Raw genomic sequence first — 264,354 nt, 5'->3', positions numbered from 1 at the left:
TAATGTGTATTGTGCTGATGTCACGAAGCAAGGAGTCGTCCAGTGTTTAGAAACGTATTAGGAAGGGGAAATATAACCGGTTCGATGTCGGTTTTGAAAGCACAACCAAGTTGACCCAGGCCATTTTGACTGAACGGAGGAAGTGAACTCAAGCTCCGAGACTGAATGGAATAAATGGTATTTAACTAGGCTGGTGTATGTGACAACGCGCGTGAGTGCGTGCGTGTGTGTTTGAACCATCTTTTATCGTCTTTTGGTATGACGCGGCGGGGGATCAAATCACCAGTCTTACGCTCTGTGGGCAGACGCTCAATCCACTAGACCAGGCAGGCGGTCGTGTTTTAATGTATCTCAACTCACTCAGCAGTAGTCCAGCTATACGACGGCGGTCTGTAACTAATCGAGTCTGGACCAGACAATCCAGTGATTGACATCATGGTATCGATCTACACAAATGGATACGATGACATGCATCAACAAAGTCAGCGACCCTGTTCGTCGCCTCTTCAAACAAGCATAGTCGCCTCTTCAAACAAGCATAGTTGCCTCTCACAACAAGCATGGGTTGCTGAAGACCAATCTTAACCAGGATCTTCACAGGAGGAATAATACAGTGGGCCCTATCACACAAGTCACGAATGTCCAAAATGTGTCACAGTAGGATGCCTTGCATAAGGCACGTGTTCCGATACATCCAGGAAATAGTGCTGGAAGAAGGCTTTCAGATTATAGGTATCCCATCCGTACTGGACAAGTAGATAGTCGTAGAAGGAGGCCCCGAATCGCCCTCGTCTCACTCTTATATGTGCGAAGAACGCTAATTTAGGTGACCTCCCAATTTATTCAGAAATGACGTGAAGAAATAACGTTGTGGAATCTTCATAACAACGTTAGTTTCTGGTCCATGTCCCGTGATCATCGATACAGGCACGACATCATCTGGGAATACTGGATATCAAATACGGATTGTCTCCCGTGGTATCCTTCGCCATTCTTCTTGAAACGCCTGCCCAAGCTGTTGCAAATTCTGAGAACGCTGAGATCGGTTTCGAACCCAGAACATCCCAAAGGTGTTCAATCGGTGACATATCAGGAGATTTGGCTGGCCAGGGCAATGTTGTGATGCCTTGCTGCCTCAGACAGTCCACTCAGGCAGTTCTGGCCTACGTGCCGGGCAAATGGGCTGACCAGTGGACGTAACATTTGGTCCACACAACATATACCGGTCATGTGCCCTAGCATCATGATCAAATCCGTTCTGCTGTCGTATGTGATACCAGACCAGACCACGATGCTGCCACCACCGTACCTATCGTGCTGTTGGTTTGCTGCCGGAGAGAACCTCTCTCAGCCGTCTCTCTACGTCTAACACCAGTAAAGAGTAAACAGAATCTCGATTCATCGGAAAACATAGTGTACCTATACCGCTTTTGCAGGTATATATACCAGTTTATTATTGCCAACCTCGTTTTCATTCGCTTTGGTAAGACATCTCTCAGAGGATCATAGCATGCTGTTGTAGAGCTACATAGCATGCTGTTATTCGTAAAATAATCATATGTCAATGTCATCATGTTACGCATGTTGTTTAGGATATGTCAGTCCCTCATTAGCGTCGACGTCAATAACGTGCCTGTGAATAAGATCCTGCTTACATTTGCAAGAGTTTTCCACTGACCGTAACTTTCGGTCCTAGGAAATAACGTTCGGAAGCGGGAGCGTCCTTGCAACGCAAGGGCGTGTCCGGGTACGCCCAGGAGAATTAAACTAAATAATAAATTGTATTCTACATAATTGTGATCTTGTATTAATTACAATAAAGTGCCATTAATGAGCCATTAATGAGTTAATATTCTGAAACAAATATCTAAAAACTTAAATATATGAAGAAAATATTTACATGCACCGCTATTCTTTTTAAATGTTGAATCTGCGTACCAAATACGATTTTATTTTATTGGATCTAACGCGGTTGTCGTAACTTAGTCACTGAAGGATACAATATCAATTTGCTTGCAACATCATCAAATTACCAACTGAAAATTATTAAAATTCCGGATATAATAGACAAACTTCACACAATTGTACAAATCCAGTATGCTGACATGCGCCGTGTCCTCTACAGCCAAATTAGGGGACCAAGAGGGGCAAAATGAAGAGGTTTAATGTTTAAAAATGTCTGACATATTTCCCGGATCAAAGTGATCACAACAAGGACACACTATCAGTCCGGAAACATGTACGATTCGGAAAAACGCACCCAGTGCATGATCAAAAGGGCCATGGAGCTGCACGTACTGCACGTGCAGCAGCACTATGAATGGTATTAAAGTGCAGGGTTTTGGATTGCCTGGCATCTGCGTCAACCGAACAGTGACAGTTCAACAACATGCCAAGATTAACAGAAGTGCAAAGAAACAACGTCAGTGGCCGCTTGCGGGCATGGGAATCCCGATCAGCTGTAGCCAGGGTTTTCAAGGCTAGGTGGTTTCAACAGCATGAGTCAACACGTGATCGGCCAAGGTCGGGACGACCAAGAGTAACCAGCCCCGCCCACGATTGCTACATCCGACTGCGCCACCTACGTGAAAGGACGACCACAGCCATCTCAACCGCATACCAAATACCCGGACTGCGCAGAATCTCCGACCGGACCATACGAAACCGTTTAAGAGCAGAAGGTCTTCCAGCAAGACGTCCTGTTCGACGCGTTATATTGAGTCGACAACACTGTCAACAACGACTGCATTGGTGTCGTCAACACAGGGTATTGCCTCAGCTGCGATGGAGAGATTTCTCCGTCGAGGGGGTGGAAGAGCACGGCTCTACAGACGTCGGGGAGAACGTTACGCCGGAAACTGCGTACAGGAAGTGGACAGGTTTGTTGGGTGTAGCGTTATGATGTGGGCGGCTCTCTCTCATCATGGCAGGACAGGTTTGGTCCATGTCCAGGGCAATCTTACCGTTCAACGATACATCAACGAAATTCTCCTACCACACGTCCTCCCAATTGCAGCCAACGGCAACGGTGTATTCCAGCAGGACAACGCCAGACCGCATACAGCACGGATCACAAGAGCCTGTCTACACAACAACAACGTTGATGTTCTCCCCTGGCCCTCCAGATCCCCGGATTTGAACCCGATAGAGCAACCGTGGGATGAATTGGATAGACGGCTACGCCGACGTCAACCACAACCCCAAACGTTGCAGCAGTTGGCTTTTGCGTTGCCGGTCGAGTGGGCTTCCATTCCCCACAAGGAAATTCGCATACTCTTCTCTTCCATGGGCAGGAGATATCAGGCCGCTATCGAGGGACATACGCGTTATTGATGGCAGCTAACCTTCACCCTAAAATTTTCCTTTCCTATGTACCGATAATTGAAATGACTACAATCACTAAGTGTTCTCTCCACAACATTTTGGCTCAATACCTTGTACGGTTCCTCGTATAAATGTATTTTCCTACCTCACACAAATCTGGCTTTGCGTTTCCTTTTTTGAAGGGTACATATAAAAGGTAAGGGGTGTAACGAGGCCAACTCACCAAGTTCGAAGACGAATGCAACAATGTCCACTGTAAATACACCTTTAAAACTATACACTCGATTCAAGCCAATACACAATGAGACATAGATGAAGAAAATCGAAGCCGTACTTTGGGAGCTAGCGTCTTCAGAAGCTCAAAATATCGTGCTTTTTCCGAGCCCAAATCCCTCTCACTCTGAAGTGAGACGTCGGAAGCGAAAGACCATGGGGTGATATGTCAAAATTTTGCGATTTTCTAAGACATTTGAGCATTCAATGACAGATGTGAACGTTAAGAAGATATTATAGGCATGAATAAGAAGGAGATAGCAGGGACGGTAGCCATTTGTCAGACGGTTAATCGGTAACACGTGACGAGACATCAAATAAAACCCAACAATACTAAAGTCTTATCTCTCTGTACTGAGACAATTTGTAAGTTCAAATGCCACTGGTCTCAAGTGCAAGCGGTCATCAATTCCACACACGCCTCTCATACACTTCACTTTGAAACCGAATCACATCAGTCCCGCCCGAGATGAAGCGGTGTGACGTCCAAGGCTTCAAGCTCGTGCTATTGCATACATATAGAAAACTAAACGAGCTCCCGTGTAATACCAATTTTATGAAACGAGGGAATAGTTGTGGTATCTGACGAGAGAAAGCGAGTCAGACACCACATTTTTTCACGAGTTTCATAAAATTGGTTTTACACGGGAGCGAGTTTAGTATTTTATTTATTACTTGCCTTTAATAACGTTTTTAGAATTATACTGTTGAGTATGAATAGGCTGACACTTACACGATCCACGGCATAGTCCAATTGAGTTTAACAGAATAATACTTCAAACACGTCAAAAGTTGAAACGTATGAATTTAATACCATACAACGGTCCACCTTTAGAATTCACAAAATAAGACTAACGACTGTCGTTGCGATCGCCTTGTGGAACGGGCCTTGCACCTCAAAGTTTACAATAACGTCACAATACCCGATGACGTAATTTGTGGAATTTTGTTGCAAGAACCATCGGTGAAACAATGCCATGTGACGTCAGCCTAGCAACACGGTTGCTGGGGTCATCGAGTGTGTATAAGCTCCTCTCAGTGATCTATCAACTCCACAAGCAATGTCGTTGAATAAGCCAAGGGATGATGAGAGCTTTCAATATTTGTTCGTAAGCACGCGTTTTGGTATTACACAATGTGTAATACAGCTGTATGTTTATAAATCGTGTGATCTCCTCACGGGCAAGTAATAAATAGAGAATACTACACTCATTCTTGTTAGATACCATTTTTACGAAACGAGTGGACATTCTATGGTATCTGACCGAGCGAAAGCGAGGTCAGATACCATAGAAAGTTCACGAGTTACGTAAAAATGGTATCTAACGAGAATGAGTTTGGTATTTTATTTATTACCCACGTTAAATATGTTTGTAAGTGTAAATACATAACAACTTTTGTTCGTTGACAGACCAAACTGAAACCGGTTGCAAAATCTGGTTGCGCATGAATATTGATATATGCCCAAATATGGTCATTGTTTACATTCCTATGCGTACGCATTAACAACATGCGCCTGCAGTTGTGTTTGCAAACATAACAGCACCGACGCTCAAGATCCTTTTGGAAGAATTTCTTCAACTTATGAGAATTCAAGCGCCATGTTGTTAGTACGCAGGACACCTATAAGAAAATATGAAAAGTCACATTAGCGCCGCGCTTTGAATATCGGACCAACAGTCGGTCATTCGCACTGCAGGGGTCTGTGCATTCAAGATGGTTCGGTTTCCTTGATCTATCATTTGAATTTATATAATGTCCGTACCATTTTGGAAGAGGGAAATCAGAGTGTTCGCCAAAGACATTCATGTTTACTGTACCACCCTTTACTGAAGACGTGAAAATAAACACGCTAAGTCTACTTGCATTCAGTGACAGCATGAACGAAGGGCAAGGTCACCGCCGGAATAAGAAAAGACAACCGTGATCTACTCAGCGTTTTACGCTAGAGATAGGGAATGTTATTGTTCACCTTTGGGATATTTTGGGCCACATAATCAGAAATCAGGCACACTTCTACGGAGCTTTCGAATTATTTGTATCGGACATGTTCACTTTGAGTGATCTGGTTGTGCAGTCGTGAACAAACAACTCCCGAAACAGTGCCACAAATTACCCTTCGAAGAGGACACTGATGGCACAACCGGATCATCCCAAGTAAGTCTAGATATCTGTCCAGATAGATTAAACTGACTTCATTTCACCACGCTTATCCTTTTACGTTAAATCAAATTGGAAGTTGCGAAAGGAGTCGGGTGCTTCACGCTCATATGTGGACCCTCGATCTATTGAACGGTAGTCGAACATTGTAAATGGATATAGCTCGATTATATAATGTATGTGGAAGCTCAATGCATAACTTATATAGGATGCAAACAGAATTTGATGCGTGTGACTATCTTGTTTGGTTTAATAAAGTGTTTGTTAATATCCCTCGCTCACGTGAGATTGCTTCAGTTCTGCCTTGTAGTTGCAAAATGAATGACGTCTCGCGATTTTTTATGAATGAAAAAAGTAGTCCCGGTGTGACAGAGGTCACGGTTATCCAATCAAAACGAATAAAACAAGGTCAACCTTGTACGACACACGTGTGACGTACGGATTTAGTATCTTACCACCTGTATCTTCACCACGTGGGTAATAAATGAGCATATATACTCGCATATATGAAGGGGGTCATGAAATATAGTGAATGAGTTGGGTTTTAACGTCATCTCTAACAATATTCCAGTTACATCACGTCAGCTTAATAGGGTAGAACAGGTCCTCAGCAACCCATGCTTGCCGTAAAAGGCGACTATGCTTGTCGTAAAAGGCGACTAACGGGATCGGGTGGTCAGGCTCGGATCCCAATTGCGCGGATCGATGCTCATGATGTCAATCACTGCATTGTCTGGTCCAGACTCGATTATTTACTGACCGCCGTCATATAGCTGGAATATTGCTGAGTGCGGCGTTAAACAACAAACAAAACAAAAAACTAATGTGGTAGGAATGCCCGAATTCGAAGTAATGCAGGTGTCAGACGTCACTGGGCCAGGGATAGAACGGTGTCGGAACCAAAACCCAACAAGTTGAAACAATGCACGGAGGTGGTGGTCATTCGTGATGATGACACTAAATTGAAAGGTCGTCAAATCGCTCTTAACCATAAGGACTTTTGATTTTCAGTCTCCAGATTAAAACACGTGCGGTTTCCACTTTTGCTTTAATGCAGTATTTGTGGTCAGATTGGGAATTGTCTTCAAAGTGGTGAACGCCTAAGGGCTTTTGGCATACTTCAAACTGGTTGAACTAAGCGAGAGGCTGCCAATATGTGACTTTGATACAGGTTAGATAAACTGTTAATGATCAAGGGTACAAGTCCAGAGTCAGTTAAACAGAAACTAGGCTTTACGAAATCGAGGCCAAACAGCCAACAAAATCACTGTTTACTGGCGCCAGGCCACCGGAGTTCAAGTTACTGACGATTTGAAATCGTATTTATGTAGGTGATCTGCATGCGTGGCGACCACGTGTTGCACAACCGTTAACCAGTTCCAGTTGGACCCAATGGTCTTTATAGTGAAGAAACTAGGGGAATCAAGATGAGCCCATATTCACTGTGGACTATCTGAACTGGCGTGGACGTGTCTAGGGTCTTCCTTACGATTTGATAGATTTGGGTGTGGGTCTGTAATAATGAAAGGAGGGATCACTGAGACTGACAGCATTTATTTCAGGAAATCTTTATAATCTTAAACCCATAATAAAACAACTTACTAGCTCATAACAGGTTATTCAGAATGTGACGCACGTGCTATCTGTGTCCTGAAACACGTGCTGTATATACCGTAGATACCAAACAAGATACTGGTAACTATGACAACAATCCATGTTGTCCTGTATTCACGGGAAACAAGCGGGTCAAAGGTCGCTATAATTCGGGCAGGTCCGCCACTTCCGTCAAACAACTTCATCGCACCAACAAATATTGTGGCCCCTGCGGCGGGAATCTTCTCAATGTTGGCCACATTTTCCAGCCCGATAATTCCGTTCTCTCCAAACAGTACATGAACTTTGAAGGTCGTCGACTGGCCGTAGTCAACGGAGGGAGTGTCGACCCCAACGATACTGACGTTTCTATTGGTCAACAACCAGGAAATGGCATCCTCGTGGTACCCTGGGAAATGGTAAGTGGAGGGCGTGTCGGGCTTCTCGCTGTTGAACACAAGGTGCTTGTCATGGAACCGGGAACCCCATCCAGAGTTCATGATTACAATGGCACCGTGTGGGATTCGACCGTGCTCGCGTTCGTACCTGTCGAAGTCGGACTTAGTTACTCTGTAATCGTGATCCACTTCCGCTTGTGACGTCACGTCGATAACCACCGCTGGACCAATCAGACGCTCGGCTGGAATCTCATGCGCCCTCCATTTATTTTTGAAAAAGTGAGCAGGGGCATCGAAATGCGTTCCTGCGTGTTCGGGAGTAACAAACCAGTTGATTTCAAACCTGGTGGAGAAAAGTGAGAAAAAGATTGACATGTGATCAATAGTTTAGTGATTCTATTTAATTACCTGAAACATTTATGATGATAAATATTTGGTGAAATAGAACTAAGACTCAAACACAACTTCGAGCCTCAGGAACCGATCATTTGATATTATGGTGGGCATGGGATTTCATCGATAACAATACATAGTAATTGTAACTGAAAAAATTCTATAATCTCGATACAAAATCCCAACTCCCCGTCCCCCCCTTCTCCCGAAATTGCCTGACACAAAAATTACATTGATGCAAGGTATTTATTAATCCTACTTTCATGGGTGACAAAAATATTATCAAGCCCTTACCATAATTTAGACAAGAAGCCACGAGATATGATGTTTAAGTTGAATTCAGGAATTCCTTCACCCGGCCAGTGGGCCATACCTTTCTTGTGGGGCCAGGTAAGGTCTACCACCTTCATGTCGCCCCTGATTGACGGTAGAAATACGCCGATGCAAACGACAAAGCTTCCATACTTCATCTAGGAATGTAAAACGCAATTTCATCAGATACAGCGAAATTTAAAAGGCTACAACACTTGCCTTCCCCTGAATGTGCCGCGTCCCCCCTTGAGCCCAGACTGTCTTGTCTTATGCCATCTTCCCGAGGCAAGAGAGTTAACTGACTTTAAAAGTCCAGTTTCCACCCTTGCCGAACTAGGCTGGAATTACTGGGCTCGATCGTAGCGCCACCAGTGGCTATTACCACTTATGTCCCTTCTAAACCTCTCCTATAGACCAATCAGGTTCCACCTCTCGTATCACTTGTGTTTGCTTCACACAAAATGGTGGCGCCAAGTCAGGACGATCTGATCGATAATCCAGATCTATATTGTGATAAAACGGGTCTTACATCGCGAAATGCATCAAATTACGTGAGCACCTTGATTTAAAACATGAAAAGATTTGGAAAATATCTGCTGACAACGAGTTGGCGGTGCACATGTTTTGCCAATCCTGCTATCGACCGAAATCTACACAGTTTACAGTTTACGAACCGGATTTCAATTTCGGTGCGCGATTTTGATTGGACTATGCATAGACTCGTTAGTCCAGCCAAAATGTAACTCCATAATACCAGCCTAGTTCGGCAAGGGTGGAAACTGGACTTTTATAGTCAGTTAACTCTCTTGCCTCGGGAAGATGGTCTTATGCAGACGGGGACGCAGTTTGGGGAAATTAAAATGTCAGCAAACATGTACATATTTTTCTTAAATACTTATAGCGCTTATCAAACACTGACCAAACACAAGCATGTCCGTGCAATATATCTAGAACAGTTATCTCAAAGAAAACCACTTTGTAAGTGTAGAACAGTTTGATCATTGTCGTCAAACCCAGATATCCTTAAAGACTAATGCAAGACAACTCATCAAGGCCAATCTTCAAACTAGTAGCTGGGTCTTCTATAAATTTTCCAACGATCATGGAACTATGACAAACCATACCTAATAAGACATATATGAAAGGCATTCTTACAATTAACACGTGGAACATGTTTAAGACCCTCTCAAATTGCTCATGATGTGATATTTTGTTGCTAATATTTAGTCAATTTTCCAGTCGATAGACAACAAGTCAAATTATTTGCCGGGCGCATTTTCCCCAACAATTAAGATCGTGTTGTGACAGTGTACACAGAAGCTGTTAAATATCCCTAGGGGAATCTCACCATCGATCTGAAATCGACTACACCCGAGACTGAATGATCCAAGACTAATATCTTGGAGAACTTCTAAGAAGAACGGGGGCACGTGTGGTCCAGGCATCTGAGGCTCCGCTGCAGAGCTCCGGAAACCTGGGAGTGTGGGCTCGAATCCCGGTTCACTCCAAGTATGTTAGCGCACAACAAATCGATGCTAGTATGATATCGAAAATAGGTTTGTTGAAGAGACGTGCTGCCAATGAAAGCGTATCAACTATTTTGATTGAATCTCTTGGGTGATAGTACGTTAGTATAGTCGCGTTAATTATTAAGAGGGGGCACGGGTGGCCCAGTCGTCTAAGGCGCCGCGATTCGCTGTGCAGAGTTGCGTCCCTTGGGCACGCCAGAAACCTATGATTGTGGGTTCGAATCCCAGTTCGCCCCGATTATGTTTCTAGGTTTGTCAGCACCATACCCGTGCTCGTGGGTTTCACCGAAGTGGTAAACGTCTGAGACCTGCATCATTTCGGGCTTCCATCCCACATTAAAGCTGCCACGCCGTGATAAAACTAGAATAATGTTCAAAGTGCGGCGTTAACACCCTGGATGCAAGAGGGACATATGTGTCCCTCCTCTTCAACCCTCACTTTGAAGTCGGATAAAATTCAACATACATCACGCACGCAAATACACATAACGGTTGTCAATTCTGTGGGGAATTCCCAGTCTTGTGATATCATCCAGTAATTTTAGGAAAATTACTGAAAATTACCTCCGAAAATTAGGTACATCATTATTATTTCTTAATAATTAGTGAGTGAGTGAGTTAGGTTTAACGCCGCTTTTAACAGTATTCCAGTTATATCACGGCGTGTCAGCTTAATGTGGGAGGAAAGCCCGAAGTGATGCAGGTCTCAGACGTTTACCACTTCGGTGAAACCCACGAGCACGGGTATGGTGCTGACAAACCTAGAAACATAATCGGGGCGAACACGGGATTCGAACCCACAATCATAGGTTTCTGGCGTGCCCAAGGGACGCAACTCTGCACAGCGAATCGCGGCGCCTTAGACGACTGGGCCACCCGTGCCCCCTCTTAATAATTAACGCGACTATACTAACGTACTATCACCCAAGAGATTCAATCAAAATAGTTGATACGCTTTCATTGGCAGCACGTCTCTTCAACAAACCTATTTTCGATATCATACTAGCATCGATTTGTTTTGCGCTTATTTATACTTTGTGTGTTACATGTGTTGTTAATGGTTTAAACCTAATTTATAAAAAGCTTGAAACGTGATATAATTGGACAATTTTATTACTTGAATTTAAAAGCTCAAGAAGTCTGGAGTAGGCTATATTTAATACAAGAAAACGAAAGGCTAACCTTCGCAGGTGAGGAAGGAAATATTATTGTATTAACAGTACAATTATAAGTAATATCTAGATTAAGTAAAAGAGAGAATTACGAAAAATATGATTTACCTGGATTAAATTACTTTTCAAAAAACATTTTCTTTCATATTATTTTGTTTTCATAAATGTGACTTTAGAATTGTACTTACACCTTGGTACACTACGTGATAGTTTATTTCAAGTAAAGTTTCCCATTTCATCCCATCCTACGAAAGGAAAACTGAAATAGAGAATGGTCATAGATAAATGAAACTAATGGAATTATTTGTCATAAAAGGTAAAGCAGAATATGTAATTGAATTACGAAAATAAAACCTAGCAAAATCGTGTAACCTCTCTGTCGTCTTTTGACGTCACAGAGAAATATCAGTTTTCATAATTTACGGCAAGCTATTTTTTTTATTTGAATGTATAACGTAATACATGAGCATACAAAACCCCCTCAGTGTCACGGGACCATATATGGTCCAGTGAAAATGTCCCTTATCAACTGTGAATTAAGGTGTCAAACACTGAGTGCGCAAAATCAAAATTATCACCCCAATCATCTTATCTTTAACGTCGATTAACTCATACTTAATACAGTGCTATGGATTGTGAAATATGGTGAGAATAGTAAAGTTTATAGTGAAGTTTTTATGCCATGTTTGAACTTCAAACGAATGACGGCGAATTTTTATCATTCACCTAGGTCACATACACGTAACTATGTAAGTATCAGACATCAAATTTGAAAAAGATTCCTGATCAGACTGGTCAAAAAGCTTTACTTTCCCCACTATACGGTTATTGGTGTAAAACTACTGACCATTCGTCCGCAAAGGAAGTTTTTTGTTCAAGTATTTCATGTTTTTATCGACTGTGTGTCATGACGAGATAGCATGGCGCTGGAGTGAGTTAAAATTTAACGTCGCATCAGCATAATTTCAGCCATATAGCGACGAGCATGGCGCTGGGGACGAAACATGATGTTTATGCTGTAGATTGATAGAAAATATTCAAATCTAAGATATGGAAAGATAACTATGGTCGTTAATATTAAAGTGGTAAAATGTATATTTATAGGCAGAAGGTTCATGATCAACACGTAAACATTGAATGGCAAAGACCAAAGTGATCGACAGGGCACGTTCGCATCATAGCTGTTCAAGGACAAGTTGTCCTACATGCTCGCCCGTTCCAACAAATAACTGCTGTTTTTTATATCAAAATGAGCAAGCGTCACTCAGCCGTGTGATTGATCAAACTATCTGACCTTGTGAATGAATTACCCTAACCGTTTCACATTTTGATTTCTAAAGTGTGGCCACGACGTCTAAACGTGAGTTGACGCCATATTGTAAACCTCTTTCTGTCGATGGTACACGCGATACAAACATAATACCGTACAACTGCTGAAAACATAAACTTAACTTTTGAAATGATGACAGTAATACCTTTTAGCATTTGGATTGAGCGCATATGGAAAGGCGTGACCGACAACAAACCTACGTTTAAAATACACTAGAATGTAACAAAAACATTGAACATACAAAGTACATACATTGGTGTGTCAGTCGGTCATGCTACCTGATAGGACTGGAATCGAGAAGTACAGTAGAAGTGCAGATAAAACCTTCGCGTGCAGACACAGAGACGAAAAGGACCCTGGGAGCGAAGGCAGACGCGACTAACTGCGTGATTTCGCAAGATAATGGTTACCACTTGGTGCATTAGTCAATGACCCACGCTATTCTGGGTGTCAGGCAGGTGTAATGCCGTTCAGATGTTGGCGTGTGTCACCTCAATGAACACAAAGGGTAGCTTACAATGACATACAGCTTAATACGAACTTGGGGTATCTGGAGAGTAGTTTTAATCATTTTAATGTAACTTGTTGCACATTAACAGAGGGGAGAGGGAAGTCCCAGAGAAGATAAATTTGGATGTGGCACACAGAATGGGGAGGAACTACGGGAATAAGGCCAGGTCTGTTGTAACTAGACTTAGCTTCCTCGGCTAGCACGACGAAGTCAAGATATCACCTAGAAAGCTCACACTACAACACTGATGAACAATTCCCACGCCAGATTATGCAAAGAAGAGAATGTTCCTCCCTTACATGAAAAACACAGGAAGAAAGAAGCAAAAATCTTGTTATGAGGAAAGACAAACTTGTCATCAATTCCAGTGGACCTTGAAAGAGAACTGATTACTACTCTGTGGAGCAGCCTCAAGAAGCATTAAACACTCAGAAAACTCAATTCTCACGCTCAAAACCCACAGCCAAGAAGAATAGGTTCTGTCGCCCTCGTACTATTAGTTCATATGATGTGTTACGCTTTGAAAGTAAACTTGATAAGTTATATGACCGGAGTTACTTAAGTCAGTAGTAAATCTGGAGGTATTGTAGAACCCGTTAAGAAAAGACGTCGAAATACATGTACAGTTGAAACTCTCTCATGTGGACACATGCGTTTTCGCAAATATTGTCCGGATAAACGAGTTTCCGGATATCTGAATCTCTTGTCAACTGACACGCAACACCTCCCCTGCCTACATTCTACTGAGGCATATAGGAAATGAATGGCAGAAGTATTATTTATAAAGTATAACGCACGCACGCACACAAACATATACACAAAAACATACATATATACATACGCGTAAGCGTGAGAGTGTTAATGATTATGCTTGATACACTGCCAATTTATTAGATTGTAGACATCATTGTGCCGTGTAACCCTTTGACTCAACAAAGAAGACTCGATTATTTACAGACCGCCGTGTCTCTCTCTCTCTCTCTCTCTCTCTCTCTCTCTCTCTCTCTCACACACACACACACACACACACACACACACACACACACATTTAAACAAGTAAGCGTGAGTGTTATGGATTATGCTACATACACTGAGTAAGGCGTTAAACATCAAATTAAAAAGACTTGATTATTTACATACCGCCGTCATATAGCTGGAATATTGCTGAGTGCGGCGTACACAACAAATACGTTTAATATTCAAAGCTCGTTCAAATTTAAGAGCTGATATGACACAGAGGTGTGTGTATCTTAGAAACCAAATAATCACTATATATATTTATACCAATTAGATAGGTTTACAATATATATCCACTACGCTAATTTTGATATTCATAATACATATGCACGCCCCCCCCCCCCCCCCCCCCCATATATATGGTATAAAAACAAGGTTAAAAATCAAGCCATGGAAGTGGATTGTCTCCGTGTGTCACTGCTAGCTGGTATACATTGAATTTTTATATCCCAGAGCAATATAATATACTCAACAACAATAGTTCCTGTGACACCAATAATTTAGTGTATTTTTCAAACAAGTAAAGTTTGGTTTTCAATATTGTAGTACATGTATGGAATCAAGTCACAAAAACGCAACTGCTACAGAAAAGCATGCATTCCATGCAAAAGTTGACTTTTATGCAAGCCCCAAGCATTTCACTACCAAAGGATGGGCATAAAAACATGTGCCTTAACGGGATTCCATATACATTGTTTAACATCGTGCTGACAACACCCACTCAGAAAAACAAAAACAATACGAAATTATTCAACAATACGAAATGCCACGCCTGTCCGAAAATGAGCGTCTGCAAGCCATTGGTATGCTTGAAGCAGGATCGAGTCAATGTGATGTTGCAAGACAATTTAACGTCCACAGAAACACTATTTGGTGTTTATGGCAACGTTGGCAACAGACGAATGCAGTCAGAGACCATCCTCGGAGTAGCAGGCCACGCGTAACCAATAATCGACAAGACAACTGGATTCGAACAACACACCTACGAAATCGATTCCAGCCAGCAACAGTGACTGCAAGAAGCATCCCTGGCCTTCGACGAATATCTTCACAAAGCGTACGTCGTCGCCTCAGATGTGCAGGGATTGTCGCCAGAAGTCCCGCCAGACGTCCCATTTTGACAGGAAACCACCGTCCAGCACGTCTACAGTGGTGCAGACAGCGTCTACGCTTGACGGCCATGCAGTGGGGACAAGTTCTATTCACTGACGACTCTCGTTATGACCTCAGCCACAGCGATGGACGGATTCGAGTGTACCGACGTCGAGGTGAGCGTTACGTCAATCACTGTGTCATGGAAGAAGATCGGTTCGGGGGCGGCAGCGTTATGGTATGGGGTGGGTGGGATTACAGCAAGACAGAAGACCCGTTTGATAGTGGTAGAGGGAATTCTCAATGGACAGCGCTACCGCGACGAGATCATCGACCCTGTTGTTCTACAGTTTTTGCGTCGTCATGGCCCAGGCATTACCTATCAACATGACCACGCCCGTCCTCACCTTTCTCGACCTTTCGAGTTGTGTTGATTGGTTCAACTGTGTCATATGGCCCTGTGACGCAGGGGTAGCATTATGCAGATGGCTGTTACAGTGAATGCTCGTTCCACCCGTGACGACAGGTCTGGTTGTTGATGAGTTAAGTGACAGCTAAAGAGACACATTTATTTTTCAAGCACCGATTGTCTTTAAATGTAATATCCAGTTATGTATGACTGTTTAATAATCTCATACCAACTTTGACTGGAGTAGGTCCAATAGTTTTTCACATATTGTAGTAAACGTCGTTACCTTAAATTAACTTCCAGACTATATACCCTTCGTGAGGCTGCAACAAATTATAATGTAGGATCCCATTATGTAGGAGTGAGTGAGTGGGTAGGGTTTAACGCCGCTTTTAACAGTATTCCAGTTATATCACGGCGTGTCAGCTGAATGTGGGAGGAAAGCCCGAAGTGATGCAGGTCTTAGACGTTTACCACTTCGGTGAAACCCACGAGCACGGGTATGGTGCTGTCAAACCTAGAAACATAATCGGGGCGAACCGGGAATCGAACCCACAATCATTGGTTTCTGGTGTGCAAAAGGGACGCATTTTTTATGGCTTTCTTTTGCGTGTCAGTGAGTTTTTCAACTAGCTATGTTGTTGATATCGCCCACTGGGGCTTGTGACGCAAGACAATAGCAGCTACATGATGTATGGTCACAACCAGTGTTTCTGAGTACGGTCCTACTAAATATCGCCAGGGGGGCGTCTGTTCTGTCCAATACCACGTAAAAGGAAAGAGATGTGACGAGGCCAACTTTACTAATGTTCGAGGACGAATGCAACCATGTCCACTGTAAATAACCTTATAAAATTATACATACATTTCAAGCCAATACATGCAGCAACCCATGCTCCGTCGTGACAGTTTGCTCCCGAAATCACGGTTTAATACAATGACAGCGTAGCTCAAGAAAGGCGGTAATTGAAGCGTTCATAAAATAGCATCATAGTGGGTTCTTTATTATAAAATGTTACAAAGTTTTGGCAAGGACAGGTTGTAGCAAATCACACAGTTTCCGCACAATATCAGTGGAGTTCTTCAGAAACCAATGCTTGCCGTAATAGGCGACTATGCTTCTCGTAAGAGGCGACTAAAGGGATCGGGTCGCCAGACTCGCTTGCTTGGTTGATGCATGTCATCGTATTCCAGCTGCGTAGATAGATGCTCATGATGTCAATCACTGGATTGTCTTGTCCAGACACGGTTATTTTACAAACCGTTAAACAACAAACGAGCAAACGTCAGATTTCTATGACAGACGCTCATGAGGAGTTGAAATACGTTGAAACACGACCGCCTGTGTGGCCCAGTTGATTGACCGGAAGGTTGGTGGTTTGAGTCCCAGCCGTATCATACCAAAAAACGTTTAAACATGGCCCATTTTAAAACACACACGCACGCACGCACGCACGCACGCGCATGATTTCACATACTTCAACCTAGTTAATTGGTTTACCAATTATTCACTCAGTCCCGGGCTTGTGCTGGAGCTTGAGTTCACCTCCTCTATTCAGGCAAATTGGCCTGGGTCAACTTGGTTGGGCACTCCAAAGCAACATCGAACCGATTATATTTTCCCTTCCTAACACGTTTCTAAACACTGGACGACCCCTTTGCTTCATGACATCAGCACAATACACATTGGTATTACAAACATGCCTTTCCGCTTAACAAAGGGCCGAATGACTAATTGTTTTATTTCATAGGAGCACGTGTCGCGTCCTTAACCTCCCTGGCATCTGAGGTTTTACGAGGTATCTTGCATAAATGAGTAAGTGAGTCTGGTTTTACGACGTTTTTAGCAATATTACAGCAATATCACGGCGGGGGGCACCAAAAATGGGCTTCACAGTGACATTGTACCCATGTCGGGATTCGAACCCGGATCTTCGGCGCGACGAGCGAACGCTTTATACCCCCATTCCACAGAGAATTGTGGCTCATCGGTCACTCATCGGATGCAAAGTTTTTTACTTCCGATAACCCACCGAAGAGTACCGTATCACACTCCGATGAATCCGATTTGTGTTTGTCGACTATCAGGTCAGTGGCCGACGTGTCGGGCGTGATCCGATGAGGCGAACTCGTCCGATGAAGGAACTAAGCTCAGAGCTTAGTTCGCCATCGGACGCCATTTCCGGTCGCAAATCGAGTCAGTGTCGGATGAATGTCGAGTCAGTCCGATGAGTGTCGTGCAACTATCGGGCGTTTCTAGCCGACGTCTGGCGTCAATCTGATGAGTGTCCGATTGTTAACAGTCATCTGACGCTCATCTGATTGCAGTTTGCGGTCTGCCCTACGCGCCTGATAGACGCCCATCACCAATTCGATTCTCATCGGAGGTTAACATGATATTTAGCACCGTCCGATTGCTATCCGTTGTGACATCGGAGGGTAATCGCCCATTAACAACTGCCATCCGACTGATACCGCATAGCAAGCGGTGACATCTGACGGCCAACGGACTACGAAAGGAGGGTCAGCCGACACTCACTTCGCAGATTTTCATCGGACACTGCAGCACCAAGATCCTGAAGATGGCTCCAAGAAAGAACAGAAATCTTGGAGGACAGAAGGCAAAAAAGAGACCTCCCAGCACTCCTCAACAATCTCAAGTGCCAGAAGACTCCACTGTGCCACCTCCTGAAGATGCAGAGACGGAGGATAGGCCTGTTCAGGCCCCAATCACTGCTCAGCCACACGGCTCTCCCTGCATCTTGTTGCATAGTTTGTTGCTGGAGCATAAAAACACAGCCCAGGGCTGCAGCGTTGCGAAGAAGTTGATCCATGTTTAGTACTGTCAGGAGGTGCAGCCAGGCTGAACAGAAGGAGTCATGACAGCGAGAGACAATTACACATTCTTTATCAAACGATTAAACCAAACAAGATCGTCAAACGCATCAAATTCGCTTGGCATTCTATATTAGGTATGCATAGAGCTACTACAGATATTATATAACCGAGCTGTATGCATATGCAATGTACGACTACCAATAGGTCTTCTATAGATGATCCATGTGAACGTGACGCACCCAAGCACAAACGCGACTTTTAATTTGATTTAACGTGAAAGATTAAGCGTGGTGAAATGAAGTCATTTTAAACTATCTGGACGGATATCTAGACTTGCGTTGGATGCTCCGGTTGTACCATCGGTGTCCCCATTCAGATCATATTTTGTGACATAATTGCTTCCGAAAGTGTTGTTCATGAATGAACATGCACGACTGCACGACCAGATCACTCAAAGTGATCAGTTCCGATACAAATCATTCGAAAGATCCGTGGACGTGTGTCTGACTTCTGTTTTTGTGAAAACATCCAAAATGTGAACAATAACATTCCCTAATGATCTCGAGCGTAAAACTCTGTGAGTAGTACACGGTTGTCTTTTCTTATTTCGATGGTGACCTTGCCCTTTTTTCTAAAGCAGACTTCAGTTTGTTGATGTTAACGTCTTCAGTATAGGGTCGTACAGGTAAAATGAATGTCGTTGGCGTGCTCTCTGATTTCCCTCTTCCAAAATGGTACGGACAGGATATGAATTCAGCAGATAGATCGAGGAAACCGAACCATTTTGATTACACAGCGGGGACCCCGTAGGTGCGAATAGCTCAGTGTCGTTTCGTAAAAATGGTATCTAACGAGAATGAGTGCAGTATTCTCTATGTAAACATAGCCAGAAAAGGCTGTTTAATCGTGGATCCATTTTGACAGCTCACTGTAGCCGGGTCGGGTAGCCTAGTGGTTAAAGCGTTTGCTCGTCACGCCGGAGACCCAGGTTCGATTCCCGACATGGGTACAATGGTTGAAGCCTATTTCTGGTGTCCCCCCGCCGTGATATTGCTGTAATATTGCTAAAAGCGGCGTAAAACCATACTCACTCACTCAGTCACTTACTCAATAAGTATGACCACATGAGGACCTCTCAGAATTTACCGAAAAAACAGCTGTTTCACAAGTAGTTGGTGAGTTATCGTCCTTGAATTACATTTGTGGAAGTCAAATATAACAGAGTTTGTGGGTCTCTGTGTGAGGAGTGGTGTCACAGCGGCCAAGGATTGCATTTTAAAAGAGCACATACATCACTGCACAGCAGCTGCTTTGATTGCTTCATGCATCAAATCCTCAAATCCTATTCCTTCTTGAAGCTTAAATTGCTTGGGTTCTGGTGCCAGGAACGACTCATGTAGTCAGTGGACCTGAGGGCAGGGGTATCTTGTGGCTACAGAGGTTGGTGGCAGAGTTTGTGGCTCCACATCTGGTAGGTTCTTCGTCACCTTCTAACAAAACTTACATGACCCTTAAGCTATTGAGTCCTTCCACCTTACATCCGCCATATAAACACCCAAGATAATCTTCGCCTGTTTCGCATGTACAGAACTGCATCTAGGTCTATCGAGTTTGTCACCCAGATGGTCAATTAAGTGCTTGTTTTTTTGCGTTGTTCAAAAATGCTTCCTTCTTCGATCGAATTAACATGTAAATAAACTGTCACACCAGTACAAAACAAGATCTACCTTCTAGCACTGTTCAACTCTGTTGTCACCTAGCATTGTTTGAATCAGGCCAGTAAGGCAGCACTTGCTGATGTTAACTGGCAGATCGGCCAGAAGCACCTTCAGCACTCCCCTGTAAGTAAAAAAAATATCGTTACACACGAAGATGCACTTGCCGAAATATGGTCTCACTTGCAGTGCTGTGTGCGGGGAATGCCATGGTACTAGCTGACAAAGCTGCTGAGACTTTCGAGGGGCATGTGTATTATGACCCTGCATCCTCAAGCTACAGCATTCTCTGTGACAACTTTCTCCCACTGTTCATCACTGATCATAATGATCTTGAATAACACAATCGTGTATCTGAATGAGCAGTGGATCAAACGTGTTTCCTTAAATATTGGTATTTGGGGGTTATATTGGATTTCCGCAAATGAACTAACTACAAGGGAGATAGCTTATCGACTTTTTGTGAAACAAGTGGTTTGGGTTAATTCTGAGTGGACCTCATGTGGTCATACGCTTTTCCAACTGAATGAATGAATGAATGAATTTCTTTATTTCCTCCAGAGTTGAATCCGAAGACTTTACATGGGCAAATACATTATTTACATTACATCAATTAAATTACTAGACTATATACAATGAAATCATGCTATACATTGCTATGAATAAACAATTTACAATGTACATTTTGAGAGCAGGAAGGTATCTAGTAGTTATACATAAGGTATTTCTTTAAATTCCATATGAAGTGGCAGAAAGACAGTATGATGCTTTGCCAAGTATGGTAATCAAGTTCGTTAGTCAAGTCATGGACATCTGCACCGAGAAAGAATGAAAGCATATCATCATCGTCAAGCATATCTATTGTCACGCATACATCTACATCAAGTTTATCAATCAGGCAAGAGAAGAAATTATTTCTGTCAGGCATAAACATTTCACAGTGCAAAATAACATGGCAATCATAGTCATAGCAATGTCTATTACAATGGTTACATTCTTTCGACACTTTTGCTCTTGATCCGATTTTAAAACAAAGTTGCAGGGGTTGTCTTAAATGTGGATAGAGATACATTACATTATACAAAACATGCATTTGTAACCGTTTATGAATTTTATGGTATCGTGAAAGATCTGGTCTCTGTGCTAGTCTCTCTCTCCAGATGTACTGTTCATTCTCTGATAGACGTCTGATTACAAGAGCTCGCCAAGCCGATTTAGTTGGGAATGAACCGCTATCAGTATATCCCTTTATACAGTTATCTAAATGGTATTTTTAGCAGTATATAGAAGGCTGTGCATATGCTTACTGGACGGTTAATATTGACAATAGCGTTGGTAGCAATGTGAGCACAAAATAGATCTTTTGTTAGTGAGTTACAATAATTATTGTCATGGTTATGAGTAGATACAGACAATAACAATTAACGTTGATATTTAAACTCGACAAAACATGTTATTTAAGAAATGAATATTGATTGTTGGTGGTTATATGGGATTTATGCAAACGATTGCGTATTCTACATGGGTCCTTGTGTCTGTCTACCCCAATGTAGAAGTTCAAATCACTCAAATATGTCACCAAAGACCAACAGCGTATTGATATTCCATGTCTATCCATCAATCTCTTGGCGGCCATCTTGTAATTTTGGCCACCAGGGGTCTCTGGTGACGGAGTTTCTATCTAAAAGTGTTAACTATACTTCAGTGAGTTGTTTGACAAGTTATATGCATATAAGTCCTAGCACACTGTTTTAGAGTTAAAAGATTCAACAATCTTAACACATATTTAGAAACTTGTCGGCCATCTGGATTATTTTTAGATTTGTCAATAGTCGAAAACGTTCAGTAGTTGTGGATATCCTTTTGAAAACATAATATGGATATTTCGCAATGCAACACATTCTTTTTTCATCAAAAGATTGAGCCTCATCTGAATATGGGAAACATATTGATAATTAGTGGCCATATTGGATTATACAATTTAGACATATTTCCCAAACTGGGATTGTTGGGACTAATGATGTTGTTTTTAGGACCTTTTAGAAATGCATTGTGGTGAAATAAATTCTGTTGCAATTTGTACAAGTTGAGTGAGTGAGTGAGTATGGTTTTACGCCACTTTTAGCAATTTTCCAGCAATATCAAGGCGGGGGACACAAGAAATGGGCTTCACACATTGTACCCATGTCGGGAATCGAACCCGGGTCTTCGGCGTGAGGAGCGAACGCTTTAACCACTAGGCTACCCGATATCCCCTTACAAGTTGAGTGAAAAAAATGGCCAAGATTGCCTGGACTAAAAATGGTCCCAGACTTTTCACACCCTCTTGTGTTGTTGTTGTTATTGTTGTTGTTGTTGCTGTTCTTGTTTAACGCCGCACTCTTTAGTACCAACCGCCTCCGTTGTCTAGTGGTAGAGCGTCCGCCCGGAGAGCGGAAGGTCCGGGGTTCGATCCCCGAACGCGTCATACCAAAAGACGTTAAAAGAGGCACTTGTTGTTACCCTATCTGGCGCTCGGCATTAAGGGGCTAAAAAGAAGGACTGGTCGGCTCGGAGTCAGTATACTGTGTCTGAGTGGGGTATTCATGTTAAACTGCGGCATGGTATCTCAGTGAGCTAGCACTATAAATCGGCATCAGTCCGGACTAGTACAAGCAGATACACAAACACACACACGTACATGCACGTCGCTACATAAGTGCAATAATCTTGGACGCGACGTTAAACCCCATTTCACCTCATCTCACCTTTAGTACCACGGGACCTTTTACGGTCACGTGAAAATATCCCTTTTCAACTGTGAATTATGAATCTTGGACGCGACGTTAAACCCCATTTCACCTCATCTCACCTTTAGTACCACGGGACCTTTTACGGTCACGTGAAAATATCCCTTTTCAACTGTGAATTATGATGTCAAACAGTTAGTGCGAAAAATATAAATTATATCCATCACCACCCCAATCATCTCAGTTTTAACATGGTGTAATTAATATTATATATTGTGAAATATGATGAGATTAGTAAAGTGGTTACCACGCTCCACGACCTTCTTATGCCATATTTGAACTTCAAACGAATGACGGCGAATTTTGATAATACACCTATGTCACACTCACTCGATTGTTTACAGCCCGACGTCTCGCAGAGATGGCACATGCCTCAATATAAAAAATAATATTTGTTTATAACAGACACTTATGTCAAGAGTTGTTAACTTTCCTGAAATGTTGTAGAACCGTAATATGACGTTTCTCGAGCAACATTGGCCCTATATCCAATCACGCTTGGCACCGCCGTCATATAGCGTGAGTGAGTGAGTTGGGTTTAACGCCGCTTTTAACAGTATTCAAGTTATATCGCGGCGTGTCAGCTTAATGTGGGAGGAAGGCCCGAAGTGATGCAGGTCTCAAACGTTTACCACTTCAGTGAAACACACGAGCACGGAATCCAATCAGAACCGCGTATTTGTATACCTACAGCAATATGTGAATGGTAGTATCATCATATCTTATTAAAGTTACTTTAGCATCATAGGCTGGCCGGACGGACGCATTTATAAAATTGTCTCACTGAGAAGAATACGATTGGTTGGTTGTTTAACGCTGCACTCACCAATATTCCAGCTATATCACGGCGGTCTGTAAATAATCCAGTCTGAACCAGACAATCCAGTGATTAATATCATGAACATCGATCCACGCAACTGGGATCGATGACATGCATCAACGAAGTCAGCGAACCTGACCACCCGGTACCGTTAGTCGCCTCTTACGACAAGCATAGTCGCCTTTTACCGCAAGCATGGGTTGCTGAAGACCTATTCTACCCCGGATCTTCACGGGTCGAGAAGAATACGAAAATAATGTTGTACGTGTATTGTCACTTTAATAAATTTATGCCATATGTCACTAACTAGATAGGGGGCACGGGTGGCCCAGTCGTCTAAGGCACCGCGATTAATTGTGCATAGTTGCGTCCCTTGGTCACGCCAGAAACCTATGTTTTACTATTTCCAATGGTGTTCGTCAAGGTTGCATCTTAAGCCCAGTCTTATTCATCTTTTTTTTATAAACGAACTTGTTTCTGAAATTTACAAAGAATGTCATCATGGTGTGTTTGTGACGCAAGATATTATAGACATTATGCTATTGTGCTATTATGTTGCTCTGGTGTCCTACTATGTGGTAGGCTTGCAGAAACAGCTTAATGTATTGCAGTCCTTTTGTATTAAGTGGGGTTTAGAAGTAAACCTTGAAAAAAACAATGTTTTTGTTTTTAGAAATGGTGGAATTGTATCGAGGCATGAAAATTGGATATATGGTGATAAACATTTAAAAATTGCAAGTTATTATAAGTATTTAGGATTGTTAATATCATCAAGATTAAATTGGTCCAAGGCTTGTAAGACTTTAGCGCTACAGGCATCTAAGGCAATGTTTCCTGTTCATAAAGTATTCAAGGAAACCAAATATATCTCATTTTCCACAGAAAATTCGATATTTGATGGTAAAATTCTACCCATTTTGTTTTACGGCTCGGAAACATGGGGCATTAAATATTTTGAATTCATTGAGAAAGTTCACACTTTGTATTTTAAGCAGTTTTTTATGCATTGGTAATTATGCTTCAAGTAAGGCAGTACTTGGTGAAACTGGTCGCTGTAGTATATACCCTTTCTCAAGCTTTATGCTAGTATTAAATCATTGTTACAACCAGAAAAATATTTAAGCATATTACAAGATAAAACTCCATTAAGAGCTTTGTAAATTTAGAATATCTCTTTTGAAAATTGAATATGTTCTAACTGTACCAACCAGGAGATTGAAGACGAGTTTCATGTTCTTTTTATATGTGAAAAATATAAAACGTTGAGATAAAAGTTTCTACCTAATTTATATATTACACACAAAGACAATCAATTAATGATCAGTGTGTTGAATTCTACCAATGAAGAAGTTATCAAATCTTCAGCAATGTATTTGAAACATGCATTTAGACTCAAGTGAATATATTATACTATGTTCAAGATCACGTCGATTGTTATGTATCTGTTAAAACTGCACTGTACTATGGACCATATGGTCTTGCATGCTGAATAAACTGTCTGTCTGTCTGTCAGTCTGAAACCTATGATTGTGGCTTCGAATCCCGGTTCGCCCCGATTATGTTTCTAGGTTTGTCAGCACCATACCCGTGCTCGTGGGTTTCACCGAAGTGGTAAACGTCTGAGACCTGCATAACTTCGGGCTTTTCTCCAACATTAAACTGACACGCCGTGATATAACTGGAATAATGTTAAAAGCGGCGTTAAACCCAACTCACTCACCCACACATTGATCACACATACGAACGTCCTAATCACTAGGATAATTTGACTAAATGTCCAGCAGCACAACGCTATGAACTGGTCCCTGAGTCTGGACAACCTCTGGTCAATCTCAATGTAAGTCTCCCTACGCGGTGTGAGTGGGCACCATGAACAATCTGAGCTAACCTGTTCCTGTTCTTCTCCAACCTCTGTAACACCTTGACTAGAGCAAATATGTTGGGGTGTGACCTTTGAACCACCTTGTTCAGATGAGAGTTGGTTATTTGACCGAAGTACAGTGTTGTCATGGTGGCACCAGATCTCAAGGCGGAACTTTACATGGTCATCAAATGATAGTGTCATCCCTCGAGTTGGATATTTGTCCGAGTTCCAGTGAGTTGGTTATTCGTCCGAGGTCCTGTGTTGTCGTGGCGGTTCCAGATCCCAAGGCGGAACTTTGCATGGTCACCAGATGAGAGTGTCATCAATCGAGTTGGTTATTCGTCCGAGGTCCTGTGTTGTCGTGGCGGTTCCAGATCCCAAGGCGGATCTTTGCATGGTCATGAGATGAGAGTGTCATCCATCGAGTTGGTTATTCGTCCGAGGTCCAGTGTTGTCGTGGTGATTCCAGATCACAAGGCGGAACTTTGCATGGTCATCAGATGAGAGTGCTATCCCTCCAGTATTTATTTTCCGTGGTCCAGTGTTGTCGTGGTGGTTCCAGATCCCAAGGCTGAACTTTGCACGGTCATCAAATGATGGCTGAACTTTGCATAGTTATGAGCCCAGGTGATGGACATGTAGTCATGGGTTTCGTCAGTCTGTCGGAGGGCTTGGGCTTCTGGCGCCATGTTCACCATGTCATTCATGTAGAGAGTATCCAGCTCTTCATTGAATACATTTAAAACTGTTTTAACAGTGCGGACATTAGTGAACAGTGAGTGGAACAGTACATCTGTGTGCGGGGAAGCGTAAAACAGTCACTGCCCTAACACAACATACTCTGTAGCTATTATTCCCTGTAGGCGTTTATTCCATGTAATCATTAGAAGGCCTAACCACGCTTCTACGGTACTGGCGATTTAACTGTGCATAATAAAAGTACATTACTTCATGTTGCAACCACACCTGATCAACAGTATAAATCACTAATGTTAACTGTTTCACACCAAAATCATCAGGTATATCACGAACATTAAAGAGATTGACCTATATGCCAGTCCCCCCTTTACCACGTACCTTCGAATATGTATGCCTTGTTTCATCGAAAGTGAACTTTGAATGAGGTTTACAGATCGAAAACAAAATTCTGTATGGGTTTTGGAAAAAAGATGGTTGCCGACTCGAAAACACAATATGTATGCCTTGTTTCATCGAAAGTGAACTTTGAATGAGGATTACAGATCGAAAACAAAATTCTGTATGGGTTTTGGAAAAAAGATGGTGGCCGACTCGAAAACACAACCTGTTTTCGATAGCGGATGAATGGCAGGGCAATGGCAGTTCATAGTTTGTACAACGAGCCATCCCGTCGGGACACGATGTCATGAAACATTGAATGTAACATTCTAAACAACATTTGGAATACGTTACTTTAAAAAATTAAATCTGTGTTTATTTCTGTAGATGTAAGCGGTACATACAGGCCAAAGAATAATGTGAAATAGCATTCATTAGTATTGTTATGTTATTTATAGGTAAGTACGTAGGTACGTAGATAGGTAAGTCGGTAAGTACGTATGTAGGAACGTATTTCGGTAGGTACGTAAAACAGTAGTTAGGTAAGTAGTTGATGTGATGTGAGGTGAGGTGAAATGGGGTTTATATGTCGCGATCAAGATTATTGGACCTGTATAGCGACGTGCATGCGCGTGTGCGTGTGCGGGTGCTAGCCCACTGATATACAATGCAGCAGTTTAACATGAATACCCCACTCAGACACAGAATACTGACTCCGAGTCGACCAGTTCTTGTTTTAGCCCCTTAATGCCGAACACCAGGCAAGGTAACAACAAGTACCATTTTAAACGTGTTTTGGTATGACGCGGCCGGGGTAGGTAGGTAGGTAGGTAGTTAGGTGGAACTTGGTTAGATAGGTAGGTAGGTAGGTAGACAGGTTTATCTCACATGAAAAACCACAAAATGCATCTCCAAATATTATCCAAATAAACTGCAGGGCAATAGAGAGTATTCACTTGAAAAATTGGAATTGACCCAAAAATTACAAACGTTATCAAAACGTTTCTAGGCTCAAAACAGTCGCGAAACACCGAAACCGTGACCCCAAAACATAACTATGATACCCGTGTCAAATACATTACCATCGAATAACCATTTCTTGTTTGTTTGTTTTTTTCAGCCACCATCAAACATGAGTTTATACCTTCTTTTGCCCAGCAGATTAGTGATATGAGGGAAAGACCAATAGGTCTCACAATCTGTGCTTCATGATTTTGTTTTCGGGTATACAATATGTTTTGCTCCACCACTGGTGATGATCAGATTGTACTCAAAGCTGTTGTACAGGGCAACGTCCATTTAAACAATGCATGAAACAAGCAACACGCTCAGAATGCTAGTGCCGACAAAAGTTGCTATGCTAGAACTACTAGACACACAATCACAGGGTTTTGCATCTTGATCAAAGGTCGCCAGAATTCTGGCAGGACCACCGCTTCCATCGAACAATTTGATGGACCCAACAAATATGGTGGCCCCTTTCTCGGGAATTTGGTCCAGGCGCGCAACATTTTCTAATCCTGGAATGTTATTCTCTCCCAGAATCACGTGCACTTTGAAATCTGTTGACTGACCATGGTCGTTGGAGGGAGTGTCGACCCCGGCTATGCTGACGTTCCTATTAGCAACCAACCAGGTAATGGCGTCCTCATGGTAACCTGGGAAATGGAAGGTGGAAGGGGTTCCTGGTTTATCACTGTTGAAGACACGTGTTTTGTTTGGATACCGAGCTCCCCATCCAGAATTCATGATAACGATGGCACCGTGGGGGATCCGACCGTGTTTGCTTTCATACGCCTCAAAATCGGCCTGGGTGACTCTATAATCCGGATCTGCATTCGCTTGTGACGTCACATCCAGGATAACGGCTGGTCCGATCAGGCGCTCTGCTGGAATCTCTTGTGTCCTCCACCTGTCTTTGAAGAAATGGGCTGGGGCGTCTAAATGGGTGCCACCATGCTCAGGTGTAGAAAACCAGTTACTCTCATACCTGAAAGTACCAACCATCAACGTTACTGAAAATTACGTTTTGAAGTAAAGACCTATTGATGTCCGTTCACTATTCGTGTTAAACTGCGGCATGGTATCTGAGTGGGCTAGTGCTTTAAAACTGACATGAGCCGGACTTGTACAAGTAGTCATAAACATATGAGAATATATGTTACTGCATAGATATGTGTTTGTTTGTTGTGTGACGGGTGTCTGTAAATAATCGAGTCTGGACCAGACAATCCAGTGATTGATATATGAGCATCAATCTTCGCAACTGAGATATAATGACACGCATCAACCAAGTCAGCGAGTCTGACCACCCGATCCCGTTTGTCGCCTCTAACGACAAACATAGTTGCCTTTTACGGCAAGTATGGGTTGCTGAAGAGCTATTCTAACCTGGATCTTCACGGGTCCACTATATAGATAATTCCCCTAATGTTCGAAAATCATAGTCACAAAAACATTTTCAACAAATGAAGAAGGCAGCTAACATATATGAGATAACATACAAAAAGTCAATACACGGTAAGAGTGTGTCATTAAATCACAAGAGAATGAAATATGAGGGTCACTAATTCTCTAACAAAGAATGCAATGACACTGTACAACGACGACCGCCGGACTTTCCCGAACGGTATCGGTAACCGGACAACCAAAGCGGGAAAGCGCATTCGTGACCAACTCGTGTTATTCCGGGACAAGCCGAATAGCGACTCGTGCCCCTCTCGTGGCCATTTTTGCAACCGGGTTCCGTCTTAGCGCAAACGGGCATACATAAAACAATTGTCAACTCGTTGCGCAATGGTTCACATATATTTCCCACATATCATTTATATTTCAGTTGTAATTAAAAGCTCATCAGGACATGCGAAATTATACAGTATGATTGAACACATTTAACTGTGTCTTGGGTATAATTTTAGATGCAAGACATATGTAAAAGCAGAAATTATTTCTGAGGGATTCTTTGACGAAGAACTTGAAATCATACGCGCATTCTGATTGGTTTGTCGTATTTTCGCACATAACATTCATCGAGTCTTCTTGCAGGTTACGGAAAGGGGCGAGTGGTGACGAATGCGGGCGAGCGGTGCGGTCACTTGACCGCGACAAGATTTATGTTACAGCGCAATTATCTTAAAGCTTAAAAGCGATGTTGAACCCCATTTGATATAAACATATTTATTTCCAACAGGTGAGGGATTGGCAAACAAGCAAATTTTGCTTATCTGAATGCCTCTCCCAAACATGATACATATACAAATAGCAATGTATGGAAAGTGACATTAGAAATAGCATACATTGTATAATTGGCATTAAAGGTAAGTATTGTTCTGTAAGAGTTTAATTACTCGATTATCTTCCATAACTACAGTTACATTATTATTTACATTCAGCACAACAACAGCGCAGTATCATATAGCAAAGCCAACATCTCAGACAAAATCTCTTAATCGGCAAGAAGATAGAATAAAACTGTGCACCGATTTCAAAATTTCAAGATTTGTTACAGTCGTTATATTTGAATTACCATTTGGAATTGAATTTAAATCGTAGCCTTTTACGAAATAATACATGTTTTGCCTTACTGTACTGTTTAAGGGACACGTAAGAAAGAAATGAAGTGTATCTTCCGTATGATAGCCACAACAACATCTCGGGCTGTCGGATATAAATCTGGCAAATTTGTCGGCGTTTAGATCACTGCAGCCAAGCCTGAGACGGGAGTGTATAACCTGACAGAATCTTGATCCATAATTTGTATCAAAGTATATACCATTCCTATCATTGCTTTTTATAAAACTTTTAAAACTTCCTAAGCTACTGGCATTGGTGTATTCAATAGGTAGTGAGTTCCAAATATTAACTGTATCTGAAATAAATGATTTAGCATAATTATTTGATTTACACTCTGTGGTTTGCAGCTGTGAGCAGTTTCTCAAATTATAATCACTTGCATCCGAAACTCTATTTGAACCCCATTTCACCTCACCTCTGGGAACAATGTCAACTTTTCGAACTGCTGGAGAAATGGAGGTCACGTATCTACATGTTAACAGTGGTGTTGAATTAACAAATGAATACTTGTCATAAAGACAAAATAGAAACATATATCCCATAAAGTATAATATGCGACTTAGCTGTAGTCATATTTACCAATAGTTGGTGAGCTTCTCCCTTGACATGATGCTGAAGTTGAAGGCGGGGCTACCTGGCCAGTAGATCGTGGACGCGCTGTGTGCCCAGGTAAGGTCCACCACTTTCATCTCACCGCTGATTACAGGTATCAATACGGAGAGACACACGAGTGCCATGTTATTCTCCATGGCGTCCTCCTGTCAACAGCTTGAGTTTATACCAACAAGTGTGTGAGCATCTACAGCGTTCTGATCGGACGTCTCATGCAAACAACTGTCACGCTGAATAAAGCTGCGGGACATGCGAACCAGGTCCAAGCAATTGTTTCAGCTGAGCAGACCAAACTGTCGAGAACCTGCGCAGGGCGTCAAAATGCAGTCAACTCAGCAAATCCAACATGAATAATGTTTTTACCATGTCCGAATGGTGAGATCTGATTGGTTCACGTGATCTTGACGCTTTTCTCAAGCAATGTCACGAGGATTATTTTTTTCTGCCAAACATCTACAGTTTATTGACTAGATTTATTTTGTTATTCATTTTTACCTGAGTTGGGAGGAAGTGTAATTGTATGGTGCAAATACATTAACACGTGTAAGTTTATGTCCACAGAAATGATTTTAAAATTTTATGTAATCATTAACATATAACTTAACATATAAAAACAAAAACAGGCGGCGTGATCCTATATTTGTTTCAGATATAAGTTATTTACTGGTTGTTTCCTCCCCGTCTATAGCGTCTATAGATCTTATCAAGGGAAAACGTGCTACATGTGGCTGCAATAAGAGTTGTCCGATTCCTGTAGGATCAGCAACATTAACCTGTCTGACCTTAAACGTCCAGATTTTACATGTAAGTTGAGTGAGTAGTAGCTATCATAAGTTGTTGCAGGATCATTCGGGATACATGGGATTTTATGCGTCCCGCGTAAGGTTTTATACCAGGACCCGAAGGCGAGGAGGCTCGTGGTATAAAACCCCATGTACCCCGGGTTCCATTGACCGTGTGCGAAATACGCATCAGTCGGAAAGCGCACGTTAAATCTCCAAAGTAAGTAAGTAAGTAAGTAAGTAAGTAAGTAAGTAAGTAAGGTTCGATTGAGCTGAGGTTAGCTTGCGCTCATGATAAAGTCGGAATCGATCAATCGACTCTGCTTTAGATTTCTATTATATAAGGAAAGGGTTTTGTCGCTTTATTCCATTGACTCGGAAAAAGCATGCGGTTGAAAAGCGGCGGATAAGGATTTATTCTGTCTCTCAGAAGACTGATTTGCTCGTGGCGGGGTATAAGAGATTTATTCCCCCGCTGAGAAATGTATTCCCCTCCAAGGCGGGATACACATTTTTTTATTAAGATCGCGTGGACCAATCAGATCTCATCATTCTGACATAGAGGTATGATAAAAGAACAAGTACACCTTATGCAAACACTACTAAAAAGTACAAAGTACAATTAAAGTGATAAATCTAAAAAGAATCTAAATCTACATCTTGATATCTGTCTAATAGATGTTTTATAAAAATGCCTTTGCATTTTGTCTTTTTGGAGTTGGTCATGAAAGAAATGTAGAATGACTTGAGGAGTTTAATCCATAAATATGACAAGAATTAGAGGAGGGTCATTATTTATCGGTACATTATTGCATCAAAAACCTCCTGTGAAATATTTACCTGTAACTGTACGCTCATGACAATCTAGAAGAGTGAGAAAGAAAAAACTAAATATGTCAAACAAGGGTAAAGCAGCCTTTGCGGAAGGACACACGTAAGACAGTTAACAGATGCGTCATGTAACCTCTCAACGGCCGTTACCAACTTGATGCAACGTTACAGACAGACAGGGCGGACCGCTGACAGGCCAAGAACAAGCAGACCCAGGGTGACCACGCCCTATGATGACCGGTACTTGCGTACCTTGCACCACCGCCCTGCCTGTCTGTAACGTTGCATCAAGTTGGTAACGGCAACACGGGAGCAACCGAAGGTTCGTGCAATATGGGCGTGGGTGGCTCCCATCTGTACCATACCCAAGGCTCGTTCACGTTATTCGACTGTGAGTCGTGGCATTTCTTTTGTGTTTTTTTATCACTGTGGATGTCTGACTTGCCGTTGCAATCGTTTTATACCCTTACCCGCACGTGCATTTGCAGTTGTCCGTAGTGCACGTGTTTTTCACTTTTTCGCGTGTTATCTAACAAACATATAACAGACGATTAAAATATTCTGCATACGCTATTGTTGTATTTAGGTTATTTGTTTTAGATAGACTTCATCGGAAAAAAAATATACTTTGTCTGAAATTTATATTTTCAGTTGGTAAATTTTCTTTTAGACGTCAGTTTATAATTATTTCGAGATAGTGTCACTAAAGTTCACAATAACAGTTTTACCATTTTTATGAGAAAATCATCTATAGTAACTAGAATAGGTATAAATATGGACGACAGTAAGTTGTCACTTTGTGGCTGACTAATAAACTCGCTCTTTATTCTCTCAGGTCTTGTGTTATTGTGTGGGTGGGGCGGTCCCAGTGATATTGATATTATCAGCATCCAAGTGGGTTCTTTACTTATAAAATGTTACACAGTTCTGGCAAGGACAGGTTGTAGCAAATCACACAGTTTCCGCACAATATCAGTGACATTCTTCAGCAATCCATGTTTACTGTAATAGGCGATTATGCTTGTCGTAAGAGGCGACTAACGGGATCGGGTGAGTTGGTTGATGCATGTCATCGTATCCCAATTGCGTAGATCGATGCTCATGATGTCAATCGCTGTATTGTCTGGTCCAGACTCGATTATTTACAGACCGCCGTCATATAGTTGTCATATTGGAAGAGTGCGGCGTTAAAAAACAAACCAAAAAGAAGAAGGATAAATTGTACTTACGGAGTATGTTCAGAGTTGAACGAGTAGGATAGAGAGCTAGATATTCTTTATCTCCTCCAATTGAATGAAGATTACAATATGCAGATATGATTATGTTACATGTTTAACATGAATTGGGGGTATAATTACACATGTGCATAAACATACAAGTTTTTTAGCAGGTATCGCCATTTCCTTATAAAGCGGCTTACATTAAGTATTACTTCTGCCCACACATCTCTTTCTAGTTCCATAATTCATTCTATTGGACATCCACCAAGTAAAAATGCAAGAATAACATTATCATCTTTTTCCCAAATCTTAACAAAAGCTCAGTGTATGTTGCTATACTTGTTTACCTTGAATGAATAGCTGGACCCAGTATTGAGCAATACCAAGTACGTGAGTAAACATAACCGGTTTACATTGTATAATCTTTAACCTTGACCTGCTGGCAGGTGTCAATCATTGTCTGCAGGGTTAGTTTACATACGGTTCACAGTAGGTTCACAGTGCATTGCTTTGTGCGTCATTACCCTGGAGCCTTTATACAGTTCTTGGGCTGCGTTCAGGCATGGACCTGACCATGATTAAACTTCTGACAACTTTTTCGTGCACTTACTTACACTCACGACCCCGTATAATACGAATGAAGGATTTCGCCCGTCCAGAAGTTTATGTTTATGCCTCTCTATACTGTCGCAGCCACAAGTGAAGGTTGCCCGATGTTATAACACTGCAAACAAAATCCATATATACAAGCTTGTATATGCTTTGGAAAGATGATTTATCCAAAGCATATACAAGTTTGGAATGATGAGATATACAAAAATATACAAGTTTGTATATATGACATATACAAAAATATACAATTATGTATATATGATGTATCCAAAATTGTTTTTCTTTGTATATATCAGTAAAGGGAGATAATTGTTATGTATTCGTGTAAAATTAATTGTATATGTGCAAAATGAAGGGTTTTAAGTTGAGCACTGTATTATGTAAATGTTGGTAAAGGGGGATATTGCTATGTATTATTCTATAATTGATTTGTATGTGCAAAAAGCCGATCAAAATTATTAGCAAGTTACAAATAAAACTGATATAGTGGCGTGTAACATTACTGGAATGTTTAATTAGTACTCCTCACTGTTAGCGGGAGCCCTTTCTCTCCTTGCAATGATATTGACGGGTAAGCGATTGAGGCGTCTGGTACTTTTCCTGGCGCGGTGCTTATAAGTAATTATGACATGGTTTATATTTGTATTGTTTAGGGTGTTACAAAATGAAACATATCTATGTCTTTTGAGTGATTGAGTGATTGTTGTTTAACGCCGCACTAACAATCGTCTAGCTATTCGCGTCGATTGTTCCCAAGAATTATGGCTCACATTTAACCGTCCCGTTATTTTGCAGATTGTTCTCTACATTTGTGAAATGGCACACACCTAAATCCTTCACTTTCCCCAACATTGTTAAACATGTATGCAAACTGATCAACATGTCTTTATGATATTTGATAAGAACGGGATTTTATGGAATGTGTCAATGCTACCATACTGCTTTACTAAGACGCGTGTGCGAGCATGTGCACGTGCATTTATATTTGTGTACGCGAGGTGCTCATGTATATTTGTATATGCGAAAATCCGATCAGAGCATTCAGGACAATGGTGCTTGTGCATACAACAATACACGGTGATCATATGTCTCAAAGTTGAAGCTCCATATCAAATAAACGCCCAAAGTTAATTCATATCGGAAAACACCACATAAAGCCGGTCACAGCATACATTTCCTATTGTATTTGCGTTTGTTTCAATGGTGTAAAAAACGGCTTTTAGAAACTTGTAATGTGTTTCAAGATAGAGAGCAAACTTGTTACGATTCAAGATATGTATATATTTAATACTAATCACAAATAATCAAGTCATTGTGATCCTCACGAGTTATGCAGATTCGCGTATCATTCAGTTATGTGTTAGAAATATTACATTGACAATTATCTGGTCATCTCCGTTTTATTTAATAACAGTAACTCCAACGTATGTTTCTTGACGTCCCCTGAGGCCGTCGGGTAGCCTGGTGGCTCGTCACGCCGAAGACACGGGTTCGATTCCCGAATTGGGTATAATGTATGGAGCCCATTTCTGGTGTCCCCCGTTGTGATATTGCTGGAAAATTGCTAAAAGCGGCGTAAAACCATACTCACTCACTCACTTGACATCCCCCTACTGTGTGAAATTCGATGCTGAGTGAAAAGCTGATTTAAAGGGCATGTCATTCTTTGTACTAATACAGTTAATCTATAAATTCCAAAAAGTTATTCTCTGGTAAAGGATCCGTATCATATGGATGATACATGTTTTTTATTGCAGATACTGGGGTAATAAAAGCACAACAGAGATACTTTCCCTTGCCACTCTGCAGTACCGTCAAAAGAACCACCAAACTGAAGCGCTTGTAAATCATCCTCTCCATAGCCTGTTCCTGGTTCCTATCACAACAAAGGATGAAGATCCTAAATGTCTACAGAGATGGCAGGGGGGGGGGGGAATCATTCCGCATCTGAGGGAGAGAACATCCCGTCACTGATAAGGCCTACATATACATGTACACCAAGATGTTACATCCTTGTTTCACAGGATCCTTGTTTTGTTAGTGAGAATATATCAGAAAGAATGTTTCAAAGTCCATGTTTGTGTCAGATGGCTACAAGGAAGTTCTATTTCATCCCTGCGAGTGAGTGTTTTGACGACGCAGTCAACAACGTTCAAGCCAGATCAGGATCGAATCGTAGAAGTGTGACAGAAGTATTCCTGTTGTGGTAGTTCTCTTGCACACCTGCATTTTGTTCAACATGTTATAAGAAGATGGTCACAGAGACGGGTCCTCGCCATATCGCTCCAAAAATCCACACAATATTGCGCGACAAAGCGATAATACGAAACACAATGACAAAACAATAGAATTAGACGATGGAGCGATAGTACGACACGACAAGTTGATAGCGTGACACGACATAGGGATAGAACGACATGTTATGGTGATAACATGACAATTTATCACGATGAATTCGAAGCAATAAGGCCATAAAGCGATATGGTCACGCGATACGATGATATGGCAAAAGAACAACATGGTAATAGAGTAATATTTTGATATGACAATATGATGGTATGATAACAGACCGATATTGTGTAATTGCGGTATGACAATGTGACGACATGACAACACCTTTAACTGAAACTGAGGCTGATTGGCCAATTGCAAATGCAAGGAGCATAATATTATGGAAATGACCCAAAGTAGTGGCAGAGCGACATCATGACCCGAACCATAACAATATACATGATATATTTCATACCTTGTTGTCTTCATATACATACTTAATAATTAAATTGTCATTGTTTGAATCGTTCAAAGCGCAACAACGACCACATGCATATTGCAAAAGAAGGATAGTAACACCACATTACAATAGGATCAATGCACGTTCATGGTGGGGTGGTTTTGACTGGTAGCAACTGTTTTACCTGTGACGTCGGGCCACGTCTCACTGAAGCTCAACGGAGCAGCCTCGTAGGTCGATAGGAAACAGGAGACTTGCAGTCAGTCAGTTGTAGCCAGGATGTTGAAATGTGAGCCAAGACACCATCAATTCCTCTGGTATCGATACGAAAAGCATGGCACGTCAATTGAGTGACCAAGGTCGAGCCGTCCCCGTGTTACAATGGCTTCCAAGGCCCGCTTCATGCGGCTACGTTATTTGCAATTCTCAAATTCTCAACTGAGCCGCAAGCAGTATATACCCCAAACAGCGATGGAACATTGTTCAGCGACATTTGGGTAAGCGATTTATGCCGCACTGAGAATATGGGTAAGCTAGGGTGCACCGACATCGGCAGATCGACAGATTTGGCTTTGGCAGCAAAATAATGTAGGCAAATTTCTCTCACACAGGTAGAATATACCTAGTGCCAGGCAACTGAACGACCCAACGCTATTGTGATGAAACTCTTCAGCCGCATGTTGTTTCCATCAAGTTATCCTTCAATACGACAATGCTAGACTGCATACAACATGTGCAACTGTTGATCTTACTTCTATGAAATCAAAAGGCAGGAGAAGTATTCTCATCATTCAGGAAATAAAACATGAAAGAGAAAGAGTTTGAAAGAAAAAGAGCCCGCTCACTGTTGAGAATTTATTTTACGTTGTTCCCCATAGTACATAGTGCTTTTTGAAGAGATCTACTTGTACTTTAGGGAACCCAAAAAATGTACTTACTGCATGCTCCCAATTTGATCTTGTCACTTCCGACAACGAATCGTAAAAGAGAAATCCTGTATATAAACGGACATACATAATATTATTTTAACAGACGCGTTGTACATGAATAGCGAGTGAGTATGATTTTACGCCGCTTTTAGCAATATTCCAGCAATATCACGGCAAGGGACACCAGAAATGGGCTTCACACATTGTACCCATGTCGGGAAACGAACCCGGGTTTTCGGCGTGACGAGCGAACGCTTTAACCACTAGGCTACCAGACCGCCCCACGTGAATACGAAAGAGGGTGTCAAAATCATTATGTTTACAACCTCGATCAACTTCTATTCCCTCTTATCAAAAAAGATTCCATACATATATCTTACATAAGACACAAAAAGTGGTTGTTTTTAAAACTTTAGTTCTTTGTTCTTACATGTATGTTATGAAACAACACTATTTATCAACGATACTTATTTTGGTGTCAGATGTGGATCTATGCCACTATTTTAATTATTCGAATACTTTTTGAGGTTTGTTTTCGGTAAAAAATACAGAGTTTATGTAATTTTATAACCAGGTAAAGATGAAATATCATTTGTTTTAAAAAAAAAAGATGAATAAGTCAAACATGACGTCTGTTGTAGTCGCCCCATTGGTTTGACGTCATATCACCTTACAATAAGTGCATATTGGCTGTCAGGATAATTATAATATGACAACTACATGCTGCTTATGATACTAAGAAATGGAGGACATGAGTGCACATCAACAAATATTAAGTACATATAATTGTATATATATTATAAACGTTCTTTTATCTGAAGCACTTGTTTGAACTCCAATGCTCAATGTGTGAATGTGAATGTGTCGAAACGTAGATTGTTACAGACAGACAGACAGTTTATTATAGTCTCACCTCATTACAATGATTTATACATACTTCTAAAATACAAAAAAATATATCTCAAATACATATCATATGTAAAAGTATACAAGTATAAAATGTAACGAGCCACCCTATACAGGGTTACGAGAGACTTTTCATAAAAAGAGCATATTAAAATATAAATAAAAGGTACATAAACTACAACGCATATAAAAGTAAAACCATGAATTAAGAATAAAGGCAATCATATCTTTTAGATAAAATGTTAAAGCAGGTTTTGGCACTTAAATATATCACATCTTGGGAAGACAGGATAAAACTGGCTTTTCTCCTCCTTCTCCCCCCTAACACAACAAAACACACAACTACAACATATTGGGATACTGTACGGTGCACTGACTGACCGCAGTTTATTCTTCAACAAGTATTCACATTATCATGAACATCGTCCGCATCAGGAACATCACCAGCATCATGACCATCAACCAACCGTAATTTACATGAATATTCTATATTCGATGCTTCATATTTTCAACGTGTACATATACACAGGCATCGACGCCTTATTACGTATTCTAATGGCTCGTCAGCGCATACTCATCAGAGTATATCCCAAATCCATACTCTCACAACTGGAGTGTTCGAGATTTCAACTATGGATACCGATCCATCTCACGACGTATTATCATGGCTCGCCAGGACAACTTGCAAGCAACGCATAACATCCTGATCATCATATGGACGGCCGCAGGTACTACACACATAAATAATAAAAAATATAGATTCAACCGACGTGTACTCCAATCGGCATCATACATAACTGAACATGTTTAATATAGCCAGCCCGACTGCACCGCACCTGAGAATGAAGTTTCAACTTCCCGCCTTTACTTATATACCCATTACGAAACCAGGTTACCTCCCTTTGTTGTGCTTTCCGACGTTAGGAGAAAATAATTTCATTCTAATTCGTCCCTAAAACGAAAGAAATTATATTTCTCCTCCTTCTCCCCCCTAACACAACAAAATACACAACTACAACATATTGGGATACTGTACGGTGCACTGACTGAGGAAACAAAGAACGGGCAATTCAAAGCCCCAAAGAAAGAGACACTTTTAATCTATTTTCGATGCTGTCCTTAACATAGCCATCTTTGGCACTCTCGCTCCTCCAGCGACCATGTCGTTTAAACATTCTATCAGGGATGCCTCTATTGGCTGCCACTGTTGCTCCACCTGACCTCAAACTATGCAAACCGTAGCATTTAATGTCAGGTACGTAAGGCTTAAAGGCTTCAATAAATAATTCCCTCAACCGAGTATAAGACATCGGTTTGTTTTCGGCTCTAAATATATAGCCATCACTGGTCTTGGACAGATTTCTGAAAAGATAAGTTTCTGAATTAGTTTCTTCCTTTAATCCAGATTTTTCCAAGAAACATTCCATACACTTCACAGGACACATCTTTGTCCCTGTTCTACCAATAACCAACCAAGCTCCATCTCTGTATACATCGGTCTTGGACCTTTCTATAAACACAGTCATATGAGAATAAAAAAACAACAAATCGCCATGCTTAATATTAAGCAACTCAGCAGACCGCATAAAACCTGCGAATGCAAGCAAACACATACACACAGTTCTCAAATTATATACATTTTGGTTTTGCATTTTGCAATCAAACATCCTTTCAAGTACTTCAACCGTAATAGGCTATTTCTTTTTAACGGGTTTAACTAACTTCCGTTTGGCTGCCTCCAACAAATTTATCACCAACGTGTTGTCCGTGGGAGTGGGTAAACCAACAATAACATGAAAGTGTCGAATACTATAAAACGCTGACTGTACGGGCGAAAAAGAACCCGACCGCTGTATCACTGACAGCAAATAAAGCGCACAATGTAAGGGAGATAACGGTAACCCTACAGGCATACCGTTAGAAACAGCCCACTTTCTCCAAGCACGGAAACCATACTTGTACTTTCTGCACGTGGAAGTCGCTCTGGTATGATTAAGCAGTCCCGGTATTGCTTTTGCTAATTCCTTCACACTCGGCGGTAGCTCTGCTATCTCGTCACCAAACACGTGATCAAAAACACCTGTAACAGGAAATTCAAAACTGAACCCGAATCGCCATCATGTTAAAATTTAAATCATAAACACCAAACACACCATTGCTTTGTCTGCTTGGGACATATGCATCTTTGTAAGTAGGCAGATAAACCACTTCCTTCACCTGTGAAACAAACTCTCCCCTAGGACATAACAATGGCCAAAAAGTAGCTGAATACCAAACAGGAACTATCAACGTAGCCCTGCCTTGACACATTCTCAATTGCCGTAATGACCTAGATATCAAATATACAGGTGGCACTATCCAATTGTTGCCTTCAGACCAACTCATGGTAAATGCATCCACTCCACATGATCCAGGATTCCAATATCTGGAATCAAACCTAGCAACCTTGTTGTTATAATACGAGGCAAATACATCTATATCATATGGACCCCACATACTCTGTATGTGCTGATATACAAAATCACTGATTCCCCAATCGTCCGTGTCCACAAGCTTGCTAAGATAATCTGATCTCTCATTTTCTGACCGGGGTATCCACTGCATTTCAAACTGAATCTGACCTTGGAGACAAAGGTTAAAAATATCCATAGCAATACTTTGCAGCCCAGATTTCATAGATCCTTTAGCTACAATCGATTCAACATTTTTATTATCAGAAAACCATTTGATCCTGTGTGACTTCAGCAAAGGGAGAAAACTCTGCAGAACCATATACACTGCCTTTAATTCCCTGTGTGTAGAACTCAACGCAGCTTCTTCCACCGACCACTGCCCATGAGACTGTTCCTCACCAAACTGTACACAATACCCTCCGTAGCCGACACTACTGGCATCACTGTATACCACTCTCGTTACTATGGACTGATCACACCATATTCTCTCTGTATATTTATTTATTTCATGTAACCAAAACTCGAGTTGATGTTTGCTGTACTGTGTCAAAACAACAAACTCATTCCATGATGTTATACTTACCGTCTGCATAGACAAAGCCCTAGTCATGAGCTGAGCGACAGATCCTACAACCAAACTCATGCTTATCACCTGCCCCACGACTGAAGCCACTTTTCTAACCGGGACAATCCCGCTACCTTTCAATAACGGGATGATACTCTGATGTAACTTATCAATCCCTCGTCGATCAACCTTCCGACGAGGGATTGATAGTTTCATACACTTCGTGTCAATTATTAAGCCTAGCCATTCCATAACCTGACATGGAGCCCACAAAGATTTTTCACTTTTTGGTAGAAAACCGGACTTTATGAGATCTTGCTTGACAGCATTTCCAATAATCGTAGTATTAGCCATAGAGTCACTGGACAAAATACCATCATCAAGAAAAGTAACAATTCTATAGCCTTTGTAACGCCAATACTTTACCAACTGACGGGTCACCTTGGTGAAAACATAAGGCGCCGATGTAAGCCCGAATGGCAAAACAAGAAACTTGTAATATGTCATTTTTTGACCAGTCCCCCATGAGAAACCTAAATATTAGGTATGAAGAGGAAATATGTCAATATGGTGATAAGCCGAGTGAATATCAAACTTTACAAGCCAGTCATTTTTGTTTATGTACATCATGGCTGTCCTCCAATCTTCATATTTCACCGATTGTTGCCATACATGCTTGTTGACCCATGACAAGTCTAAGATCAGTCTCTTCTTACCTGAAGATTGGATTGACACTGACAAAGGATTAACAAATGTAGGCTTTATATCACACTGCACCACTAAACCTTTTTTGAGTAATTGAGACACAGCCTCTGATACAAACTCTTCGTGCAATCTAGCAGACTTGTTGTTGCCTAAAACCGTATTGGGTGGTGTTGAATAAAACGGAATTTTGTATCCATTTTCTATGATATCAGTGACGTAGTCTGAACTTCCGATTCGACGCCAAAAAGCAATGTTTTCTTTTAGCCTATCCTTCACAATGATTTCTGCATGGCCCTGTTCATATTCAAAATAATCATCAGTCAGTAACACATGATTATCACTATGACCTACGTCATACTTAACTTGTGAGTCAGTTTCTTTATTAATGGGCAGATCCTCCTCCTCGTCCTGTAGTCTGAGCGGGTTGTTGTTCTCCGGACATCGGACATTGACGTCTGAAATGGCCAAATCCCCCACATGAGAAGCACGCTCCACTTGATGAGTTCCTCCGAAAGGGCTGATTGAACATGGAGAAGCTGTTGACTGCCGCTGGCTCTGCAGAAGAGACAGTAGCACTAGGAGCACGACCACCACGTGGTCTATAGTGCGGACTGCGTGCAGAACGCCCCATCTTGGACTTGATTTTCTTGACAGCTTTATTTTCTGCTCTTGTAATTTTCTTGTCGTCTTCGGAGTCGGACGCCACATCTCGTGCAACATAATTTTTTACAGTCGCCCATCCACCTTCCGACGTATCGGCAATCTTAATAAGTTTGTTTCTCTGCTCGATCCGAGTTTTTTCCGTCTCAACAAGCTCCGTAGTGGAATTTCTTAAATTCTAAGGCAAACTTTAACTGATTTAAATTGTCCAAAGTTTCAGTATTGAATGAGTGTTGTATTCTACAACCTTCTCGTTTCCACACAAATTCCTTATCAGCTTTCAACTTGGATATCTCTTTTGTCGTTTTCTCAAATTCTTCACGAAAACCAAGTAAACGATCTTCAACTGATTGCGCTATTTCGGCTTTTGATCTTTCCAATTGGCGAAGAATCTCATCTAACTTCTCCTATATGGGCTTGTCAGCGTCCATGATTAATATAGCCAGCCCGACTGCACCGCACCTGAGAATGAAGTTTCAACTTCCCGCCTTTACTTATATACCCATTACGAAACCAGGTTACCTCCCTTTGTTGTGCTTTCCGACGTTAGGAGAAAATAATTTCATTCTAATTCGTCCCTCAAACGAAAGAAATTATATTTCTCGGATCATCGAAATCCTTGAAATCGTCTTCGACATCGCAACATTTTCTTAACAGTTCTGCTCTTTCGGTTTCATAGTTAGGACATCTTAGTAATACGTGTTCTTCGTCTTCTATACCATCCGCACAAAATGAACATATTCTTCCATCTAGGGGCGTGTTTGTGTAGCGTCCAGTCTCTACTTTGAGGGGCGCCACCCCACTCCTGAACTTGGCTAAAGCCGACCTGTATCTCCTCAGCATAGGGGTTCGAACATTATACTACGTTTCGTAACCTTCCTTGAAACTGTTGTATCTTCTTAGCTTATTTCCGCCGATTCCTCTCTTTCCTTCCTGTTGTGAGACCTCGTTCCTCCAATTTTCTTTAAATTGCTGCATAGTCTTATCTTGGATGGTATTCACAATGTACTGACTTCCATATACTTTGTCCAGTGGTATTATGTGAGTTAGGCTTGATTCCTGTAACTTCTTGTGTAGTCGGAAGGTCCAGTTGGATTTTCGTCGTATTGCCCATTGATGACTCCACTTGAATATCTTGTAGTTGAGACGCTGATGGTCCATTCTCCTATGGCGCATGTATAGTCGGGTGACTGACCCCAACTGTCGCACTGTGGTCGGGTCCCAGCCCATGTCTCCGGAAACAGTGTTGTTTGGCGCAAATTTTCTCAATCCTAGGAAGTATCTCATGGCTCGGTTCTGGACAGCTTCTATGCATGACATGTTGTATGTACCCCAAATTCAGCTCCGTATTCAATCACCGACCACATCATTGAGTCATAGAGTTTCGTAAAAGTCCCAAACTCCATGCCACCTAAAAGCTTGAATTTCGCTATTAAAAGCCCTAGCGCTCTGCTAGCCGAACTTGCTGATGCCTTAGCCATTATCTTGTAATCTAAGTGCTCTGTGAGTAGTATTCCAAGATATGTATATTTCTCCGTTATTTCCATATATTCATCTCCACACTTAAAAACCTCGGTTGTTCTTTTCACTCTTGCACCACGGAAATGAATAACTTTAGATTTGGAATAGTTCACAGACATATCGTTCTTCAAACACCAACTGTTATGGCAATTCAACAACATGTTTAGCTCACGTTCAGATTCGGCCAGTAGTACTTTGTCATCAGCATAGGCTAAAATACCTACTTTACATTCTCCAGTAGATACACCAATGTCCATATTATTAATTAAAGGTCATTTATGTACAAATTAAACAATATAGGTGAGAGTAGGCAACCTTGTTTTAATCCACTGTCTACGTTGAACCAAGGGTTGTGTCTCTCATTTAGCCGAACACAACACTTTACTTCTTTGTAGAGCGCCGATATTGCTCCGAACATCTTGCCTTTGATATCAAGTTCCCGGAGTTTCTCCCATAGAATTCCTCTGTTGATAAAATCGTATGCTTTGCGGAAATCTATAAAAGCTGCGTATGTAGACTTGCCCATCGCTTTTCGGGTTTCAATTATAGAGGTAATAGAAGTGACGATGTCAATCGTTGATCTTCCCTTCCGGAAACCGTTCTGGTTGTCTTCTATTATAGAGTGAGATTCTGCAAAACTAGAGAGTCTATTATTTAAAATACTACAATAAAGCTTGTAGCTTGCACTAGTTAGAGTCAGTCCTCTGTAGGAGAGAGGATCTCTCCTGTCCTCTGTCGACGGCTTCGGTATCGGGTTTATCACAGCCTTTGTCCACTCAGACGGTATGCAGCCTTTCTCAAAACAAATATTAAACAGATTATACATGTATCTCGCCCACTTCGCATTCTTTAATACTTCCATTGGTATATTATCTAAACCTGGCGCTTCACCCTGTTTAGCCTTCACAATTGCGGATTTTATTTCGTCATGAGAAATAGGGTCACTTATGCTGTCTTCTTCGTCAGTTGTAGAATATGTTACACCTCCCTGAGAGATATTTCCATTGCAGTTGAGGATGTCCGAGTATGCCTTGTACCAGGTGTCCATGACCTTGTCCATATCTTTACTCACGGACCTGTCTTCTAGTTTCACCTCCATCGGAATCGTTTTCCCCCTTTCATTACCAATTCCTACCTGCCTGATTTTCCTCCAAAACTCTCCAGGGTCTGATTTACACAGTTCCTCCATATCTTGAAGTGTTTTCTTAACATGCACACGTTTAGCGCGTTTGCATTCTTTATCGAAAGTTGTTCTTCTTGCAACGTATATACTCTTTAGCTGTTGTTTCGTGGGACCATTAGATTTGCACCATAACCTTTCTGCTTCACAAAGGTTTTACCAAAGATCAGCCAACTCCAAGTTCCACCACTGTTTCTTGTATTTACATTCCTTCCTCACCGAGTAATGCACAACTTTTCTCGACGGAAGATGTTCTTTCATCTCACATAACACAACCTTGTCGAACGATTCGAAAGCCTTATTGATAGAAGTTTGTTTTTTTATTGAACTATCCAAATCCTTAATAACTTGATCTAGTTTCTGACCTGACTCCATTGAGGTAAAGAAGTGCTCCGGAATTTTTGAACAGTCAAATTTCACAGACGTAACTGGAATAACATCATCTTTGGTGACACTCGAGTGCGTTGTACCTACTTCTAGTTTCATAGTCCACTTCAACATAGAGTGAGCCAGCTTGAGAATATATGTAGGGTCTATAGATCCTGTGCAGCCTCCTGATGTAGCTTAAACATTTGGTCTAACCACTTCAAAATCTGTGAAGTGTTTCAAAGATTCATATGCAGTCACGCAGTAATCAACCACAGAAGTGCCCCTATTTGATACATATGTGTAATCAATCCTTTTACAATCTCTACCATTAACAATACAATAATTGGCATTAATCAAAAAGTCAATAAAAGCACGACCATGAGCATTAATAACATCATTAACAACATGTCTATCACTGATTGTATCAATACCTTCAACAAAGTCAATCAGGTTTCCACATCGGCTATTAAAATCGCCACATAAAAATGTTGTGCCTTGAGTGTAATAGGTATGCACATTTAATAACAGGGTTTTTATAAAACTCCAAAGGGTCAATGTTTCTTATTGAGTTTTCTGGAGGCAGGTAGCACACACATGCAGTCAACGCAGTTTCACTGTTATGTTTACCCACCAATCTCAACCATAAAATGCCTTCATATGAATTGTCTAAAATATTCACATTATATTTTTCACATATTTGGTCTTTTATTAAAAATCCAACACCGCCCGATCCTCGTTTTGCAGTAACCTTCAACTATAATAGTTTTGTTATCTACCAGATGGGTTTCCGCAATATCAACTATATCCAGGTTATTTTCAATAACCCATGTAGATCTCAATCGATGATTCTCGGAGAGTAAGTCAGTATTCCACCCTCCAACATTCCAAAACCCACAGAATACCTATGTGTACCTCTGCTTATTGCGCGTGTCCCTGCTGGTGTCAGCCCGGGTCGGTGATCGCTCATTGGTCGAAGGGCGTTGGTCACGTGATCTTTGTTGATCAACATTACCACGTACGTACACGCCTCTCCGGACATCGCTGTTGTTGTTGTTGTTCTCTGTCCTCGCCTGGTCTCCGTCCCGGGGGGACCGCGGGTATATATCCTCGTCTTCTTCCCGGCTCCAGTGACCAGATGTCCTGCCCCCTCTACCCGCTCTGTACAGCTTCAGACCAGACACGCTTAGCTTGCCTCCCCCAACTGTCTCGGCGAGCACCCTCATGCTTGATTCTATGATACGTTGTTGTACTGGCTTGTCTGATGTTATGTACACATTATTAAAGTTTCTACTGTTCTTTAGTCTCTTCTTTTCCTCGAGGATCTTATCCTTGTCCCCTGCAGATCGACACTTAGCCACTATCACCCCCGGGTACTTGGAGTGACGAGACACTTTCTCACAGCTTGAATAACTCTAATGTCCTTTAAATTCAAACCTTCCCGAAGCACACTATTGGCTTTGTTCATCACATTTTTTGTATCTGTTTCGGGTACATTTTGTATAATAATGCTCAGTCTATCGGTACCTGATTTCACAGCATCTGAGTATGTTCGTTTCAATTCATCTATGTCCGATTTCATTCCCGTCGTGTTCACCAAGTGACTGTCTTCTAACTGTGTCAGTTTTTCATTCATCACACTCAATTTATCGTCTACATATTTCCATACTTCCGTAACTTCAGAGCCTATCATATCCTTTACTTTATCTAACAGCCTTGATTCGAAAGCATTAAGCCTCTGATCAACCTGCATCGATAACTTTTGTATCTCTTTCAAAACAATTGACATTTCCGTACCTGGTGTCGTGTTGTTTAATGGCGATTTCTCTATAACTGTAGGTTGATATATTGTCGCACCTCGTTGTTTCTTAGTAGTAGTCTCTTCCGTGTCTTCATCCTGAGAGAGAAATCGTTTTCTGTCGTCAGTGACGTGGCTACCATTTGACAAGGACGACGCCATTACTGCATGCACGAAGTTGTGTGACTCGCTCACATCAATTTGACACAAAAAAGTTCGTATCTCAAGTGCAACCGGCTTTCAAAAGTTTGTATATCCGACTTCAGAGGCGATATTCTCTTGGTTCTTGTATAAAACACTATATTTAACACTTTTTTTCGGGAGCTCAAAACAGTCGACTCTCACCCATACGACCTTCACCTTCCCTTCACTTACAAAACAGCATATTGAAATATTTCGTTTTTGGCGGCGAATTCAAGCGGTCGATCCAAATAGACTTCTTTGTTGGATTAGAAAATGGTCTACAAAATTCCGTAAACCCTGGGTAAACAATGTTTTGGATTTGCTTAATAGTTTAGATCTAACTGTCTCTGACGGTCTGCATTTAACCCAATTCGATTTTACCCGTCTAAAATATAAGCTATTTGCGTTAGACGAGCATAATTGGTATTCAGAATTGTGGAATGATAGAGGTATACAAAATGAAAATAAGCTTCGTACTTATCGATTGTTCAAACACTCGCTGTCTGCTGAACCCTAAGTTACATGTATTATAAACAGGTTTCATCGTAGTATCCTAAGCAAGTTACGCTTCGGCACATTACGCTTACAAGTTGAAATAAGTAGATTTGCTAAACCTATCACGCCTTTACAGGATAGAATTAGTAAATTATGTAATAATAAAGCTGTAGAAGATACATTTTCTCATTAACTGTCCATTAATGTATGGATGTATGGATGGATGGATGGATGGATAATGCAGGCACGGCCCGTTATGTATCATTCAACGTTTAGTAATCTTTCTCACTTTCTTATTAAAGGCATAATGATGGATAATCTATTGTGTTGCAGTGTGGAATGTTAATTTATGGTGACTAAGGCTAATCCCTTACTTCCAGTTATTAATTGACATGTCTCACCAACAACTCACAAGGGATCAATCCTTGTTTAAACGCGAAGAGATACAGTATACTGCAGGTTAACTACACTAATTAACTAATAGTAATTGAGGGTTAAATGACATTATTTACTTTGTGCTTACGTGGTTGAGTGCTTAAATAGTGACACATAAATAAACTATTCTTCTTATTTTTGTTCATTTTCAAGATGCTGTGTATAACTTCCTAAACTGCTAACATATGTAATTTCTGAATTCTGTTGGAACGATAATTTAATGTCTAATTTAGAAATGACTATAAATATGATGTTATCATTTTTAACTTCAAATACTACGATGTGCCCACTAATACCGTCATTACGTTGACGGCCTGATTGTTAACAACTATTAGTTACGATATGTATATGATTGCTTTGGTACTTTCATTGGTACTGGATTCTTCTTTGCGCAATAACCAAAGTATTATTTGTTTTAAATGTAAGCAGGTTTTGTGCCTTGTGGAATTGTAGATGAAGAAACACAATAAATACAATTCGCATTTATATAAGTAAAGCAAAATATCAATTAAATCTGAATACGTCAATGTGTAAATTTCTTGTTCTAAAAAGTACAGGTATTAGTATTCATATTCCACATGTTCATAATTTGGATTTGTAACATCTTTTGTTATTTTCTTGCATCGGTTGTACAATACATTTACAGTCGTAGTTTGTTGACTGAGCCCCCAGAAATATTTTAAACATTGCATTTTTAGCAATTTCGTATTGGACAATATTCATACCAACAAACGTAATAAGTCAGTGGCAAAAGTAAAGTAAAATAAACAAAGATGGCGGATGCAGTAAAATTTCGAAATTAAATCAGTACTTTAAAAGAAATTGGGAATAGCTTCAGCGCACCCGACAGGTCTGCGAGCAATACTGCTACAAACGTGCAATGTCTGACCCTTTCCCATGTTAAAGCATATTGAGAAAAGCTTACCTTGTACTAACTTACCTTTTGTAAAACATAAGACATTAATACAACATATATCCCCGTGTTATGAGTTTTCGGACGCTGAATAAACATTCATATTTTTTTCACAACAACTGTAAAACATCTCATTCATTTATAAAAGACAACGTTATCATAAAAACAAGCCATGATCGGAGTATTTACAATTTCTGTGTGATGCCACACCCCTCGTTATAGTGCAAGTATTCGTGATAGAAAACGTAAGATGTCCGGAAACTTAAGATCAGACAATAATAGTATTGTGTTATGAATAATAATAAAGGTATGTTTGATGCTGAAAACTCTTATCAAAAACAGGACAATCCGCGACGGTTTTTCGGAGTACTTTTAAATCTTTGATTATATTTTTACGCGTAGGATGATTTTTCCGAGGACTACTGTTTTAAAAAACGCGATTTTCCGCGGAGATTTTACATTATAACAATGTTCACCGTACAATTAAACCGTACAAACCAAATTCAACACTTTTAAGTAATAATGATATAGCTTTCATCCTCTGTGTAATCCACTCAGTTGGCTAATCTGCTATGCGCACGAGAGCATGTTACAAATCACTTCGCGGCATCCCGTACAAACCAATCTGAGCTCAGCACAAATCGATTTCAACACTTTCAAGTGATTATGAAAAAGAATGCAATGCATTCACCCCCGACTGAAAATGAGAACCTATAGCACATTTAAAACAGCTATTTATACAGAGCCTTATGTCCTTTCTTCCCCGTTATAAAAGGTCGGTTTTATCATCTTTAAGATCCCGTGTGCGAAATACGCATCAGTCGGAAAGCGCACGTTAAATCTCCAAAGTAAGTAAGTAAGTAAGTATCTTTAAGATGCTGTTCAATGAAGCTCGTGATTGAATTGAGACGTTATTCTAATCCTCCTGTGCCAGTTAACCAACGTTTTTGTAAATAATGCCCTGGATGTGTAGAAGATGAAACTCAGTTTCTTCTCCACTGCTCACTTTATGATGATATTCGTGTTACCCACTGTTACGACGTAAATTGTAATAAAAAGGTAAATTGTAATACTTGCAGCAAATTGTAATAATTTTGACGCAAATTGTAATAACAACGTAAATTGTAAATAAAATTTGACGTAAATTGTAATACGCAAATTGTAATAAAAATTGACGTAAATTGTAATAATCTCTACTTGCGGTAAAATGTAATAACGTTTTACGTAAATTGTAATAACCTTATAAGTTAAGTGTCAAAGGCGTTAAATGACTAGAACCTATCCTTGTCAGAGTTGGTACAGGGTTTATCGTACAATCGTCATTAAAGAATGGGCTTGGGGGAGGATTTAGGTCGTTATCGTACATTGTTGTATAATTATATGTATATGTAAACGCATTGGAATTTCATTTCTATGGTTGTCCAGAAGAGGATTAATTACTAGAATGAACTTAGTTTTCTTATTCATTTGAGAAATACTCTGTGTGTTTTGTATTATATTTTGACGAAGAATTCAAATACAACAAATGAGTGACAGATCTCCTGTGCAATGTCAAATGAAATAAAACAGTCGTCAGCAAATGCAGCATAGAGTTCCCATACATGGAAAAGGAGAATACTTAATACATAACATTATATACAATGTTTTTATTGATATCGAAAGAGGGGCGTGGATATTCTTTACCTACATTGCATATACTATTAGATATTGTGTATTCTCCATCTCTGTGAACTTCTCACAGATAAAGAAATAATAATAAATAAGTGCAAACCATGTTAACTTATGCAATATTTGTAGCAATGTATGATTAACATCTGGATCATTAATATAACAGAAAAATATTTCCTTTCATAGGAAGAAGTACATTAATGAAATAAATGAATAAATGTAACTGTCTGGATTCCTTTCATATATCATGAAGAACTAACAACAACTTACTGACAACTTTTGCTGGGACAATAACTCCTTGCCCCAACAACAAAAACAGAATCCATCATGATAACGGCGCGAAATCATAATTCAAAGCATACACAAATAATATCCGGTATCTTCGGGCATGTCTTGTTGAGTTTCAAAGAGCATCAGAATGTATAATATATTTGTTGCAATCAATTATTGCTGAAATATATGTTTTGATCAAAATTGAAAGGATGGAAAATCTATAATGAAAAGGGTTTTGTCACTAACGTAAATATTCTCTTTGACCTTATAGGAAGAGTATTGTAAGATCATTAAACTCGGCAATCGTTGGTGGATTGCGCTAAGCAACCTTGATACCAAATTTGGTACCTCGCGTATAATGCGGTACATAATTTACGAAACAGATAATTACGTTTTTCATAAGTTATCACTAATTTGTGACATATATACGGACAAAAATTACCTCAGAGGATAATCTTCTATGGGGTTTTAAGAGGATTAAAATAATTCCATCTTACATCAAGCACTGTAATAAAATATTGAAATTAAAGCATACCTTCTTAACATTCCAATGAAAAGAATAGTGAATAAGTAAGAAATCAAATTATATTTATCTCCGATACTATGCCCTCATCAGTATATACACACACACATACACACAAACACACATATACATACAAACACACATATACACAGCAACACACACACATACATACAAACACATAAACACATAGGTATGTATCTATGTGTGTGTTTGTGTGTGAGTTTATGTATGTATGTATGTATGTATGTATGTATGTATGTATGTATGTATGTATGTATGTATGTATGTATGTATGTATGTATGTATGTATGTATGTATGTATGTATGTATGTATGTAAATACGACCTCTATATGTCATTGGTATCAGCTCTATGACTGCACTTCTACATATAGTTCCAAGTGAAAGATGAGTGACACTACTTTGTGAGAGGTCCCACAAAAATGCTGATATGAGCAATTAAAGGTTATACAAAATGTAACAAATGAACAAAGTAAGATATTTTAAAAGATAAAATAGAAACACAAACCTATAGACATACGGTTTAGAATGTAGCAAATACATTAGATAAACGTATCTTCTACGTCGATAAAAGTATGTCCAACGAAGACATAAGTATATTCTTCGTAGATAATACGTTTTTCATTTTTTATCACTAATTTGAGACGGACAATAATCCCCTGAAAGCATAACCTCCTCTGGGGGTTTAAGAGGATTAAAGTAATTCCAACAAACAACAAGCACTGTAATGAAATTACAACAAACTTTGTTAAAATTCTGATAAAAAGACTAGTAACTATCTAAGAAACCAAATCATACTGTTGCTGCGATACTTGGGCCTTATCAGCATAGACACACAAACACAAAAACAAACACACAGACACACACACGCACACGCACGCACACGCACGCACACGCACGCACACGCACGCAGACGCACATACACACACATACATTCACACATACACACACAAACACAAACACGTGTTGCACATACTACATACCCATACAAAAAAAAACCCACACAAACACTATATGTGTGTATACATGTACGTATGTACGTATGTACGTATGTACGTATGTATGTATGTATGTATGTATGTATGTGTGTGCGCGCATGTAGGTGTGTATTAAATGACAGTAAATGTGAGCTCTATGTCATTGGTATCACATATATGACTGCACTTCTACATACTCTAGATGACAGTATCATGTACGTAGATGAAAGTATGTAAGTGGACGATAGTATCTAGATGGCATACTATCATCTACGTAGAAGATACTATCATATACGTAGATGAAAGTATCTTCTATGTAGATGATAGTATCTTCTACGTAGATGATAGCATGCCACAAACATCACATCACTTCCAGAAATGTCTTTCACTATGTTGACACCACCCTTTAATGACGAGTGTACGATAAAGCCTATACCAACCATCCCTAACTTGACAGTTTTGTACGTTTGTCATCATACACAGTATTTCACGAATTGTACATGTGAAACGCAAGCTCAACTGACAAAGATCATTTCTAGTCAATTGGCGTCTTGGACACTACGGTAGTAAGGTTATTACAATTTACGTAAGAATTTATTACATTTTACCGCAAGTAGAGATTATTACAATTTACGTCAATTTTTATTACAATTTGCGTATTACAATTTACGTCAAATATTATTACAATTTACGTTGTTATTACAATTTGCGTCAAAATTATTACAATTTGCTGCAAGTATTACAATTTACCTTTTTAGTACAATTTACGTCGTAACACCCACCTTACACAAAACCTACCTGCCAAACAAGTGCTACTTCGTTCGTATCCGTTATCCGTCACAAACTGTGATGAACGCATAGTGTGTTCGATGAAGGAAATACAGCCCTTCAGATCTTTGTTTACTGAGTACACCTTGACCTATGTTCAGTGATGTAATTTACTCAGATATTGAAGCTACATGGCCGCCCATAGTTTCGAGGAAATGTCCTGGCTACACTTCATGGTTTCGTGCTCAACAAATATATATGAATGTATATGATGTCTCATCTTGATGTACTTTAATAATGCAATTCGACAAAGAAGATGTACAGATGCCTCGACAGCATTTGCACACATGAATGAGTTCAACCTTGGCAGTCAACTAGTACAGGTAAACATGGCTATTAATGCTCATGTGTGTCAGGTTGCCCTAACCTCGCCGACACATCTGTACAAAACACAAGTGTATTTTCTAAACTAGGCTACATATGCATTTCTTCAGCCGTTTCAATAATGCAGTGCGCTGTCACAGCATGCTGCGTAGGTCTGTACAGCACAATGTATTTTATTAGTAATTGGTCGATCCTTCATAAATCATATTTTTGCCATTCATTTCACATATGCCTCGGTAGAATTGAGGTAGGGGAAGGGCTTCTTGTCAGTTAACAAGGTATTCAGATATCCAGAAACTCGTTTATCCGGACAACATTTTCGAAAAAGCAATTGTGCGGATAAGCGAGGTTCGACTGTATAGCGCGTGATACATGACAAAACAGATGTGTTAGGACCTGATTCGCACTTGCTGAAGGGATACCAATAGACCCTGATCATAATACATTGGTTGCTTATTATTATAATTAAACATATTGTATTGTCCAAAAAGACAAAGGGATTGGGCACAAGTGCAGCACTTATTACCGCCTACTCCCTATATACAGCTATACATAATATTGCATAATGAAAATGAACAATTAACAGTTGAAGCATCACATTGTGGAAACATAGTGCGCAATATAAATTTATATACAGCGCTCATGTGAATGATATGTACAATGTGCTGGAAGGTGAAGACAGTGTGCATCTCATACATATGCTAATATTATACATGTACATGTTAGTGTTGTATATAGATTTAACAATATTAATGATTAACAGTTTGGAAACAATAATATGCTAGCTACTGAATCTGTTAGTCGTTTCTATAAATTTGTGTACAGACAAGAATATTTTTGTATTCAGGAAAACATCTAAGTTTGGATCACCAAAAAGAATACTATGTAGAGTTTTTTGTCCTCCAAGATTATCGATAGCTGTCAGTAATGTCTCCCTAATATCATCATATAAGGTACATTCGAAGAAGAAATGGAATGAATTGTCACAAGGAGCTCCGCATTTACAGGAAATAGTATCAGATAAATTAACACGAAACAGGTTGGAATTTAGTGTGCTACAATTGTGTCTCAATCTAGTGTGCAATATGTTTGTAGATCTCTTACCGCAATTATAGTGCATAGGTGGTGATGTAGGCTGTTCAGATGCGACAGCTTTAAAATAAGATATTGACGGACTATCCCTGATTCCTGATGATAGATTATTCCATTGGCCTAATGTATCTATAATATAAGACCTTTTAAACGTAGATGTCCGTGCAAATGGAACTACAAAATCAAGCGGTTTCTGAGATTATAATTGACCTTCTGTGACACAGCTGGTGGTATAAGATCAGTTACATATGAAGGACATTGCTTATTTATTATTTTATACATAGTTACAAGTTTGTTGACGTTTCTTCTATACGCTTATATATATGTATCCACGTCACACACACCTAGAACAAGTACACTTATTTGAATATTACTAATATTACATGAATGTTACTGAGCTGTCAGTTAGAGTTTATATCTTTGCGATTAATCAGCAACATTAAGCCTTTCACGTGTAAGTTAACTTTCCTTTCCAGAAATACCATAGAATGGTGACAGAGATGAACTTCTACCCCAAGAGATGTGTCATTGACTAAAATCTGCTTTGTTAATTTGATATCAAGTGATAGCCTTCACCTGGAAGGAATTTATATTTGTATTATTTCAATTTTTCTTTTCATAAATATCACTCTGAATTTGGGGTTTTGAAATAGCATGTCGCAGAAATAACTCCTGTTTGACCCTTAGTCTTGCAAGAATACTCTAATCATTGGCCGAAACATGCCCCATTTGTGCTTCTTGCTTTGTCAGACCAAACCCATACTGTTGAATTTCTCAAAAGCTTTAAAAGGGTTAAAGCTATTTTTGGAAGTTTAATTGGGTTGATTGGTGACTACCACAGAAGTAGCAAATGGAGTTATGTCCGATGAAACTCTCTGTTTTGACTTGTGCCAAACGTTTCCGTGTTTTTCGGGTTTAACAACTAACTTGCCTTTGCATGTGTTTGTTCCACCGGTGGTGCAGGATACGCTCACCTCTATGCAAACACCTCTTATCCTCACTGTTTGATAGTAGTTTATATGAGGGGTAGGGGTCATTTGAGCCTTGATGGCAAAGGTATCAACATATGTGAGAACAAAGAAACGTGAACTCAATATTTCAAATGTTAGAAAAAAGGAGAAAAACAGTACAGTCACGGTCTAGTGGCCATACCGTTTCCCTCTCGCTTAATTGTCTGGCTTCCGTCACCATCCGGCAAAGTCCGGTGGTCGTCGTTGTCCAGTGTCTTTACATTCATTGTTAGAGAATTGGTGACCCGTAAATTTGGTGTCCTCTCATCTGTCTGACATCCCACTTGTTAGACACTTTGAGTAATGGTTGATTCATTACTAATACCATGCCTGTTACCTACGGTTTAAGTGGACTTAGCCCTTTCTTCAAACATTTGTCAGCCAGTAAGGAAAGAACACCACAAACTGTTACTCATATGTTTATTTACAGCACAATTCAAATGACATGAGTCATATTAACAAAATTAAATCAATGTCAGCACTAAAACACGCATATCAAGTATGCAAGGTATTGATTTGATATATTTATCTCATACATGTGTGCTACTTTGAGGAAGCGTATTAGGGCCACGGTCTAAGAAAATGTATCATCTACGTAGATGAAAGTAACATCGACGTCGCGATCGACGGAACTATAATCTATGTAGATGGTGCTTGGCTGACTGTTATATGCCAATTAGAGTAGGCTGGTGGCAATGTATCCTACATAATAAAATAATATGCCTTTTTGTGGTTTAAAAGACATCGGTGAGGAATACCAATATTTGTGTTTGTGTGTTCTACATCTAATAAAACAAGACGTAGATTGTTGACTCATGTCTTCATTAACCAAAGTTCTGTTCTGTTAGAGCGCCTCACTTTTAATTGACGTATTTATCATATATAATGGCTGCATTATTTAGTAAATATAATATTTAAATTCGTGTTTGGTTTGTTGTGAATGAGAATGTCTGGCAAATGATTCTCATGTAACAGTTCTCTTAACTGACCAAACAACAATGGGATTATCCTCTTCTCCATCTATTGGGATAGAATATGCTCAGTTTCTTTTGTAACGCAAAGGTAGTAAAGATGTCATCTGCTTCAGTGTAACAAGTAATCGTTTTGTCTGTTTGCAAATACGGAAGATGTACAGCTATATGCATTTACCAAGGGTACAAATCCACGTTTGTACATAACTTCATAAAACATTGATGCATGAACATTTCCGTTGGAATTAAACTAACTGAACAGAATAAGCTGTGGATAAAATGATGTTCATGAAATCACCTTCATATAATTACTTAACATTTGTTGTGTGTTCATGTAGTCTATAACACAGTATCATAAACGATCATATAGTTCCTATACTTTAAGTATCTTAAGAGACAACTTGCAATTGTGAAATAAGGTACGGCGATACTAATGGCAAATCTTCCCCGATCCGTCTTGTCCATTTGGAGACCCATTTGAAGATACTAAACTTTTTATGCTCGAATGTATATTATTTCCACTTTTTAGGGGGGCACGGGTGGCCCAGTCGTCTAAGGCGCCGCGATTCGCTGTGCAGAGTTGCGTCTCTTGGGCACGCCAGAAACCTATGATTGTGGATTCGAATCCCGGTTCGCCCCGATTATGTTTCTAGGTTTGTCAGCACCATACCCGTGCTCGTGGGTTTCACCGAAGTGGTAAACGTCTGAGACCTGCATCACTTTGGGCTTTCCTCCCACATTAAGCTGACACGCCGCGATATAACTGGAATACTGTTAAAAGCGGCGTTAAACCCAACTCACTCACTCACTCATTCCAATTTTTAGAACTGATGCTTACTTTAATCATGATTTTACAATTGGTGACATTATTTAATGTATACATGACACATTTAGGATTTCCTATGTTAGTTATCTTATATTTATAAACACAAGGAGATTTGTGATTAAATAAGTCTTCATTGCATTTAAATTATTTTTGATACTAATATCTAAATTATTTTGATACTAATATAGCAACAAAATCATTCTGGTTTCGATATGAAAAGAATAATACCTTATATTACCATACGATAATACAATAACACGTTGTCATAGATCCATATCTGACTCCAAGACACGTATTATTGATATATCATGTTCTTTTATTACGGGCTTCGAATTTCCCCCACGCCACTGCTTCGAGGCAATACAAACTAAGAACTAGAATTTTGAAAATACCGGCCATCCGAGGCTGTAATCTATCCCAGTAAGCAGATGGGCCTTGTGATAAAATTGTCACAATTTAAGTAATGATAAATAAGACAATTTCATTATTTTCATTATTTAAAATATTTACGTCATGGGGGCTCCTCAATTTTGAAAGGATAAAGGATAAAACATTTCATTTTGTTCTGAGGTAGTTTATAAATTAATTGTAACCGTGAATTGTACGGTAGGCTAGACCGCCTTTCTACGGATAAAATACATGTCTATCTGATACGAATATGCATCAATATAAAAGGAAATATATCAATAAATCAGCAAATGCTTTTGTTTTAAAGACAAGAAACTTTTATGGATAAAACTTCTTTATTATTTGTTACAGGCTAACACATTCTCCTTACATCGGGTAGATAGTGATTAGTAGTATGCGCCAAGAATTATGGTGGTACGACCTTGACCTTTGATCGTTTTCGGGCTGCCGTGAAAACTATGGTCCTGTGTATATTCTAAGGTGTGACATATGTGTTCATGTTAATATCTGGGATAGGTTTGTCAGAGATTGCCCATACACATTCTGTGATACATGTTCATTAAATCACCGATACAACAACCAACACAGCGAACAGGCTTGTACTGGCAGTTTCTAGAATGTTCATACAACCGGATGTACAATCAGGTTTACCATGCGTGTCCCAGGTTGCCAGAATTCTGGCAGGGCCGCCACTTCCGCTGAATAGCTTAATGGAACCAACAATTACAGTGGCCCCTTTCGCGGGAACTTGGTTCAGTCGTGCAACATTTTCTAATCCAGGAATATTATTTTTGGCCAGAATCACGTGCGACGGGAAGACGGTTGATTGGCCGTAGTCGTTGGAGGGTGTGTCGACCCCTACCATGCTGACGTTCCTATTGACAACCAACCAGGTAATGGCGTCCTCGTGGTAACCTGGGAAATGGAAAGTAGATGAATTGTCCGGGTACTCTGTGTTAAAAAAACGTTTTTTGTCAGAATACCGAGCTCCCCATCCAGAATTCATGATAACGATGGCACCGTGGGGGATCCGACCGTGTTTGCTTTCATACGCCTCAAAATCGGCCTGGGTGACTCTGTAATCCGGATCTGCTTTCGCTTGTGACGTCACATCAAGGATAACTCCTGGGCCGATCAGACGCTCTGCTGGAATCTCATCTGCCTTCCATCCCCCCTCAAAGAAATGTGAAGGAGAGTCCAAATGGGTGCCACCGTGCTCAGGTGTAGAAAACCAGTTACTCTCATACCTGAAAGTAGTATGCAAGCACAGCTACAAATATCAGACAATATTCATGTATTGACTTTATGGAAAATAGAATCCTTGGAACACTTTATATTATCTATTGCCTGTTTGTCCGTTATTGTAACCAGAAACTAGCAGCGTGTTATACTATTCTACTAAACTCTATATCGTTCTCGTGTCAGGTTGGAGGCCCATGTTTGATTCCCCCCATCGGTACAAATTGTGAAGCCTACCCCGAACTGATTTTGCTAAAGTATTGCTAAATGCGATATAAAACTACACTTACTAATTCCCTCGCTCACTACAGGGGGAGCTGTCAACCTTAGGTATGCCCCATGAATAAACTACACTGCTGGACTAAAGAAGCATAGACTTGAAAATCGGACTTGACCAAAAAATAACAAACGTTATGAAAACGTTACTAGGCTGAAACCAGTCACCGAAACACTGCAAACTTAAGGTCCAAAACACAACTATAATACCTGTATCAAATATGGGTGTATACTGTCTTTTTCCCTGCAGTTTATGTGGTGTGTGTAATGTCAAGTTAATGTCCTTTTGGCGGATGCGCGGTGGTAGTTCCTGGTTAAAATAGGTCTTCAGGAACATATGCTTGTTGTACGAGGCGACTAAAGGGAAAAGGTATAAGTAAGTACGTACTTTGTAGACGGTGCCACAGCGTTTGGCTAAACTCGTGGACAGACTTATGGCATATGTAAACATTGTTCTGAAGCCACCAAAGAGTTGAAATATGTTCAGGAAAGGCAAAGCATTGAGAAGTATCCAAATAAAAACGATAAAATCATAAGAAATCTGAGCTAAAACGAGTCGATGGTACGATATAATGTACGATTGCATATGATTATGAATCACTAATAAATAGTTATGATACCAGGTTATGATACCTGCCCCGTCGGAGGTACCCGTCACAAACACATGCAAAGGCAAGTCAATTGTTCACCTGAAAAACACGGGGCAGGAAAACTTGAGATATAAATGGAATAATATAATGCAATTCCCAAAGGAATTGTGCCACGCATACAAGATAAAGAAAGGGGCTGGTGAAACCATGGTCCCCCCCCCCCCCCCTCTCTCTCTCTCTCTCTCTGTATGTGTGTGTGTGTTAGCCCCCAACACTTTCTGTTTGTATATCATTCACTGGCATTAACGGGACTAAGCTACAGCCTTCGTTTATGAATTAATAGATACCGCTTTCAGCAAGGAATAAAGTATTCACTTCCAAATCAAGGTGTGTCGCTTCACAGGAAGTTTAAAAAAAATTTTAAAAAATTGAATTCTAAGGTTTCTCCAAAGAAGTGTTTTTCGTGTTTTGTCAATTAACGTACTGAGGTGTATGGTGACTTTAAATATTAACTCACTCACTCACTCACTGAGGTGTATGTTTCCTGAACACGTTTATTTTCATTCAACTGTATTTGAAAAATCGTCTATGGGTATTTTTCGATTTTATAATCTAAAAAGACATTGCAACATAAAGTACGAGCATAATTGTTAAAACGTCTATGTTACTCATCTTTGACGTGGTACTTACCTATAGTGGATGGTCTCTACCTCTGCTACGTTGGTGAAATTGAATCCTACAGATCCTGGCCAGTAGATGGTTGATGGACCATGGGTCCAGGTGAGGTCCACCACTTTCATATGACTACTGACCACAGGGAAAAATAATAAAACTAACACGATCTGAGCCGCCATTACTTGTTGAGGTGAATACTGTGTAGTCACTGCGCTCGTCAGTGTCTCGCACTGCGTACATTCACAGGGCACCCAGCATATTCGTGTCAATGTCACGTGAGCAGGGGATTCACTCATGTGTACAAAGGAGAAAGGGTTACTAACAGTGCATGTAGAAATAGTGAATGCGCAGTCTGCAAAATGTAACAATTAGGTGAGGTAAGGTGAAATTGAGTTTAACGTCGCGTCCAAGATTATTGCACTTATATAGCGACGTGCATGCACGTGTATGTGTGTGTGTGGCTGCTTGTACTAGTCCGGACTGATGCCGATTTATAGTGCTAGCTCACTGAGATACCATGCCGCAGTTTAACATGAATACCCCACTCAGACACAGTATACTGACTCCGAGCTGACCAGTCCTTGTTTTAGCCCCTTAATGCCGAGCGCCAGACAGGGTAACAACAAGTACAATCTTTTAACGTCTTTTTGTATGACGCGGCCCGGGATCGAACCCTGGACCTTCCGCTCTCCGGGCGGACGCTCTACCACAAGACCACGGAGGCGGTCGTAACAATTAGGTAACCACAAAACATGATTGTCCTTTTGACTTCTGTGAATAAGATTTTAAAACTCATACAAGTCCCTGTCCATTGCATGCATTGGGCAAGCTGTATTGCCCCCGATTGCACGCATTGGGCAAACGGCCTTCCCAATGCACGCAACTGGCAGTTGCACAGGTTGGGTGTAACATCATATATAAACATCATTCCGACAACATCCAAACCGAGTCAGACGTCCAACCATGATTCAGACGTCAGATTCAACATCCAAACATGATTCAGACAACATCCAACCATGATTCAGACAACATCCAAAGACGATTCAGACAAGATCCAAACATAATTCAGACAAGATCCAAACATCATTAAGACGACATCCAAACATAATTCAGAAAACATCCAAACATCATTCAGACAACATCCAATCATCATTCAGACAACATCCAATCATCATTCAGACAACATCCAAACATCATTCAGACAACATCCAAACATTATTCAGACAACATCCAATCATCATTCAGACAACATCCAAACATCATTCAGACAACATCCAATCATCATTCAGACAACATCCAAACATTATTCAGACAACATCCAATCATCATTCAGACAACATCCAAACATTATTCAGACAACATCCAATCATCATTCAGACAACATCCAAACATCATTCAGACAACATCCAATCATCATTCAAACAACATCCAAACATTATTCAGACAACATCCAATCATCATTCAGACAACATCCAAACATCATTCAGACAACATCCAATCATCATTCAGACAACATCCAATCATCATTCAGACAACATCCAAACATCATTCAGACAACATCCAATCATCATTCAGACAACATCCAAACATCATTCAGACAACATCCAATCATCATTCAGACAACATCCAATCATCATTCAGACAACATCCAAACATCATTCAGACAACATCCAATCATCATTCAGACAACATCCAATCATCATTCAGACAACATCCAAACATTATTCAGACAACATCCAATCATCATTCAGACAACATCCAATCATCATTCAGACAACATCCAAACATCATTCAGACAACATCCAATCATCATTCAGACAACATCCAATCATCATTCAGACAACATTCTAACACCATTCAGACAACATCAAAACATCATTCAGACAACATCCTATCATCATTCAGACAACATTCTAACACCATTCAGACAACATCCAAACATCATTCAGACAACATCCAAACATCATTCAGACAACATTCTAACATCTTTCAGACAACATTCAATCATCATTCCGACAACATCCAAACATCATTCAGACAACATTCTAACATCATTCAAACAACATTCTAACATCGTTCAGACAACATCCAAAAATCATCCAGACAACATTATAACATCATTCAGTCAACATTCTAACATCATTCAGACAACATCCAAACATCATTCAGACAACACTCAAACATCACTCAGACAACATTCTAACATCATCTGACAACATTCAAACACTAACATCATTCAGACAACATCCAAACATCATTCAGACTACATTCTAACACCATTCAGACAACAGTCTAACATCATTCAGACAACATCCAAACATCATTCAGATAACATTCTAACATCATTCAGACAACATCCAAACATCATTCAGACAACATTCAAACATCATTCAGACACCATCCAAACATCATTCAGACAACGTCCAAACATCATTCAGACAACATTCTAACATCATTTAGACAACATTCTAACATCATTCAGACAACATCCAAACATCATTCAGGCAACATTCTAACATCATTCAGACACCATTCTAGCATCATTCAGACACAATTCTAACATAATTGAGACAACATCCAAACATCATTCAGGCAACATTCTAACATCTGAGCTGGAATATGGCTTTGTACACAGTAACTGTTTGTTTTCAGCACTCCTATCTATTACCAGCGTGAATTTTATCCTTTTTTACTTTTAAAACATTGTTATTTAGTAAGGTTGTATTTGTTTGTTGTTTGTCGAAATTGTAAGTACTCTATTGTATTATATAACCCATGTGCATAGGCGATCAGACAGTCTCCTGGTCTAGTGGGTGGTCGAGCGCCCGCCTTAAAGCGCAAGGTGCGGGCCGCGTCATACCAAAAGGCGTTAAACGATGGCACTTGTTGTTACCCTGCCTAATGCTCGGCATTAAGGGACTAATTTTATGCATATCTGCTGTCGCAGATGTATCTGAAAAAATAACTGGTTTCCATACAAAATCGCCCAACGATCAAGGGGATGCGTTTATGTATCACCATCAAAAAGTGCTCCACCTGTGACACCCGTCACAAACACATGCAAAGGCAAGTCAATCGTTCACCGGGAACATATAGCACAAGTCAATGTAAGGCGTCATTTTGGTCCAATCTCATTAAAATCAGATATTAGTTCTCGCTGCTGCTTAACAAAGATCTGAGGTAATCCCATTACGGGTCACGTCAGGCCGACCAATGGAATTACTGACAAGAAGTCGACATTAGCCAATCAGAAGGCAGCTTTCTCGTGCTTTACGGCACTAATTTCAAATTGGCGACTACGCTTCGAAACATATTTTGGCAAATTCTCGCTTATAAAATTGAAACCTGAACAATAGAACATTCTAGAATGGTTAATATATGGTCTAGATTATATAGATTCAGTCGTTAAGCCCGTAATTATCTTTCGGAATACCCCGTTTAAAAGTTTTCGAGGTTGCATGATGAGAAATCACATTCCGACTGTCACTTTCATGATCTGGTAAGCGACGATCTGATTGGTTGGATGAAAGGTTGTTCTGACGTGACCCCTAATGGGATGTCCTCAGATCTTTGTTTAGCGGTAGCGAGAACTAAGATCTGATTTTAATGAGATTGCATTTTGGTCAAGATGAGTGACCTCTGAAAATGACCTCCACATATCTACCATGAAACGTGAAAGCTTCACTAAGGCCTTGAATGTTGTGGCTCTGATTAACATCTGGTAAACTGTCCAGTGGTTTGATATACTTTCCTATTGTGGGTTCGTAAAAACAACAGAGGAAAACATGTGCATTATTATTGTGTTGTTATGTCTATTTTTTCCCTTGTTATTTCAGGCCGCCTCCGTGGTCTAGAGGTAGAGCGTCCGCCCGGAGAGCGGAAGGTCCGGGGTTCGATCCCCGACCGCGTCATACCAAAAATACGTTAAAAGATGGTACTTGTTGTTACCCTGTCTGGCGCTCGACATTAAGGGGCTAAAACAAGGACTGGTCGGCTCGGAGTCAGTATACTGTGTCTGAGTGGGGTATTCATGTTAAACTGCGGCATGGTATCTCAGTGAGCTAGCACTTTAAATCGGCATCAGTCCGGACTACTAGTACAAGCAGCCACACACACACACGTGCATGCACGTCGCTATATAAGTACAATTATCTTGGACGCGACGTTAAACCCAATTTCACCTCACCTTGTTATTTCATCCCAGAATTTGAAAAGGAGGTAAATCGACGTACTCTCGGTGATGTTAGAATGTTGTAAGCAACTTGTATTGTATCAGCTATTGGTGTTCAATAGTTACAGTGATACACTGGAAAGGAGACCAAGTTGCCAGGATGTTTACTTATTAAGTCTTGACACATTAACTTTTCTGTTTCTACGTTGAAATAACATGTATTTTTAGGCTGCGTCTCTGATCAGTCTTGTCAATACTGAGTGAATGAGTGAGTATAGTTTTACTCAGCTTTGACCAATACTGCAGCAATTTGAAATGGATTCACACATTGTACCCATGTCAATTTGAGATAATTTAGGTAGGATATGTATGTGTAGCTCTACATTAACATTATATAACATCAGAAAATATGATTTCTCTTATAGACAGATCAGTCAAATAATAAATATTACCTCAAACACATGGACAGATCAGTCAAGCGGTAAGTATGATCTTAATAACATAGATCAGTCAAACGGTAAGCATTACCTCAATAACATAGACAGATCAGTCAAGCGGTAAGCATTACCTCAATAACATAGACAGATCAGTCAAGTGGTAAGTATTACCTTAATAACATAGACAGATCAGTCAAGCGGTAAGTATTACCTTAATAACATAGGCAGATCAGTCAAGCGGTAAGTATTACCAAAATAACAAAGGCAGATCAGTCAAGCGGTAAGTATTACCTTAATAACATAGATCAGTCAAGCGGTAAGTATTACCTTAATGACATAGACAGATCAGTAAAGCGGTAAGTATTACCTTAATAACATAGGCAGATCAGTCAAGCGGTAAGTATTACCTTAATAACATAGGCAGATCAGTCAAGCGGTAAGTATTACCTTAATAACAAAGGCAGATCAGTCAAGCGGTAAGTATTACCTTAATAACATAGATCAGTCAAGCGGTAAGTATTACCTTAATAACATAGACAGATCAGTCAAGCGGAAAGTATTACCTTAATAACATAGGCAGATCAGTCAAGCGGTAAGTATTACCATAATAACAAAGGCAGATCAGTCAAGCGGTAAGTATTACCTTAATAACATAGATCAGTCAAGCGGTAAGTATTACCTTAATAACATAGACAGATCAGTCAAGCGGTAAGTATTACCTTAATAACATAGACAGATCAGTCAAGCGGTAAGTATTATTATAATAACAAAGGCAGATCAGTCAAGCGGTAAGTATTACCTTAATAACATAGACAGATCAGTCAAGCGGTAAGCATTACCTCAATAACATAGGCAGATCAGTCAAGCGGTAAGTATTACCATAATAACATAGACAAATCAGTCAAGTGGTAAGTATTACCTTAATAACATAGACAGATCAGTCAAGCGGTAAGCATTACCTCAATAACATAGGCAGATCAGTCAAGCGGTAAGTATTACCTTAATAACATAGACAGATCAGTCAAGTGGTAAGTATTACCTTAATAACATAGACATATCAGTCAAGCGGTAAGCATTACCTCAATAACATAGGCAGATCAGTCAAGCGGTAAGTATTACCTTAATAACATAGACAGATCAGTCAAGCGGTAAGTATTACCTTAATAACATAGACAGATCAGTCAAGCGGTAAGTATTTCCTTAATAACATAGACAGATCAGTCAAGCGGTAAGTATTACCTTAATAACATAGACAGATCAGTCAAGCGGTAAGTATTACCTTAATAACATAGACAGATCAGTCAAGCGGTAAGTATTTCCTTAATAACATAGACAGATCAGTCAAGTGGTAAGTATTACCCTAATGACATAGACAGATCAGTCAAGCGGTAAGTATTACCCTAATAACATAGACAGATCAGTCAAGCGGTAATACTTACTCCAATAAAAAAGAGAAATTCGCAGTGATGTTTCGCGGGACAGAATAGATCTTCAGTACCTCATGCTTGCCGTTAGACCCGGTTAAATTGAGGACCAGGTGGTCACAATTTGATTGCGTGTCGTATGTTCATGCTATTAACCACTGACGTGCCCGACCCAGTCCCTAGTGTCTAGTGGCAGGCCACCATCATGTAGATGGAATAAACGTTTCACTCACTCATTAAGAGACAATATCTCGGCTTCACAGACGGTGCATTTTACAATCGTTGGGTCAAGTTCTCTTAAAATAATACTATCTCTTGTGACGGCTGCTATCGGTGGGGCAGGATACAATCTCCCTTTCCCGAACACCTGCTTCCATCACTATTTGATATTCATCCATGAGTGAGTTGGGATTAACGCCGCTTTTAACAGTAAAGTTAACTGAGGCAGGTCTCAGACGTTTACCACTTCTGTGAAACCCACGAGCACGGGTATGGTGCTGACAAACCTAGAAACATAATCGGGGCGAACCGGGATTCGAACCCACAATCATAGGTTTCTGGCGTGCCCAAGGGACGCAACTCTGCACAGCGAATCGCGGCGCCTTAGACGACTGGGCCACCTATTCATCCATGAAAACATGCTTGTGATACAGTTGGAATCGCTTGTATTCCAGTAACAAGAGAACTGGGCCATCTTCAGGCATGCCTAAGCTACATAACCTTAAGACTTTATACCACACGAGCTAAAAATCCTTTTCCAAGTTTCACAATCCCGAGTTAACTTATTCGGATATTTGCACAATTTATATGCACTTTTTATTATGTGTTCATTATTTGACATGCGGCAGACACGAGACATTGATAATGTGACCATCGAATCATAGCGATGGTTTGTTGTGATAAATGTGTGACATGTGGTGCGTTTACAGAATGTTGTATTGTCGGTGCTATGTAATGTTCTACTTGGACTTTCACTCGTGGCTTCCCTACTCTTACAAAATAAATACCGAATAAAAAATATCACATTTATTCATTATCAAAAATATACATTTGGCTTGTGTAGTGAAATATTATCATATCGTATAGAAATAGCATTATCAACATCAAAAACTGACTACAGCAATGTGTATGTACAGTAAACTACGTTTATAACGAACACCCTTATGACGAACTGACGGATATAACGAACTGGTTTTGGGTCCCGTCCATTTGCTTTATATATGCTGTATATATGCTTATAACGAACTAATTAAAAATAGTGGTCGCCTTGAGTTCGTCATAACCGTAGTTTACTGTACATTATATAGGTTTTGTCTAGTTCATTACGTTCATGAACAGAGTATTATCAAAGCAATATTTATACTGGTTGTATATTTTTAAGTGTCGTCAGGAGCATGATTAAATATTATGATATATATTTCTATAATATTAGATATATCGAAATCAGACATACAATAAAGAAACATGTTGTCGTGTACACGCACTACACGACGTTGTACACGCGCCACGGTACACGCGCCATTGATGGTTATACGAGTGATAATTTTCACGCAGCATTGAAAACCGGTATACACATAGACACATTTTCAGTTTCATCCATAGATTTACGTGTATGCCGTCAATGAATATATAGCAAATTACAATATAAGTGGTGTGTTATTGCACCGATGCCACACATATCTAAACAACTAACATCCTTCCCGTGCAACACACGCCAATCGTTAATTGCTACACCACTCCATAAAAAACACCTGGAAGCAAACACGGTTCGGTCTGTAAAATTTGAGAGTGTTCATCAGAAACGAATTAACGAATCAAAACTGGACGTTATATAACACCAAGAGACCTACAAACCCTATGTAGGTCAATTGCAGATTCCGGGAACTTCCGGACTGAATAGGCCGAGGTCTTCTTTCTTGTCGGAACCGTGGCTGTTGTGTTCTGGGACAGGAGCAAGGAGTCTTCGGTTCATCCATCATGGCAAACACTCGGGCAGGCCCGCCGCTGCCGTCCAATATTTTGGCCACCCCGACAAATACGGTCATTCCCCGTGGTGGTAACTTGTCCAAATTTGCAATGTTTTCCAATCCTGAAACATTATGCCGACCAAGCGTTTGGTGGACTGCAAAATTTGGTGTTCGCCCAAAGTCTGTTGACGGAGTGTCCACACCGATGATAATGACCTGTCTGTTGGTGGCTAGCCAGTTCACCGTGGCCACGTGCCAGCCAGGGTAACGGAATGTTGAAGGGTCTTCGGTCGTGTTGGTGTTGAAGACCAGGGACCTGTTTGGGTATCGACTCCCCCAGTTGGAGTTCATCATGACGACAGATCCCAGAGGTATACGTCCGTGTGCCAGCTCCCAGGCAGTGATGTCACTCAGCTGGACCTGGTAGTCGGGGTTGCTTGCCGCTTGGCTTGTGATGTCGATCACCACCCCGGGGCCAACCAAACGCTCGGGGGGGATTTGATGGACTCGAGGATGCCCCCTGTAGAAGTGGGAAGGTGCGTCCAGGTGGGTCCCGCCGTGTTCGGATGTGCTGAACCAGTTGCTCTCCAACCTACAAGGACAAGAAAACTATATTTGACATATCAGATACAACCCTTGGACATACAGCATTGTTCAAACCAAAGGATAATGTCACATAAATTGAAACGGGACTCGGCTTGGTGACAATGTCTCACACCCGGCACCGATTACAACGCCTGTTCTCAGATTGAAGTTGACTGAGTTGCCGTATTGATATTCTGGAGAACCCACGTCCCGCTCGCTGAGTTGCCGTGTAGATAATCTGGATACCATTCGGCTCACCACATACCCATGCAATTTGTGAACTATACTAATGGCTCAGAGCAATTTGAAGACCTTCCAGAGAGTCGAAATGAAGAATGACTCCCTTCCCACGTGTACGGAGGAATGGCATGATCCACGTATGTTGACGCGTCAGGTTTTGCTTCTGAAACCGTTCTATCTCTGGCAATCATTTTTCAAAGCTGATCTTTCTTCTAACAACCGATCACAACATTTATATTTCATGACCCATCTATTCTTTGGAGAGCATATCTTCGAAATGACATAGCTTCCATACGTGTGTGAAATGAACGAGTATGTCGGGTGGGTTCAGCTGCAACACACTTATTGTGTTATCCTACAAACTGATTAATGGTTGCACTACACACTGACCAATGGTTATCCTACACGCTGACCAATGATTATCCTACACACTGACCAATTGTTATCCTACACACTGACCAATGATTATCCTACACACTGACCAATGGTTATCCTACACACTGACCAATGATTATCCTACACACTGACCAATGATTATCCTACACACTGACCAATGGTTATCCTACACACTGACCAATGATTATCCTACACACTGACCAATGATTATCCTACACACTGACCAATGATTATCCTACACACTGACCAATGGTTATCCTACACACTGACCAATGGTAATCCAACACACTGACCAATGGTAATCCAACACACTGACCAATGGTTATCCTACACACTGACCAATGGTTATCCTACACACTGACCAATGGTTATCCTACACACTGACCAATGGTAATCCAACACACTGACCAATGGTTATCCTACACGCTGACCAATGGTTATCCTACACGCTGATCAATGGTTATCCTACATGCTGACCAATGGTTATCCGACACACTGACCAATGGTTATCCACCTCGCGCCGCTCCAGGATGGTGAAGTTGAATCTTGGAACCCCTGGCCAGTAGAGGGTGTCGATACTGCATGCGTGGGTCAAGTCGACCACCTGACGTTGACATTTCACCAGTGACGCCAGTAAGGGCACGATGATCCATAATATCGAAGACGACGTCATAGCTGGAACAGGAAACGTTACGTTTGGATTTGCTGCTGATGTAAGGAATGACGATATCAAACTAGAAGAAATTTCAGTGTGAGTTTTTTTTCATTGCTAAAAAGACCATAAGACCATATGTAGGATCTCCTCCCTGTGCAAATAAGGCTATCTTCCAAGGTTCTGAAAAGGGAGAAATAATACACTTTAAACACTTTTTAATATTCATATGTTTGTTGTTTAAGCAATACTATCATGACGGTGATTTGTAAATATATATTTAGACTGGGTGAGTGAGTGAGTTGGGTTTAACGCCGCTTTTAACAGTATTCCAGTTATATCCAATGGTTATCCTACACACTGACCAATGGTTATCCTACACACTGACCAATGGTTATCCTACACACTGACCAATGGTTATCCTACACACTGATCAATGGTTATCCTACACACTATAAACACTTTTTTATATTCATATGTTTGTTGTTTAAGCAATACTATCATGACGGTGATTTGTAAATATATATTTATGTTGGGTGAGTGAGTGAGTTGGGTTTAACGCCGCTGTTAACAGTATTCCAGTTATATCACGGCATGAGAGCTGACTATGTGAGGAAAGCCCGAAGTGATGCAGGTTTCAGACGTTTACCACTTCAGTGAAACCCACGAGCACGGGTATGGTGCTAACAAACCAAGACACATAATCGGGGAGAAAAGGGATTTGCACCCACAATCATAGGTTTCTGGCGTGCCCAAGGGTCGCAATTCTGCACAGCGAGTTGAGGCGCCTTAGACGACCGGGCCACACGTGCCCCTTTATTATTGGATTATTAAAAACCGATAGAAAGTTCAACAAAAAATGATTTAAACACGCTTCCTCCATGAAGCTTCATGCTAACAGACCGCCTCCGTGGTCTAGTGGTAGAGCGTCCGCCCGGAGAGCGGAAGGTATGCGGTTCGGTCCCTGGCGGCATCGTACCAGAAGGAGAGTTAAAAGATGGTACTTGTTGTTACCCTGCCTGGCGTTCGGCATCAAGGGGCTAAAACAAGGACTGGACAACATACTGAGTCAGTATACTGTGTCTGAGCGGGGTATCTATGTTAAACTGCGGCATGGTATCCCAGTGGGCACTATAAAATCGGCATTAGTTCGGACAAGTTCAAGCAGACACACACACACACACACACACATACACACACACACTTGCATGCACGTTGCTGTGATAAGTGAAATAATCTTGGACGCGACGTTATACACCATTTCACGTAACCTCACCTCCATGCGAACATCAGACGAAAAATGTTTTGATTTCTCGTGGTCTTAGTTAAAAAATGCTCCATGAATAATTACGTCCCTTTGAAATGATGACACTTGGTCATGCGCTCTTCGCCTTTGCCGTAAACACGGAGAAATGGCAGTAAGAAGCTGTCAGTGAAATAAGCGCACACTATATTTTAATTGTGTCCTAATGTTTAAATAACAATTTATTTCACGTTTAAAAAAGAGTTTCTGTAACTAATTATTCAAACTTTGTATCCATAAAAATATAAATATCTATCACACTGAAACTGTAGTGACTGTCAACGTAAACTGTTTAAGTGAAGTTAATCGGGGAGTGCCTCTTTTAAACTGTGTATTGGTATTATATGTAGATGTAACTGCATGTAGCGTTACGTGGAATAAATAAATATTAATCAATACATAGGCAACGAATACTCATTAGTCTTGTTTTCCACCAAACTGCCTCGCAAACATCGTCAGCTTTAAGTTCTAAGTTATCTCCCTTCGCCCAGCACGCACGATAATAATGTAACTTTGTTAGTGCCTGGCGAGTACGATTTACACATCGCTTTTATGCGTTCTTTAAGTATAGGATAAAACACGTCCGAGGGTTGTTATGATATTTAAAACCCGCATCCCGAGGGATATTCAGAGGGAAAGGGTTTTAAATATCATAAAAACTCGAGGGGAAGTGTTTTATCTTACTTATAAACCGAAAAAAGAAACTTAAAACAACATTTATCAACATTTTTATGTTTCGAACATACTTTCCATGAACCTTAGGAAACGGGCGTAAAATATCTGTTGCTGGCGTACGGACCTTGAAAAGGACATTCTAAAAAGCAGTCACTGGGCTACAGATATGAAGGTTGCGAGTTCGATCCTCAGGAATATAAAGATGATGTCATTTGATTTTACATTTCATTACATGTTACAATCTGAACGGAACTTATATTGATAAAATACCCAGGAAATTATATAAAATCCCTGGGATATTATAACACATTATATAGCAAATATGACTTGAATATCCTATAAAATCCTGGGGATGTTATATAAAATCCCAGGGACATTACAACGTCCCTGTTTATGAGATTTAACCCTATTGGAGAACAATAGGATGACGTCACCGGAGGTTTATAATTCTAAATAGTCGCCACGTCTATGTTGTCAAGTACAAGGTCTTCTACGTGTGTTTTGGGCGGAATGGGATCATCTTATTGCCAAGACTGGGATGTTTGGGTCACAACTGCAATTTAATGTGATGTCTTCTTCTGAAAACTGTTACTGTAAAAGCAATATGATGAAATTAACAAACATAATAGTTCGAATAGTGTAGTTCGAAAACTATCTTCACCGTCATGTTAGTTATCTTTGTTGAAACGTAAACGTACATAGAAATACATTTTGGCCTTAGTGGATATTATATTTGTGACATACAGACGAGGGTTAATCAGTCAGACGTAGTTTACTGTACTTAGAAATACATTTTGGCCTTAGTGGATATTATATTTGTGACATACAGACGAGGGTTAATCAGTCAGACGTAGTTTACTGTACTTAGAAATACATTTTGGCCTCAGTGGATATTATATTTGTGACATACAGACGACGGTTAATCAGTCAGACGTAGTTTACTGTACTTAGAAATACATTTTGGCCTTAGTGGATATTATATTTGTGACATACAGACGAGGGTTAATCAGTCAGACGTAGTTTACTGTACTTAGAAATACATTTTGGCCTTAGTGGATATTATATTTGTGACATACAGACGAGGGTTAATCAGTCAGACGTAGTTTACTGTACTTAGAAATACATTTTGGCCTTAGTGGATATTATATTTGTGACATACAGACGAGGGTTAATCAGTCAGACGTAGTTTACTGTACTTAGAACTACATTTTGGCCTTAATGGATATTATTTTGTGACATACAGACGAGGGTTAATCAGTCAGACGTAGTTTACTGTACTTAGAAATACATTTTGGCCTCAGTGGATATTATATTTGTGACATACAGACGAGGGTTAATCAGTCAGACGTAGTTTACTGTACTTAGAAATACATTTTGGCCTCAGTGGATAATATATTTGTGACATACAGACGAGGGTTAATCAGTCAGACGTAGTTTACTGTACTTAGAAATACATTTTGGCCTTAGTGGATATTATATTTGTGACATACAGACGAGGGTTAATCAGTCAGACGTAGTTTACTGTACTTAGAAATACATTTTGGCCTTAGTGGATATTATATTTGTGACATACAGACGAGGGTTAATCAGTCAGACGTAGTTTACTGTACTTAGAAATACATTTTGGCCTCAGTGGATATTATATTTGTGACATACAGACGAGGGTTAATCAGTCAGACGTAGTTTAGTGTGCTTAGAAATACATTTTGGCCTCAGTGGATATTATATTTGTGACATACAGACGAGGGTTAATCAGTCAGACGTAGTTTAGTGTGCTTAGAAATACATTTTGGCCTCAGTGGATATTATATTTGTGACATACAGACGAGGGTTAATCAGTCAGACGTAGTTAACTGTAGTTAGAAATACATTTTGGCCTCAGTGGATACTATATTTGAGACATTACAGACGAGGGTTAATCAGTCAGAGTTTCTCTGGGGGTAGTTTTTACCCCACTCCGTGATGTTCCGAGTGCGGCGGGCGTTAGACACTCCAGGGGGATGTGCAGATATTCCATGTGGCAAGATCACTGAAGCCAGTTATGCAGTTCATTTAGATTAAGATGATTACATTAAGATACGTCTTAATGTCAATTTTTTTAAACTCTGGTTTTCCTTATCTTTTAAATGGTAGATATAAATGTCTCCTGTTTATTTCTTTGGTTATGGCTAGACTGAAATATAGGTGTGATATTTTATAAACAAAGAAGATTATACAGCATAATTTTACTTGTGGTTGTTTATATATACATTTACGCGGAGCACATTTATTGTTTTAATGACGTTATTATGGAATACGACTGGGAAAGACAAAAGGAAATTATATTTGATTTATTTGTCATGCAAAGGATGATGTATGGAGACCCTGTTAATCCGGACATTGTTTTCCGGACGACTACTTTTAGGAACCTCAACTTATATATACTCTTGAAAAAAAGAAACGCAAAAGCGATTTTAGATGCATATTTTATATATAATATAAATAATCAAGGATCCGTTGGTCATAGGCTCTAATGATTTTAAGGGTTTTTTCAGCACCATAATTAAACACAAAAACATACGTATAACAAAATGACCTCGGCAACCGTCGCATTAAACAACCAGGACACTGAGAGCCCAGTTGCTCCCTGGGTTGTGCCCCTTTGGCGTGATCACATGATCGTAAGTTCAAATTGTCGTTTTCGGCACCATAGCCCTATATTTATTGTTTTCATAAAGGGAATGAATGTCAACTATGTTGAACTGAAACGCTGTGATGTAAGTGAATATCTCAATATCTCTTGTGAGTTAGGTGAGGTGAGGTGAAATGGGGTTTGCATTTACATAGCGACGTGCTTGCACGTGTGTGTGTGTGTGTGTGTGTGTGTGTGTGTGTGTGTGTGTGTGTGTGTGTGTGTGTGTGTGTGTGTGTGTGTGTGTGTGTGTGTGTGTGTGTGTGTGTGTGTGTGTGTGCTTATACTAGTCCGGACTGAGCCCACTGAGATACCTCCCGCACTGTAACATGAATACCCCACTCAGACAGTTTACTGACTCCGTGCCGACCAGTCCTTGTTTTAGCCCCTTAATGCCGAGCGCCAGACAGGGTAACAACAAGTACCATCTTTTAACGTCTTTTGGTATGACGCTGCCGGGAACCGAACCCCGGACCTTCTGCTCTCCGGGGAGGGGGTCTTGTGTGTTAGGAGTTCGAATAGTATTACAGTTACTGTATTACAATTACATCAGAGCGTATCGGCTTAATGTGGGAGGAAAGCCCGAAGTGATGTGTGTCTCAGACGTTTACCACTTCGGTGAAGTCCGCGCTCACGGGAATGGTGTTTACAAACCAAGGATTGTATACAGGGTCAATTTGAGATTCGAACCCACGATCGTTGGATTCTGGCACACCCTAACAACACAGGAGGAGGACAACAACGTATGTATCACTGCATATAGGTTACTCAAACCATACCATTTACATCCCCGTGAATAGACAGCAATAGTTACCTCAGATCAATGTGAGTATGACTAATCGGAAAACTCACCTGCCCAGCACATCATCGGTACAGTCAACGTTGTCTCGACGACTACTTCTGCTACGTGTGTTGTACACACAGCGGAGCTCGACGTTTTATTTCCTCGTGATTTGTGTAAAACATTACATTACGATAAGGAAACGTCATCAAAGTATTTATTTACAAACAGACAGCGTTGTTATGAATTATCAAGGAAAGCATGGCGGAAGACAAGCGGGGCGTTGAATGTTTCCGCTTTATGACCTAAACAAACCTTCAGGTGAAACTTCACACGCCACACGTTGTGCTCTGAATGAAACTATTAATTTCTTCCATCTGTGTAAAGGTTAAACTGGTTAATGTGGTTTACGGGCGTGATCAAAGATTGCTATTATTATTTATATTTTTTTGTCAGATGCATGTCCTTATTTTCTGATGAAATACCCTACATTGAATTTGTGTAACACACGTGATGTTCTTGCTATAAACAGACCAACTTCAAAGTTGAAATGTAAAGTATCCTGAGTTTTCATATCTGATTTTTAATAATTATATTTTTATCAGTTAAGAGTTCTGGACAAAGTGAGACATGTACAATGCTGTTCGTTTGCGTCTTGTGTTTGAGAGAGAGTATGGTTTCACGCCTCGGCATTCTTCCAGTCATATCATCATGGCGGGGGACACTAGGAATGTGCTTCACACGTGCGGAATAGAACCCGACGTGACTTGTGAACGTTGTAACCACGGAGCTACCCCACATCCCCTTTATTTGTTTGTTTGTTGTTTAACGCCGCACTCAGCAATTTGCCAGCTATATGACGGCGGTATGTAAATAATCGAGTCTGAACCAGATAATCCGGTGATTGACATCATGAGTATCGATCCACGCATTTTGGATACGATTACATGCATCAACCAAGTCAGCGAGCCTTACTACCCGATCCCGTTAGTCGCCTTATGCGATAAGCATATAGTCGCCTTTTATGGGTTGCTGAAGACCTATTCTACCCCGGATCTCATGGGACCACAGTTCCTTTAGGCAGTAGAGAATGGATGGGTGAGTGTAACTCTCTCTCTCTCTCTCTCTCTCTCTCTCTCTCTCTCTCTCTCTCTCTCTCTCTCACACACACACACACACACACACACACACACACACACACTTTTGGTTTTATAATTATAGTAATATAGAGAAAAATACATTGGTATTGTTGTACATAAATATCTGACAATGTTTGACAGGAGGCTTTATCGAGCACCTACCTGTGTGTGACCCGCTGCAGGCGGTAATACTTCCTCAGATGAAAGCCTGACAAAAAGACCCTTCAATAGCTGCGGTTTGAAGGTCAGCTAGGTCGGAAGAAGGACTCAGGTGTGACTTTCCTAGACCCAGACAAATTCCGCATGTTAATCTCGTATGTAGCCTTTGTCCACTGAGGTTTACAAACGTCTCCTCGCCTGTCAAGTCAAAGGATGAAGGTGTGGTTTAAAAACACGGACATTTCTCGTTTGTAATTTCCAAATTGTCTCATCTGCATATGTGTGTGTTTGTTCGGTGTTAAGTAATGCTATGTATTTAAAGGTCATTTTAAATGTTTGTGGATAGGTTCCGAAAAACGAAAATATAGCTTTGGACTCGCGCCATGGATTTTATTTTTTAATTTTTTCCATGTCTTACTTCTAGTTTCAAATTACGCATTTTTTCATGTTAATCTAGAAGATTAAAAAAACTGAAATTGAAGACTTCAACCGAGGTCAAGGGTTTCACGTTAAACGCCTGTGTCGGGCTCTCCTACGTTAAATTAACGACGCGCTATATATAACTAAAACACCATTAAAAGCGTCGTTAAGTCCAACCCATCTGTGTAGTGTAGTGAATGCCTCCCGCTGCGTTGTCTGTACTTATAGATTACATTCCACAGTTTACCTGCGAGAAAACGGGAAAGCGAATATTTTGATGACTCTTTGACAACGCCATGGAAGCACCCAAATCTATGAGCAATGCATTGATGGAGGCATCACGTCCAGGGAATAAGCTGGCTGAACCATACACCGTAATGTTTTCCACTGACGATACCCTGTGACGTGTCCGTGTCACCGCAACCCCAACAGCGTGGATCGTATGCTCACAATATCGATCACTGGATTGTCTGGTCAGATTACTGCAGCGTTAAATAACAAATAAACAAATAAATCAGTGACGTGGCTGGTCTGTCTGAATGGGCTATTTTCGATCATTAGACCGAAGTCGTTACCTATTTCACCGACAGTAATGTCTAAGAATATGACGAATGCTCACAATATCAATCACTGGATTGTCTGGGCAGATTAGTGCAGCGTTAAATAATAAATACAGATACAAACCAGTGACGTGGCTGGTCTGTCTGAATAGGCTATTTTCGATCATTAGAACAAGTCGTCACCTATTGCACCGACGTAATGTCTAATACCAGTCACTGGTTGATGCATGTCATCGATCCCAATTGCGTGGATCGATGCTCATGATCGATAATCACTGGATTGTCTAGTCCATACTCGATTATTTACAGATTGCCGTCAGATGGCTGGAATATTGCTGAGTGCGGCGTTAATCAACAAGCCATCCAACCAACCATGACCACTGACTCATCTTTGAACAGGCAGCAACAATTTCGATTTGCAATTTATTTGACATCGTAACCAGCCCACGGTGCCTTGTAGCGCAAGAATTAACAGCTACAAGTGCTATGGTCACAACCAGTGTCAGTACTTCTATACACAAGGTGTGATCATGTCACTTGTCGCTGCTATTTTGGCGTTACAAGACCCTTGACTGATGGTATATTAAATGTTGCTGCTACCCCTTTATCACTGTGAAACTTTCCTATCCAAGGTTGAAGACCGTGGATAGACGATTTATGTTTGCAAGTCAGTGACTTGTTTTCTTGTGACGTCCTGTTTTAGGGCTCTTCACAACAGAACTAGTCTTTCTGCCTGTACAAATAACGTCAAGAATAACGTTCCCATGGGTGCCAAAGTGACGATGAGGTTACACTCATCCCAATTAACCTGCGGCTCCGGGGGCCCTTCGAAATGACGTCGTCAAGAACAAATTAACGCGGAGACCTGCTAAAGACAATAACATATACACTGACTAAAAACGATATGGTTGTCGCTGCTCCAGAACGTCAGTTCACAAAAATGCCTGCACTGTCTCACTCTCCATACAAGTACACGAATGTTGTGCAAATATTTGCCTACGGACTGTAGCCAAAAGTCAGTTTTAATCCCCTAAAAAAATGATAAATGCACATTATATCCGTATCTATTAATAAAAACTTCAATTGGACCCTTATCTTTTTAGTGGAGTAAATGTCCTCAGTATTTTTATGTAACGTTGAAATAAAACAAATGCCATTAAAACCGAAGTAGAATTATGTTTTATTATAAATGGTCACCATATTTCTGTTTATTGTTTCCAAAGCCATCTACACCGCAAATGTGGTGAAACAAAGCAAATCCATTACGAATGTAATACTCATTTAAGTATCCAAGCACACACTGAGTTAGGATTCTGGAACATCCTCCATTACTCTGATCTTGTGCTCGACGTCAAACACATGTGCTCGTGTGTATCGTCAATCTTTCTCCCGATCCAGGGGGCGGTCGGGTAGCCTAGTGGTTAAGGCGTTCGCTCGTCACGCCGAATACCCGGGTTCGATTCCCGACATGGGTACAATGTGTGAAGCCCATTTCTGGTGTCCCCCGCCGTGATATTGCTGGAATAGTGCTAAAAGCGGCGTAAAACCATATTCACTCACTCACTCTCCCGATCCAGACACCATTCCCAGTGGACTTACATATATCAAATTGAGCAAGTAAACACGGATGTCCGAAGAAATACCTGAGGTTGTTTGGCAGGATGAAGAGGAAACCACACAATGTTGACCCCATGACCGCCACCTTCCTAAACCACGGCAACAGGCTTGTCCGCATTCAAGTGGTGCATGAAACCGACCCATGGCAACAGGCTTGTCAGCATTCAAGTAGTGCATGAAACCGACCCAGGCAACTGCAGCAGGTCGCATATATAATCACCGTCATCTGTACGAACCTTCCATGATGTGCGAAACCTGTTAGTTAGAAACCTGTTGTGATACCGACTGAAATAGGTATGGCTAGGGCGTGTGTACATGACATTCCTCATAGCCTGCATGCATGTACCATAGTTTCACTGGCGCCCAGTTGCAGTCTCGGTCTGTGAGGAACGGAGATATTGTGTGGGTGATTACAGAAATGCTTAACTGCAAGGTTGACATACAATATAAAATTTAAGTTAGCATACAAAGTGTTATTTGAGTAACAATACAATGAGAAACAATATGTTTTGATTTGTTCAGTCTTAGATTAGTCCCTATTTAGATTACAGTAATTATGCTGAAAAGATTTTCGCAGCCCCAGTGATGATCAAAGCAATCCCTTTACTGAACTGATCAGACTCGCATTACTTTGAGTTCTATAGTGTTCTTATTGTCCCATCACAATCAGAGTGAGTGAGTTTGGGTTTAAGCAGCTTTTAGCAATATTCCAGCAATATCACGGTGGGGGACACCAGGTATGAGCTTCACACATTGTACCCATGTCGGGAATCGAACCTGGGCTTCGGTGTGACGAGCGAAAACTTTAACTGCTAGGCTATAACACAACCCCTGTAAAACGGAGATATTGTGTTGATAATTACAGTGATGCTTAACTGACAAGGCTGACATACATCATAAAATTTAAGTTAGCATACAAAGTGGCATTTGAGTGACAAAACAATGAGAGACCATATGTTTTGATTTGTTCAATCTCGAGATCAGTCCCCATTTAGATTACAGTAATTATGCTCAATAGGTTTTTGGAGTCCCAGTGATGATGCATTGCGAATGGTCAAAGCAATCAAGTACTGAACTGATCACTCGCATTACTTTAAGTTCTTTAGTGTTCTTATTGTCCCATCACAATCAGAAACTTATGTCAAGGGTAGGTATATGGTCTCTGAACAATTGATGTATAAATGACTTCTTAGATTTTTTCCTGGGAGGTGGACTACGAAATGGCCTATGCAGCTGCACTTTATTAACTCAAGATGGAACTAGAAAAGTGTTTTCAATACATGTAAAAACAGACGCAACCCCATCCCCACCACTTTCTGAATGCCCCGTAGCTCTGCCCCTAAATACCTTTATAACAAAGTGATGAACACTTCTAGTTTAATTACATCACTTCCGGTATGGGAAAACACATGTCTAATGCAAGACAACTTTGAAACTGAAAGTCTACACAAAGAAGCAGAACTACCTTACAAATGGACATTCCAGTGACACTGACTTTCAACGAAGGTTGACCAAACTCTCACCATCTCCATGCCCAACCCTAAGGCTGGTGTGTACCCACATTTCATCAAGTAAAAGTGAACAATTCTTGAGTCAAAAGGGACATAATGCATTTTTGATGGTTTGACCTTCAGTGTCAATTTGACCTTCAGTAGCAGTTGCCAGTATTTCAAGAGCATTCCAAATGCTATCCAGCATATAAACCAAATATGGTGCCCCTTGGTGAATTCTATATAACTACAAAACAATAGCCACTGTTTCTCATTAAAAGTAGGTCACAGTGACCTACCACTCACATCATTAGATTTTAAGTACTGGGTATTCAATTGTTATAACCACTATGACTCAAAAGATATCTGCAGAAAATGGCAAACATACCTTACGAATGACCTTTATCTCATCTCAGGTCACCCCGGACCTTAGCAACCATCTGGGTCCCATCCTGAGGATGACGAACCAAGTTTCACTGACCTACAATAAATTCTTCTTGTGTTATCGTGAGCATATTATATTTTTGAGTGTATTACGTCATTTCATGGAAATCAATGCAACAACTAAAAATGGCATACTCACTAATGGCAGGTCACAGTGACTTACCACTGATAAGCAGGTCACTCACAACGTTTTCAAAACAAGAAACAGCTCCAAGGATGACATGTACCAAGATTCATTGACATACAGTAAAGGCTTCTGGAGTTTTAGTTTCAACTCACTTTTAATCAGGCCATGACATCAAGGATGACCTTGACCATCACGACTGGTCAATTTGTTAAAATAATTCCCAGGACTATAAATGGAGATATACTGTGTATATAATATGATTCCCTTGGATGTCCAAGCCCCTCATACCTTCAAAAACAAAGCGTGACTGCTGTAGCAGTAAAATTCAGACAAATTAATATGAAAGAATTGGAAGTTCTTTAACTTCTTTTGAGCAGTAATTATTACAACAAATGAGACCATTGTGTTTGGTGGCAGAATTCTTTGTGACTCCTGTGTCTACAATGTCTGCAGGGATGGGTCTCCTTAAACAAACACAAACACATCCTCTTAAGGATAATTGTAGAATTTATTTATACCTTAATGCTGTAAAGGAATAAACTGTGTATTAAAACATCACTTGGTATAAAACAAATGAAGAAGAACACATCCAAGCATGTTTGGTAGTTACAGTATGCTACATCAAACATGGTTTCTTGCAAACATGGAAAGGTTTTGGTTGCTGTTATATAAAATTCAGGTGAGAAATAAAAATCAATATCTACAACTGTTATTGAACAGCAAGAGATGGAATGGATTTGTATGTTTATGAACTACATGTACTATGCTATACATGCTAAAGGGAAAACAAAACACTTGTTAAAAAACATTGGGTTTTGAAATGTGTCGTGACACGTTGTATGTCTTGTATTGCTAATAAAAGGACATCGTCAGCACTTGATGAGGATGTGGGTATGAGACTAATAGCACTGATGCTGTATAGAACCTACCAACAGAGAGACACACAGGGTCATTCAGTCACGAAGTGCTCCCTCCAAGTGCTCATGTTTTATTTGTTGTGATATCAGGAGCACAATGCTATGCTATGCTTTTGGATTTGGTGACATGCATCAACCAAGTCAGCGAATCTGACCAGCCCTTCCGGTCCGTCGCCTCTTACAAACATTGGGTTGCTGCAGACCAATTCTAACCCGGATCTTCATGGGTAACTTTGCTTATGACACTGCACATATTGGATGACAAACCCTTCTGAGGTATATACTTGAGTGGGTTACACTTAAGGCCAAATTTGCCATTATAACAACAGTATCATGCTTGGGGACCAAGCGTGGTCTTCAAGCAATGTACAATGTGTGGAATCTTTATTTCTTTTAAGAAACAGAACTCCAAAGCAGGGGTTGGCGTCAACATGATCATACCGAGGGCAATCAAAAAACCTGAATAACTGTATTCCCTAAACATGATCACAGCAATAAGATTACATGTTTTCTTTTTGATAAACCTGATCTTGAATTTTAAGTTTAAACAATTTGTAAAATGAAGGCATTTGAAATAGGCATACAGTCAAACCCTGTTATCTCAGAACTTGGATATGTCAAACTCCTCATTGTGTTGAAATCACAGTCCAGTCACAGCAAACTCTTACCATATTTGTCACTGTTTTAACCCTCCTGTGTCAAACTGGATGTGTAGCATTTCTGGTTGTCTAAAACTCAATCTATACCCTGATAAGTCAAAACTGTTTGAAAAACACAACTCAGCACAAGTGAGAATTTATATGGTGGCCTAAACATGATAACGTTGACGAGCCTGAGTAACGGCAGCCATGATTAAGTGACTTTGCTGTCTGATGGCAAGATCAGACGGTAATAAGGTCATGTAGGACATTTAGAAAATAAACATCCAAGATCTCTACACTAGCTACCCGTACAAGCTTGTATTGAGTACAAACTATGGTGTTTGTCTTACCAGTGTACACATAGAGCAGCTCCACAATACACGTGTGAGCTGAGGTCCATATCAACCAGGGCAGTGTCTCAGTTTAAGCTAAAAGCAACTGATGTCCCAAGATTCAACCTTAAAACTTTGATGGTAAATCGTTTCTATCTGTTCCTGCCATGAAATAGAATGAACTTACAGACCGTCTCAAGAAGGCAGAAACACTTTCAACATTCAAACCCCAACTAAAGACAAATCTTTTTAAAAAGCATCTTTTACTTTCGTATTTGTGTTTGTATTTGCATTGTGCATGCTTAGGCATAGAGTTAAGCGATATATAAATAAACCTCTGAACTTATTAATTAACCTCAGATAAGTCGAACTATTTCCCAGGAGTTTGAATTCGAGAAAACGGGATTCGACTGATCTTTTATGATAAAAACACATTTGGTTCATTTCATGGAAACATGTGCTTTATAGAGAAAAGCAAACAAGGCCTAACAAAACAGTGGAAGTCTATTTCATGAGCAGGAATAAAAATGATGAAACAAGTACTGAAGGAAGAACGCCCACAGAGTTTCTATACAGAACATAGCTGTGCCGACAATGAGAGACAGCATTTATAAAAACATGAATCATATTTCAGCACTAACTCACACACCAGATCAGGAAACAAACAACTGACATACACCACAAACAGGACACTTTGCTGTACGATGGTGTAAATATGCTTATAACATGGTGATATAATGAATAACTGCTAAAACTGTATCCTGACTTCTAAAACAACGTCCAGCAAAAACTGATCTGTGTACAGTATTATGTAACAATTTAAAATTTTATCTAAATTCAATTTAAAATGTCCTGCCTCCCTGGTTCCGGGCGTGCCACATCTTACAGTGGCATTATCCTCAAAACCAGTCAAGTCAACTTTCTACGCTGACAACATGCTGCAATAGAGTCAACACTTGAAATGGCACAGTTGACACACTGCCATCAGAACACTGGAAATGACTTCAAGTCTTCTCTGATGAACCAACCATATCTGAATACAACTGTGTCTGGGTCATACGTTTCATCTCCCTGTGAATATATATTACTCTGACATCACAGTATCATAAACAGACCACTAAGGCCAGGCGTTTTAAATTTTTCGGATTACGGACCCGCCGACTCTAATTTTTGAGAAAATGTAAAATATAAATAAATCAGATTTCCATTTTTTCCCCCGCCGAGAGCCGTGTAATCAGTTATTTTATTTGTTATCATCACTTTTTAATAAAAAACATATGAATTTACAGTTGTAAACTAGTAAAGAGATACATTATTGATCTTTGTTGATCTCAAAGCCGAACATGAATAGCCTCCCTTGACAATTGTCCGTGTTGTAAGTGCTAGAATCTTTATTGTTACAAGGGGCTGTATCGTCACAAATGGCAGTCTTTTGAGCACAGAATATGTTCATAAAGTATGCCAGAGGCATTCTGCATTTTAAAAAAATAATGCATCTGGCTTTTTTCTTTTTTTCCCGCTCCTCCAACCCTGGACTTTAGACTGAAAAATCTGTAATCCTAAAAATAAAAAAGCCTGGTCTAAAGGAACATATTGTGGCAATGTCCGTCATACTACCTCAGGGTTACTAGCACCTGTTGACCAGACTAGCATCCGCAACAAAGATTCAGCAGTATATTAGCACAGTGTCAGCAGTGTTAAACGTTAAAGCAACAATCTCTATCATATATTAAGAATGCCATATTATTTCATTTTTGATAATAGGATTATGGCATTCAATGTTACCCCCGAACCATAATAAACATAAAAAACATGAACATGGTATTCTTCATATGAGAACATAAAAAATATGACACAAGTACAGGTTTACATCTCTGTAAATTAATTAACAGGAATTAACTAGGTGTTCTCATATTCAATCTGGTCTGACAATCTTAGCCCTCCAAGCACAAGGTAGAAGTTCTCAATAAATGTTATCATCACTTTAGCTAATGTTTTAGCTCTGCACATGGCATAGCTGATTTGTGTGTCACTGATCAATACCTGGTTTGAGAGAAGGAAGTTAAATACTTAGATTTACATGACTACATTAAAGGCAATGTTAATACAGCTCAGAATAATTTGATTCAAAATTATTCCAAATTTTGAAAGAATAATTTTTCACAAAAGTGCCTGCCGTAAACACTTGGTTTGAAATCCTAGATACATCCATGACAAATGAACCATGTATCACTCTTAATACACTGATAGACAGAACTATTGTAACATGTGACTGTAGCATATGTGTGACATTACACACATACCTCAAACAAGATCCACAAGGTTTTGACAATTTTGTGACACCTTTCACTATGTGCCTAAATAGTTTTACATCAAGCACCTAACTGAATGTAGTTTTTCTGTTATTGTTCTCTATGCTCAATAGATTTTCCAATCAGCATTTCTACTAAAAGAGCAACAATCAGATTTATTACATAACAGAAACTTACAATGGAGAAATAAATCCATATGAAGAAAAACAATCCATATTTCTTGTGTATGTTGTACCTCCTGTCTATACATTTCTTCACAACTCAGCTGCATCCTGACATGAACAAATCCATGCATTATCAAACATGGAGTGACCTTTGGAGTTATCACTTACAAAACAATTCTCTATATACAGTACTACATTGTCTGAGGTAGATATGACATAAACATGTCAGATAGTCTTATCACTGTGCTATCCATTATCACTGCTTATCACAGCTATGTTTCTTTATAAGTTACAACCCAACAAAGTCTCTGGTACACACATACCATGATACAACCATACATGCAAGACATGCAAGAGACAAAACCTTTTTCTGGGTTTATGAACTTGTTGATTCAGAAATTTCTAAAAGGAAAACATTACTTTTATAAACCATTTCTGGATAACAACTTCCTTATTGTTTGTAACAATGTTTCAGGCCTCTTCTTGTCCATTCATTAGCGACCGCCTCCGTGGTCTAGTGGTAGAGCGTCCGCCCGGAGAGCGGAAGGTCCGGGGTTCGATCCCCGGCCGCGTCATACCAAAAGACGTTATAAGGTGGTACTTGCTGTTACCCTGTCTGGCGCTCAGCATTAAGGGGCTAAAACAAGGACTGGTCGGCTCGGAGTCAGTATACTGTGTCTGAGTGGGGTATTCATGTTAAACTGCGGCATGGTATCTCAGTGAGCTAGCACTATAAATCGGCATCAGTCCAGACTAGTAGAAGCAGCCACACAAACACACACACGTACATGCACGTCACTATATAAGTGCAATAATCTTGGACGCAACGTTAAACCCCATTTCCCCTCACCCATTCATTAGCAACAGCCCTGAACAGTTGTTATCCATAAAAGATCCATGTCTTCCATCGTCTAAATGCCTATCAAAGACTTCGACATTTTTATCTTTTTTTAATACTATCAGTGAAGCAAACACTAAAACAGTTTGTCTAGTTGAAAGATAGTTTTCCTTTTTCTACTGGTGTCCATTCTGTAAAAATATATAAAAATACAGAAAAACATGTAAGAGTCTTCATTGAGCGTATTGCCAACTGATAACAAAAAGAAAACCATTTCATGGTTGTATCTCATACTTATAACTACATTTTTGTCCAATGGAAAACAAGTGCAAAGAACAGTGTGGCACAATTTTGTTTGCGGTGTGAGGATGATCGTCCTTGAGGCGGTAGAGTACAGCTGTAGCTGCAGTTCCCAATATGATGGTACACAACCACAAACCCACGCTCTTCTAGATTGCTCTTTAAAGCCCGGACATATTCTTCTGCACCGACTTCAGCAAACTGATTCCAGGGTTTTAATTTTACATCTGCCTCTTTGGTGGATTTCGCACAAACACAAACATGATTCACATCAAACTCCTCACTTTTAGGTTTGTGTTCCGACTCTAAAGCCGACACTACAACTGTAGTGGAGGGGTAACTTTTATGCATGATTTCCGGATTTCCTGCCTGGTGTAAAATTTCATTCAAGGCTCCTGGAAATCCATCTAAACGGGAGTAAAATTTATCTCTCATTAATTTGGCCATTATTGACGGCTGTAGTTCAAGTTCGTGAATGAGATCATTGAGTCCGAAGTAAACAGCATCCTTGTACACTTTTTCCATTAGAGACACAGGCGGTAGTTCATTGAGGCGGAGATAGCGTAATATGTGTTCAAACGATTCCCCGTCTGCATCGATGAAGTAGCGGCCATCTTTGTCATGGATGCATGGGAATTTCCCACTGAACATGGTCCCCAGCATGGTGTCCTGGTGTTTGGTCAGTGTCAAGTGGGTGGTGCTGAAGTGACGCCCGCCTACATTCAGTTCAATAATGTTCGGGAATCCCTGAAAGTAAAGTCAGGATATTCACATTCATCAGTATTTTGTCTTTGAATTACAAACTTTGATGCAATCTCATTAAAATCAGATCTTAGTTCTCGCTGCCGCTAAACAAAGATCTGAGGACGTCCCATTACGGGTCACGTCAGACCGATCTTTCGCAAACTCTGACCAACCAGTGGAATTACTGACCAGAACTCGACATTAGCCAATCAGAAGGCAGCTTTCTCGTGCTTTACGGCACTAATTTCAAATTGGCGACTACGCTTCGAAACATATTTTGACAAATTCTCGCTTAAAAATTTGAAATCTGAACAAAAAGCATTCTCGAATGGCTCATAGATGGGCTAGAATGTATAGATTCAGTTCTTAAGCCCGTTACTATCGTTCGGAATACCCCATTTTAAAGTTTTCGAGGCTGCATGATTAGAAATCACATTCTGACTGTCACTTTCATGATCTGGAATGCGACGTTCTGATGTGACCCCTAATGGGATGTCCTCAGATCTTTGTTTAGCGGTAGCGAGAACTAAGATCTGATTTTAATGAGATTGACTTTGATGTAGCCATGTCTATAATATATATGTACGACAATATAGCTTATCTACAGGAAGCTCTAACATTCCTAAGTAACAAATTGGAATGTACCTTGTATTGATTGGACCAGAACTGGCTCCCATGGCAATCAGCAGCCAACTCACACACAGGAATACATAGACATATTTGGCATAGCCAGACACTTGTATCATAAAAGAACTTATATAATGTTCATAAATAAAGATTGACGAGTGTTCATATTAGACACCCACTACATTAGCTACACAAGGGGCACCATGGTCCAGGGTCTCTTCCCATCTTGCAGTATTGGAGGCTGATGTTATTAGAATCTTAATTTGCACCAATGTCTCCCTATGATCACGATCATATGCATAATACATAAAGTTGGCAGAATTAGTACCTATATACCTTATACTGACCCAGAAGATGTTATACATGTCGATATGGAAACAGCATAGGTGAGGTGATGTGAGCTAAAGTGAGGTGAGGTCTAACATAATATACTATTATTTTACTTATATACCAACATGCGTATAGGTTTGTGTCTGGTTGAACTAGTCTGGACTGGTTTTATAGTGCTAGCCCACTGAGATACCAGGCTGTAGATTACATAGAAACCCACTCAAACACAGTATTTGGACTCCGAGCCAACCAGACCTTGTTTTATCCCGAAATGCTTGGCACCAGGCTGGGTAACAACAAGTACCATCTTTTCAAGTCTTTTGGTGTTGTGTTTTTTCTTTAGTACAAATCCGAAAATGCCCAAATCGATTTTAAGGTATTTTTGTGCATTAATATCATAAAATGGAATACCAACTCGTACATAAATGATATATTTACGAGTTGTTCACAGCTAGTGTATTAATAAGCCCATTCCTGACTTCGGTCTTTACATACGAGTAAAATACGATCAACAGTGGTGCAAATTAAACAATCAATCACGACCTTGTCGTTTCCTCATTCGTCTGCCCCACTTCCTGGCTCTGCATTCTCGCGCTTATGTGGTACATCAGAGATGTAAGCCTGTTCAAGGTCTAACGGTAACCGTGTCACTGACAGTGACCTTCTTTGACACATTTTCGTACGGAAGTGTGGTGGAATTGTTAGTCAAAAGGTTAAATAGAACCTCAAGGCACTTAACAAATGCATGCTGTAAATGATTTCATAATGTAAGTAGGCACTAACTTGCGATTCCTCTGTCATTTCCCCTTCCACGTTGACAGCCATTTTCAGTGTTTACAAACATTACCAAGGGGACGCAACTCTGTCGACATTATCAAAACTTAATATTCGTACTTCGAGCATGATAACAGAGGATCGGTTCCAGTAGTCATTTTATTCCAAGATATTTTTCTGAATCTGATAATGTTACTTTATACTTCATTTTATAAACTATTTTTCACACTATTTGTACAAAAGGTCTTCCATGTAATTTGCAATCAACCACATTAAACCTTTTTTGTGTGTAAATAATTAACCATAACCAGCCTTCAAGTGTCTAAAGTTTGTATGCTAATTTCTCTATCTCATAGTATCTGGATGATCAATTTTTTTCTAAATATAAATAGAACTGGTTCAATCAAAACGAATGACATGTTTGTTTAGCCCAAAATCTTGAGTCCCACATAAAAAAAAGTGAGTTTACTTTGTAACAAAAAAAACTGACTGAAACTCAATTCACTTAAAACTGATAAATGATTCAATAACACGAATAATAAACGGTTTGTTTGTTTTTTAAATAACTAAGTACAGTTAGAGCCTATACCCAGATATACTCTTAGGCCTAAAAAAGACATTTTTCAGAAAAGTATCATTTGATTAGAAAATATGTATTTTTATAATAAATGTAAAACTTTCATACTTATTATACAAATAATTTAAATGATATCATTACAAACTTTGTATAACATCATTACATCCAAACCTTTTGCAGCCAAATAGATGCAGCTTATACTTATACAAATTAAACATGTGTAATGAAGACAATAGGAGCAGCGAGGTAGCCTTGTGGTTAAAGTGTTTGCTTGTCACTCCCACGACACAGGTTCAACTCTCCATACAGCTGCAATGCGTTTTTCAAGAGGCTATGGAGAAAAGGCTCCCATAGCAGCTTGGATTTTTTGTTATTAATTTCAGAGATGTTGATGACCATTTCATCAGCTGTTCGAAATACATTCAGGGAGGTTAATCGTCTTTGGTTGTAGGCGGAGTGATATTCTTTAATCAAATTTATTTCAAGTAACAGGTTAGTGTGCTATCACTTCAAAGGACAGTCACAAATCTATTTTCTTGTAATATACAATCCAAAAGATGTGGAAATAAGAATAGTTTCTGAACTTTTTCAAAGATTGTGTGCATTTTGTGATCACAACTTCTAATAAGGCTAAGAAAAATAATAGTCTTGGTTCTCAGGCACTGCCCACATCATCATAAAGTTCATTGCACGTTTCATTTTTGTTTCCATTTTCAATTTTTTTTAACACTGTGTTTAAGTATTAGGATTTTTATATTTTTTTGAAAATGGAAATAAAAACAAAATGTGCGGCAGACTTTATGATGATGTGGATGGTACCTGAGAACCAAGACTATTATTTATTTTAGCCTAAGCAATGCAAATGCAAATAATCCTCATAGCAATTTGCATGAGATACTTACTGTTAAACTCACATGAGGTAGTTAAATAATACTAATGCATGGATATCAGTAATACGCTATCGATCCATTGACCCATGCACAAAGCGCTAACACCTTTATTAGCCAGTCAGTGGGTCAGTGCACTGTGTATATAGTGCTGTTGTCTTTGGTAAGATCATCCTAACAAATAAAGACATGACAATTCACAGGTGTTTTGTGCTGTATTCAAGGAAATGCTGGTGCCGAGTTCAGTCCCTTCTCGGGAGCGCGTATCACATACTGGCAGGTATCTTGTGCTACATATCGAGCCCTGAACCTGCAGTGTAGGCCAACTGAAACGTAGTTGATGAAAATGGAGAAGCTGGTGACTGTAAATTAGGTTCTGTGTTCATGGAAACCACATTACACAATGTCCAGTTTAAACGGGGCAGTCGGGTAGCCTCGTGGTTAAAGCGTTCTCTCGTCACGCCAGGACCCAGGTTCGATTCCCGACATGGGTAAAATGTGTGAAGCCCATTTCTGGTGTCCCCCGCCGTGATATTGCTGGAACATTGCTAAAAGTGGCGTAAAACCCTACTCACTCGAGTTTAAACAGACCCCAGAACTGTGGAGGGACAACAAAAGAACACATGAAGCAATAATTTCCTTTATTCAAGCGTGCCGCCATCACACAGCGGGTCTGGAGGTAGGATAACATCATATATACAAATAAATATACAATTGTCTGGTCAAACATTAAGAATGAAATAGCAAGAAAGTGTCCAGCTGTCCTCATCTTGCTATAGATGCATCAGGTCAATTCTTCTTGTCAGCTCACCTTCCAATGCACTCTGTTGGAGAGAAAGGTGTGGTCAGCAGAGGGAGACACCATCGGTCATATCCAACTCGTCCGCTGCTCATTTCAGACAAGTGGTTATGTAAAGTAACTAGATTTTTGGATAAAAAAACCAAGTCCATCTAGATTGTTATTCCCTGTGGTGTCATTCACAAGTGGGGAACTCATACTCCCGGTCCCATTCAACAAAGTGATGTTAGTGCTATCATGAATGTCTATGTTAAAGTATGGGAGTTATGATCGTTTTAGCTCTACAATCGCTTTGTGGAACCAGGGCTTTGTATCTTTCTTATGTTATTTTAAAAACAGCCTCTACAGTGGGTCTTTCTTTGCAGACACCCCCCAAAGCTTGAAGACTAAATATGGAGGTAAGAGATTTTTAGCTCATTTCTTAACTTTACATCATTGCAACATGATAGACAAAATTCTTGATTCATAAATAATGTTGTTGAACAATGTTGACGGAGGTAAATTCATCAAAGTAGCATGTGAATGAGTTTAAGACAAAACTGAAAGTTTGTATCAACTTAAGAATATGCATTACATTCTTACACAAAAGTTACATGTTATTCAAAACTTACCACTTGCTGTTTGAGTTCTTCTATCTTCACCTTGGTCTGCGATAAATCCTGAAGAAGAAATAACAGGAAGTATTCAAAAGAAATATTCAGCTCCAAATTCCTTTCAGATTAACAGCAATATTTAAAAGTTTTCGACAAGAAGTACAGAAATTCTGGGATACACATAGTGAAACATTATCTACATTTGTATACTTATCTGAATTATGTTTGTGGCTTGTGTGCATGATGTTTGTGGCTTGTGTGCATGATGTTTGTGGCTTGTGTGCATGATGTTTGTGGCTTGTGTGCATGTTTGTGGCTTGTGTGCATGATGTTTGTGGCTTGTGTGCATGTTTGTGGCTTGTGTGCATGATGTTTGTGGCTTGTGTGCGTGATGTTTGTGGCTTGTGTGCATGTTTGTGGCTTGTGTGCATGATGTTTGTGGATTGTGTGCATGTTTGTGGATTGTGTGCATGATGTTCCTGGCTTGTGTGCATGTTTGTGGATTGTGTGCATGATGTTCGTGGCTTGTGTGCGTGATATTTGTGGTTTGTGTGCATGATCTTTGTGGCTTGTGTGCGTGATGTTTGTGGTTTGTGTGCATGTTTGTGGTTTGTGTGCATGATCTTTGTGGCTTGTGTGCGTGATGTTTGTGGCTTGTGTGCATGATCTTTGTGGCTTGTGTGCATGTTTGTGGCTTGTGTGCGTGATATTTGTGGATTGTGTGCATGATGTTTGTGGCTTGTGTGCATGATGTTTGTGGCTTGTGTGCATGTTTGTGGATTGTGTGCATGATGTTCCTGGCTTGTGTGCGTGATGTTTGTGGCTTGTGTGCATGTTTGTGGTTTGTGTGCATGATCTTTGTGGCTTGTGTGCATGTTTGTGGATTGTGTGCATGATGTTCCTGGCTTGTGTGCATGTTTGTGGCTTGTGTGCATGATGTTTGTGGCTTGTGTGCATGATGTTTGTTGCTTGTGTGCATGTTTGTGGTTTGTGTGCATGATCTTTGTGGCTTGTGTGCGTGATGTTTGTGGCTTGTGTGCATGATGTTTGTGGCTTGTGTGCATGTTTGTGGATTGTGTGCATGATGTTCCTGGCTTGTGTGCATGTTTGTGGATTGTGTGCATGATGTTCCTGGCTTGTGTGCATGATGTTTGTGGCTTGTGTGCATGATGTTTGTGGCTTGTGTGCATGTTTGTGGATTGTGTGCATGATGTTCCTGGCTTGTGTGCGTGATGTTTGTGGCTTGTGTGCATGTTTGTGGTTTGTGTGCATGATGTTCGTGGCTTGTGTGCGTGATATTTGTGGTTTGTGTGCATGATCTTTGTGGCTTGTGTGCGTGATGTTTGTGGTTTGTGTGCATCACGTCTGTGGCATATGTGCAAAATTTCGGTTTATATAACACCATAGACTGTAAGACAGTATATTACAAGTTAATCCGGAAGACATGTTTTATACTTACAGGTGGCAGATCATAGTACATCTGCAATTTTGTTCTCAGAGGGGCTATTTTCTGCTTCAGAGCCTGGAGTTCCTACAACATGAAGAAAATCACCAACATGTAAGGGAGACAGGAGGGAGCCATGGTGATAGTAACCAAACTCAAGTCTTGTTTGCGTTTTATTTGTTTTAAAATATTTGAAAAAGGTTCCATAACCTGATTCAAAAATGTAAAGTTTGAAAGTTAAAAACCTCATGCCAACAGTTTCGATGGAAAGATGTTGTTCGACTGTTCACAAACTCTGTTTAGGTGTGATGAGGGGGGTACAACGAGGGGTCACTGTTTGGTGTGATGTGGGTGGTACAAGGAGGGGTCACCGTTTCGTGTGATGTGGGGGGTACAGTGAGGGGTCACTGTTCGGTGTGATGAGGGGGGTACAAGGAGGGGTCACTTTTTTGTTGTGATGTGGGTGGTACAAGGAGGGGTCACTGTTTGGTGTGATGTGGGTGGTACAAGGAGGGGTCACTGTTTGGTGTGATGTGGGTGGTGGTACAAGGAGGGGTCACAGTTTGGTGTGATGTGGGTGGTACAAGGAGGGGTCACTGTTTGGTGTGATGTGGGTGGTACAAGGAGGGGTCACTGTTTGGTGTGATGTGGGTGGTGGTACAAGGAGGGGTCACTGTTTGGTGTGATGTGGGTGGTGGTACAGTGAGGGGTCACTGTTTGGTGTGATGAGGGGGGTACAGTGAGGGGTCACTTTTTTGTTGTGATGTGGGTGGTACAAGGAGGGGTCACTGTTTGGTGTGATGTGGGTGGTACAATGAGGGGTCACTGTTTGGTGTGATGTGGGTGGTACAAGGAGGGGTCACTGTTTGGTGTGATGTGGGTGGTACAAGGAGGGGTCACTGTTTGGTGTGATGTGGGTGGTACAAGGAGGGGTCACTGTTTGGTGTGATGTGGGTGGTGGTACAACAAGGGGTCACTGTTTGGTGTGATGTGGGTGGTACAAGGAGGGGTCACTGTTTGGTGTGATGTGGGTGGTGGTACAAGGAGGGGTCACTGTTTGGTGTGATGTGGGTGGTGGTAAAAGGAGGGGTCACTGTTTGGTGTAATGTGGGTGGTACAAGGAGGGGTCACTGTTTGGTGTGATGTGGGTGGTACAAGGAGGGGTCACTGTTTGGTGTGATGTGGGTGGTACAAGGAGGGGTCACTGTTTGGTGTGATGTGGGTGGTACAACAAGGGGTCACTGTTTGGTGTGATGTGGGTGGTACAACGAGGGGTCACTGTTTGGTGTGATGTGGGTGGTACAACGAGGGGTCACTGTTTGGTGTGATGTGGGTGGTACAAGGAGGGGTCACCGTTTCGTGTGATGTGGGGGGTACAATGAGGGGTCACTGTTTGGTGTGATGTGGGTGGTACAAGGAGGGGTCACTGTTTGGTGTGATGTGGGTGGTACAAGGAGGGGTCACTTTTTTGTTGTGATGTGGGTGGTACAAGGAGGGGTCACTGTTTGGTGTGATGTGGGTGGTACAAGGAGGGGTCACTGTTTGGTGTGATGTGGGTGGTACAAGGAGGGGTCACTGTTTGGTGTGATGTGGGTGGTACAAGGAGGGGTCACTTTTTTGTTGTGATGTGGGTGGTACAAGGAGGGGTCACTGTTTGGTGTGATGTGGGTGGTACAAGGAGGGGTCACTGTTTGGTGTGATGTGGGTGGTACAAGGAGGGGTCACTTTTTTGTTGTGATGTGGGTGGTACAAGGAGGGGTCACTGTTTGGTGTGATGTGGGTGGTACAAGGAGGGGTCACTGTTTGGTGTGATGTGGGTGGTACAAGGAGGGGTCACAGTTTGGTGTGATGTGGGTGGTACAATGAGGGGTCACTGTTTGGTGTGATGTGGGTGGTACAAGGAGGGGTCACTTTTTTGTTGTGATGTGGGTGGTACAAGGAGGGGTCACTGTTTGGTGTGATGTGGGTGGTACAAGGAGGGGTCACTGTTTGGTGTGATGTGGGTGGTACAAGGAGGGGTCACAGTTTGGTGTGATGTGGGTGGTACAAGGAGGGGTCACTGTTTGGTGTGATGTGGGTGGTACAAGGAGGGGTCACTGTTTGGTGTGATGTGGGTGGTACAATGAGGGGTCACCGTTTGGTGTGATGTCGGTGGTGGTACAAGGAGGGGTCACTGTTTGGTGTGATGTGGGTGGTACAAGGAGGGGTCACTGTTTGGTGTGATGAGGGTGGTACAATGAGGGGTCACTGTTTGGTGTGATGTGGGTGGTACGAGGGGTCACCGTTTGATGTTAAGGTGGTATTAGGGGTCAAAGTTTTATATGATGAGGGTAGTATGAGGGGTCACAGTTTGGTGTGATGTGGGTGGTACAAGGAGGGGTCACTGTTTGGTGTGATGTGGGTGGTACAAGGAGGGGTCACTGTTTGGTGTGATGTGGGTGGTACAAGGAGGGGTCACTGTTTGGTGTGATGTGGGTGGTACAAGGAGGGGTCACTGTTTGGTGTGATGTGGGTGGTACAAGGAGGGGTCATGGTTTGATGTGATGTGGGTGGTGGTACAAGGAGGGGTCACTGTTTGGTGTGATGTGGGTGGTGGTACAAGGAGGGGTCACTGTTTGGTGTGATGTGGGTGGTACAAGGAGGGGTCACTGTTTGGTGTGATGTGGGTGGTACAAGGAGGGGTCACTGTTTGGTGTGATGTGGGTGGTGGTACAAGGAGGGGTCACTGTTTGGTGTGATGTGGGTGGTGGTACAAGGAGGGGTCACTGTTTGGTGTGATGTGGGTGGTACAAGGAGGGGTCACTGTTTGGTGTGATGTGGGTGGTGGTACAAGGAGGGGTCACTGTTTGGTGTGATGAGGGTGGTGGTACAAGGAGGGGTCACTGTTTGGTGTGATGAGGGTGGTACAATGAGGGGTCATGGTTTGATGCGATGTGGGTGGTACGAGGGGTCACCGTTTGATGTTAAGGTGGTATTAGGGGTCAAAGTTTTATATGATGAGGGTAGTATGAGGGGTCACAGTTTGGTGTGATGTGGGTGGTACAAGGAGGGGTCACTGTTTGGTGTGATGTGGGTGGTACAAGGAGGGGTCACAGTTTGGTGTGATGTGGGTGGTACAAGGAGGGGTCACTGTTTGGTGTGATGTGGGTGGTACAAGGAGGGGTCACTGTTTGGTGTGATGTGGGTGGTGGTACAAGGAGGGGTCACTGTTTGGTGTGATGAGGGTGGTGGTACAAGGAGGGGTCACCGTTTGGTGTGATGAGGGTGGTACAATGAGGGGTCATGGTTTGATGCGATGTGGGTGGTACGAGGGGTCACCGTTTGATGTTAAGGTGGTATTAGGGGTCAAAGTTTTATATGATGAGGGTAGTATGAGGGGTCACAGTTTGGTGTGATGTGGGTGGTACAAGGAGGGGTCACTGTTTGGTGTGATGTGGGTGGTACAAGGAGGGGTCACTGTTTGGTGTGATGTGGGTGGTGGTACAAGGAGGGGTCACTGTTTGGTGTGATGTGGGTGGTACAAGGAGGGGTCACTGTTTGGTGTGATGTGGGTGGTGGTACAAGGAGGGGTCACTGTTTGGTGTGATGTGGGTGGTGGTACAAGGAGGGGTCACCGTTTGGTGTGATGTGGGTGGTGGTACAATGAGGGGTCACTGTTTGGTGTGATGTGGGTGGTGGTACAAGGAGGGGTCACTTTTTTGTTGTGATGTGGGTGGTGGTACAAGGAGGGGTCACTGTTTGGTGTGATGTGGGTGGTACAAGGAGGGGTCACTGTTTGGTGTGATGTGGGTGGTGGTACAAGGAGGGGTCACTGTTTGGTGTGATGTCGGTGGTGGTACAAGGAGGGGTCACTGTTTGGTGTGATGTGGGTGGTACAAGGAGGGGTCACTGTTTGGTGTGATGTGGGTGGTGGTACAAGGAGGGGTCACTGTTTGGTGTGATGAGGGTGGTACAATGAGGGGTCATGGTTTGATGCGATGTGGGTGGTACGAGGGGTCACCGTTTGATGTTAAGGTGGTATTAGGGGTCAAAGTTTTATATGATGAGGGTAGTATGAGGGGTCACAGTTTGGTGTGATGTGGGTGGTACAAGGAGGGGTCACTGTTTGGTGTGATGTGGGTGGTACAAGGAGGGGTCACTGTTTGGTGTGATGTGGGTGGTGGTACAAGGAGGGGTCACTGTTTGGTGTGATGTGGGTGGTGGTACAAGGAGGGGTCACTGTTTGGTGTGATGTGGGTGGTACAAGGAGGGGTCACTGTTTGGTGTGATGTGGGTGGTGGTACAAGGAGGGGTCACTGTTTGGTGTGATGTGGGTGGTGGTACAAGGAGGGGTCACTGTTTGGTGTGATGAGGGTGGTGGTACAAGGAGGGGTCATGGTTTGATGCGATGTGGGTGGTACAAGGAGGGGTCACTGTTTGGTGTGATGAGGGGGGTACAGTGAGGGGTCACTGTTTGGTGTGATGTGGGTGGTGGTACAAGGAGGGGTCACTTTTTTGTTGTGATGTGGGTGGTACAAGGAGGGGTCACAGTTTGGTGTGATGTGGGTGGTACAAGGAGGGGTCACTGTTTGGTGTGATGAGGGGGGTACAGTGAGGGGTCACTTTTTTGTTGTGATGTGGGTGGTACAAGGAGGGGTCACTGTTTGGTGTGATGTGGGTGGTACAAGGAGGGGTCACTGTTTGGTGTGATGTGGGTGGTGGTACAAGGAGGGGTCACTGTTTGGTGTGATGTGGGTGGTGGTACAAGGAGGGGTCACTGTTCGGTGTGATGTGGGTGGTACAAGGAGGGGTCACTGTTTGGTGTGATGTGGGTGGTGGTACAAGGAGGGGTCACTGTTTGGTGTGATGTGGGTGGTGGTACAAGGAGGGGTCACTGTTTGGTGTGATGAGGGTGGTGGTACAAGGAGGGGTCACCGTTTGGTGTGATGAGGGTGGTGGTACAAGGAGGGGTCATGGTTTGATGCGATGTGGGTGGTACGAGGGGTCACCGTTTGATGTTAAGGTGGTATTAGGGGTCAAAGTTTTATATGATGAGGGTAGTATGAGGGGTCACAGTTTGGTGTGATGTGGGTGGTACAAGGAGGGGTCACTGTTTGGTGTGATGTGGGTGGTACAAGGAGGGGTCACTGTTTGGTGTGATGTGGGTGGTGGTACAAGGAGGGGTCACTGTTTGGTGTGATGTGGGTGGTACAAGGAGGGGTCACTGTTTGGTGTGATGTGGGTGGTGGTACAAGGAGGGGTCACTGTTTGGTGTGATGTGGGTGGTGGTACAAGGAGGGGTCACTGTTTGGTGTGATGTGGGTGGTACAAGGAGGGGTCACTGTTTGTTGTGATGTGGGTGGTACAAGGAGGGGTCACTTTTTGGTGTGATGTGGGTGGTGGTACAAGGAGGGGTCACTGTTTGGTGTGATGTGGGTGGTGGTACAAGGAGGGGTCACTTTTTGGTGTGATGTGGGTGGTACAAGGAGGGGTCACTGTTTGGTGTGATGTGGGTGGTGGTACAAGGAGGGGTCACTGTTTGGTGTGATGTGGGTGGTGGTACAAGGAGGGGTCACTGTTTGGTGTGATGTGGGTGGTACAAGGAGGGGTCACTGTTTGGTGTGATGAGGGTGGTGGTACAAGGAGGGGTCATGGTTTGATGTGATGTGGGTGGTGGTACAAGGAGGGGTCACTGTTTGGTGTGATGTGGGTGGTACGAGGAGGGGTCACTGTTTGGTGTGATGTGGGTGGTGGTACAAGGAGGGGTCACTGTTTGGTGTGATGAGGGTGGTGGTACAAGGAGGGGTCACTGTTTGGTGTGATGTGGGTGGTGGTACAATGAGGGGTCACTGTTTGGTGTGATGTGGGTGGTGGTACAAGGAGGGGTCACTGTTTGGTGTGATGTGGGTGGTACAAGGAGGGGTCACTGTTTGGTGTGATGTGGGTGGTACAAGGAGGGGTCACTGTTTGGTGTGATGTGGGTGGTGGTACAAGGAGGGGTCACTGTTTGGTGTGATGTGGGTGGTACAAGGAGGGGTCACTGTTTGGTGTGATGTGGGTGGTGGTACAAGGAGGGGTCACTGTTTGGTGTGATGTGGGTGGTACAAGGAGGGGTCACTGTTTGGTGTGATGTGGGTGGTACAAGGAGGGGTCACTGTTTGGTGTGATGTGGGTGGTGGTACAAGGAGGGGTCACTGTTTGGTGTGATGTGGGTGGTGGTACAAGGAGGGGTCACTGTTTGGTGTGATGAGGGTGGTACAAGGAGGGGTCACTGTTTGGTGTGATGTGGGTGGTGGTACAAGGAGGGGTCACTGTTTGGTGTGATGTGGGTGGTGGTACAAGGAGGGGTCACTGTTTGGTGTGATGTGGGTGGTACAATGAGGGGTCACTGTTTGGTGTGATGTGGGTGGTGGTACAAGGAGGGGTCACTGTTTGGTGTGATGTGGGTGGTACAAGGAGGGGTCACTGTTTGGTGTGATGTGGGTGGTGGTACAAGGAGGGGTCACTGTTTGGTGTGATGTGGGTGGTACAAGGAGGGGTCACTGTTTGGTGTGATGTGGGTGGTGGTACAAGGAGGGGTCACTGTTTGGTGTGATGAGGGTGGTACAATGAGGGGTCACTGTTTGGTGTGATGAGGGTGGTACAATGAGGGGTCATGGTTTGATGCGATGTGGGTGGTACGAGGGGTCACCGTTTGATGTTAAGGTGGTATTAGGGGTCAAAGTTTTATATGATGAGGGTAGTATGAGGGGTCACAGTTTGGTGTGATGTGGGTGGTACAAGGAGGGGTCACTGTTTGGTGTGATGTGGGTGGTACAAGGAGGGGTCACTGTTTGGTGTGATGTGGGTGGTGGTACAAGGAGGGGTCACTGTTTGGTGTGATGTGGGTGGTACAAGGAGGGGTCACTGTTTGGTGTGATGTGGGTGGTGGTACAAGGAGGGGTCACTGTTTGGTGTGATGTGGGTGGTGGTACAAGGAGGGGTCACCGTTTGGTGTGATGTGGGTGGTGGTACAATGAGGGGTCACTGTTTGGTGTGATGTGGGTGGTGGTACAAGGAGGGGTCACTGTTTGGTGTGATGTGGGTGGTGGTACAAGGAGGGGTCACTGTTTGGTGTGATGTGGGTGGTACAAGGAGGGGTCACTGTTTGGTGTGATGTGGGTGGTGGTACAAGGAGGGGTCACTGTTTGGTGTGATGTGGGTGGTGGTACAAGGAGGGGTCACTGTTTGGTGTGATGTGGGTGGTGGTACAAGGAGGGGTCACCGTTTGGTGTGATGTGGGTGGTGGTACAATGAGGGGTCACTGTTTGGTGTGATGTGGGTGGTGGTACAAGGAGGGGTCACTGTTTGGTGTGATGTGGGTGGTGGTACAAGGAGGGGTCACTGTTTGGTGTGATGTGGGTGGTACAAGGAGGGGTCACTGTTTGGTGTGATGTGGGTGGTGGTACAAGGAGGGGTCACTGTTTGGTGTGATGTGGGTGGTGGTACAAGGAGGGGTCACTGTTTGGTGTGATGTGGGTGGTACAAGGAGGGGTCACTGTTTGGTGTGATGTGGGTGGTACAAGGAGGGGTCACTGTTTGGTGTGATGTGGGTGGTACAAGGAGGGGTCACTGTTTGGTGTGATGTGGGTGGTGGTACAAGGAGGGGTCACTGTTTGGTGTGATGTGGGTGGTGGTACAAGGAGGGGTCACTGTTTGGTGTGATGTGGGTGGTACAAGGAGGGGTCACTGTTTGGTGTGATGTGGGTGGTACAAGGAGGGGTCACTGTTTGGTGTGATGTGGGTGGTGGTACAAGGAGGGGTCACCGTTTGGTGTGATGTGGGTGGTACAAGGAGGGGTCACTGTTTGGTGTGATGTGGGTGGTGGTACAAGGAGGGGTCACTGTTTGGTGTGATGTGGGTGGTGGTACAAGGAGGGGTCACAGTTTGGTGTGATGTGGGTGGTGGTACAAGGAGGGGTCACTGTTTGGTGTGATGTGGGTGGTGGTACAAGGAGGGGTCACTGTTTGGTGTGATGTGGGTGGTGGTACAAGGAGGGGTCACCGTTTGGTGTGATGTGGGTGGTACAAGGAGGGGTCACTGTTTGGTGTGATGTGGGTGGTACAGTGAGGGGTCACTGTTTGGTGTGATGTGGGTGGTACAAGGAGGGGTCACTGTTTGGTGTGATGTGGGTGGTACAGTGAGGGGTCACTGTTTGGTGTGATGAGGGGGGTACAGTGAGGGGTCACCGTTTGGTGTGATGTGGGTGGTACAAGGAGGGGTCACTGTTTGGTGTGATGTGGGTGGTGGTACAAGGAGGGGTCACCGTTTGGTGTGATGTGGGTGGTGGTACAAGGAGGGGTCACTGTTTGGTGTGATGTGGGTGGTACAAGGAGGGGTCACTGTTTGGTGTGATGTGGGTGGTGGTACAAGGAGGGGTCACTGTTTGGTGTGATGTGGGTGGTGGTACAAGGAGGGGTCACTGTTTGGTGTGATGTGGGTGGTGGTACAAGGAGGGGTCACCGTTTGGTGTGATGTGGGTGGTACAAGGAGGGGTCACTGTTTGGTGTGATGTGGGTGGTGGTACAAGGAGGGGTCACCGTTTGGTGTGATGTGGGTGGTACAAGGAGGGGTCACCGTTTGGTGTGATGTGGGTGGTGGTACAAGGAGGGGTCACCGTTTGGTGTGATGTGGGTGGTACAGTGAGGGGTCACTGTTTGGTGTGATGTGGGTGGTGGTACAAGGAGGGGTCACCGTTTGGTGTGATGTGGGTGGTACAAGGAGGGGTCACTGTTTGGTGTGATGTGGGTGGTGGTACAAGGAGGGGTCACTGTTTGGTGTGATGTGGGTGGTGGTACAAGGAGGGGTCACCGTTTGGTGTGATGTGGGTGGTACAAGGAGGGGTCACTGTTTGGTGTGATGTGGGTGGTGGTACAAGGAGGGGTCACTGTTTGGTGTGATGTGGGTGGTACAAGGAGGGGTCACTGTTTGGTGTGATGTGGGTGGTGGTACAAGGAGGGGTCACTGTTTGGTGTGATGTGGGTGGTACAAGGAGGGGTCACCGTTTGGTGTGATGTGGGTGGTACAAGGAGGGGTCACAGTTTGGTGTGATGTGGGTGGTGGTACAGTGAGGGGTCACTGTTTGGTGTGATGTGGGTGGTACAAGGAGGGGTCACCGTTTGGTGTGATGTGGGTGGTGGTACAAGGAGGGGTCACCGTTTGGTGTGATGTGGGTGGTACAAGGAGGGGTCACAGTTTGGTGTGATGTGGGTGGTGGTACAGTGAGGGGTCACTGTTTGGTGTGATGTGGGTGGTACAAGGAGGGGTCACCGTTTGGTGTGATGTGGGTGGTGGTACAAGGAGGGGTCACCGTTTGGTGTGATGAGGGTGGTACAATGAGGGGTCATGGTTTGATGCGATGTGGGTGGTACGAGGGGTCACCGTTTGATGTTAAGGTGGTATGAGGGTCAAAGTTTTATATGATGAGGGTAGTATGAGGGGTCACAGTTTGGTGTGATGTGGGTGGTACGAGGGGTCACTGTTTGGTGTGATGTGGTTGGTATGAGGGGTCACTGTTTGATGTTAAGGTGGTATGAGGGTCAAAGTTTTATATGATGAGGGTAGTATGAGGGGTCACAGTTTGGTGTGATGTGGGTGGTATGAGGGGTCACTGTTTGGTGCGATGTGGTTGGTATGAGGGGTCACAGTTTGATGTTAAGGTGGTATGAGGGTCAAAGTTTTATATGATGAGGGTAGTATGAGGGGTCACAGTTTTGTGTGATGTGGGTGGTACGAGGGGTCACAGTTTTGTGTGATGTGGGTGGTACGAGGGGTCACAGTTTTGTGTGATGTGGGTGGTACGAGGGGTCACTCTTTGGTGTGATGTGGGTGGTATGAGGGGTCACCGTTTGATGTTGAGGTGGTATGAGGGGTCACTGTTTGATGTTAAGGTGGTATGAGGGGTCACCATTTGATGTTAAGGTGGTATGAGGGGTCACCATTTGATGTTAAGGTGGTATGAGGGGTCACGGTTTGATGTTAAGGTGGTATGAGGGTCACAGTTTGACGTGATGAAGGTGGTATGAGGGTCACAGTTTGATGTGATGAAGGTGGTATGAGGGTTACAGACTGACGTGATGAAGGTGGTATGAGGGTCACAGTTTGATGTGATGAAGGTGGTATGAGGGTTACAGACTGACGTGATGAAGGTGGTATGAGGGTCACAGTTTGATGTGATGAAGGTGGTATGAGGGTTACAGACTGACGTGATGAAGATGGTATGAGGGTCACAGTTTGATGTGATGAAGGGACATTACCTCAGATTTCCTCACCAGTGTCTGGTGGTACAGTGAGGGGTCAGCTCCCACCCTGGTTAGTTCCACCTGCAGGACAGGTCAAGAAGGATTACACAATGACAAGCTTCATCTCATTATTAATCCTAAAATTAAGGATAAACGAAATATAACAAACACAAATCCAGTTTGACAGATCAAATGTGAACTCCTGATCGGTTTCGCTGAATGCACGACTCACTGACTAACTAACCTAGGGAGGGGTCAGTATACCGTAGAGACAACACTGTAAGCCCCTAAGTTGTAGTTACATGATGACACAAGCTGTGCACACGAACTGTCAGCGAGTCGTGCGATGGCTCGCTGATATTTTGTATACACTATCAAGTGTCAATCATGTAACTGGTTTATCCAATGGCTGATGAACATGCCCCTTAGTGCAAAGGGCACATCTTCAGGAAATCTTTCTGGCGTGGAACCTAATTCATCATTTCAAAATGTCTGACATGGAAGGGCCAAAACCTTTTAATCAGACCACAAATGTTGGTACCTCTTTACGTCAACATTGTTCTACATTGTATTTCTACAACAGATGCATTTAAAATGTTGCTATTGCTCCGGACTTCTTTTGATGTTGTTACATTGTATTGTGTGAGGGTGACCCAGTTATCTGCCAACTCCGCCTTCATGTGATTAACAAATCAGCTTTGCCCCAAAAGTATGGTGATATTTCAGATACAACATGTGTGATATCTGAGGTATGAGGGCCTGTTTTCAAGTATGGCATTTATCGCCATGAAAACATCAAAGGTAATTCTGCCGGCTATTGGATGACTATAGACTGAACACACCATGGTCGTATAGTTTGTACTGGTTTGTTAACAAAATATTCGGTTGGAAAATACCTCTTAGTTCACACCATCAGGGAAGTACGATTGTGAAATGACACTTAAAGATAATTGCTTGTCTGGTCCAGACTCGATCAGATCGCCATCACATAGCTGGAACAATGCTGAGAGTGACGTTAAACAACAAACAAAAAAAACAACAACAAAAATAACAAACATGACCTCCTTCAGAACAGACCATGGGGGCATGATGACCCCAATATTCGGGAGGCTGCGAACTCCTGTTGAAGAAAGTACTCAATAGTGAAGCAAGAAGTTAACCCAGAGGGAACTACCTGAAGTTTCTGCATGGAACCCTTGTACTGCTTGGCCTTGTCGACGAAGAAGCTCACTTTCTTCCGTCTCTTCTCAGTCTCTGGACGCTGTGTGACACTTTTCTCCTCCAAGTGATGCAGAGTTCTAGAAAAATTCCACAGCCTTTGTCATAGATGTACCCAGTTCGTTGATGTGTGCAGGGTGTTTGTAAGAAGAGTAATGTATCTGGTTTCATTTACACACGACAAGAAACTATAATGGATTTTATCAACATGTAACAATGTTAACAAATACTGGGGTCCTGGGGTCCTTGAGGTATCCTTTTATGGCATTTGAATCTCGGGACTCCCTAAATCTTCAGCTTTTAACACTTGGGTTATGACAAGGGACCCTCCACTTTCCTGCTTAATTCTGAACACTGTGCTACAGTACTGAAACAACAGTGCTGGAACTAGTCCGAACTAATGCCTATTTTGTAGTGTTACCCCACTGAGATACCATGCGGCAGTTTAACATCAATACCCCACTAAGACACAGTGTACTGATGCCGAACCAACCAGTCTTTCATTTAGCCCCATAATCCCGAGCGCCAGACAGGGTAACAACAAGTACCATCTTTTAACGTCTTTCGGTATAATGTGGCCAGGCTCTCCTGGTAGACGCTCTACCACTAGACCCTGGAGGCGGTCTTGAAAACCCGACACATCAAGGATTTCAATAGTTTTGATTCTAACACACATTCAGTGGATACGCCAAACAAAGGGGCACAACTCTGCACAGTAGGGCATAAATAACCAACACTGGTATCATATTTGCACTATGGATTATCTGAGTGAGTGAGTGAGTTTGGTTTTACGCCGCTTTTTGCAATATTCCAGCAATATCACGGCGGGGGACACCAGAAATGGGCTTCCCACATTGTACCCATGTCGGGAATGGAACCCGGGTCTTCGGCGTGACGAGTGAACGCTTTAACCACTAGGCTACCCGACCGCCCCATGGATTATCTGAACACTTATTGGAGCCATGATACACATACTTGAGTAATGAATTGTATTTGTGCAGGGCAGCCTTTGACTTTTGTGTGAACTCTGCCAGACATGTCTCCTCCTGTTTCCTCGTCTCGGCTGTCTTCATCAGGTCACTGGACAGGTTCTGGAGTGCCAGTAGGTAGCTACAACAATCCAAGATACACACGAGTTGCCACATGTCAGTGCTATCACAACAGCTCAGTCTGGGCCTGGATACCCTGTGGTTGACAGCATTAGAGTGAGCACATTGTCTGAGTACAAAGAATGAGTTCACTGACGTTGGGTTTAACACCGCTTTTAACAGTATTCCAGTCGTATCACTACGTGTCAGTTTGATGTGAGAGGAAAGCACAAAGTGATGCAGGTCTCAGACGTTTACCACTTTGGTGAAACCCAATATCTCGATACAGAGAAAAACATATCTTGTATCGTATCATCACATAAAAACTCACGATGCACCTATGTATCGTTTCACCAAAGAAAATACAGTAAACTATGGTTATAACGAACTCAAAGGGACCACTAATTTTAGTTCGTTATAACCGTAGTTCGTTATAAGCAGATATACAGCATATATGCAACAAATGGCCGGGACTAAAAAATAAGTTCGTTATATCGGTCAGTTCGTTATAAGCGTGTTCGTTATAATCGTAGTTTACGGTAGGCTGTTTTGTGCAGCGTTATATGATTGGTGGATTTTCTAGTACATTGATTGTCAACCAAAATGTCTTCACATTTTTGTCACATTTTTAGTGATATAGAAGAATGTCCTGGCAAAATAGCAGCATCACTGTATGTGACAATAAATTGTACAATATCTGTGAGGCACTCTGCAGCATCTTCCATAGGATTGGTTAGCAGTTAAGGGAGATCATTCTCAGGCTCAGCTGACAGTTCTAACACTTTTGGTTCAAATCATTCAAATCTCACTTTGTTAACTCACATTTTAGGATGGGTATAAAATAGTAGGTAATTACTAGTAATATTCCCCTACTTCAACAGATAAGCCATGATCACACAGGGCATTATTTGACACAACCAGACTAGGCAGACCTAGACTGGAAGTGGGCGCCAGACCATGAATCCTTCTATAAGACAAATGAACAAGTGGAGGTTCATATAGAACTGGTACCCATGAGGCTGTGATATATGAATATTTGTATTTTTTTAAACCAAAATATATACTATATTCCAGAATATAAAAAAAACAATTCTAGCCAGCTATGAAATCTGTATCAGGAAACAAAATATTCAAGGAGAGTGAGTGAGTGAGTGAGTATGGTTTTACGCCGCTTTTAGCAATATTCCAGCAATATCACGGCTGGGGACACCAGAAATGGGCTTCACACATTGTACCCATGTCGGGAATGGAACCTGGGTCTTCGGCGTGATGAGCGAACGCTTTAACCACTAGGCTACCCGACCGCCCCTTCAAGGAGAGATATGTATTGTGTAATAAAAGATTTCTGTACTTATGTTTGTCTTCCCCAGCTCACCTTGTGTCGGAGGCATCTCGGACGTCCAAGAGGAGCGCAAGGTTGGCGAGGGTGCGGAGGCTGGTCACCCCGGACTGGGAGAGACATCCCTGACTGAGGTTCACATCCTTCACTACCCGAGACAGCCTCTGAGCTGAAACAATGATTCATTACTGCTAAGTGAAAATTTGAATCAAAATTCTGTTTTGTATCTTGACGCAGCTAGCAGGTGACAAATATAAGTACGTATTATGTTGGTCATGTTATGCCACGTTCACTGAGTGCCGATTATGGTTCCCATTTGAGATCAGACACGAAAAGTGAAAAAGTCGGATTACTATCCTCAATTATCTGGAATGTCCTATCATTGTCTGAACGCAGTCGTATACGTTCGTAACAGAGTTCGACGGATTGGGAAAGGTCCAGAGAGGTCGGCCAAGCACTCTCGACAGTAGGTGCTTCCCGTAACAATCGGGAAACTCAGCCGATTTTGTCTAGTCAGATTACAATCGTGACAGATTCTGCTGTATCGGATCAAAATCATTACAATGTCCTGTGTTGTCTGGACAGTGTCCTATGGATCAGGATGCTGTCGTGATGAACGGGCATGAATGCATAGGAGAAATAGCAATAGGCTTCCTTTTCCTTGGTTGTCTTGCAGCTTTCACAGGCTTCTTCTTAGCAGGCACAGTGAAGTAACTTAATCCTTATAAAGATGCAAGGATGCAACTTAAATGGAGACCAATCTGCCAATAACTGACGGCGATGTTCCTTGTAGAATTGCTGAGACTGGAGTGAGAATACGCCGTTTTGCACGATTCTTTTAGGACCAGACTATCACGCAACTAACGAATGTCTTCCGTCAGCATCGGTTCACTGTCCAGTCACTGTCTGATCTCTGTCGGATCACATTAGGGATAATCGGGATGCTGTCGGAACAGATTCGGTCGTTTTTTACCATGTGGAAGATACACATCGGATCAGATTCAGATTGAGAATGGGAGAATCGGGATGAATTTGGCTGGAAACGGCTGAATCAGGATTCTTTCTGAACAATATCATATTGTTGTCGTGATTAAATAAATGTTTTTACAAATTTGTGAATTTCCTGCCACGAATCACAGGATCTTGATCAGACTTTTGACAAATTTTAATCGGGAATGGTCAGTAAAAATCCTGAATGTGTGACCGGGCACTTACTTAGTATGAATGAATATAAACTATTATTACTCGCCCATAAAGAGATCCTCTGTTTAATAAACATACAGCTGTATTACCAAAACACATGCTGATGTACTGCGTTAACAAGTTCACAAACAAACACTGAAAACTCTCATCATCCCTGGGCTTATTCAATGACAATGCATGTAGAGATAATCATGATAATAGATCACTGAGAGGAATAAATAAAATACTAAACAAGCTCCTGTGTAATACCAATTTTATGAAACGGTGAATAGTTCTGGTATCTGCTGAGTCACTATTCACTCATTTTATAAAAATTGGTATTACATGGGAGCTCGTTTAGTAATTTATATATACTGCTTTTTGACAGCGTGTGCAAGAGGTCCTAAGTCATTGATTAAACGACTCGGGTTTACAGAAAATGTATTGGTTGAGTTTCTATCAAGGATGGAAATGGGCAGGTTTTTGTGCAGGGTTAACATGAGAGGTAGGAGGTTTTATCCAAGGGGACAACAGACCTTCCACTCCGTACTCCGCCGCTTTCTGGCGCAGGTCATCTATGACCAGCTGGCAATTCTTGTCCTGCAGCTGGTTTTCTTGCATCAGTTTGTACAAGATGCTGATTGTCTTCTGGTTGAGTTCGAATTGTGGCACCGACTCCCCACCATACATCTGCTCCAGCCATACCAGAATCTGAAATGATCAAACTCTGTTAAGTTGCATGATTTGACGTGAAAGACAGTAGTTCCTGACTGGTGTGTATTTAGCAGGGTTTAGAGTTGTGAGTTTGTTATCCTGTTTACATTTTATCTCGCCCGGGGTTCAACACCATGTTACTTCGATCCTTGTCAAATGTAATCACCTGTTGATGCTTTTCGTTAATGGCACCAAAGTCTTCGTCGATAATATCCATCACATACAATATTACAGGTGCATTATTCGTTTAGATTTCCATCAAAATAGACGACATGTTTTGAATATGGCGGGAGTGTGTATGTGTGGACAAAGGGAGGTAACTCTGGGCTCGACAAATTATGTTCAAAAGGGTTATAAAATGGCACCTTCATTAAAACATATTGATACCTTGTGTATATATTTTGTGACATCTTGAAATGTATTTATAATAGATATCTGCTAGTCGAATTTGTTATATCAATAAATTAATTATTGAATTATTCTATATGTTTTCGTTGTTATGGACTTATAACTAGCATTTAATTGTGAGTATGGTTTACACTGCTTTAGCAATTTTCCAGCGATATCAGGGCGGGTGACACCAGAAATGGGCCCCACGCATTGTACCTAACTGCGATGTAATATGAGTAATATCTTATAGATTGATCTATATGTCATATATATTCCTTGCGTAAGAGGTGAGGTGAGGTGAAATTGGGTTTAACGTCGCGTCCAAGATTATTGCACTTATATAGCGACGTGCATGCACGTGTGTCTCTGTGGCTGCTTGTACTAGTCCGGACTGATGCCGATTTATAGTGCTAGCTCACTGAGATACCATGCCGCAGTTTAACATGAATACCCCACTCAGACACAGTATACTGACTCCGAGCCGACCAGTCCTTGTTTAAGCCCCTTAATGCCGAGCACCAGACAGGGTACCTTGCGTAAGAAGATACATATGAAGTGTCTTTTGAATGATCTGGCTAATTTATAAATTCTCGCTGGGTCCCACAGTTAGTGTTCTATAATAATTATTTTCTCAGTTCATTATATCATTCACTCGCGTGAGTGAGTGAATATGCTTGGTTTAACGCCGATTTAAGCATTATTTGAGTTATATCACGGCATGTCGGGGTGATGTTGGAGGAAAGCTTTGGATGACGCTGGTCTCAGACGTTTATTACTTTCGTCTCGAAACCCAAGAGCACGGATATCGTGCTTAATTACAAACCTAAAGTCATAATCAGTGTGAACCGGGATTAGAACCCACGATCACAGGCACGCCTTGGGGACTCAACTCTGCACAACGAATTGCGGCGCATTACACGGCCGGCAGAAAAGCTACCTCTAGATATAAATGCGTTTTGTCGGTAAGTAGAACCCGGTCAAGACCTTTTAAAATGTTGATAGCCACAATCAAGTGGGCTAGCGTTACATTTTTACCCTGGGAAACGATAGCGAAGGTTGCAACATCAGGTGTGTTTTGTGTTGTAATATTCACCTAATTCATATTTCTGAGTAGGCATGTTACGTGTTTGTTTTTTAATTGTAAGGTCGTGAACACACTGAGAACACTGAGAAGAGAATAAGTAAGGCTGACGAGGGTGTGATTGTGTACATAAATCAAGAATGTGTTCAGTTTCGTTTTATGTTGATTGTTTGTTTGTTGTTTGTTGTTTGTTGTTTAACGCCGCACTCATGCAGCAATATTCAGCCATCAAAAGTCAATCAAGTATATATTCTAAGTCTTACAGATTTAACACCGTTATTGCAAAATGTATGGTATTATGTATAAAATTAATACACCTTTATCAAGCTAAGTCTTAATGGTATCAACTGAAGACAGTTAATTAATGAAGTAATTGGTAAGTCTTACAGATTTAATACCACTGTTGCAAAACGTATGAAAATGAAATACACGTTAAACAAAACCAATAGAACTGCGCCTTGGAGTAGTGTTGTACAGTGAATGAAGCTACGTAAAATATTCACAGTGGTTGCGTTTGGACGATTGACCCTCTGTTTTCATGGCAAAGTATTTACATACGACTGAAACAAATGGTGTTGACAGTTTTCTTACTTCGCGCTATTATCTAGAAGGGCGTCGCAGTTGGCATAATATGTGATTTGCCATGAGCATCATGATGTATGTTGAACCTTCTAGAAGTGTTTACAAACATTTGTTACTAAAACGTATCACCAAAACCCAAAGTAGTTCTTTAGGTGTCTGGCATTTCTCCTCAAAATATGTTCTAAGTAGCATTGTGCTAAAAGGTAAGCTATAAATGTTTATGATAGATATGTCTTTGTTATCTGAAACGAAATCGATTTCATTTTCGAAACCTTGTGTAAGACATTTGAATTGAATCAGCGTATGAATACAATAACAAGGGTCATCGGGTAATATTTCAAAATGGTGGACAGGATGATACTACTTGGCCTGGCGTCAAGATGATTGGAGACGGTGTTTACGTAATTGCGTAGTGTTTGTTGTGTCTGTGAATTACAAGTCGTATTCGTGAAGCTTAAAGATTGTTCACGGACATAATTTGTGGTGTATAAAAGGTAAGTTCACCATTGTGGTCATGCACAGTATTTTTACCACGTTCATACACATCGATCCAACCCACAGACTGTAAATACCCTCGCAGTTTTAGACCACATAATCACACTTGAATCACGCGAATGTGTTTGTGTCTGGTGACAGATAAGTCATAGGGACTCCTGATTGCATTCGCACAGTGATAACTGAATGATAGCAAATATGCACCGTCGATGTGTCATTTGAATTGGGGAAAAAAACCTCACATGTTCGAGTCGGGCAATCCATTGAGCAGGTGCGTGTTTTGTAAACATTGTTTATACACCGGCTTTACTTAATCCTATATCCGAGATTATGCCTGATTGATCTGCAGGTATCCTAGATGTGGGCTTATCATCGTGATTATTGGAGTGTTTTGGGCATGTTTAGTATCTGGAAATGTTCCAAACTAAACGTAACTATGAGTGTAGCCTCAGTTCAGAGATCAGCCTATTAGGCTAGCCTACTCTCAACATGTTTGTTATCTACAGGATCTAATGAATTGTTTTGTAATTGATTACAAAATATGAACATCACAATGTAAGATTTAAACCAGCACATTTTGCCATCAGACCATACACATGATATGTGATTCCTAAATATAATTTTATCATGTTTTTAGGAATCAGATATATTAAAGTCTAGGCCTTTTAGTTCATGTAGTTGGCTGTAGGTGAATTTGTAACCAAACCAGTTCGTAGCCACTCCCAACTCATACACAAAGTTCACTGTGAACTCATAGACAAATATAAGAACTGAATAATGAATTTTTACCGATGATATATACATTATGTATTAAATGTACGTATTACAAATCTTAAAAATTAAATGAAAATAAATATTTGCTGTATTATGACCTGGTGTGACATGAGTTCTGGTGTGACATGCAAGTTCTAGCTGCCAGTCATCTTTTATAGAGATACTATAGATGCTGAAGCCCTAATCGCCTCACATGTCTGCATGTCTGGCTTGGATCTATGGGTAATCCAATACTCCCCTCAACAATGCTCAACTTTCCTTCTTGGATATACTTGCCTGTAAATAAAATAGAAATATGATAATCCACCCCACTCATAAATTGTCCTCGGCTTGGATGTAGTTACCTGATGATTTATTTACAATAGTAGTTACTATGAATCCTGCAAATCCTATCATAACAAAATAATAATTAAATAAAATAGTAATTATTATCATTCAATTCCAGTATAAAAAATGTGTCTACAAATTCAGTCCCGTTTGTCTACGAATTCACAGTAAATTGTGTCTACAAGTTGGAAGTGGTCATGAATTCAACATTTCCTTTCTACATGTAGTTGAGTGTAGTCAACTTGCATGACTAGGTCTATGGATATCATAACTTTTTGCTCAAAATTGCACCCTCAGCGTGGTAAGTGTCATTGTTTGATAATTTATGGAATCTCCATTTTCTTGTGTTGAGCAATCATTAAATGTCCAAACCTAGAGTTTTCACTGTAAATGGTTTTTCGGAATGTGTGCAGCAGTGCAATCAATGATGGGACGAATTCTTTAAATTTACATATGTGATAATTGCCACTGTCTGTAGAAATCATTGTCCTTGTTTCAATAGCATTTTGCAGAATGTTTTTGGCTGAAAACAGATCTGTGGTTTTAGTGCACCGAGAAGCACAAACTTATCTTACATGTCACAGTGTAACAGAATAAGGACGAGGCACAGTTACATTTTGACTTCAGAAGTCAGATATGCTTTATTTACAATCAGTGCAATATTTCTTTATTTTGATGAAGTAAAATTTGGTGTCAATTAATGTCATTTTTTAACTGTTTTGGGCTTTATGTACCTTGTTTACCAGTGTACCACAATCTGTATCATGTGAAAGTAAAGACCTTTGCTAAGCACGAAAGGACAGTCACTTTGAAAGGCAACAACCCTTTACCCATCACTGTCAGCATATGTGAAAGAAAAGTAATAGCTCTGAGTGTCTCTTTACATGATGGTTGTTTAACACCACACTCAGAAATGTCTCAATCCTATGACGATGGTCATCAATCCAGTGATTGGCATAAAGATTACATTAATATCATTTTCAAAACCAAATACATATTTGAAACAACTGTATGTTTTAGAGCAGCTATAGAAATTGAACCATGCCAGCCTTGCTTGAAGGATGCTTTCAGACATGGCATGAATTCTGACAGAAAAAGTTGTACATGAGCTATACCTTGAGTACTCCAAATGACCAAATCCCAATTTACACATCAGGATATGTAATTTTGACACCCAATTATATTTCCCCCTACAGATGAGCACGTCCAGTAATTTGAACCAATAAAGATTATTATTTTTTTTTAGATCTGGTAATTCTCTTGGACATTGACTGATCATGGTGATTGTCATCCAAAATGTCTTAAGATATTTTTCAAATGAGGTATTGATATAGGCAGACAGAACATGAAGAACATCCTATTGAACAGTAATAAAAATCATGAAAATGTTCAAAATATCCCATCTGCTTAAGACCACACCTGCATGGAGAATGGAAGGCCTGTGGTTCGATCCCCTGGTCGCGTCATACCAAAACACATTAAGTTGGTACTTGTTTCCCTGCTGGGCTCTGGTCTGCTCGGAGTCAGTATACATGTACTGTGTCTGAGTGGGATATTCATGTTAAACTGCGGCATGGTATGTAAGTGGACTAGCGCTATAAAACCGACAAAAATCTGGATGTACGATTAGCCACATATAGCCGACATGTCACTATAGACACATAGAAGTGCAATATTCTTGAACATGACAAGAAACCCCTTTCACTTCACCTCACACCTGCCTAAAGATATTCTTTTTGCTTTTATGGCTATATCTGAACTTTCAATATACAGATGAGAAGATAAGTCCTGTTAGGTTTTACTTGTACATGTATACTGTTGACTTTACATTATCATGATTATCAGTTATTTTCATGTAATTACAGAATACATGGTAAAGATGTGGGAATTCAACAATGCTTTCTTCTTTCCATAACAAAGAAAGTCTGAGCTCTATATTTTTTTAACACACAAGTGTTGCTAAGAGATAACCTTCCCAGACATATTGGAGGAACTTATGTGCTGGTTTGTGATAGACACCTAGATACCAGGCACCTCCATTAACCTCAGTGCATGCTACTGTTCTTGTACTGTTATCATAACAACTTTTTATATACATTCATGTTCAACAGATTAAGCCCATTGCACTGAAAGGAAATGTTGTGCTCTGAGCATTGTCCTAAACCAGTATTTATTGTTACAGAACCTATACACATCTGATATCTTAGAGTTAGGGTTACCAGTAGCACGGATAAAGCACAGGGGTTGAAAAAAATGTTTTGACAATTTCATGCTCATATGGTAACATCGGTAATGGCTATTGCAGTATATCTTAGCTGTTTTTTGCCTCAGTGCACTAATGAATAGGTTGGGTACTTTAGACATGTTGGTTCTGTAGCCTGTTAGGCAGCAGGCATGTGGAAGATGTTTACAGGAACAGTTGCCATGGTGACGGAGGTGTTTACTCATAAACACTTGTTTGCAGGGAAATATTTGTATGTGAGAAGCACATCCTAAATGTTGTTGTATGAGGTAAATACTCGACTTGTCCAAAGGTTATTTACTCAAATTGAAGTGAGTTCATGTGCTCATCTTCTCATCATGATTATTATTAATATTAACCACACGTTGAAAAAAGAATAATTCTGTTCTGTCATTGCTGCTTGGTAGTATACTATGTGTTTATGGGAACCACTGTATATATGTCATAATGATATCTATATCATTGTATATTTCCATGATCAAATATTATAGCAAGGAATTATGGAAATTGAAACGTCTGTTTGCCAAAGCTCATATTTTGTGCCCTAGCAATGGAGACAATATTGCCCTTTTTTACCTTGGAATATATTTAGCATGTATCATGTGTATTTTCATATGTTGTTTGCTCGTGTTGCCATGGCTGAAAAATAACATCACATCACATCTCTTTTCTAACAAATCTTTACTTAAATTTCCCTACCAAGTTGCTGTGAAGATAGCACCAGTTGTGAGGTGATAGCCTAATTGAATGATCCACTTGATGACAGTTCTCTGGTTAAGGTGATTAAAGTGAGCTGTCTGGTCAAGTCTGCACACTTATCAAACAAGAAAAGTGAGATTCTTTCCATTAATGATTACCCTTGGCTAAGATGTGGTTAACTGGAGCAGTCTGGAGCTGAGGATTGTCAGATTGATTCCGTCAAACACAGGAATGTAGGAAGAGATACAGACGATGTGTACGTCGACCTTGTCAGGTAAATAATTCTTGGATGTCACTTGACGATGCCCCTAGGTGAGGGGCTTATGGCATGTGTCACTGGTCAGGTATGTTTGTGTTACACTTGGGGACCACTCATTGATGATTCTTGAGTCCAGGTAATGCATGTGTATCAGGTGACACGACCGATAGTTGGTGCAGGTTATGGGAGGTATTCCATGTCATTGTCTTTTGGATTAGCACAGATCTCGACAGGATTAAATGTGTATCTCGTTTCATGATTCATTTGACACAATATGGATAAAACAAACCCCAGGTCATGTCTTTAACTGTCCAGTAAATGGGAGACGTAATATGGGATGGACTTCAGCATGTTCAGACACACTAGGCACAATGGAAGTTCAGAGTTGGTGATAATTCATGTTATTAGATGAATATGATCAAAGAGGCTATTGGATCATCTTGTTGTTATGCAGTGTGATGCATGTCAGAAAGTGTAAGGACTGTCACTATTTGATAGTCATGTTGAGGATGCGGTTAAAAATATGTTTGAAGACAGGGGGAAAAGCAGGGTTAAAAATTATCCCTAGTCCTATAGTCCTTACCAAACTGCTCAATAGTTAAGGTATCATAAGGACTAGTAGAAATATGCCATTTTTAAGTGTTTTGCTATTTGTTATCATTATGCATGTTATAAGGACTAAAAATGTTAGTTTCTACTGCTGAAAAGGGTTTTGAGACATACCCCACCCCTTCTCCAAACCGCAGATAGCAGCAACATTACTGATGCATCATTTATTAGCCGATAATCACTCACTCTCATCACCCTAAAACGTAATTGTAAAATTTTGGCATCCCCAAGGAGACTTTCAGGAAAGGCAGAATTGCATTAATGACTTCAAAACGTAGCAGAATAATGTATGTACCTGATGGAGCGCACTGACACCATGCATGGAAGGTTTCTGAACTGGTATCTTTTCATTTCATCTACAAATTCAATAGTGATGCTGTTCTTTTATAGTGTAAACATGGCAATTGGAACTGTAGTTTATTGGCTTGAATTGCAAAAAGGTTGATTTCGTTGGCCGAAATATTTGCAGACCTGTTAACCCCCACCCCCAAAGTAAGATTTTTAGCTAACATCAAACTGCTGCTAAAAGGATTCTAAAAATAATTTAATTTGATGAAAGTGTTTTCGGAAATGTTTCAGTATGTTCAGTTAAGCCTTGATGAATGAGCTTGGTGAGTCTGGAAGTTAACGAGTTGATGACTGCAGGACATGCACCCAGTCACCACGACTTACACAATGATCAGAACCAGGGCTGAAAGAAGGATGTGTCATGACAGTAAGAAACCAAACTAGAAAACAAATTTACAGAAGTTTTCCACACGTTCCATGTTGTTTTGGTTTCATCATGATCACGTTAGCATGGTAAGCACAAACCGGGAAAGTAGTCAAGTGGTCATGCGTCGGTGTTGATGATATGGACATGTACTTCTGTCACCCAGCTCCGTGTGTTGTGGCAAGCTTGTAGCTGCATCCAACAACAGCCAACAGCTGGATGGAGCAAACAATTATGCATGCTTATCATGCATACAAGTCGGCTATGATGCTTTTAATGTGGTTTACCATGCACTGAATAAAGGTGATTTGAAGCGCAGTAGCACGTTGAAAGAAGCTGATGTATTAACATGATTAAGCTCTGTAGTGCAGTGTACACGGTTAGAAATTAACGCCAGCCAGCTAGCCTGGGGCTAGTACAAATTCCTGTGGGCTAGTACAAGTTTCCAAATTTCTCCATTGCTTTAACATTACAATGGTATTTTAGCTTTACCCTGGCTTGTAAAGCTTTTCAGTTTAGTTGTAACCCTGGTGTAGAGTTCTGGAACTGGTAGCTTCAGTTTAGGATAATTAATCATAACACAGAGCTCCAGATAAGCTTTTGGTGTTGTGGGTATTTTACCCATGCATTTTAAAATCATTGGGTATCAGTAATTCTATCTGGGTATTCAAATTTCTGTTACCCACTAGTTTTTACATATGTGGGTATTTAAGTTAAATATTTAAAAACACTATTCATCTAGTCCCTGCAAACTGGTGTCGTGTGGGTTCGAGAGCTTATAGGACTAAAAAATACCACGATACTTCCACAAGAAAGTGTGATGGCAAATGATCGTGATGTAACTGTCATCGTGGTGTTTGGCAAGGTTGACGGAATGCCCGTTTATAATTTCAAAATAAGTTGCTGATTAGCTAATCGTATACTCAGGGTTACTTCACAATATTTTGATGATACGCACAAGTTTTATATTTGTAGCTTATCTGTAATGTTCGTTGCGTATTTGATACGCTTGGATTTTATTTTACTGCATATTTCCGCATTTCTGATGCATATTTTACGCAGATACGCAGCTTATCTGAAGCTCTGATAACAATTAACTATGCTACTCAGCTCTTGATGGTATTATCATCTATCATTCTATCTAAATATACACGACTTACGGGAATCTGTTTTGTGTATCATGGAAAGACAAAAATACCCCTATTACAAGTGGAGTAGTATATATTTCCATGATGTTGATGATGGGTGGCATGATAACAGGGACGTCAGTTGTCCTTAAAGAACCAGAGGCAGAACTTGAGGGGATTGAGGGATTATTGGTATAGTATTTGAATCTGGGGGTGCTTCAATTTGTACCCTTGTACCCCAGGTATGACATGGTCCCCTTGACTTAGCGGTACATTCTTTATGTGACACTAATAACCATGGCAGCAGTGGCAGGATAGGATGTAGTGTTACCTTTATGAATGTATAGCATTTTTCCAGCTATATTATGTTGGCCTGAAATAATTAAATCATGACCAGACACATCATTGATTGATATTCTGTGCAGTGTCCCATACATCAATGTATGAAGACACGCAATCAACCAAGCCACCAGGTCTGACCATCTCTTTCTGATAGTATTGGTCGCTTCACGACAAGCATAGGGTGCTGGGACCTAGTCTTACCTGATCTAGCCATAGGGTGCTAGGGACCTCGTCTTTCCTGATATCCCCATAGGGTGCTGGGGACCTCGTCTTACCTGATCTCCCCATAGGGTGCAAGGGACCTCGTTTTCCCTGATCTCCCCATAGGGTGCTGGGAACCTAGTCTGGCTGAACTCCCCACAGGGTGCTGGGGACCTCGTCTTACCTGATCTCCCCATAGGGTGCAAGGGACCTCGTTTTCCCTGATATCCCCGATATCCCCATAGGGTGCTAGGGACCTCGTCTTACCTGATCTAGCCATAGGGTGCGAGGGACCTCGTCTTACCTGATCTCCCCATAGGGTGCTAGGGACTTCGTCTTACCTGATCTCCCCATAGGGTGCTAGGGACCTTGTCTTACCTGATCTAGCCATAGGGTGCTAGGGACCTTGTCTTACCTGATCTAGCCATAGGGTGCGAGGGACCTCGTTTTCCCTGATCTCCCCATAGGGTGCTGGGAACCTAGTCTGGCTGAACTCCCCACAGGGTGCTGGGAACCTAGTCTGGCTGAACTCCCCACAGGGTACTTGGGACCTCGTCTTACTTGATCTCCCCAAAGGGTGCTAGGGACCTAGTCTGGCTGAATTCCCCACATGGTGCTGGGGACCTAGTCTGGCTGAACTCCCCTGGCTGAACTCCCCACAGGGTGCTGAGGACCTAGTCTTACCTGATCTCCCCACAGGGTGCTGGGGACCTAGTCTTACCTGAACTCCCCATAGGGTGCGAGGGACCTCGTCTTACCTGAACTCCCCACAGGGTGCTGAGGACCTAGTCTTACCTGATCTCCCCATAGGATGCTGGGGACCTCAGTTAGTCTGGCTGAACTCACCATAGGGTAGATAATGATTTTTAGAAGATGTCAGACAATAATGAAGTGCCCCTATGACCCCTGTGAAATCAAATCTACATTTATGCCACTTTTGCCAGATGAGAATTCTACTATATGTTCAAGTGCAGTGTGAGGCAGGGAGGGGCTGTTTCCTTCTCTTCCATGTTCTCTACAGGAGGTGGTGAGTGATATTCCCTAGCCAGATACTCCTATATACATGGTATACATGAACCGAGTGTTGTGTGCAGCCACAGTGATGTTACTCAGGGAAATACAGTCCTTTGTAATCCAGATATTCACTATGCATGAACCTATCATAATAACCTTCCAGGTATTCTGTAACCCGCATATTCACTCAGACTATTATGTATGATAATGCTGTTATATGCAGGGTATTGACCTAGTTGACTCACACCGTAATGATTCACTCAACATATCAATGATTGCCAGACAGCAAGGATCAATATATGATGCATTTATTCTTTGGAGATAGTGACAAAGCTGTAAAAACCCATTGTGTTCTATGTTATTAATTGATAACTCAGGATAGACAGAATCTTCAAAGAAATTCTGTTGAATGGTGACACGTTACCCAGTGACTACTTACGAGGCTGTATTATTCATCAAAGCGTATCTTGATATCCTATCTCCTGAAGTAGTTGTAGATATACTTCTGAATGAAATACACAAAGGTTTTCACTGTAAGGAATTTCATACAGCAGTATATATACCTGCATTGCTTGATTGTACATGGTGTAGGTGTACATGGTATATTGGATGGGATCGGTTCGTGGACTTCGGTATGTTGAGGGATGTTACTCTTCTGCACTCATGACAATATAAGAGACGCCGGGATCACTTCTCTCTCCACTCCTCCTCGTATTGTGGGAGTGAGGTCATGTGTGGGATTGTGGCCTGGCTGACACATTCTTCTCCACCAATTTCATGACAACCATTAGGTGAAAGTGGGGCAAGAGTACTCATAGATTGACCCAGAGCCTAACACTCAGGTGCCGAATGGCCTTGTGGATGTGTGGAATTTGAGGGGGAGGTTCTGTCTGGATAGTTCATATTGTCTGTGACATTGATAGGATCATTGATTACCGGTGCACTTTGTAGTAGGACCTGGACTGTGTACACAGGGTCTAGGAGTTTACCTGGGTCGTCAAGTTGAGGACATACTCAGGTGAGCTTAAACGATGGAGTGTAAATAGTCTTGCTGTGGCAGTATGTCTACAGGCTTGTGACATGAGCATATTTTGACACCAACATGCTGATTTTAGTGTGGGAAGGATGATTAATGGAATACATCAAGTTTTGATTTGATTTGTAGCGTAGGTTGACATACACAATGACACGTTACCTATTGATTAATTCCCACAGAATTGTGTCTGTGCACTGTAAATATCTGTGCATCACAGCACTGTTGCCTTTTTCACCTGTAGGACCAAAATAATGTTTGTGGCATGAGGGCAGTGTAGGTGATGGATGCAAGAGCAAGACAGATTGACCATCCTTACCCTGATTGCTTGACATTCCGTACCATGATACGTCTCGTATTGTCACCTCACTATTTTTGTAATTATCATATCGTGAGTTTGTGTATCCTGTTGGGATATTTTACATTTTTGCCATGTCCTTGACTTATCTGATTAATAAGTGATGACTTACTATGATTTACAGACCATATTTGTTTTGTTTTGTGGGCATAGATCATGAAGATGCACGCCCTTTAGCATGTTTAGATTAATTATTTAAAATAATTGATTTTTGAAACTTTGCCCATAAATATATAGTATAATTAGATATCAAGTACTGTATGTCATGTATATTATTTATGAAGGTTTTTTGAAGGGAGACAGTGAAGTGATAAATCAGTGACAGAAAAATCTATGAACTCAACATCAGCTTGCTTTTTTTTAGTCTATGTCTTACAAGATATGTATAGAATGACTTATACTTGTATGACTTATATGTGTGATTGAAAATCTAACTCTTTTGGCATCATGAATTATAAGAGAGCCACACATTGCCTAGTATCCATGATACCGACAGTGACGAATATCAGATGTCATGTTTAGCATGATATGTCCTGGTATGGTGATTTAGCCCGCCACATTGTATAGATCAGCTATAGCCGCCAGCCATAGTCAGTAGGACTCATCTCAACAGAATCATATTACCATGACCAATTTCAGTCACAAGTAAACAAATATGGGTGAATCATCCTGATCATCTACACATTTTAGTTTGAGTACACCTGAAATCACCTGTGCCATAAGAGGTTAGTCACCACTCTGCATTTACATAGCACTGTAGCATACATATGAGGACATCACTTTATTCAGGGCCAAAGAGAAGAGTTCATGATATCTGTGGTTGTCATTATTGTGTATCTGTTAAATTGTCTTTGGTAATAAAATGAGAGAAAATGAAGTGTAATGTAAATGAAAAACTAGTGTAGACATGGAAGATACAGATTTTCCTGTCCAAGGTAAAACAAATTAGAACCTATACCTGATACATGCTATAAGCTGTTATATTTTAAAATTGTAGCAAAACAAATGTGAACATTTTTACAGTATTGTAGAATATACACATGATCATGATGATATTTTGTGGTTTACTGCATGCATTGAGAATCATGGTTTATGATGCATGCATGTAGTATTGTGTTACATAGTGCATACATGTATGGAGTATTGCGGTACATAGTGCATACATGCATGGAGTATTGTTGTATATAGTGCATACATGTATGGAGTATTGTGGTACATAATGCATACATGCATCGAGTATTGTGGTACATAGTGCATACATGCAAGTAGTATTGTGGTACATAGTGCATACATGCATGAAGTAATTGTGGTACATAGTGCATACATGTATGGAGTATTGTGTTACATAATGCATACATGCATGGAGTATTGTGGTACATAGTGCTTACTTGTATGGAATATTGTGGTATGTAGTGCATACATGCATCGAATATTGTGGTATATAGTACTTACATGTATGGAGTATTGTGGTACATAGTGCTTACATGTATGGAGTATTGTGGTACATAGTGCATACATGCATGTAGTATTGTGGTACAAAGTGCATACACACATAAAGTAATTGTGGTACATAGTGCTTACATGTATGGAATATCGTGGTACATAGTGCATACATGCATCGAGTATTGTGGTACATAGTGTGTGTATGGACTAATATGGTTCATATTGCCTTACATACATGAATGATTACAGTGAGAGAGAAACTAACAATTTTGATCCACAAGTCCTTTTAATTATAACATATAGAAAAACCCTTAAAAATAACAAATATCTACTAGTCCTTCTGATACTTTTACTATTTGGCAGTTTGGGAAGGACTATGGACATGATGGAACTAGTACCCATTTCTATCACTGGATTATGGTTTATATGTTATACATGTATCATGGGTTATATGTTATACATGTATCATGGGTTATAATGCAGGATTTTTATGCATTATAATGCAGGGTCAGTATAATGGGTAATCATGAATTGTGTATTCTGGGTTATAATGCAAGGAGTATTCTGGGTTATGATGCATGGGCTATTATGAGTTTAATGCATGCATCATATAACTGGGGTGGTCGGGTAGCCTAGTGGTTAAAGCGTTTGCTTGTCACCAGCCTCGTTGCAGACTGGGCAGTATTGTTCGGAAGTCTCTGGGCAGTCTGGGCAGTTCAAAACCCTCAAGGATAACATACGTAAGTACAGTAGGTCATGAGGTGTGGAAGGAGTCAGCGGAATATACCTGTAATGAGTAGGAGGGGTGGAGTGCTAGCCTAGAGGTTAAAGTGTTCGCTCATCATGCTGAAGACCCAGGTTCGATTCCCGACATAGGTACAATGTGTGAAGCCCATTTCTGGTGTCCCCCGCCGTGATATTGCTGGAATATTGCTAAAAGCGGCGTAAAACCATACTCACTCACTCTTCATATAATGTCTTGCTGGATGTGACTGTACTCTCATATTGTTGTGTATTGTCAAGCTGTTCTACCTACCTGTCTTCTGATAACAAGATTGACATGTGAGAGGGATGAATCATAGCTGTTAAACATGCCTGTTCATGCAGAATACAAAGATGATTCAACATTTATTGTGTATCAAGGACAGAGTTGCAAACTGACATTGAACAACAACCTGGTGTTTTGACAACTATGAAATGATGGAAGATGCCGATCCTTGTTCTTGACATGGTAGATGTTTGACAGTATCTGTATCACAAGAGAAAAGCACACACTAATGCTTGTCTTGTTATACAGTGTGAGAGCTTTGTGCCTCAGCAGTGATCATCAAGTGTATAACAAGAGACCCAACATAGACATATTTAATCAAATGTATAACGTCTTCAGAGGGGAAAATAATGGGCACTTATCCACTCACCAAAACAATTTACCAAGTATTAATGGCGTGCTATATCATGTTTAAATATGTCTCTTCTTTAATAGTTTCCCTGTATGGAGTCACCACTGGGGCAGGGAGAAATGAGCTCTTGTACCTGAAATGACCTGAAACTAGGGCTGGGACGATTTACTACCTGGGTACCCACTACCCTATGACTCGACCCTACCTGGATACCCGCTGTAGATATCTAGAGATAGGTACTAACTGTCCCATTTGGAAAAGTTTGACCATAGCCCTGGCAAAATGTATTTAGATACATGTATAAAGTGATCTAGTCATGCATACACTGATGTTTACTACATGAAGTTCATGCATCTTAATTCAAATATATAAAAGTCAGAAGGAATGGATGCATAGTCAGAAAGAAATGGGAACATTAGTGACTTGTTGTGTAACCATAGAGTTTTAGATACTTTTTGTCATTAAACAATATATTACGTGACTAACCGTGGGTCCGGGTAGTCCTGTGGGTACCCGGGTCATACTCAGAACCCACTCGACCCGGGTACCCGAGTTACCCATCCCATCCCTACCTGATACCATTTAAAATACAATGAGGAAATGGTGATATTTAGCATTTATGTCCTCATACCTCCTGGAGATTCTCAGGGTAGCTTCCCTAGCTTCCCTGTAAATTATGATGTTTGTAACAATCATTTTATGTGGATCAGGTTGTCAGACTGATTTTGCTGGCACAGTGGCGTGCCCTGATGACGTGGATCGTGGATCGCTGCTCTTGCTTGTGCTCAGTGTTGCCTGATCTACTTGTGAATGTTTCCAGGTGGTCGTGATATTGGTGGGATATTGCTAACTGCAGCATTGAACAACAGTCATTCATATATTTTATTCTATATAATATTTGGTATTGATATGGTATCTCATGATACTTGCATCATGGCAAAGGTATTGTGATGCATCGACACCTTGATGCATTGTTGGCAGCCCTAAGCATGTGATACATGCTAAGCATCAGTGTCACTTCACCCTTCTGCTTCAAATTGTTACTGACTTTGAAGCTGTTCAGTTATTACGGCAGAGTATTGTTTAAATGATTCATGAGCAATTCCAGCCTTATAGAAACATGATATTTTATCTCCATCATCTTGATGCATAGCTGCAACACCTGTAGAATAAATAGCGTGACACCAAGCAGACTTTGTGAAAGGGATAACAAACAAGTTGAACATGGCAAGATACTGAATTTATTGACTGCTGGACCCATGAAGATCCGGGGTAGAATAGGTCTTCAGCAACCCATGCTTGCTGTAAAAGGCGACTATGCTTGTCGTAAGAGGTGACTAACGGGATTGGGTGGTCAGGCTTGCTTACTTGGTTGATGCATGTCATCGTATCCATATTGCATGGATCTATGCTCATGATGTCAATCACTGGATTGTCTGCCCGTGACTCGAATCTTTACAGAATGCTGTCCTATAGCTTGAATATTGCTGAGTGTGGCGTAAAACAACAAACAAAACGAACAAAACAAACAACATAGTGTTTGACTAATGCCAGTACCTAAGCCAGTAGAGTTCTATGTAGCAATACGCAAGGCTAGTTCATGACACTAGTCATCCCGAGCATGCTCAGTGAAGAAATAGGTGCGTAGGAGTTATATTATCATTCAGTTTCTGTATTGATCTTGGTTGATTGATTTCCATGGTTTACCGTGAGAGAACTCCCATTGCACTCATTTCATTGATTACTATCCCATTAATTTGTGTAGTGTTTATGTTCACAGCGAATATCAATCATAATGGTGACTCTGCTGTAGAAATAGACTGCTGTTTGAGGAAATACCTGGAAATGAAACGACCGATTTTGCCATGATGTAATTCCCTTCATGTGTGAAGAGTCATTTCTTTGCAGAAGGGAGTTTGCTTTTATGGCATGAAGCATCGTTTTGCAGCAAACTGGAAACTAGGAACTATCTACCAATAGGATGATATCTGTGTACCAGGAAGCATGGACATATATATCATGTTGAAGGGAACAAGGGCTGTTGACATTTCTGTATTGTGTTGTCATTCTGTGGAAGACATGGACAAATCTATCTTGTAAAAAGGTCATATTAGGTTAGCATGGGGGAATATTCTCCAGTTATTCTTCATCATTGCCATGATTACCATGATTACACCACAGATGACATGCAGAAGGCTGTGTTAAACCTTATTTGCTCGCTGACTTTGACGGTGTGCATGGTGCAGGGTTCAATCTTGGGGACTTGATACAACTGGCACCAGGTGTGTGTTGACATGTAAACCTTGTTGCACCAGACAAAACCAGGTTGCTCCACCTGTAAATTTATCAAAGCTGAAACATGCACATAATCTTGAAGTACCCACACTTTGATGACGTAAAGCCCAAAAATGAAAGACAAATTACGCATAAGAAATGGATTATTGACTTTGCATGGATTGATAAATAAGCTTACAGAGGTATTGAATGTGTTCAAATATTAATATGTGGATGTTAGAAAAAAAATTGATTTTCTTTTTACATGCACTTTGTGCATGTAGACGTAAATATTTGGTTGTGTTTTTCACTAATAGGTTGCTCTGGTGCATGTGTTATGTAGCTAAATCAAGTTCTGCGTGATGTATCGATTTCTTGATTTCAAATATTTGTTTAAATATTGAAGGTGAATGGTGTGTTTAGTTTGTAAATGACTGACCATAGAAATTGTACGTCTTTGTTTGGACAGTCAAAATTCAGTTTAAAAGTGCTCTGCTATGCTACGCGTTTTAATACAATTTAAGACTCTTATCCTTCGCTAAATGCACAGACAATTGACAACAATCCTTAAATGAACTACAATACATGTGTGATGCCTTATATGTTTTATGGATGGGAATGTCCCTGTTGAATCCAAAATTAGTTTTTAGTGAAGAAAGTCTAACATGGATTGTCCGACCATTGCTTGTGTTTCTTATCAGAACAGAAAAATCACTTGAATCATATTAGCTGCTTTACATTAAGATGTTTCACTAATTCAAACATGCTCTATTACAGCCGATTGGGCAAGCAGTGGATATTATTTGCATCCATTCTAAATTTCTATGCATATATTGCATCCAGTAAGGATGGTAATACCTCGACTGACATTTCGTTCCAGACATAAAGTTGTCATTTTGAAAATATATATCTACAAAATCATACAAAATAAAACAAAATAATACAACATAAAGTCCATATGGAGCAATCCTTAATTTACAGCTGAGGCAAAAATTGCGAAATCATTTTAGACTTGAGTTGGACTCCTTTTTTAGTTTATTCTCTAGGATGTGAGAGACAGACTAGGTAACACCTGCTATGGAATACCTCAATTGCATATTCTACATTATCATCTAGTACGCCTGTGATCATGATGATGGAGGGCAGGATGAACTGTGACCATTAATCATGTCATCAAAGTTACTCATGTTAAGTCACATCCTGTCCTTGTCATGTTTCTTAACCAGTGTCATGTTAACCATGCTAACTCCTAGATGCTATTCATAATCGTTTCCCTGTTAGTCATCTCAACTAAGTACTCAGATGATCCAACAAAGGCGGTGGGAGTCTTAAAGTTCTGTCTAATCCTTAAGGATTAGTGCCCGTTCCCCGCATACAATGAAAGGACCAGTTGCTCCCAATGACACCCAGCATCAACAGTTAATCTACTGGAGTAGTCCCATAATTACTTCGAGCTATTACGAAGTTTATGACAGCCTTTAACCGGTAGTAAATGTATGACTAATGAGACACCTGATCGGCAGGTGGTAACTTCTCCCTTCAGAAGACAGCCCTGACTGCTCCCTGCCACCCTTCACACTGTGAATCACATTAGATGACTGGCAGTGTGAGGCCCGGCAACCCCATGTTGTCCCAGTCCTGTCCAGCAAGACAAATAATAACACTTCGGTACGAATAAATATGCCAGATGACCCATTTCTACAAATAGCTGTTTGCACATTTAACCACTTGTTCAAATGCATGCATATGGGCGGTAGGCGTTGTGCGAGGTGAATCTGACATTCTTGGTGGGGCTGTCATTTCTGAGAGCCAGTGAACGAGCATGTTGAACAACAACCAGCTCTACACCGTGATACAAAATCTCCATAGCTGAACAGTGAACCCAATTACGGTCATAATACATGCCTATACCATGTGTACTCCAGTTAAAGTTCACCCTGACATGCACTGGCTTGAGGGAGATGAATCATAGCTAGCTAATCAGCTCAGGTAGTTATTACAATACATAGCGATGCTTCTCATGTTACGGATTGTGTGTCATGTGACACACCTATAGGTTAAAAATGAAGACCACTTCCTCCAAGACTTATCTCTCTATGCCACCATGAGTCCTGTTTATTAAAAAAATAGCTGTAGAAAATTTGTATTTTTTAAAATATTTTTCATAAAAATCCTTGGTCTAGACATGCTAGATGTTACTCAGGCAAATCTAGTTTCCTTGATCATGTTGACTCATCATTTGAATTCAGCAGAGGAGGAATGTTTCTAAAAAAATTTAAATACTGTTATTTCTAAGAACTGTTTGCACCATGATGAGAGCGGTCGGGTAGCCTGATGGTTAACATGGTTAAAGCATTCTATTGTCACTTCGAGGACCCAGATTCGATTCCTGTCATGGGTACAATGTGTGAACCCCATTTTGGGTGTCCCCCACCGTGATATTGCTGGAATGTTGCTAATAATCCAAACTCATTCACTCCACCACAGCGCTATTGCTATATGTTCTGACATTGTGTCTTATTATTGTCATTACTGTATAATATGTTTAACTGTCCTAATGTATAGTGTGTTAATTTGCTTATGTCCCCTCCCCCTCGTGTAACATATACTGATGGAAAGAAATAAGGGAACACTGAAATATATAGGGAAATAAGCTTTACTGTCAGTACATTTGAAATAGTGTGCATACAAATTCAACATGTCAGAATAAAATGTTTAGATGTGTTTGTGTGCATTGTTTCCAACGTGTGTTTGGTAGACAAGGCTGGGAGCCCATGATAGCATATCAATTTACTGTCTCTAAAACTAAATGTTCCCTTATTAATTTCCATCAGTATATAATTCATCTTAAGTGTAACCACTGGGGATGTAGGGATGACTTTTATATAGCAACACCATCAGAAATTAGATGCTTTTGTGAGTCAGAATTGTTTCCAATCTTTTAACAATATTCCAGCAATATCATGGCGGGGGATGGGAAAATGGGCTTCACACATTGTACCCATGTTGGGAATCGAACCTGGGCCTTTGATGTGACGACCAAACACTTTAGCCACTAGCCTTTTGATTTAGATTTACTTACATGATTAAGTCTAGACTAACGCATCGTCTCTAAAAATAGATAACTTTGATAGAAACATATAACTTCATTTAATTTGAAAAGGAGCCCCACTGAGATAGGAGATCCCTGAGCCTGAGAAAAATCTAGACTTGCTTCATTTAGGGCTTTTGCACCACTGAAAGGTCTTGGTGGAAGGGAAATAATATGGTTCAGGGACTGTGAGACAGACTAGATTAAGACATAGCGTTGATACTGGTGGAATAATTTTTATTATGTGTTGTTCACATATGTATTATAAATGGAAAAGCAATGCATAAATGGAAAAGCAATGCATAGATAGAAAGGAGTAACAGTTTCACCTTGTTTCACATGAAATCCTGGGGACCCTTGAAATTATGCCACAGTTCTGGGGATGGAATTAGCATTACCCGCCTAGTCCGGAGCAGTTTTGTTAATGTTAAAGGTATCCTAAGGGTTTGTAGAATTTCAAACATTTGGGGGGTATGGCTATGTGTTATCACTGTTCCGGCTAGTAGCCGTTCTTGGTTAATTTCCATCCCTGTGGTTAGAGACAAGCAGGAAGTCATTATTAGACTGCAGTGGAGGTAAGAGTCTTACTGCCTTGAAGGATATTAGTTAATGGGCGTTGTACCGATATTTTGACAGGATTTCACTGAACATCAATTTTGACATTCTACATTGTACTTTAAATATTTTTTAGGTACTTTTTGTTTCTGACAGTTTATTTATGTAGCGTCTTCTAACCAAGTTACAGCACAGAATCCCTGGTTTGCCTTCACATGATACACTTGAAGAAGGACAGCTCTTAACTAACACCAGACAGGGGATGTAATTATGAGCCTTTGTTCAGGCTGCTAATACTTTCTGCCTCCAAGTCTTTGATCTGCCCATATGATTGCTTCTGTTCTTCCCTAAGCAGGCAGTTGTGAATTGCCAGGAGACTTCCTCACTGATATAACACCACATTTGCCCAATTCTGCATGTTCTTTGAATTCCTTTGAACCTGTGTCCTGTATCAAAATTAAGAATGAGTTTTTAGACATTACTTCGATTTGCTGGATGAAAATAGGATGCTAAGCTTGGTTTGCATTGCATAAAGAGTAAGACTATCTTGAATGGCAACATTTAGCGTTTACACATGAAAAAAAATGAAAATCTGTCTGTCTGCCTGGACATTCTTTTACTGAAGTAAAAGTATTTATTGAAGAAACTAAAATTCTGACACCCTCATCATGCTATTAGCCATACACCCTGTTCACATCACCTCTATACAAATGTGTGTATATGTACAAAAACTACATACATGTGTAGAAATACATACGGAGTAGAATAGGTCTTCATAAACCCATGCTTGCCGTAAAAGGTGACTATGCTTGTTGTAAAAGGCGACTAACGGGATAGGGTGGTCAGGCTCGCTGACTTGGTTGATGCATGTCATCGATCTCAATTGCGCGGATCGATGCTCATGATATTAATCACTGGATTGTCTGGTCCAGACTCAATTATTTACAGACCGCCGTCATATAGCTGGAATATTGCTGAGTGCCGCGTAAAACAACAAACCAACCAACCAACCAACTTGTCATGTGAACATGTTTACTCGTGTGTATTTTTACACCAGGAGCAAATTTGCATCATGTCTGGAGCAGGTGCAAATTTAAATGTGTGTATGTTGCAATGTGAATGTGTATGTTAACGTAAGAGGATGATCTAATTAAAATCTGTTCTTTTGCCAACACCAAACAAATTGTCAACAGATGCCAACTTTTATGCATATATACAGAGTTGAGCAGACAGTGTTTTCTTTTGGTTTCAAGGAGTCAAAACTTTGTGTACAAATTAAATCAAACACATGTTGCTTCACACAAAAAATTGCAGTGAACATGGTGAAGTAACTCTCTTCTCATTAATCTTTGATTGGAAAACAGCCTGTTTTGTATTGAAAGTAGTGAACAGACTGACAAAGATGTGTTCCTTACACAATTTACATACTTTATTTACACACCTAAGTTGATTTTCATGTGAACGCATAGTAAATTTACATATACACACATATGTATAGTTACACATGTGCAAAATTACTTACGTTTGTAACTGTTGTGTTTGCTGAATCAGGCCCTCCTCTCCAATCAATTCCGATTATGCTTCTTTTCATTCAAAAGCCACCAGTCCAGGGTTGATTATTTGCAGTCTTTGGGAATATTGCTGACTGTCAAAATACCATATTGACTTACCTGCTCATAAACCTTCTCCAACAATGCTCTTGTAGTAGGCCTTTTTTCCCAGTTATCAAACTGTCCATGACAGACGTTTCTTGTTTATTAACTATCAATCGCCGAAGAGAAGACATATTTGTGTTTATCCCGTATTTGCCAACATTCACGATAGACGGGACACTTTCCGTTCAGGTACCTCATTGGTGTATCACATGACAATGATAACAGCACAAGCATTGGGATATTGGAAAAGCCAGACAAGGGTGAAATGCTTTGATTGACACGTTTTTGGTTTCTTGCCAGAACTAGACATTTCTCGATATTTCTTATTGGTCTGTCTGCCTTGTGTGAAATGAAGGTGTACATCTTGAACTTTGGAATGATAAGAGAGAGTGAAAGGTGTCTGTTCATGACATTTCCAGCACTGTATTGTCAGCTTTCTTCCCTATAACAGGGATACATCATGCATCAAGCAGGGTTAGAAATTGGCACTAGTCCTGTAGTCCTTGCAAAACTGCCCAATAGTTAGGTATCATAAAGACCAGTAGAAATTTGCCCTTTTTAAGGGTTTTGCTATATGTTATAATTATAAGGACTATTGGACTAAAACTGTTAGTTTCTACCGCTGCATCAAGGATCACAAGAGTTACTGTGTTTTTATTACATTCATGCCTGTAACTAAATGGAAAATTGTACCTTTTTGTTGAACATTGAAGTATATTTGTAGTGTGTGTCAATAAAACTGTTTTTGTCATCTTGTTGAAGAAAATGCGACTTCCTTGACGACTGTAATTTAGAAATACTGATGACATTTCAATGTATTGCCCCATTTTTCCTCTATCTGCAGTCTTCAGGACCATAATCCAATTTAGAACAGGTGATTGGGATCAGGGCATTTTTTTTTCTTCCTAATGAAATCTTTTTTTGGTAAGCTGTAACCATGGGAACAGCATGTAGGTATGAACATGATCAAGAGTGAAAGACAAATTAACAGACTTTTTTTCAACTGCCATCCAGTTCAAACCTTACAGGCATTGGTAGTGTTACAGGCATGATTAGAAAAGGTAGTCGACAGAGAAGAAACGAGAGACATTACTGAACAGGAGTGAGCTGTTGCTTCATGTTGATACTGAGGTGCGTATGACTGAAATGCTTTGTCGCGAATGTCGATAAACAAAGCTTATTGCACATGACCTGTTTGAGGTCAGTTAACATGTGCTACCTATGACGCAGGTCGTGTGGAAGGGGGGGGGATCACTGGCTTTATTACCTGCTTGATTAATGGCAGGTGACGTGATGCTCAACAGTTTGTAATTGTCCTTTATATCTAACCCTTGTGCCTTGAATCCATGCATTTTTTCTAGGCCTTGCATTAGTGTCTTAGTGACATCTAGGCCTAGAATCAGTACCTTGTATCAAGGCCTAGAATCAGTGCCTTGTATCCAGGCCTAGAATCAGTGCCTTGTATCCAGGCCTAGAACCAGTGCCTTGTATCCAGGTCTAGAATCAGTGCCTTGTATCCAAGCCTAGAATCAGTGCCTTGTATCCAGGACTAGAATCAGTACCTTGTATCCAGGACTAGAATCAGTGCCTTGTATCCAGGACTAGAATCAGTGCCTTGTATCCAAGCCTAGAATCAGTGCCTTGTATCCAGGACTAGAATCAGTACCTTACATCAAGGCCTAGAATCAGTGCATTGTATCCAGGCCTAGAATCAGTGCCTTGTATCCAAGCCTAGAATCAGTACCTTACATCAAGGCCTAGAATCAGCGCCTTACATCAAGGCCTAGAATCAGTGCCTTGTATCCAGGACTAGAATCAGTACCTTACATCAAGGCCTAGAATCAGTGCCTTGTATCCAGGCCTAGAATCAGTCCCTTGTATCCAGGCCTAGAATCAGTGCCTTGTATCCAAGCCTAGAATCAGTGCCTTGTATCCAGGCCTAGAATCAGTGCCTTGTATCCAGGCCTAGAATCAGTGCCTTGTATCCAGGCCTAGAATCAGTGCCTTGTATCCAGGCCTAGAATCAATGCCTTACATCAAGGCCTAGAATCAGTGCCTTGTATCCAAGCCTAGAATCAGTGCATTGTATCCAGGCCTAGAATCAGTGCCTTGTATCCAGGCCTAGAATCAGTGCCTTGTATCCAGGCCTAGAATCAGTGCGTTGTATGCATTGGAGGCCTAGAATCAGTGCCTTACATCAAGGCCTAGAATCAGTGCCTTGTATCCAGGCCTAGAATCAGTGCCTTGTATCCAAGCCTAGAATCAGTGCCTTGTATCCAGGCCTAGAATCAGTGCCTTGTATCCAGGCCTAGAATCAGTGCCTTACATCAAGGCCTAGAATCAGTGCCTTGTATCCAAGCCTAGAATCAGTGCCTTGTATCCAGGCCTAGAATCAGTGCCTTGTATCCAGGTCTAGAATCAGTGCCTTGTATCCAGGTCTAGAATCAGTGCCTTGTATCCAGGTCTAGAATCAGTGCCTTGTATCCAGGCCTAGAATCAGTGCCTTACATCAAGGCCTAGAATCAGTGCATTGTATCAAGGTCTTGAATCAGTGCCGATGTTATCAGTGGCTTGTATCAATCCTTGTATCCAGGCCTTGTATGCTGACCTTGAATTTGTGTCAAGTTATCCGCTGCTCGTATTTAGGCCTTGTGTCAGTGACTTGTATACTGACCTTGAATCACTATATCATAGCTACAGTTGTTTCAAGTACCGATGTTAACACTGGCTTGTGTCAAGGCCTTGAATAAGTGCCAAGCTTAGTTCAATGCCATATACCAAGGTATTTTCTAAGGGTAGAGAATAGATCTTCAGCAACCCATGCTTGTCGTAAGAGGCAACTAACAGGACCGGGTGGTCAGGCTCGCTGACTTGGTTGATGCATCATACAATCATCGTATCCCAATTGCGTAGATCGATGCTCATGATGTCAATCACTGGATTGTCTGTTCCAGACTGGATTATTTACAAACGCTGTCATATAGCTGGAATATTGCTGAGTACGGCGTACCCAACAAACAAACGAACCAACAAAATTAAGTCAATCTATTGCCAATATGAAGCAGTGTAACTTCACATGTGTATTAGCATTCTGTGTGGATTAATGTTGATGTGTGCTAATAGATGATGGAGGTAGCCCAGTTTCGATGTTATTGGAGCATAAAGTGATCCATTTAGTGGACTGTTTCAGGATCTCAACATGCTCAATAGATCAATTATGGCCCTTCCATTTTAACATGTTCAATGAGAATTTGTCATTGCTTCAGACATTGTTGGCGATTCTGTCACATTCTTATCAACCATACAGTATGAGGAAATCTTGAAGTAGTTTGGATATTACACAGGCCATGACAATAAAGACAACTGTTCACAATATAAATAGATTTGAGATTTGGCGCCTGTTATCCATGAAATAGATGGGGACACAATTATAAGTCTACATTATGTTGTGATAACAACAGTATGTTATAGTGCTGTAGAATTGCCTCTTTGGTGTAGTGGAGTAGAGCATCTGTCTGAAGAGCAGGTCTGTGGTTCGATCTCCAGGACACCTCATATTAAAAGATGTTGAAAGATGGTTCTTGTTTTTACCCTGCCTGGCACTTGGCATTCAGGGCATAAAACAAGGACTGATAGGATTAGGAATCAATATAATTTGAGTAGGTATCCATGTTAAAGTGCAGCTAGCACTGTAAAACTGGCATTAGCACGCAAGCTGATGCACACATATGTTTTTTGTGCACATGGCTATTTAAGTGAATCTTGATGCCAGATTAAACACTGTTCAACCCCCTGGCATTAGAAATTGGCACTAAGTCCTGTAGTCCTTGCCAAACTGCCCAATTAACTATTATAAGGACTAGTAGATATTTGCCTGTTTTAAGGGTTTTGCTATGTTATCATTATAACAGGGCTCAATTTAGGAATTTTCTTATATGGGCACTTATATGAAAATTTCAAATATTCTAGAGGTACGCACATACAACACAATTGTATTTGAAAATGTGGACCTTTTTTTCAAATTTAGCAGCTAAAAGCACAAGGCCCCACCCTAGAATTATCCCTGTTATAAGGACTAATTGGCAAAAGCTGTAAGTTTCTTTTGCTGCCTCTCTTATTGTGCTATGCCTGCTTGTGCAGCTGGCCATTTGGCACAATACATGTACATGTATTATTTAGTACAGAAGACATTTGAGGCATTGAATGTAGTATTACTTCAGTCAGCAGTTGCATCCCTTAAAATCATGCTGGGGTCTGCATGTCGTGAGTTCAGTTCATCTGAGACAATGCAGTTCACTGCAGGTGTCAGGATCATACTAATCATGCGTTTGAAAGTGCCCTGACTGTGAGTCTTGTCTTGTTAGTAGGGCTGCAGCGAATACAGTGTGAGGCGAATACGATTCATATCACGAAGATAGGGTAACGAATACCAATATCAATTAACAATAACAATAACAAGTCAGCAGTTTATGTATTATTTATTATATTCAGTGAAACAATATCATAAATTATTTGACATTGTTTGTTAATTATTAATAAAATATACATTTATACACTGCACCTATCCAGGTGTATCTGCTCAAATGCGACAATAACCAACGACAACAATACTGTCAAATTAAATATTATTAGAGTGTTGTCATTGAAAGAAATCTATGCATATAATATGTTGTTATGGATATTTTTAGGCACAGGGTATGTAAATATACATGATAGCATATTCATAAATATTCGATTCTAGTGGCCATGAATTACGAATTCAATTCATGAATGGTTACGGTTCGAATCACCGAATACGCGAGTGAGATCATAACAGCCCTACTTGTTAGCGCCATAGCTGTGCTCAGTGCTCTCACCAAAGTGGTAAATGTCTTACACCAGATCCACACTGGGCAAGTGTCCCAAATTAGCACCCGTAGGCCAGTGGAAGGTAGATCTTCTGTTGGGCTCAAAGTTAAACTTTGTATGGGTCCTTATGGCCTGTAGTAAATTTATGTGTTGATTTATTTGTCACAATATGCTTCAGTGTTTTGAATGAGGCTCTGAAGAGCTCAGTTGGGGCCTGCAGCTTCTAAAGTCTATGGGTCCTGATGGCAGTCTGGCAATTGTTTTAATTTCAAACACTGCTTTGGGCTTATCTCCGACATAAAGCTGTGATGAAACTGCAGTGGTGTTCAGAGTAGTGTGGAACCAACTCGCTCCTACCAATACCCAGTTCAGTCAAAGTAGTGAAAGTGTGGAAGCTGTCATGTGGCTGTCTCCAGTACTGTGCTGACATGCTGTAATGATTATCTGACATGCTGCTCACAGCTGTCGTAGACCCCAACTACTTGTGTTTCATTCGGCCACTCTGTATCCCCCTCTGCTGTGATCACAGATCCATGGTATCTTTTCACCGAGTCCAGTAGACCCTCTTTCTTTATCATGTGTTTATAGTAATAAATTCCAGATTCGAAAACCCACCAGACATTCAACTGATGTTTACTGTGATTAATCATCTTGTTTTTTAATATTTGCCTAAGTACACAATATTTGTAAACAACATGAACAAGGAAGTCAAAAATCCAAAATAACATGCACTGGACATGCTTGAGTATTCACATAACATCACAATCAACATTTCCAACTGGATCATTTGTGTGAGTCCCATGGGAGGGAGTCAAGCATGCTTTCATCTGCATCTATTTTTAATTGGAGTGAGTGTAGATTTGAGTATTCTCCCTAGATGGCCTGATCATGACAATGTAGCAAGTGTTATATCAACTCAAATGTGCATACATAGCACATGCTGAACAAGACTTACTGAGAATCTCATTAAAACAATTTGATCTACCTGGTGAATCCATGCGGCTATTTGGCTACAATTTTGATAATTATGTACTCATGAGGCTGCTGGATACTGCTGATGCAGGGTATTGTGATGTATCATGCTGACTGGTGACTACTTGAAGTATTACTGGTATGCTAATGATTGGCCACATCTGGCAGCATACAGCCATGACAATATGTCGAGGAATAAAATGACTAATACCAGTCTTGGATGAAAACAGTCGTACTGAATATGCTAGAATTTGTCATAAATGGCGTCATAATTTCAGTAGATTTTAGTGTTACTGTGTACCAACCTAAGACATGATAATGGTATTGAAAGTTGTATCATGATATCGAATGCCCCAACAATACAGTAAGGTCATGATACGATACGTATCACGATACATAGGTCACAATACAATATGTTTCGCGATACTCATATTTACATCAAATCTCATGGAAACTTCTTGACAATAAATATTTCAGAGCAGGTGCAAAAGAATAAGCAAGCTATGGCCACATGTTTGTTGTGGCTATTTTTAGTAGTGAACTTTAAATGCTAATTACAACACATTTTGCAGTATCAGCAGCTATAGTCTGTATCAGTAAACGGAAAGTAAATAATTTATTTCAGCAAGTGTACCATCTTGTATCGATACAGAAAAAAATGTATCTTGTATCGTATCATTACATGAAAATTCATGATGCACCGGTGTATCGTTTCACCCCTGTCATTGATATGGAGAGTTCATCACCAAATTTTGAAAATGCTAAGCATCTTTAAACTGCAACCATGTTAATGAACCACTACTGAACAGTTCTGTATTACACAGCATGATGTATGGATACACATTAGAAAAGCGACAGACACCTTGTGTCAAATCCATCTGGTTCCCAACTTAATTTCTACTTGTGGTTACATAAACCATGGTTACATAACATGATTTTTGAGAGCAAACATATACCTAGTCTTCCAAATTATCTTTAGACTCTGGACTTAAGACTGTGTCCTTGTCTGATCTTCAGGAATAGTATCCTTGTCCATGTAATCTGGTGTCACAGTTTCAGGGTGGTTCATATTCTAGGACATTTGCGTATTGTCATTAAAAAAAACCTATTTTTTTTACAATTTGGTACAGATATGAAAGAAGGACATCAAAGGTTGATAAAATCGTGACAAAGTCCCTACAGTCTTTGCAAAAAACTTTTTCTTGCCCGAATTTGTGTTTTGGCATTATTTTCAGTAGATTTTAGACTCAGTAAATAGAGTAGTGTCAGCACATCTTACTTGACCAGAAGAAATATTACTTCACACGGGCTTCGGACTTGTGTATTAAGTCGCAGACTGTCCAAATGCCATTTGTCTCCTAACAAAATGCCTGGTTGTACAGAACTCCAAGTCTGTATGATGGATCTTAGTGTTGTGGAACATATGGAATTGATAGCTGTAGTTAGCTGCTGTCCAGCGATGCAGTAACTCATTACCATCTGACTCACTCCATTCACCTGACTAGGCAAGAGTAAATTACATTTCTTTATGTAGTTTCCATTTCACTATACTTTCATAACATTGCTAGATAATTGAATAAATTTATCTTGTTATGATTAGCCCGACTGGTCATGTGCCAGTGAAGCCTTCAATTTGGTCAATAACAAGTAGGTCAAAAGTTGCCAGGATGAACTTCTGACTAAGCCTTGTAATGTCTTAAAATATGGGTCAAGGGATATAATTCCAGTCCTGTATTGTTTCAAATACACTGGCAAGTTCATTACTGTAACCACTCCCCATCTTCTGAATGCATGACATGGACATGTTGGTAAGACGGGAAGGTTAACCAGCCAATTGTTCCACTAACAAGGTATTACTTAAGGTCACAGGATAATGGATGAAGCTGGGTTGGAATTTGTGTTGACTGCAACTTTTTTTTTCAATAATTGAACAAAGTGACAAAACTGAGTTCGTAAACATGCTAAAGATGCATATGTATGTAAAAATATGTTGAATCTGAATACCAGCCCGGCCTTGGTCACTGAAATAAGTTTAATGGGCAAATTTGTTAATATTAATTTATCAAAATACCATGACTATAGAATAATTTGACTTTTGTTTTGGAACATTAGCCTATTGACTGTTAGCATGTTTCATAGCATATCTGGTTTTATTTGATTTTCTCTATTTAACTATGACTAACTCACTCTATTACCATGTTTTAACTGTTTGTTTCCAACTATTCTACCTGAAAAAAGTAATGAATAATTTCACATTCTACATGCGAGTTTTACGGCAACTCTGTCCCAGCACAGGTGATAGTTTTGTCAGTCAAGCTCATGTGCAGTGTGCCTATATCAACATCCTCTTTGTAAACATTCTGAGCCAAACTAAAAGATTTATGCTGTATTTTCCTCTGCAGTGCATCAATGAGACCTTTTATGTTTCAAGATTCTGACACAATGATAACCACTGCTGTCCTATGCACCCAGCAGGATGAACAAACTCATTGATATTTATTTGTTTTTTACCTTGAAATGATAAAATATTTTCTTTGTTTCCAGGTTGTCCCAGACAAGCAGCCATGCTGATGCTGTGTCGCGATGCGAGCCATATTCTGAAGTGAAGATGAAAGGGAGAATAGAAACATGTGGCTGTGCATAAACCACTGCTTCAAGTCCCACTAAATCAAGGAATACCCTTTCACTAGGAACGTTCAAATCTGTAAGTGAATTCTGTTCCTTTGTGTGAAATAACGTTCTGGTTTAAGTAATTGCACTCTCTCTATGAGTATCTCAAACACTCTTACAATTGGAAGTTCTGAACTCAAACCATTTAATGTACCCGTGTTGATCTTATGGCCGAACAATATGCAGTCTGTGCCAAAACAATGGAGAGTACCAGCCCGGGTATGGCTCTCAGGATACTTTTCGCTAACATTTGTTTTTATATGGACTATTTTTAGATGAGCTTACAAGACCGAACAGATTTTTACTTGACTCTGTTTTCAAACTAGTGGCTAAAGTTGCAGACTGATTAGGTACACAACCTTTTCGGCCATAGAACAGGGTTTTGTAGCAGAGTGGTTAAAGCTGTTGTCACACCTAAGAGTTTTATTCCCCACCGGTAACTCTGCATGAAACACTTATTTTGCCGACAGTGTCTTAAGCATGTTTAAACCTTACTCATTTGAAATTAGTGCATACATGACAGTCAGATTTATCAATAAAAGTATTGACCACTATTAGTTGATATGGAAAATGAATTCACCCCCTCCGGTACTTGATGCTTCCCTACGAGGCGCTCAACATTAAGGGGATTAAACAAGCTTTTGGTTGGTTTGGTTTGTTGTTTAACGCTGCACTCAGCAATATTCCAGCTATATGACGGCGGTCTGTAAATAATCGAATCTGGACCAGACAATCCAGTGATTGACAACATGAGCATCGATCCACGCAATTGGGACTGATGACATGCATCAACCAAGTCACCGAGCCTGACCACCCGATCCCGTTAGTCACCTTTTACGACAAGCGTAGTCGCCTTTTACGGCAAGCATGGGTTGCTGAAGACCTATTATACCCCAGATCTTCATGGGTCCAGCAGTCAATAAATTCAGTATCTTGCCATGTTCAAACTTGTTTTAAACAAGCAGTTGTTGGCTCGGGGGTGTAGTGTCTGAGTGGCATGTCAGTGGGCTACCACAATAAAATCGGCATTATCCCGGGCTAGTACAAGCAGCCACATGCATGAACATCACTATGTAAGTGCAATAATCTTGAACGCAATGTAAAAGCTCCAATTTCTTCTCTCCTCCCATGAGAGCCGACTAAAGTTAGTTGGATATTTGTGATCAAGCTTTGTGACTTGGATTGGGTCATTGTGACCCAATAGCATAGATTAGTACTCATTTTTTCACTCAATGGTTTGTGTAATTATTTACAGGCCACTTTGATGTTGTTGGATTGTTGTTGACTGACGCATTGCTTGCCGTAAAAGTCGATCGTTTGGTCAGGCTCACTGACTTGGTTGATGCATGTCATCGTATCCCAATTGCATGGATTGGTGTCAATCATTGGATTGTCTGGTCCAGACTGAATTATTTACAGACAGCCGTCCTATAGCTGGAATATTGCTGAGTGGCTTTAAACAACAAACAAACAAAACACTTGCTCACTCACTGAAATGTTCAGACAGACAGTATGTGTGTAGTGATCAGCAGTTAATGTGTGATGTCTTTAATGCTGGACTCATTTGATGAACAAAATAGATTTTCCTGGGTGCTGAATAAGGTTGTATTTGTGTGAGTTAAATATGGGATGTTGTTAAGGCTGTAGCGAGTGTATACTTATTGATTTTGTTGGGAGTGAGTATGTGGCAAGATCTTTGTAGGTAGGACACAGATGGTCATCGTAACAAAGACTTTGGCTTGTTCCGTTATTGATTACAGTGCACTTGGCTACTGCTGTTTGTCAAAGAAGACAAGTATTATCCCAAGCCTCACCACCACCGTCTGCTTTACATTTTTTTCCACTTTTTCCCTTACTGGAGATTTATCTGCAGTGATCATGGAGATATGATTAAAAAGTTACAGGAAATCACATCACTCCCTTTGAATCACAGGAGCCCAAGGTTCCTGATACATTTTGTGCAGGCATGTTTGTGATATGTTCATGTCATGAATGCTTGGCCACATCAAAAGAATGTATGATGTTGTGTGTCTCATCTTGCATTAAAGACTTGCAAAAGGCACTGCGTGGGCTTGATGTAGCAGCTGCAGATTCAGTAGCATGATGTGGCAATCTGTATCACTGCATTATTTCAGATTGCACTGATTGTTTCTTTGAAATGAGACACGTTAGGCACAAGTGGGGTGCATTCTTTATTGTGATTGCATTTAAGTCCAGATCTTTTTAATATGAATGAGGGGTGTTTGATAGTGAAATAAGCGGATAAATTTATTATTTTAGTCAAAACTTTGGATTTCTGTTCCTGTTTTTTTGGTGATGACATTTACAAAAGAACCCCCCCCCCCAAAAAAAATAGTTCAGATTGAAACTACTTTCATGTGAAGATATCATTGTGATTCAGATACCTTATTTAAGTTATTTTTACCGCTATTGTTTATCAGCCATGAAAAAAATGCAATGGTGCGCAGTTTATGGTGCCGGCAGTATAGATCAGATATAGCATTATTGAATCCCCTTGATAAAGAAGAATTGGTAATGCCATAAAGATTATGAGAACTGCTAAGTGTTAGTAAACTTTTGGACTAACAATATTGCATACTTAGTGCTAAAATTCTGATATACTTGGACCAAAACTTGCCCAGTTTAATATATTGTCAAACATTATCAGTGGATAAGAAGGTTTAACTTTTCTCACTCACTCACTCTGCAATTTTGATTCAATTCAGTTGAAAAGGTTGACTGGACTTTGAAAGCAGTTGTTCACTGTAAAACCTAAACATTTGAATTCATTTAAGGAAGACAAAAAAACCAGACAGCATCTTAAGTAACCAAACTCATGGAATGCTGCTAAATTATTGATTCTCTAAGGAAAACCTATTAAAATTAATGTAAATAACTTTTGTGGAGCAAGATGTTTCACCTGGGAGCCTGTGAAAAGCTGACTGCAAATACAACTGGAGCCTGGTTGGCTGTGGCAGGTAGCGGAGCTCGGCTCCATGTTGCGAGGCCATCCTGAGACACGCAGGCAATGAGACAAACACCACTGATGCTGGTTACATACACTGCTTCATGCATGCATACTAAAGAAATGCTCATGTTGGTTTACTTTGAGAATTTGTGTTGAATTCCCATTTAGAAATGTGAAATTCCCTGTTTTTGTCTGCTGGTATCATCACTATGTGGATATTATCCTGACTTTTTCATTTGGATATGACTTTGAACTTAATCAGAGTTCTAGATAGGCTTTTGGTTTAGGAAGAGAATTCACCTGATGAAGGAGTAAGCATGTGCTCCCAAATGTTGTGTTGACATCCATAAATTCTCTTCCTTACGCCTTTCAAAGACTTGAAGCTTTTAGATACTTGGGTATTTTACCAGACGTATGATTGGGTATCCAGAAGTTTTAGAGGGTGTTAAAATTTATTTTAGCCACCTTTTTCATGATATTTGGGTATTTTAACCTGTTTCGTAACCATTCCTGTAAATCATTTAAAACTATATGAAAAGTAGTATACCAGACTGTGTCTGATTCTTCTTCGGGAAGACATTTTTGTTTCCAAAACCTAGCATTGTAAGAAAGGCACTATTTCTTAAATCACCAATCAACGACTGTTTAAGATACATTGACAAGGCAGATGTGCTTCTCAATTGAAATCTATCGGTATTCAAGTTTTTTGTCGCACAGGATTTTCCTAATGTAACTTCAGTAAGTGAATTTCGCGATCAGCTGATACACAATCATTTTATCTAACAGTTGTAATATATCGTTTAATCTACATGATCTAATAGTTGTAATATACGCATTAGTTTTATTTCAAAGCATATCTATTGTTTTTGTTGAATATTTGATATGCTAGCATTTATTTCGTTTGCTTATTTCAATTTATTTAACATGTTTAATCCATATTTTACGCAAATACGGATTTTATCTTGAGCACTGACTTAGTTATTAAACATGTTGATATATGAAGTGGTGTTGAAGAAGTGTAGGCGTGTGGGGTTATAACTCAGTGGGCTGGTAATAAAGTGTATGTATTTCCTGATTTTCTTATATTTCCTATACATTTCCATAATGTAATCACATATTTAGACTTTACAGTGTGCAACAGCTTTCGGAATCCAATGTATAGGAACTGATATTTCCAAAACCATGTAGTCCCCGAACTGTTTGTTTTCTAATTGTTTTCTCATGAACAAAAACATTTGTCACCTCTCTTTAGAAAATTAGACTTGATTTTGTAATAGCTGACATCTTCGCCACATCAGACTTTGACTGTTACATGTGTATCTTTGAGGCATATGTTTGATTGATTTTGTCCCACTAGCCGCTGTATATGACCTGTGACTGTTTATGTAGATTACTGGTTCAACAATAGTATTTGTTAGTCACAGACTCACCAGCAAGCTCTGACTAATATGTGCATTAAGTCCAATGATTTAGCCTTTTCAGATCCTGATCTGTCAAAATACATTTCGATAGTGTGTGTTGCCTTTGTGTCCTAAGCCCAAGGAGAAGGAAAAAGTTGCTCAGGAAGCAGAGTTCCCACTGGCTTTTGAAACTTCGGGGGGACTGGTACTTTTTAGAGTTGCCACTCCTACTGGACTGGCAACTCTAAAAAGTACCAGTCCCCCCGAATTTATGTCAGGCACAACTTTCAACAAATAAAAAACGTATGAAATTTACCTGATTTTAATTCTGTCAACATTATGTCCAGTGCAATGACGTCATCTCTGAAGTAGCTTAGTTAGATTTACACATCATTCAGACATTCACCAAAGTACAGTTACAATTGTCTCTTTTTTTAAATATTTCGAGACTAAGTTGCTACAAATATATATTCATCCTCGAAGAAAAGCGAAATGTTATTTACTTGAACTAAAATTAGACAAGGGGAAACCCTGATGGTAACAGACAAGCTGACTTTGTTTCGAAAAATATACTTGTATGAATATTGCCAATGTTTTGTTCAACAACAAATATTTATTATGTACTTTACTTGCCGGTCCACAGGAACTGGTAGTCACATGAATTACTGGTACAAGCCTAATTTTACCTGTAAAAAACTGGTAATTACCGGTAGACGGGAACACTGGCAAGCTTAGTGGGTGTTAGTATCTTTTCACATGGTAAAACAATTATATGACTTGAAAAGTTGTCATTTATTACAACAAATTTGTGTTGACAAAAAATGTTTAAAATCATCTCTAATATTTGTCAAGAGAAAATTGCTGACAGTGTAAGATCATTGTTCATCCCAGGTAGACCCTGCTGAATTTGGCTGCATTTCATATTTGTCCTGAATGATGTACCACCGTGGAGATCTTCAGTGACCCATGCTTGTCTAAAGGGGCGACAAACAGGATGTGGTGGTCAGGCTTGCTGACTTGGTTGATGCATGTCATCGTATCCTAATTGTGTAGATTAGTGTTCATGATATCAATCACTGGATTGTCTGGTCCATAAAAGGTGGGTTACAGACCGCCGTCATATTGGTGGAATATTGCTGAATGCGACATTACCAACAAACAAACTAACAAAAAGGTCAATCTAATTCCAATATGAAGCAGTCAACAAACAAATCATCAAATATCACCTGCCTGCAGTGGGCACACAGATGTAGTGTCCAACTGGCCTTTAGCTTTCGCAATCTCTACGTGTATTTGATATTCTGCTGCAATAGGAAGTACTAGGCTAATGCAATTATAACATTCAGCATGGGCATTATAGCTACTTTTTCACCCATACAAATGACATTTAATCCTTTTTCTATCCTGATTATCTGAAATTTCACTTCCCGTTACACAATTTATCACTCAAATATGTTGTCATATTCAAAAAAGTGCCATCATTCATGATGGTTACACGTTTTTCATGAATGTATTTTATTAAGTCTTAATTTGTCTTGAAAATGTGACCGTAGCTATGAAGAGGGGGGAAACATCTGCTTTATGTCAGATGTTTCCTGTCAACTGTTGAGCAAGATATGCAAAACACAGCTGATGTGTCAGCTTTCATTTGTCCGTTTGACCTTTAGACATGATGCTATATTCACTGCTGTTACCACAACTACTCAATGATCCCATTGACATGCCTTCAGTCTCGTGGTAGATTGAGAGAACAGTGGTTTAGGGCGCTGCAAATCTTTTTGTGGGTTTGAATTTCATATTCACTGTGATTATCAACCTTGGTTTGCTATTTTCAGAAAAGTGATAAAAAAACATTAATGATTTTATGTCATATTGGGATTTTCTCGGACGTTAAGCAGACATAATCATGATTATGTGATAAAACTGAAATATCGTACAAAGCAACAATAAATCCAACTCACTCACTCCCTTTCTCACTATGTCCAACCTGTGGTGGATGTTGTGCCCAGGACCTGCCCAGACTGTGTTGTAAGGCAGCTGGCTGGCAGACATCAGTGGCACTGCAATGAAGATGTTGACATGCCATTGATGCAGGCTAGTGTCATGGAATCAGGAAACAAGCACCTGTTGAACATCCCTTCATTAGGGTGACAGCAAACATGGCTTAGGTGATACATTCCACATTACTGTGGCCTACTACTGTGGCCTGCCAATGTCTCCCCTACTTTATAACTGTATAAAGTGTACGTAACATGTGTTAATGGTCTCAGGATGTATAGCATGAGAGTATGTATGATGCATTATGTGTTGATGGGCTCAGTGTATAACACTGTGTTTTGCACTATAGTGTGTATGGTGCATTATGTGTTGATGGGCTCAGTGTATAAGACTGTGTTTTGCACTATAGTGTGAATGGTGCATTATGTGTTGATGGGCTCAGTGTATAACACTGTGTTTTTCACTATAGTATGTATGATGCATTATGTGTTGATGGGCTCAGTGTATAACACTGTGTTTTGCACTATAGTGTGTATGGTGCATTATGTGTTGATGGGCTCAGTGTATAAGACTGTGTTTTGCACTATAGTGTGAATGGTGCATTATGTGTTGATGGGCTCAGTGTATAACACTGTTTTTTTCACTATAGTGTATATGGTGCATTATGTGTTGATGGGCTCAGTCACAGTATAACACTGTGTTTTTCACTATAGCATGTATGGTGCATTATGTGTTGATGGTCTCAGGATGTATAGCATGAGAGTATTAATTAGTAATTCTTAAAATTGTCTTCAATATATTATTTGCATTTATGGAGATATTAACGTGAAATCAGTCGATCATCTATGCAGATTTACACAGTATGCACACTGGTTGTAATGCACAAAAAAAATGAGCAAGTTCTAATTAATGGCACTGCAATATGTGCATTCATGTGTATTTATGAGTATTTATGTGTTTTTGGAGTTGATAAAATCAGATTGTCATTTTAGACTGAACTTAAAATCAGTCATCCTCATCGTGACGTCCACTGTGCCAAAGCTGTTGTCTACTTGTTATACATGCTGTCAGGGTCATTGCTCAGAATCCTCATCATTGTGCAGTTGTTTCTGTTTTGCTTGGTCTGCAATGGCACCTGTATTCCCTGAATCGTATGTTTAATACAGTGTACACAGTTTTTAGGGGTTGGTTTTTTTGCCCTTTGGGTTTAGCATTTTAAATTCACCACATTAACTTAATGGACTTTATTTAGGTTGCAAATAACTGCATGTACCATTGGGAAATCTTAAAGCACAAATTTGGAATTTTAAGTGACTTTTGATCCAGAATGTACAGCAAACATCGGCCACTGGGGAAAGTGAGGAAAAATTGTTGCTACACTTTGTTGGATGAAATTGTCTCAGGGCAAAGTGGGGCGGTCGGGTAGCCTAGTGGTTAAAGCGTTCGCTCGTCACGCCGAAGACCCGGGTTCGATTCCCGACATGGGTACAATGTGTGAAGCCCATTTCTGGTGTCCCCCGCCGTGATATTGCTGGAATATTGCTAAAAGCGGCGTAAAACCTAACTCACTCAATCACTCAGGGCAAAGTGTGCCAGTACTGAGTCATAAACTATGACCAGGCAGATTCACATCAAACATAACTCATAAGGAACCAACGCTGACTTGCTGAACAAATATGCAATAAGGATGATGATGTGTGTACACACTTTACAGGTTTATGAACAATTATAAAAAACATCAGGTATGTAGATGCATTCAGCCGACGCTATTATAACAAGGTTTATACTGAAGCACTGACCTCAAACATGTTAAGTACTTATGAGCTGGCTCAAGTCAAATGTGTTCAGTGGTTTAATGTTTTGTGTCTCGATGTTTAATGGTGTCGTAAGTAAGGGGCAATGGACATGTATTGTACATATATATGAAGTGGGTTGTCCCTGAACCATGTTCCCTTTCGCCCCACCCTTACTGTAATGCTATAGCCTCAAATGAAGCAAGTCTATATTTTCCACTGGTTCTGGATCTGAGATAAAATTATATATTTTCTGAGACATGGTGTTAGTCTAGTGGTTTGTGTATGCTTGAAGGTTACTCTTGTAGTCAACATTGCAGCACAGTTATACCTCTGCTGCTTACATTGTTGAAGCAATGCATTGTCGCATCTTGCATGGTTAACACAGTTTTAATGGACTTCAAACAGTGTGCGAATCAAATGGTAGACCCATGCCCTGTGGACCCGTGAAGATTCCGGGGTAGAATAGGTCTTCAGCAACCCATGCTTGCCATAAAAGGCGACTATGCTTGTCGTAAAAGGCGACTAACGGGATTGGGTGGTCAGGCTCTCTGACTTGGTTAATGAATGTCATCGATCCCAATTGCAAGGATCGATGCTCATGATATTAATCACTGGATTGTCTGGTCCAGACTAGATTATTTACAGACCGCCGTCAATTAGCTGAAATATTGCTGAGTGCGGCGTTAAACAACAAACCAACCAACCCATGCCCTGTGGCTGTCAAAAATTTGATCGGTCTAAATTTTGATGTGAGAAACTAAGCTAGACTGATTGTCTATGATGATTAAATTGAAGGATCAGTTAGAACATTGGGGCAAATATTGTAGTGATAAGTTTGTTTACACATTTGAACCTTGTTCAGACTTCTTGGTTTGACAACTTCTATTCATTTACCCAACTTAAATTGCAACAAAACTTATGTTCAAAAAAGGTCTTTCATTCTTGTTCTCGATTATGCCTTTTGCAGTCTTAAACTTTTCAAGGGGTGCATGCCCCTGTACTCCCCTGGAGGACCGAATTAAATAGCGTTTCGTGTATGGATTGGTCCACCTTCCAAAGTCTGAGGCTACCAGAATATATTTCATGACAACCTAATTGGCTACATGTGATGCTTCTTGGTGTCATACACTGCTTCAAATGTTCTCTTTTGTTTAAGGTAATTCATAGCAGAGGCAGCTTTAGAAATTGGCACTAGTCCTATAGTCCTTGCCAAACTGCCCAATTGTAAAGGTATCATAAGGACTAGTAGAAATATGCCCTTTTTAAGGGTTTTGTTATATGTTATCATTATAAGGACTAGTGGACGAAAACGGTTAGTTTCTAACCCTGAGAGGCTTACAAATAACTTGCTGTTTGAGGGTATATGGTATTAATAAGTCTAATCACACTGTCTTTTAACAAGAGGGGTATTTAGGTTATTCAACCAGCATAAAAGCAACGCTTCATCTTTCTTTCCTTCTCAATATTGAGGCATTTCTCTGAACATTGTTGTATCAGGTGAGCTACAGTACTGTATTGCTAGTTTGCAAACAGGAGCTTGTGACCTGTGTTTTCTGTTTTCTTCAATTTAATTATGATAATAATGAAGAGCATCTTACACCATTTCATGCAATTCCTTGCTGCACTCATTGAAATGGACTGTAATTGTTTCCTCACTAAATCTGTCTGAAAAAAACAAGGAAATCCTGTCAACTTTCCTCAATAAAATTTTCAAGGATTTGTTGAATATAACCTTGATATGAGCAATGAGTGGCTTTGAAATAAGGAACAAATTTGTCCTTTTGTGATATTTTGATTCCTATGTAATGTACCGTATTCGACGTAATAAGCGCCCTGCTCTAATAAGCGCCCACGGCGATATTTGTTAATATATTGGCTAGTGAACAATCTCAATTAGCACCCCTTCCAATTGATTAATGTACACAAGACTTATTTATTTGTGTATAATACGCACTCGTATGTTATATGCACCCTTAATTATGGGCAATTAAATTCTGGAAAAATATATCTGTCGTATATAAACATTTCAGGCTGTCGGCATAAACCACGAAATTTACGATCTTTCAACTCAATATAATATTCTAATAAGAGCCCCCTAATTCTAATTTTGAGAGCGCCCTGGGCGCTTATTACGTCGAATACGGTATTTTAGGATTAATCCGTTTCATTTTGTATGGAGTTGCGGAAATAGAGCCATTTTGCCCACTGCAACACCTGGTGTACATGACCTCTTATAGTTACAAGAGCCTTTGTTCGATTGACATTGGTTTATCAAAAATGTCATAAGCTTCCATCATTAGCTGTAAGTTTGGTTGCAGACCATTGTGTCCATTCTGTAATCGTGGTTGCTTTAAGTAGTCAAAATGCTTAGGGATAGAACTCTACCATGGATTGTTACTAAACCCCACGCTGTCATGTAACTGGGATACTGTTAAAAGCGGCGTTAAACCCATGTCACTCACTGATTCTAAACCCAAAATTGATAATTAGGTGTACTTCCTTGAAAAGCAAGAATTTCAAGCTAGTCAAGCCTTTTCAGGTCACGATTCTATCCAGTGATAAATGTAGTGAATTTCCAACAAGGATGTTGATATGTGATTATTTGTTTTTTATATGCTGTTTTTTTCCAGAACCATGGATGAAAAGAGGGTGGTGGACTACTTTGTGGTGGCTGGCCTCCCCAGCAATCCTCTCCCCTTGGAAGAATTCACCAACGAGGCAGCCATCAAACCCTCCTTCAAACAAGACCCTATCACTGAAATTGCAGTCATCAACCGCAGTCTGGGTGAAAAGATCCCCAAGGGATTCTCCTGCATCGAGAGGACTCCGTCTGGGTTCCCCGCTGACCTGAACCATGGTTCTATACGCTGCCCTGAAATGTTCCTTTGCTACAGGCGGAGTCGGGAGAAGCCACCTTTAACTGACCTAGGGTGAGTCTGTTCATTGACCATTAAGAGTTGGGATGCCCAAGGCCTTCTGTTTAATTCAGAGAAAGGTTCTTGTGTTTCCTGTGTCTTCAGTTGTATTTGATAAGGCAAATAACCCAATAGTTATTTTCCGGTCCTTCTCCGTTCCGTAATATGGCAATCTGTGATTAACCACTTTGTAAATAGGGCGTAATCAATAAAGCCATGTTTGTTGAGAACATTTGGAAGTCAAATTATCATTGATTCACTTGTGTCTAATCACATTTCAGTTTATGTAATCTGATATCTTGTTTAACCTCAGCTTGAGCTAACATTAGGAAGTAATAATTTGATTTTCTCTGTACGAGGATATGACATTAAACTGGACTGATTGCAGAAGGACCTTGTGTTGACACGTTAATATTTAATGTGGCGGTTCATTCAATTCATTTACCTCATCTATGGAAGTTGTAACTCAGTTATTCAATGCAGTTATTTGCAGGATTACACAATGAGGGTGTATTATCAACTAGACCATCGGCTGATCATCCAATGCAGTGTTGAATTTGATCAGTATCCTAAGTGCCAGGAATTATATAGATTGGAAATCAAGTTGCCAGAGATGGGAGCAACAATAGGTGTCTGTCATGCAAATAATGCCGGGTCTGATTTAGTTTTATTCCTGTCCCTTGTAGAGATATTTGGTCTGTTGAACAACAACCCCATGGGAATTTGAATTGAAAAGGACCCCAGCATCCCATGTTTGTCAGAATGAGGGTCGGGTGGTCAAAATGTGTGATCTTCCTGATTGTGTTGTTTCTCCTTGACAGTGGGAACCGTTCCTCATATAACTAGCCACCACCTCGCCCTGACTGGATCATTTATGCTGCAGTGATGCTGGCAATAAAACAACATTCACCACTCATGTTGAATAGCGAGAATAGTTTCATTTAAGTTCCTCATTTCCCACCTACATTTCTATACTGCACAGAATTCTGGGTAGCATTGCAACAAGAGGCGACTAACAGGATCAGGTGTCAGACTCACTGACTTGGTTGATGCATGTCATCGTATCCCAATTGCGTAGATGGATGTTCATGATGTCTATCACTGTATCGTCTGGTCTAGACTCGATTATTTACAGATCTCCGGCATATGGCTGGATTATTGCTCTGGCGTTAAACAACAAACAAACAAACAGCAATGTAACAGGATTGGTAGGCAAACTGCAGATTCTAACACACCCTGTCGCTAAGAAGCCAATTTGAGATAACTGGTATCAAACATGTATGTGAGATGGTATTCCAGGTCCGTGATTGACTATTTCATTGAGATGACCTAAGGTCGGATTATGATGGACAACTTTCCTGAATGTTTCTTGTACTTCTGTTGAAACTTTATCTTTGTAGAGTTCTAAATAAATGTTCATGATCTCACAAGGTATGAATAGTACTCCGACAACTTGTGACAGTTTGTTATGCATTAATACGCTGCTGCGGTCATGAGAACAGACAAACTATGCAATTACAGAGTGAGTAAGAGTGAGTAAGAAACAGATTACTGCAGTTGTGCCTTTCATATACAATGTATCTTTCAACTTTAAGATAAGTGGTATCTGACAAGACACTCATGTAGCAATCTCTATATCTATACATAAGTTCAGAGACAAATAAGCATAGGCTTGCTTAGAGTGTAATTATTTCCACCTGTTCTGTTGCTGCTTCCGTTCGACATGATTAACAGAGCCTTGAAGTAGATGGCATTCTGAATACAGCAGAATAATGTGCCCCTAACACTATGACCCTAAGGGCTTAACTCTATGGATTCATTATCAGAATGTCACATTCTGCAGACACTGATACTTTTCCCCTTTTGACGAATGCTTTGTCTCTCAAAATGTATAAACAAGCAACTACATCTAGATTGAAAAGGAGCCTTAGTGACATGGTAGTTTTGCTCCATGGAGGATACAGCATTACAGTAAGGGCTAGGTGAAAGGGAAAAAAATATGGTTCGTGACTGTGGGGCTTGATCCACCTTTGACAAACAGGCAGATAGGTTGGTGTTGTGCTGATATAATTGCGAGAATATGGTCAGGTTTTGGAGCTAGGATTGCCGTGATGCTGAGCTGGTAGAAGCAGGAGCGATAGAGCTTGGGATTACGGGAGGGAGGAGAGAGTCAGGCTGTTTCATGTCCACCTCCATTAACCTGAGAGCTGTATTGTGTTTTCTGAGATAATTCAATAACTATGGAAATGAGCTTTTGAAGCCCACATAGTATGAGTGGTTATATGCGGAATCTGCCATATGCCATGACTGTTTCAGTATTCAATGTGAAAGAAATTGTGAACCTTATGTTCGTGTCAGTGTCTTCGGAAAATATTTATTTAAATATAACGATTGAGGAAAAGTAGTCCTCACCATCTGAACCGCAGTTTGTTTTATGATATTTACTAAGAGATAAGTTTGTAATTTTACTGATGTAATTTGCTTTGACTGTTTAGTTATTTTGCAATAATCTCAACATTTTTAGTAACAATGAATATGGATATGAAATGATTAATTAACCAAGTTAACAAGAAAACGTACAACATGATGCCAATCAAGGGGTGGTCGGGTAGCCAAGTGGTTAAAGCGTTTGCTTGTCACGAATACCTGATTCCCGACATGGGTACAATGTGTGAAGCCCATTTCTGATGTAACCCACTGTGATATTGCTGGAATATTGCTAAAAGAGGCATAAAACCATACTAACTCACTTACTAATGCCAATAAAAAAGTTGAAAGTGTTGATACCTTTAGCATGGTATACTAAATTATGTGTTTACAAATACCTTAATTAGATGAAGTAAGATACTCTAACCAAGTATAGATTTTCTCTGTATTGAGGAGTTACCATCATAGTTCCAGTCACTTTGAGATCTTTGCGTAGCATTATTTTACTCAAAACAATCGGTCCTCCATGAATGTTAAAAAATATTGAGAGATCTTGTAAAAATGTCCGATGGTCAAACTCACCATCGACATACTGGCCCTGTAAGACAATGCAGTAGGCTGTTCAGAGTTGTGTCCCTTAACTGTCCCAGGATCCAAAGGTCATGGTTTCAAACTTTAGAAAAACCCTTGTATGTTCTTTGCTCCCTCGGCACCAATTCTGTGCTAAATGGTTTCACCTTGGTGATTAACATCTCCGACCTATGCCACTTTCCTCCCACATAACGCTGAACTCCATGATATAACTGAAAGAGTGTACAACAAGTTGAAATGACCCTCCATCTCTTGATTCACTGACTGTGATTTGTCAAGGTGTTTAGTCCAGACGCTAATATTTACAGGCCGCTTTCATACAGCTCAAATATTGCTGAGTGCGGCATTAGGCAACAAACAAACAAAAACTATAAATGAACCTGTTGAAATGACCCTCCATCTCTTGATTCACTGACTGTGTGATTTGTCAAGGTGCTTAGTCCAGATGCTATTATTTACAGACCGCTTTCATATAGCTTAAATATTGCTGAGTGCGGCATTAGGCAACAAACAAACAAAAACTATAAATGAACCTGTTGAAATGACCCTCCATCTCTTGATTCACTGACTGTGTGATTTGTCAAGGTGCTTAGTCCAGATGCTATTATTTACAGTCCGCTTTCATATAGCTCAAATATTGCTGAGTGCTGCATTAGACAACAAACAAACAAAAACTATAAATGAACCTGTTGAAATGACTATCGGACTCATGAGTCAGTGACTTTGTTTGTCAGGGTGCTTTATGAGGGGAAGGAGAAGGTCCTACAGGGGTGTGAGGTGGTCCACACGACCGCCTTCGGTCACCCTGCCAACGTCAACAACAGCAGCAACAACAGGACGTACATCACATTCCGTCGCGCATCCAATGCTGCATCCAGTGATACCTTGGCTGTCATGGATATATGTGTCATTCTCATCAATAAGGTTGGTTCATTGTTCTTTCTGACTTCATTTTACGCAAAACTGAATTCTAATTATATGATTGTATTATGTAACCTTTTTGTTTTGAATGTTTCACATGCATGCATGAAGGACGTTTCTTGCCTTAACCTGTTAACTGGTACACTGTCGGCAGTGACTAAAGGAATGATAAGAATCCTGTCGGGGTCCATGTAGGAAGCAAAGGCACTGTAAGTCCCCATGGTCTCTAGTATGGTGATCTTCCTTTAGTTACTGATGATCTCTAGCCCATTTTTTATTGTGTTGTTAACTCATTCTGTCTGCTTTTAAATGTTCCTCAACTAGTGATATTCTAGTATTCGTACTGTCCTTCGGTTTTTATCAAGACTAAGTATATGTATAACTTCTTGTCACGTTATGGCTGAAATATTGCCAATGTGACGTTAAAAATTAACTCACGCACTTAACTCACTCCTTTTGATAACAAAGTGGAGTGGGTGGTCTTTGATAATTGTTCATCTTGGGAACTGTGCGCACCAGGCATCAAATACAGGCAAGCCTTGTTGTGTGAAACCCATGGGGACCAGGAAAAATGTACAAGTTACCTAGGAATCAAAACAAGTGAAGTTCAGAAAAACAAACATATCATGAGAGATGTACAAACAGTATTCAGCTCACTTCTTTGATGTAAGGGACCGCCTCAGTAGTCTAGTGGTAGAGCGTCTGCCTGGAGAGCGGAAGGTCGGGGTTCGATCCCCAGCCATGTCATACCAAAAGAGAAGATGGCACTTATTGTTACCCTGCCTGGCACTCATCATTGAGGGACTAAAACAAGGACTGGTCGGCTCGGAGTCAGTTTACTGTGTCTGGGTGGGGTATTCATGTCAAACTTGTGGCATGGTATCTCAGTGGGCTGGCACTATAAAATCAGCTTAGTCCAGACTAGAGCGCACGCCAGCATGCATCGCCCAATGAGTTCGAGACAACCAGGAATTTGACACATACAGTTTGACAGATCTGAGTATAAATAATGATAAATGTAGGAGAAATTTGCAGGGACCGGAAAGTGAGTTAAAGACAGCTGGGAATTTGATACATTCTTGTTCGACACAACAATGTTTGACTGTACATTAATCACATGGTTCTTTTGTTGCAGGGTGAAGATCCTCCTTTAGCATTCAACAGAATCAACAAGAACTTGAACAAAGGAATGGTGAGTCACACAGAAGACCTCATATAGCTGACTATGTATAGGCCAGTAGGAGGTCCTGGAGAATTGACAGAGAACAGTCTCTGGTTATACCATGACACCAACAGAGGTAGATGGACACATAAGTCGCACATTGTGGAGTCAATAGATTCTGTTGATTACACCCATTGCATTTGTCAAGGTGTGACAAGAATCAAATATATCTCCCAGTGTACAGAGAAGATTGAATCTATGGATGTTTGTTGCCTTGAAGGCAGACATTAAGTGAAGATAGTACACATTATCCCAGTCAATGTCTGTGCTTGTGTTTTAATTTGCATGTCTCTATCTGTTAGGGTATTGTTGTACAGTGCTGACCATAGGTAAATACAAGATGTATGTGATCTGTATATCTCTTATCTCTTGTGTGACCGGTCACAGTCGGAAAAGGTCTCCATTATCCTTATTGTTAGAGCTTATTAAAATGAGGATCGGATGGTTGTTATGTCTGATCTGATTTTACCCTGACACTGCAGATCATGCATTGTTCTTGCTGTCAGCCACAGGTTTGTGTGACACAGATTATTTACCGGAAATGTTGCTGGAATATTACCAAGTATAGCACAAGCAACACTGCGCACTAGTGAATCATCAGCACTTTGAAATAAACTCATTTGTAGTCAATATCAGCACTACACATGCGTTTTTGATGTCCAAAGTATCATGGAGATACACAATATGCACTTGCTGTTTCATGATCTAACAGGATCCCTTGTTACATCTTACTGTGGATGTTGGTTACCTGTATATTGTAAAGTACGATAAGTTGTTACTGTATCACTCGGTGTATATGTGGTATGTTTCACATGTTGTGTCAGGTGACAGTGTATGTTTCACATGTTGTGTCAGGTCACAGTGTATGTTTCACATGTTGTGTCGTGTCACAGTGTATGTTTCACATGTTGTGTCAGGTCACAGTGTATGTTTCACATGTTGTCAGGTCACAGTGTATGTTTCACATGTTGTGTCAGGTCACAGTGTATGTTTCACATGTTGTGTCAGGTCACAGTGTATGTTTCACATGTTGTCAGGTCACAGTGTATGTTTCACATGTTGTGTCAGGTCACAGTGTATGTTTCACATGTGGTGTCAGGTCACAGTGTATGTTTCACATGTTGTGTCAGGTCACAGTGTATGTTTCACATGTTGTGTCAGGTCACAGTGTATGTTTCACATGTTGTCAGGTCACAGTGTATGTTTCACATGTTGTCAGGTCACAGTGTATGTTTCACATGTTGTCAGGTCACAGTGTATGTTTCACATGTGGTGTCAGGTCACAGTGTATGTTTCACATGTTCTGTAGGTCATGGTGTATGTTTCACATGTTGTGTCAGGTCACAGTGTATGTTTCACATGTTCTATCAGGTCACAGTGTATGTTTCACATGTTCTGTAGGTCATGGTGTATGTTTCACATGTTGTGTCAGGTCACAGTGTATGTTTCACATGTTGTGTCAGGTCACAGTGTATGTTTCACATGTTGTCAGGTCACAGTGTATGTTTCACATGTTGTCAGGTCACAGTGTATGTTTCACATGTTGTGTCAGGTCACAGTGTATGTTTCACATGTTGTCAGGTCACAGTGTATGTTTCACATGTTGTCAGGTCACAGTGTATGTTTCACATGTTGTGTCAGGTCACAGTGTATGTTTCACATGTTGTGTCAGGTCACAGTGTATGTTTCACATGTTGTGTCAGGTCACAGTGTATGTTTCACATGTTGTGTCAGGTCACAGTGTATGTTTCACATGTTGTGTCAGGTCACAGTGTATGTTTCACATGTTGTCAGGTCACAGTGTATGTTTCACATGTTGTGTCAGGTCACAGTGTATGTTTCACATGTGGTGTCAGGTCACAGTGTATGTTTCACATGTTGTGTCAGGTCACAGTGTATGTTTCACATGTGGTGTCAGGTCACAGTGTATGTTTCACATGTTCTGTAGGTCATGGTGTATGTTTCACATGTTGTGTCAGGTCACAGTGTATGTTTCACATGTTCTATCAGGTCACAGTGTATGTTTCACATGTTGTGTCAGGTCACAGTGTATGTTTCACATGTTCTATCAGGTCACAGTGTATGTTTCACATGTTGTGTCAGGTCACAGTGTATGTTTCACATGCTCTGTCAGGTCACAGTACGTTTCACATGTTCTGTCAGTCATGGTGTATATCTCACATGTTCTGTCGACCCGTGAAAATCCAGGGTAGAATAGTTCTTCAGCAACCCATGCTTGACGTAAAAGGCGACTATGCTTGTCGTAAAAGGCAACTAACAGGATTAGGTTGTCAGGCTCGCTGATTTGGTTGATGCATGTCATCGTATCCCAATTGTGTGGATCGATGCTCATGATGTCAATCACTGGATTGTCTGGTCCAGACTCGGATTATTTACAGACCGCCATCATATAGCTGGAATATTGCTGAGTGCGGCGTTAAACAACAAACACAAGTTCTGTCATGTCACAGTGTTTCACATGTTCTGTCAATCCACAGTGTTTGTTCTGTCAGGTCAGTGAATATGTTTCACATGTTTTGACGTGTCATTTTGGTGTGTTTCACATGTTCTGTCAGGTCTGTGTATATGTTTCACGTGTTTTGACCCTGTCATAGTGATGTTTCACATGTTCTATCATGTCAGTGTATATGTTTCACTTGTTTTGACGGGTCAGTGTATATGTTTCACGTGTTCTGTCAGGTCACAGTGTGTTTCACATGTTTTGACGGGTCACTGTGTATGTTTCACTTGTTTTGACGGGTCAGTGTATATGTTTCACGTGTTCTGTCAGGTCACAGTGTGTTTCATGTGTTTTGACGGGTCACTGTGTATGTTTCACTTGTTTTGACGGGTCAGTGTATATGTTTCAAGTGTTCTGTCAGGTCACAGTGTGTTTCACGTGTTTTGACGGGTCACTGTGTTTGTTTCAGGTGGGCTCAGATGTATTTCTCTGCTACAAGAAAGCTATGAACAAAGTGGATCTCCTTGCTTACAAACCAGGTAAATAAAAGAAAGAAAACTAAACAAACGCCCATCATGGCCCATGTGGTATCGGGCTTTTCTCTTTAAATATCTTACAATTTGATATGATGCATGTCTCTGATTGAAGCTTGTGTTGTGATACATTGTATCTTTGGGAATCAAACAATTTACAAGAATCAAAAGGGTCAGGTATTAGACTGAAAGTATTTGTGACCCCATCGACACTGCATTTCATGTAGAAATTCTGTTAAACTCAACCCACTCGGTCACACATCCATAACAATTGCAACAAATACAGGTGTAATTAACGATTGCAACAAATACAGGTGTAATTAACGATTGCAACAAATATGGGTGAAATTAACAATTGCAACAAATATGGGTGAAATTAATAATTGCAACAAATATGGGTGAAATTAACAATTGCAACAAATATGGGTGAAATTAACAATTGCAACAAATATGGGTGAAATTAATAATTGCAACAAATATGGGTGAAATTAACAATTGCAACAAATATGGGTGAAATTAATAATTGCAACAAATACGGGTGTAATTAACAATTGCAACAAATACGGGTGTAATTAACAATTGCAACAAATACGGGTGTAATTAACAATTGCAACAAATATGGGTGAAATTAATAATTGCAACAAATACGGGTGTAATTAACAATTGCAACAAATATGGGTGAAATTAATAATTGCAACAAATACGGGTGTAATTAACAATTGCAACAAATATGGGTGAAATTAATAATTGCAACAAATACGGGTGTAATTAACAATTGCAACAAATATGGGTGAAATTAATAATTGCAACAAATATGGGTGTAATTTCCATCAACCCCTGGGGGATCCAGGATAGAGTAGGCCCTGAGCTCCCTGTGGCTGAGTGCACAGGTGACTAACGTGGACCTGGTAGTCAGACTGTGATTGGCTGACTTTGTGTCAACCTGCCCTGATGGCATGGATCTTTGCTCATGTTTTCGGACACTGGTTTGCCTAATTCAGACTCTGGTTGTTTACAAACCTTCTTTGAGAGGCCTTTAGAAGTTGGAGTCCTAAATAAGGATAAGATATATGGATGAACAACTTCTATATTACAATTAGGATCGACGGTTCGGTGTAGGTTCTAACATCCTTACTATTTACAAATTGTCATGATTTAGCTGGAATATTGCTGCATTTTCCAACGTCACTCACACACAGCACATCAATTTGCATGGGGTGTATGGCATAGTGACTACCTTTGAAAAAGAAATTAAACGTGAACATCAAAGCTTGAACATATGACAGTCCACAAAAGAAATTTCGAAACTGGACAACATTCAACATGGAAACCAACCAGTAGTTAAATTGCTTATATTGTTGTCCTGTGTATGTAACCATACCCAGTCTCATTCATACAGAGGGAACGCACCATGTCGTCTCTTGTAATAGGTTTGTGATATATATTGTCCCTCTTACCCCGTATATCATTACACCTCTAATGGAAGTGTCCATGATGTTTATCACATCAGCATCAGTAACAAAGGTAGGTCAGTGACGAAGAACCCACACAATTAATAATTGCTGTTATGGGGACACTATTTGGGTCTCCCATCATGTAATAATACTAGGAGCCTGTATGTCTAAACAACTCGCTTCGTCTGTTTGCTTGCAGGCATCATTGACAGGTATCCGATGTATGACCAGGACACATATCAACTGCCAGAGCAGGTGCCCATGTTCTGCCTGCCTATGGGAGCCACCATTGAGTGCTGGCCAGCCAATGCCCAGCACCCCCTGCCTGTGTTTTCCACCTTCATCTTGACCATACCAAATGGGGAGAAGGTGAGGGTCTGCATAGCTGTGCTACATGTCGGCAGTCAAATTAGAAATTTTCTTCCTTGATTTGGAATTTGGAAAAAGTCCAAATATATTAGTACAGTTATCTCTTTATTTTTTTAGGATGACCAAATGGATACAATATGTAAGGTCAGTTATTTTGGTCTCCCATTGTGAGTCCTTTGCCTGTGTTTGTCTAATGCCATTTGTGCTTTTCTCCCACATTAGGTTGGTGTAGCTGAAATACTGGCTAAAGTGGTGAAAAACTAAATTTCAAATAGATTTAATTTCATCATGTTCATATGTTAAAGAGTTCTTTCTGGCCTAAGTGTACAATTCAATGGCTTAATCATTTTGTGGAGACTGATTGTGAATGTGTGTCCATTTGTGAATGCTATTGTCAGCATGGCTGCTTTTCCACTTCCATGTGTATAACTCTGAAGGTTAAATGTCTGTTTCTGTCTATCAAATTGATCACAGGATATGACCTAACCTGTCTTAAAAACTGCCACAATTACTTATCTCCAGGTGTGCTGAATCTTGCAGGAATATCTACCTGATTTGATGCTGTACTGATGATAAACGAAAGGAACATACAAATTAGTGCTGTTTGATCTTCACTGCTGAATCATATTTACTGCTGATTGATATTTACTGCTGTGTTCAGTAAATATTATTACCTTCAACTAATAATCAAGATTTTTCAGGATACCTGCAATATTTCATACCAAACACCTGCTACCCTGTGTGGACATTCCCTTATTTTTGCCATGGATATATAATACAAACCCAAGTTGTATGTGAGGTATGTGTTGTAGGTTTTTGGGGCAGCTGTTACATTTTACGAAGAGTACCATGAAGATAAACTCTCTGATCTCCAAATGCGTCACTTGGGTCTGAAGAACAAACATATCCGGGAGCAGTACCGCATCCTCAAGACAGTCCATGCCAACAAGAGCATCTGTTTGCTGTCTCGCTGGCCATTCTTCGATGCTTTCAAGAAGTTCCTGTCCTACCTGTACAAGATCTCTATCACAGGCCCCCACACCGTGCCCATAGAAAGGTAAAGGGACTTAAGGCAATTGTGATTGTTGTTTAACACTCAGCAACTTCAGGAAATAATACATGGAACAGTAATGATGAATAGTTGATGCAAAAAAAAACTTGAAACTGTCTGGGTGGTGTTATTGTTTTCTACGTATTGAAGGGGCGGTTGGGTAGCCTAGTGGTTAAAGCGTTCGCTTGTCACGCCCAAGACCCGGGTTCGATTCCCGACATGTGTACAATATGTGAAGCCCATTTCTGGTGTCCCCCGCCGTGATATTGCTGGAATATTGCTAAAAGCCGCGTAAAAACAAACTCACTCACTCACTACATATTGAAACATTATTAAAATATATTTAAGAATCAGCTGAGGAAGCTTTCAGTGCAGTTAGATGAAATCACAATGAGACTCATTTGTTCAGTGGTAGAAAAGAATTAGATTTTTTTTTAAATATAAAGGATAATAGCAGTTTTAGAAAGTGTTGAAGATTCCTGTTGGTCTTCTATCATGTCTATTCCACTGGAATGGTTGTATTGTTGGTGTTGTTTCAGACACATCTCCCACTTCATGTATGACGTCCCCTATCCCTCCCCACAGAGGCCTCGCATTCTGGTACAGGTAGGTACTTCAACCTGGCTTCATTGCTTTGTCAGTTGAGAAAAGATTCATGTCACTCCTGAAAGCAAATGTATGTACAGTGGGTTTCGTTGAGCACTGACAGAGAGTAGGAAAGATTGAAATGATCAATAATGGAAAATGTGTTGAATAATTGATATATTTCATATTGTCTATGTAATAAAATGTTGTATTCAATTCCAGTTAAACCATGAAGCTTTGTCACTCTGTATGCCCGAGGACTCGCCACTCCCACAGAGGTAAGCTTAGCCTTGCTCCAAGGCTGTACTGAAAGAAAAGTCCATGGATGTGTAGTTATTCGGCGTAAAACCATACTCACTCACTCACTCACTCACTCTAAGCACTACAGTTTAAGACCCAAAATTTACACGTTTTGTTTTTTACAGAAAACAGGAGTGCAGAAGGGGCGTATAATTGCCAAGTATTTATAATTAAAAACTTTTCGGTTTCATCGTCATTTGAACTAAGTTTTTGCACTACTGCTTGATATCTGAAATAGATTTAACTTGCTATGTATGGTTTTAATAAACACCCCCACTGTCACTTTTCTAAGCGAATACGGTATTCTTCTAAGAGGACAGTGACATGAGTGTTGTGTTTGTTGACTGTTTCAGTGGTGCGTCTTTCATCACGCTGCTGAAGAACATGGGGCCGGAGAACTGCATGAGCATCCTGGGATACATCCTGCTGGAGCACAAGATCCTCATCCACTCCCTCCGCCCCGCTGTCCTCACGGGCGTCGCAGAGGCTGTGTCAACTGTAAGTCACACCATGCTCAGCCTTAGAAAGTCATTATTTGTAAAAGTTAGTTCAGAGGACTAGTGTATACTTTAATTCACTTGTCCACAGAGTTTGTAGCTAGTCCTGCTTGGACAAGACAACAGTGTTTACTGTGCTTACATTTTCAATCAGTTTTGTTCAGTTCCAATTTGTAGGAATCTTGAAGTATTCAGAACTGGTTCTGAATATAGCCCTCAAGTGTAGTCAGTACTCAGTCCTTTGTTTGTTGTTTAACACCTCACTCAGCAATATTGCAGCTATATGACAGCGGTCTGTAAATAATCAAGCCTTGACCAAGCAATCCAGTGATTGATATCAAGAGCATCAATCTACACAATTGGAATACGATGACATTCATCAACCAAGTCAGCAAGTCTGACCACCTGATCTTGTTAGTCACCTCTTACGACAAGGATAGTCGCCTTATATGGCAAGCATGGGTTTGCTGAAGCCCTTTTCTACCCCGGATCTTCACGGGTCAAGTAGTCAAATAATTATCTCAGGCTAGTGGACTAGCATGCAGGCTTCATGCTTCATGCTCCAACAGAAAAGATAAAGCATCTATGTTAACATTATATGAAGGCTCTGAAAAGTTGTGTATGTATAATAAAAAAGTTGTAATCCATAAGTTCTCACCAAGAGTTTTTTGTTACCAATCAGTAGGTTAATTGTATTTATTTATGTTTCAGATGATCTTCCCTTTCCACTGGCAGTGTCCATACATCCCCCTCTGCCCCCTGGGCCTGTCAGAGGTGCTTAGTGCCCCCTGTCCATTCATCGTAGGTACGTATCTCCCACACCCTCAATATGGCCACCCTCACTCAGTGTCCATACATACCCCTGGCCGGTCAGAGGTGCTTAGTGCCCCCTGTCAATTCATCGTAGGTACGTATCTCCCATGCCCTCAACATGGCCACCCTCATTCAGTGTCCATACATACCCGCGGCCGGTCAGAGGTGCTTAGTGCCCCCTGTCCATTCATCGTAGGTACGTATCTCCCATGCCCTCAACATGGCCACCCTCGCTCAGTGTCCATACATACCCCCGGCCGGTCAGAGGTGCTTAGTGCCCCCTGTCCATTCATCGTAGGTACGTATCTCCCATGCCCTCAACATGGCCACCCTCGCTCAGTGTCCATACATACCCTTGGCCTGTCAGAGGTGCTTAGTGCCCCCTGTCCATTCATGGTAGGTACGTATCTCCCATGCCCTCAATATGGCCACCCTCACTCAGTGTCCATACATACCCCCGGACGGTCAGAGGTGATTAGTGCCCCCTGTCCATTCATCGTAGGTACGTATTTACCACACTTTAGTACCGAGGTGCCACTTTATGTATGTTTACTGGATTGTTGAATGTAAATGTCTTTAATGTTTGGTCAATTTTGAGTATTCTCTTAATTATAAGAATGTTGTGTTGTTCATGAGGTAAATTATGTTATTCATTGTGTTTCTTGTGTACTACAGGAATAGATTCTCGGTACTTTGACCTCTACGATCCCCCATCTGATGTCATCTGTGTTGACCTTGACACCAACAGAATATGGATGTGAGTAAACATGTGTTCGACAGTTACAGCGATTTTTGATAAATAAAGCCCATCCCAGGTTTCATTTATTTCTGCGTGTTTTAAAGGTGTACAAATAACGTTGTTGGTGGGGCCTTTGCTTCTGAAGCCTGTGAAGAGACCAACTGATTTCCCTCCTAAATGTATCTGCCTGTATGATGTTCAATAATTGACATACCCACTATGATGAAAGCTTTCTCTAACCCAGTACATTGTTTTCGTAGGCCGGAAGACAGAAAGACGTTAAACTACAAACTGCTTCCTAAGGTGAGATTTGCTGAGCTTAAGACGACTTGTACTACTCAATGGGCCCACTAATTTTAGTTCGTTATAACCAAAGTTTGTTACGCTCATATATATATTTATATAAGCATATATAGAGCAAATAGACGGGATAAAAAAATCAGTTTGTTTTATCCGTCAGTTCGTTATAAGCGTGTTTGTTATGAACGTAGTTTACTGTATATATGAAAATGTTCTTGACTAGATGTTTCATATCATAATGTCTTTATGTTTCTATAGGATGTATTGTAATTTATGAAGACATACTACTGGTATAAATTCCAGAGACTAATCATTTATTAAAACAGTTACAATGGGCTTAAAAAGGTTCCAAAAGTTTAGGATACATACTTGAATTTGAGAATTTGAGCTAATTTAATTGCTGAAATTCTGCAAGACACACATGCATTTCTTCAAAATGGACTTTAATTGACTATTGATGCTGCAGTTACTTTTTAACTTACCTACTTTGACAAAGCATTTTACCCTCCTATTTGTACATTGTTATTATTATGAGGATGACTGTAGGAAGGTAAGACTAACATCTAGTCTCTGAAATGAATATATCGTACAGAAAAAACACTTGTTCAGTTATCTTAATAAAAATATAATAAAAGGGAGCCCAGTGACCCTGATACTGCAGTAATCTAGCCTTGCCAAACATTATAGACTTGCATGGGCTGTATTTGATATATATTTGTTTCAGGGTCTGTAAGACAGACTATAGGAAAGTGGATGCTTTTATTAAATGGTGATGGCACATTTACGTATCAGCAATGTTTGACGTAATAAGTTTTGGACAATGACAACAAATGCAGTTTCTTGAAGTGTGATGTGTTTGGAGACATTGAGTAAGATGATCATCAGCCTTGATTTTCTCGCTGAACTTCTACCTGCTGTTCCAGAAAGCGGCACGGGTCCTGTTGGAGACGCTCCACAGTCTGTTTGACGTGATCACGCTGCACCCAGACCAGGCTCACACCACTGACGAGGTGTCTCTGGAAATGGCTCCCATTGATCACGACTTTAAGTGGAAGAAGAAAGAGGTATGCCTTTATATTGTTAGATGGCTTGGGTTAAAGGTGACAATGTACAGAATCTGTTGGAAGTTAGTACCGTATTCGTCATAATAAGCGCCCCGCTCTAATAAGCGCCCATGGCGATATTTGCTAATATATTGGCTAGTGAACAATCCCAATTAGCACCCTTCCGATTGATTAATGTACACAAGACATATTTATTCGTGTATAATACACACTCGTGTGTTGTATGCACCCTTAATTATGGGCAATTAAATTCTCGAAAATATATCTATCGTGTATAATACACACACATTCTTCTTTTATATCATTTCAGGCTGTCAGCATAAACCACAAAATTTACAATCTTTTAACTCTGTCTTTTCTCTCACCAAATGAATATTCTAATAAGAGCCCCCTATTTCTAATTTTGAGAGCACCCTGGGCGCTTATTACGTTGAATACGGTATTATTGGAGAGAATTTGGAATGTGTGCAAATTGACATTTTTGTGAGTTCTAATGTACCTTGTGTCTTTTGATATTGATGAGTGTTGATATATTTGATGTCCAAAGACACAAGGGTAAGATTCTATTTATCATCTATGACAGTAATAACCCTGAGTGTAAAGAGTACAGATATTAGCAATATCTCCTTTGAGATATTACCCCTTGATCTCACCCAAGAGATATCTCCATGGAAACAAGTTCGAGATGATCAATATTGTATTTTATTAATCTGAAATTCCTGATAGAACATAGCAGATAGTGAGATTCTTAAAAACAGCATCAACTGGCCATTAGGGTCAGTTGACTAAAACATATAGCCAGCCCTCAACATTTGACTAGCCAACAGGGTCTTATGTACAAATCAAATGTTCTTTCTGGTGCTATTTGCTCATCTGAGGAAGGCAAGTCTTGAATATTATGCAATAATAGTAACTACTACCTACAATCATATGAGTATAGGCCATTGACTGGTTCCTTGGGCCACTGACATTAAATTTAACTTTTACAAATAGTTGTCCCTGTGCTACCTGTTGGACCAGCTGTTCAGTTGATGCCTTGAATATTACACTAATTCCTCCAAATACCCTACTGTTGTTTGATTATAAACACAGAAGTCCTCTTCCCTGTCTGCTATATCCATAATCAGTCGTATGGATAATAGTCTTCCACTGCCCAGTGGTCATGGAATATTACACATGTCTGTGTGATTGTAGATGCAGATGGAGCTGCAGATACAGGAAGCCTTTCTGCGGTTTATGGCATGTTTGCTCAAAGACTACAAGAACTACCTCAACCCTATCCTGAACAAGCCCACCCTCTCGGCCACCGACGCATCCTGCCTCTTTGACATGCAGAGTGAGTATGTCCCACTGTCACACACAAACTTGCTGCAGATGTAATTAGTTAGGAAGAAGCCTCACCGTTCATTACTACAGATGAATGGAATTTGTGGTTCTTGTGTTTGATGCTTATTGTCTAGATCATCGTCTCTCCCCCCACTACCCCCTTTAAATAGGTCAGATAGATATCTATTCAAAAATAATTTTCTTCAAGCAACTGTTCTGCTGATAGCTAGCACAAATTTCCACATGTTTATCACCTTCCATGTATGGATTTCTGTCATGAACACCTTGCACCATGACTGGAATATCGGCTTTATTTAGTTTAGGCCACACATTTTTTATTTTTCATTTCATGGGCTGACCACCCCTACTGAAAAGCAGCTGGAAAAGAAATAAATTAAACCTTAAAATATTTATTTTTATTATGTCTCCCGCTAGTAATATAGACCCACATACACAATCTAAAGTGTTATATATAAATTCCATGAAACCAGCTGCAATTCTAATTCGATGACATAATGACTTTCATATAAATAAATAAATAAATGATTGACATAGCTATAAGTTTTTAGTTTTATTTCAACTGACTTTGTGTGCAAAAGCTGGAATAAATCTGTGAAACATGAATTTAAAAAAGTGTGGCCTTAGGTCATTTTAAGCAGATATTTATTGTGTAATGAGAACTTTCCTGACTCTTTGTCTACACTTGTGTATATTCCAGACTTCCAGAAGAGTCGAGACAAAGCCTATGCCAAGTTCTTCCATCAGATGATGAAAACACAGATGTTCTTCCGATTCATCGAAGAGAGGTCCTTCGTGTCTGACAAAGATGCCAGCCTTACTTTCTTTGATGAATGTGCTGAGAAGGTGAATTTGATTATTTTCTTTGATATGCATTTTGAAGTTTGGATGACAGGAGTCAAAAGGGATCATTGGATGGATTGAAACATTTATCTATGTTGAGTAACCTCAAGGAAATGTGTTGACCATTAAAAATGTTCAATTTGAAGAGCATGTGTTTCTCACATCATATATATATTGTAGCCGGGGATTGGGCTCCTGGATAGGATAGTATGGGAAGGGCCAAGTACTCTAAGGCACCACCTGTTTCTCTGCAGAGTTGTCTCTCTTAGTCCTGCCAGGATCCCTTTGGGTAGAAACCCGGATTTGCCACAAGCTGTCAGCTCCTCCCAATACTCATGGGCTTTGTCGAAATTCTGAATGTAAACATGACTTGCATGTGTTTGGAATTTCCTCCAACATTAGGCTGTCAGACAGTGATATATTTCTAATAGTTTGTGTTAGTCCTAACTGACTCATGTATGTACTACAGGTTGTCGAGACCAGTGGTGATCCGAAGCTGATAGAAATTGAAAGTTCTCACACAAGGTAATGTAATGTTTACATGTTCATTAATACTTGTCTATTTCTTTTCATTAACTTATACAACTGACCTGTTACTTGATTAGCATTAATGTCCACATTTAGGGAGAGATTTCCATGTGAGGTTAATTTGAAAGTGTTATTATGTAGTAAAGCAAATATGTATTTAGCGAGAGAAAACAGAAAAGTATTTTGCATTAAAGTTTAACACTTTTTCGCGCTTGCTAATGAAGGGATAATTGCTTTGATGAACTATCAATATTATGGCAATAAATATGGGTTTATTGTGCTTCAGTGAACGTACAGTGTTCATCATGCCTCCGGAACCAGTTGGTTTACCTGAGGGTGTCAAGTACAGGTAAGTCTTGTGCCTTTGTAAATCACTCTAAAGCGCTCTTGTGCAGGCAGTACATCTGGATAAGTAGGGCTATATAAATGTTGAATTTAATTTAATTATGTTGTTTGGTTTGTCTGCACCTTATCCGTGCTCACCAAAGTGGTAAACGTCTACGAGTTGCATCACTTAGGACTTTCTTCCAGCATTAAGCATCCCGTCGTGATGTAACTGGAATACTGTTCAAAGTGGCATAAAGCCAAACTCACTGACTCACTTGTAAATCACAACAATGCATGTATCTGAGCAGGTTATCAGGCTAAGTTCTTTACCTTATATATGGTGTGTTGGCCGACCTGGGATATAGGCCGTAACGCTAACATTGGGATCACTACCAAATGATCTGTCTTGATATGAATATGATTTCTGGTGTTGGACAACGTCCTTGTTTTTGTTTTGGATATTGAGAGATACGGTAGATACTGTGGATGTGATGGGCCGTACATGCCTGCTAGGACTCTTGTCTTTGATGCATGCATGCAGGGGTTGTAAAAATACCTTTCAGATACATCTGTGTACTTTTTGTCACACAATACAGTAAACTACGGTTATAACGAACTCAAAGGGACTACTAATTTTAGTTCGTTATAACTGTAGTTCGTTATAAGCATATATACAGCATAACTACAGCAAATAGTTGGGACTAAAAAGTAAGTTTGTTATATCCGTCAGTTCGTTTTAAGCGTGTTCGTTTTAACCGTGGTTTACTGTATTGTGTGTGTGCTGAAACAAATGAATTGTAAATATATACAACATGCTCGCCCAATGCCATTGCACTTCCCGTCAGAGCTGTAACTTGGAATACAACCTTGATGGTTTTCTCTGACTTGGGGACCTTCGTGTTCCTCCTTCCTAATGTGTTTGTTGGGTAAAGTTTGTTCTCATGGAATCTGTATGGTCTCGTTTAATCATAGACATAGAAAGAGGTTCTTAAGTGTTAATGAATGTTCAGTTTGGGTTATGTTGGATTTTGAACTTAGTGTGAAGATGGTTAGCCAGTGCATCAGATAAATTAAAGACAAAGTTACTTAATTTTGGCATCATTTTCAGTAGATATTAGTCTTAGAATATGGACTTGTATATGCTGATGTTTCTAGACCAGAAGAAATGTTACAAGATTCAGTCAAAGTTGGTGGTTGCAAATGTGTCACTACTTAATGATCCTCAAGATACACAGTGAAAGAAGTGCCATAGCTGGCAGATTAGGGATTTTGTAGATCACAGGCTCTATGGATGCTCAAAATGACAATAATGTTTCAAGATTTCTGTGTGTTGTTCCTGATCACAATGCTGAAGTCTACACTTATTTGAAGCCTTTTAATCTTCCCGGAGAGCATCTTCAGCACATTTTGTTGAGTCCTACACTACCCACTCTATTCCCACACAGATACAATTTAGAAGCCTATTTCTTGTGTCCCCAGACATGATATTGATGTAATAATGCTTGAAGTGGCAGTGGAACACTTCTTAATCTTGGCCTTGTTACTATAATGTATTACCCATTTGGACATGGGTTTTCCGTATGTGACCATCGAAAAGCCAATCTCAGAGTTGAGCTGAGGTATTAACTTGATCCTTGAAATCTGTATCAAAATTATATGTCTGGTACATAAGCTGGACTACCTACCAACCTCCCTATATCTGCTCGTCATCATTCGTCATCGGAAATAGATTATGAACAAATCTGTTTTGAATTACACAAGTTAATCCTTTTGTTACACCATCTGGTAATAAAAGTGTTGTATATTTGGACTTATTTTTTGTAATCTATTTTATTATTCCAAATGTCATTCAATAGTGTTCACCTTAATTTCCCCGAAAATTGTCTTTCCCTCTGATACTTACAACTTCCGTCTATCCTGTTCCATAGGGTCCGCTTTACCACATACCATGATAGCACCAACTCACTTAATTCACAACAACCTAGATCATATTACCACTAGTGACGCCTTGAAACGAAAAAGAAAGTTAACAAATAATGTACACATATGTCATAACTGCCATACTTTAGCTTGTTTAAAGTCATTTTTGTTGTAGTTTGATATTATATGTCAACATATTGTTTTTGTGATGGAAATAGTATAGCTAGGCCGCGCGAAACTTCAATGGTGACTGGTCAAATTATTTCATACATAAAATGTAGTTTCCGATATTATTTTTTCTGGCCATTGCATCAAAATTCATTCCCGTTTTATTATTGGGTATGTTTTTACTTTGTCACCAGTTGATTGGCAGAAAACATGTACAGCTGATCGCTATTTCCGGCTTAGTTTAGGCAAATACACACAGTAATCTTAATCCCTGCATATAAAACAATGCCTGGCATAACAAGAAATACAGTTGAAATGTTAAATCGTCATGTCTAGTGATGTTTTATTGCAAGTTTCACATTTTCATTGACAAAGTGTGTTATGGCTTTGTTCACTTGAAGCGATATGTTTTTTACTAACAGAAGAATAGTTTGATGAAAGTGTAACCTTTACGTAGACTGACCCCTTTCAACAGAATCTTTTTTCTTGTCTAAATTCTGCTCATCTACAGACATAAACAGTAGGTGAAATTATTGTCAGTAATTCTCCCTAAGCCTTATTATGTCATACAGATTGGCTTCCTCTTCCCAATTGTACCGTTCTTTCCACTGTAGAGGCCCATTGGTCTTAGGACTGTAACATATTTTTCCCCCACCCCAACATTTTATGTGACATTTCATCAAGGCCTCATGACCCACCTCCATACATGTAAAAATAAATAAATCAAAACCACACAATGGATTTTCTAATTTGCAATTTGATTCTTTTAAAATAATAAGACTGCGCCATATTTTTTTAATTTCTCCCTCTCTCCTACACACTCCCCCCCCCCCCCCCCCCTTTTCACTCCCCTATAGTTTTGGTTAAATCCCTCTTTCTCTGTGTCATTTTTTATTTCGGGACAAACAACGATATCAGTGTTAAACTGCTGTATGTGGTATGGTAGTTGGCTAGCACTATATTCTTTCTTGTAAGTAGATTATTCAGGTTTGACAGCACTAGCTCAATGGATCAAGAGTTTTACAACATATGGAGATTAAACTACTTTATCTAGAAACACTTGCTTAGGGATGAACCCTGTGTTAATGCTGTTCAGTATTTGTTCAAACTTTCATAGTCCAGCTTGTCATACTTTTAAGTAAGAATGGCACATGGGCATAATTCTTGCATGAGGAAATCCACAGCTGTTGCCTCGCCATCTTAACATGCCAAGGTGCAGCATCAGTGGAGGCTTTTGTGAACAAAGTGCTGATCTATGTGTAAAACACATTCAGTTTTTTAGACACTTGTAGATTCATGGGCTATGCAGCCCTCGCGTGATACCTGTCAGGTTTGAACACTTGCTTCTGAAATCAGTCTTAGATGTAGAAGGGAGGTAATTCATGTGGACATCTTCAAGCTCGGCCTGGGCACAGTCACAGGACTGAAACTCATCAGTGGTAATAAAACGTTTCATAAGTTGAAAATCATGTGCATTCCATCAGTCTGAGGTCTATTAAGAAGCTGATAACATCTCTTTCTCATTTTCTTAATTGCCTAAGCAAAAGGGGAAAAAATCTGCAACAAAGACTGCAAGGATGTAGTTGTATGTTCCCAGTGGGGAGTGTGTGGGGCAGGCAGAATTCCTTGTTATTGCACGACTAGAGATAACGAGTCCATCCCAAGTCATAAGCTCACCGTAATTGAGGTTCTCTGTAATCAATTCTGACATTTGACTGGTGTAATAGGATTATTGGGGGGACCATGTCATAAATTGATTTATCAATTTCCTGTTGAATGGAGATGCAGCTGAAATAGGTCTGGGTAATTTAAGTCCCTCAGGGGAGCTTTTTGTGCGTTGGTGTTTACTTGGCCATGCCAGACGTCCATCCCTTTGCTTTTCTTGCAGCCTCTTCTGAGTGTGGAGCCCTGATTTACTTTCCACATAAATAACATTTGTGTGTGCTAAAGAAAATGAAAGGTTTTTTTTCCGGAGTGGTAGGAGAGCTCCATGGCACAATGCAATCAGGAATCATTTTATTACAATTCTGTCTATTTTATGCTACATTGTCCAGTAATGGATTGCACTGGAGTAAAAAAAATAAATGCTCTCTATCGGATGTTATATTCTCTGCTTTGACTTCATTTCCTATAGGTCAGGATGTTCATAATTAATGTTCACTATCTTGATAATAGATCTATATAAACATCACAAAAATGTAGTTACGAGAATCAGTATGGATAAGTTATTAAGCAAATCTTTTTGGATCAATACTTCAGACCAGACATTACATAGTGATTTCTATATATATACTGATGGAAATGAAAAATGGAATACTTAGTTTTAGACAGTGGAATGATAGGCTATCATGGGTTCCCAGCCCTGTCGACCAAATACGTGTTGGAAACAATGCACACAAACACTTCTCAACATTTGATTCTGACGTGTTGAATTTGTATGCATGCTATTTCCAATGTGCTGACAGTAAAGCTATTTCCCTCTGTTTTTCATTGTTCCAATATTCATTTCAATCAGTATGTATCACATTCGCTAACTAGCATGTTACACAATGTGACCTTGCAAGATATGTGTCAGTGTTCCATTGTATTAAGGCTTATGCTGTTAAGGCTTTACAACTGGCTTATCTGGTTTGGACTCATTATAGTCTGGAAGTTAATTTAAATTTTTTCTCATGAATCGCACGAACTATAGGCCACAATAATATTATTAGCTTAATGCGTTGTAAAACAAATGTTCTAGCACAGTATATAAACAATATAAAGAAATATAAAAATTGTGATAAGTTATCTAAACATTAAATATTACTATTATTTGAATTGTTTTGGAATGCATAATGGAAATGTTATTGACGTGACACAAGTGACATGATTCATGAGGAAGCAACAAACCCTGCAGTTTGTGGGCATATTTTGGGCTGTATCCTGTGTCAAGAATACGCTTGTTCAGAATGACCGAGATAGGTGAATCTGGCTGTAACCCGTAAGATGGAAGCTTGGAACATTAAGAAGCCTTGAAGTTGATAGTGCTTGTATTCCAGGAATGTTTTATGAGCTGGTGATAAGTGTAAACGGCATGGTGATAGGTAATGTGACTACACTGACATTATAACATGACCTGTTGCTCCAAGTAGAGCATCTGTGTGGAGCTTGGGCCAACAGAGGTGCTCCCTACACCTCTCTATCACATGCTGCACTGTGAGGAGTTTTTGTGAAGCTCCTCACAGTGATAGCCCATTCGCACAGCTCTCTATACTATCCCTGCCACCAGCAAAACTTGCAACTGTGATAAGTGTCCACAACCATGCTTTGAGTTGAACTCACTGACTGTTATTTTTACACACAAGTGATGACTTTTGTGATGCCGAATACTTTTCTCCAAGCTAAATATATTGTTTGTTTGCCAGTTTGAATTTCTATTTCATTTCAATTAACTGTCATGTAATTAGTGTATTGAGAATGCAATTGGGATGTTGGTTGCTTTTACGATAGTCTTCAATACTGAACCAATCTGACATAACAGTAGTTGTGAAAGAGTAAATCACTCACAGGTTTCAGGGGGCATGGGTGGCCCAGTCGTCTAAGTTGCCACGATTTGCTGTGAAGAGTTGCGTTCCTTCGACATGCCAGAAACCTATAATTGTGGGTTCGAATCCTGGTTCGCCCCGATTATGTTTCTAGGTTTGTCAGCACCATACCCGTGCTTGTGGGTTTCACCGAAGTGGTAAACATCCGAGACCTGCATCACTTCAGGCTTTTGTCCCACATTAAGCTGACACGCCGTGATATAACTGGAATACTGTGTAGCAGCATTCTCCAAGAAATACAAAAAAAATATTAATGGCACTACATTTTGGGTTAGAGAGAAAATGTTTTTGTAAAAGCCGCTTGCACACTGGTGGCAGAGATGATACTGGAAGGGTAATGGAGGTGTCATGTGTCATGAAGGAGCAAAGAGCTGGGGCCAACAGTGTGCTCCCTACACCTCTCTACCACATGCAGCACTGTGAGGAGCTTCTGTTGGGCTTGAGGGATGCAAGTGCTCTCTACACCTCTCTACCACATGCATCACTGTGAGGAGCTTCTGTATTGGGCTTGGGCCAGCAGGGGTGCAGGTGCTCTCTACGCCTCTCTACCACATGCAGCACTGTGAGGAGCTTCTGTTGGGCTTGGGGGTGCAGGTGCTCTCTACGCCTCTCTACCACATGCAGCATGATGCTAGTGCATTGTTTATCATCCACAAGCCACAGCATTCATGTTGGGCATACTTTGTTTATCAACAGAGCACCATTTATCTCCTGGGAGAACATGACTTGATGTGTTTTGATTGTGTGCTCCCATTAAGATCGGGAGTGGTTTTGTAGTGGTGTATACATTTAGAAGTGTTCTGGATTGGGCTGGCTGAAGGTGTGCAGTTTGTACTGCAAAGTGTTCTCATAAGCTTCGTACGATCAAGTCAATAAAACTGTTAAGTGGTGATGAATCAGGTTGCAGGTTGTACTGAGTTCTATATAATCTTTGGTATGAACAATGTAAAAAATGAAAACATACGATTTAAGAGAGATTCACGAGTTTTGGTTTTGATTTCATCAATAGTAATAATTGTGTTCTAACTGTTATAAAGTCTATTGGCTGTTCATTGTGTGAAGACAGGGAACCATAACCCATGCCCAACATGTACCTGTTCCTTTTTGTAGGTTTTCCATTTGTCTGTGTCAGTCATCCCCTCAGTCTTGTCCAACATAAATCTTTTTACTCAATGTATTATGTCCAGGATACGATGGCAGCTGAACTTTTCAAAGAAATATTCATATGATCTTTAATTCTTGTAAAAATTAAGTTATATAAGAACTGACATTTAGCCCGAAAGAGCTTTTTTTAAAAAACAAATCATTTTCCATTCAACCTGCCATTCTCTCTAAAAGACTTAACAAACTTACGAATTAAAATGATTTCTACTTTTGCGGTGTACCATTTGTAGGAAATGGCAAATGAATAATTTTAACATTCACTGCTTTTAGCATATCTTTCTAAGATTTTATCTATATACTTTACTCATTCTCAAAAAATTCTTGTCTTTATCAGTATTATCAACATTAGAAATTGGCACTAGTCCTGTGGTCTATGCCTAACTGCCCAATAGTTAAGGAATCATAAGGACTCATAGAAATTTGCCATTTGTTTTTAGGGTTTTGCTATATGTTATCATTATAAGGACTAGTGGACTTGTTACTTTCTACCACTGATTATCATACTATGTTTCCAACCAGATAATGATGATTTGACGATTGTCTCTTGCAGTTACAATGGCTTCCCAGCATTGAAGCCTGAGCTGTTTCTCACCAAGAAGCCCTCCACGCTGTCACTGCCAGGCAAACAATCCCTCTGCCCCAACAGCCCCTTGGCACGCAGAACCAAGCAGGAGATTCGATCAGCACAAAAGGTAAGCAATTCGAGAATTCCTTTGATGCACATGGGTTACAGAGAAATAAAATTGAGATTGTAATCCTGTCAGGATTTTGTCCTGCATTTTTTATTCCAAGTATTTGACCCCTTCAAAAGAAGTATGGTCTGAAGGAATCGCATCCTAAGTACTCTTGTGGTGGGAGAAGATGACCTAGCTGGCTGATAGTAATGTTTTTTTCGTACCATGACTGAGTGGATTGTTTTGTTTGCTATTAATACATTGAACTGTCAGGTCCAGATTTAGCTTCTTGTAAGCCATGTTCATGTTTTTGGTATAAGAAAACTTTGCTTTTTTAGATCATTTACTCTGTCTCAAATAACAAGGAAGTTTAGTCCAAGCAGTTTGGTCAAGGGGGATAACTCTGTATGTTTATGGGTGGGAAGATGTTTCTTTACTCTGTGTACAGCGGCAGTCTTTGGTCTTATGAAGCATATAGGCTTTACTGTTGTCAATGCTTATGACTGATGATGCTAATTTCTACCTCCAGATCGCACAGCAGCACATCACTAATCCTCACAGATGGGCAAAGTAAGTCCAGTCACAACCTGCACAATACAGAACTTTTTCTTCACAACTACTACAATACATTGACACATCACTGGGGCAGTGGGGTAGCCCAGTGGCCAAAGCATTTGCTCATCATGCCGAAGGCCCAGGTTTGATTCTCCACATGGGTCCTGGTGTCCTTCGCCGTGATATTGCTGGAATATTGCTAAAAGCGGTGTAAAACCATACTCACACACACAATGACACATCACTGTCTTTTCTTAGTTTGACTTCATGACTCACGAACATGTAGTTTTGCATCTTCCCGAAGAAAGTGAGTGAACTGACTATAAAAGTCCAGTTTCCACCCTTGCCGAACTAGGCTGGTATTATGGAGTTACATTTTGGCTGGACTAACAAGTCTTTGCATTGTTCATATAGTCACGCACCGAAATCGAAATCCGGTTTGTAAACTGTCGTGCAGATTTCGATTGATTGAAGGATTTGCAAAGCATGTGCACCTCCAACTCGTCAACAGATATTTTCCAAATCTTTTGATGATTTTAATCAAGGTGCTCACATGATTTGATGCACTTTTCGATGTAAGACCCTGTTTATCACAATATAGATCTTGATTATCGATCAGATTGTCTTGACTGGGTGCCACCATTTTGTTTGAATCAAATACAAGTGATACAAGAGGTGGAATCTGATTGGTCTATAGGAGAGGTTTAGAAGGGACATAACTCGTAATAACCACTGGTGGCGCAACGCAACGCAACATTTGGAAAGCATTCTCACCTGACGAAAGGCTAACATGCTTTTACAGGCTGCCACCAAAACCAAGTCTTCAAATATAGCCTGAGAATCCAATATCCTTTTCAAGCTACCTTTTCTTGTACCTGCCCTTCCCAGACACATGATACAGTGTTGCTGTTTGTGTTACACATATGATACAGTGTTGCTGTTTGTGTTACACACATGGTACGGTATTGCTGTTTGTGTTACACATATGATACAGTGTTGTTTGTGTTACACATGATACAGTGTTGCTGTTTGTGTTACACACATGGTACAGTGTTGCTGTTTGTGTTACACATATGATACAGTGTTGCTGTTTGTGTTACACATGATACAGTGTTGCTGTTTGTGTTACACACATGGTACAGTGTTGCTGTTTGTGTTACACATATGATACAGCGTTGCAGTTTGTGTTACACACGTGGTATAGTGTTGCTGTTTTGTGTTGCAGATGTTTGGCAGCCAACTGTTATAGTCTGTGGTTCATCAACCTGCCAGCGTTTGTCACCATCAACCAGAGCAAGGAGGAGTCTTTCAGGATAGCCTTTGCGGTGCTCAGGAAGATGGGGCAGTCAAAGCTTATCTCTCCTGATGAGGTAGGTCATCTAGGCGAGTCCAGGGGTGATCCCAAAACCTGTACACACCACATTATACTTAAATGTGTGCACTATACACAAGAAATTGTTGAAAAAATTATTATTAATCCTTTGCCAACATATATTTTTTTCCTTTTATATTGTAATTGTAAATTATGTGACATAACATTGGTATGGCCCACACAAGAATTTCTAAAAATAATTTGAATGTGGGGTGCATTTAAAAAAATTATTGCTTCAAACAAGCAGGAATAAGGTGTCATGTAAAACCATGGATGAATGAGTTTGTATCTCTATGGCTTTTCCCACCATGAATAATACATTCATCCATTTCTAGTTTATAAACCAACAATCTGTTTTGTGCGGCCAGTGTGACTTCTTACAATATGTGGCACAGTTGGCTATATGGTACTCTCATCAACCAATCAGAGAGCCTGTCCTCAAGATTGATTGAAATCCCAAACAGGGAGTAAGCAATGCACTACTGTCAGTTGGATTGGTCATACTCGCAATGTTTTAACTTTTTCACAGCTAGACAACAAACAAACAAACAAAAAAACAAAAATATGACTGAGTTGTGCTGTATGCTGTTGTGTCTGCATTTCAGGTGTGCTACCGAATCCTCATGCAGCTGTGTGGACAGTACAATGAACCCTTCCTTGCCATCAAGGTGTTCCTGGCAATGAAGAAGCATGGTGTCCAGCCCAATGCCATCACCTACGGCTACTACAACAAGGTGTGTATCTCCATCACCAGTGTTCCCTACGTCTGTGGTCCCGTGACGATTCCGGGCTACAATTGGTCTTCACCAACCAATGCTTGTCGTAAGAGGTGACTAACTGGATTGGATAGTCTGGCTCGCCGACTTGGTTGATGCATGGCATCGTATCCCAATTGCTTAGATCGATACTCATGATGTCAATGACTGGATTGTCTGGTCCAGATTCGATTATTTTCAGACCACGTCATATATCTGGAATATTGCTGAGTTCGGCGTTAAACAACAAACAACAACCCTCTACCACGTCATTGTTCCCTATGCCAGTGTTCCGAGATGTTGTCATGTGGCTTGTCTGACATTAATATTTGTTTCTGACAGATTGGTAGAGTTTTGAATTAGATTTGTTGATTCATGTTCACTGTAATGAAATGTGCATGATTGTGTTGGTGTATTTTACGTCTGATAGAGAAACATCATCAAACAGAAAGCATTGTTTTATTTTAATATCAAATATCTGAGGCATGTCTGACAGATTATGTTTAAATTAATAAAATACCTGTTCCCTCATGTTATGCTGAATACTGGCCCTGGTACAAATAATCCATAAAAAAATATGCACATGTAGTAGTATTTTGCGGATGTTCAATTTCAGTTGATTCTTGAAGCCAAGTGGCCGACACACATCAATAAGGGACGACTTCTATGGACAAAGATCCGCAACGTTATAATTGGCGTTGCCCAATTCCGGCGAGCCATCCGTCGCCGTAGTTTGTCAATCTGCTCCAACTCGGGCAGTGAGTTTGATCAGATTAGCAGAACCAGCGTCGACAGCTACTTTCAGGAGGAGGTTCTTCAAGACCCGTCCACCAAGTCCGAGATTGTTGTCAGCGATGGCGCCAATGGCAATGGAGATACTGCTGCAGTAGTCAAGGCCAACATCGAGGAGCGACTCAGTACAGGTTAGTGGCTTGGAAATTAACCTGTTTGTTGAGTTTGCATTGGGTTTATCTGCATGTGGCCTAGTTTGTGAATCTAGATTTGTCCTCTGTCTTGTGAATGGAGAGTGGTTGGATTATATTAAATCATGGCTGTTTGTTTGCTGTTTATTATTTGATTGCTTACAAACAAGGCAAAGATGGCTGTTAACACTAGCTTTGTTGTACCCATGCTATTTCTTCCTCACTACTCTGCTTGCTTTCCTGTATGTTATTTGATCAAAATGACTCATGGTAAAAAAACACTTTGACCTGTATATCTCTTTGTCATGCACTTTTTCCCAGTCTTAAGTTATTCAAGTTTAAATGTTATTACATCTTATGATAAAAATGCTTGTAACTGTAATAAAACTTATTCGTACAGTTATTTCTTGTAAGTAGCTTAGCTATCAATTCTATCTATGCCTTTGAACAATACTGCAAGCTGCCACCATACCTAGCCTGTCGACCCCTGACCCCTTGTGTTTGCCTGTGCTGCCCCCTACAGGTGGTGTGTCAGACAGGGGCTATAACTCCATGACACAGGAGGATGTGAAGAGGTTGTCGCGGATCCTAAGTAGTGTGGATGAGACTGACACATCCACTAAAACAAAGTCGGAACCGGAGAGGAGGAAGAGTGAAGGCAGGAACCCACTGAGACTCAGCTTCAGGAAGAAGGTCTCGAGGACGCAGTCTATGACACATGGGCGAGGTAAGGTGTCTCATGGTCTGCTTCCCGTCCTGCCTCTGGCTGCAGCACCGCGGCGGTTGACTGAAACGCTGCTGCAACTCATGAACCCTGACACACCCTGTTATTACCATACGTGTATTCCCCTACGCAGCCATTACCATATTACCATCAGTACGTTCAAAAGCTATTCCTACCTATTCCCCATGGACACAGGTACTACCGCTGGGCCGTGTCCAAATTTACTACCTGGGTCCATGACCCTGTATGACCCGACACTACCCAGGTACCCGCTGTAGGTTGGCTACAAAATGTTCAATTTGAAATTGTTTTACAAAACAAATTTTGATACATGTATAAAACGATCTGGTCATTCATACACTGAAGTGGACTGAAGCTGTATTCTTATTTTCAAATATACAAAAGTCAGAAGAAATGCGTGCATGGTCAGAAAGAAATTCGAACATTAGTGACTTGTACTGTAACCATGGAGATGGGGAGGAGGCATTAAACAACATATCACATGCCTGGGTAGTCCATGTGAACGGTTAACAGAGTTGCCTATCTGAGCACTAACAGGTACCATGCTTGTCATGAGAGGTTACAGGTGGGTATCGAATGGTCACATTTTGGAGAGCAAATAGGGCCATTGGGAATGTCCAACTTATTGAGAGTCATCATACCTCACATTGTGGAAAACTGGCTTGCTTGGTAAACGTCTGTATCACTCGGAGATTTTCTCCCTCATCAAACTGACATATTGTGATATAACTGAAATACTTTTCAAAGCAGCATTAAACACAACTCACTCTGACAGTTATGATTGCTAATATGAGGTCATTGTTTTATATGTCACTCACTCACTCACTCACTCACTCATTTACTGTGATGTAGTCAAAAGGTCAACTGCTTTTGACAATTTAGTCTTGACATGCTTTGTCAGAAGCATTGTAAGAATGGCAGATAATACACTCAAACATTTGCTTGGTGGTAATATATAATAAACACTGCTAAATGGGTAAAAATATAAAATGTGGAAGTCAATATTTAATCAATTTCTTGTGTGTGCCAGTGTGGTTGGTCTTGTGAAATGTCAGGGTGTCATGTCACTAGCCTTGCGTTGTGTGGTGATGGTTTTGCTTAGGGAATGCAACATGTGTTGTCAAGTCTTGCTATCTTTTAACAACAAGGCTAAGTTTACTTAAGATTAACTTGATCTGTATGTGTTAGGTCAGGATAGCGTTGTCTGCTGTCTGTAAGGACATGTTGTTGCTCCCAAATATCAAATACCTCTACATTCTTTGTTATTTTTGTGATGGTGTCTTTACCTGTATAGTATGTGTCTGTGATTTATTTCCAGGTGATGCGTCAAACAGCTTTGCTGGTGATCACCAGCCTCGTCGCAGACTGGGCAGTATTGTTCGGAAGTCTCTGGGCAGCCGGGGCAGCTTCGGCAGCTTCGAAACCCTCAAGGATAACATACGTAAGTACAGTAGGTCATGAGGTGTGGAAGGAATTAGCAGAATATACTTGTAATGAAAAGGAGGGGCAGTCGGCTAGCCTGGAGGTTAAAGTGGTCCCTCGTCACGCCGAAGGCCTGGGTTCAATTCCACACATGGGTACCATGTGTGAAGCCCATTTCTGGAATCCCCTGCTATGATATTGCTGGAATATTGCTAAAAGCAGCGTAAAGCCACACACTCGGTGTGTAATGAGTAGGGGTAGGTAGCTGCATGGATAGATAGTTGGTTTGGTACATAGAAACCCCAGTTCTATTTTCCTCATACAATGTGTGAAGTCTTTGGTGTTCTCTTATGATCAGGTTGGAATATTGCTAAAATCAACAAGCTCAACATTCTCACTCACTCTTTACTGTAAGAAAATATGACAAGGAGATGTTTCGTGTAGTTGTCATGTTTGTTATTTTGTAAGAAATATATTGCAAGTGATTCCTTGATTGTTTGGCTAAGCATGATGTCAATTTACACTGTATGCTCTTCATTTTTTTTATGTTTACACCTCCATAAACTCAAAAACTATTAAGTCAGTTCTTAAATATAACTGAAATGAATGTTATAGATTTGTCCTCTGCTATTGCAGTTGGTAATTCTGCTGGGCTGCTGATGGTGAGCCAAAGTTCTTTGGAACAGCGAGCATTAAATAGAGAAGATCTCGAAAGTATTGCAGACAAGCAACGCAAACGTCACAAAAGTGCAGGAGAGTACCAAGGCAAAGGTCGTTCCAACAGTTTGTTTGCCAGCTGGCGTCCACGTCCCCTGACTGGTGATGGGGAAGTGTCCATGCGCTTCTCGGAGCTTGTGTTGAAGGATAAGGCTAGTGAAGTGCTTAAGGGGGACACGCCGGTCTTCATGGGTGTCAAGGAGGAGGATGTGAAGGACAGTGGGGTAGAACTGGATGAAAATGTTCAGACTGGCAGTGATGGGGAAGACAGTCAAACAAGTAAAGGCAGTCAAGCCAAATCTGACCCTGAGTGCAATTATTCTGTTCCATTGACTATTAATGTAGAAATGGTGAATGGATGTGGTGAAGAGGCCACTCCCACAGCCCCGAGTCCGAGTCCATCTCAAGGAACGGGGACACCAGTCACCGAAAATGACCCCCTTGGACACTTCAAAGATCCAAATGGTGCTTCAGAGGTTTCCCTGATGAACAAGAAGGGAGACAACTCTGTAACATCTCCTGAGAGTAGGTCATTCCTCTGTAGTACACCATTTGCAACTATAGATGAAAACAAACGGACATCAGAAAGTGAAGATTTGTGTTCTGAGTGCAATATTGGGAAAAGTAATGGTCTGGACAGTGATATGCCATTCAATAATGTGAGCGCGGCATCAGGACCGGTTAAGAAACTGAGTGATGTAGGAAGGACTAGTAGTTCCCCAGATTGCCTTGGGGAAGCCGAGAGGAAAGTTAGAACCATGCCGGGGAAAAGTCAAAGTGTTCAGGAAGACCCTCCAATTAATTCTTCATTATCATTAAATGAAACTCCAGAAAAGCGATCCAGGCCAACAGATTTTGTGTTAAGGAGGACACAGAGTTTGAGAAAAACAAATGAAGTCATTGGTGGTGCTCTGAGGTTTGCAGCCAAGGCAGCTTTCAGTAAATTCAATGAGTTGAAGCAGTCTATCACAACACCCAGCAAAACTGGGTCCAACACATCTCTTGCCAAGTCTCTAGAGGAACGGGACAGTGGCACAGGAGACGATGAGAGCGGAAGTACCGTTCATGAGCGAAGGTTCGGAGGCAGTCAGGATTTACTCAGTCGAGACAGCAGCTCTGATAGCATGAACCAGAAGACCCAGCTGTCATTTGGTGAGCGTCATCACACTGAAATTTTAATACATTCTTCCAACATTGAAAGTTGTTTTATTTATTTATTATAATATATTTCAGTTTTTGTCAGTACACTCTATTGTGGTACATTTGCATGGACACCTTCTACCCATAGTTGACTAATTGCAGAAACATCTATATGCTTTAGCTTTAATGCTTCTATTTTAGCTGTATACATGTTGCATGAATAGCATTATCTCCATTATTCTTATGATTTCTTTTGTAGCACTGTCTGAGTGTCAGTACAAATGAAATCAATATTTTCCCTTTTGCTTGAACTGTTTTGGGTACAGGTAGCCCTGTGGTCAAATATGGCACTAGTTTTGTTCTTTAGAATTATCTACTACCAAGAATCTGCTGTTCCTTGCTTCAAATCCCAGATTCACATTCGATACAAGTCCCTGGTCTGTTGGCACCATGTACATGCTTGTGTATGTTCCACCAAGTGGTACACGTCTGCTTCACTTCACAGAAATTTGTCTGAAATACTGTTTCAAAGCAGCTTTCACCACAACTCTTCCCCTCGTGTCAGTTCATGTGGATGGGAAGAGTAACATCATGACTTCAATTTCAGGTAGTGCCCCTTCTCCATCCTCCATGGATAAGTACACGCCGATGATGCAGGACATCAGCAGTGACAGCCTAAAGTCTACATCCCCGCTGGAGAAGATCCTCGCGCCTCCTACCAACATCGCCATGGAGGTGGAGATCAGCAGCTGTTCCCGGTGCACCCGTTGTCATTGTCTTGTGTATGACGAGGAAATAATGGCAGGCTGGTTTGCAGATGATTCCAATCTCAACACCAGGTAGAAACCCGTTTCTTGACTGACATGTTTGTTTGTTGTTTAACGCGGCACTCACTGACCTTCACTGTGACCTTGAACTTATTCTAAGATCACTCGCAACCTTTCCGATTTTCCTGCCCTAAGGAAGATGTACCAAGTTTCCTTTGACCGACAGTAAATTCTCAAGTTAGGTTGGTTGGTTGGTTTGTTGTTTAACGCCGCACTCAGCAATATTCCCGCTGTATGACGGCTGTCTGTAAGTAATCGCGTCTGGACCTGACAATCCAGTGATTGACATCATGAACATCGATCCATGCAATTGGGATACGATGAGATGCGTCAACCAAGTCAGCGAGCCTGACCACCCAATCCCATTAGTGCCTCTTACAACAAGCATGGGTTGCTGAAGATCTATTCTACCCTGGATCTTCACGAGTCTGTGTTTGCATCAACAACATTTGCTCACTCACTTTAATTTAGATATTCAAAGATTACATTTAGCTGCAAGTGACATCATTATTGATGATGATTTACCATGTTCAACTTTTGTTGTAACAATAGTAATTGACTGTGTATATTAACAAAGATGTTAATTTGTATTTTGTGTGTTTTTGATGAAAATATTTTGTCCATTTCAGTTGCCATTTCTGTCCAGCCAAATTTGTTCCACATCTTCAGATATATGTTAAGGTAATTACGCTTTTTTGGGAAACACAAACATAGTTAATAAGTGACATTTCTTCGGCAGGGTACAATGTTTTTAAACCTAGTGACATCATCCTATTGTTTTTTCGGGGCATTCATGTAATAAAATAACCTCATCAGGGACTTTTTCCAGCCATCCTTCTGTTCCGGGGGGATATTCCATAGAAAGACCCTCTGCATTTCATCAAAATCTTCATAAGGATGCGTGCAGAATTGTGTAAATTAAAACAAGAACTGTATTTGCAACCTTTGCATCTGTCACCTAGTGAGTGAACCACTTAGCTACAGAGGCACTGATAAACCACAACGCTTTTAGTAATCTCTTTTTCAAGTACATGTACACCCACAACAGTTTTCACAATAGTTTTCATCCATTTCCTTAGGTTCATGGAAAGTATGTGGTGAAACTTCAATTTGTTGATAAATGCTGTAGACACCAAATCAATTTTATGAATTCACGAAACATTACCAAGTTAAATTCAAAATCATGATCATCATATTTAATTATCATTGATGTTAGGAAAAGAGACGTTACGGATAGAACCATTAACACAATGTTATGCATCTATTTTCAGGACTGGCGAGGTACAGGGAAATGTCCTGTTGTGAAAGATATGTCTAATCCAATGGGAGATCTCACATGTAGTTCCGACGGTCATCTCAAGCCTCCAGACTCTGTCGAGAGGCAGCTAAGCTCAAACTCTTCCTTATCCAGTTGTGACATCCCTCCTATGATCGGTGAAGGCATGGAGCTGGATGGTCCACTCACCCCTAGTCCTATAACTAGTCCTGATAACAGAGCAGACAGTCCAGTAGAGGATGCTGCTCCTAAACGCCAGCTCAAGTCCATGAGTCCGTCTGTTAAAGATCCAGCATTCTTTGATGCTGCTATTGAAGCCAGACGGCGCACAACCAGTGAATGTCTGACACACGCAACTGATAACACCTCGTTTGGTTCCTCGCTGGAGTCAGTAGATGGGTTCACTCGGCAGATGAGGTCCCCACTGAGCATCTCCATAGGTGAAGAGGAGGAACTGCCGACATTACCCTCTGCAGTTCCTGAAATGAAGAAGGACTTCATGGCAAGGTACGGGCATAATGCAGTCTTATCATTTGGCAGAACTATGAAACAGGTATTATATTGGGTGCAGGTATTCAGGGACACACTGGGTATGGTTGGCCTAGATATCAAAGGCCCCACAATTCGCTGTTGCACCCCTTAGGCATGCCAAAGTTGATGATGATAGGTTTGAATCCCAGATTGCCCCTGATAATGTTTCTCTGTTTATCCATTCCCATGCAAGTGGATTTCACCACATTTGTAAATGTCTAACTAGACCTGCAACACTTTGGATTTTCCTCCTAATTTTCTGTACAAACTCCCATCCCTTAAACTGCAGGATAGGCATGTTGTGGATGTTTAGAAGTCCCAGGTCTGTTGGCAACAAGTGCATATTAATAAATTTCACCAAAGTAGTCAATGTCTTTGACCTGCATCACTTTGGGCTTGCCACTCGCATCCAGCTGAAATAACTGAATACTTCCCAAAGCAGCATTATCACCAGCTTGTTCGCTCACGGAACATTTCCTGTTATCCAATTATTCCGAGTGCTTGCTGATGGAGATTGTGGATTGCAGATCTGCGTGTTCCATCCCGCCGATCGTGGTGCCGTACCTGAGTCCCCTGGTGCTGCGGAAGGAGCTGGAGTATGTGCTGGAGCACGAGGGAGACCAGGGTCTGATGGCCGACACATTCGTAGATGAGCATCCCATCATCTTCTGGAACTTGGTATGTAAATGTTCCTGGCAGTTTGTCAAGCCCTGGTCCAAACAGTGAATGACTGTAGTTAGAATGTGAATGTTTAGTCAACAGACGTAGCATTATGATAATTATGTGGAACTGCTTTAAACAATTTGTAATGCCCATTGAAGATTAGATCTGCTCAGGAAAGTCGGAATCAGGAACTAACTGCGCATTGAACAATTTTTTAGAAGGAAATTGTGAGAAGATGTTCAGCTGTTTTTATCAATAAGATATTCTGTGTTTCAGATATGGTACTTCCGACGTCTGGAAGTCCCTAGTCATCTGCCGGGACTGCTCCTGACTGCCAAAACCATCACCAAACCATCTGGGGTAGGCAGCTTCTTGCCAGAGTGATAGGAGTTTGTGCCAAGAGTTGCCCACAATATTAGTCTTTTCCCATCATGAGGTCGTTTTCCTCAATACATTGTCTAGGATGATGCATACTTCATGGGCCTGGCTGAATATGTATCAACATAATATCCTATGCTTGTTTTTATGAGAGTACGCAAGTTCACCAGCTGAGTGTTTTTTTTCTCTCATTATGGTACCTCAAAGTGCTAACTTGGATTGTCTTTTTAAGCCATTCACATGGATAAAGTTTGGCATGTGTACCGGTATGGATAAAGTGTGTCATAGGCCATGACTCGCCAAGTTTCCTTGCCTGTATGATCAAAAGTATTTTAGCCTGGGACTTTGGGACAAAGAACAAATTAGCCTTTCCGAAAATCTTCTTGCTAGCTTTTGTCAAAGGAGGTATGTCAAGGATGCAGAAACACTGATAAATGTTATGTGCTAAAACATGTTCTAGCCCTTGTTTGTATACAGCTGCTAACATTATGTGTACGTCTCTACAGGGGATGAAGCATGACTCCCTGTATGACAGACGGCACGTGCTGATCCGCCCGATGTGGGACAACACCCGCATACACGACGAGATGGGGCTGCCCATGTACACAGCCTGGAACGCAGGTACGTCGGAGTGATCAGACATTCATGAGTGACTCCATTCAGATTAGTTTGTTCCACTGTATGTGGAGTAGTGAGAACGTCTTTACCGTTTCTTCAGTTACAGCATACAGTAGCAGATGTTGTTGTTGCCAGTGTTGAATGTTCATAACAAATCTAGCCAGACATATTTCATCCGACCAGTGAAGAGCTTGAATAGTTCTTCAGCAACCCATGTTTACTGTAAAGGGCTACTATGCTTGTCGTAAGAGGCGACCAACAGGATCTGGTGGTCAGGCTCGCTGACATGGTTGATGCACGTCATCGTATTCCAATTGTTCATGATGTCAATCACTGGAATGTCAGGTCCAGACTCCATTATTTACAGACTGACGTCATATAGCTGGAATATTGCTTAGTGTGGCGTTAAACAACAAACAAACAAACAAAGATATTGCATCCCACATGGACTCATCATGTGACACTATTTATGGTAGTTGTCTTCTGATATTGAAGGAATATTGCTGAAAGCTGCATAAAGCTCTACTCTCTCACTACCATTTTGAGACCCCCTGGTTTAAGACAGTCCTCCCTCTGTTGTACAGGTCATCGGTCTACCGTGGTGGATGCTCTCGTCACAGAATCCCAACCATTCAGTCGAGCGTGAGTATTGTCTTCTGGCCCCTGTCTCTGAGTGGTGCTCCACTGATGATTAAGTTGTCAGACTTAGCTTGTTACGTTAACTCATGTCCAGATTGATCTGAAGTAATTTTCTGTGTTGTCAGAAGTGGATGTAAGAATGTCGTGCTTACTAGTTATGAGAAATCAAAGCCATAAACCATTATAATGCTGAGAGTTGACCCATATTGTCATCCAAGGTCAGGCTAGTGTTGACACATCTCCTGGTATTGTGTTACAGACAAATGCACCAGATCATCTCCAGTATTCAGTGCAATGATGTTCTGTCACCAATCAAGCTTATTATGAACAACAGACGACGACATCGGCAGAAAAAACACCAGTTCCGGAGTCTGTACAGAGAGATTCTCTTTTTAGCCTTCATTGCATGTGGCAGAGAAAACATTGATCATGGTGAGTAGAACTTAGAAGATGGTTGCATGTATTTACATAAACAGTCAACAATCAAATGTCCGGGATAATTGTCTTGTAATCATTTGAGATGATGTTTACTCACTTTAATAATACAGAACCAATTGAAAGTGTCAAAATTCTAAAACTGTCTGAGTATCAAGAAGATGATCATAAACAATCATTCTAACGTCAGGTAGAATTTTGTGTAAATATTCTGAGACAGTTTACCTTATGATGCCTTTTGGCTAGTAGAACTTCCAACATTTAACATTGTGTAGGTTGTTGCCAGTCTCGTATGATATTATTCATGCTTGGTGACTTGTTTGGGAAAAGTGTTCTCGAACAATTAATTTGTTTAATAATTTGGTTTGATGACAGATCCTTTGTGTTCAAAGTAATTTCGAGTTCACATAAAAATTACAGTATCTCAACTTTCGGTGTTTTAGTATGATATATCAGGCCAAATACAGAGTTAATTTCTGCCTTGTATTATCGACACATTCTTCCTGTTAACATAAAGTGTTGCCTCAAAATTACCAATTAATGTGTCAATTTACAACTTTGACTGATTTTAGGCGTTGTTCATATATACAGCAAGCAGCTGGTGTAAACAAGACCATAGAATAGAGATCGTAGATCAGACCGCTGAAATTACAAGATGCGCTAAGTGTAGCTTATTTCTCTAAGAATGTTTGGTTACAAACAGAAAATGATAACTAAAGTATCATGTATGTCTATTCGGCATCCACTGGTACACCCTGTGTATTAGATACATCTTTGACAACTTTCTGATGCTTGCATGCTACGGTCACATTTGACATCTTTTCTCAAGTGTATTTATCACGATTTCTGGTGACAAAAATTTAACATAGATTCTAATTGTTGATAATATTCTTTGTACATGTGCCATAAAAAATATTGTTCAAACAAAGAAGTGCTATGATCAATAAAGTGTGGTGTTACTAGAATTGAAGAAAGTGTGAGCTTAAATACTTCGTTAATTTTAAACCATTTTTGTTTTAAATGGTTCTCTTATGAACGTGATTTTGTGTGAACACATTGGTTTCAAAATCAAGGATGAAAATAAGGGATGTTATTCTAATGACAATGATGATACCTTTGATCAAACAGCAGACATTCAGCTTTTAAGATGTTCAAGTCTGATATGTACTTGATGAGTTGACATGGCTGTTTATTTTTGTGATTTACTCATAAGCAACCATGTGACCCCACTTTTTTATTTAATTTTAAATTGTCATACTCATAGGTACTTATTTTTAATTTTGCACAGGATCTGTCGTTACCCAATAATGAACTTCCTATATTGTACATTGCAAATTAATTTTGTTTCAAATTATTTTGCTTCTTTTCAGATGCGTTTGATCGTGAGTTTTCCCTGGCATTTGACAAGTTGAACCCTGCAGATGTGAGAAGACTTCAGAATGATGACAAACCTCGAGGCGAGGGGGTCATCTGGTGCCGAAAGGCCTTCGGGGAGCTTGAGGTGTGATATTGCCCTTGCTTCAACAGATAAATCCAACAGAGGACAATGTTATAACATAAACAGAGGAAGTGGGATATTGCCAATATGTTGCAGTATAGGAGTATGGAATAATAGTGATATGACACATTTGTAATATTATAGAGAAAACAACACTTCTCCCAAAGCAATAGTACTGTGCGGTGAATTCGGGAGGATTATGTGACCGAAGTGTGGAACCCTTGTCCGACTCATCCTTTAGAATATACGAGAAATGTTGGTCTCATATTTTTGACTGTGACACTAGAGGGCTGAACAGCCACAGTGACTTGTGTTGCAGGATATTCAACTAGACTGTGTTATTCTTGTGCTATTTCTCACAATTTGTTTCCTGGAAACAATGCACACGACTTACATTGATTTGTTATTCTTCATCATTCCATCGGTTTTATAATGAACGTTTTTTCTGTGGGATTTAACTTGATCATGGTTGAGTTTTTTGTTTGACTTTTTACTGTGTACTATATCATGGTGGGCTCCTCCATGGGTGGGTTTCATGCCAACGAGTCACTTTCTTGACATTCAACTTCTTTATCAGTGTTGGCTTTGTCTTCACTTTGGTTTCATATTTGAAAGGTAAATCCTTTTGTGAAACCTTAAACCTTCGGTTTTCATAGGTTGTCAGTTTATTAACAAACTTCTTATGTGTTTAGTTTATTGATGATTCTGATGTATGTGTGGCCCACTTTGAAATAACTGTCTGACTTTGAGATCATAGCTGTTTTTCTTTGATCTTCAGTTCTACTTGTGTGTTGTTTTGTTTAGCTAGGACGTTTTACTTCAATTTTCTTGCAGTACTTGGTATCTCCACCTCATTGCAGTCATACTTCTACTTGTTAGCCTTCTGCTTCCTACCTTTTGAAGGAGGCATGGCGCTTCTTTGTGGCTGTGTTTCATCTCCCAGCCGGGTCAAAGTTTAGGAGGATAGTGTAATGAACGTGGTTCCTGTTTTAAGAGCAGACAAATATGAAGATAATATTATTTTCTGGGGTATAATTAAAGTAGGATGGAGAAAGATATCATAGGTTGACAGCATTAGAAATTGGCACTAGTCTTGTCCTATAGTCCTTGCCAAACTGCCCAATATAGTTAAGGCATCAATTACTAGTAGAAAGTTCTCCTTTTTAGGGTTTTGCTACATGTTATCATTATGAGGAGTAGTAGACTTTTACTGTCAGTTTGTATCGCTTGGTTGCTTACATCACTGATTCAGAAGTGGACAGAACTGAACTCTGCATAATTAAGTAGGTTTTTTTTGCTTTGATCTCATAGTCTTGGCTTCTGGAAATAACCCCAAACCTGGGAGATATGCACCTTGATGCTGTTCCTATGGCACGTAGTACAGATGTGTTGTGCTGTCAATTTACATGTCTCGTTTGGAATTTTTGAGTTCTTCATCAGGTACAGTTGGGGATATAGATATAAACAAAACTGAAGTAAGTTCATAGTTATCCATAGGTGGTATCACCATTACTGTTTTCGTAGATTTCTGCAAGGAATCATTTCTGTGTTTGACATTGGCAGGGAACACTGACTGTGTATGAGATGTCAAAGTTGTATCTTGGAGATTAGGTAATGGGATTGTACGTTACAAGCAGTTGTAACACCTTCCTTAACCTGTATAGATTAATCAGTAGGTTATCATCCTTCTGAACCAACTCAGTCATCACAATCTTTGAAAGAAAATAATAATACAATGCCTCCTTCCTTACTGTTTGGACAAGGTGAATTAGTACTTGAGATAAATAGGAGCACAGGTAGCCCTGTTGTCGCTGTGTATAAACTTATGATGGTGGGTTTGAATCCCTGTTCACTCTGAATAATGTTCCTAGGTTTTTCAGCACCATACTCATGCTTGAGGGTTTTACCAAAGTGGTAAATGTCTGAGGCCTGCATCACTTTGGGCTTTACTCACACGCTGTGATATAACTGGAATACTGTTCAGAGCAGTGTTAAGCCCAACTCACTCATTAGGTAACTGTGATGTTGTTTCCACTTGTAATGGAGCTGATGTCGCAGAAACAGATACAGTTATATTTTATTTGTTCAGTAACCCATGTAGATGCTGAAGTTGTCGCATCAGCTGGTTCCTGCTTATCACCTGGAGACTAGCAGCTCCAATATCTTGTGCTCTCTGCTGTGTGATGTATCTACTACACTCAGATTCTGCCTGGTTATAAAGATAGGAACATATTAAGTAGTGGTGATTCCCCCTGGTTATTTAAAGATGCAAGACTTTTGTCAATGGACTAAACATTTGATAGATTGTGCAGGTTAGAAAAATCCAAGGCTTCACTGTATTATTATACTGCACAGTGGTGGACCTTAAAAATGACATTTGAAGCCCCAAATAAATGCTTCTGCACAACTCCAGTCAGGTAGAGATTAAGTAATATATATTAGGCATTGTTGCTGATCTTTTATACACTGTTTCACTCACCAGTACTCGGAGATGAGCTATAGGCAAAGGAAACTGCTTCATTAATGTGTCCATGCACGATGAAGTGCTTCAAGTTGTGATTTCCTCCCTGGTGCCTGTTGGTTCCCGTGAAGTTGTGTGTGATCTCAACATTGTCACACCGTCACACCAAGTTAGGTCGGACCGTATCTCCCAAGGAAGAATACTGCCACAGCCATTGTTGATTGTTACACATTGTTGATTGTATCCATTGTTAATCTGCATGTAGTCACGTTCTGTCTTATGTTAAAAGCTTACAGCCCTATACATAGTGCTCACAAGGTTTGAGTTTGTATATACTTGCAATTAGTCACTTGTAGTCCTTGCTGAGTTATGAAGAACAGTATTATGTACAGATGTAAATATGCCGGGAATGATATCGACATTCATATTGGATTATGTGAAACTGTCGATTGATTGGAGGGTAAACACAAATATGATATATGAGTCCACAGGCACTTCAGAAAATCTGAAAACCTTATCCCATAAGTTTCTTTGATGTGAATCATGTTTTGGTATTTGTGTGGATGTGTTTTTGGATGGCGATGCCTGAGTTTGAAACTGGCCCGGATCCTGTTCTACTCTGTGAGCTTAGAGTTACAAGTACTGTGATGTTACACTGAGCTACGACAGTTGAGTGCAGAGATCCTTTCTAGGCCATTTTAGTCTAAAAGAAGGCACAGTAGCCTCTAGTTATCTCAAATCTTTTCAGTTTCTTGAAAAATATTATTCCTGTCAAGTTAAACCTTGGTTTCGTGCTATGTTCGTCCCTCGATCAATCTCAACACTGCTGTGTAAACTGTTCATGCTTGTCCTCTTTGCTGCCAGAGTACCAGAGTTCCCTGTGAGATGTGGCAGTTTTAAAATAAAGATTGCTTTGTGGGAGAGGCTTGGGCATAGATTAGTATTATGGAACTGTTTTAGCATCTGTAAGAACATTGAGCAGACATGTTCACCCCACAGACCTCATCACTGATATTTGTTATTGGACAGTTAGTCCTATGAAATCATTTTCAACTGGAGATAAAAAGTTTGGCATATAGTTAATAGAATTTTTCACAGGACCTCATTAACTTAAAGTCAAATAACTCCATATAAAACTATGCTTTGTTTCTGGAATAAAACTCATCAATGTGATCTAATATTGACCCAAAATGAGGATAACTTGTTCCAGTAATGGACATGGACTTAAGAGTTGAAGGAGTTTTTTTCGTCCTGGAAAGCAGCAGCTTAGCATCATTTCAAGTACATCCAACATCATAAACGTTGTGGGCAACCGTTCATTTTATCCTTGTGTGATTAATTGAATTGGAGAGCTGGTGAGACGTTTCTGACACAGAGTGTGACCAGACCTTGCTATCTTGCATGGTATCTTCAGTGTATTATTTGAGGACCTGATTGTGGCACGAAGCTGTTGTGCGTTCCTGTTCCGAAGATGGCTGACTGTGATGTAGGTAACAATTATGGTTGTGTATATTTAAATGATATAGCTTGGTGTACATTTTTGTCTTGTAGGGTTATCACTAGAATTGTACAGGTTCATCCAGTCCTTGTCTTCTGTGTTCTGTCCTCTTGTGTAGTTGCAGGAACACTAAATGTTTATCAAACTGGAACTAGTCCAGTCTGTTGACAGCTAAATCAAGGATGAGAATCAAATGTTTATTGGTTATTTTGTTTTCTATCTTTGAAAAATTTCAGTGTCGGTCTATTTCGTGCTCTGTGTAACAGTTCATTCATATTTTGTAATGACGTAATAATTTGTGCTTAGTGAAGACAGTTCACTGTGCAGATCACACACTAGTTTTTTACTTCACAGTTTCACTTATAAATATACTAGATGCTTATTTTGCCAACTTGGTCCATCTACAGGAACAAAATACTGAAATCCTTGAAATTCTGAAATGATCCACTTGTTAATATTACACAACCTAACAGCTGAGTTGATATTATAGTCAACGAAATATGATTTGACCACACATTAACATGTCCAGAAACAATTACATTTTCACTGAAACCCTTGAAAGAGTGAAATATTTTTGTAGTATGTTAAAATGTTGAGATTATGAGGAGCCAGTGGTGGTGGTTTGCGATGCTTGTGCAAATTAGTACAGAAAAGATGCTCAATCCTATAGGAAACTAGTCCTTACATCTTTAAGAACTATGGCAATACAGTTATTGTATGTGAATGATCATGTGTAGCTATAATGAAATTACCAGTCCAGTGTGTACCAACATGTCTGTGTATTATTCCGATGTGGAACATTCATGTATGTGATTGCCAGATAATTATGTCACTTGATTGAATAAAACACTTTGAATTGATCATACAAGGGCTTGGTTGTTAATAGTTTACGAATACCGTATTTCCTTGATTAAAAGCCTGGGCGTATATTCATTTCAGACACTCTTTATTCCCGGTATGTAATCACAAAGATGATAATGGGGTAAATTCTGTGCATAAAAACTACCTGGTGATTATTCTGAGACCCCTGCCTTTATTCGAGGAAATACTGTATGGTATCCCCTAGTCTTGACAGCAATCTATGCAGTTGCATCTTAGGTTAAGAACTGCCTATTGTTCAGTAGAATGTACAGTGTGGAATCCAACTCTCTCTTCCGACATTTGTTCTCAATTAACTCGGTCTTACTAAAATCAAATCTTTTTCTCTGGTGCATACCTTTCAACATAAATTTTTAATTTCCTATTATAAAGATAGTAATTTTCAAACAAAGTGGGGAAGAAATGAAGCTGAATCATTCTATGAAGCTAATATCAGATTGGCTCATGAACCCACACATCCTTCTTTTACATTGAGCCCTCATGGTTCACTCAGGGTTCACCTAACGCAGCAGACTCTAATGGACCAGGGGCGGTGGGGTAGCCTGGTGGTGAAAGCCTTTGCTCCTCACACTGAAGGCCCTGGTCCGTTTCCCCAAATGGGTACAATGTGTTGAAGCCCATTTCTGGTGTTCCCCCCCAACCGGGATATTGCTGGAGTATTGCTAAAACCAGCATAAAACCAAACTCACTCACTCTTATGGACAAACGATCTGATTTTAATGTGATTGCAATTAACCATTAGGTTTTTTAAAATCTTGAATACTTTCAATACAGACTAGGGTGCATTGGCGACCCAGTTGTAAAGGGCATCTCTTAGACTTGCCAGAAACCCTTGACTGTGGGTTCCAATCTCAGATTCACTCTAATTTTGTTTCTTGGTTTGTCAACATCACCCTTGTGGTTTCGCCAAAGGAACACAGATCGAGGACATCCATCGTATTAAGCTTTCTGCTCAATAACTAAAGTTCCAAGATCCAATCACATCAGTCCTGTCCTCAAAGCACTACATTGGCTTCCAGTCTCCTTTAGTATAAACTATAAGATATGTATCATCACTCACATCTGCCTCAACAATAGCGACTATCCAGACTATCTCAAAGATCTTATATCCCTGTACTCTCCAGAGCGTGCTCTCCGATCCTCTGGTCGAACTCTACTGTATCAGCCTCTGTCTACTTCTGCTATGTCGGACCCTGCCTTTTCCTTTTGCAGTCCACAGTTATGGAACTCTTTGCCTGAATCTGAGAAACTCTGCTTCTAAGGAAACGTTTAAGTCTCTCCTCAAAACCCACTTCTTCACTTCAGCTTTTCAATAGATCTCCTGATTGTTGGCATATGTACATAGACATTACTTTTTAACTTTGTCACAGCGCCAGTGAGCAACTGTCGATGGATATTAGGCGCTTTACAAATCAATTATTATTATTATTATTATTATTATCGTGCTGATAAAACCGAAACGCAAGACGTGTAATCAAACTCAAGCACTCATGAATACAGACCAGTAGACACCAAAATGTCAAAATCCTCTCTCAGATAATTTTACTGCCGACAACATACTACATTATTTGGTTTTCGAAAGTGTCTTTACATGACCGTGCCCCCGTACTTTCATCCATGGGTCCAATTATCATAGTGTTGTGAAGTGTTATCTTAACGAAGCTGAAGGAATGAAAGAGCATGGCTGGTTCAACTGGTAATGCCTCCATGTGACACCTACCTGTACAAGCATTGGGATATTAGCAACCTGATTAAGTCCAGACCTGGACACCCCACCCCACCACACCCCCAGATTCGGCTCTATAGGCTGCAGGTTATAAAATCGGTCGACTTCTCGCGCAGCTACACCAATCGGTCTGTCCCACGAAAGTTGGGCACACATGACAGGAGTGTACACCGTGCCTGTTATTTGTAATGTAAAATGGTGTACAAAACAAACGATTGATTTAAGATATTGTAATGAATTGGGCGCAAATAGACACAGTCCCGCTCTGATCGGGATTTTGTAATGCTGTTTTATTTGACCATGTGCGTATGAGTCGATGTTAAACGGACGGCGAGTCCTATTAAAACTTGAGTGACAGGAAACGAAAACTTGTAACATAAGCAGCCGTTAAACCTTCGGGGCTATCAGTGCAACGACCCAATACAATCTACACTCAACATATCTGGGTCTGGCTTGGATTTTATATACAAACTAGAATTACCCATTCTGAAAGCATTTACTTACACGAACAAACACATTTAAACTATTTTTGGCGAAACTATTATGTTTCATCATCGCACATGAGACATATATTTTATTTGAGTCTCAGTGGCGAACTGCATGTGGCGTCCTGCATAGAGCGTCTGCCGGGAGCGGAAGGTCGGTGGTTCGATCACTGGCCGCATTATACCAAGCGACTTTAAAATGATGGTACCTGTTACTCTGACTCGGAGTCAGTATACTGTGTCTGAGTTGGGTATCCACGTGGAACTGTGGCAGGGATATATCAGTGTGCTTGCACTACAGAACCGACATTAGTACAAGCGCGCGCACGCACGCACACGCACGCACGCACACACACACAGAGCGAGTAAACTTGCATAAGATATACCGATATAAATAAGTCCATTTACATAGCTTGCTAGATCCATTTGACCTGTTTCACGTGCAAGCACGGCACAATTACGTAAAAAATGTTTGTTTTGTATATGATCTCAAAAAGGGTTTTATGTGACGTCGACGTAACAATAGATCTTAGAAATGTCTCCATTTGTGATCGGGAAAGCTCATATGTTCACAGAAAAAAAACAACTATGGGTAACAAATATATTCTACTAGCAACACGCAACTGTGGATTAGTTGTCCCCCATAACTAATGTTGAATAACAAGAAAATATCCTAAAACGGGAAAGGCTATTTCTCTTTGCGCTGTTATCCATTGTTTACACTGGTTGTACGGCTCCACGGGCTGTCATCGAAACACTACGGAGATCTGGCGATATGGTCACTTTGATGTTTAAAATATATTGTCATGCACCTCACTGTCTCAGTTGTAGTATCTTTATAATTATGCAAAACAATATGTAAAGCGCCCAAAAAGGCTCGTATTAGGCCAATCTGTTCAGATTTCAAAATAAGCGCGTTTGTTTACAAACGATAGAAAAGTCCGGTCACGTGATATGCAATTTGTCGAATGACCGTCTTCAAATTTGACGTCGTTTCTAATGTGACGTCATTTTTATCTGACCTTACGTCACAATAAGATCCGAATGACGTTAACAATGCCGTCTGGATGACGCAAACAATACACTGGTGCGCGAGAAGTGATATTTACACTAGTTTCACATATGGGTCATTCTCAAAAAAAGTGAGTTTTTTAGTCCGAGTTGAATAACAATTAAAATATTTATTTTAGATATGTTTAACCACAAGTGTTTTTCGTAGAACATACCATGGTGTCTGAAAGTTAAGTTTCAGTATTTCTTATTAGGTATTTTATTTTAATTAAAACTGCTTAATTGCGGTTAAACTGAGCTGAAAGGTGTGTCCGTAACCCTATGTTTGCACATCAACATTGTTTAATGTTGCTAAAAATAAAAAATATTATGTAAATAATGTTTATATATTGTACATTACCTTTCTAACTCATGATATAAAATTATCTTTTGAAGATACACTCTTTTATTTATATTGGTTTTTGGTAAGAAACACTTGTACATAAAAAAGTGTCTGTCCTGTTACCAGGATGGATCAAAACTGAAAAATAAATAATCCTTCAAGATTCCCATAATTCAAAATAACAGAAATACAGCTTACTTCCTGTACTATCATGGCAGCAGTGTCCTTCAAGTGAGAGAAGACCTTGGATAATTCTGCTTGACAGGGAAGTTTATTCCTATCATGAATACTCTTTTCTTATGTCTGTGCTGTTACTGCTCATTTTTGCCAAAACAAATATTTTTTTCTAAAACCATTTTTTCAGAATATTAGAAAATATGAACTGTTCACAATGCCATGTGGTCTCAACATTTCAAGGGAGGTCTCATTAAAAAAACCTGTAATTAATGTCAATTTGTCTATGCTGTTACTGTCTGTGCTGTTACCTTCAAACATGTAACAGGACAGACATTCCGTGGTAACGGCACAGACTTATCATCATCTTAAACTGTCTTTCCTTGTTTAACCAATCAATAATATAATTACCATAATAACTCACATAATTCCTTTTGAAATAACACAGACATTCAAGAGGCTATAGTTGTACAAATCTTCCAAGCTGAATAAAAACAAGTTGCTCAAGACTTAAAAGTAACAGCAGAGACAAATATTGGTAACAGCACAGACATTTGGTCAGCTTTATCTAACTATTCTTGTCCAATCACTCAATATTCAAATTTTATGAAACATTAAGACATATGTTTTCAAATTTATCACAGTTTAGAAGAAAACATATACATAAAAAATAGACTACTTTGTTGAAGATAGTTATCTGATGAATAAGTAACAGCACAGACATTCCGTGGTAACAGCACAGACATTCCGTGGTAACAGCACAGACTTATCATCACCTTAAACTGTCTTTCCTAGTATAACCAATCAATAATATAATTACCATATTAACACAAATAATTCTTTTGAAATAACACAGGCATTCAAGAGGCTATGGCTGAACAAATCTTCCAAGCTAAATAAAAAAAATTGGTTAAGACTTAAAAGTAACAGCACAGACATTTGGTCACCTTTATCTAACGTTTCTTATCCAATCACTAAATATTCTAATTTTATGAAACATTAAGAGATATGTTTTCAAATTTATCACAGTTTAGAAGAAAACATATATACATAAAAAAAATAGACTACTTTGTTGAAGATAGTTATCTGATGAAAAAACAACAGAAGGGTGGAGAAGACAGGTGGTGTGGTGGAAAAGGGTGAGGTTGTGAAAAGTGTGGAGAGGACAGATGGTGTGGTGGAGAAGGGTGAGGTTGAGAAAAAGGTGGAGAGGACAGGTGGTGTGGTGGAGAAGGGTGAGGTTGAGAAAAGTGAGAGTGACATTTTACTATCCGTTCCAGATGATACAGAAGCGTGTCTTGGAAAATGTGTGGTTGTGTTATATGATGGTTTTCCATATCCTGGATACATAGATGTTTCTACCTATGATATATATGTGGAATGCATGCACAAGCCTGGCAAAAAATGGGATCAAAAATGATTCTTTTGGCCAAGACTCCTGCTGGACAAATGCTGGTACAAGCACGAGGACATTATTGCCATCATTCCTGAACGAAAGAAGATTGAAGGCACTGCTTCCCACTTCAGTGTTGAAAACATTTACTGGGAAGCTATTACAGATAAGATAAAACAGAAACAATAAACAACCTGTGGTTTCTGAGTGAATGAAAGGCACCATTTAATTCTGGCACTAATCAAATAATCATAGAAACAAGTGAATTGTACTTTTAAGGAAACTATAATTCACCTTTTCAGACCGTTTATTTGAGTATTTGCAAATACAATCGCAAATGAATACAGCTTCAACAGGAAATCTTCTGACAAGTTTTTTTTCTCCAGATTATGTTGATGTTTGACATGGATAAAGTTGGTTATTGTGTTGTTGCTTCATGACAAAAACTGTCACATGACTATTTAGTGTAAGTTTAAATCAATTTAAATTCTTTGTAATTCTAGGGATTAACCCAAAATGCAAAAGTTATTGTCTTTGGCGTTACTTCCGTCTGTGCTGTTTCCTACCAGTATCCTACATTCAGATTACATAGAAAAACACATTCAGTTAATAACATCCATATGATCAGATACTGTTACTTAAGCAAAACATTTTCTTATTTGTCAGAATTCAAAATTTTGAACTTCTGAACAGGATAGTTGACTGCAAACATAAGTTTGTCCGTCCTGTTACTTTCAATTGTCCGTCCTGTTACCGACCGGTTTCTATAGTTCAGATTACATACAAGAATATTCAGTTAATTACACCTACTTGCACATACTTTTTTCGTATTTGTCAGATATTTCAAAATCTTGAAACTCCTGAACGTTATAGTTATCTGCAATCAAAGCCGATTGTCCGTCCTGTTACTTTCAATTGTCCGTCCTGTTACTACGTTGTCTGTCCTGTTACAGCACTTAAAATAGAAATATACTGATTATTTATTTTTATTTTTCAGAAGAACATATTTGAATTCAAACATATATCATCTAATGAAGTATATGTGTCAAATATATGATGCAATAATCAGGGTATGTTTGTCATATTGGATTTGAATGAATTCAAATGTTTTCATTTGACTCAAATGCTGGACAAATCTGTCCATAAAATAATGTATCCAATCTCTTTTTAATTGTACTCATTGAAATATTAAACAATACATTTAAAAACAAGAACTGACATGATTTGTGTTGAACTTTGAAAAATATTGTTACAGAAAATATAATTGTTAACATGGTAACAGGACAGACATATTTTTCCTATTCAGTGTTAATTAATTATCATAATTAGGACATCTTTGATTATTAAGGTGTCATTTTGCTTAACATTATTATTCAGAAGTTACTTTGTGTACTGAGTCAATAAAAAAGGAATTTTACAAAAGACAATTTTGATGTTTTTGCTTAGTTGAAATTCTGACATTTTTTGAGAATGACCCATATAGAGGATATTATACGAGTTTTCATGTCATACTATGTTTACGACACGAGTGTCTAAATTCCGGAATTTAGGCACGAGTGTTGTAAACATGGTATGACACGAACACGAATAAAATGTTCTATTTATTTCCGAAAAAGATGTCTACCTACAGAGACGAATTTTAGTGTTTGCCTATGAGGACAGCAAGTCGCAACAGCAGCGGAACCACAATTTATCTCTTATAATATTCAGCTATGACGTCGTTTCCAGTGTGACGTCATTTCGACCTCACGTCACAACATGATTCGAATTACGTCAACAATGCCGTCCGGATGACGGAAACAATACACTGTGGGTGTATGACCCTAGGGCACATATGATTTTTATTAACTCCGATATGTTTGCCCTCGTAGGTAATAAACGAAGATATGACCTTTGTAGCTGGAGGTAAGGCAGGTGCGCGGGATCGAGCGACGACTTCCTCTTTTGAAGTCTTCCTGCGAAAAATTACCCAGATACTGAGTATGGACTAATGATTATAGATTTGATTACATTATAGATTGGTTAATTACAATGTGGGATATCAGCCTTCTCCAGGCTTGATGTCATGGTAACCCGACGACGTGGATCGATGTTCGTACTATCGACCCCTACTTATCACTACCGCTGCCATTGTTACTAGCGTTGCTCACAGGGTATCAATCCCACATACACATAAAGCTTAATTATTAATTAATATATAAATATGTAATTAGCCTTTCTAACAAAGGCGTGATGCAGTTGAGGTTGAACGATTAGATACAGGTTTGTTTGTTGTTTTACGCCACTCTCAGAAATATACCAGCTACATGGCAGCGGTCTGTAAATAATCGAGTCTGGACCTGACAATCCAGTGATTGACAACATGAGCATCGATCCACGCAATTGGGTCGATGACATGCAAGTCAGCGAGCCTGACCACCGGATCCCGTTAGTCGCCTTTTACGACAAGCATAGGTTGCTGAAGACCCTATCTACCCCGGATCTTCACGTGTGTATTTAAATTTATATGCACAAGAGAACGTGCTTGGTATTACCTAGTACAAATTGACAATCTTATGTGTATCAGTTCTGTCAGATCGACCTTAGGCCAAGGTTAAGTAAAAATGAATAATGTTCAGGTAATGAAATAGTTATGATATACTACTAGACTCAAGTAACTTTAAAACTGAATTCGAATTATGATTGAATGTAGTGTGTACATTAACTGTTTTCATTATGACTACCAAGAAAGGTGAGAGTGTATGTTTTTTGGTGGTATTCAAATTTCAAACTTAAGAAGTAATGCCCCTTTATCAAGGGAAGTAACTCCATGGCGGATTTTATTTACAAAACAAATGACACAAATCATTAACGTAAGTTTGTTTGAAAAACAACAACTAGACAACCTTTTTGCATGACAGTAATGTTATTTATTACCCAATTTATTAGTTGAATTAGGCTGATACGAGACCATTTGACAAGTATCAATATAATACTATAAGCTAGAACCATTAGCTGTTATATGGTATTACTATTAGCGCGGTTAGTACATTCACCTACACTGTCTCCAGCCCACAGGTCCTTGAACTATGAAGCAGGATTGTGATATTACTGTAACACGCGACCCATATGACTGTTTACATGGGTCCGTTGTTTCAGTAAAATCACACTATCCAGTATCTTGCTTCAGGAGGCTGAGCTGTCGTGCTCCATAATAGTAACCCTTTCTCAGCAAGCTCGGAAAAACACTGTCTTTGTAATACATTCATACAAAATAAGTGACTGTGTTGAGATCTGAGTAATTACTTTAATAGCATAAACACTGGAAACTATCAGATATTGTCATCTTTCACTCGTCAAGACTGTAAAATTACTTATATTCCTTCTGTTGCATGGTAACAACAGATGGTTTACACCTGTCATAGATGGCTTCCATAATGACTTAAACCATACCAGTATACGGCATGTTTTGTTTTACAAGTGTTGAACACTTACTTGTTGAAATTATCTAGACGTATTCCTTTGTAAAAATACGAGTGTATCACACATACAGAAGCTCATATACAATGTACAATATAATAGATCTATAGCCTACTCAATGACCTTTTTAAAGAAACTCTTTTAGGTTCTCAGAACGAACCGTGATCTAAGTGATGTCATGATTTGCATGTTGGGAAATATGACTGTGAAAATGACTTAGGGAGCAATTATCTCTGATGTTTCAAGGGGAAACAGTTCATTATTTTAAAGATACTTGGGCACCTGTTTGTGTTGGAAAAAGGAATTGAGTTCCTAAACATTAAGAAAACAAATGCTAATCTTGAACCACTCTCCTGTCTGGAAGTAATGATAGTCTTTAAGAAATAGGGGCGGCCGGGTAGCCTAGTGGTTAAAGCGTTCGCTCATCACGCCAAAGACCCGGGTTCAATTCCCGACATGGGTACAATGTGTGAAGCCCATTTCTGGTGTCCCGCGCCGTGATATTGCTGGAATCTTGCTAAACGCAGCGTAAAACCATGCTCACTCACTCACTCACTTTAAGAAATAATTGTATTTTATTTTTCAGATCTGAAAAATGGAGTTCCTGTTTCCCATAGATGAGAATGTCTACTACAATGTCTCTCTTGTGTTTGCCCTGTATCAGTGTAGGCTACACAATACCTCATCAAGGACAGATGCTGAGGACCCAGATGTGATTGTAGCTGAGGATGAGGAAGATGATGATGTATTTGAATCAGCGTCATCAGAATCATCATTATGGAGAAAAATCCAGGGTTTCTTTGGAAGCCCACAGGATGAGACAGTTCCTCTGGAGAAACCTGTTACAATCACTGAGCAAGAATGTGTCAAAGTTATCAACTTCAGTCAAGAACGATCATTCAATGCAAACATATTGCTAAACTGGACATGTGTTGCTTTGGCAACCTGTGTCTTAGCCATATTAATATGGTTCCTCTGCTATTGTTTGATAAAACAGATGTATGGAGGTAAGGAAAAACAAGATCAATCCTCATCCAGGGAGGAAATAGCTGCAGAGGTAACTGAAGATTTCAAGTTTTCGCAGTCTGGTGTGGAGGATGTTCTATCACCAGGTGTTGAGTTGCCAGCACCAACAGATATAAAACCGGCTCCAAATAAGTGTGCCATGACATTAACCATAATAAAACCTGGATGTAATAATGAATTCATAAGAGTCAATAAGACTGATACAAAATGCTTCCTATCATCTACAGTTGACAAGTTTCTTTGTGAACTGGATAAAGCTTTGGGTATCTCATCTGAATCCTTTTCAAATCAACCCATGAGTATGACTCCAAATCTGGCTACTAGTGCATCATCAAGTGCCATCAGTAACCTGGTATCTCCAAGACTTGGTCGTCGCAGTACCTGGCGAAGACCAAGACAAGGCTCCCCCTCACTGCCTCTTGGAGACCTGAGTCTTATGGGAGATGACCAGACTACAAAGGATAAGCATGCTTGGCACGAAGTTGAAAGAATGAACACAAGGCTTGGTTGGTCATCCTTGAAAACTGATGACATTGATTTTGGAAATATTGAAAACAGAAATTTAAGGGATGTTCTCACCTTTCATATCAGGAATTGCCCAGTAACCTCAGAACAATGGTTTGCTGCCTCTATGATTGTTAATTACACATTGTTGATGCTAGAGAAAGAACTTCATAAGGCTCCATCTAGTTCCAGCTTTAGGTTTGTTGAATTCAGAGGTATAGGGAGTGTTGCCAAAGGTCTGAAAATATCTAAAGCTAATCAGTTTGACACAGCTATGATCATCCAGCCTTCTGAGTGTGTGCTCAACAATGTCTTATACCACAATGTGTCTGAAGATATTCCATCGGGGAAGGTGTTGCTCTCTGTAAAGGACATGAAGCAGGAGAAGAAACCGAAGCAGTATACAAAGAGGGCATCTGTGTCGGATTCTATTGGAACCTACCTCCTGCCCAAAGAGATTCTGACTCTGTGTAAGGAGCTGGTGGACCAAGCCATTCAGAGATTGATGAACAGCAACAAGAGTCTTCTTGACAGACTTCCTTTCTCAATCCGTACTGCAGCTGATGGTGATTTGCAGCTTATTCTAGACACTAGGATGCTGCATGGCCTTGGGCTTGGAATACCGGAGATTGGCATTAGATTGTGTCCAGCCATTCCCTTGATGAACACTAGTCTGTCACTGCTTCCTACTGTGTATGCTGTTACTCCTTGGGTTGTCAAGATGCAGGCGAGAAGACCCTCAAGCAGTTCCATGAGAATATTCCGGGACAGGGTGGAGAGTCTTGATCCTGATCTCATGTGGAACCTGTCTTTCTGTGATCTGGAGTCTTCCTACCTGGCTGCTATGGACCAGAAGCTGCAGCTTGCTGGAATCACAGGCTGTCACAAGATCTGTCTTAGAATCATGAAAGCTTTGTTCACAAGTGGCTACAAAACATCACTTCTCAGTCGAGGAGAGATCCAATCCTACCAGCTGGAAACCATTTTGTTCTTTCTCCTCCTGGAGAGTGCGCCATGTAACTGGACAATGGAGAAACTGGCTGACAGGGTGTCAGACTGTGTTCACTTCCTTAGGTCAGCTTTACAGAGTATGTGGCTGCCTAGTTTCTTCGTCAACAACCCCCACCTGGAGAAGCAGATGCCAGCCCTGAAGCTGTACCCTCTTCTGACTGGCGGCAGACAGGACAACCTGCTGGCCAACATGAAGCAGGAGACTGTCGAGAAGGTCCTCAACTTCATAGAACAGAGGCTACAGGAGGTCGGCCTTCAGGGCTGCATCAAGGAGGAGTACTCCCTGGAGATGTGGGAGTACGAGTTCTTCATCTTCGGATAAGATATCGCCGTCTTCATATTGAATTTATGAATATAATCATCCAGTTTCACAGTTTTCAATGATTTGATCATAAAAATAGTATCGATGGAACATCTTGAAGTTCAGCATGTCATTTAGTATATTTAGCCTTAAGAATATTTCTTCTGTTTACTTTTTCTTGTCAAGATGTTTACTTGATAGAAATAACTTGTCTTCACTGTCATGGACATAACAGATGAGAACCAATACCTAAATGACAGTTTAACTGCATGTATAACACTGGAGAAAATATATATATGCATATTAGTTACATGTAATTAGTACCACCGATCATGCAAGGGCTGAATAATGAGAGCTTATCCCACATATTTTTATACATTGTCAATCAAAAGCTTTAACATGTTTAATGTATTTGGTTATGTTCTGTTAGTTTATCATGTTTGTTAGGATGACAAATGTTTCTACAAAGGTGAGGTGAGGTGAAATGGGGTTTAACGTCGCGTCCAAGATTATTGCACTTATATAGCGACGTGCATGTACGTGTGTGTGTTTGTGTGGCTGCTTGTACTAGTCCGGACTGATGCCGATTTATAGTGCTAGCTCACTGAGATACCATGCCGCAGTTTAACATGAATACCCCACTCAGACACAGTATGCTGACTCCGAGCCGACCAGTCCTTGTTTTAGCCCCTTAATGCCGAGCGCCAGACAGGGTAACAACAAGTACCATCTTTTAACGTCTTTTGTTATGACACGGTCGGGGATCGAACCCCGGACCTTCCGCTCTCCGGGCGGACGCTCTACCACTAGACCACGGAGGCGGTCTTCTACAAAGGAAAGTAGTGACTGGATAATGGTTTAAAAAAAAGAAAAAAAGATAAGATATTCAATCTATTTATTGTGTTATGGATAATTGCCTATTTTACTTTATTTTACATAATTTCCATGTTTTATGTCATTTCAATTTATTTGACATGTTCTGATCATTCATATCTCCAAGCATCAATGATTTGACTTATAGAAACTTATTAAAGATATACCAGGCCTGAAAAAATGATTTTACAGTTAACCGTCTAACCCATTTATTACAAGTAAATAGTGTTTCTGTTTTTATCAGTGTTTTTATTTGAACTTGCAAATTCCAAAATAGCAACTATGGTAAATAAGTTCTTTCCAACTGAAAAATGCTGACCAGTTTTTGCCTTAGTGTCTAAGGGCATGTTACCATGTTTTTGGTTTAGCCATATGATTCATATTGATACATACAGTAAACTATAGTTATTATGAACTTAAAGGTACCACTCATTTTAGTTTGTTATAACCGTAGTTCGCTATAACTTAAGCACATATACAACATATATACAGCAAATGGACAGGACTAAGTAAACAGTTTGTTATAAGCATGTTCGTTATAAAAGTTAACTGTATATGATATCGTCCATATTTTCAGAAAAAATGTCTGCAACATGTCAACTATTGTTTTAAGTTAGTGGAAGCGCTTGGCATGTGCTATGTTCTGATACCTTGACACCATGTATACTGGTATGATCACGTAGTTGCTTGTGATGTGGAGAAGCACAGTGAGTCACCAGATTTCATTTGCTGCAATTCATTTCAAAATAGTTTTGCATTATTTTAATATAACTTCTTTCATTTTTGTAAATTTGTAGGTGGGTTTCTGTTACTTTTGAGGATGTACCCAGCACCAATGCAAATTGTTTTTGCCAAGATCTTATTTTTTCTAGTTGTCATCCTAACAAACAATGCTTGTTCGTGGAACACGTTTTCAATAGATATAATCATGAATGTGGTTTTATGATGTTCAAAACTATCATGCAAGACTGTTATTGTTTTTTATTCATCTGATTGTCCTCTGACAGTGTAGCATAATGCAGCTGATCTTGGAATCCATTTAAGGACTATAACTTTATTCATCATGTTAATGTCTGTTTTTTGTTTTTGTGTATATTCAATAATGTTTTAATTCCAGTGTTTTTTGCTTTAATATATGCAGGTGCTTGTTCAAAGAGGTTGCCAAAATGTGTTATTTATTGCTGATCTGACACTTCTATTCTTTGTTTTTTTCATAAAACATTACATTTTTATTGCATTCTATTTATCTTATCCAGGACAAAGCATGTGTTTGTTATCACTTTGTTATTTTATTTCTTTTATCTTTATAATATTCATTTTCTATCAGTGAATGTTATTTCACTAGGTGGCCCAGTCATCTAAGGTGTCATCATCATCAATGCGCTGTGCAGAGTTGTGTCCCTTGGGTAGGGTAGAAGTGTATGAGCATGGGTTCCCGGAATCCGGTTCACCCTGATTATGTTTCTAGGTTTGTCAGCACCAGACCTGTGTCTGTGCGTTTCAAGGAAGTGGTGAACATCTGAGACCTGCATCTCTCAGGCTTTCCTTCCACATTAATCTGACACGCTGTGATATAACTGGAACACTGTTCAAAGCGGCATTAACCAAACTTACTCACTCACTCACTTTTATTTCACTGCTAGTTTGCTTACCTTTCACTACTTATGTTGACATATACTACCCACAGAATGTAAGGGAGTTCTGCATTTTGCTGGAATCCTTTATGTCAGGTCATTTTGTGGCATCCAAGACACCACAATTTGAGGTGCACAGTTGCTTCCCTTAGACATGCCAGGATCCCATGATCTTGGTTTGAATCCCAGATTCAGTCTGATGTTTCTTGGTTTGTCAGCACTGTACCCTTACTCATGGTGTCACCAAGGTGGTAATTGTCAAAGACTTGCATCACTTCAGGCTGACACTTCATGATCTAACTGAAATACTGTTCAAAGAGGTGCTAAACCCAACTCACTCACTCATGCAGTGGGTACATGGCATATGTGCAAGTAGGACATGCCCAAATATTCAGGAACATACAGAATGATAAACCAGGGCACTCCACCCGAACGTAAGTGTTCCTTATATTCTGTGGACATAAGTGTTCCTTATGTTCTGTGGACATAAGTGTTCCTTATATTCTGTGGACATAAGTGTTCCTTATGTTCTGTGGACATAAGTGTTCCTTATGTTCTGTGGACATAAGTGTTCCTTATATTCTGTGGACATAAGTGTTCCTTATGTTCTGTGGACATAAGTGTTCCTTATGTTCTGTGGACATAAGTGTTCCTTATATTCTGTGAGTAGTATAGGTTGTAACAGTGTGATCACACACGAGAACAGTCTTAGTCACATCTGGACTTTTTGTGTACCCAAGTTGTACTTATATTGTTTTGAAGGAATAGGAATAAACTGTTGAATTAATAAACAAACATCTTGTTTTTATTATCAATTTGCATGACAGTTATTGCAGATTATGATAAAACAGTGTCAAAGCAAAATAACACGTTTTATTAATTACAGCTTGACATTGACAGTCAAAATAACTTATGACTGAATGCCTCTGACATCGTGTACAGTTACTAGTATATGGAGTGCTGTTACAATCATCACCAAAAAATGGATGAGTCAAATTTTTATATCCATCCTAACATGCTTGAATGTCATGTTATATAATTGTACATATACTATGTCACTCCCCTGTGAAGGTCTTCGTTAGAATTGGTCTTCAGCTTGTAAGAAGTGACTAACAGAATCGCTAGGCAATTAGGTAAATAATCGAGTCTGGACCAGACAATCCAGTGATTGACACCACGGGCATTGATCTACTAAATTGGGATAGGATGTCAATCATCGATCACGAACCTGACCACCCGATCCCGCCTCTTACGACAAGCATGGGTTGTTGAAGACCGATTCTAACCTGGATAATCACAGGTTCATATCACATGTTTGTACTGCAGGAAACTGATTCACAAACTAAATGTAAAACAATAAATTGTCATATTCTCTTTTAACAAGATATCTGAAAAAGATGTGAAGATAACCCAATTTAAAATAATCCGACTTGGGCAACCTCGCCAATCACCACTCACTCACTATAGTCTTACACCCCTAACAAAATATATAAGAAGATCCTGAGCGGTTACCATGCATGTCTGGCTACGTCGACTTGACGGATAAGGGAGAGAAGCGTTTTGTCGGCCGATCGGACCAAACTCATTTTAGGTATTCGACCGATCGGGGTGTTACCATTGTAATTTTGCAGATTGCCGCGTTAAACAAAGGAAGTATGTCGTGGACTCGGCGATTAGCTTCTTTCAGATCTTCCTCAATCTCAGATATCTGGATCTTGTCGAACGTCCTTTACTTGAACAATTTAAATAGGTACATTTTGTATTGGAGGTTCGGGGTATGTAGATAAGTCTTGCAAATTAACAGCAACTCTTCTTTCCAACAATCCGATCAGATCTCTTTACAAAGCCCCTCGGTCCTTCTTGCAATCTTCACCATGTTGACTTGTTGTTGAAGTGTTTGCTGAAGACGTCACAGGTCTGGGTTCGATTCCCACGCGGTACAATGTATGAAGTCCCCGGCGTGATCTGGCTTGAACATTGCCAAAATTGGTGTACGTCAAACCCAACTCACACTCTTAACCATGATACCCTACATCTGTAGTTGAGTTAAAGGAAAAACCCTGTCGGGTGTTTCACAACTCTCCGTCTTTATAGGCCCTCAGTCAGGTCATTTGTTGTGGTCAAATGTCCACTGTTGCGACGTGCTGTTCCGGACGCATGGTACCATTATAGGATAGCCTTTAAACACGTCCAAACACAAACCGCTTGCCTCTTCACTCAACCATTTTGTCTGAAACAGTGATGGCAAACTCGTAAATATAAAACATCAACGCCAAAGAATAACCAGTCGCGTTTATCCAACGAAACAGATTCCATCGATCGTAAAAGGCAACGGGGTGAAAAATATTTGAATTGATCACTGAAAGTCAGTGATGAAACCAGGTGTTCACGAAAAGGGTAAGGATATCCTGCCCAATCTATCCTAACTCAATTCATGTCAGCTCATACACTATTAGGAGCACTTCACCCTAGGTCAGTTCAAAGGCCAACTAGAGTGACCCGACAATCGGATATCGTTGTTATCCATTGGCGATTATCTCTTTAACAGTATCAGAAGCTGATTGGAGAAATCCTGGGCATGCTTTCAGGTGTCTATACTTGAGGTGTCCAGATGACCAAAAACATAAATTACCTGATTGTAAATTAACCCTTGACACAAATAAACGAAAAAGATGTGATTATTAGATATTATAAAGAGAATAACAAACCTCGTGGTGCAACTTCCATATGCTGTGTTGGTTATAACATTCCTTAAGTAGAGGCCTCTCTCTGTCTTTGATAGTTCCAGTGCTGACACACAGCACGGTTGTTCTCAGACGCCCGTCATGCATCAGCGAGAAGCCCTTGAAAACATAGCATGGTTACCATAGCACTCAACTTGATAGGGATGATCACATTTGACGTTCTATTTAAATATACACTATTAGAATCAGATAAGAAATACCCCTATCAAAAGTGGAGTAGTATATTTGCAATCCAACAATATCTTGTAAAACATGACAACTCTAATATGACAATAAACATATCACCGCTGTAATTCTACAGCTGCTACATGTACTGTTGCTACATTTACTATTGCTAATGGTCCTGCTACAGCTACGACTAGGGCTACTACTACAGTTGTCATTGCAGCAACAATAACAACAACGGTACCTACCTCTACTAATCAGATATTTTCATATTCTATTGGATTGTTTCATTGTATTGTCAGGTGAGATTTACCTGTATGTTGAGACCATGTTTACATTATATTGTCAGGTGAGATTTACCTGTGTGTTGAGACCATGTTTATATTGTATTTTCAGGTGAGATTTACCCGTGTGTTGAGACCATGTTTATATTGTATTTTCAGGTGAGATTTACCTGTGTGTTGAGATCATGTATTGTATTGTCAGGTGAGATATACCTGTGTGTTGAGATCATGTATTGTTCTGTCAGGTGAGATTTACCTGTGTGTTGAGATCATGTATTGTATTGTCAGGTGAGATATACCTGTGTGTTGAGATCATGTATTGTTCTGTCAGGTGAGATTTACCTGTGTGTTGAGATCATGTATTGTTCTGTCAGGTGAGATTTACCTGTGTTGAGACCATGTTTACATTGTATTGTCAGGTGAGATTTACCTGTGTGTTGAGACCATGTTTACATTGTATTGTCAGGTGAGATTTACCTGTGTGTTGAGATCATGTATTGTACCGTCAGGTGAGATTTATCTGTGTGTTGAGATCATGTATTGTACTGTCAGGTGAGATTTACCTGTGTGTTGAGATCATGTTTACATTGTACTGTCAGGTAAGATTCACCTGTGTGTTGAGATCATGTTTACATTGTATTGTCAGGTAAGATTCACCTGTGTGTTGAGATTTTTTTCATTGTATTGTCAGGTGAGGTTTACCTGTGTGTTGACATCATACTTACATTATATTGTCAGGTGAGATTTACCTGTGTGTTGAGATTATGTATTGTCTTGTCAGGTGAGATTTACATGTGTGTTGAGACCATGTTTATATAATATTGTCAGGTGAGATTTACCTGTGTGTTGAGATCATGATTATATTGGACTGTCAGGTGAGATTTACCTGTGTGTTAAGGCTATGTTACATTGTTCTGTCAGGTGAGATTTACCTGTGTGTTGAGATCATATTTACATTGTATTGTCAGGTGAGATTTACCTGTGTGTTGAGATCATGTTTACATAATATTGTCAGATGAAATTTACCTGTGTGTTGAGATCATATTTACATTGTATTGTCAGGTGAGATTTACCTGTGAGTTGAGATCATATTTACATTGTATTGTCAGGTGAGATTTACCTGTGTGTTGAGATCATGTTTACATTATATTGTCAGGCGAGATTTACCCGTGTGTTGAGATCATATTTACATTGTATTGTCAGGAGAGATTTACCTGTGTGTTGAGATCATGTTTACATTGTATTGTCAGGTGAGATTTACCGGTGTGTTAAGGCTATGTTACATTGTATTGTCAGGTGAGATTTACCTGTGTGTTGAGATCATGTATTGTTCTGTCAGGTGAGATATACCTGTGTGTTGAGACCATGTTTACATTGTATTGTCAGGTGAGATTTACCTGTGTGTTGAGACCATGTTTACATTATATTGTCACGTGAGATATACCTGTGTGTTGAGATCATGTTTACATTATATTGTCAGGTGAGATTTACCTGTGTGTTGAGACCATGTTTACATTATATTGTCACGTGAGATTTACCTGTGTGTTGAGATCATGTTTACATTGTATTATCAGGTGAGATTTACCTGTGTGTTGAGATCATGTTTACATTGTTCTGTCAGGTGGATTACCTGTGTGTTGAGGCCATATTTACATTGTTCTGTCAGGTGGATTACCTGGGTATTGAGGCCATATTTACATTGTTCTGTCAGGTGGATAACCTGTGTGTTGAGGCCATATTTACATTGTTCTGTCAGGTGGATAACCTGTGTGTTGAGGCCATATTTACATTGTTCTGTCAGGTGGATTACCTGGGTATTGAGGCCATATTTACATTGTTCTGTCAGGTGGATTACCTGTGTGTTGAGGCCATATTTACATTGTTCTGTCAGGTGGATTACCTGGGTATTGAGGCCATATATACATTGTTCTGTCAGGTGGATTACCTGGGTATTGAGGTCCTCTTTACACTGCTCCATGAACACCCTCCCAGGGTACAGGCCCTTGTGATTATCCAGGCAAGTCATGGTCTGGTCGTTTTTCAGCTGGATAAATAGTAATTGTATTTGATTTTCATCCAGGTACAGTTACACATATACAGAAGAGTTGACATTTTACAAATGATACTATTTGACACATAACACTCATTGGGAATGCCATTATAATACAGTAGGTTGTATAATACAGTAGTACTGTACTTTTTGATGACCTCGCAGATCGGACATACAAGTCACTGCTATAATACACATCTGTTTTTATTCAATTGTGGTTTGCCTTGATAAACAAGTTAGAGTTTGAGTGAGTTAAAATTGAAAGTCACATCGACAGTATTTCAGACATATCGTGACTGATAGAGGTTAGAACAACGACGTAGATGTTATATAACAGTGACAGAAGTTTTATAATAGAGGTTATGCCATTATCAAGGCGTGTGTGACACTCTCACAGTCATCATTCAAAATATATGTAGTCCGACACGACTTTAAAAGATACTCTGCAAGACGTAGCCATCTTCCCGAGGCAGCAAGGGAGTTAAAGGGCAAGTTCACACGGAAATGAACCAATTTTTCTTGTACTTTTTCCACATTAAAAGCGTTAACATAGAAGTGTCATAGACAAAAATATAAAAAGATCATATTTAATTAACATATTTTTTGCATTAAAACGATATATATTTTTCACATTTACCAAGTGTTCTATTTCCACAACAAAAACACCATGGCTTATGCCCCTTGCAATATGACGTCATTGGTGCCAATTGATAAACATTATGACGTCATCATGCTTTGTTAGAGCCGCTTCACGTGGTGTAGGTACAGTTTTGTGATTCTAGCGTCTCAGATGCCAGCCAGAATTGTGTTATGCTGAGTCACTACTGCGCCGGAATGTGTCGTAGGCCATGTTGTTTTACCGCAAACTGGTACTTGATATCTTTTGCGTTGAGAATAGACAGGGACCCAGTTGAATTGGCACCAATTACGTCATAATCTAAGGGGGATAACTCAGGCCTGTTTAGCTCGAAAAACGAAGGCCTCATAACGGCATATCATTTTCACACTATTGTGAGCTTCCTACTTTCACTTTGAAAAAAATGAGTGTATATTTTCAAACACAGATACTAATTAATTCTAAAATTGCGTTTTGTTTAGAAAAAGAAAGAAAGTGATTTTTGCGTGTACACTTCCCCTTTAACGAACTTGGACAATCAGTAACCTCCCTTGTCTCGGGAAGACGAGGCGTTGTATGTCTCAATGTTTATTATATTCACGATGTGAACAAAACGTTCGTTAGTTAAGCCAATGGACCGGTTCATATCCGAACACCTGCTTGTGATATAGTCGAATGTGCAAAATGGACTCTGTTGTTTAAGCAGAGATTTCTTGTGATTATGGAAAGGTTTTGACGATTGTATTAATATAGAGCACTATGGAATGATGGAAGGGACATTGTCGCATTGTCGCGCTTTGGTTGATTTTGACACTTTTTGCTTGTTTTTGTAAGGACGACAAGGCGACAATGTCCCTTCCAGGATTCCATGGAACACGGATGAAGCGGGCGTCTAAGTACGACTTACTGATGTCATCACCACATGGTGGCATGTTGTTCACACACGTCTGGATTACGGATTATGACATATACTACTCAAAAGAAGTTGAAGAACACCCAAATCTTTCATGTTACTGTAGTTAATCTATCATGCCGTCCATTCAAAAGAAATTAAAGAACACCCGATTCTTTCATATTAACTACAGTAATATTAAAGAATAGGATGTTCTTTAACTTCTTTTGAGTGGTATATGTGGGAAGGTTTGTAGGTGTCGTGTTACTGACCTTCCCCCATGCTCTGACGTCCTCGTCATACACCAGCAGCTCGGGCCACACGTGCTGTAAGAACCAGGAGAAATCCCGACACTTGAGCCGCTCCTTCAGTGCCAGGCGGGAGGACAGGTCCCCAGCGTCAAGGGTCTGGAACGGCAAGCTCGAGCTGTAGGGACTTGTCGAATAGGATTATTGTTTGTTTGTCGGTTAACGCAGCAGTCAGCAATATTAAAGTCATGTGACGACGGCCTGTAAATAATCAAGACTGGACAAGACAAACCAGTGATCGATAATGTCGATAACGATCCACGCTATGGGGTACGATGACATTAGTTAGTGAGTGAGTTGGGTTAACGCCGCTTTTAACAGTATTCCAGTTATATCACGGTGTGTCAGCTTAATGTGGGAGGAAAGCCCCAAGTGAAGCAGGTCTCAGTCGTTTACCACTTCGGTGAATCCCATGAGCACGGGTATGGTGCTGACAAACCTGGAAACATAAACGGGGCGAACCGGGATTCGAACCCATATTCATAGGTTTCTGGCGTTTCAAAGTGACGCAACTCTTCACAGCGAAACGCGGCGCCTTAGACGATGGGCCCCCCGTGCCCCCACGATGACATTAAATCAACCCAGCGACCCCACCGAGCCTGACGGCCCAATCCATTTGGTCACCTCTTACGACCAGTAAAGGTTGTCGGGGACTTATCCCTACCCTGAATCCTCCTAGGGTTGTCCAATATGAGGATGCATATATATATAGATTCATGGACTATCAAATGGAATAGGCGAAGTTACGATAAATAGTTAAATTTCTGCTGCGGGAATTGCTCATCACATAATGTCAAACTCAGGCACCCTTAAAAAAGTATGGACTGTTTTGTGACCGAGTGCCGCTCAACCGGAAGTGATCATATTTCCTTTATAAAATATTACAAGCATTGTGTTTGTTTGTTTGTTTGTTTGTTGTTTAAGGCCACACTCAGCAATATTCCAGCTATATGACGGCGGTCTGAAAGCAATCAGTGATTGACATCATGAGCATCGATACATGCAATTGGGATACCACCCGATCCCGTTAGTCGCTTCTTTCGACGTGTTGTGATGACCTTGAATACCCACCTCCATCTCCGGGAACTGCCGATACACGAATCTCTTGTACGGCCCCATCCACACCTCTACTGCACGCTTAAAATTGACCAGTTTGATCTCGTGCCTGCCCCCTCCCGGGAAGGTGTAAGGCTGGGGACGCTCGATGTGACCCACGTGCGAGCATGGCACGTGCAGCAGCTGACCCCCACACATCCACACCTGGAAAAGGATTATTTCCTTACACTTTATACATACTTGTGAATATGTTTTACTCATACTGTGGATGAACGAACGAACCGAAGAAAGAAAGAACGAACGAACGATTTAAAGTCATATGAAGAAGATGATGATAATACCACCGACAACGTTTCTAGCAGGAGAATGACCTCACCCTCCAAGCCATCTCAATGTTCTCCCCGCCCCAGATCTGCATCCCCTCGTCATAGGCACCGATCTCCGCGAAGTAAGCCTTGTCCACAGCATAGGCCGCTCCAACCATTGACACACCCCTGCCAAACCAAGAGAACGGTTATATTCGACTATAATCACATTATTATATCAACATATCAAAATCAAAGCCCAATTTGTCAAAGATCCACATTTTCACGAACACTGCCTCATTGAACTATTCAAGACATCGCCAGGGAATAGTCCGTCATGTCAGGCTTAAGGCGCTACCTTCTTGGGCTGTGTCGTTGCTCTCCTAGTTGTTCAGGTCGGAAGCCGAGGCCATAGAACCCGAGTTTCCACTGAAAGCCGTATCTCATCACGTTGTCCTCAGCCACGTTGTACTGCAGTGTCCGAGCATCCACCTTGTCCAGCACACTCATTGCCAGCGTCTTATTGTTCTTCCGGATCTCGTTGAGCAAGGGAGGTAACCTGGGACCAAACGATTCACTTCGGTTCTATAAAAGTTATAATTTACATTACAATTTTAGATATATATTTTCTTAATTCACTATTTTTCTACGGAGGGCACTGCTACATGTTTGAAACGATTGATATGAGGACTATGGGAAATAAAGTATCGATAGTACAGTCACGTGAAGATTCGAACAGTCCTAATGTTTCTTCAACAAATTGCGATTATCAATCCGGTTTGCCAGCGTATGTGTCCAATACAAAAAGAAATACCAAATCAAAACCCACATAAATGTAAGAAATGTTTCGTAAGAAATTCCGTTCGTCGTTTGTATTGTATACTTTATCCCAAACAACGTTTCTAATTTCATCAATGTTCTGTGGTGTTAATGTATTCCTGGTGGTTGTAAGGGCCCCGCTAACTATCGGACTATTGGACCAATGGCTGGCACTACCCACCAGTCAACTTGAACCTCCATGTGGCTGTCGAGGAAGACGAGCACATCACCCTTGGCTTCCTGCCATCCTCTCAGCCTCCCTTTGATCAAGCCTACCCTCTCGAGCATGCGCACAACCTTTACCTTTCCGGCTTGGAAATGGTCCGCGATGTACTGGTCCAGTGGCTTTTTCAAGACATCTGAATATTGAGCACATATTATTTTAAATGTAATACTAGAATCGTGTTTCCATTCTTGAAGCCATTTCTGTAATGGATTAAAGTTGGTGATCAGGTAACAGGCACGAGGTAATATTCAACTTGGTGCCCAATTTGATGCCGATGATTCAAACCACGATCTAACATGGATTTAAGGGAACCCTTTCGAATATTCCAGAATACACACAGGATATCTGCTAACTCCAAATTTTATGAAGTGTATTGATCTAGGAGTTAATGACCACCCCTTTTATGTAACACATTGCGGTTATCACATGATCCAGAACTAAACTTGAAACTCTGTAAAGCTTCTCCTTGGAAACCGTACCTAGACTGCTGGCGTCATCCACCAAGATGATCTCCTGCAGCAGTGATGGCGGCGTCCTGGTGAGGATGCTGTAGACTGTCCTCAGTAAAAGTGAGCGCCACTCGTTATGGAAGGGGATGATGACACTGGTTGTTGGCAGCTGAGACACGGGGTATATCACGCTGCCACAGCTGGATAGGAAGGAGCTGGACGTACATTTCTATGCCACATTTCTTATAGAACTCTTTGATAGGCATTTAGAAATTGGGAGAACATGAATGCATCACACTTGTTTATGGACCATAGTAACTTTTTTTATTCTTTGTACGACGTTTCAGATCTACTTCTTGCTCCTTCATCAGATAATTCACTTGATGACGGAGCAAAACGTTTACAGCTCTGAATGTCGTACAAAGAATAAAAGAAGTTACTATCCATAAACAAGTGTCATGTATTCAATTGTATATAATATATGCCGTATGTGACTAGCTATAAATATTTGTTCAATATTACAGATCCCCACTTTTTGTACATGTATATTGACGTGGTCTTTGGAAGTAGTTTTTGTTCATTCATCGCGTTTCTGTGTTCATTTTCATTTTGAAAGCAATACAATGAAAGCGACACAACCCATTCCATGTTCATAAGAAATCTCTGCTAAAACAGCCTAGTGTATAATTCAGATTATATCATGATCATGTGTTTATGAATCACCATCAAATAGTCATGACACCTGGTGTTCGTGAAAAGGTGAGCGTCTCCTGCACACACTTACAAAGGCAAGTCAAGTGTTCATCTGACAAAAGCACGGGAGGATATGCTACAAGACGATTGATGTCTTAAAAAACGATAATCAATATTTTTGTATTTCGTCACAGAGAGTCATTGTCAAAGAATATTTGGTGGATATCATGTGATCCATACAAGAGAAACATTTGTCTATTATGTGGCGACAATAGCTTCACAGATAAACTATACTTTCAAACGAACAGGAACGTTTCCCTTGTAAACTATCAGCATAACAGATTTCCAAAACAACCCTTTAAAAAGCTTGTTCCATAACGGTTTTCTGAGGGATCGTTCAATAACGGTCAAATGGCCAATTCCCTTCCACTGATTTCCCAACATGAAGTAGAAATAAAAGGGACAAGCTAACCTGCCTTGTCTATTTAATTTTGAGATATATGCATACGATTTAGACTGACATGAAACACTCCACGAGGGTGCATGACAGGAGAGATGCCTTCACATTTCCAATAGTCAAATTTCTCTTTGTGTCGAGCGATATTCCAGCAGCTCCAGCCTTTGGTGTCTACATTTCACAGCCTTTGAGGTACAATTGTGCATTCACTTTCTACTATGGCTTCAAAAACCGTCATACGACTCTTGTTCAGTATTTGTTCGATCAAGGCCTCAATGAAGCTTTCACAAGGTTTTATGGAGACATATACAGGATAATTCCTAATTTGACGTCATCATTGACACAAATGTCGTCCGATGCAATTCCGTATTTTGAATTGTACCAGATATTCCCGTGTCTTTGACAGTTGACCGTTGACTTGCCTTTGCATGTGTTTGTGACGGAAGCCACCGGTGGGGCAGATTACGCTCACCTTTTCGCGAACAGGTAGTATCATCACTATTTGATAGTGATTCATTAACGTGTGCTTATGGTGGAGTCGGAATCGTACAATCGACTCTGCTTTCAGTAGAGATTTCTTATGAATATGGAAAGGGTTTGGGCGCTTTTAGCTGCACATGGGTGTGCCAACTGATATAACTTTATAATGGTATGACAGATGCATCTCGTGAGTAGCATGCTAGTATGAATTTAGGTATCATTGACTGTTTCGGGGCCTTTGTAGGCATTTAGAAGTTGGATATCCACACTATAGGGGAGTTGATCTTAACACTATAATGGTAATGCTACTTTTACACACAAAAACTACTAATCTAGATATCTTAAAATCAGTACATTCATACATACTTCATTCCAAAAGGTTTAAGCTAACGTGAGACTATAAATCCCGCCCGCATGTATATCAATCTTCTAATCATTACATCAAACCTTTTGACCATGACCCCATGCTTTTGTTAACGTATTTAGTGTATCATCATGTATTGTTTTGTTTAATGCCTGCATAACTTGTACTGGAGAAATTGACATAAGCCGTTTGGCTTGTGTACCGATCCAGATTCACTGAATAATATTTTTTAAATCATAACAAGGAATTGTATACTCTGGCTGAAAACTTAATTATTATACATACGTGTGGACATTTCTTCAGCTGAGGTCATGTATATGTATAACGTGATATGTTGTCTACTCCAAATTGATGATGTGGATATGCTGTTGGATATGCTGTTTAAGCTCTCTGTACTGTTGTTCCATGTATTTCACATGAGTGTTAAGACATATGAAATACTTTATTGTAAACCCCTTCTCATACAATAAATTTATAATGTCAAGGTTGCAATGTAACTATTTATCTATTATTGTATACATGTTGTACTACTAATATGCACTGGATAACAACTGTCTGTTTGTATATGTATAATAAAGAAGGTGTATGTAAAATAAAGATATTGATATCCATAATAGTCCTTGTGTGTGACACCGGGATTACGCTGTGGAAGTGAACGTCCTTTACTCGTTAAAGGAAACGCTGAACTTGAGTTGGAATCTCTTTAATCCAAGAAACATAGCTATTGCCCTGTCAAAAACCACACAATTGTTTTTTAGGTTTCAAAGTGGTACCGTCTGAGGTGTGAGGTGAGGTGAAATGGGGTTTAACGTCGCGTTCAAGATTATTGCATTGCACGTGCATGTACGTGTGTGTGTTTGTGTGGCTTCTTGTACTAGTCCGGACTGATGCCGATTTATAGTGCTAGCTCACTGAGATACCATGCCGCAGTTTAACATGAATACCCCACTCAGACACAGTATACTGACTCCGAGCCGACCAGTCCTTGTTTTAGCCCCTTAATGCCGAGCGCCAGACACGGTAACAACAAGTACTATCTTTTAACATCTTTTGGTATGACGCGGCCGGGGATCGAACCCCGGGCTTTCCGCTCTCCGGGCGGACGCTCTACCACTAGACCCCGGAGGCGGTCCGGTACCGTCTGAGATCTGAGTCAGATTGTGTTGACATGTCCTATGGCGACTGGAATGGTGTTATTCACAACTCACTCACCTTGCAGTGGTGGGGAGACCTACCTTGGAAACCTAGTATCCGGGATGCTCCTGTTGAGGCCGATGAGATCACTGGCCAGAACATTCACTTTAAACGTCTCCATGTACTGCTCCGCCAGCTTCAGCTCCGTCCCCACAAACGTCATGCCCCTCCCGTTTTCCCCATTCGCGTTTAAACCAGGATTCTTCCACCCCTGAACCTGGATATCTAAACCCTTATTCGGATCAGGTGCACGTGCCTTCGTTTTGAAAGACCCGAGTATCCAGTTGAAGAAAAGTCCGCACAGAAACACATGGAGAAAGAGTGTATATATTTTGGCACGGAACCTCATGGTGTTTATCATGATGTTATACCATCACAAGAGACAGCTGACCAAGATGAAGATGAGGATGATGATATCTTATTCCTTACATCTTCATACTGCTGAAACCATCAATATCAGGGACAAGCTTGTGCTTCTCCCTCAAGGCAGTAGCCGTGACATCATTTTAAATTGGAGCAATACGATCCAAATATGTAATACGGTAGTCGTTCAATAACCCATCGCGCATATACGACGAAGCCCACTGATGGTAGAACCATGCATTCAGAGCACCTGACCACAATAGACCTCAATGGCTAGACCTGTTCTCCGGAGGAAGATGTTAACTGTTTCAACATGTGTCGTAAGTCGGGGTGCACGATCACTGTAAAATTGATTTTTGAAACTTGTAAACGTAGCTGGAGCCGTAAGGTATGTAGATGACGTTCATCAACGGAACGTGATCTTGTTACTCAGTGCACCCAATGCATGTCTCCATCCTTTTTGGAGTTGCCTTAAGTCGGTCAGCGTGTCACAAGTCCGTTATGTGGCCGAGCTGGGACACTGTGTTACAATAGTAACCACATTATATTGACCATGACAACATCACTGTCCAGCCATCACAATATGTATACAGCATCACTGTCCAGCCATCACAATATGTATACAGCACTACTGTTCCAGCCACCACAATATGTAATCTCCTCAGACAACTCCTTCCTCGGATATAGCAACGTTGACAGCATCAGGATGTACGCCATCAACACGTACAATGTCCCCTTTCTGCAAGCACTACTCATTGACATACAGGGCTGACGGCGGCTGGCGGAACTCGAGGCACAGATGTTGGAACAACAAAAACTCCACAATGAATGATCCCTCCTCGGTTATTACTTAGAACAAACATACTTTAACATTGTAACATGGTGTGTGCTGATACACATAATAATTAGAACACACATAGACAGGTTTTACAGATTAATTTAGATATATCAGTTAATCGATAGAATCGATAGAAGTTTTATGACTTGGTCGTCGCTGTAGTCATACCTCAATGGTCTGGTATGAGAAGGTAATCGATCGAGCCAGAGTAGGTAACATCTGTGTGTAGGGTTCGCTGTATACAACAGATAGGGGAACTTTATTGAATAATGTGCGGTAACACGCCCGCTGTGTTCGGTATTATAATAGTGTCAACGTGGCCAATTCAGACGAGAACGATTGGGATATGATAATTCAATTCCGCTAGAGGATGAAATGTATGGATATACATGGTTAAGAAGTGAGTGAGTGAGTGAGTGGTGATGGTTTTTTAACGCTACCGGCAATGTTCGAGCTATATTATAGTGACTTGTAAATACTTGAATCCAGGCAGACTTGTGACAGAAAGCATATACAATGCAAAGGCGGATCCAGCATTTTTAAAAGGGAGGGGTCCAAAACATCAATATCCTCTCTCAGATAATATTACTGCCTAAAACATACTACATTTGGTTTTCAAAAGGGAAGGGGGAGGTAGGACACCCACCCTATAGCCCAGACTTAGCCCCCAGTGACTATTTCCTGTTCCGGCAAATGAAATCTGCCCTACGTGGAAGACGCTTCCAGGATGACGAGGACATAAAGGCTGCCACAGAGGCGTGGTTAGAGGGCCAATCTGCAGATTTCTATAAAAGCGGTATTAAAATCTTGAAGGACAAATGGAATAAGTGTACTGAGGTGAATGGAGATTATATTGAAAAATAAAAGTGCAAAAGATATTCTGCGATTTGGTCTTATATTGAAGTTGCAAAACTTATTGAACGCCCCTCGTATGTATGACACATAAGACATGGTACTCCAGCGAGGTCAGTATTCTTGTTGCTCAGAGTTGTTTGTTTGTCTTTCAGTCCGGATTATTTAAGTGGGGTACTGTTCGAAAAATGCTTCAGCTCCGACATTTATCACATTTCTATACAAATTAGGTATAAAAACGGCATAGTTTATTTCAAGTGTTCAATAGTGTTGAATAATTGAACGTTATTGAATATGACATGGTATATACCTAATCGTGGAAACTATACAACTAAAGACATGCTTCTGTGAGGTATGTTTATTATGCGCCAAGAGCAACTGGCCAATTGAGCGTAATTGATGAGTAGGAATAATAACCGAATAATATAACATTATGTACAATATTTAGACCAAACATTATGACATCTACTCAATGACTAGGGCCTGTCTATAATCAGGTCGCCCAATTAAGTATATCGCCGACCCAAACCAAAACAATACAAATCTCTTTATTCAGGTCGACTTTGACCCATCGGACAGAATATCGATTAAGTAAAAATAGTACTTTGAGAGTGATGAGTATGGGTTTAGGCCGCTTTTGGCAATATTCCAGCAATATCACGGCTGATTGTACCCATTTGGGAATCGAACCCGGGTCTTCGGCATGACGACCGAGCGCTTTAACCACTAAGCTACCCCGCCGCCCGTGAGTACTTGAAAAGATGAATTACTCAAAGACCTCGCTGTATGCATGTAAAGATTGACTATGTGGAATAGATTTCATATCTCATAAGAAAATCCTAAACAACTATATCTGAATTTCCGATCCAAGGTTAAAAAGAATACAAAATGTGGAGCACTTCAATGAAATACTTAAAAGTTTGTTTTCCGTTTGTTACCACCATGATTTCTGAACCGAAATAGTTTAATACCACTGGTCTAGTTATATTGATATTTATTATCATAAGACTACATTCTAATAAAACAATATAAGCTGAAGCAGTATCACGGGGTACATGTTATTTTATGCGTCCCGCGTTAGCTTTTATACCTCGAGCCGGAGACGAGTTCTATGAAACCAAACGATGGACGAATAAAACCACATATACCCCTCGTGATACTGCTACCACGGATTTTTCAATCTGCAATTGTAAAAGAATTAAAACAAATTGAAAATTAATAGACGACAGCTGTTCGATTGAGCTGAGATTATTTCACTGACTGCTAAACAACTTATAGCTTTTTGCTTCATGGCGGGGTATAATGGATTCATTCCCCGCTCAGAAATCCACTTGCAGTCGTTTTCTTCGTGGCGGGGTATAAGGGATTCATGTTTGTTTGACCAGACAATCAGTGATTGACATCATGAACATCGAGGCTGTTAGGATACGATGACAAGAAGTCAACCAGGTCACCGACCCTGACCACCTGATCGTGTGAATGAGATTACTATAACAGTCAAATGAACTAACAATGACTGCCTTAAGACACATTAAGTACGCCAGTACGGGACTTCTCGAGGTTTCAAGAATACCAGCATAACAGATGAAAAACAGGCAATAACAAATACGAAGGTTTACAACACCATACCAAGGTGACAACGTCTTTTGATCCAACCAAAGACGTGGCAACAGGTAGCAATGTCACAAGAAAGTGAAAACAGATTGAGCGTTGTAACAACACAGCAGACAACGTTGTATGCAAAGACGAGTCACTGAACGCCGCCTAACGAGAGTATATAGGTCGAGCCGCATCAACTGGCGAGATTCATCTGTTCCATGCCATCGAAATGATCAATTGAGCTCTGGAAGTCAACGAAATAGAGAATAACTAGCTTCATAAACATTCATGTATCCTTAACATAGAAACACGTGGTTTATTGGTATCAATTAATCAACCAACCAACCAACCAACCAACCAATCAATCAATCAATCAATCAATCAATCAATGTTTTTTGCTTCAAAGACAACTTATCCATAATCCGTACAATCTTAATAGAACAATTTTGTAGAACATACACACTATAATACATCATATCAGTACAAATATTTAAGACAATAAAAATATTTTCCTAACATGAACAATCCATTAGTGTGATATAAACTTGAAACAGGGTACAACCTTATTACGTAATGTTATAATTTCAGGAGTTCGTTATTCACCATAAAATGTACAATGCAAGTTAAAATGTTTCCATTTCCAAAGACATGACACAGTAAACAATTTGCCTCGATACCTTCAGTGTGACACAGATCTCTTCTAACATTTTGTTTTCCCGTATAGTAAAGGGGCTTCTCAACAAAAGCAATTTACTGGAGCAGTGGGTTAAAGCGTTCGCTCGTCACGCCGAAGATCCGGGTTCGATTTCCCACATGGGTACAATGTGTCAAGCCCATTTCTGGTGTCCCCCGCCGTGAAATTGCTGGAATATTGCTAAAAGCGGTGTAAAACCATATTCACTCACTCTCAATTTATTGTTCTTATTACAGTGTAAATATAACTCCGACTTAACTGTACATTTCAAGCATGAGTAGAAGTATAACGACTTTCTACCAGGTACTTCTGAATGTCAGTAAGTCTCTGTCGAAACGTATTATAAAATATGCCTTTACCTCCATCCCCATGATAAACTCACACATGGCCAAATCCACAGGGACATAATAAACGTTTGACATGAGACGTCAATTGGGATGTTTACGGTCACATATCTGTCTTACCATATCCACGTTAACATTCGATAACATGGGTAGGGGTATCTTTTAGTCGGCGATGTTATCATGACTATTTGATAGTGATTCATAAACACATATTCATGGTATTATCGGAATCGTACAATCGACTCTGCTTTGAGCAGAGATTTCTTTTGGCGATGGACAGGGTTTTGTGGCCTTTATTTGTAATGTCAACTAAAATTTAATACAATTTGTATGATATTTAACATAATAAATGTATGTCACATTCCCCATAGACTATGCATCCTTAGTGAATAATATTCTGATATTTTGAATAAACTTACAAAATGACCTGTGTAGAGTTCTTTACTGATATGCTGTCATCGAAAGTAATATTTATACACCACTGCATAAATTGAATGTTGGTCTCACTTTGGACAAATCTCTGCCGTTAAGATTCAAACCGCACTGTTATTTTCCGAACGCCAGGCAGGGAAAGATCAAGTAGCACGGCTTTTGTTATGATCGAATTCCCGATCTTCCGCTCTCATGGTCAGACACTCTATCCACTGCACTACGGAGGCTCTCTTAAATTTACAATTTGTTCAAATGCATATTTGTTTAGATATCAAAATGCTATTTCTTATGAAAACAATCATGACAGTACAATAATAAAAAAAAGAAAACGGTTGCAGTTTTCATCCATTTAACACGGGCATGCATCAAAGTAATATACAAACACACAATTATTGTCCACATCGTGATGGTGCAGTGCTAATGAATCAACATGCCATGCCTTTCCACTAGAGTGTACAGGAAAAGTACCTTTCGTGCATTGTACAGCCTCTACGTCACATGCACAATCATGCATAATTCATTCGACATAGATTCTTACTTCAGTATTATCCTCTCTATTTCTATTTTCTACTATACTCTTCAAAAAAAAAAGAAAGGCAATACGTTATGATGTGGGCGGCTATCTCTCATCATGGCAGGACTAGTTTGGTCCATGTCCAGGGCAACCTTACAATCTTGATACATCAACGAAATTCTCCTACCACACGTCCTCCCAATTGCAGCCAACGGCAACGGTGTATTCCAGCAGGGCAACGCTCGACCGCATACAGCACGGTTCACAAGAGCCTGTCTACACAACAACGACGTTGAAGTCCTCCCCTGGCCCTCAAGATCCCCGGATTTGAACCCGATGGAGCATCAGCGGGATGAATTGGATAGACGGCTACGCCGACGTCAACCACAACCCACGACGTTGCAGCAGTTGGCTGTTGCGTTGCAGGCCGAGTGGGCTACCATTCCCCCTGATGTGATTCGCATACTCGTCTCTTCCATAGGGAGGAGATGTCAGGGCGCTATCGATTCCAACGGGGGACATACGCGTTTTTGATGGTAGCTGACCTTCACCTTGGACTTTTCCTATGTACCGATAACTGAGTTGACTACAATCACCAAGTGTTCTCTCCACAACATTTTTGCTAAATACCTTGTTCCTCGTATAAATGTATTTTCCTACCTCACATCTGGCTTTGCGTTTCTTTCTTTGAAGAGTATATATGAAAAAATGTCAAACCATAACCTGACTGAAAATGAATTGTCTCCCCATAATTTGGAAATTATTCAAATATATGTTTTCAAAAAAGTGTGCTCTCTCAACACGTAGCAAACTCGATCGAGTCTCGTGGTTGTGTAGATGTAAACTCTTTACTGGACAAGAGTTGTTCTTGAATTTCAAATTGCTTCATTTAGTAGTGAGTTCAGTTGTTTTTTTGTTTAACGCCGCGCTCAGCAATAGTCCCCTGCTCGATTGGCAATATGTTTCCAGCCAAGTTATGGTAATACTATTCATGCAGTGAGTGAGTGATTTGGGTTTAACACCTCGCACGAACCGGTGTCTGCCAACACTGTATTGTTTATTCCTGAATAATTTGAAGCATTTAGGCTGTTGTCAAATTCCATGTATTGATATTAAATGTCTAGTATAAAAGGCCAAAACCCTTTACTTTTGATGTATGTGAAATTCTTTTAACTTGACCAGATAATTTTTGATTTCTATCTGAATGATTTCTATAATTTTTAAAGTAGTCGAAATATTGAATATTCCCATCTAAAACCCCTACAATGTTGACTACGGGTCTTATTCACTGCCGGGCAGAAGAAAGTATACACATGTTTCATGGTGGCTAAAATGGTTATTAGATGATGGTGCATGATACAGGGTATCATGACTGTGGTTTGGGCCTTAAGTCTACAGTGTTCGGCGACTGTTTTCAGCCTAGTAACGTTTTGATAACGTTTATATTTTTCATCAAATCCATTTTCAAGTTGATACTTCCTTTTGCCCGGGAGTGTACGTGTAATGATGCCGACGTGTGCATGATTAAGTCCCAACCAACTCATGCGTGTTTCAAGTGTCGAAAAACAATGACATATTGTTTCTCATGCAACAAACGTTTTCTTTTTACAAACCGCCACGACGTAACTGCCATACTGTTGACTGCGACGGAAACCAACAACCCTCCTTACATGCAGTGTTAGCGCGACAGAGCTCAGCGTCAGTCTAAGAACGGGTGTAAATTGAATCTGTTTATTTTTGCCCAATGACAAATTGGATCAAGTACAACAGAGGCTGACTCTGTCGGCTCCACACCGGGGTAATGCTACACTACGTACCAAAGCCAACATTCACATGCCCCGTCTCCTTGCTTACGTCTTTGGTGTCAGAGGAGATGTCGACCTCAGTAGGCCAGTGGAAGCCTACACACGCCTGGTAGAAGTAGGCCCCGAGTATAGCACCTATATGGGGCCCCAGGATAGGCACCCAGAACCAGTTGAAGTCACGGAAGCTGCAGTAAAAGGAATTGTGACACACATGTACAGGAAAACTGGCAATATGTTATCTCACAGGCAATATGACCACTGGCTGCACCCAACTGAAAGGACCCCGGCCCCCATCCTGCTTCAATGACAATATGACCTATAGTTGCACCTACCTGAAAGGACCTGACCCCCATCCTGCTTCACTGACAATATGACCTATGGTTGCACCCACCTGAAAGGACCTGGCCCCCATCCTGCTTCACTGACAATATGACCTATGGTTGCACCCACCTGAAAGGACCTGACCCCCATCCTGCTTCACTGACAATATGACCTATGGTTGCACCCACCTGAAAGGACCTGGCCCCCATCCTGCTTCACTGACAATATGACCTATGTGTGCACCAACCTGAAAGGACCTGGCCCCGATCCTGCTTCACTGACAATATGACCTATGGTTCACCCACCTGAAAGGACCTGGCCCCCAGCCTGCTTCACTGACAATATGACCTATGGTTGCACCCACCTGTAGGACCTGATCCCCAGCCTGCTTCACGGACAATATAACATATAGTTGCACCCACCTGAAAGGATCTGGTCCCCAGCCTGCTTCACTGACAATATGACCTATGGTTGCACCCACCTGTAGGACCTGATCCCCAGCCTGCTTCACGGACAATATAACATATAGTTGCACCCACCTGAAAGGACCTGGTCCCCAGCCTGCTTCACTGACAATATGACCTATGGTTGCACCCACCTGTAGGACCTGATCCCCAGCCTGCTTCACGGACAATATAACATATAGTTGCACCCACCTGAAAGGACCTGGTCCCCAGCCTGCTTCACTGACAATATGACCTATGGTTGCACCCACCTGTAGGACCTGATCCACAGGCTGATACACGGCTAATATAACATATAGTTGCACCCATCTGAAAGGACCTGATCCCCAGCCTGCTACACGGACAATATAACATATAGTTGCACCCACCTGTAGGACCTGATCCCCAGCCTGCTACACCGACAATATAATATATAGTTGCACCCACCTGAAAGGACCTGGTCCCCAGCCTGCTTCACGGACAATATAACATATAGTTGCACCCACCTGAAAGGACCTGATCCACAGGCTGATACACGGCTAATATAACATATAGTTGCACCCATCTGAAAGGACCTGATCCCCAGCCTGCTTCACGGACAATATAACATATAGTTGCACCCACCTGAAAGGACCTGATCCCCAGCCTGCTTCACGGACAATATAACATATAGTTGCACCTACCTGAAAGGACCTGATCCCCAGCCTGCTACACGGACAATATGACGCCTTGTTGCACCTACCTGAAAGGACCTGATCGCAAGCCTGCTACACGGACAATATGACGCCTTGTTGCACCTACCTGAAAGGACCTGATCCCCAGCCTGCTACACGGACAATATGACGCCTTGTTGCACCTACCTGAAAGGACCTGATCCCCAGTCTGCTACACGGACAATATGACGCCTTGTTGCACCTTTCGGACAATATGACGCCTTGTTGCACCCACCTGAAAGTACCTGATCCCCAGCCTGCTACACGGACAATATGACGCCTTGTTGCACCCACCTGAAAGGATCTGATTCCCAGCCTGCTACACGGACAATATGACGCCTTGTTGCACCTACCTGAAAGGACCTGATCCCCAGCCTGCTACACGGACAGTATGACGCCTTGTTGCACCTCCCTGAAAGGACCTGATCCCCAGCCTGCTACACGGACAATATGACGCCTTGTTGCACCTACCTGAAAGGACCTGATCCCCAGTCTGCTACACGGACAATATGACGCCTTGTTGCACCTTTCGGACAATATGACGCCTTGTTGCACCCACCTGAAAGTACCTGATCCCCAGCCTGCTACACGGACAATATGACGCCTTGTTGCACCCACCTGAAAGGATCTGATTCCCAGCCTGCTACACCGACAATATAACATATAGTTGCATCCACCTGAAAGGACCTGTTCCCAAGCCTGCTACACCGACAATATAACATATAATTGCATCCACCTGAAAGGACCTGATCCCCAGCCTGCTACACGGACAATATAACATATAGTTGCATCCACCTGAAAGGACCTGATCCCCAGCCTGCTACACGGACAATATAACTTATAGTTGCATCCACCTGAAAGGACCTGATCCCCAGCCTGCTACACTGACAATATGACGCCTTGTTGCACCCACCCGAAAGGACCTGACACAGACTGCTACACGGCCACTATGACGCCTTGTTGCACCCACCCGAAAGGACCTGATCCCCAGCCTGCTTCACGGACAATATGACGCCTTGCTGCACCCACCAGAAAGGACCTGACACAGCCTACTACACGGACAATATGACGCCTTGTTGCACCCACCTGAAAGTACCGGACACAGCCTGCTACACGGACAATATGACGCCTTGTTGCACCTACCTGAAAGGACCTGACACAGCCTGCTACACGGACAATATGACGCCTTGTTGCACCCACCTGAAAGTACCTGACACAGCCTGCTACACGGACAATATGACGCCTTGTTGCACCCACCTGAAAGTACCTGATCCCCAGCCTGCTACACGGACAATATGACGCCTTGTTGCACCTACCTGAAAGTACCTGATCCCCAGCCTGCTACACGGACAATATGACGCCTTGTTGCACCCACCTGAAAGTACCTGACACAGCCTGCTACACGGACAATATGACGCCTTGTTGCACCCACCTGAAAGTACCTGATCCCCAGCCTGCTACACGGACAATATGACGCCTTGTTGCACCTACCTGAAAGTACCTGATCCCCAGCCTGCTACACGGACAATATGACGCCTTGTTGCACCCACCTGAAAGGACCTGATCCCCAGCCTGCTACACGGACAATATGACGCCTTGTTGCACCCACCTGAAAGGACCTGATCCCCAGCCTGCTTCTCGGACATTATAACATATAGTTGCACCTACCTGAAAGGACTTGATCCCCAGCCTGCTACACGGACAATATGACGCCTTGTTGCACACACCTGAAAGGACCTGACACAGCCTGCTACACCGACAATATGACGCCTTGTTGCACCCACCCGAAAGTACCTGACACAGCCTGCTACACGGACAATATGACGCCTTGTTGCGCCCGCCGAAAGGACCTGACACAGCCTGCTACACGGACAATATGACGCCTTGTTGCACCCACCTGAAAGGACCTGATTCCCAGCCTGCTACACGGACAATATGACGCCTTGTTGCAACCACCCGAAAGGACCTGACACAGCCTGCTACACGGACAATATGACGCCTTGTTGCACCCACCCGAAAGGACCTGACACAGCCTGCTACACGGACAATTTGACGCCTTGTTGCACCTACCTGAAAGGACCTGATCCCCAGCCTGCTACACGGACAATATGACGCCTTGTTGCACCTACCTGAAAGGACCTGATCCCCAGCCTGCTACACGGACAATATGACGCCTTGTTGCACCCACCTGAAAGGACCTGATCCCCAGTCTGCTACACGGACAATATGACGCCTTGTTGCACCCACCTGAAAGGACCTGATCCCCAGCCTGCTACACGGACAATATGACGCCTTGTTGCACCTACCTGAAAGGACCTGATCCCCAGCCTGCTACACGGACAATATGACGCCTTGTTGCACCTCCCTGAAAGGACCTGATCCCCAGCCTGCTACACGGACAATATGACGCCTTGTTGCACCCACCCGAAAGTACCTGATCCCCAGCCTGCTACACGGACAATATGACGCCTTGTTGCACCTACCTGAAAGGACCTGATCCCCAGCCTGCTACACGGACAATATGACGCCTTGTTGCACCTACCTGAAAGGACCTGATCCCCAGCCTGCTACACGGACACTATGACGCCTTGTTGCACCTACCTGAAAGGACCTGATCCCCAGCCTGCTACACGGACAATATGACGCCTTGTTGCACCTCCCTGAAAGGACCTGATCCCCAGCCTGCTACACGGACAATATGACGCCTTGTTGCACCCACCTGAATGGACCTGACACAGCCTGCTACACGGACAATATGACGCCTTGTTGCACCTCCCTGAAAGGATCTGATCCCCAGCCTGCTACACGGACAATATGACGCCTTGTTGCACCCACCTGAAAGGATCTGATCCCCAGCCTGCTACACGGACAATATGACGCCTTGTTGCACCCACCTGAAAGGATCTGATTCCCAGCCTGCTACACGGACAATATGACGCCTTGTTGCACCCACCTGAAAGGACCTGATCCCCAGCCTGCAACACGGACAATATGACGCCTTGTTGCACCCACCTGAAAGGACCTGATCCCCAGCCTGCTACACGGCTACTGTGGCGCCTTGTTGCACCTACCTGAAAGGATCTGATCCCCAGCCTGCTAAAGCGGTGAAGATTCGCGGTCCGAGGTCCCTTGCCGGGTTGATAGCATACCCGCAGTTGAAGCCGAATGTCATGCCAATGGCCACGACGATCAAGCCCACACTGATAGGGATAAGGCCTGAGGGTGGGGACATATTCCGGGGGTCGGTCACTCCCATCACACATATCAGCAGGATCGCAGTGCCGAAAACCTGCAGCGTAATATTTATTTTCTATTTCTTACTGAAGTCTTTCAGGGCCAATATTTCTCTTGAAATTTCAACGTAGTATCTTGAAATATCAAGAAAAAACCAAATGGCCCTAAAAGGCTTCCGTTTTTTTTGCAAAGACTGTCGAACATATTTCAGGGAGTTACTGGCTGAGGATGTAATTATCACAGAGTTCGTAGTGAAGACATTCAAGCTCTCTGACAACATCGCTAAGTTTATTTTGAATCCAGTCGGACACGGTGACCAAGTCGGCTAGTCTTGCGTCGTTTAGGCATGCCAGAAATCTGTCATCGTAGGTTCAAACCCATGCCCTGGTTGTGTTTCTAGGTGTGTCAGCACCACAGCCGTACTCGTTAACAGTTAAGACCTGCGCCACTTAGGGCTTCCCTCTGACATCAAGCTGACTTGGCGTGATATAACTGAAATACTGTTTAAAGCGGCGTTAAATCTCACTCTCTCACACTGAATACAATCAAATGACGTTGTCAAATGGAAAGCATGCGCTAATAACATTGAGTTGATTGAGTTAAGTAACGTAACAGATGGATTAAATTATGCGGTTAGTCACCTGGTCACCGAAGCCGTTCGCTGTAGAGACGAAGGGCTGCGGGTAGGTTGCCCAGATGCCGGCGGTGGAGGCGTTGCCGACTACAGCCCGGACCCCGTCGTCGTAGTGATGTAGTGCGTCTAAGATACATGACGGATAACAACATATTACATGTACACATGGCGACAAAGGAGACACGACTGACGGGAAGTGCCAGACTACAAGCGTAAATAACAGTTACAACGTAGGCTTACCGGTTTCACAGGGTGTATTCGGCCAGCATCAGTAGATAACTGATACATCAGGTGTATTCGGACACCTGTGTACACCAGGAACACGAGGAGTAATCTCAACTGTTTACACCACGTACACCATGCCTATACTTACCTTTATTCTGCCTCAAAGTGAGATTGACCAATCAGAGAGCAGAACTACTGACCCCACATGAGCCCATATAGCGTCAGTAAATATCCAAGATGGTTGTTACTGACCTAATATGAGACCGTATACCGTCAATCACAGCCATCTTAGATTTTCCAACACCTACCTCACATATTTCACATGGAAATGGGGGCGGTCGGGTAGCCTAGTGGTTAAAGCGTTCACTCGTCACGACGAAGACCCAGGTTCGATTCCCGACATGGGTGCAATGTGTGAAGCCCATTTCTGGTGTCCCCCACCGTGATATTGCTGGAATATTGCTAAAAGCGGCGTAAAACCATACTCACTCACTCACTCACTCACTCACATGGAAATGCTAGTACCGAAATTTGTTATTTGACACTGTTTTTGTGTTTATATCATTAATATCGATGTGATAAAGATTATAATTAAAATTATCAACAAGATTTGGCCTGAACGGTTTCAAGAGTAGTCTCCCTTTGATCCTTAACGTCAACGGTTGTAAGTGTCAAGTTTTCATTTTCACATGGCATGTGCGATATGGATACCAGATAGTGTAATCGTAATCGTATGGTGTCTTTAGTTGCCGTAAACGGCATATTAGGTTAGCAGAAAGATATTGGGTGAGGCGTCAGCTATTTTTCTGCTGACGTAATATGACACCGTATACGGCAACTAAAGACACCATAACTAATAGCATACACAAGGGATACACCCACCTGTATACACCAGGTACACGAGGATTGAGGCGACAAAGGCCCCTAGGTACTGAGCCAGGAGGTAGACCGGCACCTTCTTCAACTGCAGCCTCCCCAGGGCCGCCTGGGCCACGGTGACGGCAGGGTTGAGGTGGCCACCTGGAGAACACATGGTGTGTTGACATCGTCATCATCGTTGAAGTCAACGTCATCATAGACAGGATGATGACTTAAATACAGTAACATCTTAAAATATAACCTCATGAACATATACAGTTGTAGTTTCATTTGAGCATACACGCTGACGAATCAGGGATAAGATGTTATACAAAAGCTTTTTCTTATCAAAATGTGGGAAAAACATATTAACGTATCATGTTAGTCTTATTTATAAAATATATTGTTTCAGTTGGCAAATTATTGTACTGCCAGGCTTATTGTAAGATTGGACCCGTGAAGATCCGGGTTAGAACAGGTCCCACACTTGCTGTTAAAGGTGACTATGCTTGTCGTAAGAGGCGACTAACGGGATCGGGTGGTCAGGCAGACTGACTTGGTTGATGAATTTCATCGTATCCCAATTGCGTGAATTGAAGCTTATGATGTCAATCACTTGATTGTCTGGTACAGACTCGATTACCTACAGACCGTCGTCATATAGCTGTAATATTGCTGAGGGCGGAGTTAAACATCAAACAAACAAATAATGTGAGATTGTCATGTTATTGGATATTTCCGGATGACGCTTATAGAGTAGGCGAGTCACCAGTATACCTGCTATCTGTAGTTCGGTCTGATTGGTTGGTTATTCCTACAATAACAATCGGACATCACGTGACCTGGTCTGCAGCAGCAAGAGCTCCACTAAACACCAGCAATACTGTAGGCGGTCGGCACTGCAGGAGAAATGCACTGTAGGCGAATAGAGAAGGAACAGGGTCAAACATGCTTACCGGACACTCCCCCCGACACGTATATCCCCATGGTAACGCCTATCCCCCACGACCAGTAGATGGACTGGGGGGATCCATTCTTGCCCTCACTGAGAACCACCTGGGCGACTGATCCCTCACCAAATACCTGCAGGGCACAGAACGAGAGACATGACAGAGAGCTATACGAGGATTTACATGATGAAGATGCAGCTCCACCATGTTATCACTGAAGTCCATAGCCGTAACATATGTTGTCCCTTTTTCAAACATATATGGAGAAGATTCTTGTATACGCTATTTATCATAAAAGACATCTTTACATATACTGTGAGGTTAGCATGTGTCCTATCGTTTATACTTAATGCTGTTTGTCTTTGTGATGTTTTGGATGATGTAAAAAGGTATTACATTTAGAAGAGAAAAGGGACGAAGTTGTATAAGGGTCCTTTAGACAGACAGGCAGATTTATTTCAGACACATATATATATTTAATCATAGTACAATGACATTCTGTTGTTGGAAAGTTCTGTCGTGAAGCACCACTTGTCTATTGGCTCTGAATAGAGTGAGTGAGTATGGTTTTACGCCGCTTTTAGCAATATTCCAGCAATATCACGGCGGGGGACACCAGAAATAGGCTTCACACATTGTACCCATGTCGGGAATCGAACCCGGGTCTTCGGCGTGACGAGCGAACGCTTTAACCACTAGGCTACCCGACCGCCCCCGGATCTGAATAGATGTACACATTTAAGTGTTATTTATAGTCAATACATCATCTTTCTTTCAAATATCTTAGTAACCAAAGTCTGAGAAGAATGTGACTATTTTTGCTGTTCATTAACTGCCCAAGTTGTCATTGTGTTGGATACGTATATAATCACCATTCCATCTCCAACGCGGAGATGGAAGACAGCGGGCTACCGACGTCGAAATGAACGTTTCGCACCAGACTGCGTTCGACAGATCGACAGATTCGGTGGCGGAAGTTTGATGGTGTGGGGAGGCATATCCTATTCACGGTGATCTGACTTGGTGGTGGTTCAGGGGAATCTCGCAGCAAATCGGTACATCGACCAAACTCTCAACGTCACCTTCTTCCGATTATCAACGGACAGAGGGAGTTGTTTCAACATGATAACACATAGCTCCTGTCGCTGACTTTTATCATAATTCAAACGTTAGTGTCTTGCCGTGGCCTTCCTTAGCCCCGGATCTGAACCCGATAGAGCTTCTGTGGGATGAACTCGATAGACGTGTACATCAACGTCAACATACGCCACAGACACTTGCACAACTGACCAACGTTTTGCAGGAAGAATAGAGGAGAATTCCACAGGACAGAATCCGTAGACTAATTCAGTCTGTGCCAGGGAGATGTAGAGCAGTGATAACAGCCCACAGTGGTCACTCCAGGTACTGATCGGAACGCCCCCCTCGAGGACGTACTGTCTTGTGACAGGACAATTAGTATTGCCGTTTGTCTCCAGAACATGTGACTATCGCCATGCTAAGTTTCATGTTTGTGTTAATCAAATTACATTAAATATGCACATTTAATTGAACACAGTAACATATTTCAAAGTAAGCCTATGCATTTCTTGTTTTGAAGAATGTAATAGACACATCGAACCAGCAATATTCCACATAATTAACGATTTCATAGACCATATGTAAGTCTGAAACGTCTAACCATATTAGGACGTGAAAGGTTAAAACTGTGCATTGTTTTCTATCCAGCTCAACTAGAATCCATCTCATGTATGCACGTTCCGCTGTTTCCAACTGTTGGAAGACACTGACTGTCATCAACTGATTATATCAGCTGATATATATGTGCCCCATTTTAAACGGTTTACAGTCTCAACTCTATACACCACTCACAACCTTCGACCTATCACGATCAGACATCCTATTTTTCATTGATAAAAATAGCGATAAGACCATTTTGCTGAACGAAGTCCAAATGTTGTTTTGCTTGATGATGCAATATCCAGTCTGTATGAATTGGGTCACATGGACAAACACGAGATTAGCAAGTCGCGTCCAGTTTCGTTTCATAATTCGTAGTTTAGCGACTGCACCGTAGGAGAAGGCATTGCCCCGTTTGGGCGGTGGGGTAGCCTAGTAGTTAAAGCGTTCGCTCGTCATGCCGATGACCCGGGTTCGATTCCCCACATCGGTACAATGTGTGAAGCCCATTTCTGGTGTCCCCGCCGTGATATTGCTGGAATATTGCTAAAGGCGGCGTAAAACTATATTCACTCACACATTGCCCAGTTTAACGTTCCATCAGATGCAGTAGTGTTCACTGAATCGGTCAAGTCAGTTCTACCAAGCTACGTAAAATCATATCAGCGGAAAGCCTATTGTGGATCAGGCCGTAGACGTTTAGTACATTGTTATGGTTCTAATAAACCAAGAACCATTTTCAAATGGAATCCAGGATTCGAACCCAAGATTATAGGACTAATTCAGTCCAGCCCAAGGGACGTTAACGTACACATGCACTGTGAATTGTGGCGCCAGGGAAGACTAGGTCATCCGTTCCGAGTCTTGATCGGAAGAACCAGTGATTGATATCATGAGCATCAATCCACCCCGCCAGGTACACGGACACAGCCAGCAAGGTCACACCTTGGTACCACCCTATTCAGTGTAGTGGTGCTCACAAGAAGTACTGGGGACCTTGCTACTCCTACGTTAATACGTCGCAGGTTCGTTTGTTTGTATTATATATTTGGTCACAAATGGTAATGTACCTATCATTACAACATGTATAATATGTGCTATGGACACGCGTCACCACTATTTCTCGCATAGCGGCCGTATGTATTCACGGGTGGCGGAAAAAAAACATTGTATAGAAGGCCGCGATTTATTGACGATGTTTGAACGTATTGAATACAAGGCCGTGATATATTGACGATGTGGGAACGTATTGAATACAAGGCCGTGATTTATTGAGGATGTGGGAAGGTAGTGTATGTAAGGCCATGCTGTATTGTCGATGGGGGAACGTATTGCATACAATACCGTGAAGTGGGCCCATTGACGATGGGGGAACTTAGCGTACACAAGGCCCATGGACGATGGGGGAACTTAGTGTACACAAGGCCCATGGACGATGGGGGAACTTAGTGTACACAAGGCCCAATGACGATGGGGGAACGAGGTGCATACAAGGCCCATGGACGATGGGGGAACTTAGTGTACACAAGGCCCATTGACGATGGGGGAACTTAGTGTACACAAGGCCCATTGACGATGAGGGAACTTAGTGTACACAAGGCCATTGACGATGGGGGAACTTAGTGTACACAAGGCCCATTGACGATGGGGGAACTTAGTGTACACAAGGCCCATTGACGATGAGGGAACTTAGTGTACACAAGGCCATTGACGATGGGGGAACTTAGTGTACACAAGGCCCATTGACGATGGGGGAACTTAGTGTACACAAGGCCCATTGACGATGAGGGAACTTAGTGTACACAAGGCCATTGACGATGGGGAAACTTAGTTTTCACAAGGCCCACTGACGATGGAGGAACTTAGTGTACATAAGGCCCAAAGACTAACATTAAGTCTATGAAATCTTATATTACACAATATCCTTCTTGACTCTAAAAATATTAAAAACAAATTGCCTATACTGATGCTTATGTATGCGTTTCTAGATTGTGTTTTTTTCATAAAATAAATATATTCCACAATCATGGTGCAGGACTAACAAGGCCCATTGTGATGGTAGATAGTCTTCACGGTCTTGCTGTTACTAATTCGCCGTGTGAGGCACATCCCTGCTTGTCTCCAACTGCTCGCTACAAAGCCCTAATCCCTTTTCTCTCCACACCGACCGTCACAAGACGTATCGACGTACCGTGTCAGGTATTACCTTCCAGGATAGGCCGCAGCACAAACACACCCTCCTCGTGTTGAGATACACTGTACACGAACAGTCGTGACATGGAATTCTGTCTTAGCACTTCTTTATCCCTCACAATGGAGATGAAGTCATTGTGTTTGCATACATCTTCCGTGGGTTATAATTCAGATATCAACACTGCAAGCCGTGACCCCAAAGAGGTGCTTCGCCAGCTTACATTGGCTCCTGAAGAGGGGAGCAAGAGAGTCACCCTCATATATGTGAGTGGAGCACTTAACTTTGATGGTTGTACTCTCGTTAAACGATAACACGGTGTTCGACTCGCAGCTCTATTGGGTGTTCTTGTGCTGCTCCTTATTGGGCGTTAGGGACGACCATTTAATTGGGAGTTTTATACGGAACTTTTTTTGGATTTTTTTCTTGAAATTTCAAGATACTAAGTTGACATTTAAAGATACTGACTTGAAATTTCAAGATACTAACTTGAAATTTCAAGATACTAACTTGAAATTTCATGAAACATTATTTAGAATTTCAAGATACTAACTTGAGATTTTAAGATGTTATGTTGAAATTTCAAAATACATACTAAGTTGAAATTTCAAGATATGATCTTAGCATAAGATGGATTTGAACATAGCATCTTGGACTTTCAACTTAGTATCTTGAAATTTAAGATAATAAGTTGAAATTTCAAGTTATAATCTTACAATTTCAACTTATTATCTTCAAGATCATTATCTTGAAATTTCAAGTTAGTATCTTGAAATTTCAACATAAATCTTGAAATTACAAGAAAACAATAAAAAACAAAAACAAATGGTCTTAAATGGCTTCCGTAGTTTTAATTGATACACTATTTTCAGTTAGAGTTTCAAACATACACTTTTTACCTATAATCTTGAGCCAAACATTTTTGGGGACCCACAATAAAATATTTTACACAACATACAGGATGTCTCGTGAACGAAGACAAATGATATCTTTCCGGCTTTTTCGGGAACAGATAATGTGTTTCTAATGTTTACCTGGAGATGGCTTTACAGTATTCGTACTTATCCTTGAAAATGAAAACAATCAGGATATCTCTTAAATATATTCATAGACATTGCAAAAACATTGCATTGTGGTAGCTTTACTATATTGAACACACGTGTATGCATACCTGCCAAGTGAGATGCGTGTCATCATATAACACTAGCGCATTGGTGTTATCAGTTGAAAGATAAACTATTCGCGTTATCACTATATGAGAACTAAACGGCTGGCCCCGAAACCAGAAAGTGTCTGATAAACAGATAAATAGGAAACAAACATCAATAGCCCAACATACAATCAATACTTCAGGTACTTCAATACTTTTGTGGAGCCATGGTACGGAGGTCGTAGTCGTCTTTCTCACAGTCCCCGAACCTTAATATTGTCCTATCCGGCCAGTCCCTACTGTAATGCTACAGCTCTAAATGAAGCAAGTCTAGATTTTCTACAGCTTCTCCCATTGCATTGGGGCTCGTTTTCATTTTAAATGGCATTGTTTGTTTCCGTCAAATTTTTATATTTTCAGAGACTATGCTTTAGTCGGGGGTCGACCGTAATAGGTTACCATAACACTTAGCAGTATAGACGGGCAACGATGCAGTTTCCAACCTTCTATGAAACTAAATGGGTAATAATAAAAAAAACCATCTATGCCACTTAACATCAATAGGACAGCGGACCTGCAAGTGGACACGGTTACAGCTCGGCGAGGTAATACGTGGGAGACAACACAACCTAACCTCTGCGTCGACTGTGAATCACATTCCAAAACTGTTCTAATTACTCTCGCAGACATAACGACACAAACATAGTTGACCTACTTACCAGGAGGATGAAAGTTCCCAGGAATTCCGCCAAGAATTCCCGTGTCATGGGAAAGTTCTGCAGATTGAAACATGACTGTTTTCTGCACGCGTTGGCCATGTTGTTCATTCACGGGTGTTCAGTATCCTGACCCTGCATGTGTTAATGATGCCCAGTGCTACAACAAGTCTTCTACCAGCGCCCCTGGTCTGGTACACTGTTCGGGGGAGGGAGGAAGGAGGATGGGGGTGCACGGAGGGGGTGTCAATCTCAAACCCCTTTCCGTTAGGGGGCGTCGCCGGTCTTATCGCTGAGATATTCCATCTTGATTGATTTATACAATGTAAACATATGGCGTGTGTTAATATCTTCTGAATTAGGGTCTAGTTTACTGACCTCGACATTGTTACAACGCGAGCTTGACAATGCGCATTACTTGGTTTTAAAGGCCCAGTGCTAAGCTGTATGCACATTGCGCACCTCCGGTTGATGTCGTCGTTATGTGCAGCTGTTGCATGTCGTAATGTTGCAGACATGACAGGTACATTAACACACTAGCGCCTTATGTTGTCACCTTAACCTTAACCTGCATGGATATTGATGTCATACCTGCTCGTGGGATTTCCAGGACAGAATAGGTCCTCAATACTCCATGCTCGTTGGATTTCCAGCACAGAATAGGTCCCCAGTACTCTATGCTTGGGGCAATTTCAGAACAGAATAGTCCCCTGCAGTACTAGGTCCTCAGTGTTGTATGCTTGTGGGCTATGCAGGACAGAATGGGTCCCCAGTGCTCAATGCTTGTGTGATTAGTAGATTAGATCTTCGACATGTCACACGTGGTTAAGGGGTTACCTGTTGTAAAGAGAAACGAGAGATCCAGCTATTTCGCAAATATATGTGCAGAGTTGCGTCCCTTAGGCGAGACAGGATAGCGTAATTTTGCTCTTATGTTTCTTGTTTTGTCAGCACCTTGACCCTGCTTGTGGGTTATAAAAGTCTAAGATCCACATCATGTCGGGCTTTCCTCTCACATTTGGCTGACCCGCCGTGACTGAACTACTCTCCAAGAGTAAACCTACCCAGTTCTGTAATAAAGCTGGCACATGGCATATTAACTGAAATGTTGTTTAAGGTGGCGTTAAATGTAACCCACTCACGTTCACACATACATACATCCATCTGATGCAGCAGGACTATGCACATACAGACCAAGACCATATATACATACAGACAAATATCATATACACATACAGACTAAGACCATATACACATACGGACTAAGACCATATACATATACAGACTAAGACAATATACACATACAGACTAAGACCATATACACATACGGACTAAGACCATATACACATACAGACTAAGACCATATACACATACAGACTAAGGTCATATACACCTACAGACTAAGACCATATACACATACAGACTAAGACAATATACACATACAGACTAAGGTCATAAACACATACATACAGACAAATATCATATACACATACAGACTAACACCATATACACATACGGACTAAGGCCATATACACATACAGACTAAGACCATATATACATACGACAAATATCATATACACATACAGACTAAGACCATATACACATACAGACTAAGGTCATATACACATGCAGACTAAGACAATATACACATACATACTAAGGTCATATACACCTACAGACTAAGGTCATATACACATACAGACTAAGACCATATATACATACAGACAAATATCATATACACATACAGACCAAGACCATATACACATACGGACTAAGGCCATATACACATACAGACTAAGACCATATATACATACGACAAATATCATATACACATACAGACTAAGACCATATACACATACAGACTAAGACCATATACACATACGGACTAAAGCCATATACACATACAGACTAAGACCATATACACATACAGACTAAGACAATATACACATACAGACTAAGACCATATACACATACAGACTAAGGTCATATACACGTAAGGCTAAAGCCATATACACCTACAGACTAAGGTCATATACACATACAGACTAAGACCGTATACACATACAGTCTAAGGCCATATACACATAGAGACTAAGACCATATACACATACAAACTAAGACCATATACACATACAGAATAAGGCCATATACACATACAGAATAGGCCATATACACATACATACTAAGGCCACATTCAGATTAAGGCGATATACACATACAGAATAAGGCCATATACACATACAGACTAAGGCCATATACACATACAGACTAAGGCCATATACACATACAGATTAAGGCCCTATACACATACAGACTAAGGCCATATACACATACAGACTAAGGCCATATACACATACAGACTAAGGCCATATACAAATACAGACTAAGGCCATATACACATACAGACTAAGGCCATATACACATACAGACTAAGGCCACATACACAGACTAACGTCATTTACTCTCTGCATGGTTAGCAGGTATTCCAGTATACGACCATTAAGTATTAAATTCCGAGGAAATGTGACACCTCCTTTAAGTGCTGACACCACGTCACAGTCTACTGTATTACAGCAGCCTGGCAAATACCGACAGAGTTATTAATTATCGTCTTAAACTTTTCTCTTGCCAGCAAGTACTACCGCGAGGAAGTGTTTTCTCATTAACCTTATTTTTGACATCGGTTCACGTATGTATGTAACTAAACCTGGTTGTTTCTGTAGGCGAAGTGTAGCAGGTGTAGTGCCACGTTCCACACTGGGTCACGAGATCGAGCTCACCGTCATTAACAGCCACTGCTGTACTGTCAGTTTTATTATGTATTACCACGTTATATGTTTATTATACCCAATTAATGCATTCGTTTCTAAGATGCGTAACATCACCCGTGTCTGTGTAACTATACAAACACATAGATAATGTCTAGCTAGTCTTCACAAGTGGCATGTATTTTCTTGTTGACAAGGCGGGCAGTCACAATTGAACTTTGTCATGTCACGTGCTTCAACACTAAACCTGCACGTCACAGCGGGGAGTTGGCCTTCCTGACGCTCACACGTCCTCACTGACTGCCCTGAGGCCTAAGTGATCCTCATATACATCTTCTTTTAAATAATGATGATGATGACGACGACGACGACGACGATGATGATCATATACTGATGATTTAGTGTTGGTAATTATATTTCTGTTCAGAACGCTGAAATGTTTAACTTCGAATCATAGGGAATACCATAATCTAGAAAAAAGCATACCCCTGTTTCTAAATGTTTATGGGGCGGTGGGGTAGCCTAGTGGTTAAAGCGTTCGCTCGCTACGCCGAATGACCGGTTTCGATTCCCCACATTGGTACCATGTGTGAAGCCCATTTCTGGTGTCACCCGCCGTGCTATTCCTGGAATATTGCTAAAAGCGGCGTAAAAAAAAACATACTCACTCAGTCTAAATGTTTATAATACATTTAATCCGAGGTATAATATAATTGTCTTTCGTCCGAACTCATTCAATCCAACCAGAAACAGGTAATATATTTTATGCGTATTTATTTTTCGACAGGTACAGTGGCGCATACATTCATCATTTATTTCTGTTTAACTGTGTAAAGAGACCGCCTCCGTGGTGTAGTGGAAAGACCGTCAGCCTGCAGAGCGGTATGTCGGTGGTTCGATCCTCTGGTCGCGTCACTCCAAAAGACGTTAACAGACGCCTGGCAGTTGGCATTAAGGGAATAAAACAAGGACTGATCGGCTGTGAGTCAGTATACTGTGTCTAAATGCGGTATCCATGTTAAACTGCGGCATGGTATCTCATTGGACTAGCACTATAAACCTAGTACGCACAGCCACACTTACAGGTACACGCACGTGGCTATATAAGCGCAACAATCCAGAACACCAGTTTAAACCCAATTTCACATCATTGTTCTAGAAACAATTTGACAAATTACATCGTGTTATAACAAAATGGAGACTGGTCCAGTTGAGCCAAATCAATGCTTATCACAATAATGTACACCGGCTGTGGGAGCGACGAGACAGAGAGATACGATACTTCTCATCACAAAGATGTGTGTATAGCTGCTGGATCAATGGTGAAGTTCTGAAAACAATAGATCCAGCTTGTAACCAGAGCCACCCTGTCTTGTTGGACTGACCAGGGTACACACAGCGTCTGCAGGGATGGGTTTACCATGAATATTCATCAATAGATAGGGTTCTATATTGTGAAACATATCTCTTGTTTTGATAAAATCGTTACGCATTCATTAGAAATGTTTAAAGGTAGCTGTCTTCACTTCAGAGTTTGTCCAATGTGGATTCAGTGGGTTTTGCCAATATGTCAGTCATACGAAGACGGGTGATTGACCTTCGCGCTGTGGTACATCTAGATCTAAAGTAGGATTTTGTTTCCCCTGAAGCTACGCACATACAGCCATTTTACATACACCCAATGACTAGTTGATTTTGCGTCAGTTTGTCCTTCATAGTTGACATATACAACAGTTGGTATTATCTATTTGACTGCTTTGCTTTTTATTATTTGTTGTATAACGCCGTACGCAGCAATACTTGAGTCTGGACCAGACAAACCAATTATTGACATTATGAGCATAGATCTACGCAGTTAGGATATGATGACATGCATCAACCAACTCAGTGTGTCTGGCCATCCGATCCCGTTAGTCACATCTTACGACAATCATGGGTTGCTTAAGACCAGTTCTAACCCGGATCTGTACTGGTAATGTGGGTTAGAACTACACATGCTGGATGGCACACATGACAAACCCTTCTGAGTTCTATACTGGAGTGAGTTACTTGTAAGGCCAAGTTTGCCATTATAACAACAGTATCCTGGTTGGAGATCAAGAGTGGGCTTCAAGCAATGTACAAAGTGAGGAATCTTTAGTTCTTTTAAGAAACAGGACTCCAAACAGTGCCTTGGTTAAACATAACCGGGATGCTTCTACATTAAGTAATCAGCAGTGATTGTTGCGTACAACGTGTGTGACAGAAGTGATTGTTCTGTACAGCGTGTGTGACAGCAGTGATTGTTGTGTACAGCGTGCGTGACAGCAGTGATTGTTTTGTACAGTGTGTGTGACAGCAGTGATTGTTGTGTACAGCGTGCGTGACAGCAGTGATTGTTTTGTACAGTGTGTGTGACAGCAGTGATTGTTGTGTACAGGGAGTGTGACAGCAGTGATTGTTGTGTACAGCGTGCGTGACAGCAGTGATTGTTGTGTACAGCGTGCGTGACAGCAGTGATTGTTGTGTACAACGTGCGTGACAGCAGTGATTGTTGTGTACAACGTGTGTGACAGCAGTGATTGTTGTGTACAGGGTGTGTGACAGCAGTGATTGTTGTGTACAGCGTGCGTGACAGCAGTGATTGTTGTGTACAACGTGTGTGACAGCAGTGATTGTTGTGTACAGGGTGTGTGACAGCAGTGATTGTTGTGTACAGCGTGTGTGACAGCAGTGATTGTTGTGTACAACTTGTGTGACAGCAGTGATTGTTGTGTACAGGGTGTGTGACAGCAGTGATTGTTGTGTACAGGGTGTGTGACAGCAGTGATTGTTGTGTACAGGGTGTGTGACAGCAGTGATTGTTGTGTACAGCGTGTGTGACAGCAGTGATTGTTGTGTACAACTTGTGTGACAGCAGTGATTGTTGTGTACAGGGTGTGTGACAGCAGTGATTGTTGTGTACAGGGTGTGTAACAGCAGCGATTGTTGTGTACAGGGTGTGTGACAGCAGTGAGTGTTGTGTACAACGTGTGTGACAGCAGTGCTGATCTGTACCCCGGCTACACCTGCAGGCCTGGGTTCCGTTGTACAAAACAACCTTAGCACCGAGACTGTTATAAATCTATGTTAAGGTGTGAAGTAACGATCCTTAGAGGAACCCTGGACAACACCACCCCGGGGGTGGCAAGATTTCTTTAACAAATGACCTTGACCTCAAGTGCGCGTTTAAGCAGGACGAAGTTTGCATATCCGTGCAGGCCTTCTTGTGTGTCGACTATGTACTTTGACGCACTATCGCCCCTGCCCAGCACTAGCTGATAACGCCTTTATGTTAACGTCAGATACGGTTCTATAAAGCAGGGTAGTACGTGTTAGTTGTTTGTGTAAGAGCTGCAATGGGGAGAGTTATGTCCCCTAGGTGTTTGGATTCGCTGCTTGAAGGTCAGTAATGCAGATTCAACCCAAAAATGGTTTGCCAGAACCAGGACTACGCTCGTTTCACTAAAACCTGCGCCACGAATGGCTTTCCTAAAAAATAAAGTAATATAAAGCGTTTTATATATACTGAAAGTAAACACTTGAAATTTAGATTTGACCAAACAATTGCAAATGTTTTCAAAACGTCTCAAGGCTGAAAATAGTCACCGAAACACTGCTTACGTTAGGTTCAAAACGCAACTATGATACTTGTATCAAATACATCACCATCGAATAACCATATTCGGTTTGTTTCATTTTAGCCACCATCAAACGTGTGTATACTTTCTTCTGCCCGGCAGTTTAACTTAAGATGTATAGCTGAGCTATTGCCGAGGTGACGTTTAGCTGGAATCAACGTTGGCATCTGACATCACTACAGTAATAATTAGATGTAGTAGCTTGTAGATGCCCCCAGTATCTTTTCGGTGATTACATATCTAATCATTATCTCTTACCCCCTTTAACCGCCTCCGTGGTCTAGTGGTAGAGCGTCCGCCCGGAGAGCGGAAGATCCGGGGTTCGATCCCCGGCCGCGCCATACCAAAGGACGTTAAAAGATGGTACTTGTTGTTACCCTGTCTGGCGCTCGGCATTAAGGGGCTAAAACAAGGTCTGGTCGGCTCGGAGTCAGTATACTGTGTCTAAGTGGGATATTCATGTTAAACTGCGACATGGTATCTCAGTGAGCTAGCACTATAAATCGGCGTCAGTCCGGACTAGTACAAGCAGCCACACAAACACACACACGTACATGCACGTCGCTATATAAGTGCAATAATCTTGGACGCGACGTTAAACCCCATTTCACCTCATCTCTTACCCCCCTTAGCCTTGGACAAAGTGAGCGAAGATGGCGCCTTCATGAAGTCCCATGGACAGGATACAGCAATGACAACCATTCACCAGAATAATCAATATTTGCCTGATTGATCTACATATCCAATGACGGTAATTGCCAATACATATTACAAATTTAAATCACTATCACGTTTTAACATTCCATGCACAATATTTCGTCTTGTTTCAGGTAACCTAGCATTGAAGCCATATTTAAAACTTCATGCTTGTTTTTCATTACCTGTTGCTAGACATAAAGCACATAAATTGGCTCAGTAACGAACATCATAACATCGTGCGGAAAACCTAATTGTTTGTTGTTTAACGCGACACTCTGTAATATCTTAGCTAGAAGTCGGCGGTCTGTAAATAATCGAGTCTGGATCAGACAATCCAGCGATTGACATCATGAGCATCGATCCGCGCAATTGGGATATGAAGACATGCATCATCTAAGTCAGTGAGCCTGACCACCCGATCCCGTTAGTCGCCTCTTATGACAAGCATGGTTTGCTGAGGACCAATTATCCCTGGTGGCTGAGATAGATATAACTATCGGAGACTATCGGGTACTTTCGGAGACTATCGGGGACTATCGGTGACTATCGAGGACTAACGGACCTTAATAGATGAAGACATTTTAACACCTCATATACATACAGTGATATATTCATAATACATCAGCAACCCACCATTGCGTAAGTACCTAAGTGAGTAATATTTGCACAATATTCCAAGTGAATGTCACGCTAAATAAGGCGGACAGAGTTACTTCCCTTATACCAGACATGCTCGTTTTTTCGGCTACACTTCTCTAAACACCTTTTTGATAGCGAAATAGAGAGTGTGCCTGTTAATTTTTTATCGATATGCAGATTGTATTAAAAGCTTCCAGCTGTACATTATTGGTAGTTTAAGTTCATACGTTTCTTGTAACTGGTTCATAATTGAGTTCATGGGTACAACATGTGAAGCCCATTTCTGGTGTCCCCCGCCGTGATATTGCTGGAATATTGCTAAAAGCGGCGTAAAACCATAGAACATAGAGGTGGAAAAGACAGGTTAAGTTGCATAAGCCCAAGCTGACTGGACAAGGCTATTGCCTTAAACAATGGACGGGTCAAGAAACAACAGAAAAGAGAATGGAATAACCTGTTCACCCTTAAACTGAAATACCTAAGACCTAAAAGAGAAGAAATGAAAACTAGCCAAGTGGTACTTGACCATCGACCAGAAATGGACCCAAAGTAAAAAAAATAAAAAGCTGAAATAAACATATACAATATATACAACTGCCTGCCACACACACTCACTCACTCATAATTGAATTATTTTGGTTCATATTCATGTATTTTGAACTGCCTATGCACATGTAACGGCGGTCTTCGAATCCGGTTTTCGCAGACACTTACTCCGGTGCGACAGACCACGTATGACACCTGACTCTAGGGCGGAATAACTCAATTGTAAATTGTTACATGATATTGAACATAGAACGAAAACGATGCAGCAACAACGAAAAACATTCGTTTCTTCCTATGTTGGAACGCAATCATATAAAATAATCAGACACACTCGATTGTCCAGCGTATTATGTTCTATTCTATTATGTTAGAATGTACATAGAACGGAGTTAATGCACGGGATGATCGAAAAATCACGAGAAGTGTCATATTGATATTTTCTTCAAAATATTTATGTAATATGATAATATATACCCATGCAAAAAGTTATTGTTATAAGGTAATCGTGACACTGGGTTGACCAAGAGGTGTGATGAATTCCTCGTGAAATTACGATACGTTAATCTTCTTCCATGGGTTGTAATCATTCGTGACCAACTCGTGTTATTCCGAGACAAGCCGAATAGCGAGCGACTCGTGCCCCTCGCTCATGGCCATTTTTGCGACCGGGTTCCGTCTTAGCGCAAACGGGCATACCTAAAACAATTGTCAACTCGTTGCGTAATGTTTCACATATATGTCCCCATATATTATATATATTTCAGATGCAATTAAAAGCACATCGGGACATGCGGATTGATACAATATGATTGACCACATTTAACTGTGTCTTGGGTATATTTTTAGATGCAAGACATATGTAAAATCATAAATTGTTTCTGAGGGATTCTTTGACGAAGAACTTGAAATCATACGCGCATTCTGATTGGTTTGTCGTATTTTCGCACATAACATTCATCGATAGGGGGACGAGTCTTCTTGCAGGTTACGGAAAGTGGTGAGGATTGGCCGTGTAAATGAAGCGGGCGTAAAATCTCAACCAGGAAGCCTGTCAGTCGTGTTCGGCGTGACACCCTCTCCACATGCGAAGTATTCGATTTCCTGGCAAGGCTTCTACGCTAACCCCCTTCGACGAATAAGAAACATAATCTCAAAGTGATCTCTAATACAGTGAAACCATATCAACACAAAACGTATAATTCGTAGTGAAATAGCGTAAATAAACAATTTTTCTGTATTTACGAATATTACTAAAGTAACAATGTATTATATAATTCTCTAAGCATATATAACCGTTCTCAAAATATAATCGTACGAAGTAGCGTGTCTTCACAGTAGATTCCTCTGGAGACGCGAACACCGAGACCTCTACATCCAGTCTCCGCTTACTCTACATACACTGAACAGCCGGGCCATAGACAGTATACACTTGAAAATTGAATTTGAAAAAAGAATAACAAACGTAATTAAAACCTTACCAGGTAGATTTGTGAGAAACGTATTGATATGATGCTTGTAATATCGCCTATGATAACTGTATGAAATGCGCTACAATCGAATAACTATTTCTTGTTTGTTTCATTTAATACTTTCGTTTGCCAGGCGGTATGTGTTGTCATACAACCGTTTGTGCAGTTCGCATCTTTATATAATCTAAAATTATACAGTGAAACCCTGTTTATCCGGACGATACCATTCTAGGCGAATTAGTCCGGGTTAACTTTTGTCCGGGCTAATGAATCATGGATGGACCAACGTCCATTTGTTTTTCTATAAACTAACAGAAATCGTCCGTTTGGCAGGATTCTGTTTAACGAGGTTTAAGTGTTGCAAAATGTACCAGGTATGCCCATGTTAACACTAATATTTGTACACTGTAGTGTATATACATGCATGTATATATCCCCATTATGTTGAAATAGAGAAATACAGATCTTGAGTGGGATTGTAACTTTCCATACGTCATTGATGTAATGCCAGAACTGCATGCTTCTAATTGTTTTTTCGACAATAGGGGGCACGGGTGGCCAAGTCGTCTAAGGCGCCGCGATTCGCTGTGCAGAGTTGCGTCCCTTGGGCACGTCAGAACCTATAATTGTGGGTTCGAATCCCGGTTCGCCCCGATTATGTTTCCAGGTTTGTGAGCACCATACCCGTGCTCGTGGGTTTTACCGAAGTGGTAAACGTCTGACACTTGCATCACTTCGGGGTTTCCTCCCACAATCAGCTGACACGCCGTGATATAACTGGAATACTGTTAAAAGCGACGTTAAATCCAACCCCCTCCCTCACATTTTCGACAATCATAAGTTTAATATCAACGATTCATATACAAAACTGGTAATACTACGATAAGTAAGAAAACCTAAAATATATAATCGTGTGACATCCAGTGGCAATAGCACAGGATAAATGTAACTGGCCGGTCACTAAACTGCCTGGCAATAAAGTATACATGTTTGATGGTGACTAAAATAAAACGAACTATGGATATTTGATTATGGTGTATTTGATACGGGTATTATAGTTGTGTTTCGGACCTAAAGTTTGCTGTGTTTGAGGGTAGCATAGGCGATATTACATGTATAACATTCAGTGAGTATCTCGCAACATGTCAATATTGTAACGTTTGTAATTTTTTGGTTCAATCCAATTTTCTTCTCCCCGGCTGTTTAGTTTCGGGTGACTGTGTAACATATTACATGTTACATGTTACATGTATTAGGTAACTTGCTTGGTTAGGAAGCATCTGTTCTTAACTACAAGAAGCAAGAATCCAGTCTTTATTAATCATATTTGTAAATGAGTTAAAACAGTCAGCATGTATGTCAACCATATTTCGCAATCTATTCCTGACGCCTGAAATAGGTGAAATAGGGTTGTGTTTATCCAATCGCAAAAATACCTACCATTTCCAAGATTATATCTTACTTCTGTATGATCATATTTCACTTTATGACCAAATATCTTATCAACGTTATATCGAACAATCCTTACAGTTAATTATGTGCTGTTATTGGCGGATAGATTAACTAACATATTACAAATTTACACAACAATACTGAGGACTAGAAGATTGAGCCGTCAGCAGGGTAAAGCTGTTGACTGGTGTTGGTTTCATCCACCGTGTGAGGGGCATGCGTGACTGTCAAATGAGAATGACAAACAAATGTATCAGTTCGTGACCAGAATTGACAGATGTTTGTGAAAATAAATACTGTTATTGATATTTATATTTTCAATTACATTTATCAATACGATAATCCACTAATCTCCCCCAGACCCTGCGGCTATACATTTGTAGATTAGAGCATACGGCAGGCTTGATGACGGTATAACACAAGCGGCACACATGTGGTGTACTTCTGATTGTACGCAAGGCATCATGTGGATCTAGCATGAAGTCACTAATTATTCAAAACTATTTATTAATCTGTGTAGTGTAGCGTTGGTGTTTTAATAAGGGACGATATTCATTAAAATGTTTGTTCGACAATGCATGTTTATAAAAAACACATACATTAATGTAAGTACGACAATAGAGTTTTCGTGCTATATTAACATAACAGAGATTGTTGGTGATGTTATCACAGTCTATATAACATAGGTCAACCATGTGTCTCGTGCATGACTTCATCATTAATTTGAGTAAGATGTGATTCGGTTGTTGCCATTGGTAAGTTATTCAACCGCAACCAACGCGTTTGCCTTATCTAATGTTATGAAAAGGAATATTCTAAAATTCAATAACCATAAGGTTATATTAAGTAGATATATATACAAATTATTTGGCGGAATAAAAAAATATCATAATAATACTGACGAAATGACAATATTAACAATAACAGTTGTGTGCGGGAATGTATTCCCTCGCCAATCTTTGATTTCATTATAATAGGAAACTACCAATAACATCGTCCCTTAGAACAGTGAGTGAGTGAGTGAGTGAGTGAGTGAGTGAGTTTGGTTTTACGCCGCTTTTAGCAATATTCCAGCAATATCACGGCGGGGGACACCAGAAATGGGCTTCACACATTGTACCCATGTCGGGATTCGAACCCAGGTCTTCGGCGTGACGAGCCAACGCTTTAACCACTAGGCTACAATAAAGCCTTCATGAAATACTTGGTTGTAGGAACTAGTTCAATGAATGTCTACCCGGATGACCAGATGGAGCCGTCGGCATCTATCATTATTCTATCCAACTGATGTTGTCAATATCAAAAACGTTTCGGTTATCGTGAAACACAACATTTTCAAATAAATATTAAATAAATCATGGAACGCTGGGGCTGTGTATTGGTAAAAAATTGTATTGCAATATACTTCGATACAGGTACCTGTATTGCAACGTATTGGGATCTAAAGTGTTTGACAGTGACTGACACTGATTGCATGTGCAGATTCTATTTTCTACATACTAAAGTAATTATTACGTTGTCAAAGTAACAAATCACTTTCGCGTTTCCCGTGTGTTGTCAATCGATTTCGAAGGGAAACATTATTTGTGAACAAATTTCTGTAGATTTTAGATTAAACGATTAAACTCAAATTTCTAGTGTATAATTTCCTTTGCCCGGCAGTTTTGTCCCTAAAAGACATGTCGTATCTGGTGCTCGGGATTTCTAGTGGTCGATACTCGCCGATAGCAGTCGACAATAATCGGCACTAGTCGTCACTAGTCGGTACTCGACGTCACTAGTCGGTACTAGTCGACAATAGTCGGTATTAGTCATCAATAGTCGGTACTCGTCGTCAATAGTCGGTACTGGTCATCACTAATCGGTACTAGTCGACAATAGTCGGTATTAGTCGTCAATAGTCGGCAGTAGTGATGTATGGTGTCCATTGCGAATCGAACCCGGACTAAAACCGAAACACGCCAACGTGATGCCCACACAACCACCTTTGCCGTGCCTGAATCCCACGACCCCACGTAAGGCAATACATACACATATAGTCGGGCAGCAGTCGTCAGCAAGTTGGCGTTTATAGTGAACAGTTAATTACTTCGTCAGTGAATTTAAGCACTGAAATAATCACGTGTATATTTTATTCACACACCGCCTGTTTATGTATACATTTCATTATACCTACACGAATCTCATCAGGCACGCAATGACCTCTTCCAATAATGAATAATTAAGTATTCATGATGAACTATTGACATTACGACCAAGGCTTTGTAAACAGTACCATTGGCCGGGTATCGGCCATACACCACAGTTGTGATGTATTAAATATTGACATATATTTGTCAGGTGTGATATACATGCGAGAATATTGGCTATCAGCAGGCATGTTCCGAGTGCCTTGCATAAGAGGTTGGGGACAATGATCGTTTATGTCAGTTGCAATGATGAGATGGACGGATAATGATTAAATATTGATAGCATATGGGATACATGGCGATTAATAACATATTATCATATACAGGATGGCCTTGATTTGTATACAGTGCGTTGTGACAATATTGCCCTACTTGCAGCATAACGACTTCTTGCTTCAGGGCATGTAGATGGTTAATATTTAAATGTGTTATACTAAAAGCTGAGCCACGAATGTTTATGCCAATATCTGTGAAATATCTGATTACACTCTCTATTTGAATAAAATGATAATGTAATTAAATCTGGGTTTCTTTTGGTTTTCGTATAGTTTATTACAAAGATAGTGACATTAATCACATAGTTTATATACAGACAGATGCATTTTTTTACTCTAAATGTTAGAAAACTCTCGTTGCCACTGTCTGCCAGGGGAAATGTACGTATATGTCCCAACGTTACATTATGTATTTTCACCCAAGTGGAACATATATCTTTTCTAAACGCCGGTCCCACAGTAAACAGAAATAGAGATTCGTTGTTCTCTTTAGGCTAAATCACCTGAGCGAGACAAAGAGATTATGAAACGTGAGGATAGTTTTAAAGGAGACTTGTGAGAGAGTTGAGGAGGCAATTGTTCAAGGTGACAGCATCATGTTGACATATTCCGGATCGACTTCACCAAGGAATAACTACGAATGAACACTGTCATATATTTAAGGCATTTAACAAATCGGATTCCATTTCTAAAAAATGAAGAGATTCATTTCGACTAATTTTCATTCCACTATAGCCAGCTGTAACTGTTAAAGGCCTTGTATTGAGTCGTATCTCTGCACTATTTCCATACTGGGACACAAACGTGGGACAATGGCATCCCAAAATATAAGTGTAGAGAAAGGCTCAGCAAACTGTTGTAGCCAAGATATGCATTCATCCTCCTGTGAAATCTGCATATACCAAAGGAGAAAGAGGGAGTTGGTATATTTCGTGAACACAGTAACTTACGCAGTTTTACAATTAATCAGTCTGTCCAGCTGATAAACCAAAATGGAAAGTAATGTTCTTCCATTCTGTTTAAAATTATTTTGTAGAGAAGCTGTTTTAAAAAAATGCAGACATGACAAGAGTTAAAAGTTGCATATACTTTTTTATGTAATTGTGTAAGTGATATGGAGACTATGGCTCGGTATTGAAATACAGTAAACTACGGTTATAACGAACTCAAAGGGACTACTAATTTTAGTTCGTTGTAACCGTAATTCGTTATAAGCATATATACAGCATAACTATAGCATATAGTCGGGCCTAAAAAGTTAGTTCGTTATATCCGTTAGTTCGTTATAAGCGTGTTCGTTATAACCGTAGTTTACTGTACTCCACATCTGGAACACCCCGAGAGATGCATCCGGCGATGTCTCCAGCTGCAGCAGCACGTGGACACATCAGTGGGATTACGGCCTTGGAACAACCCACCTATGACAGCCCGACTAGAGATAGACCTGACTATATCACGATAAGTTCAATTTGGTTGAGCTTAATTCTTATATTACAAGTCGACATCAATGTCCACATCACAGAAACTCTTGTTAAATAAAAACGAAACTCTGTTACAAACTTGCATGTTTCTTTTGTTTAACGGCGCACTCAGCAATATTCCATCTATATAAATCGGACAAGACAATCCAGTGATTGATAGCATGAGCATCGATCTACCAAGTCAGAGATCCTGACCACCCGATCACGTTAGTCGCCTTGAATTTTGGTTCTGTGTTTGTCAGCACCATCCCCGTGCTCGTGGGTTTCACCAAAGTGGTAGACACCCATGACCTACATCATTTCGGGTTTTCCTCCCACATTAAGCTGACACGCCGTGAAATGACTCAAATACTGTGTAAAAGGGCGGAGACTAACCTCTCTGACCCACTCAAAGAATTCCTATCTGAAGTTAGCAGCGATAAACAGCATTTATCCCACAGTTCAAATGCCTAATCCATACGTATGTAATAATTCATAGAAGTCGTCTAAATATTGTGATTGAAGTCTCACCTCTGATAGTGTCAGATGTTCTTTGTTTGATATTTAGGAACTATCTTTTAATTAAGAATGGCGAGCAATTCACGGACCACACTCTTCACCGTTGTTGTCTCCATGGGGGGCGGTGTTGTTATCACCTGATTACTATTTCGCTCCAACTTCATCACAGACACGACTAAATACCACTAATTAGCGCATGCCGGAAATCTTATTACTGCAGTTCTGGCTGTGTCCAACTGGCTCCAGTTCTACTCTCCACACCGTCAAAATGGCTACAGCACGTGCAGAGTGGCGCCCCCTACAAACATGGCGGTAGAGGCGCGTGCTTCTGTCACTGAGAAGAAACATACACGGTAATCACTCAAAGCAGGTCCGTTTTATTTCCAATTAAACTTTTCACAAAACGACCGTTGCCATACCACGGGGCCATAGTAAAAATTGCGAGATGGATATGAGGTGTTATTTCGCTTTGTTAATAAATATTTGTTTCCTGAACGAACGCACTTTGCGCGGTGGGGAGTCTCTGGCTGCACGAGTAACGTTGTGAACTCACAGATTTGGCCGAATGTTAGCTTTGATGACTAGCTCAAATTACCGGCAGCCGCGGCATGGTGTCTATATGTCTATGTTTTATTGGGGGCTATTTTCACGATCAACGTCACAACACGCTAGTAAAGCACGACGATCATTATAACAACATCGAACGCACCACATAATAACAGGACGATCAGTGTGTGGTTCCTTTCACGTTTTAGTGGCTTTTGTCGGGAAACCTAGTCATGGATTACATCGAAAATGACATATTTCATTTGAATAGTTTACAGTTTAACAAAGAATTGGTGAAATAACAGGTGAGACAGATGGCTTCGATTACGTCAATTTCCTTTCATAAATACACAGAACTATATTCTACATTAGCTTCATAGGATAGAAGTAGAAATGGCAAGTGCAAAAAGGTTTATAGAAATATTGTTAATAAAATACCAACATTCTATCAAGCCAAACAATCCAAGTCTCTTCAAGTCAACTGGTTTATTTCCCCAACATTATCCCGACACCTTATCAAATGTACTATTTCCCCGACATCAAATCAACTGTACTATTCCCCGGCATATTATCAACTGTACTATTTCCCTGCAATGTAATCTAATCAACTGTACTATTTCCCTGCCATCTAGTCAACTTTACTATTTCCCTGCCATGCAATCGAATCAACTGTACCATTTCCTTGCCATGCAATATAATCAAATGTACTATTTCCCTGCAATGTAATCTAATCAACTGTATTATTTCCCTGCCATGTGATCTAATCAACTTACTATTTCCTGTTTTCTAATCAACTGTACTGATTCCCTGCAATGTATACTCTAATCAACTGTACTATTTCCCTGCCATGTGATCTAATCAACTTACTATTTCCTGTTTTCTAATCAACTGTACTGATTCCCTGCAATGTAATCTAATCAACTGTACTATTTCCCTGCCATGTGATCTAATCAACTTACTATTTCCTGTTTTCTAATCAACTGTACTTTTTCCTTGCCATGTAATCATATCAACTGTACTATTTCCCTGCCATGTAATCAAGAAACTCTGCCATTTCCCTGCCATCTGATCAACTGTACTATTTCCCTGCAATATAATCTAATCAACTGTAATATTTCCCTGCCATGTTATCTAATCAAGTGTACTTTATCCTGTTTTCTAATCAACTGTACTATTTCCTTGCCATGAAATCTAATCAACACTTCTATTTCCCTGCCATGTATTCTAATCAACTGTACTATTTCCCTGCCATGTAATATTATCATCTGTACTATTTCCCTGCCATCTAATCAACTGTATTATTTCCCTGCCATGTAATCTAATCAACTGTACTATTTCCCTGCCATCTCATCTTATCATCTGTACTATTTCCCTGCCATGTAATCTAATCAACTGTACTATTTCCCTGCCATGTAATCTAATCAACTGTACTTTTTCCCTGCCATGTAATCTTATCATCTGTACTATTTCCCTGCCATGTAATCTAATCAACTGTACTATTTCCCTGCTATTTAATCTTATCATCTGTACTATTTCCCTGCCATGTAATCTAATCAACTGTACTTTTTCCCTGCCATGTAATCTTATCATCTGTACTATTTCCCTGCCATGTAATCTAATCAACTGTATTATGTCCCTGCTATTTAATCTTATCATCTGTACTATTTCCCTGCCTTCTGATGAACTGTACTAGTACCGTGCCATGTAATCTAGAAACTGTACTATTTCCCTGCCATGTAATCTCGAAACTGTACTTTTTCCCTGCCATCTGATCAACTGTACTAGTACCCTGCCATGTAATCTAGAAACTGTACTATTACAACTGCACTGTACAACACAGCTGCCGTTTCTCCCAGTGAAATGAACTATTTCCCCAACACAGTTCCCGTTTCTCCCAATCAAATATATTATTTCCCCAGCACAGTTCACGTTT

The 264,354-nt window shown here is 40.7% G+C and overlaps 9 protein-coding genes and 1 long non-coding RNA gene across 19 annotated transcripts; 3 read left to right on the top strand and 7 right to left on the bottom strand.

Moving 5' to 3' along the window:
- Positions 1-7,295: 7,295 nt before the first annotated feature.
- LOC124150255 (isatin hydrolase-like) lies at positions 7,296-12,848 on the bottom strand. 3 transcript variants are annotated; one of them, XM_046522228.2, is made up of 4 exons: positions 12,737-12,848; positions 11,343-11,413; positions 8,436-8,611; positions 7,296-8,091 (listed from the first exon to the last, which is right to left on the bottom strand). In XM_046522228.2, exons 2-4 carry the CDS (start codon positions 11,391-11,393, stop codon positions 7,374-7,376), a joined length of 945 nt encoding a protein of 314 aa, XP_046378184.2. In that variant the 5' UTR covers positions 11,394-11,413; positions 12,737-12,848; the 3' UTR covers positions 7,296-7,373. The 3 variants fall into 3 exon arrangements, with proteins under 3 accessions (XP_046378184.2, XP_048259048.1, XP_046378192.2); XM_048403091.1 differs by lacking the exon at positions 12,737-12,848 and adding an exon at positions 12,630-12,715; XM_046522236.2 differs by lacking the exon at positions 11,343-11,413 and having other exon boundaries at positions 12,737-12,846.
- A 26,314-nt stretch (positions 12,849-39,162) lies between these two features.
- Positions 39,163-42,864, bottom strand: LOC124147099. Its single transcript, XM_046517722.2, has 2 exons — positions 40,728-42,864; positions 39,163-40,174 (listed from the first exon to the last, which is right to left on the bottom strand). The coding sequence occupies exon 1, from the start codon at positions 42,335-42,337 to the stop codon at positions 40,907-40,909; it is 1,431 nt and encodes a 476-aa protein (XP_046373678.1). The 5' UTR covers positions 42,338-42,864; the 3' UTR covers positions 39,163-40,174; positions 40,728-40,906.
- A 16,457-nt stretch (positions 42,865-59,321) lies between these two features.
- LOC124147092 (isatin hydrolase-like) lies at positions 59,322-62,043 on the bottom strand. Its single transcript, XM_046517709.2, has 2 exons — positions 61,801-62,043; positions 59,322-60,252 (listed from the first exon to the last, which is right to left on the bottom strand). Exons 1-2 carry the CDS (start codon positions 61,962-61,964, stop codon positions 59,565-59,567), a joined length of 852 nt encoding a protein of 283 aa, XP_046373665.1. The 5' UTR covers positions 61,965-62,043; the 3' UTR covers positions 59,322-59,564.
- Positions 62,044-68,828: 6,785 nt separating this feature from the next.
- LOC124147077 (BTB/POZ domain-containing protein KCTD7-like) lies at positions 68,829-91,099 on the bottom strand. Of its 2 annotated transcripts, XM_046517691.2 has the most exons (3): positions 77,159-77,242; positions 71,506-71,680; positions 68,829-70,376 (listed from the first exon to the last, which is right to left on the bottom strand). In XM_046517691.2, exons 1-3 carry the CDS (start codon positions 77,172-77,174, stop codon positions 69,632-69,634), a joined length of 936 nt encoding a protein of 311 aa, XP_046373647.2. In that variant the 5' UTR covers positions 77,175-77,242; the 3' UTR covers positions 68,829-69,631. The 2 variants fall into 2 exon arrangements, with proteins under 2 accessions (XP_046373647.2, XP_046373655.1); XM_046517699.2 differs by lacking the exons at positions 68,829-70,376; positions 71,506-71,680; positions 77,159-77,242 and adding exons at positions 88,137-89,294; positions 91,032-91,099.
- A 2,011-nt stretch (positions 91,100-93,110) lies between these two features.
- Positions 93,111-111,432, bottom strand: LOC124150249 (HAUS augmin-like complex subunit 1). Its single transcript, XM_048402841.1, has 9 exons — positions 111,289-111,432; positions 110,945-111,119; positions 109,263-109,395; positions 107,775-107,909; positions 106,756-106,879; positions 105,597-105,662; positions 95,338-95,409; positions 93,897-93,944; positions 93,111-93,310 (listed from the first exon to the last, which is right to left on the bottom strand). Exons 1-9 carry the CDS (start codon positions 111,337-111,339, stop codon positions 93,260-93,262), a joined length of 855 nt encoding a protein of 284 aa, XP_048258798.1. The 5' UTR covers positions 111,340-111,432; the 3' UTR covers positions 93,111-93,259.
- A 1,891-nt stretch (positions 111,433-113,323) lies between these two features.
- Positions 113,324-198,545, top strand: LOC124136659 (C-myc promoter-binding protein-like). Of its 5 annotated transcripts, none has more exons than XM_048402734.1 (37): positions 113,324-113,378; positions 142,150-142,309; positions 153,068-153,367; positions 157,105-157,294; positions 158,427-158,483; positions 161,444-161,513; positions 163,161-163,330; positions 163,448-163,474; positions 164,143-164,387; positions 164,921-164,987; positions 165,189-165,244; positions 165,620-165,764; positions 166,475-166,568; positions 167,252-167,333; positions 167,576-167,618; positions 168,539-168,679; positions 169,874-170,015; positions 170,724-170,869; positions 171,336-171,391; positions 171,681-171,743; positions 179,108-179,249; positions 179,761-179,801; positions 181,012-181,156; positions 181,764-181,892; positions 182,530-182,836; positions 183,360-183,563; positions 184,900-185,022; positions 185,640-186,872; positions 187,468-187,699; positions 188,317-188,368; positions 188,959-189,470; positions 190,022-190,172; positions 190,434-190,517; positions 191,042-191,156; positions 191,738-191,795; positions 192,052-192,224; positions 193,598-198,545. In XM_048402734.1, the coding sequence occupies exons 3-37, from the start codon at positions 153,072-153,074 to the stop codon at positions 193,732-193,734; spliced, it is 5,928 nt and encodes a 1,975-aa protein (XP_048258691.1). In that variant the 5' UTR covers positions 113,324-113,378; positions 142,150-142,309; positions 153,068-153,071; the 3' UTR covers positions 193,735-198,545. The 5 variants fall into 5 exon arrangements, with proteins under 5 accessions (XP_048258691.1, XP_048258638.1, XP_048258733.1 ...); XM_048402681.1 differs by lacking the exon at positions 113,324-113,378 and adding an exon at positions 113,490-113,669; XM_048402705.1 differs by lacking the exon at positions 113,324-113,378 and adding an exon at positions 122,558-122,994.
- A 7,984-nt stretch (positions 198,546-206,529) lies between these two features.
- On the top strand, positions 206,530-210,619 carry LOC124136660. The gene is made up of 2 exons (XM_046502630.2): positions 206,530-206,586; positions 207,780-210,619. The coding sequence occupies exon 2, from the start codon at positions 207,789-207,791 to the stop codon at positions 210,054-210,056; it is 2,268 nt and encodes a 755-aa protein (XP_046358586.2). The 5' UTR covers positions 206,530-206,586; positions 207,780-207,788; the 3' UTR covers positions 210,057-210,619.
- Positions 210,620-213,325: 2,706 nt separating this feature from the next.
- LOC124136661 (polypeptide N-acetylgalactosaminyltransferase 13-like) lies at positions 213,326-227,025 on the bottom strand. The gene is made up of 10 exons (XM_048402614.1): positions 225,686-227,025; positions 222,487-222,656; positions 221,963-222,140; positions 221,321-221,521; positions 221,034-221,151; positions 220,673-220,861; positions 219,566-219,700; positions 217,681-217,779; positions 215,251-215,385; positions 213,326-214,772 (listed from the first exon to the last, which is right to left on the bottom strand). Exons 1-10 carry the CDS (start codon positions 226,003-226,005, stop codon positions 214,650-214,652), a joined length of 1,668 nt encoding a protein of 555 aa, XP_048258571.1. The 5' UTR covers positions 226,006-227,025; the 3' UTR covers positions 213,326-214,649.
- Positions 227,026-227,923: 898 nt separating this feature from the next.
- On the bottom strand, positions 227,924-246,970 carry LOC124136663 (aquaporin-10-like). Of its 3 annotated transcripts, XM_048402562.1 has the most exons (8): positions 246,792-246,970; positions 246,204-246,506; positions 240,470-240,596; positions 239,538-239,675; positions 238,438-238,556; positions 237,634-237,851; positions 233,135-233,270; positions 227,924-229,540 (listed from the first exon to the last, which is right to left on the bottom strand). In XM_048402562.1, the coding sequence occupies exons 2-8, from the start codon at positions 246,309-246,311 to the stop codon at positions 229,490-229,492; spliced, it is 897 nt and encodes a 298-aa protein (XP_048258519.1). In that variant the 5' UTR covers positions 246,312-246,506; positions 246,792-246,970; the 3' UTR covers positions 227,924-229,489. The 3 variants fall into 3 exon arrangements, with proteins under 3 accessions (XP_048258519.1, XP_046358589.2, XP_046358588.2); XM_046502633.2 differs by having other exon boundaries at positions 233,098-233,270; positions 246,204-246,970; XM_046502632.2 differs by having other exon boundaries at positions 246,204-246,970.
- A 2,141-nt stretch (positions 246,971-249,111) lies between these two features.
- On the top strand, positions 249,112-250,464 carry LOC124136703. Its single transcript, XR_006861405.2, has 2 exons — positions 249,112-249,375; positions 249,805-250,464. It is a non-coding gene; the product is annotated as an uncharacterized LOC124136703 (long non-coding RNA).
- The last annotated feature ends 13,890 nt before the right edge of the window (positions 250,465-264,354 follow it).

The sequence above is a fragment of the Haliotis rufescens genome, unplaced genomic scaffold (genome assembly GCF_023055435.1).
Source record: "Haliotis rufescens isolate VD_foot unplaced genomic scaffold, xgHalRufe1.0.p SCAF_1, whole genome shotgun sequence".
Classification (NCBI taxonomy): domain Eukaryota; kingdom Metazoa; phylum Mollusca; class Gastropoda; order Lepetellida; family Haliotidae; genus Haliotis; species Haliotis rufescens.
The sequence above is the reverse complement of the archived record's forward strand: the minus strand, read 5'-3'. Positions and strand labels throughout refer to the sequence as shown.

What these genes read in the sequence shown, in the direction of transcription:
- LOC124150255 (XM_046522228.2), bottom strand. Translation starts at nt 11,393, where the DNA reads ATGAAATGGGAAACTTTACTTGAAATAAACTATCACGTAGTGTACCAA. An exon ending in ATCACGTAGTGTACCAAGGT is followed by an intron (nt 8,612 to 11,342) that starts GTAAGTACAATT and finishes TTACATTCCTAG; the next exon opens with ATGAAGTATGGAAGCTTTGT. An exon ending in GGCTTCTTGTCTAAATTATG is followed by an intron (nt 8,092 to 8,435) that starts GTAAGGGCTTGA and finishes TTTCTCCACCAG; the next exon opens with GTTTGAAATCAACTGGTTTG.
- LOC124147099 (XM_046517722.2), bottom strand. Translation starts at nt 42,337, where the DNA reads ATGACATATTACAAGTTTCTTGTTTTGCCATTCGGGCTTACATCGGCG.
- LOC124147092 (XM_046517709.2), bottom strand. Translation starts at nt 61,964, where the DNA reads ATGGCGGCTCAGATCGTGTTAGTTTTATTATTTTTCCCTGTGGTCAGT. An exon ending in GTAGAGACCATCCACTATAG is followed by an intron (nt 60,253 to 61,800) that starts GTAAGTACCACG and finishes TACTACTTTCAG; the next exon opens with GTATGAGAGTAACTGGTTTT.
- LOC124147077 (XM_046517691.2), bottom strand. An exon ending in CGCGAGGTGGATAACCATTG is followed by an intron (nt 70,377 to 71,505) that starts GTCAGTGTGTCG and finishes TTGTCCTTGTAG; the next exon opens with GTTGGAGAGCAACTGGTTCA.
- LOC124150249 (XM_048402841.1), bottom strand. Translation starts at nt 111,339, where the DNA reads ATGGATATTATCGACGAAGACTTTGGTGCCATTAACGAAAAGCATCAA. An exon ending in GTTCCATGCAGAAACTTCAG is followed by an intron (nt 105,663 to 106,755) that starts GTAGTTCCCTCT and finishes CCTGTCCTGCAG; the next exon opens with GTGGAACTAACCAGGGTGGG. An exon ending in TGTACTATGATCTGCCACCT is followed by an intron (nt 93,945 to 95,337) that starts GTAAGTATAAAA and finishes TTTCTTCTTCAG; the next exon opens with GATTTATCGCAGACCAAGGT.
- LOC124136659 (XM_048402734.1), top strand. Translation starts at nt 153,072, where the DNA reads ATGGATGAAAAGAGGGTGGTGGACTACTTTGTGGTGGCTGGCCTCCCC. An exon ending in AGAACTTGAACAAAGGAATG is followed by an intron (nt 158,484 to 161,443) that starts GTGAGTCACACA and finishes TGTTTGTTTCAG; the next exon opens with GTGGGCTCAGATGTATTTCT. An exon ending in AATCCTCACAGATGGGCAAA is followed by an intron (nt 179,802 to 181,011) that starts GTAAGTCCAGTC and finishes TTTGTGTTGCAG; the next exon opens with ATGTTTGGCAGCCAACTGTT.
- LOC124136660 (XM_046502630.2), top strand. Translation starts at nt 207,789, where the DNA reads ATGGAGTTCCTGTTTCCCATAGATGAGAATGTCTACTACAATGTCTCT.
- LOC124136661 (XM_048402614.1), bottom strand. Translation starts at nt 226,005, where the DNA reads ATGATAAACACCATGAGGTTCCGTGCCAAAATATATACACTCTTTCTC. An exon ending in CAACGACACAGCCCAAGAAG is followed by an intron (nt 221,152 to 221,320) that starts GTAGCGCCTTAA and finishes TTGGTTTGGCAG; the next exon opens with GGGTGTGTCAATGGTTGGAG. An exon ending in ACGTCAGAGCATGGGGGAAG is followed by an intron (nt 217,780 to 219,565) that starts GTCAGTAACACG and finishes CTATTTATCCAG; the next exon opens with CTGAAAAACGACCAGACCAT.
- LOC124136663 (XM_046502632.2), bottom strand. Translation starts at nt 246,311, where the DNA reads ATGAACAACATGGCCAACGCGTGCAGAAAACAGTCATGTTTCAATCTG. An exon ending in TGGGAACTTTCATCCTCCTG is followed by an intron (nt 240,597 to 246,203) that starts GTAAGTAGGTCA and finishes TGTGCCCTGCAG; the next exon opens with GTATTTGGTGAGGGATCAGT. An exon ending in CGTGTACCTGGTGTATACAG is followed by an intron (nt 238,557 to 239,537) that starts GTGGGTGTATCC and finishes CATGTATCTTAG; the next exon opens with ACGCACTACATCACTACGAC.